This window comes from Sceloporus occidentalis, unplaced genomic scaffold (genome assembly GCF_023333645.1).
Source record: "Sceloporus occidentalis isolate IW3139 unplaced genomic scaffold, rSceOcc1.0.p SCAF_3, whole genome shotgun sequence".
Taxonomy (NCBI): domain Eukaryota; kingdom Metazoa; phylum Chordata; class Lepidosauria; order Squamata; family Phrynosomatidae; genus Sceloporus; species Sceloporus occidentalis.
In genome coordinates, this window is record NW_028316983.1 from 173596050 (window position 1) to 173884407 (window position 288358).

The 288358-nt window shown below is 39.5% G+C and overlaps 2 protein-coding genes across 9 annotated transcripts; one reads left to right on the forward strand and one right to left on the reverse strand.

The window, feature by feature from the left end:
- The first annotated feature begins 11693 nt into the window (after nucleotides 1-11693).
- MBP (myelin basic protein) lies at nucleotides 11694-150118 on the forward strand. 3 transcript variants are annotated; one of them, XM_089516909.1, is made up of 10 exons: nucleotides 11694-11869; nucleotides 42124-42196; nucleotides 67163-67256; nucleotides 109582-110012; nucleotides 130969-131100; nucleotides 134217-134327; nucleotides 137454-137489; nucleotides 140592-140624; nucleotides 144423-144530; nucleotides 148327-150118. In XM_089516909.1, the coding sequence occupies exons 2-10, from the start codon at nucleotides 42149-42151 to the stop codon at nucleotides 148381-148383; spliced, it is 1050 nt and encodes a 349-aa protein (XP_089373035.1). In that variant the 5' UTR covers nucleotides 11694-11869; nucleotides 42124-42148; the 3' UTR covers nucleotides 148384-150118. The 3 variants fall into 3 exon arrangements, with proteins under 3 accessions (XP_089373035.1, XP_089373034.1, XP_089373036.1); XM_089516908.1 differs by lacking the exon at nucleotides 11694-11869 and adding an exon at nucleotides 33905-33960; XM_089516910.1 differs by lacking the exons at nucleotides 11694-11869; nucleotides 130969-131100 and having other exon boundaries at nucleotides 148327-150117.
- Nucleotides 150119-160899: 10781 nt separating this feature from the next.
- On the reverse strand, nucleotides 160900-237043 carry LOC149317131 (zinc finger protein 236-like). Of its 6 annotated transcripts, none has more exons than XM_089516912.1 (33): nucleotides 236985-237043; nucleotides 230099-230230; nucleotides 229309-229473; nucleotides 227895-228073; nucleotides 225734-225858; nucleotides 223751-223923; nucleotides 222252-222398; nucleotides 221399-221470; nucleotides 219132-219296; nucleotides 217537-217762; nucleotides 216155-216427; nucleotides 213548-213751; nucleotides 211796-211940; nucleotides 210541-210801; nucleotides 209463-209713; nucleotides 208344-208445; nucleotides 200813-200964; nucleotides 199751-199851; nucleotides 198459-198610; nucleotides 197456-197668; nucleotides 196832-197102; nucleotides 195422-195525; nucleotides 194407-194772; nucleotides 191165-191310; nucleotides 188678-188921; nucleotides 184969-185148; nucleotides 183616-183774; nucleotides 182979-183157; nucleotides 176140-176271; nucleotides 169611-169808; nucleotides 166566-166695; nucleotides 164944-165120; nucleotides 160900-163179 (listed from the first exon to the last, which is right to left on the reverse strand). In XM_089516912.1, exons 2-33 carry the CDS (start codon nucleotides 230123-230125, stop codon nucleotides 163055-163057), a joined length of 5544 nt encoding a protein of 1847 aa, XP_089373038.1. In that variant the 5' UTR covers nucleotides 230126-230230; nucleotides 236985-237043; the 3' UTR covers nucleotides 160900-163054. The 6 variants fall into 6 exon arrangements, with proteins under 6 accessions (XP_089373038.1, XP_089373037.1, XP_089373039.1 ...); XM_089516911.1 differs by having other exon boundaries at nucleotides 236989-237028; XM_089516913.1 differs by lacking the exon at nucleotides 210541-210801 and having other exon boundaries at nucleotides 236989-237028.
- Nucleotides 237044-288358: the final 51315 nt, after the last annotated feature.

A 288358-nucleotide genomic window follows, 5' to 3' on the forward strand; every position in this document is an offset into this window, starting at 1 on the left:
CTGAATGAAGAAATAGTAGTTTTATTTTCTTTTTAAAAGATCACTGTGAGTGGACTGACCTTCAAATTACATAAATGCAACCAACCAACCTCATGGAAGTAATTACTTCAAAATGGCAGTTTTATTTAGAAGATGTATAAACATCAGAGTGGAGGTTTATAACAGAAGCCCTGAATGATCCAGCTACAAAACGTAGCTGGGTTATTTCACTCTGCCCTTTCCATTCTCTGCAATGAACCTGTTTGTGAATTCAGCTAATAATAACAACATGCTGTTCTGATTTTTTTAAAAAAAAAAATCAAGACATTGGTTCCCTCATTATCACAACTATTATGTATATAATGAAGTATATTTTCAATGAAGGAGGTTCTGTTTTCAGTTTTGTAGGGATTTTTAATGGTTTCAGAAACCCTTTCTTTTTATTGCAGTAACAACGATATTACATCTTTTCCACCAATTAAAAGAAGGTGAAAGGGTGGGGGGCTGGAATGGCACAGACACAGCTGCTTGCCACAATGGACATCAAACAGAAAGTGCTTACCGATAATGCGCAATAATATGCTTTCATAGCATAGAATAACTGAATGCCCTATGGGTTTTCAAAAACCGCCCGTAGGGTACTTAGTTATTGTTCCCATCAAAAAGAAAAAGAAATATTTTATTTTATTTTATTTTTTTAAAAAAAAGCAACAGCATCAAAATACAGTCTCAGCAAGATTGGAGCTTTTGTTGGGGGGTAAAATCAAAATTGCTTGGCACCCAAGATTAAGTACACAGAATGGTGACCAATTATATATTTTGTACATAAATGTTTTGAAATGCCCCTATCTCATTCTCTTTCCTTTCTATAGTATCCTTTGTACACTTCTTATATAGAAATAACGTTCCAATCCAGTTCCACATACTCACCACCACAAGACATCCTATGATAAAGGTGTGGGGAACCTCTTTCAGCCCAAGGGCTAAATTCAATTTCAGAGAAGTTCTTCTGGGGCCACATTCCAGCAGCTGACTTAAGGTCTAAGTAGTGGACTTAAAAGTCTAAGGCAAAAGGATGAAGCCAAAAATACCTTAAGCTCATACTGCTGGTAAGTAAACATTACAAGAAGCATTTTATCCTTTTAAAATCAGGGGGAAAGCTATACAAAATCTTAGAAATCGTTCAAACAATAGTGCCATGGGGAAGGAATTTTTCTTTTGGCTTATATAAAGTTGTTGCATGGAACATATTTGTTGTTGTTGTTGCGTGCCTATGACATGTTGTTGTTGTGTGCCTCCAAGTCATTTTTGACTTGTGGCTATCCTATGGCAAACCTATCATAGGGGTTTTCTTGGCAAGTTTCTTCAAAGGGTGGTTGCCATTTCCCTCCTCTGAGGCTGGGTGAGTGTGACTTGCCCAAGGACACCTAGTGGGTTTCCATGACCAAGCAGGGATTCAGAACCTGGTCTCTAGTCCAATGCTCAACCACTACACCACTTTGACTCCCTCAAATGCATGAGCATATGCATTTGCTTAATGCGTTGCTAATAATAATAATAATAATAATAATAATAATAATAAGTTACTTGCCTCTCTCCATATATCAAGATGGGGAACAACAACAATTAAAATGCACAATTTTAAAATCATCTGGATAAGCCTACCAGAAGAGATTGGTCTTTAATGCTGTTTTAAATTTGGTATATTCAAGCTGGCTTGCTGACATACTTTCCTTCAAGTTGGCTTGCTGACTTACTGGGACCCCTTGAAGTTCATAGTTTATTTTTTGGCAAGAATTACTCAGAGGTGGTTTGCCTCTGCCTTCCTCAAAATACAAGTTGTTGTGGTGGTAGTGGTGGTGGTGTGCCTTCATATAATTTCTAATTTAAATTGACTCTAAGGCAAACCTATCATGATTTTCTGAGGCTGAGCGTATGTGAATTGCCAGTGGGTTTCCATGGCTTCAAACCTTTGTCTCCAGGGTCATAATCCAATGTTCAAGCCACTATACCATCGTGGCTCTAAATACACACTTCATGGAAATACTGCCCCCTTCCCAGGGACATACCAAAGAACAGGCATAGAATTTTAAATCCAGATAGGAGACAACAGATACATCCAAGTTTACAACAAGAAAATCAACAGGTTGACCTGAACTGAGAAGGTATCTACTAAACATAAAGCTCCGCTCTACCGAGCCCTACCTTCAGCCCAAAGCCAGTGCAAAGTGGCAGTCTGTACTGGGCATTAGTTAACAGGAAGCCTGTTATCTACCTACCAAATAGCTGGTTTTATATTTCATGTAGTTTCACAGTAATCAATAAGCAGTAAGCTGTTAACATGAAAAATCTCCTGCACAAGAATTTGCAAATCAACTGATATCTCGTCTGCTGAATGTTGGCTGTCAACACTCAGAATCATCGCTCAGCCTGAAAACAAACACTGCTTAACTCACATTACAGCTGAACATCATGAACTGGACAAATCTACATGAAAATGTCCATTTAACAAGCAATAAGGGGTATAAAAATGACATTTTATTTTAGTTTAGCTTTCAGGAACATGGGCAATAGATACCAAGGAGGCTGCAGAAGTCTTAAACTGTTGCCTAGATTTAATGGGGGGGGGGGGGGGGGTTGGATGTGAATCCTCTCCATTGACGCCCCCTTGTCGTTGGGGAGAGGCTCTACCAGCCGGCACCACAGGAAGAACACTACCATCCCCACATCACCGTAGGCACATCTGTGCTTAAGTCCATCCAGCAGTTCACCTACCTGGGAAGCATAATCTCCTCAGACGCCAAGATTGATAAAGAGATCGATCACAGACTGGCAAAGGCATATAGCGCATTCGGAAGGCTTCACAAAAGAGTCTGGAGCAACAAACACTTGAGGCGAAGCACAAAAATCAGAGTGTATAGAGCCATTGTACTGTCTATTCTCCTCTATGGGTCTGAAACATGGGTCACCTATCGCCAACACCTACGACTCCTTGAACGCTTTCATCAGCGCTGTTTACACACAATTCTAAATATACACTGGACTGACTATGTGACGAATGTTGCTGTCCTTGAGCAAGCAGGGATCACCAGCATTGAGGCCATGCTATTGAGGATGCAGCTGCGCTGGGCAGGACACGTTTCTAGGATGAAGGACCATTGCCTCCCCAAAATAGTATTCTATGGTGAACTCGCAATGGGTCAGCATAAGAGGGGCGCCCCAAAGAAGAGATACAAGGACTCCCTGAAACAACATCTCAGGCTTGGCCAGATAGATCACCAACAATGGTCCTTCCTGGCCTCTCATTGGGAGGCATGGAGACGCACTATCCATGACGCTGCAGCCTTCTTCGAAAGCCCACGCCGAACGAGCCTCGAAGAGAAACGACAACGCAGAAAGTACCGCAACCTGGAAACATCACCCAAGGAGACTTTCTGTTGTGCTTTCTGCAACCGGACCTGTTTATCCCGAATTGGCCTTTTTAGTCACCAACGTGCTTGTACAAAGCGCGGGATGCGTCCTTCCTGAATCTTCGTTCGCGAAGCAAAGCCAGAGAGAGAGGATGTGAATGAAAAATAATGAGGCTCAAATCAGTTGCAGAAAGAAAGACCGAGATACAGAAGGTTAATAGGCAAGCAGGAAGGAAGGGGTAGTACAACCTGTTCTGGATGAGACTGAACTTCCTCTGAGGGAACTGTTTGGAAAACTGCGTTTGAATCTCATGGTGGTCCCGGAAGGTTAAGTGGAAACAACAGCCAGAGTCCATCTTTGCCCATGTTTATCAGGTAAACAATCTGCACCCATTCTAGGAAAAGGAAGTGTTTTGTGCCTTAATCACTGTATAGTTAGATTACTGCAATATGCTATACACATGGGGCTTCCCTCAAAAGAGTTCAGAAATACCAAGTGCAGCTATTCAATTTGTATCACAACTGCACTTTGTTAACTATATTACACTGGCATTGCAGTGACTTCACTGGCTTCTAATCTGTTTGGGGCATTATTCAAACTTCTGGTTTTCAAACTTCTGATTATTCAGACTTCAGGGCCAGGGCATTTAAAGGACTGTCCTCTGTAATGTAATTATTAACTACGCTTGAGTAAGCCCTTGGTTTGAAATTTCTTTTGATTTCCCATATCTTGTGGAATAGGTCTCTTGTTCTTCCCCTTTTGTTGTTGTCTTCAATTTCTCTGTATTGGTTGGTGTAATAGTTTTCTTTATCTTTTTGCACTAACCATTGTACTGTTGCAGTCATGGTTCTTAGTTTGTTCCCATCTCCCTTTTATTTTGCTTTCCTTTTTTTATTGCTTGTAGCATTTTAACCTTCATCCATGGTTTCTTCTATTTCCTTTTGTCTACTGAGAGTGTCTGTCTGCATTCTTCTCTTATTGTGTTCCTGGCTTCAGACCATAGTTCATCTGGTTCTTGGTCTAGTATGCTTAATAACACAAATCTGTTCCTTATATTGTCAATAAATTCTGATGAGATATTGTTTAGATCATATTTTGGTGTGCTGACTAGTTTTGTTTGCTTATTGAGTTTTACTCTTATTTTTGTTATGAGTAATTTGTGATCTGTGCCTGTGGCATCTGTTCTAGTCTTGGCCACCAATATTTCACCATCTTTTACTTCCGATTATATAATCCATTTGGGTTTTGTGTTGGCCATTTGGTGATGTCAATGTTTATAGCCTTATTTCTGGTTGTATGAAAAATGTATTTGCAATTAATAGGTTGTTGGCTTCAAAAATCTATCAAATGTTCATCTGCTTAATTTCCTTTGCTTTCTTTATGTATATAGGCCTGAAATAGACAGACTGAAAAATGTGATCCACAGCTATGCTGGCACAATTTGCCCTGGGGTCGCAGCAACCACGCATGCCCAGCCTCAATCTATTTTTAAACTGGGCCAGGAAAAGGAGTGGTATTTCACCACTCCCTTTCAGCCCAGATTTCTGGGGAAGACGTAGGTCCGGCATGGTTTTCCTCCGCGTTTGAATCATGCATCATCTAAACACTACACCTGCTACACCCTGAACGTGGTTGGAAACTGTGTTTTTGGTTCATTTGTTTAGGGTCATAGAGGTAAATCTGGAAATCAGTGCTGTAATGTGCACCAAAGTACAAATATTTTCCCAAGTGGCTAACTAAGGTGCGGTTCATACCACCCCAAAACGACAGGCTGGAGACACCGGTTTTTCTTTAGGAGGGATGCCGCAGCAGCCAAACCATGCGGCGTCCCTCTGGAGTAAAAAGAAACCGAAAAAAGGTTCTTTTGTGGTGCATGGCACATGTCACGAGTGCATCATTGGCACACCGGTGATGTAAATGACACGCAGCGATGTCTGTATGCTGTGGGTCGCTTACGTCAAGATGGTGTCCCCCGTATGGATGGGAGGCCACCATTAGGCCGCTGCCGTGCCATGCTAGCATTCCTGAGCATGCGGTTGTTGGTATCGGCAGCAGCATGCTGCTTTTGGCCCATCTGTCCTGGGCCAAAATCTGCTTTCCAGATGGATGGTGGGTAATTTAAAGGCTCAGCTTGGTGGACATCCAAGATGGTACTTTCAGACAGAGGACAACTGCCTAGCAGCCCTTCTAATAGAAGACTGTAAAACAGGAGATATGGCCATTCTAGAAAGCTCTCAGGATCAGATACAAAGTGCATGGGAATATGTATCCACCATCATTAACAAGAGAAATAACCTTAAGAGAAATAACCCATGTTTGTTACATTACTATCTAGCTAAAGTTTTCTGGGAGCTATACAGATAGTTTAGACATATAAAAGAAAATCTGAAGAATGAAATAGAACAAAACAAAACTAGCTACAATGGGTTTTAAAGATGTCCTAACACAGAACAATATAATAAGAATGAGGAGCAAAAATAAAAGAGTGCAACGTTTGTTCTTTCAGCACTAAAACGGCTGGGAAAATAAACAAAGGTTTTTATCTGTGTCCAGAAGACCATAATGTAGGAGCTCAGTGAACTTTTCCATGGAGATCATTCAACAGATAGAGTGCTACCACTGAAAAAGACCCCTCTCTTGTAGGCATCCACCTCACCTCATTGGGTAGGGGCATAACAAAGCTGAGTGCCTCAGATGACAATGAGGAAAACCTACATTCTGGGTGAATTTCAAGTGTAGACTCATCAGCATTTCCTGCTATGCAATTCCTTTCCTCTATTTCCTGTCATTACAAAGGGACTTCCCTGGAAGAGGGCAAAATAAAATAAAAAACACAGTAGTCAGATTAGACCAGGACCACTGAATTGGTGTCAAGTCTGCCCCATCCCAGCCCAGGGGTGTTGACCTGTGTAGTCCAAACAGAATGATGTGAGAGGAGGGAAAACATGGGCTGTGCGGACAGCCCCACAGAAAACATGGCAGACTGAAATCCTATGAACACTCAGTTGGAAGTGACTCCTCATTTTTTAGAAGAAAAGATCACCCTCTTTAAACATCAGCTCCACCGCTGAAAAAGCAACTTCTACAAAGCTAACATAGATCCTTTATATATTTATTTGTCAGACAAATATCTAACTTGTGTAAGATTTAAAGAAGCTTACAGTAATGTTGCATTAAACCATATAATTAAAGTACAAGATAATATCAACATTTCGAGCACATTTTAATTGAAGGTACAATTTAAACAATTAGACACAATGCGGCACATATCTTTTGTTTGTTATGAGAGGCAACACAGTGGTTAGTTAGAAGAATAACAAGGCTAATACCAAGGCATACAAGTATGAACATAACACAAATATGCAAAATATTTGATAAGTGTCTGAGTAAAGGAAGGCTAGGCTTTTGGAGGACCTAAGATCTGAAAGCTTATACTACCACTGTATGTCTCCCAACAATTTTATATTGTTTCTGTCCTAACTAATTTTTATGTTATTGGGGTTTCTTAAACAAAGCCAAAAACAATTAAATCTGCCCAAGAACTGAAACTGTGACATCAAAACCAAATCTTTAACTGCATTCCTCACATTTTACATAAAATATATGTGCTTTGCAAAGCATTATGTGAATTAGCTGTCAAAGGAACTGAGTTGTGTTGCCGTGCACTTGCCAAAGCATGTTCTTTGCTTTTCTGATCTTCTTTCCTAGGACCTTACAATAACTCAACTTCTCCAGTATATCAAGCTGGAATGTTTGCCCTGAAGTGTAACTGTAGCTTGAAATATATTCATGTAACAGCTCAGATGTAAAGTCTTATATGCAGATCCTGTAGGAGAATTATATTTCACTATTTTTAAATAGATTAAAATATGGTTATTTATTGTCAGACTTTATTCCATTCTTTTGATATCATTGCTTTTTGAAAAAGTAGGATGAATAAGTATGATGTAAACATTATTTCTTATTATTAATAATAAATGGCAAATTATAAAATAAATATTACTGTAATATGGGCATATGGTCACTGTACGTATACCTTATGTGTTTGACTTTTGCACAGACATACACAGAGTGTATTTCTTGTATGCTATGACGTTTGCACTGCACTATTTACATAGGCTTGGATCCTACAAAGTCCCAGCTAGAGCAGACTCACTGATATATCTAAGGGCTAGGATTTCTTATGGAATTTATCTAAGTGTTGGTGCATTCAATATGTAACAGGATTCAGGCCATACACTGTTTATCCCACATAAAATGTAAAGTGTGAAATATTTGAGGTTATTCAGTTGATGAAGTGGTCTTTAAAGCCCACAAAACCTTAGGAATGGTAAAGAATATCTATCTATCTATCTATCTATCTATCTATCTATCTATCTATCTATCATCTATCTATCTATCATCCATCCATCTGTTATTTCCTGCCTTTCTACCAGACTGTTAAAAACAGATTAAAAACAGTATACAGATCATAATGTGTGTGTATCCCGTTCATATTATAAACATCATTAAAAGAAAAACAGTTTAAAAACATTTAAATCATAGCAAATGAGGAAAACATTCAACACACCCATTTTAAAAAAATCCTTTTGTATCAACCAGAGAGGAAAGTGTTTCTAAATAAGAAAGTCTTTGCCTATTGGTGCAAGTAGGGCAGAGAGGAGTCAACCTAGCTTCCCTTGGAAGGGATGCCACAGTCTGAGCTGCCTCTGAGAAGGCCTCTCTCCTCTGCTCACCAAACATTCCTCTGAAGGTGGTGAGACTGAGAGGAAGCTTCCCTTTCAGTATCTCAATATCTGGGCAGACTCAAATGGGAAGATCCATGCAGGCTTTCTGACAGTAGAGATCCAAGCTACTTAGGGTTTTGTAAGTCATGGCCAGCGCATTGACTTGTTCTATCTGGAATTTCATTGAAGCTGAAGTTCTCAGTACAATTATTAATTTTGCTCCTAGATGTAAGACACAGGGAACCTTGCCTTGGAAATTTACACATTTACAAGCCCTATTATGAATTCTGGAAAAATAAAATAAAAACATGCAAAAGCATTTTTAAAATGCAAATGGATAAAAATGCATGGAATTTAAAAAACATGCACAAAGATATTTCAGTCCATGGGTAAAATATTGCCAATATGCATAAACCGGGGTGGGGGGGAGGGAATGCATATAATAAATGTTTTCAAATTTATATGCAGGAAGAAAAAAAACGGGGGGGAGGGGTAAGTACTGCAAACTAACAGAAGTAAAAGTTGAGACAAAAGAAAGTGGAATTGGGAGAAGCAGAGTGACATCCAGCCAGAACGATTCACATCCCTGTCACAATAAGAGTACGGTCCTTTACATGGCTACTCAAAAGTTAAGTAAATGGAGATTTCTCCCAGCAGAAAGGGCCATAATTATGTAAGTCTTTAAGATACCACAAATAGTACTTGCATGATTTAACAGCAATATGTGTTTTTTGTGTAAACAGTAACAATCGCCCATGTGTTTGGTTAAGGGATTGGAGGGGTGGGTTATATAATGAGAATTTCAGATCATCTGAGCACATAAAGCCTATGGTGCATATACACTGTAGAAATAATGCAGTTTGACACAACTGTAAGTGCCATAGTGCCATCATGTGGAATTCTGGGATTTGTAGTTTTACAAAGTCTTTAGCTTTCTCTGCCAGAGAGTCCTGGTGTCTCACAAAATTACAAATCTCAGGATTCTGTAGGATGAAGTGATGGCAGTTAAAGTGGTGTCAAACTGCATTATTTCTACAGTTCGGATACACCCTCATTAATTTTTCACCTTCTCCTTTTTCATTAGCTGCAATTACTTTAGCTTATTCACCTTTACTCATACTGTGACTAATTTCAGAGACTTATTCATAGAAGCAACCTTCACTCTGGGATCAGGTGAAAGTGAGAAAGACCTGGCTGCCACCTGCAATGTCAGTGCATCCAGTTTCTGCAGATAAGTATATTCCAGACAGAAGTGGTTGACCTTTACTGTTGTGTTACTAATATCTTCCAGTTACTGAAGGAGGATCAGTAAAAGCGAGCATTCCTTTGGAGGTTTTCAGTCCCTTCGATCAAGGCATTAACTATTATAAAAAACAAAACAGGGTACAGATGGGATTTTTTTTTCAAGTTGTTAAAATAACAACATGCAGTTTGGCAAGAAAGAGGAAGGAAGCAAAGGAGGAAATGACTCTTGTATGCCAGATGAAAGGAACAGTGACAGTTGCAGAGCATTGGTGTCATCTTCTTATAGGTGACAGAACTCTGAAGAATTATTCATGTCTGCAAAACAAATATTCTGCAACATACAAAATTTGTATAGTAGGAGGATGTACCATATGTACTTGCCCAAGGGGGGTGGGTGGGAGGTGGCCTCCTATGTGTCCCACCAGTGAGGTCAATACACTGTCTTGGGACATGGGAGAGAGCACCTCAACACTGGAATGTTCTCCCCCTGGAGGCCCAACTGGTGCAAACACTTATCATTTAGGTGCCCGGTTAAAACTTGGCTGTTCACCAAAGTTTTGGGCCTCATTAATGCAACCCAAAGGCTGTTATTTATAATTATTGTTGTTTTAAATTAACCCTGTTTTAACTCATTATATTGTTTAATATGCTTTTAGTTTATTTAAACTATCTTACTGGTCCTGTTTAGCCTGCATCTTACTGTGTTTAGCCTATTGGCATTAATGCTACTGTAAACCACCCTGAGATCTCCTAATGGGGTAGAAATTTCTTTATTTAATAAATAAACAAATAAACTTATTATTTGAATTTATTTTTATTTTTATTTATTTAAATGTATTTAATAAACAAAAAAACAAATTCCTCTCTCTTCCCAACAGGTAGACAGGTGAGGAGGTTCAGAAAAAAAAAGCTAAGAGGTTCCTTTCCCATGCCAATGTGGACCATGGCCTGCTTATACTTTTAAATGAGGTTGGGCAAACATTTTGGTGAAGTCAGTTTGGTATCTAATTGCCACATGGATGATGCCTTCTTTTGCCCATCTGTTTTGGGCCAAGGAAAACTGCTTTTGACAACAGCTTAGCGTACAGGTTGTCTCTCCTATCTGCAACGACTGGGAGCAGAAAGGTTTTGGGTTTGTTTGTTTTTTTTAATTTTGAAATATTTGCTTATACATGATGCGATATCTTGAAGATGAAACTCAAGTCTAAACATGAAATTCATTTATGTTTTGTATACAACTTAGACACATAGTCTGAAGGTAAATTTATATACAATATTTTTAATAATTGTGCATAAAACAAAGTTTGTGTACACTGATAGCGAAGATGTCACTGTCTCCGTTACCCATGTAGACAATTTTGGATTTTGGAATATTTTGGATTTTGTCATTCTGGATAAGGAAGACTCAACCTGTAATATTTCTCTCCTTGTCCATACTAGTGGAAGGTTAATTGGATTCAAGTAAGCTGAGGGGCCTAAATACTCTACTGCACCAGATCCTGCCTAATCTTGGAAGCTAAGAAGGGTTAGCCCTGCTTAGTACCTGGAAGCAGAGACTGCCAAGGAATAGCAGGTGCCACGGAAAGAACTGGCAAAGGAACCTCTGAGCATTCCTTGCCTAAGGAAACCCTATGTGGGCTTTTTGGGCTACATGGCCACGTTCTAGAAGAGTTTCTTCCCTACGTTTGGCCAGCGTCTGTGGCTGGCATCTTCAGAGAAAAGCTTTTATTATTATTTGATAATAATAATAATAATAATAATAATAATAAATATGTATTTATATCCCGCCTCTTCCGTTTTGGTTTATACAAGGTAATACAAACAACAGAAAGCCCTGAAACCCCCAACCCTGAAGCTCCCTCCCAAAAATATAAGTTTACAAGAATAAAATTCATAGCAATAACATCAAAAGTATTTATGTATGTATGTATGTATTATGCGAGTCCCCAAAGGAAGGGCTCTGGGGGTTGGGCAAGAGCCCTGAAGCCCTGAATGGAGACCAAGGGAAGGGGTGGAGAGGGGCAGGTGTGGAGGCTTGCTGTCTTCCTCCTTCCTGGTTCTCTACTGAGGCAGAGATGGAGGCAGGCGGAGCCCCACCGGGGCCAAGGTGCGGCGCCGGCGGGAGGAGCCGCCTCTGAGGCGGGGAGGACGGAGGCCCCAGCAGCTGGAGGGAGGCAGGGAGGCTGGGCTCCCCTTGGCCCTGCTGCTGTCAGCCCTCCAGGAAGAGGGACTGGAGAAGGAAGCCACCTTCCCGCGCACCTGCTCCTCCTCACCGCGAGACCAGAGGCTCGCTTTCCCTGCTGCTGCTGCCTCCCATTCGCAAGCCTTGGCTCTCCTTCTCTGTCAGCGAGCAGCAGCAGCACCTGGGCTTCCCCGCCCCTGGCCTGGGCTGGGCTTCTCCCCTCTCGCCCCTCTTGGATGCCCCAGACCCCAGCCTCCTCCGCAGAGACCCCAACAAGGCGCCCAGAGAGGGCTTTTGTCTCCTGAAACTGGGCGGAAGGAGCCAGGTGAGTGAAGAGGAGCCTTTGTTGGGGCGGGGGTTAGTGGCCCCTTCCCCAGGTCCTCCTTTTCCCGGACGCAGCCCTCCAGGTCTCCAGCCTCCTCCATTTTGAGCCTGAGCACAAGAAGCGTGGGGGTTCTAGGCGGGTCTGGAGCCTTTTGTGGCTGGCATTGCCCCCCCCCCCCCCCAGACACACAGATATATTTGAATGGCCCTCCATTTTGGAGCTGCCTCGCCCTCCTTTGGGGGCCTCTTTGAAGGAGGAAGGGGAAAGGGGGCCAGGGGGGCTTTTGTGGGCCAAAGGCAGAGGCTTTGTGGAGAGAGAGAGAGAGAGAGATTTTTAATGTGTGTGTGTGTGTGTGTCAGGAGAGGGAGAGGACGCTGTGGGGACAACGGAAGGGCAGGTACAGAAGAGAGCACATTGCCTCGGTGTGTGTTTGTGTGTGTACTGTGTGTGTGTGTGTGTGTTTTGGCCGAGCAATGCAAGAAGGCGGCTCCAGGGTGAAGGTGAGTGGCAGCCCTTGCCTTCCCGCCTCCTTCCACCTTGCCTAGCCCTTCCCTTCCTCAGAGATAGGTTTTAGAGAGCAAGGGATGGGCAGGAGTAGGGGTGTGTGTTTGTGTCTGTCCCGTTTGAGGTTGACAGGTCCTGCCCCACACACCTGGGAGGGGAAGGGCTTGGCTTTGGGTTGTAGAGAGGGAGGGCAGAGGCCCTCATCCAAGGTGGTCAGATGGTCCTCACCGCAAAGGAGGATGAGATCCACGCACAATGGAGGACAGGACCAAAGAGAAGATCCAAGCACTCATGCCATTCATGCTTCTTAGCCAGGCTTTGAATGGAGGACATTTGGATACTCCTCCTGGACCAGAAGGTTGAAATATTGGGCAGGTCACCCTGCCCCCATTGCTTATCTCTTGTTGCTTACATGACCAAGTAATGGATGGAGTGTTTTGTAGAAGAGGAGGGGTGGCTCAGGGACGTAGCCAGGATTTTAGGAAGGGGGGGGGGGGCCCAGACTAATTGCCACCATTATAATGGGGCTTGAGCGCAGCGGCACAGCAGCACACACCATTCATTTTTCTAATGGAAGGAGGGTCCGGACCCCAAGAACCCCCCCCCCTTGGCTACGTCCCTGGGTGGCTGAGGGGAAGGCTGCATCTACACTGCACAATTCATGGGGTTTGACGCTTCCTTAAGGGCCATGTCTCAGTGCCACAGGACTCTGGGATTTGTAGTTTGGCAAGACCCTTACCCTTCTCTGTCACAGTAAACTACTCATCCCAGAATACTGTAGGATGGAGCCATGGCAGTCTCTGGTGGCACAGTAAACTACTCATCCCAGGATACCGTAGGATTGAGCCGTGGCAGTTTGAGGAGTGTTGTACTGCATTAATTCTGCGGTGTGGGACGCAGCCTAAAAGTTGGCTCAGTTTTGGTGACGTCTCAAGTACCATATATAGGCGGGTTATAGACCGCCAAAAAATACGTATTGAATACGTATTAGGGTTAGGAAGGGGCGGTGCTTCCACACACCCCTAACCCTAATACGTATTCAATACGTACAATATGGCAACGCCCGTTCCACACGGCCACCGCCATATTGACGTAATGGATGCTCTGCGTCCGCATGTGGTGCACCGGAAGTGACGCCAAGAGTGCACCCTTTGGCACTTGCGGCGCCTCTTCCGGGGCCCAAGAAGGAGCACGATTTCCGCACTCCTTCCTCTGAGCATCCGGGAGCCCCATGGTGTGGGAGCTGCGGCTCCCAGACGCCGCAAGCAGTGGCGGCGGGACAGCACTGCTTTTTGGCGGTATGTAACCCGCCATAGGGAGATGATAATAGCTAGAGGTTGCACTATTTGTCCCAGAGGACAGGAAAGCCTAAATTGTCGTGTTAGTCTCAATTAAGAGTAAATCCATTGAATCATCTGGATTTGCTGAGCTGTTGACTTACTGTGAAGTCAAAGGCTTTCGTGGCTGGCATCCAGAGTTTTCTGTGGGTTTTTCGGGCTATGTGGCCATGTTCTAGAAGAGTTTATTCCTGACATTTCACCAGCATCTGTGGCTGAAAACCCCACAAAAAACTATGTTGACTTACTATTCAGCAGTTGATTCGGTGGGCCTACTCTAGTTGGAACTAAGCAACAGAAGGCCAACCATGAAGTGTTGGCCCCAAAGATGTTCTGGGATACTAAGAGCTTGCATATTCCTCACCTTGACCAAGCTCAGTTGGTCTAGTCAAGAATATAATTTTAACTGTTGTTAAATTATGTCAGTTGTGTTTCTGACTCGGGTTGAATCCTACCCTCAACCAAAATTTGGTATTTGAGAAGAAATGGGGCTAATTTCTGGCTTTGAAGCTGCATCAGGTATAGACAACACAAGGGCCCTCCAAATGTTGTAGGGCCGTGCCTCCTATCATCCCCTGCATATCTAGTTAGGCAATAGATGGTGGGGTTTGCAGTCCATGTAAGATCTAGAATGTTGCCCTAACTTGCAAACACAAACATATATAATAATAACAATAACAATAACATGCTCATTTGGGTGGTGGGCAGATATCCTTGCACACTGCCTTTGCGGGGCTTGGTGGAACACCTTGGACGCTTGAGTGACAGGTAGTGAGGCATCTTGCTTGTGAGTCGGTTGAACATTTTGGTACACCTTTCTTCACCAAGTGTTTGAACTTGGGAACAAGTGCTGTGGTTGCTGCCAGGGCTGGTTTGTCACAGTTGCTGAAGGGCATAGCAGTCATGCCAGCTCATTTATGAAATGGTTCTCTGCATGGAGCAGCGCAGGCCTATGTGGATTATTTAATTGCTTGGCTTGGCCTTCGCTCAGCTCCTTCCTGACAGTTGCAATATGCTGATATTTTTATCCATCACCGCATACTGGGGGATTCATTCCTGCTTCAGAGTGATTATAAGTTAAGTGGAGCAGAATAAGGTAGAATTAAATAAATCATCATGCTATGAAAGATACGAGTTTCCCAACTCTTGCACATGTTAGCGAGATTGAAAATGAACACAGCCATAATTTTAGATCCCAAGACTGAATGTAGTGCTACTTCACTGAGAGCATTTCAGCTGTTTACGGGGTTTTATTGTTTAAACAATTGTTTGTTTTAGAATGTCTTTATTTTACTGGGTTGCTTTTTTGTAAGCTCTCTGGGAAGATACAAGTAGTTTAAAGAAGTGCTCATGATAAGAGTGTTTGGTTTGCTGTTGCCATGCTGTTTGGGGAAATATTTACAAACTAAAAGACAGTTTAGAAAACATGGTAACCTTTGAGTCATTTTGAGATCTCTTCTCCTTCTTCTTTTTTGCTGGAAGCCTACAGTACTTAGCACAGTACTCTTGCAGTTTTGAAACTGAAAGGCCAATTCATGTCAATGATAGAAATCAAAGAGTAAAATATTGCTTACTATTCTACTCCAAGATGGTTATTATGAGCACAGTCAATTTGGGCTGCAATAACATGGCCATTTACCAGGAAGTTAAGTGTTCACTGAACTCAATGATGTTTATCACACTATACTCTTAAAGTGCTACTATTCCACTTTGACTCCTCTAGCTGCCTCCTGTTGCATTGTGGGATTTTCAGTTTTAAGGAGGGGTATTTAGAATTCTCAGGCAGAGAAGTTCTCTGCCTGAGAATTCTAAATACCCCTCCTTAAAACTGCCAATACCAGAATGCAACAGGAGGCAGCTAGAGGAGTCAAACTGGAATTGTGGCACTTTAAGAGTATAGTGTGATTAGGGTTGCCATAGGTCCGGACCTCCAAAACGGGACAAATGTAGGACAAAATTTTCAAATGTAGGACACAATTTTTGAATAGGAGCCCCGGGCCTGGGCCCCGCCCTCGCTGCTGTGGTGACGGGGGCGGGGCTAAGGCGGGGAGGGAATACTCCTCCCAGGGAGGCTTTCCCCAGGCCTGGGCCCCGCCCTCGCTGCTGTGGCAATGGGCACGGGGCTAAGGCGGGGAGGGAATACTCCCCTCAGCCCGGGGGCGGGCGAAATCCCGGGGGCGGGGCCAAACCGGGGCGGGACCGTGCGGCCCCGCCCAAACCCGGGAAAGTCCCGCCCACCAGCGGGATATGACAACCCAAAGTGTGATAAACATCAATGAGACTTCCTTTTGATTAGACAGATTTTAGGACAGGCCAAAGCTGATTTCTGAAATTAATTACTGCTAATCTAATAATTATTGAACACAAACGTATGTGGTTTCACCCAAGGCTTTGTTAAGGATCAGATAATTTGATTGCTTTTCAAAACCACAAAGTAAGGAGTGTAAAGGTTATGGAATAGCCACACAATAGTTAAGCCAAAGTATATGTAATCAAAATAACCACATATTATTTGCCTACCTACACAGATTTTGAAATTATTATTATTATTATTATTACTAGACTAAAATTATTATTCTTAAGACAACAGCTCCCACAATCCCCCAGCCACATGGTCATGTAAATATGACACCAAATAAGTAAATAAATCAATATTATTGCAGTTAATGATTCAACTATAAAAGAACTGTAGATCAGTGCTTATTAGGATACTAGTGTGAGGAACTGCCATTGTTTTTCCTCCATTGTGCCAAGGTATTATTTCTTATATGCCTTTTCTGATTTATGGCAACCATAAGGCAAACCTATTACCCAAGATCACCCAGTGGGTTTCCATGGACTAGCAGGAAATCAGACCCTAATTTTCACAGTCGTAGCTCAATGTTCAAACCAAACTACACCACACTGCCTCTCCAGTATTATACCAGTGTGATATTTGTGCCTATTGGCTACAGCTGTTTCTTTCTCTCCTGGAAATTGTGTATAGACCAGAAACCAAATAGCTTGTGGACCAGCATCAGTATAGGGAGCACCACTGAGTTGCACTGTGGTAGATAATTTTAATCTTGTAGCCATTAAAGTGGACTCTCTCTCTCTCTCTCTCTCTCTCTCAGAGCCTATACAGACCGGCACTTTGTGCCGGCCTGTGGGTTGAGTCAGGGTGCAGCGTCCTCACACTGGATGCCCTAACTCTGCTCCCATGGTACCATTTTGGCACACACCAGCACTGAAGGAGTGTCATAAAGGTGTGCCGCCATGGCTATGGCGCCCCTTGGAGGGCGCAAAAAGGAGCTGCTTTTTGTGGCTCCTTGTAGTGCTCTCCAGAGGCCAGATTGGGCCCATGGCGTGAGGTTGCTGCAGCCCTGTCTGTCCAGTAAAGGGGCAGCTGCATGCCGCGCCTTAGGGGCAGTCTGGAGAGCCCCTCAGAATGATCACAGGGTTGTAGGTTATCCTGCAAGATTTAGAGTTCCTACTTTTGTTTCCAGAAGACTGTAGAGTTATAACCTTCACTTCATATTAAGACTAAGGCATGTGCATAGAGCAGATTTGAAATTGATCAGATGAGAAGACTGTTCTGAATAGTGGGAACCAACATGGTGCAATGGTTTGAATGTTGAACTAGGGCTCCAGAAGCCCTGGGTTCCAATCCCCACTCAGCCATGGAAAGCCACTGCGTGATATCAGGCAAGTCACATTCTCAGCCTCAGACAAATCCTGTGATAGGTTGCCTTAGAGTCTCCTTCAGTCGGAAATGAATTTAAGGCACACTGTTCAGTTGCAGTTAGGAGGCAGCCATTCCTCAGTGGACAACCATATATGCACAGTAAGAAACAGGTAAATTATCTGTCATCCTTTTCACCCTCCCCACATAGGTTTGGGAAAGTCTCATGCCTGCATCCATAGAGATGCGGTAGGCATCTCCCTGCTACTCGTTGGTGTAGTTAAGCAATGCAAATTGGTTAGTGGGCTGGTAGAAAGCATTCTTCTGTACAGTTTGTGGTTGTGGGCAAATTGGCATCTGTCTTGCTGCAAAAAACAGGTGCTTTGAGCATTCAGGTTGAGGAAGTCTCCATGCTATAGGGGTTTATTGGGAACAAGCCTCAAGGATCTTCTAATGCATTTCTAGCTGACCTCCTGTGGCCCAGCTACACATTTACTTTGCTGAGCACAGCTAGAGTACAAGAGGTTTCCCTATAAATTATGGTAATGAGAGAACATTTTAATGGTTTTGAAAGCCTGTCCCAAGGGTGGGTGTAGTGGGCTGTGCCTCTGCTGCCAAGCAAAAGGGTTTGGGAGTCATTGTTATCATAATGGCCAAATATTGAGCAGTGGTGTGAAAGAGCTTGAATTATTGACCTTGTTGGATCCTTTTTGCTTTGGTTTTGCAGTTTAAGGTTTGGAAAAGGCATGAAGACTGAGAACAGATGAGGTGATGAATTTGGCTCTGTTGCTTACTTCCTTGCAGAGTTCTCATTACAGTACTGTTAGGATAGAGATGGATCATGCTGTCACACTTTTATTTTCTTTGTTTACATCTGCACTATATAACCTTTGGGATGCTGTCTTCCATCAACTTCACCTGGTAGGGTTGCACATCAGCCCAAGGACTCCCCATATGTCCAGTGATGGGGATTTGAATTTTACCATCACCAAAGAATAAGTCTGGATAGCATTGGGGGGCAGTTCTAGCATTGGCTATGAGGGGATGCTGTACTCTAGCAGCAAAAGGGCTGGAATGCTTCTCTGCTGCATACCATTGGCACAGCAACTTCGGCTGCTGACAGTGGGATGTCAGTTGAATCCATCAAGAGGCTGGGCGGGTGGAAATTTGGAGCCTTTTCTGGCTATGTTTGGCCACATATGGACTCTCGTTCTGGGCTTTAGGTTGGGTTCGATTTCTCGGGTTGGCAGAAGGTGTTCCTGCCTGGGACAGCCTTTTGTGGAGGTAGCATAGGTCATGGATCTGGTGGGCTGCATAGCACTGAATTGGGAGTCTTTTGTGACCCAGGAGCACTGAGGGCATGCAGTGTGGCCATTGCGGGGGCCACATCGATTCAGCAGCTCCCGGTGACTAGGGGCTTAATAGCAAACATGCAATCGACTGCTTGCATGTCTTATCCAGGGGGCTTTTCGTGGCCCCTATATCATCCCAAAGCTTGGCCGTGACCAAGCAAATCGGTTCATTGACGAATCAGGGGTTGGGTGATGATCCAGATCCAGACCTCATGCTTTGGGCCAACCCTACCCCTGTGCTGTTTGGTTAATAAAGTTGTGGCCTTTCTTCCAATTCGCTGTCTTGGTCTTTTGTGGCTGCCTCCCTCCTCAGCAAAGCTTATGGTATAGTAGTAATGAGTGCCAGTGTGGGGCATCAAAAAACCCTTGGAGGCATGCAGAACTACAGCCAGTTCTAGAGCAGGATAGTTGGCAACCTTATTTCTGTTGAAAGCCACATTCCTTTGCAAGACACCTGTTGAGGGTCATATGTTGGTAGTGGGTGCAACTGAAAATGAGCAGTGGACTGGGCCATAGAGATCACTTTTCTTACATATATCTTTCTTTCAGCTTCTCTCTCTCTCTTTCTCCTTTCCCTGTCTTTTCTGAGTTTTGAGGGATGGAATAAATCATTCACACCAAGGGCATGAACAAGTTGCAGGTTAGTGATTTTTTGAAAATCAGACAGTAGTCTGACAGTTACCTATGGTCCAAAATTGGTAGTTGCTCACTTCTGGCCTACCTAGTAATGGAAGATACACCAATAAGCAACAAGCTGGAAAATAAAATGATTCAGGTCCAGCTTATCTGAAGGACCATATTCTCCCACACCAATCTGCCCATGTTTTTAGGATCTTTTGGGGAGGCCTCTCTCTCTCTCTCTCTCGATGTGTGTGTGTGCATGTTCCACCATCCTGACAGCTAATCTGGGGGGAATATGGGAAAGGGTCTTCTCAGTGACTGTTCCCAGACTCTGAAATTCCTTTTCCCAAGAGGGTAGACTGGCACCCTCAGAGGCTGAGTGAATGGGACTTTCCCAAGGTCACCCAGTGAGTTTACATGGCTGAGTCGAGATTTGAACCCTGGTCTCCAGAATCACTCCAATGCTTAAACCACTGCACCATCCTGGCTCTCAGTTTCTAGTGGCTGCTTTCTTTTAAATGGTTTATGTTTTTAAAAGATTCTAATTCTTTGATTGTTTAATTACTTTTTAAAATGTTTTGTGTTTGTTTTAACTGTTGTAAGCCTCCTTGAATTCCAAACTGGGGTAAAAACAGGATATAACGATAATAACAATAACCCATGCATTTAAGGTATTACTGGCCACTGTAGTAATATACCTTGAAGAAGCATTGTGACTCATCAAAGAAAGCTCACAGAGGACACTTGTCTTGACTGTAAGACATATTGATTGGCATTGCTGAATGGATAGAAAAAACCATGCAAGTGACCACTTCAGACTGAATTCTAAAATGGCCTCAAAGTGGTGAATAAAGCAACTAGTAGTGGCCTATTGTAGTTCTTAGAAGTAATGACTTCCATGACCTCAGTGCTAAAGAAGAGTTCTAATTGTCACCTTTCAAAGTACTTCAACATCACTTGAGTGAGTAATGGAGAAGTAATGAAGAGAACATTAGCAGTGTGGGAAGTATACTTGTCTGTACGGATACCTTCGAGGTGTTTGTCACAGGGATCTGCTCTTAAAAACAGTGTTCCTGTAATAGTCCTATATTTTGAACTAACATTAATTCATGACTAAACTCCACCATAGTACAGCTCTAATGATGCTTCCTGGCAACATCAGTAAAACTGTGTCAGATGATAAGAGCCTGCTAAAAGTATAGTGGGGAAGATGACAACACATGAAGGAAATACTGTTTCTACAAATATTGCCCAGATCTACCATAGAGAGGGAATCCGCCACAGAGAGGGAATCTACCACATTGTTTGTTGATAAGGAAACACATCTTTAATAGCTGTATAATTGGAGGATTTGTTTTGTTTTGTTTTGTTTTGTTTTGCTGGACTAGCTTTCCAAGAAAGTTAGAAAAAATTGAGATCTCGTTTTCTGTACTCTGTTGTTCTCCCTTTAAGCTTACTGTGACGTATGCTGAGCCTATCATAGTGTTTTCTTGGCAAGATTTATTCAGAGGAGGTTTGCCATGGCTTTCCTCCAATCTAACCTATAGAACCTGATATTATTGGTTGAGTCCCTTATCCTAAATGCTTGGGACCGGAGGCGTTTCAGGTTTTGGATTTATTTATTTTTTTGGATTTTGAATTTTTTTTAAAAAATGATGAGATATTTTGGAGATGGGACCTTTATTTCATATACTGTACAACTTATACACATAGCCTGAAGGTATTTTTATACACAATATTTTGAATAATTTTATGCATGAAACAAAGTTTGTGTAAACTGAACCATCTGAAAGCAAAGGTGACATTATCTCAGCCACCCATGTGGACAATATTGGATTTTGGAATATTTTGAAATTGGGAATTCTGGATAAGGGAGATGCAGCATGCATGTTATTAAAGATATAACCTTTCATACAGTTGGTCATTGAGTGTTTCTGTGTTTCTACATTTCAGAGCCAAACTATATAGTGTTATTTGTGGAGTATGTGTTTCAAAACAAATTGCTAGTGTAGAAGGGCCCATTTCAACCTAGGAGCATAGGAAGGGGAAGTTTAACTTTTTTTGCCATGGCCCCATGCCAAAATTATCAAGTGGGTGCCGTCTGCTTATTTGCCTTGGAAGGAAAGTTCTTATTGGCACCAGTAGAAGCTTTCTTTCTAGTGAAAATAGCTGGCACTGGGAGGTCTGATTGGGACCATGGTGAAGGTGAACGCTAAAGCCCCTACCCTGCATTTAGAGTCACAGTGCATTTCTCTACTATCACCTGTAGCCAGCTATTTGCTAAGATCCAATAAATATAAGGCCTTATGTTAGTTCACAGACTTGATAGCTTTCAGATCTTACATCATTTTGTGTCTGTCAGCTGAAACCATTTGTTGGTTTTCCCCACCTAGCTTTAGTAAGTGGGGAAAGTAGCCAGAATGATTTTGCTGCAGTTGCTCCCAGTAAGTTGGCAGTTAGTATTGTATTTACTTACACTGTTAATAAGACTGATTCTCTGTTGGAATGTCATTTATTTGGACCAGACAGCTCATTGAAGAGTGGAACTTATTAAATGGTTATTCCTAAATAATTGATATTGCTGTCTCAACACTGGTTGTTTTCACCCTGGCGAACCTACTTTTCAATTAGTAGAAGGTCCACTGTGGTGTTGTATGGTTCAGAGTGTTAGATTCTATTGTGTTTGTGAAAGTTCTCAGAACAAATTTTAATGATTCTGTAAGAAAACCCTATGAAATTTAGGGTCCCACCATAACTCAAAAGCACATACACAGAGTTGCAAATTAGAGCTGTAGGAACTGCGTTCAAATGTTTTTTCTAGAGAGCACTTCTTGGATCAAATAGTTAGGTGACTTCATGTACAGTGGTATGTTCTTTTCATTTGTTGACCTTTGATTGTTGAATTCAAGCTCCACAGAGATACAGATAATGGAACATGTCTATCAAATAGGAAGAGTTTGTAGCAGAGACCTTCAGCAAGATTTTTCCTAGTACAAGGCAGATAGTAGAGGGTGTGCCTGGTGACAGCATTGTATGTAACAGAATAGTACACAGCTTTCTATTCAGATGTAAGTCCCTTTGAGTTCAACAGGAGACATTGCCAGATAAGTGCATATAAAGTTGCAGCCTAATTCATCATGCCTAAATACAACACTTCTACTCTATAAACATAAAAGGTACAGTGTAAGATTTTTTGTTATGTTTCTGCTCATGCTTGTATCATAGTATATCGATTCTGTGATATTTCAATTCCTTCTTTATTCAGAGTCTATTGAATTCTTTTCCTATTCAAGTCAGAAGCTGAGGTAGTTATTGCAGTTGTTGTTTGTTAGACAAATTCATATTGTGCTCTTGTTTGGTTCAACAATCAGAATCTGGTTGAAGGAATCTGGTGTTGTTCCTTGTGTTGCAGAATATGTGAAAGTCTCAAGATCAATTGATGTTTGCCTTGAGCCTCGTTGTTTCTTTTAGATCAGAGCTTCTATCGAGTGGACACTTGAGCACCAACAAGGGAATTATTCAATTCTGTCTAACTAGAACCCTTTCTTCAAGATAGTATAAACTGTTAGCAGCCCTAACCAACCAACTCCCTCTTACCCATTTTCTTATTATTTAAAAAATATGCCCCTACATCTTTGCATAGGCACTGAATCTGTGCAGCAGATGCAGAATGTACAGGTCTCCAGATGTTATTAATCTACAACTTCTGTATTACTGGATCTCTGGCAATTGTCCAACAACATATGTAGAACAAAAGCTTTCTAACAGCTGTAGCTATCTGGAGGTTTGTAAATTAGGCAGGTCTTTATTGGCTCTTTGGAGCCAACAGCATGTTTTCCCTTTTCATTGTGGAATGTAATACTCTTTTATGTATCTAATGCTCAAAGTATATATAACCCAGTGCCCCATTTTAAGGTGGCTGTATGGTGCAGGGATAGATATTTTAAAATGTATATAAGGAAGGGAAGGAAACATACCACAACAGGAAAAAGAGGGAATGGAAGAGCAAAGGATAAGAAGAGGTTATTGTGGACAAGAGTTATTGTTTGTGCACGCATGTAGGATAAAGGAAGGCTTTACTAAGTGAAGACCTACCAAAGAAGCATCTTTTCAGGAAGCTTTAAAGGAAGAAAAAGAGATAGGTATCCTGCAGATAGCTGGCAAGCAGGTGAGAACGTGATGACCATCAGATGGCTTCTTATATTTTACAGCAGTTTCCTCCCATCCACCATCTTAACAAAGCTTATCATACATCATTGTCAAGAGTCGGCTCAGATTTCCACATTTCTATAACTTTGCTTAGTCTCCCCATCTGGAGCTCACACCCAAATGCAAATATGAGTAATGATCACACATTACTCATTGTGGGCATTAAATGCTGAAAAAATGTATTTTGTGATGAACTGACTTAGTATGTTGTCTTTGAAAGGCTTTAAGGAGCTATGAAATCCACAGGGCTGGGGAGCAGCTTTCCCTGATGTCACAGTACATAGGTTCCATATTGTTACCTGGCTCATTTTCCAATTATGTTCCGCCTCTTGCTTCTTGAAAAGTAATAGGTAGAACATTTGTATTCCTCCTCATGTTGTCACCACCACCAAGATTGACTGACATTTTGATTGCTATTGCCACTGCTGCTACTTTGTTTAATTTGGCAGCTTAATGAATGCCATGCTTTTCTCATTGTGTATGTTTGTATAATAACTATACTTACAAGGCACTGGATATTTAAATGAAAGCAAAATAAGAAAAATAGTATCTGGTGTGTGTGGATGTGCGTGTGTGTGTGTAGGTGTGTGCATTCATGCATGTTTTTTCAGATACGAACATAACCCCCCCACAAACACACACCTTTCCAATGTTTTCTTTCAAAATTTGGTCATATTTAATATTCTTATATTTGAAGGGGTAAAACAATTGGCTTTTTAAATACAGGTATATGGATATGTAACAGCTTGCAATATACTTGCCTGAGGGAAAGCTTTCTTTACGTGACTTTTTGTTAGCTTGTATTGGGTGTACTCTCTGTGGACAAAGGAAAAGGAGCAATGAAAAAATAAATGGCTACCTGCTGTGACTTTAGTGATATGCTGGCTTTTTTTTTCAGTTGGAACATCTGGGACAGCTGCCAATATATTTGAGTGATCATTCTATCATAAAAGAGATATTAAATACTACTGCCTGCAGATGTCCCACACAGAGGTTGTTGTATAAGAATGACAGTCTTTTGCGAGGCTAGTATGTATCCTTTTGGGTGCTGGAATACTGGGACTAAAATCCATAGGCACTTTTGGTTATCTAGGGAAGAACAAGTCCATCTCAAGGTTTATCGCTGAAGTACATCGTTGATGCTACCTCCTCCATCTCAGCATTTAATTGCATATAATACGCATATATGTCCCCCATCTTATTGTCATGGTTAAGAGAGAAATTAGAAACAGAGATGGGATGGGTGGGAGGAAAGCAAAGTAATTACATGAATGAAACTGTAATTGCATGAGATGGTCTGGCACATCCTGAATGATAATTATGTAAACTCTGGTTGGAACGATTCAGATATAAAAAGTGGTTTAGGGGAGCAGGTTTTCATTAAGTTTCAAAGAACTAAAACATGTATCATATGAAGTATCATATGAAACATGCAGGACCCTGAAACCTTTCAAAGAAAACAAAGCAAACTTTCTAGTAATTATCTCTGAAATAGACATTTTGCTGCTGGTCTTCTTCCTCCTCTTTATTCCCCTTTCTCTCTTCCGTTGCTGCTGTTGTTGTTGAAAAGGCCAGGTCATTTTGACATTGTGAAATGGGCAAAGTTAAGTGAGAAGCATGGAAAGAGCTAAAAGGATTACAGTATATATCATTTGCTCCTGAACATTCCACCACCTCCTCCTCCTCATTATTATTTTTATCATTATTATTATTATTATTATTATTATTATTTCGGAAGCTATGCAGGGTTGGACCTGGTTAATAGAAGTCCACCAGGGAATACCAGAGATCTTCAGTTAGACTAGGCAAGAACCCTGCCTGAAACCCTGGAGAGCTGCAGGCAATCAGAGTTAACAATATTGGGCTGGATAGATCAACAAGGCAACTTCCTGTGTTCAAAAATAGATCTAGTTTGTGTGGCAAAGGCCTTGCTCATCAGCTCCTCAATCTGGTTTGAAACCTGAGCACTCTAGCCACAAACTGAATGATCTTCCTTCCTCATCATTCAATTTTCTTATGAGTCTCTTACTAAATAAACTGAAAATTCTGCATATAACATGAAGCCCCTTCACTGCGCACACATGACCAGGCTAAACAAATTTGCTTTGGAACAGAAATTTGTACAACTTGAACAAACATAACTAATAGTAACCAATAGAGGCTCACAAGTGCAAGTACATTCAGAAGCAATTCCTCTATTATATTATTTTTTGGTAAGATGCCAGTCTTTGTATTCTTCTCCATGAGCAGCACCTTTTGACTGATATTATAATATTCCAGCTATTATAATTATTTTAGAAGAAAATAGTATTTGCATGTGAAGCTGGTATCTGCTGGAACCTGTTAATGAACTAAAAGCTGTTCCTTGCTTCTTCATTATCTTGTACAATGGTCGCTTTTGGACAGTTTACCAAGAAGCTCATTAACCTACATTTTGGGAGTCCAGGCTAAAGGAAGGGAGTCAATGACACACTTTTATCCTGTATTGACTTGAATATAAGCGTCCATCCTGTCAGTCAGGACATAGTCCATATCCCTGCTGATTTCTGCTAATTGGATACTGCAGTTGGTACAAAATATTAAATGGGAAGGTGAATGATAAAAAATCAAGAGTCCAATCAAATTAGAAGTGGGGTGGTTTATCTTTCTGTTTTCTTTCTGTTACACAAATGCTGTTACCAGGGCTGATCCCAGACATTCTGCTGCCCAAGGGAGAGCAGCAAATGGCAACCCCTTCCTTAAGTCAAAGTACATACGGTAGTTCCCAAGGCAAGCCAACTTGTTTTGGAATCTGGGTCAGAAAATTCCCACATACTCTTTTCCCATCAATAAAAAATACAACAATAATTTTGTATATGTATGTGGCTTTTTGTGCATGCATGCCTGCCTTCAAGTCACCTGTCAACTTATTGATTTCACAGGGTTTTCCTAGGAAAGGAATGCCAGAGGTGGTTTTGCTAGTTTCTTCCTCTGAAATACAGCCTACAGTATTTGGTATTCATTGGTATTCATTGACAATCTCCCATCCAAGTAATAACCAGGGCAAACCCTACTTACATGGGATCAGACACAGACATAAACATACCAAATGCAAGTCTAGCAAGTCTAGATTTCACAGTTTTCTCTGAGACAGTGTATTCCAGAAGCAGTATGAGTTGTTATTAAGGCTGGAAAAAAACAGGTGAAATGCTATTCTGATATTAAGTTTATTATTTTGATCAGAATTTCCTTCCTTTCACCTCCATGTCGTGTGAAAGACTCTGGCAGTTTTATTGAAAAAAGGCAAGCCATATTTAATAAAGGTGACATGAAACAGTGCAGAACTAGCAGAGATGTGAGACTGTCAGAAAAAATTTAAGACTGGCTGTTGTCCGCCTTAGGATTCTCAGTGGTCTTTATATCATGTCTTTTGGAATATAGGGAGACAAATACAGATGGTTATCTATTGGCACTGCCTGCCCTGTTTTTCTCATTCTGTGTTAATTAATTTTCTGAGATGGTTTGTGCAACCTTTCACATCATACTTGCACAGCTAGGCTCTTTTGCACAGAACAACCCTTAATACAAGTTCGGCATTCAGGATAAATAACATTTATTTGTCAACACTATGTGGATTTTCTAAAATCTCTAATCATGCTTGTGGTATTTTGTTTGTTTGAGCTATTTGTGTGAAGGTGGGTTCTGAAAACCCATGAATGTGATGAATGTAGTTTATCATTTATCATTCCCAAAGGGAAAGAGAGGTGATCTGAATATTTCATGATTGATTCATGATCTCTTCTAAGGTATCTGCAAAATCCAGAGCTTCCAAAAGTTATAATTGTCTTAGAAAATAGAAGTCCAAACAAATAACTTTTCACATTTTTGGGTAATTCTCTTTCAGGAACCTGTTTGTGATTGCTTGTTGCACATTCAGAATTCTAATCTATGTATGTGTGGATATTCACACTATTTCCTGATATATACATAGGATAGTGAATTCACAGAGACATTATCTGATCGTTTTTCATTGGTGAAGTTGGAATTCTTTCCAATTTGTCTTCTGCTTTTAACACAGAAAACAAATATCAAATATCAATAGTGTGAAAGGGTAATGCCGGAATAAGGCTATATTGTTTAAAACCAGGTGTTCAAAATGTCAGAGATGAACAGGGTACTGAGCAGCATAGATTTTTAAAGTTTAAAACAGACTTTACCATAGCCTAGAAATAAGTGTGACACTTGTACTATCAGAAAAGTGTTAATATGATGACTTGGCTACATTCCAACCTGATAATTATGTTCTGCCTACTTCAAATACTTCCCAGAGAACCAACAGAAAAGAATTATATCCATTTCCAGTTGGTAGGGGGGAAAACAACCAACCTCTTTAAAACATTTCTTGAATTTAATATTAAATTTTGATGGCATCTCTCCTCTCAATGAGTGTCTTAAGGCGGTAATGAACTGGAGGAGTAAAAACTTATTAAAACTGAATACATACAGAACGTAGGTACTCACAGTAAGGGTCCCTAATCCAGGTATTGAGATACATCAACCAGTCCTAGATATGTCACACTCCCCTCAAAGGACTTTGTTCGCAGTCTAGGGGTGCTCCTAGACCCGTCGCTCCAGATGAAAAATCAAGTAAATATGATGGTCAGGAGTGCTTGTTATCGGCTTTGGCTGATATACCAGCTGCATCCTTTCCTGGAACCGGGGGACCTGGCAGCTGTGCATCATGAGCTGGTAACCTCACAACCGGACCTCTGCAATGCACTCTACATGGGGCTACCCTTGTACCTAGTCCAGAAACTTCAGTTGGTTCAAAATATGGCAGCTAGGTTGGTCACAGGTAAAACCAGAAATGACCATATTATACCTATTTTAAAATCACTTCACTGGCTGCCCATTAGTTTCTGGGCGCAGTATAGGGCGTTGGTTTTGACCTATAAAGCCCTTCATGGCTTGGGTCCAACTTATTTTAAGGATCGCCTTCTTCCGTACAATCAACCCCGCACCCTCAGGTCCTCTGGGAAGAATTTGTTACAACTGGTGAAGACCAGGACAGTTGCGGCGTCCCAGAGGACCTTTTCTGCAGACTATGGAACAGCCTGTCAGATGAGATCTGTCATACCAGCTCAAATCCGCGTATAGCATGCCCGCGTATGATGCGGGCGCACTGTAATTACATATATGTTCATAATGAGAAGTCTTGGAGATGGGGCCCAAGTCTAAACACAAAATTCATTTATGTTTCATATACACCTTCTACACATAGCCTGAAGGTAGTTTTATGAAATATTTTAAATTTTGTACATGAAACAAAGTTTCTGTACACTGAACCATTAGAAAGCAAAGGTGTTTCAGAATTCTGGATAAGGGAGACTCAATCTGTACATGGTCATGTATAGCATAAGAGCTGAATGCAGAACTTCATTATGACTCTCCTGTCACAAGTCTCAGGAGTCAACATGTCACTGCAGAATCTCCTGTCCTTTGCCATTCCATGGATGAAATGATGGGTTGGATAAACATCTGGCTGTGTTCCCATAGTCTCCCGTGCAGAATTATTGTTGCATGTTCACATCTTCTGTTTAGATCCACTGGGGTCCTCTGTGGATGATGTCATTGGTTTCTGTCTGGCTATGGGAATGTGTGTGTGAAAGAGAGCAGGGGGGCTATCACAGCAAGATAATGAGTCCTGAGGAGGAGAGCTTTCATCCTTGTTGAGGGAGAAAGGGAATACCACCCTCCACAACAACTAAAAACAAACAAACAAAAACATGTGCAAGGAATTGTACTTGTGTATGTCATTAACATACACAAGACATGCAGTGGCTTAGCGATTAAGATGCTGACTCTGACAACCGCAGGGTTCAAGACCCAAGTGATGTGTGACAGAGTGAGCTCCCATCACTAGTTCCAGGTTCTGCCAACCTAGCAGTTCAAAAGCATGTAAAAGTACAAGTAGATAAATAGATAGTGCTTTTGGTAGGAGGATAACAGTGTTCCGTGCACCTTGGCATTTAGTCATATTGGCCACATGACCACAAAGTTGTCTTTGACAATTATGGCTCCCTCAACTTAGTAACTGAGATGAGCGCTGCCTCCTACACTCAGACATGACTTGACAATCACAGTCAAAGAGGAAACCTTTACCTTTATGTCATTAGCAGCATAGCATGTATGGCATTAACGGGATAACAGCTTTGGACTACTATGAAGATAAATGGTTCTCTTTCCTAAAAGAGATCCATCCCTCTCTATATTCAAAGCGACTCTTGTAAGATAGGTCAGGCAGACAGACTGCGGAGCTTGTAACGGTTACTTTTTGTATTACAGATGCCAGAATGCCCCCAGTCAAGCACAGCCACAATGAGTGAGGGATTCTGCAAGTTGAAGTTCATTTATCAGGTCCTGAGAAACCATAACTAAAAAACAGGAAAGGAAAATAGAATTTCACTTCCTGGTTGTTATTGTTTTTCTGACTTTAATTAAAAACTGTATTAGCAGAGCTCTTCTCTAAGAGAGAAACAAATCTGTGAGCAGAGAGCAATAAATCCCACTCACAGTCGCAGAAATAAGCTGATGGATTGTAAACCTTGTGATGAGTACTGTACCAGCCTATGTAAATTACAGAAGGTAGAGAAAATGGTCAGAAGGAGAGGCTGAGAGAGGAAATTGCTAGCTCCAGATGGAGAACAATGCAGACTAGCTATGCCAGCTGGCATATGCAGCATGATCCTCAGGAGCTCTGGCTTAATGTCAGACATGACATGTTGTGCTTGAAAAAAAAATAAGATTGTATAATCTTCGGATAGCTGCTTTTCATACTCTGGTTACAGATTGCATAAGGTCACGCACTGTGCTTCATAGATGTATTTGTTGAAATGGGCATGACCGCCATTTTGGTTGGAGATCACTTGTCCAAGGTTTAACAGCATTAGACATGTTATGTTTATGCTTCTGGTATTAGGAGCATATTAATGAATCCCCCCCCCCATTAATCACAGTTTAACTTATTTAGTTAATCAACAGGAAAAAATGTCTTCTGCTTAGAGTAAAACATTCATCACCTCCAGAAGCCATTTGAGAAAACAAACACGAATATCTGTGGATTTTCCTGTCTTTTCCAAATATAATTTTTAATGTTATTTTTCATTTCATTTATTTTATTTTAAATTTTATTTAATGCATTTTTTCCTTTTCTGTCCTGCTAATTCAGAGTAATAATCTAGTCCAGTTATTCTTAGACTTTTTACCCTTGTCACCTTCTTTACATCTACGTGCAGATGTTACACACACCCCTGCTTGACATAATAGATGAATTTTAAAAATTGGTTGCGTATTTTCATTCAAATATTCATGTATATTAATATTTTAATAGTTCATACGGAAATATCATTCAAATTAGAATAGTTTCATTTAAATAAAATGCAATATTTAACATGTTTAAATTTTACACATACTGTCTCATACACGCAGATATGTACACACTCAGTCATGCTCTTTCATTCTTTAACTCACAGACATACTCATTTACTATCTCACACACAGTCACACAGAAGCATTCATTCTCTTGTGTATATGTGAGACAGAAATAGTTTAGGGAGCAGAGGAGAAGGGAGGAAGTCTCACCACTCCCTTGAGCAACTCTTGCTCCTCCTGGTGGTCCTGCCCCACAGTTTGGAAACCATTTATCTAGCCTTAGATATAGACATTTAGCTACATTTTTTGAGTACGGCCCTTCATAGATGGCATCTCTGGACTAAACCCAGCCTCTAATCTACAGCAGACCCATGAAATTTACTCATTTGTAATTTACAGTTTACACAAGTGTTGATTTACTGCTCAGGAGCTGACTCTAGTTGGAACTAACAGTTGAATTTAGGCCATGTTTTATATTGTTTCCAAATTGTAAACGGGCATTTCTGGAATAAACTAACCAATATGTTTCAAGAAAAAAACATGCAGTTGAATTAACTTGACCAGGATAACATCAATTAAGCTCAGAACTAGATTAGATCTACTGAGTCAGCTCCTGAGCAGTAAATCAACACTTGTGCACACTCTAAATTACACATGTGTAAATTCTGTTCACTTTGTGACCAAGAGTCCTATGCAGTCAGGGTGAAACTTAATATTACAATAGACATTTAGAAATGCTTCTGCAAATGATGCCCCTCCCTGCCCCTGCACATTGCTCAGTCATAACAAGGGGGAAATTAAATATTTTAGTATTGAACTTTCCAAGCAAATACTGCATTCTAGACAGGATTTGAAAGAGGGAACAGCTTTAAATTGCATACTCTTTCCAAATTCCGTCCCCTTCTCTTGCTTCACTGCAAATATTTGTTTGCAGAACTGCATTACTAGGCAGTTTCATACAAAATGAGGAAGTGGCAGTAGGTCTATTGATGTTTTTCCAGTTCTTAATTCATACAAATAAAATCCATCAACGCGTCTTTCAACAAGTCCTTAGGCACAGTAAACCTAGCAGAACTCAAAACGATCCATCACATTAAGGATACAGCTCTGTGCCAAGCTCCAAGCAGCTGTTTCCAGGGACTGGTTGTAAATGGTCACATTCTCCTCCTACCACACAATTCTGTTAGATAAATTTAAGGCCAGTAGATTTGGATTATCTTTGGCAAGCTGAAGTGAAGCTGAAGGTGTTGGTGGCCTTTCTGTAAGAATAGTCAAAACATAGAAGGTGAAGCTTTTAATTCAATGTGCTGGCCTTTGCTATCTGATTGTTTTGAGCATCAAGTGCCACCCTCTTTGACAGCATAGACTAAAATGGGGGAAGTAAATTACTTCAGCTTCACTTCATATGTTAACAGGTTGGGAGGGCTGAATGAAAAATAGACAGAAATATACATTATGCATTTTAAGGGACTCAGTGAAAACACATTTGAAAGGCTTCAGTCAAAACAAATCTCAATCCCACGTGTTTTTGGCATAAACCAGATGGAACTAAGTGGCTTATCTGAATCACACTGGAAAAAGGAAGTGCATCAAGGAGGTGTGACTTTGCATAGATACCAAGCAATTAAATGTTCTCACTCAATACAGCAAACAGGAACTCGTGTAGTTAGTGTTAGTCTGACATTTTTGTAAAAGTCAATTAAAAAACATTTAGTGTAATTATTATTCCATAACAAATGCAATGAATTGTTGTGTAGGAATACTGTGTGAAAACAAATTGAGAAGCATTTTAATTGGCTAACAAGTTGTGTATGAATAAATAATCAAGAGAGTATTTGTTTACTGATAAATGGACAGTGAATAATAATAGTTAACTGCAAAGTGGTTATTTCCTGGGAAACCAAGGATTAAATTAGGGGAACTTGTATCTCAAGAATAGAAAATATCTGTCATTAATTTCTCAATTTCCCAGTCAGTGTTCTTGTTCTGTTACCATTTTTCTATTAGGTTGCAGTGCTTTAGTTTATACCCAGAAATTTATCTATGGTTTGGATTTTGTTTCATTTTGTTTATTTTTTTTCCAGAGCAAAATTTTATCCTCTGCTTTTCAATCTGTGCAGTCTGTTACACATTTTTTTGCATTCACAGAAGTGAGTTATGTGCATTTTTAGTTTTGCATCTTGTGACTACGTACTTTAACATGCATTTTTTGAAATTCATTTCAAGCCTTGCAAACGTATAGATTTTTGAGACAATCTGTGCCATTTCACTGCCTGTCTTGGGAGGTTATGAAATCAGTATTTTCATTAAGAAATGCCATACAGGGCTAAGAACACATGTAGAATTCCCATGGCAAAGCGAATATTTAGTTCAGCCTCTTGTTTCCTACAGGGCTTGTCTACATTGTTGATGTTGTTGTTTGCCTTCAAATCATTTCCATCTCTCAGCAACCCTAAAACAAACCTATCATGGGGTTTCGTAGCAAGTTTCTTCAGGAGGGGTTTGCCATTGGCATCCTCTGAAACTCAGAGAATGTGACTTGCCCAAAGTCACCCAGTGGGTTTACATGGCTAAGCTGCGATTCAAACTCTTGCCTCTAGACTCATGGTCCAACACTCAAACCAATACACCACACTGGCTCTGTATCTATAAATGCTAAATCCCCCCCCCTCCGGGTTTCTGTGTGCTGTTTATATTACACAGACCCAAAATCCTGAATTGGTTCTTGGCTGTTTACACAATGTCTGCATCCAATTTGGGGGTTTCCACCCTTTGTCCCACATTAAAAGACTTACGGTATCTTTTCATCTAGGTTTTCCAGAAAACCTGGAACAAAACATGGTGATGGCTGACTTTTTCCCCACAAGCATCCCAGCCTAGTTGCTCTGCAGGCACAAGTCTCTCAGAGTGGCTCATGCTCACTGTGAAAGTGCTGGTGAGCTTGCAGAGACCATATGGGAAGACAGCCACCCATCACTCGCAGAAAACCCGCAGCAGGTAAGGGGAGGTTCGGGGGGGAATTCAGGTCCAGAAAATTCTGGGGGAAGCCTAGAGTATTCTAGCAAATGTAGATGAGCTCCCAGTGGTCAGTTAGATGTCTCTTGAGTTGTATGGACTCTCGTAAAGGGTTGGTTGCTTCTCCTTTCCTGGCCTAATTCAAGATTTTGGTTTTTACCTTTAAAGCTTTAAACCACCATCTGAGAGAATACCTTTCTCTTTAGGAAGTTATCTAGAATTTAGGATCTTTAGGTGACTCCTTGAGAGCACCATAACGTATGGAATTCTGATGGACGGGCATGAGTGAGAGGGCTGTGTCTCTATTGCTCCCCGACTGTGGATTGTGTTCCTTTCAGAGTTGTGAAACTGTTCTACTCTTACTGCTTTTCAGACAGGTGTCTGAACTTGTAAACTTTTTTTCTTGTGGTTGTTTGAATGGTATTTACTGAGCTACATTTAGATGCCTGTTAGCCACTTACTGCTCCCTTTTTTGGATGGGAATGAATATATATATCCCAGACTTCCTCCATGAAGGAAACATGTACAGTATTGCAATATTTATTTCAAGATGGATCAGAAGGAAAAGATTATGACCTTCCTAAGACCATTCATTTACTTTGTGGCTGACAGAATTTAAACCCAAATTTTACTGGTTGAAGTTTAGTACTCTTGTCAACACTGGCTGTCAAATATTTTTTCTTTGTCTTTCTCCCACACCCAAAATGTTTAAGGTTAACAACTGAGCAGTATAGTAGCCTAAGCTGAAAGATTGACTTTCCAATTAGTATATGGGAAATGAAGGAATGGTAATTCTGCAGTATTAACGTATAACCTTCTCAGTTTTGAAAAGAAATGTTTAGTAAATTGTTCTGCAGACAGGTATTTCCAACCATTTGGGAAATGGTGCAATGTTATAAGTATGAAACAATCTATCATGCAATCATATGAAATGTTAGTATTTTGGAAAGTGTTAGTAAGAGCTCTCAGTTGGAGCAGAGGCTAGAACTGCTTGCTAAATATTTGCATATCTATAACAAGGTAACTTGGACATATACATGTTTCATATACACCTTATGTGTGTAGCCTGAAAGACCAGTGGTTGCGAATCTTTTAGAGACTGAGTGCCCAAACTCATGCCTTTCCTGCCCTGGATGTCACCTGGTACCGGGGGGGGGGGGGGGAGAGATTTCAGGGGGGCAAGACTTCTACCTTCCGGTGGGCGGGACTTCAAAGAGAAAACCCAAGGCACACTCTCTCAACCTCAGGCTAGCAATAGCAACTCCCCTGATGAAACTTACCAAGAAAACTCCATGATAGTTTCACTTTAGGTTTGCCATAAGGAGAAACGACTTGAAGGCACCACACACACAAGTCACGCTGTCTCAGTCTGAGAGGATGACAATGGAAATCACCTCTGATGTAGCTTGCCCCATGATAGTTTCATCTTAGGGTCATGAAGAATGACTTGAAGGTGCACGCACACACACACACACACACACACACACACGGCACACTTTCTCAGCCTGAGACTAGCTATAGCAACCCCCCCCCCCCCGATGAATCTTGAAAACTCCATGATAGTTCATGATAGGGTCACCATATGTTGGCCCTTTTCTCCATATCCTACCTGGACAGGCTCTTCTCCCTCAGCACTGCCTTGATAGAAGTGAAGGCAAATTATGAGAGCCAAAAGGGCATGCCCCTTGCTGCTTCACACCATTTTTCTCCTAAGTAACCCAGCGCTTGGGAGGGAGGGTGCTCAGGGCACCTGTCCTCCTTCTTGACCACCATTTTACTTGTGAGTAAACTGGCACTCAGGAGGGAGGGTGCTTTGGACATCCTCCCTCTCTTCCGCACACTGGTTTACTCATGATAAAAATGGTGCACGGCAGCAAGTTGAGGGGCTCCCTGCAAGTCCGGCCCATGTGCCCACAGAGGGCTCTGCATGCTGGCTCTGGAATGTGTGCCATGGGTTCACCATGGCTGATATAGACCATACTTTTAATAATTTTGGAAGTGAAACAAAGTTTGGTTATACTGAACCACTAGGAAGTCAATGTGTCACTGTTTGAGCCACCCGTGTGGACAATTTTGGATTTTAGAGGATTTCAGATTTCTGGATAAGAGACACTCAACGTGTATTAGCTGTATTACAGTACTGTGTCATGTGGTGTTCAGTGGTAGAAACTACTGTTTTAACTGTTTTGAAAATGGATTGAAGGATTGTTGTTGTTGTTGTTACCGCTAGTACTATTTTAAGACTTTGTATATCTGGCATTCAATCTTATGGAAATAGTGTCTCCACCCAGAAATAAAATAATGAAATTTCAGTTTAGTAAAAACAGTGTCCCATTGAAAAATGAAATTCCTTTTTCTAATGTTAGATAAGGTTTTATTTACACCTCTGAAAGTATATTGTGCAGTATATGGGTTGTCTTAGAGATAAATAGACTTGTAGCTGACTTTCATATTTTATGTTAGCATTGGAATAGTTAATGGCACTATTCATTTTATAATAATTTTGGAAGGATTCGGTGTTGTGAGTGAATGTCTCATAACCAGGTGTGGCTTCTTGGATGAAAACATGAATGTATTCTGCAGTGTTCGCTTTTGCTATTCATTTGTAGCACATGCTTTTATCTGAAAACATGTGTAAGCAAAGAGGGCCAAAATTTGTTTAATTAAGGGGTGATATTAATCCAGATGTCTTTAGATACATTGCCCTTACATTTATAGATTGCATTTCAAGTGCTAAAGTGTTTTGTAAACATAATCTCATAAATTGTTAACACAATCAGTGTAAGAAAGGCCAGTAGAATTACAGTATTCTCAAATTGTACGTGTGTGGATTAAGGTAGATAGAAGGAGAGTTTGTTGAAGGTGAAACTGTGTGACCAAAGATTTGAACTAGGGTTTTCCTGGCTCAGAAAAATTTTCCCTCTATAATAATTTTATTGAATTTACAATTAAAATTAAATCGCTTTCTTATAATCATTATTCATTACAAAACACCATGTATGTATTACAGTTTACAACACAGAAAAATAAACATATATTCTACCAATACATCTGTCTTCTTGTCTTCCACGGCCCTTCTTCAGATACGACTTCCTTCTATCCAGGGATGAAGATGAACTCCCTTTTTAGCAAATACTAGTACAACCTTGCTCCGTCCTTTAAATGTACAGCCAAGACAAAGAAATACCATAAAGCTTACTAATAAAATTATGCATGTTAGACACATACTTTAGTAGCTATAATACCACCGCTCTATTTCTCTTTTAAATTAAGCTAAAGTATCCCCCAACTTAAATCCTAGTTACATTATCATGCAAGCTCAAAACATGTACATTTCATTATTTTAACTGGTTTTTTCCCAAGTTAGTGTTTTAGTCAATTTTGCTTCCTTTATTCCTGAGTCAAATTTTGAAATCCAGCTGGCTCAGAAAATTAATGTCTAGGTTGCATCACCACCACTGAGCTAAAAAAAAAAAAAAAACCTAGCTTCAGGAAACAGGACTTCCCAACAAAATGACTGATGAAGGTGGATGCATTTGTGATACTTTAAAAAAAAAAACTTGGCCACTGTTTGCATTCTGCATTCCCCTCACAGAAGTGGTTTCTATGTCAGTGGGATGGTAAACCCACTTTAAGTTTTAGTCCAAACTATAAAGGGATTTGGGGATAGAATTTATTTATTTAACCTAAGTCCCACCTTTTTCCCAAATTGGGATCCAAGGCAGCTTACAATAATCACAATAATTTTATAAAGATCCAACTAAAACATTAGTTTACAAAAAGGAATTAAATGTCAACATTATTTAAGATTAAAGGAGCTAAAACACTAAAAACACTTAAATATATTTAAAACACAGTGTGTGTGTGTGGTGTCTGTATAAAAGCCAGTGTGGCATAGTCATTTGAGCATTGGACTACAACTCTGGAGACCAGGGTTTGAATCCCTCCTTAGCCATGGAAACCCACTTGGGCAAGTCACACTCTCTAGGCCTCAGAGGAAGGGAATGGCAAACCTTCTCTGAAGAAATCTTGCCAATAAAACCCTGTGATAGGTTTACCTTAGGATCACTATAAGTCAGAAACAACTTGAAGGCACACAACAATGGCTTGTGGGCCACCTGGGGTCCCTTTTCTGGGAGAAAGGCGGCATAGAAGTGAAATAAATAAATAATAAACATTCTCTCTGTGTGTGTGTGTGTGTGTGTGTATGCATTTGTTTATTATTTATTTTATTTTTATGCTGCTTTTCTCCCAAACACAAACACACCCAGGAGCACACCACATCACACACTGCAACCTCATAGTTAAAATTCAAAAGCCTGCCTAAATAAAAATGTCTTCACCTGCTGTGGAAAGACAGGAGAGAAGGAGGCAATTGGAAGGTAGTTCCACAGCCTGGGAGCAGCCATGGAGAAGGCTGCTCCCTTCTCCATGAATCTTCACCAACTGTGCCTATGGGAGTGGTGAGACTGGCAGAGAGTCCTCCCCTGCAGATCTCAGTGTACCCACACCCTAGTTTATATAAGGGGATGTGGTTGAGCACCTTGGATAGTTTCTTTAAAGTTGTAGCATACTCATTGCTCACACTGACATGGAAACCACTAGCTGCCACTGTCTGTTTGTAATCTGTTTGGTTTTCTTCAGCATTTTAAAAAACCTCACTTTCTGTCCTTTATTTCCTCTCATCTACTTTCAAAAACACTTTAGCTACATTTGTGGCAGCCTGTTTCTCTTGGGGTTCAATTGCATTTCAAGGAGTCAGCATTTTTAATTCAGTGTGCAGAACATAACCTTTTTAAAACTTTACTGGAAGTAGTTAAATGTCAGTAAAAATTGCATGATTTTTCATGTGCTGCCAACTGCTTTGAAGTTATTGACATTTTAATAGCACTCCTGTATACTATAAAGAGTGGGAGTTAACTGCTCATGATTGATCTTTATTTCTTCTTGTCTGCCAACTTCCAGAAGTGGTTTGTCACTTATTAGTGGGTAAATTATATTAATCAGCCACACTAGTATTCAGCAGTCAGAGTCTGAGGATGAATGGAATTCAGAGAACTCACTAATGCCTTCAGATGATTTGCAGCATGATGGCATCTACTATTAAAAATTAATTAGAAGTACTTCTGTTGTCTGCCTTTGTGGGATCTACCATTTGAGTGTAGCCAGGAACCTTCAGGAACATTGTATTCATAATGCATCAATCAACATAAATTTAGCCCTAGATGAACAATTCACCAAAGGAGCAAACCATCTTCTTTCTCTTGAGTCTTTGCTCTCCACATAGATGTCTCATCCACACATTACGTTTTAGGTGCTCCAATTAAAAGATAATAAAAATAAATCTTTTTAAAAAAATATGAGAAGAGAGACTCCAAATAGTATTGAATTCTTGCATTTCTGTATGGAGGATATTTAATTTTTCTTCCCTGGAAAAAGCAGTCATTCTCGTTAAAGTACTCAGAATTATGCTATCTTTTATTTGATGTGTTTCGATTCTTGCCATTTAATAATAAGTGTTGTCAAGTGAGTAGAAGCTGACCTGTAGTCCTTACCAATTTGAGTTCCAGTATGTTGTCCTCCTTATAGCCTAAAAAAAAGAAAGAAAAAGAAAACAGTATTGCTGATTTTAACAGAGTGAATGGGAGGATGAAGTGTGTACAGTACAATAATTCAGAGTGCCTCATGAGATTGTCTTGTTGCCTATGGCTGCTTTCCATTTAATATTGACCTAGTAGACAGTAATAGTCAAAGAGACTTAATCCTCAGTAAATATGACAAAGATTGCCCTGGCTAACTCCTTTACCTGCAACCTAGGCCACTTCCTAGGGCTCTGAAAGTGGCAAAATGCCAAATACCAAACAGTGGGGGCAGAGAGTCAAAAGAACTATCTAAGAGCTGGAGCTAGCCCTCAGTGTACTTACAGCTGCCATTTAGATCTTGTATTGTGGTTCTTAGCATAGTTTGCAGTTGTGTGCCTTCAAGTCATTTTTTACTTATGGCCACTCTATGGCAAATTTATCGTGGATTTTCTTGGCACAATTTGTTCAGAGGTTTGCCATTGCCTTCCCCTGAGAGGATGTGACTTGCCCAAGGTCACCCAGTGGGAAGTTGAACCTTGGTCTCCAGTGCTCAAAGCACTCTTAGCATAGTATCTGGGCAAAATCATAGTCAGACATTGACTAACATGTGGCCTTAGGTTGTAGGAATTGTTGCAGAGCAGTCAGAACAGAGGGACAGGAAACCAGATATGTTTAAAATACTTTAATTATATGATGTCTTGGTGAGTAGTTGGATAGAATACTAACTTTTGTACTTTTTATCTCTCAATAATTTAAAATTCTGGAGACTTTTTTTTTTTAAGTGATGGAAACAGTGAGAATGTGTGACAAGAGCGAGACCCACAGCAGCTCTTTCCTTCACATTTCAAGGTTGAAAATTGCCAAAATATCAGATAGTATACAGGATAGCTGTATTTTGTCACAGTGGAACACCACCTTGCTTTATTGGGGTGTGTGTGTGCAGTTTTTCACCCTCTGGGCAAAATACTTCTTGTCAGCTGAGCTTTATATGTTCCAGACACTTTAAATTTGTCAGCCATAACATTCAGTAGAATGCACTTCTGTGTTGTGACATTCAAATAATTTTCCTCTTAAAATATATGGTGTTAATTTCTTAGCATATGTTTCACTTTCCACAATAAATTCATGTGACGTCAGGCTGCTGCCAAGTGGGCAGAATGTCCAAATTCTTGCTGCTATTTTTCAGAGTTTATACAAATGTGGAACTAAAGCTTCTTTTTTTAAAAGGAAAAAAGAAAATTAAACACATTAAACTTAAAGATGAACCGTTTTAAATGACCATGTGCTCAAAGCCAAGAACACCAAATTGTTTGTTCTTTAGGTTTAGACTTAGAATTGTTCTATTATTATTTCTTTCTACCAGGAGACAGTGCATTCGAAGTGGTCTGCCTTATTTGGCAAAATAATGTTATCAGTCTTGGGCTCTTGACTTTGGAAATGTCAGTTAGTCTACTAGTCATTGATTTCCATCAGTTCCCTTCAAATATGGAGACTCACTCTAGAGATTCTTCTCTAGAGCAAGGCACAGGGCCTTGTGGGCGTGAGGGTTTCTCTGTTGTGTTTTTCAAAACTGGTAAAGAACAAGCCCATGATCTGAGATCTGCTGGGGAGGTCCTTCTCTCTCTCCTACCACCCTCACAGGGACATTTTGTGGAAACACAGGAGAGGGCCTTTTTAGTAGCTGCCCCCTGGTTCTAGAACTCTAATCCCAGAACAATTAAACTGACGCCTCACTCACCTACCCACCTACTTTCTTTTTGCTAATAAGCAGAGATTTTTCTATTCCAACATGCATTTGATGAGTAATTATATAAGGTCCATCTTACACAGTGTGTTGAATATGGCTAATTGCCGTGGTGGAGTGTGTGTATTTTAATGATACATGTTTTAACCTGGTTATATTTTTTTCTGATGATTTAATTGTGTTTTAACGTTTCTATTTTGTGAATTTTTAATAATGTTTTTTAATCATTGTAAGATGTTTTGGGTCCCACTCTGGGAGAACGGCAGGATATAAATAAATATAATGCTGCTGCTGCTGCTACTGCTGCTGCTGAATTTCCAGTTACCTTTGCTTTGGGGAAAAAAACCCAACAGCACATTTTTAGAGGTGTCCCCCATATCTCCAGTCCTTGCCTGCTCGTGTCTAAATTCTGGTCAGGGATATTCTCTGAAAAAATAGAGTCTTAACACTCTTGCAAATAAGTAAGAATTAAATACATGCCTCAAACTTAAATGGAACTTAAGTGCTACCATTTAGGTTGGCCACCTTACATACACTTAATTTTACATGGAAGTTTAGGAAGCTTTGCTCCGTGTCACTCAGTATCATCTGTACTGACCAGAAGCTTTCCAGGATTCCAGGCAAGAGAATTTCCTAACTCCCTTGGGAGACCCAGGGATTGAACCTGGGAACTTAGCCATTCAGAGTGTGTTCTACCACTAAGCAGCGTTCTTTCCCAAAGCATTTAATGTGGAGTAGAATTCAGAAAATGGTAGCTGACTGATTGTCTTTGGAATTACTGTGACTTTTCTGACTTTTGCCATTTTTGCATCTCTGTAGTTCTGGAAGAAAGTTGAGAATCGTCATGGGGAACCATGCTGGAAAACGAGAACACAGTGCTGAGAAGTTAAAGGTAAGAGGAAACATTTTGCTTAAAATTAGGCTAATAGAACATCTTTGGAAGCCATTTATAGACATTTCATTACAGGCAACCAAAGGGTTTGGTTGCTACTGAAGTTGGTTGACCAGTTTTGTCACATTTGATTCAGGACAAGGATCAGAAAAGCTGTACATTTTTAAAGACTCTGCACCATATAACAGGTATAACCTCAGGAGTATTCATGGAATCAGGAGCCAGCAGTTACCCAGTGAACATTTTTAATATTTTATTTAAATTACAATCTGATTTGGGGACAGATGGTCTGCCATTTCCAAAGTTCTCATGGTAGTAGTGGAAGGTCAGTCTTATCTTTGTTTTTCCTTCACTGTTTTTTTAAAAGAAAAAAAAAAAAACACCTCCCAGACATTTCAATAAGATTGAAAATAGCTGTGCAAATTCCCTTCTAGAAAATGTGAAAGACTCAGCCCTGGGGCCTTGTGGAGGAACTGGATTCATTGAAGGTAATGAATACAGTCAGCCCTTCTTATACACGGATCTTTTATACATGGATTGAAGCATCCACGGTTTGAAAATATTCAAAAAAAGTATAAATTTCAAATATCAAACCTTAATTTTTTTCATTTTTTATAAGGGACACCATTTTACTATGCCATTATATTTAATGGGACTTGAGCATACACAGATTTTGTCATATACAGGGGATCTTGGAACCAAACCCCAGCGTATAACAAGGGTCCACTGTATAACGTTACTTCTAATCTGCCCTTAGAAAGCCCAAGTTTACAGACTACCATGGTAATTATATACCTGTACAGCTTTCCGTGGGAATACAGGGTGTGCAGAGGGGAATCTCCTTATGCTCACCTTCTCTAGCTATTATATGTGTAGGATAGGATTGCTTTTTAAGAGAGACCTGGGTCCGAACTAGGGGTGCGTGGGGGCTGAGCATTTACACGCTTAGCAACCCTACCATGCCCCGATGATGGCCACATGGCGCAGCACGCAAACATCGCCATGCCACACCAATGTCATCATGGCATGCGAGTGCGCCAGTGACACCTCATGCGCAGCCTAAAAAGAATCTGCCAGGAGCAGACTATTTTTAGGCCTCCTGGGGGCTGCGGTGTTCGGTTGCTGCAGCCTCCATCCAGGGCAGAAAGGGATGACGTCTTGCCGCCCCTTTCTGCCCATCTGTCCAGCCCCAAAGGTATTATTCTCATATATAAAAAGCTCTTCCATACACAGTGTATCCAGTGAAGCATCAATAAACCCCATGATCAAAGTTGCTCATTTTAATTTCTTCTTATTCTCTTTCCAATAAAAGCAAACCAGCAAAATATCATTCAGTAATTTTTGAGGAACCCACTGTTTGTCCAATGAGAGCTGGGAAGAAAAGGAAGGGATGTGTATAACATACATAGTTCTTTATGCTCAGATCTTTAACAGAGCTCAAGGAGAATTTGCTAGAAAAGGAAAGCAAAATACTGTAACTGGATAATGCTGATCCTAGCACTGATATTATTAAGATATGCAAACAAAAAGCCTGAGGCAGGTTCCACTTTTAGCTATTTTACCTCTTTTGGTTTTTCCCTTTCAAAGATGAGTAAGTTGTCTGTCTTGTTTTGTCAGATATTTCTACCTATTGCAAAATACAGCCTCTTCACCCACATGTGGTGTTTTTGAGAAGTCAGTGTACAGAACCAAATAATCCTTTACTGGCAAAGATACAAATGTTCACAGATTTTGTTCAGACTTATGATATGACTAACTTAGTTTGATTCCGGTCCATTAAGGGGTACATAGATTTGATTCAGAGCTATACAAACCCTTCTTATATGCTTTATTCAAGGCAATTTACTTTGTTGTGATCCATTCTCTGGCATTGCTTTTGGAGTGTACATACAAGATATTTTTCTTTGCTTCTATCCAATAGGCTAAACAACTTGTTTCATCCCTTTGGCATTTCACAAACAGTAGTATTCTCCTAATAGCATCCTGCAAAGAGATATGCAGTAGCTATCTCTGTCTTTAATGATTACCTTTATCCATTTCATGCATTCACATTAGACGAAGGGCATAGGGCTTAGCAGTATATTCTAAGTTGAGCCACCAGGTGTGAAAAAGAAGTAAACTGATTCTACACACACACACACACACACACGAACAAACATTGAACATTCCTGCTATAGGCATTGATTTTCACACCGAAATCTCATACTTGTTTATAGGACAATTTCTACCCTGTCTTTTGAAGATTCATGCATTATTAAGAGAAGTTTACAATTAATTTCACAATGAAGGAACAGTACACAATGACATCGAACCAAAAAAAATGTCATTAAAAAAACTGCACTAGAAATTGTTACAGCTATATGATTAGGGGCCATCCTATTACACATAGATGTAATTTGATGGTGTAAAGCCTTATATAGGCATTCTTTGCATAAAATGTAAATACCTACCTCTGAGTTATTCCTATTCTGAGCAGATAAGATAATTTCATTTGTATGTAGCCAACTCTGCAACTTATGGAGGCAGTGAGAGAGCAATACTATATACTTCACTGAGAACAGGATAAGTGTATTTATTACCTTCTTGGATTGTTAGCCTATTTCATGAGCTGGCAATTAAAAGATACTATTGAAATCTCATTAAGATGACTTCAAACTGGCATACCTTTATGTTAAAGATTAAGAGTACCAACATTTTTTTCCTCTTTGCAAAGTACTCTTCAGTTGCTGATGTGTTGGAAGGAGTGGGGAAGGTTCAGACAAAGTGTTTTTTTCACAGCACTTGCACTTTAGGTAATTTCCTCTCAGCCAGTGCTTGATAATTGTATAAAAATAAAAATTAAGGCAAGAGCTTGAAATCTGTTTTTGCAAGAGAGGAAGTAGCAGTCTTCTCAGGGTTTTGACAGCAACACTGGGGTGATGGAAGAAATAGGAGGGAGAAAGCTTTCAATATTGCACTCAAGAACAACTCAATATATTTTTGTTGCTTGAGAAAATAAAACCAAGATGGCAGACCTTCCCATTTTCTCGTCAAAATTTGACTTGTCCCCCACAGGTAATTGAGCAATAACATACACTGCATTTGAAGACAGCAAGCTGGCTTAGTGAGTGCAAGGCCCTGCTGCATGGCATACTCTAACTTGCTGCTGCCACCCAGCATCTGTTTCCTGAAGTGACTACCTCACTGCCTAATGGCAGGGCCATCACTGATTGTGATTTTCTGAGAAACTGTCCTCTCACATAATAAATGTGCATAAATGGCCTTGCAAGAAATCCAGAATTTGATGTAATAATAACTTAATGTTTCTTTCTCCTTAGTATTGTATTTCTCTTAAATTTGTTTTCTTTATCACATAGCATAATTTTGATCTAAACAAAATTATCCCACTATAAGGATGTATATGTATGTTGTAAGTTCCCCTGCTTCTGGTTCAGTGCTTTATGTTTAAAGAAATAGTACAGGAAAGCATTCATATTGAAAAATAACAATGTCAGTGTGGTACCACTACAAAAATGTACTGCATATAGAGAATGGTCTGTTTGCTTGCTTGCTGTTGTTAGGGACTTCCAAATTGACTTTGATTTATGGGGACCCTATCATAGGGTTTTCTTGGCAAGATTTGTTCAGAGGAGATTTGTCATTGGTTTCCTCTAAGGATGACCTGAGTGGATATTCCCTGGACTCCTACAGTCCTAGTCCAGCACTCAAACCACTATACCATGCTTGTTTTCTTTCATTGCTACCCACAGTAAAAATTGTATTGTTCTCTTGACTGGGGGTTTGGGCAATTAAAAACTGACAAATTGAACTGAAGTAAAACTCAGAGTCCTGGTAAATATATTAGCTAGGGACTAGTATGGCATTCCCCCTTTTTGTATCTAGCTACATACGGAGACAAAGTGAGTTGTCAGTGGTAGACACAGCATGATAAACAGGTTTTCCAAAAAGTGAAGAGCTGGATAGCATAGGAGACTGAGAAAAAGAAGAAACCATATTTCTTAAAATAGACAGAAGAGACTTATAGAAAAGGAGTAGAAATTTGTTAATGATGCCAGGGGTTGCATACACAACTTGTAATTTTTAATGTCTTAGTCAGTTTATGGCCTTAAGCTGAAAATTTTTTATCCAACTCTATGATTCTATGATTCTATGATCAATCCATGTTTCATAACTCAATCAATTTGACTACTCTTAGGAGATTATCACATTAGCCTTGCTGTTGGGGTGGACTTGAGTTGTAACTTTCTTAAGGTTTATTCTTATCACATTTACCCATCGCCAGGCAGTATGCAGCCTGTAGGCAACCTGGGTTTCTCTCGCAACTGTTCAAAAATGGGATTTTCCCATTCTTGAAAAGATGCAGGAGAATCCTTTAGAAGCCTGGGTTACATACATGCTGCCTACTGTCTTAAGAAAGTTACATCCCAGGTCTATCCCAGCAGCAAAGCTAATGCAATAATCTCCTTAGTGTGTAAGGCAACAGTGTGTCTATGTGGTCCATTTCTGACAGCAATATTTCTTAGGCCAGTACATTTTGTGTCTGCTTCTGTGCATCTGTATACCCATGCCTACAGAGACCTCAGTTTACTTGCAAGACACAAACACTGTTGCTTTAAAGTGTTTGTTTATAATAGTAAGTCATATATCAAAGGAAGATTAAGGCATCTCTTGGGATGCAGATATATTGAATAACCACAACTCTAGAGTACCAACTCCATCACTTTGATGATGACTAGAACTTTCAGATATCTCTTAAGGGGAAAAAAGATGAACACAGGCTTCCCTGTCAGTCTAAATATGTTAACAGGAAATCAGAATCAATCTAGTAAATATTAATAGTGACATTCTGCCATAAAACGAGCCAAGGGAAGACACCTGGATCAGAAATCCCATCCTCATAACCTTAAGTCCTTGTAGAATCGTGAACTAGAAACAGCAAGCTGGAAAAAGCATTCCAAGGAGTCCACTATGGAAATCCATTGGTCATGGTTGTTGGGTAGTGGGTGCCAAGTGGGGGAGGATGCTTTACAAAATCCTAATCCCAGTTCCAAAAATAGACTGAGGATAGGATGATTGGTGGTGTGAAAACAAGGGAGTAAAGAACTTCAAAGGAGGGAAACATCTACAGCAGGGGTTCCCAACGGGTTCTGTATGCACTTCCCAGATGATCCGTGGCCAGTCCAGGAAAATTAAAGAAATAAAAATTGAATGATATTAAAGAATATATTGTTTTATATGTACTCCTAAACACCATTAATTTGTAAGACATAGGGTAGGCCCCTCAGGGGCTCTGCCATAAAAATAAGGGCTCCATGAGTCAAAAAGGTTGGGAACCCCTGACTAAGAGTAAAACACACTTGGGTGCTTCCTGTAGAAGATATCAGTGAAGTGTTGCTCAGTAATGTTCAAAAGCATCTGTGCCACTGTAGGACGCCCATAATATGAAACCATTTGGTTCCAGAAGACCTCAAATGTAATATGATGAAATTTATAACTGTTGAAAGTTACATGAAGGAAATTTATTTTCATCAAATTATACATGATTCAGGAGGTGACAGTGACAACTTCTGTATCATATTTGATTTTTAAGAGTGGCCATCTTGGGCAGAACTAACTACTGTATTAAATGTATTAAATGTGCTGTACTAAATGTGCTGTACAACTGATCTCAGCCAAAGTTCAGTTGTTAAATCCAGTTATCTGACAGTGCGTCTTTGAGGAGCAGTGAAAATAATTCATTGAGTTGTCAGTGCCACTTCTGATTGTCCACTAATCAAGATAAGCACTGGTTGTGTTTACTTGCACTTTCTACCAAGGATTCTTGAAATTCTTTTTTTTTTTTTAATCACTTAATGTGTTGTGAGAAAAGGGTGCTCAACCACCACTAATTCATACATCAGGCAGGTTTACTGAGCTGAATCTTTTTTACTTGTACAACAAGAGCCAGAAAGAAGTGGCTCTTTGGAAAACTATGGGTTGTTTAATCCAGTAGTGACTAAGACACTTTATCTAATCACAGGGCAGAGTGTATACTCTGTGGACTGAAAAAGCTTTTAAAAATCTCCATGCGGGAAATTCAGATATGTGCCATCTTCAACAGCCTGCATACTGAGTTTATGCAACTCAGTCCATTTTTCAAAACAATTTGTACCATTTTTTTCCAATCTTCTGGTCATGGGAAGCTAATGAACTGTTTAGGAAAGTCCAAACTGAAACATGCTTAAGCTTCAGGGGTTTAGTAGCATCAGCCAGTAAACATGTATTATGTAAAAACTTTTAAGGTGCCCCCCCCCCCCCCCCCCCGTATGGGTTATTTTTTTAGACCTTCAATAATCTCAAGCCCTATAAATGTGTGTAAATCTGGCACTAGGACACAGAGAGATTCCCCACATGCCCAAGTGGTAGTTCATATAATTTATTTTTCTCCTTGAGATCAGGTAGCACAGCATTCTTGCGTATTCTTAATCTGTTTAGGTGGGTGGTGCCAACAAGTATGAAACATATATAGATTGGAATATAAATGGTGTTTGAACTGTCTGTACTTCCACTTTATCTGAAGATACTTATATAGCAACATTTTAGAACTGTTAAGGTAGTTTGATTCCCTTAGAACCAGTTTTACAATGGACAAAGGACTAAATACCTCTTGAACATTTCCTGTCTGATTTTATATTACTGTTGAAGAACTTCAAAGGAACTGAGATTAAATGAAGCTGAAACCACTGTACTTGCTTTTTCAGGTATAATGTCCCAGACAAATTTCTAGAGTATGAATATTTAAGTTTTACTTCTTCCTTAGTTTTAAAACTGAGACATACAAGACAAACAGATGTGCTTCATTTCAAAAGCAACAACACAAATCTCTTAAATTGAAGGAAATTAAATCTATGGAATGGACTATGCTATTATTTTTATGGAGAGTATTTGTCATCACAGAAATACTTTCTTGATATAGTCCATTTGTGTAGTACATTGATCTTGTTACACAGAAAGTTATTTACATGTTGCCAGTCCAAGTAAACCACTGATTGACAGATTATGATACAATGGAGGGCTACATCTTGAGTACCTTCAAGACATTACTGATCTGAAGCTAAGATGAACTTATCATGGGGTTTTCTTGACAAGATTTATTCAGAAGTAGTTTGCCATTGCCTTCCTCTGAGGCTGAGAGAATGTCACTTGCCCAAGGATATCCAATGGATTCCATGGCTGATCTGGTCTTAATCCAGTACTGAAACATTATACCACACTGGCTGTCTCACTCTTCATCTAGAGAGCATTACTAAAATTAAAATTTCTTGCATAAGCAAAAGTATTGTGTCAGAGAAAATCTGATAGCTTTTCTCTGTTCAGATCTTAGCTTTCTTTACAATGATACAAATGGCAAAGTTGGCCTGGTGAGATTCTCCTTCTGGTTTCATCCCAGTGAACTTGCTTCTTTATTTGGTTTTGTAACTAGTTGCTTGGTTTTAAGTTAACAAAGTATCCAATCCAATAATGAAAGCGATTTTTAGAAGTACATTCTAAGTTTGTATTACATGATACATGAATAAGTTTGTATTACATGAAACATGAAGTGCTGAGTATTAAATAGATTTCTCACACTTTTATGTATTTTCTTTGTGAGGCCATTATGGTGGGGGGAGCTAATGAGCTTGGCTTGATTAATGATATTTGAGGAATCATAGAATCATAGAATTGGAAGAGACCACAAGGGCCATCCAGTCCAACCCCCTGCCATGCAGGAACCCTGCCATGGAAGAAATACAAAAAAAGCATGTTAGTACAGTGCAGGTCAGGGTTCCTAATGGCCCTTAATGACAAAAGGCATGAAGCTTGCTTGCAGGACTCTTGGGGGTGTGCATCATGTATATGTTATTGCTCCAAGCCAGCTGGAAGCTCTAAGTTCCTATTAACAGCATTTTCTGTAGAGGAAATAGTTCTCTCTGTGCAGAAAATAATATATAGTAGCCCCTCCATTTTCACAGGGAATCAGTTCTGGACCCTCCCGTGAAAATGGAAAATCATTGGTATTCAAGCCTCATTGGCTTGAATGGTGGCATGTGCTGTGCAGCCCATTTTGTCCCCCTCCATTTGCCTCCCATAAATGGGTGAGGGACGTGGATTTCAAATCCATGAAAATAGACAACTGTGATTTATTTATTTCTGTGCATGGAAATATTGTTTTCTGTTTGGAAATGTTGTTTCCTGCACAGAAAAATTGTGTTTTATACATAGAACAACAAGTCCTGAATTGCCAAAATGGCCAGTTCAGAATCTTTCTCATTATGGTTTCTCAGCATATAATTAACTTTTTGTCTACTATTTTTTCCAAATATATCTTAATATTCTTTTCATTCTTGTCAAACAGTTAATGGTGTATTTTAGTCTTCTTTATTATAAATGAACCATGCTTGTGATTATCTCAGATGCCTGTAGCTGGCAACAGCTGAAACTGAAGTGCTTGAATGGCCAGACTATTGATCATATCTTGCATGTGGAAACCAGTCTTCTTAATAGAATAATGATAATGATAATGATAGAAAGGTATGGGTGTGAATAAGTAGCCTAAGCCAGTGGCTGTTAGCACTAAAAATGCCGGCAATGGCAGCTGATGGTTTCCATGAAAGTGTGATGGTAAATCTGCTCTGGATTTTAGTTTGAATTTAAGCTATTCAAAGTGCTCAACCAATTTGGACATAGAATTCAGTACTTTGAAGCAGATTCAGAACACCCACCTACCAAGAAGTCACTAGATGGTTGGTTTCTCTCAAATCCAGTTTCTCTTCTGGATGATCTGAGAGGGATAACACAACATTCATATCCAGATTAGTTTATTCATATTGTTATTGAATGCCTTCAAGTTTTCCATTTGGCTTTTGTGGCCAAATGGGGAATTGAACCCAGATCTCCAGAGTGGGAGTCCAGTGCTCAAACTACTATTCCACATTGGCTTTTAATTTATTGGTGTGTGTGCGTGTGTGTGTGTGTGCATGTATGTGTTCCGTATCTTTTTTTCTTTTCCCAGAATAAATTGTGTTAAGATATTTGCTTGATATTCCTGCAAATTTGGAATAAATAATTGATAATATTCCTTAATTATAGTTTTGTAAGGTAAAAAATAAAAATGTTTCCTTCCCCCCCCCCCCCCCAGATTTATAATGAAAGCAAGTTACCTTCACAAAACCTGTCAATTGTTGCATTTTATTTTTCTTTAAAACAATTTTACATCTATATCTCTCCCAACCCATGGAGGGAAATCAGTTCTGACATGGGGAAGGCTGGTGCTGCTGTTTCCAGACTTTGTAGCCAAGGGTCCTTTTAGGGGAATTTTATTATTATTGTTATTAGCTCAAATATTGCAAGAGGAGGGCCTGCTACGATGGCCCTTGCAGAATCGTCTCCCGATATGTATACGGAGTAGACCAGGGGATCCCACTAAATGGAGCTGAGACAGACTTCTAGAATTAATGACCAATTTATTTATAAGGGGAAAAACACATACGATTCACTAGCATACACACACACACACATACAAGGCTCAGGAAAAGCATAGGTTAGCATGGAATAGGATTTTAGGCATCACTGGGGTGATACGTACCAGAATGTAGACTCCCTCCAGGAATCCAAATGGAATATGATGAGGATGGCATGAGGCTCAGCCATGGAATGACTGGCCAGGAATCAGGGGACAGGAGCCAGGTCAGGGTTCAAGGGGACAGAGCTTCCCCCTGAAGTCCAGACTGGCCCAGTGAACAAGCAAATCTGGGAGTATTTATAGGCAAAATCTTGCTTCTGGCAAAGGTGCTTGATGGTGAGAACAAAGGTGTTGAATTACTTGCTTTTCACCTGGATGTCCCTGTCTGATTGTCTTAGTGGTCTTAAGCTGCTCGGACAACAGACCCTGGGGAGGGGGTAAGAGCCTCAGGCAAGGCAAACATTTGCTCTTCCTGGTCATATGATAATCCTCTTATGCGACTCTCTAGATATGATGATGTGGGTGCCCCTCAGGGGTGTATGTACATGTCCTCATGTCTTGCTGGCAATGGTGGACAGGCTATTAGAGTTCATCTAGGGGTCATTAAGGGTTATCATTTATACCAAAATATATATGGAGCAGCATGGGTAACAACTTGGCTGAACAGCAGTTTGGCTGTGAACCTGAAAAGTAGTCTTGTGAAGGCTGAATTTTCCAACTCTGATGAGACTTCAGACTGATAATGTGATGAGATATCAGGCCAAGTGTTGTGTTGAGCACAAGAGGTCATAAAACTTTGGGAAATTTTGGTGGTCCTATATAGGCACCCTGACTTCCTGGTTGGCCTGAACCTCACAGCTATCCAACACTATGAAAAAGAATTAAAGTCAGGTATAATACAAAGTTTAAAAGCAATGAAATAAACAGTAAAATAATAATTAATAAGCATTAATTTACAATAATTTAAAAAGCAATTAAAATATAATATGGATGATAAAAAAAATACAGCACCTTCGTAGTCTTTCTAAAACATCCAGTTAACAATCCTAGGTATGTGAAAAGATCTTTGCCTGCCAGCAGAAGGCAACCTAGCATCAAAAGGGAGAGAATTCCACAGTCTAGGAGCAGCCATTAAGAAGGCTGGCTCCTGTGTACTCAGTAAAGGTGACTTTAATGATGGTTAGTGTGAGAGAAAGCCTTTTCCTAAAGAGAAAAGTAGAAACTATATACTTTGCTCCATAGGTTTTGTCATGCCACAGTTCTCAGCTTAAAAAAGGAAAGAAACAAAGTTTTAAAATGTCTTTTCAATAGAGGAGGTTGTTGTTGTTGTGCGCACCTTCAAGTTGTTTCTGACTTACGGCGGCCCTAAGGAAAGCCTATCATGGGGTTTTCTTGGCAAGTTTCTTCAGAGAGGGTTTACCATTGCCTTCCCCTGAGGCTGAGAGTATGTGACTTGTCCAAGATCACCTGGTGGGTTTCATGGCCAAACTGAGAATTGAACCATAGTCAACAGAGTCATGGGACTTTAACACATGGGCAAAAAAGATGGGAGCATGGTGGGATTTTCCCATGAATAAAAAACGGCACTAAAATTCCTCACGTGATAATCATGGGATTGTCACAATATCACACAATGTAGTACGATAATCTTTGTGTTATTGCACCATATTGACAAGAGCATCACACTATGCTCCCATCTTTTTTGCCCATTTGATAAAGTCCATAGTCCAACACTCAAATCAAATTTTTGAAAGTCAGCCAAACCTTTTTATTACTCTTTCTCGTGTTAGCATATATGCTTGTGGTTCTCACCTGAACTTTATTTTTGTGTGTTATCACAGAAGATAAAAATGGCATGGTAAGAAGATTATCAAATATTATACATTACAAGAATCTGGCCCCTAATGACAAAAGAATTCTGTTGAGAGGTAGATCATTGGTCTTTCTGTTAGAGTTGTCATTCTCTCATATTGTGTCTGAAAAAGTGAGTAGAACTATAAAAAACTACCATAATCTTGTCTGGTATGCCCAACCATGGTTGCAATTAATACCATCCTTTAACCACAAGGTGTCATAAAACTTTCCTCTTCATTTCTAAGATAATGTCTGGATTGTTCTTCAAGCAGTCATGAAGGCATAAGAACAGTTTCTTTCCCTGCTAGATCTATAGCACAGCCAGACAAAAGAACTTGATATAGATATGAATAGATATGATATGTCTCAGTTTACTGGGAACATGAAAACTGTTTATAGCAGTATAGGAATGTCTGTTTCGCTAGATGAATCAGCTGTCACCTGGGAGTGGAAGGCACTCCTTGATATGGTATTTGGGTGAGTCATTTCCTTGCAGTATCAGTGTCTTGACTTGAATACATAGGCCTGATACAGACAGGCCAAAATAAAGCTGCTTCAGGTCACTTTGGAAGTATGCTGTTTCAATGATGCGTGCATCCTAAGAGTCCGGAAGCCGCACCAAAGCCATGATCCAGTCCTAAGGACTGCAGTGCACCTTTGGTGCAGCTTCCAGACTCTTAGGGCACATGCATCATTGAAACACCATACCTCCAAAGTGACCGGAAGCAGCTTTATTTTGGCCTGTCTGTATAGGGCCATAGACATTTATCTGAAACTGTCATTAGAAAGGCCATATGATATGAACTGTTCTTCCTACTGTACTCTCCTTAGGCCAACCTAATCTTATGCAAACTTTTCAGTCACTGTTAATGGACTGATGTAATATTTTGCTAGTCATTTCTCATTTCTTATTAATGTTTTTCAAATCTATATAAACAATATTGTCTCTTATCTGCACATCTGTAATTTGTCTACCAACTTGGTTAATCTCTTTCATTCTGCCTATGTGCTGATCCACTCAAGAATAAAGTGGAATGTCCTAATTTATTTAGTTTATGGATTTTATGGGATGTATTTACAATTGTAAAAAAAAAGAGAAATTCTTTCTGAGTTTTCTTTTCTTTTTTCTGTTCACATTGACAGCTTGCTTTATTGTGCATGCTGTTAAAAAATGGAAGTGTTATTTATTTATTTAGCACAATCAGTGTAATCTTTTTTAATGTTTGGAAATGTTTGATCATTTATATAGTAATTCATGTAATTTAAAGGCAAAAGTGAGAATGGAAATGAAACTACTGACAAAACAACTATGGATGACCTTTGCTTTGTTCACTATTTGCAAGAAGGTGAGGGAGCACTTTTTTTAAAAAGCACTGAAAATAATCAGCCTTGACCATGTTAGGCATGGAATGATCTGCATTTAAATAGCTTCTGCTTTGAATTTGATGAATGATTACAAAGATGTTTATCACACTATACTCTTAAAGTGCTACTATTCCACTTTGACTCCTCTAGCTGCCTCCTGTTGCATTCTGGGATTTTCAGTTTTAAGGAGGGGTATTTAGAATTCTCAGGCAGTCTGCCTGAGAATTCTAAATACCCCTCCTTAAAACTGAAAATCCCACAATGCAACAGGAGGCAGCTAGAGGAGTCAAAGTGGAGAGTATAGTGTGATAAACATCAAAGTTGGCCCTCCACATTTACAGGGGTTAGAATCACAAGACCCCCACAAATGTGGAAAAACCACAAATAACACCCCCATATGCAGAAGACAGTTAAAGGCACAGGGGGAACAGGCATGCACTTGCTCTTCCTCTTCCCCCACCCTCCCATGCCTTTAACTGGCTCTGGGAGGGCAGGAGAAAGGAACAGGCATGTACCTGCTCTGCTCCTTCTCCCACCCTCCCCTGCCTTAAAGGGATGGGAGGGCGGGGGGGAGAAGAGGCAAAGGTGTGCACTCTTCCTGGCTGCTCCCTCTCTCCTGGGCCATTTTTCTCCACAGAGAAAAGCCTGAGAAGGAAGAGGAGAAAGAGGAGTGTCTGCTGAAGCACAAAAATATTCAAAACTGTGCATGTTAAGTCTGTGAATGTAGAGGGAGAAGTGTACAGGGAGGACAGTGGGAAGATAGTCAAGCATATATAGGAGTTCATAGCTAAAAGTTTTATATAAAATTTTCAGAAGTAAATTTGACCAGAATTCTTATTTATTTATTTATGGTATGTATACCTCGTATTTCAGACCTAAAGGCTCTCAGAGCAGGTGAGAATCATGCAGCCCTTCAGGTGTTGTTGGAATGCAGCTCCCAGAATCCTTCAAAATTTGTTACACTGGCTAAGACTGTTAGGAGTCACAGCCCAGTAACATTGGGAGGGTCTCAGATTTCTCAACTCTCTTTTAGGTTATTTTCTCACATTATCATTGTCAAGTCAACCAGTACTCAAACTGGAACTCTCTTGTTGAAGAGCCTTCAGGTTGGCCTTTCTGGTAGTGCAGCACCAGAGTTCACCTGCATCAGATGCAGTGGAGTAAATGGGCAGTGAGGAAATGGGATATCAAATATGCCAAATTACTCATTCTAGGAAGATTCCTATTCAAAAGCAGCCATTCCCTGTTGCTAAGCCAGCTGTGCTTCCTTTGTTTGGAGATCTTTGTTTTCACCACTAACTTAAAAAAACAACCTGCGAGAACATGTGATATGTTTAGTCCCCTAGTGGCTGAATGTCTTTCACTTGAGCAAACAAACACTTTTTACAACTAGTTCTGGTGGTGTTGGTGGTTAACTGCCCGGAGTCTACCTTGACTCATGGTGAACCTCTGGATGAGATATCTCTAAGACTGCCTGTCTTCCACTGCTCTGCCTAGGTTTTGCAGATTCATACCCATGACCTCCCTAATTGTGTCTAGCCATCTGGCATGTGGTCTTCTTTCTCTTTCTACTACTTTTCCCAGCATCGCTGTCTTTTCTAAATGAGTTGAGACTTCTCATGATGTGGCCAAAGTATGACTATCTCAAGTTCATTATCTTGTCTTCTAGGGGTATTTCAGGCTCGATCTGTTCAAGGACCCATTTGTTTGTTTTGGTTGTCCTCAGCACTCTTCTCCAGCACCACATCTCAAACAAGTTGATTTTCTTTTTATCTGCTTTTTTCACTGTCCAGCTCTCACAGCCATACATAGTGATAAGGAATACCATGGCTTGGATGACTCTAACTTTAGTGCTAATTTGTATAACTAATCTAGAATCTTTTCTAGCTATTCCATGCCTGCCTTTCCCATTCTTTATCTTCTCCTTATCTCTTGACTGCAGAATAATAATTCTGCCCTCAATGAAAATTTATTTCAGTTCCCAAATTTCTAGCATTGCAGTAACTTATAACTTCAATTGAGATATCCAGAAAAAGGGAAGAGCAGATAAAATTACCAAAGTAATACAAACACAACAAATGTTAAGAGTTCTAGGTGTGGACATTTTTCAGTGTCTCATTCTCTACAGTGGTAAAAATTTGGAAAGTGAAGGAAATTTTCATTGTGAGAGGGGAGATATCTGGGGAAGCAATGTCCTAATTATGCCCTCCCTATAGCTTTGCTCCAGATCTTTGCGTAGATATGTTCTGTATTAGTATAAAAATCTGTGAAGTGCTCTAGTTCTCAAGTAATCTTTTGTTCTCAGAAATACTGTGAGTGCTCTTCATAATTGTAAACAATCTTTTTTTCCTCCAGATTTTTTTTAATCCACTGTTTTGCAGAATCATAAGCATAAGGACCATTGCACATTACTCTCAGCTGGATTATTCCATAGGAATGTATTATGCTGACTCCATTGTTTCCCAGTGTGTGTGTGCTTAAAAAAGAACAATGTGACAGCAATTTTCACATTGGTAGACCAGCATGTGCCAGTCTGGGCAATCTGAGAGAATGAACTTTATCACATAGGGCTCCTCGGACGTGATGAGAACGGTCCCAAAGGAGCCAGGAAGGGAATGGAACGAGTGGGGGATGCATTTTACTGCACACAAGTCCCTCACTCATTCTGTTCCCTGCACTTCCGTTCCCAGTCCATTCCAGAGAGGAGGAGATTTTTGAGAACTGTTTTGAATAGTTCTCAAAAATATCCTCCTCTGGAACGGATGGGGAACAAATGGGGAATGGAACAGAAGGAGTGAGGAACTTGTGTGTGTGATAAAATGTGTCCCCCACTTGTCCCTCACTCATTCCAGGCCCCTTCCGTTCCGTTCTGAGAGCGGTCCCTGGGAGCCCTGTGCGATAAAGTTCAACAGACACATATCCATATCCTCCAATCCCATGACCATCCCCTTTGCCAGTCATACTATCAAATAAATGACAGAAAGCATCTGCATTTATGCATAGTGTGGGAGGGAAGGAGACATTCAGAAGGAAGAAAGCAGACTGTGAAAAGGAGGAGGCATTTTCTAAGCTAACCCAAAGCTTTTCAGCCATTGCAGTGGTAAGTTCAAAAATGGCAGAAGTTCAAAAAATTATTCTTTGGATTAGAATTGCCAGAATCCCCCAGGCATCATGCCAACCCATTCCCACTTGCCATTTTCCTGAGAACTCTTGGAGTTGTAGTCCAGATACTCTGTTATCACTGTAGTCTGCCTTCCTGCCTATCAAGCTTGATGAACTGCTGTCCAGTAAATAACATTGTCCACAGTTATGTTCATGGTTCAGGATCAAATCATATCACTTTCTATCACAGTTGTGAGGGGGACTGGAAAAGGAGATATTTGGGGGTAGTGCAGCATTTTGAATGAATGAAAATTTATTTATATCCCACCTCTTCTGTTTTGGGGATCAAGGCAGGTAACAACTTGATTATTATTATTATTATTATTATTATTATTATTAACCTTTATTTATAAAGCGCTGATTACACAATGATAAAACAATAAACCCACAAAACCCTAGTGTAACCCTCCCTCCCAGTTTAAAATTAAACAATAAAACATAGTTGAAATATATATAACAATACATCAAAATTATTGCACAATTCACAAGTGAGAAAGTGGTGAGGAGGGTGGATTCAGTCGGTTCTGGATCAGTCGGTTCTAGATCATGATCAATCTGGGAAGACCTGCCAGAAGAGAAGGGTCTTTGTCACCTTTTTGAAAGCCTCCAATGAGGATAATTGGTGAATCTCTTCCAGCAAGTCATTCTAAGTTTTGGGGGCAGTGGCAGAAAAGGATCTCCGGGAGGTCACCACCAGTCTGATCCATCTTGGTTGTAAGAAATTTTTCCCGGAGGAACGGAGTGTACGGGAAGGATTATATGGGGGGAGGCGTTCCTTCAAGTAGACTGGACCCAAGCCATGTAGGGCTTTATAGGTGATAACCAACACCTTGTACTGTTTTGTGGGTGTGTTTTTTGGGTGGGATTTATATGCATGTTCTGTTTCTGCATGATTCCAGGGAGAAAACAACCTGAAAATAAATACATCTTAAATGGGAGGGATATGGGGCTTTGCAGAACTGGTGGGGAGCTTCATGGTCCAGAAAAGTGTGGTCCAGGGGCTGTATGTAGCTTGCATGCCACACTTTGACCCCTTTCCTGAAATATGGGCTTTTAAAAAAAGCATGGGCTTTTCTTATTCCCCCCGACCGCATGCATTATATGACTGAAACAAAAGGACAGCAGTGGCAAAAATCAGTGGAACCATGGCAATTAAAGTGGAATCATAGTCCAGCAGACCAGGGGTTCAGATCCCTAGCCATGGAAATTATCTGGGTAGCCTTGGGCAAATCACTCCCTCTCAGCCTAAGAAGAAGGCAATTACAAACTCCTCTGAAAAACTTTGCCAATAAAATCCTATGATAAGAGTCACTATAAGTCAGATGGCACATGGCAACAACAATGTTAAATTTCCCCTTCCAATCAGGACACACACACTTTACTGAGAAAACAGTGGTCATCTGCTGTCATGGCAGATTATGTTTCTTTCATTTTCAACAGATTTACAGAAATCTGGGATGAAGGATTTTATATTTTATTGCTTTGTCCCAGAAAATTTCAATCAGGGTAGTTGTTTACATCTTGTGGAATTTCGGACATTTCAGACATTCTTGTTTCTGGAATAAACAGGCTTATGGCTTTAGGGTTGTGATGGTTAGGGTTCAGAAACTGGCACTGAAGTAAAACAGTCTTTGTTTAGTTGATGTATTTATAACACATCCACATTCGAAAATGTTTGTCTAATTGCTTGGTAGCTATAACACTATCAAGACTGTTGTAATTCCAGCTCCAGCATATTGCTCAGATTGTACAATGCTTTTATGCACACATATAGTTTCAAAACATATTGAAACATGGCAAAAATCAGACAGTTAGAATGAAAATCATCATATTGAATCTATCTACAGTAATACATGAAAGCACCTGTGTGGAACAGGAAGAACAACAGGGACCAAAGTAATTGCTCCATTTTTTATTATATCTTCTTTGAGGATACATCTGTAACTTGTAAACCTTCATCTTCATGGCTCCAGAAAGAATAACTTCATCCACCTGAATTATCAGAGTTGATACAAAGAAATGTGGAGCTTTACGACTTAGTCATCAAATTGACCGCAGGTGGCTTGTGTTAGAGCAACTGTTGTCTTTGCTTGATTATATGTAATAACATCAAGACAGAAATAAGTAAGCCATGTATTCACCAGAGCTTGGAAACATTACTTTTAAGATGAAAATTCCCAGAATCCCCCAGCCAGCAAACTCTATCACATTTTAAACGTAATACCCAGTCATTTTGTATGAGTATAAAATGAGCTTAGTAAACTTTCTGATGTGGCAGAAACTTGTACTGCTTAAGATGGGCTGACAGAACAAATAGCTTTATGAACAGTGTGGAAAACCTCCCACATCACAAAACAGATTGAGAATTTAGGGGCAACCTGGAAGTATCTAATGTGTGAAGTCCAAAAGACTTATGCCACAACACGTTTGTACTAATGAACCCCTCTGGTGTTTTTAAGAAAAACATAGATTAGAAATTCATTAGTTACCAAAGCTTGGAAATTTTCCTTTTTGGACTCTAGCTCCCAGAATCCCCTAACCAGCATGTCCAGTGTAAGGCCAAATTCCCAGTCTACTTTGTGATCTGGGAGATTTCCCATGCTGCTGCAAAGGTGATTGGTGGTTCCTATGGTGGTGGAGTGATAAAACCGTTCTAGTTTCTGGCTAGTTTTAAATTTAGGATTAGAGTTCAGTACCTTTAAAGTCTAGTTTAAAACCTGGAGTCTATTCACTGCCCTACTGATTTGGAAGCTACGAGCTGCCATTGTCCTAACCTTAACACTAGTTGTTCAATTAACTCATTTTTGAAGGAACAGATATCTGTCACCTTAGATGATTTTTGCTGGTCATTCTGCATAGGTACAGTCTGAATATTTGCCTGAAGACATTGAAGAGTTTTTATGGATACAAATGATATTTCTAAAAGAATATCAAGTCCAGAATTAGGCCATTGGGTTTGTACTTCATTACATTATACTAGAGGCTCAATCGCCAGGCAAAGGCCTTTTCATTCAGGTACTTAATGACTAAGTAGGTCTATATGGGCATGCTGGACTCTTTATGTTTGAATATATTTATTAAGTATGCTAATTATTTCTTTAAAAAACAAAAACAAACCAATGTATAATTTTATATACAAAATTTTATTGTATTTTATTGTATCTTTAATGTAAAATGCTTAGCATCCTAGCCCTGGGAGAGAAATTAGATAATCAATTATCTAATTAATTAATTTATTAATATGATGCAATATAGATGTAGCCTGAAAAACATCAAAATATTCTTGCCAGTTAAAGGAACACTCTTAGTGTTCTTATCTAGTTTGGCTAGCCCATAGGTTACATGCCCATAGTCAAAGACTAGTTTTGTATATCTCTTCTTTGTTGTTGTGTGCCGTCAAGTTGTTTCTGGCTTATGGTGACCTTAATGCTAACCTGTCATTGGGTTTTCTGGTGTTGAGAGTGTTTGACTTGCCCAAGCTACCCAACAAGTTTCCATGGCGAAGTGTGGGTTTGAACCCTGATCTCCAGAGTCCTAATCCTATGCTCAAACCACTAGATTATGCTGGCTCATCTCTTTTTTACTGCATCTTAATAATATTTTGTGATTTGAGTTCCCTGTTCTGGTTCAAACAAAACACATAGGAGCCCTATCACACTGCCCCATTATGATCCTATCATTCCACTTCAACACCATATAGAATATTGGGATTTGTAGTTTGGTGATGCATTAAAGTTTTCTGGTTGAGAATTCTAAATACCCCTCCCTCAAACACACATTCCAGGATTCCATACAGTGAAATCATGGCAGTTAAAGTAGAATCATAGACCTATAATTGTTTAGCATAAGGAGTGCTTTTACCATGGTAAGCTTAATAGGCTGTTGTAAACCTCAGGCTTGCACACTCCATCTTCCCTTTTCTCTGCAAAAAGATGTTAAGCTTTCACATTAACTTTAAAAGAAACTGCATTTTTATGTTACATAGTACCTCAGGGAAGTATGGTTTACTGTTACCAGAGTAATTTAACAAATAATCTTCCAGCTGCTGTTATACAGTCACTGGTTATCTCCTGAAATACTGTAAGATATGTACCAGGAAAAAAATCCTGGCAGCTGCATTCTGAACTAATTGAACCATTATGGGCCATAATCTTGAATATGGCCAGGTGGAATAATATTACACACAGTCTGAAAAAGCTGATTTCAATGCTCATTGACCTCTAAACCAATTTCAAGTTGCTGGTGCTTAGCCTGAAATTTCCAAACAGCTTGTGATCCAAATACCAGAAGGAGTGTATCTTTCTGAACTAGCTTGTCCAGTTATTAAAATTGTCCATCTAGTGTGTCTCTTCTCCATGTGTTCTTTTAAGGGATGTTCATTAAATATGTAGAGGAAGAGAATATTTTTCTTGATGGCACCCCTATTACTTGGTGCCAGGTTAAAATACATGCTTACATAATTGCCCCAAGATTTTCAGGTTGGTATTCTGGGGATTTTTTTTTTTTAAGTCTGCTTGCTTGTGTAAGCTTGTTGCTGTTGTCCTTTCTAACTTACCAGTCAAGTCCTTTCTAACTTAAGGCCAATCTAAGGCAAACTTAAGACCAATCTAAGGCACAGGGTTTTCTTGGCAAGATGTATTTAGAAGGTTTTGCCTTTGCCTCCCCCTGAAGCAGAGAGAATGTAATTTGTGCAACACCCCCCATGGGATTTCCATTTCTGGCTGGGGATTTGAACCCTGGTCTCCAGAGCTGTAATCTAATGCTTAAACCACTACACCATGCTGTCTTAGCAAATTCTGAGTTATTTTTGCTTTAAAAACAAATAGACTTGGTATCAGTAACAATGAAGGTTGGTCTAACATATTTTTAATGATAATAAGTAATAAAACCATGTTTCGGTCTCTTGGTTTGTCTGATGTACAAATCATATTACTTCCTGGCACTTCTCTGTTTCCACTGTGATACCATGATATGATACATCTATTTTATATTAGGCATTGTGTGCCACAGTTACATCATATTGGTGAGTTTGTTACTGCTACTTTAGATAGGTCCCCAGAGACATTATTTAATACTAAAAAGCAATTTAGAAGAAAGTAAAGTTAGATTTTGGACTATGACTTTAGAGGCTAGGTTCTGAATCCCCATTCAGCCAAGGAAGCTCACTGGGTGACCTTATGCAAGTGACACTGTCTCAGCCTCAGAGGAAGGCAAAGGCAAAATCTCTCTAAAGAAATCTTGCCAGGAAAACCTAGGTTTTCATAAATTGGAAACAACTTGAAGGCATACAACAACAGCAAAACTTGATTCATTATCCTATGATCAGTGATTAAGATTAAACACTCTTGCTCTACTGCTTTGATGCCAAATTATTACATTTCACAGCTGTCTTAATCTTGAAAAACTGCAGGTATTGAAGTAGGCACAAGAGAGCACTACAACTTCTGAAAAGCACTGGGGAAGATGACTAGTTCTTGAACAGAGGCTTTCCAGAATTCAAGAGAGCACAGAACACCACTGAGACAGAAATAGCTCAAGAATGCTTTGATTCATTTAAAGAACATGGGGTTTTTCTCTTGAGTTTTGTGTGGAAGCAACTTAGTATGTCTCTACAAGTAAGGCTGCTACTGAGCAGCCATATCCAGAGTGATTTGATGAAAGCATTGTCAAGTCACAATGATACATTATCTGGTTATCTCCTGACTGAATTATTGTGAGCATATATATGTGTATGCGTGTGTGTACATCAGATACTTGTCATTTAGCATTCAAAACAAATAAATGAGATAAACAACACACTGCTCTGTGTGTCCTGAACACCAGTTTAGTTTAACAAACATCTATACATTAGAAAGTCACTTGGGGATGACTGAAATATGACTTATGATTAAAGTTGTGTGTTTGCTTTGAAAAACCACTTCTAATTTGTCCACTTTTCATGAAACTCTGGTAAATTCTTCATAACATTTTCTGGATGGGTCAGTCAGATGGCATGGCATGAGTTTTTGTTGTTATGTGCCTTCAAGTCATTTCTGACTGATGGAGACCCTAAAGTGAACCTATCATAGGGCTTTCTTTTCTTGGCAAGTTTATTCAGAGGGGTTTTGTCATTGCCAACTTCTAAAGCAGAGAGCGTGTGAGTTGCTCAAGGTTACACCTTTTTATGCTCAAGTGGAGATTTAAACCCTGGTCTCCAGAGTCGTTGTCCAACACTCAAGCCACTACACCATGCTGGCACTTCTAACATATAATGTATCAGTTCCTGGCTTATGAAACCAAATCTAAGACCTAGCACAATAAACTGCACCCATGACCATGTGGAAGCCATTTTCCATGACAACCACACTATTGTAACTTCAGAATTGACCATAAGAGGACTTAAAGAGAGTTAGAGCAGGGAGGTGAATTCCTTTGAAAAGAAATTTGTATTTGTACTGCTGAAACATTTAGTCATATTATCTGAGCAGGCCAGGCCCACTCCATTGCTTTACAGAATAAAGCCTCAGGCCATTATAGAGGGAAGCATGACTTGATTGTGGTCTCTGGAGGTCTCTGGATGAAAAGAGCAAAAACCCATTTTCTTAAAAGGGTGAATATAGCCATAAGACTTACCTCTTTAGTAAATCAGACAGAAGTGGATGGCCATTTGGGTGGGCATTCAGCTGTGTGAAGTTGTGATTCGAGATAAGAGTTGTGTAGTACCATCAATTTACATTTACATATACATGCAGAGATGTATACTGTGCTAACATCACAGTCAGGATCTTTGCAATCATCATCATTAGGATTTTATCAATTAAAATCAGTTTAAATACATTTAAGGTTTAACTAATGAAGCATGCATTGGACATTTTATTTGGAAGCAATGGATGGTTAAAGCATTGATAAATTAAATGTTAATGAAATTATTGATATTTAATGAAGAATGAAATTTTAATTAATGTGAAGGTATTTTAATTTCTAATGCATCTAAGTAGTATATTTTTAAAACAAACAAATAAAAAACATTACCACCATAACAAAAGTATGGGCCTGAAGCTCATTGCCAACCTAAAAAGTGGCCCCCTGTCTTGCAGCACACATGTTTAACAGCAAAGGATGTAGTCCTGTATGTAAAATACCTGGCAGTAAATCCTGTTTAGCTTGGTGAGCCTTGTGTAAGAGCAGATATGCAAATGAATGTACTACATTTCAACCTAACAGATTAATTTCATTAACTAGTTTATTGACTGATTTAGGAAGGCTTGTAAGAGATGCTCCCGTTTTCTTCTGTATTAAAATCAGTGGTAATTGAACTTTAGTGGAAATTAGAAAACCATAACTGTAAGATGTATAGCCTATCATTAAAATACAATATAAAGATCCCATGAATGTCTCCATCCCGCTAAAAAGTGCAATGAAGGAAATGTATTTTCTCAGCTCTTTTCATTAAATTATGAGCAATGGATTGTAGGGCATCTTGGGACACACTGGGAAAGAAAATTAAACAGCTGGATGAAAGGGAGGTTTTTAATTCCTTGCCTGTAGCAGAAAATAGAGCATCTGGCTCACATGCTACATCAAGACAGAGTATATCCACAATGGCTTGCCCACTTACTTAAATTGGGGTGAGCAAAATGATCTCTATGGCGCATTACAGACCACCAGATTTTGGTGGTCTGGCTCCGCCTCCGCTTGCAGTGTCCGGGAGCTGCAGCGGCCAAACTGCGCGGCTCCCGGACGCTCCGAGGAAGGAGCGCGGAAATCACGCTCCTTCCTGGGCCCCAGAAGAGATGCCGCGAGGCGCTAGTCGCGCACTTGCAGTGTCACTTCTGGGGCATGACGTGTGGACGCACAGCGTCCGCTACGTCAATATGGTGGCGGCCGTGTGGAACGGCCGCCGCCATTTGTCACGGACTCTGTCCGTGATAGGGTTAGGGGCATCTGGAAAAGATGCCCCTTTTTCAAACTGGGACGTCCTCAGGACGTCCCTAATGGCGGTCTGTAACCCGCCCAAGAGCTACATGTATGCTCAAGACATATTTTGAGTTCTCTGGCTGTCCTGATTCTTGTGTACCATTCTGTTTCTGGCATAAAAGGGTGATTTGTTTCTCCTGGAAGCATCTAAGAGCAGCAGCTCAGCTGTTCAATAGGTCACAGCCTGATAGCTATGTATTTGTTTGATGCTGGGAAATATATATATCTGCTTTTCAAAACCAAAAGTAGATTTCAGTTTTGGTATTAGGAGGTCGGATTTTTCATTGTTGTTGGGGTTTTTTTTGTTTTATTTTTTATTTTTTATTTTATTTTTTTATTTTTTTCATTTTTGGCAGCCCATTTGGCCCTCATTGACAGAAAGTTGGCTCCTGGGCCTGCCAAAGGATCCCATCCTTGGTTTCAATGAAGGTACAGTTTGAAATGAATTGATAAAGTGCATCAGCTTTCTTTGGATTGTATACCAGTCACATGATTTAGAGACTAGCACTGAACTTGAACTTCAGCTTTAACAGAGACCTGAAAGTCCTTCAAGAATGACATGGTGCACAAGAGCCACAAGCCAATATCCTATAGGCAGCAATGAATAACAGCATCCAAACTCTGGAAGGAAAAGCTCTGTCCAGCTATATTTCATGAATTCTGGAGCCCAGACCAGGTGTTTAATCAGTTTCTAGATGTCTGATAAGCCCATGTCAACATCTTTTACTTTCTGCCTATTGTAACAGTACAGAGAAAATACCAAACAGTTCAGACCACCTCTTTCAACAACACAAAGAAGACGCATAGGCTAGGTTTCAGCATTGTATTGGCATACTACTGCACAAAAGGACATACACATTTTCCCTTCTCTATTTGATGTAATATAGGTCTTCTCTTTCTTCCTTTCTTTCTTTTTGAGTGTGTATTTTTCTTCTATCCCATATGATTGAAATGAAATTCTTTATTACGGTCAAAGATCAGCATCAATATAAGATATAACATAGGAAAATAAAATAATACACATACACTGCTTTAGACAAGCCTTAATTTAAAAAAAAAATTACGGCCTGTCTAAAGCAATATTTGATATTGATAAAACATTTCTTACTGATGCCTTCTTAACTAAGGTGTGTATTGTATCTTTTCAGAATCCTGACACCAAAGGGGAGGAAAGTGAAAATAAAGGAAACTCCAAAGCAGTCCGGCTAACCCAAGAACCTTCAGAAGACAATGAAGTTTTTGGTATGTTTTCTAAGGGCTAAAGATTTCCTGCTTCATACTTTACAGCTTTTTCATGTGTTACTTTAAGACACACACTCAAATAGTTGTCATAGGGTTAAATGTAATCTCTCTCTGTGTGTGTGTGTGTGTGTGTGTGTGTATGCCATAAATTGTCTGTCATTGGGGAATTGTTCTGTTCTTTGTACAAAAAGCAAGTTCCATGGACCACATTCCAAAACTCCCTCCCACAATTTCAGATGGATATGCACCCACCATGGCTACATCCTTACTTATGTCTTTATCTCTTAACGACCATAGTTGCTTGTCACCTCATCACCATACCCATCCATGCATCTTGCATTTCCATAGGTATTCATACAATCTCTTTCTGTGCATCATTTCACTCCATGCATCTGAGGAAGTAGACTGAGGAGATTACTGCACTACATTCTAATAGTGCTGCTATTCCGCTTTAACTGCTCTGGCTGCCTCCTGTTGCATTCAGGGATTTGCAGTTTACAGAGGGGCATTTAGAATTCTCAGACAGAGAGCTCTTAGGCCTCATTGCAACAGGAGGCAGCCAGGGCGGTAAAAGTGGAATAGCAGCACTATAAGAGGGTAGTGCAGTAATCTGGTGAGTCTATGACAGCACGTACTACATCTTCTTTTGCTCAGATAGTCTCAAAGGTGCTACAAGATCTCTCTGCATTCTGTAAAGGTTCTTGTCAGTCCAGGATTCTTTTCATCAGGGCTCCTTCAAACTTGAGAAACAATTTTTCACAAGTTTTTAAAATATTTTTGAATATACTTTCCTTCCCTAATCTTCCTTGTGCAAGTTAGAATTTTTATGTCTCCCAACTTGAAGCTGAATTTTTGTCTTAAGCACTGGGCAAGACCAAACTACATATCACAGGAGGGTTTTTTTTTTTTTTTTTTGGTTTTTTTTTGGCTTTCCTGAATGTTTTAAATGACAACATCTGCAGTTCCTTTGCACTGGGCATGTTGGATCCTTTTCATTTTTTCCCTATAGGTATGTGTTAGAAATACATGTCATGATATCATTACTATGTAGGTTTTCCCACCCTTGCTAGTTGAAGCCAGTGAAACTAAACATGGATAAAATTGTGAAGTCAAAGGCTTTCATGGACGGCATCCATGTTTTTTTGTGGGTTTTTCAGGCTAAGTGGCCATGTTCTAGAAGACTTCGATGCCAGCCACAGATGCTGGCGAAACGTCAGGAAGAAAATCTTCTAGAGTATGGCCACATAGCCCGAAAAACCCACAAAAAAACCATGGATAAAATTGTAGCAATGTCATGTTGCACATTTTGTAACATTTGTTTTTCCCAGTGAAGAAGGGAACAGTAAGTACAGATACCTGACTGGAGCTTTTATCAGTAACAACTGTGCTGTAGGTCTGGGCTGGATGGTTTTAAAATATTAAATTTATTGAAACGTTTTATTTAGTTCTCACACAATCCTAAAGTCTGAGGCTTTGCCCTATTATTTAGCTGTTATTTTTCTCAAGTATGTTTTATATACCAAAAGGCTTTCACAATTAGGAAGAAAAAAATGAGAAGTAATTTGAAATCATCCAACTTTCATGTAGTTAGATATTTTGCCATATTGGAATTAGTAACCCAAAATGCCATTTTAAAAAACATTTTCTTGAAATTTAGTTATTTTCAGTTGTGAATTGATTGACAACTATGGATGAAGCAACATAAGACTTTCCTAAGTATAATATAATTGGACAGAAGAGGGAGATATAGGTCTAAATTTTTTACATAATAATAGGACCTACAGGCTAATACTCTGCATTCTTTTTCAGAAATAACTCCTATACTATTATTTGTATTTATAAATAACACAAGATAGAAGTGTCTGGGAGGAAGCTGTGTATGTGTGTTCGATGCTAAGATACTACATACCTGCAGATCCTTCATGCTTGAGATGCCACACCTGGCCATGGTACACGCCTTGGTTACATCCTGTTTGGACTACTGTAACACACTCTATTTGGAGCTGTTTTGAAAAGTGTTTGGAAACTTCAGCAGGTCCAAAGAGCTGCTAACAGGAACAGGTTATAGAGATCACACAATGCTCCTGTAGAAACAGCCCCACTGGCTGCCAGTTTGTTTCCGAGCACAATTCAGAGTGCAGGTGATGACCTATAAAACGCTATATGGCTCAGGTCCAGGCTATATGGCAAACCATATCTCCCTATATGAGCCAGCCTGAGCCCTGAGATCCTCAGGGGAGGCCCTCTCTCTGTCACACCACCATCACAAGCATGGTTGGTGGGGACATGAGAGAGGTTTTTTTCCATGGCTGCCCCTAGGCTGTGGAACTTCCTTCCCAAGGAGACCAGAATGGCTACTTCCTAGATGGCCTTCAGCCCACAGGTGAGACCTTTGTCTTCAGATAGGCATTCAAACCAGAAAGCTTTTAAAGAATGGGCTCGGGTGTGTTGATGCAAATGTGAGCACGCAGAGTAAACTCGGAAGCTTGTGTGAAGATAAACAACAGCAAGCTGCTGGAGCATACCAGGAAAACAGCTGCTAGATGAAAGCACACCAAAGCCTGGCTTATCTCCAAAGAGGCACTTTGTTTATTTGTTGCAAAGACACACGCGAGAACAATTACCAACACCATCCACCAACTACAAACCTCAACAAACTTTACAAACGGACATCTGGGCTTATATACACAATTTGCCATGCGGCCACCTTGCCCAGCCCCTTCCTGTACAAGTTCCTGTGCATCTTGGAATACTTTCTCCCTTGCAAAGATGACACAGTATATTTACATCTTGCTATGTGTTCTCTGGCACACACTGTGACCTTGGACATCACCTGCTGGTTTGAGTTCCAGCTGCAGCCAATTCTAGGCTTCTGCAACGTGAATAACCATTTCCAATATGTTACATCTGAACAATTTCATACCATTCTATACATTAACAGGGTGTTGCTACAGTGCGCCTGCATCATACACGGGCATGCCTTACGCAGCTTTCAGCATATGCTGAAAGCCATGCTGGGAAAAGAGGTGGCACACCTCATAAGGAGTAATGGCATGTGTGCCCATGGTGCGCGTGCGCCACCATGCCACCACGTGCATGAGCCCCATTCATTTAAACGGGGCTCGAGCATATGCAGAATTCCCTTTATGTGGGGGGTGGGGGGGGGTAAAAAGGAAAGGTGGACTAATTCAAATTAATTAATTTAAATAATTAATTTGCTTTAATTATTGCAGTAATTTAATTCTGTTTTAATGTACTATTTTTAATGTTTTTAATTGTACTGTTTTTTAATGTTGTAAGCTGCCCTGAGTCCCAGTCTTGGGAGAAGGGTGGGATCGTGGTGGTGATGATGATGAATAATCTCATGCAGACTACACACTATCAACTGTGTTTATCTCTATAGGTCATTTCCTGCACTTCCATGGATTAACACTACATGCAAGTGCCTTTTGGTTCCCCTTGTGTGTGTTACTTTTTAGTTGTGTGAAACCTCATGGCCCACTATTAAGGGCAAATAATATCTTACACAACAAGAATAATTTACATCAGGAGTGAGAATACATACCTCACCAAGGTCATTCTTGCAGTGTCAAAGCCCCCTCCCCAGAATCTTAATGAGATAATAAGTTTTAGAGAAAAAAGAAAATCTCATCAGAGAATGTGTGTTCTAAAAGGCTTCCAGATGTGAGATTCTGCGAGTCTTCACTGCATGAATCATCAGTTAAAACAAGGTATAGTCCCTGACATCTTGTTTTAAAATCCTTTCTTTTTTTCTAAACTGATGTGGTCCAGGTGGACGGAACAGGAAGGCTGAAAACCCTGAAAACTTTTTTTAGTACTTCTCAGCATATCTAATGTAAGGGACCAGCAGTTCTATCTTTTCTAGTGTGCCAGGTCTGGTACCCTATTTGTATCTATTGGCAGCAACTGTACATTCTCATCTGGAGAACACTGCAAACCAACGGCTGATGGTTCATGGATAAACAGTGATCCATGGACCCTTACTTTGAGAAGTACTGATTTGCAAGATATCATTGAAAGGTGTTTTTTTTTGTCATATGTTTACTTCATGTTAAATATTAATATTAAGCACACTTTAATTCTCCAACATGACACTACATTTTCTTGATAGTGGGATTACATGCTGTTGTGACACAGGAGACTGTGCTGCTGGTAGGTCTCCCAAGTCAGACAAGCTTTTGCTATGGAGAAAGATTATATGGAGGAGGATGACACTGGCAGAGAATCTCTCAGAGATAGTAGCATGTGACACCATAGCTAACAATTGTTAGCATTGTACAGAAGGAGGCACTAGTAAGCCACTTCTGAATGTCTTTTATCATGGAAACTTTATAATGAGACAGTCCAAAATGAGACACAAGATAGTGCAAGAAGGTGAGACCCCCAGGTTCGAAAGTATTTGGCCAGCTTCTGGGGAAGAGCAGAAGACAACTATGAGTAGTGTTTCATCTAAAGATACAACTGACTCAAGCTGAAAGCACATTCAGCTGCTCATATGTGCAGATGTGAAAGGAGAGTCTGAACCTGTACAACAGCTTCATGGGGACATGGAATGTGAGAAGCATGAATCAGAAGAAATTAGGCATTATAAAATAAAAAATACACATAGAAACATTGCAGTATTTATAGTAAGCAAGTTAAAGTGAGCAGGAATGGGACGTTATCAATTGGATAAGTACAATTTTTTTATCCAAGAAATGAAAATCTAAGAAGAAATAAGATAGCATTAATAATGAGGCAAAAGCAACCGGATGATATAATGCAAAGTCTGAGTGAATAATATCAGTAAGACTTCAGGAAAAAAACCTCACCAAACTATTCAAAATCCAGGTCTATACGCCAACTACAAAAGCAGAAGAGGAAAGAACTGAAAACTTCTCTTCTGGGGTCCAGGAGGAAATTGTTGTCACAACAAAACTGGACATGTTGATAGTAATAGGTGATTGTAATGCAAAAGTAGGAATCAGAGCAGAACCAGATATTGTTGCAGAATTTGGCCTTTGATCAAGGACATTGACTTAAAGTCCAATGATTTGTGCATTGCAAACACTTTCTTCAGGCAAACAGAGACAAATGTATATGTGCAAGTTACCTGATGGCCAGTATCAAAATCAAATAGACTACAGAATTGGAATCAGAAGATGAAAAAATTCCATTCCCTTTACAAAAAGAAGGGACACATTGTGACACAGACAATTCATTGTTAATATATATATATATTAAAAATACCTATTTGGTACCAGTTTATCTACTTGCACTTTTACATGCTTTCAAACTGCTAGGTTGGCATATGCTGGGACTAATGATGGAAGCTCACTCCATCACACGACAGTTGGGTCTTGAACTGCCAACCTTGCCATCATCAGAGCCAGCATCTTAACCGCTAAGCCAAAATACATCCAGAATAATATCCCTATGGTTTAAGTACAAGCTAGATTTGCACTATTAAGCCTAATTGACTGTGAGCCAGAAGAACTCTGGACCAAGGCCAGAGACATCATTGGGGGAGAAAGCAAAAAGGCACTGTCTGTAGCCAAAATGAAAGAAAAGCCTCACTGATGACAGATGAACCTTTTCAGACAGTTAAGGACAGGCAAGAAGCACCAGTAAAAGATGACAGAAATAGGATCACAATCCAGAATGCAACTGCTCAGCCACTTGTGCACAGGGACCCAAAAATGAACATAATAATCAATACAGAGAAATGGAGAAAAGTAAAGGTTTCCCTTTTGACAAGTTTGTCTAGTCATATCCAACTGTAGGGGGCAATGCTCACCTCTGTTACCAACTCTGTGGTCATGTGGCCAGCATGACTGCACAGAAAGCTGTTACCTCCCCACCAAAGTAGTACCAGTTTATCTACTTGCACTTTTACATGCTTCTGAACTGTTAGGTTGGCAGAAGTTGGGACTAATGATGGTAGCTCACTCCATCACACAGCAGTTGGATCTTGAACTGCCAACCTTGCAATCATCAGAGCCAGCATTTTAACCACTAAGCCACCACATATTCTAGAGAAACAGAAGGCAACAACAACAAAAAATAGAACAATAAACCTCTTCTGGAAAATCTGGAAAATCAAAGTGAAATTTAAACCAAGTGTGGGATTGCTATACAACCAACAGGAGAACACACTGCATGATCAAGGGAAAAAAAATTAAAAGACGATGGAAGCTATGCGTGCTTTCCAGCTTCAAGTGATCTTGGACGAAACGGATTTTCTAGACCCATTTCAAACCGGCTTCCGGGTGGGCTATGGAGTTGAGACTGCCATGGTCGCCCTGGTCGATGATCTCCGTCTGAGCATGGACAGGGGTAGCATGTCCCTGTTAGTGCTTTTGGACATCTCAGCAGCTTTCGATACCATTGACCATGGTATCCTTCTGGAACGCCTGAGGGAGTTAGGTATCGGGGGCACTGCGCTCCAGTGGTTCCGTTCCTATCTCTCGGGCAGATTCCAGATGGTGCAGCTGGGGGACGTGTGCTCCGATAAGAGGGCGCTTACATCTGGTGTCCTTCAAGGAACCATTCTGTCCCCCATGCTATTCAACATTTACATGAAACCACTGGGAGAGATCATCCGGAGACACGGGGTGTGGTGTTATCAGTATGCTGATGACACCCAAATATGTTTCTCTGTGTCTCCGACTGATGCAGTAACTAGGGATTGCATCTCTCCTCTAAATGCCTGTCTGGAGTCGGTAATGGGCTGGTTGAGGGAAAACAGACAGTCTGAATCCAGAGAAAACGGAAGTACTCGTGATAGGTTCCCCGGGCCCGGGGATGGAAGTTTGTCCACCTGTCCTGAATGGGGTCACGCTTCTCCTGAAGGACTCAGTTCGCAGTCTGGGGATGCTTCTGGATTCGTCGCTCCACCTTACATCTCAGGTGGATGCGACAGTCAGGAGCACCTGTTATCAGCTTCGGCTGATACGCCAGCTGCGACCCTACCTGGGCCGGGGGACCTTGAAACGGTGGTACATGCTCTGGTAACCTCTCAGTTGGATTTCTGTAATGCGCTCTACATGGGGCAACCCTTGTACCATGCCCGGAAGCTTCAATTAGTACAGAATATGGCAGCAAGGTTGGTCACTGGATGCTCCAGGACCAGCCATATAACACCTATCCTGCAAGATCTACATTGGCTGCCTATTCGCTTCTGGGCGCAATACAAGGTGTTGGTTATGACCTATAAAGCCCTAAATGGCTTGGGCCCAGGGTACTTAGAGGACTGCCTCTCCCCATATAATCCGCCCCGCACTCTCAGATCGGCCGGGAAGCACTTGTTAAGGGTTCCTAAGTCAAAATACACCTTGACTGCACAAAGGGTGTTTTCCATCTTGGCCCCGCAGCTTTGGAACTCTCTTCCCGATGAGCTCCGCTCCGTCACCTCTCTTGATCTCTTTAGGAAGGAATTAAAGAACTTTCTCTTCCAACAAGCTTTCCCCCATGTGTCCTGACTTCATGCTGTTCTCCCCTGTTATACAATGGTCTCATTCAGCTAGTTTGTTTTTTCTGGTTTTTTATGCTGTTCATATTTTTATAGTGTTTTAACGTAATGAGCTGTTTTTATGATGTTTATATTGTATGTTTTGTATTCTGTTTTGTATTCCCTTTTACTTTGTTGTAACCCGCTTTGATCTACCCTGGAAAAGCGGGGTATAAATATATTATATTATTATTATTATGGAAGAACTTTATAGAAAAGATGAAAGGGTGACAGATTCATTTAAAGAAAAACTATGTGAGAACATGCTGATTTTTAAAAATTGAAGTGAGAGCTGCTCTCAAAACACTTGAGAGAAATAAATCACCAGGAACAGACAGTATTGCCATTAAACTGTTTCAAGCTGTACAGACAGAATCATTTCAAAACTAAAATCCATCATCAGTGCTCAATATGCATTCCAATTTCTAATAAAGGAGCTACTAGGGTTTGCAGTAACCATTGGACCATTGCATTAACCTCTCATGCAAGCAAAATTGTGCTCAAAATTTTATTTTGATCTAGGGTTCATATTGCAAACATACATTGAAAGAAAACTAAGTTTTGGAAGGACAACTAAGAGTGAACTACTGTATATACTCGTCTATAAGTCGAGAAATTTATGCCCAAAAATTGACCCCTAAATCCCACACTGTTTGTCTCTTTCGCACCTTCCCTTTAAATTGTTGTATCTCTTGCTTTCACTTCAGAGCCCTGCTCAAGCCTACTTGTTCATCAAAGCTTTTTATTTGATCCATTGTTCATTAGCCACAACCAAAGTTTATGCGCATACAAACTCTGTTTCTACATATTCACCTTAGTTTTTTTCTTCAGCATTTCTTTTGCCTTCCTCCTGTTGGAATGCAGGCCCTTGGGGACTGTCTCTTTGATTTACTTTAATTTTTAAAAAAATCATAAATTCTATATTTTTATTCCTAAAATAATGCTGCACAGTTCTACACATGTAGAATGATAAGAATAATGGTCATGTTTCCAAAAGCATTTTTGTAAGGTGCTAGCAGTAAAACTTCTTCTTTCTTTAAAACCTGCTATAGAACCATTCTTTTGGCAACAGATCAGACTATGCCCTATATTCTATTCAATGCTCATGGAATATAGAGCTCTCCCAGTATACTTAAGACAGTATTTTGGTGACTGCTGCAGGTTATGATGGGGAAGAACTGCACTCAGTAGCCAGTCTGGGCTTTAAGACAGCCTGTTACTGCAGACAAATAGGGAACTATTGCACAAGGGGATACTGGATACAGCCTTATGCAACTGTAAAAATACTCTAACATGGTTTCCAATCCAAATTGCCTATGTGAACACTCAACCTAGATTGTCAGCATGTATAATTCCTCTGTGTTCTGAGGACATGCAAGCTATAAGCATGGGGTTGTACCTACCTTAAATTTGCAAGTGTGTAGCTTTGTCTTTAGACCCAGTGTGATATAATGGTTTGGGTGTTGGATTAGGACTCTGGGAGATCAAGTTGCACATGCCCTCTGAATAAATCTTGCCAAGAAAACCCTATGACAGTGTAACCATCGGTTAGAATTGACTTGAAGGCACTTAACAAGTAGTGCTTTGAGTACTTGGTTTTAGTAGTTACTTGGATTTGTTCCTATGAAGCTATGAAAAATAAGAGGGAATGTTAAAGCACCCCTCCATACTCGTGTTGTATTTTGGGGTCCTCATATTCCTATCTCATATATGGAGATAGCATGTTTTTGAGAGCTCAATGACCTTTCAAGAACACTAGGTCAGGTTCTCAGGAAAAAAAGAATGGGCATCCAGGTAAACAAAACCATCAAATCTAAAGTGCTACTTCCTTCCCTGAAGTAATCTGTATTTCCTCTCAAAACTTGAGACAAAGGATCTCTTCATACCAAAAGCAGTATACCAAGCGCCAAAAAAGGGCGGTCTGCCTGCACCTTGTTTTGCTGCGTGAGAGAGCTGCAGCGGACAAACCGCGCGGCTCCCTCACGCAGCAAAAAGACCCCGGAAAAAGCAGGTTCTTTCTGCGGCACCATAAGGACGTTGCAGTGCACTTGTGATGTCCTTATGGTGCACTTGTGATGTCCTTATGGGGGCATGACGTTCGGACACTAAGTGTCTGTCACGTCAAAACAGCGATGCCTTTGTGTATAGGGCGCTGCTATTTTGATGCCCTCGTCACGTTCTAGGGTTGAGGCCAGTATGGGCGGTGCACCCTCGGCCAACCCCTAGCACATGGCGCGGGTGCTGCAAAGCCCCGTCTAGATCGGGCCAAAGATTGAATAAGCTCTTCCAAGTTCAGACATGATACTCGCATTATGAAGCCAACTTTCCGCAATGATGGTTTGCAGCTCAGTGGTTTTCTAAGCTGAACAGATAGCTGTTATTTTAACAGATACTGATGGAAGAAAGAAAATAAAATAAAATGTCAGATAAAATTTGAAGACTTAACTAAAAGCTAGTCATTCGCTCATACATGAGTAGTTAAGAATTACTTCCTAGCAATCAAGAAAAGAAGATAATTTTGGCCCCTTCTTCCTTTTGATTTCTTCTTTGACAGTAACAAATGCCAATCAAACATTTGGTGGGTTACAGACCGCCGAAAAGCGGCAGCCTGCACCCGCCCCTTTCCCCACCGGATCGGGGCCTCAGCGGCCAGAGCGGCAGCCGCTGAGGCCCTGATCTGCCGCTTTCCAGGCTGCGGGGAAGCGGCAAAAGGCCCCTTCCCCGCAACCTGGAAAGGGGTGTCCTTGGGGCTTCAAGCCCCAAGGACACCCCGCGGCGGCGGGAAGGAGGAGAAAGGGGCCGCTTGGCTCCTTTCTCCTCTGCATTGCAGCGATGCAAACGGCAAAAGGAGCTCCATTTCGGAGCTCCTTTTGCGGCCGGGGAAGGGGCATACTATGCGCCCTGGCGCGGCGTGACGATGTCACGTCTGCGCCGCCCTGTATAGAGGTGGCGCGGTCGTGACGTCGTCATGGTGGCGGCCGTGTGGAACGGCCGCCGCCATTTTGTGCACGCTCCGCGCATGCTAGGATTAGGGACGTCTGGAAAAGACACCCCTTTCTAACTCTAGCACACGCGGAGCGCACTCTTTTAGGCCCGTTTGTAATGGGCCATTTGTTTCACAAATATTTTGTGTGAGCATTAGTGAGCAGTGAGATGAGTATTTAAACAGGAACAAGTTCCTAGTTCTTGGTTTTTAATATTAGCATGCTCTGTAGCTATTAGGAGATGACAATAGTGATTCTCTCCATGCTGACTTTCTATTTTTACATATTTCACCTGTTGATATCTGCTTATCAAGTTCTCATTAAAGGCCTCTGCATTCCTACAACTGGATACAGAGACCTGAGAGCGAGCAAGCCACCCAAAAGACTTCTGGTTGGTGAGCAGTTCTAATGTGGGAAAGCAACCTTTTTAGACTTATACTTGAGAAATAATTTCTTTTGTAAAGAAAACCTCAACATTGGAAAGACTTCAAATATATAAAATATTTGGACAAAGCTTCTACCTCTTATGAAAAAGATTTATACATCCCATATTAGTATATTGCAAGAAGAATTGAACATGCCAAAGTCTCACCTAGGAAGAGGCCAGAATCCTTCGTGACTTGCTGCTGCACCACTTCCTATAGAGAAAAGATGTAATTTCAAGAAATACTTGACTTCTTGATGCTTCTCTTGCCCAGTTGCTCCCAGTTTCCATCTCCTCTCATGTGAGTAGATTTAACAAACCATGAAGTTGCAATTAAGTATAGCTTCTAGTGAACTTGAAACTGTGCTGTAAGTTTAATAATATGCAAGGACAGGAGGCCAGCTGGTTCTGAAATCTTTATCTTTTCGGGAAGTAAAGGCATAGTAGAGGAAATAAGAGCAATTGATACACAAATGTGTATTAGCCTGCTGCTCATTCTCATATAGGTTTATTAAGCCAGAATTGATGGGTTGACATTATTTCTGAACATGGACATTGTTTGGTTATCTTTAATTTATTAATATTTGGGTTGTAGCGAGGAAATGTACACAGATGGGAATAGAAATATGAAGTGAAGAAAGAATTTTAGGCAAAGTGTACGTAGTTGTAATGACTGGGTGTACATCAAGAGGAACTGAACATCAAAATAAGGACCCAGTGGTATTTAATGGACTACAAATAAAGCATGTGCATCACACCTATATAATCTTTGAAAATAACTGCAGAAAAAATGTTATTGCATGTGAATTCTATGTCCAAGTGTTAACAGTAAGAGGAAGTTCTGGTGCCATATTGCAGGATGTTTCAATGTGTGCCATCAATTTGTTTAAAAAAAGAAAAAGTAATTGTTTGTTGTGGTTATGTAACAGTTTAAAAAAATAAATAAAAGCAAAACCCCCAGCAGAATAGCATCTGAGAATAAAAATGCCACTGATAGACACAAGCCATAGAAACATCAATACCGTTCGAAGTACTTTGTTAAACCTAAACATTCATTGCCATACTGAAGCAATGATCAACAAGATGGGGAAAATGAGCATAAATGAAAGTAAGCAGGTATACAGCAACTTACCTGATTAATTCTTATTGACAGGCTTCAAGGAGCTGCCATGCAATGAATGAAGGCTTGTGAGGTTACTGCAGTTCATAGTGATCTACTTGCTAAGCAGCTTCTCCCCTCCCTTGTAAACATAATTGTTCCTTGAGAACAAGCCACAGTTTTAATGCCTAATGGTGACAAATTGGCACAAATCTCATTCTGGTGAGACAGCAGCGAGAGATTGGTATCATGATCACAGCACAGTCCTTCTCTTTTATTCGTTTTAAGGTGTGAGGTTTAAAGGTGACATTGACCAATTACATAATTAGAATTGTGCATAATCCAAAAAGCACTTCTGAAAGTGGCCTATGTATATGCATATTTACTTAGGTTGAAAGTCCCATTTTAATTTATAATTTTCAATTTGGCTAGACAGCCTCTTAGTAAATGTAAATTTCTTTGTTATTACTATTACAAAAGTATAAAATACACAGATAAAATTCAGGCAAAATATTAATTACTATTCATAGGCAATTTCTAATCAAATTTATTAACTGAGCATTCATAGGAAGTACATTTCTATACTGCTTACTGGTGTACTAAGTGGTTTATAAAGTGTAAGCTAATGGCTCCAACAAGCTGGATATTCATTTTAGCAACCTATGAAAGGATGTCAGACTGAGTCGACCCAGAGTCCCTGGCTGGTATTGAACTCACAACCTTGTGATTTGTGAGTGAGTGGCTACACTACAGGCATTTAAACACTGAGCCACCTGGGCATTCATAACTTTTTTTTAATTAATCTTTATTAACTTATTTACAAATTAAAAATAACATTCATAACAAAGAAAATCTTGGATGTTGTCCTGTTGGTGAACTACAATGGTGGATGTTGGATTTACACCATCACAACTCACTTCCTTTGTTGTTGTGACCATCAGAATTCACTACCGACCACACAATGACAACCTTCCTCCAATAAACCCACTTTTTCTTAGCTGAAACACCCCCAACCTAGAAATTTATTGATCAGTGCAAAATGGGGAGCAGCAGCAAAATGTTTAGCTATTTTCTTACAACTGGATGCAGAGCAATGACAACATCAACAGGGACGTCCAGAAACCCTGTGGATACCTGTCACTATGTTTTCAGGTATAAGAAAATAAAAATTGACTATCTATTTATATTAAATTCTAACATTTGAAATATTCAAAAATCTAAAATTGTTCACTTGGATGGCTGAGATAGTGACAGTTTTTCTTTTCGGTAGTTCAATATACACAAACTTTGTTCAGACACAAAATTATTAAAAATATTGTGTGTATAATTACAATGTGAAACTTAAATAAATTTTATGTTTATACTTGAGTCCCATCTCCAAGATATCTCATTATGTATATATTCTGAAAATCCAAAATCCTTTTCTTTTCCATATTCCCAAATCTAAAAATAAAAAATAAAAATAAATCCAAACGCAAATACATCTGGTCCCAAGCAGTTGGAATAAAAGGGACTCACCCTGTACTTAGTTATTAAGTATAAACACAGTCCCAGTAAAATAGGTGAGGGAAGAATTTGTGTTATGAAGAAAATATATTGCTTGTAGTGATTACAAAGCATGATGCCTTGGTGATGGTGGTGGTCTGTGCCTTCAAGTTGTCTGGCTTATGGCAACCCTAAGATGACCATGACCCTAAGGGCTCTCTTGGTAAGATTTGTTCAGAGAATTTGTACAGCCGTACATTATAAATTTCCCTAAATGTAATGGGACTGAGTCTTGCCAGATTGATGTAGATTAGGATCATAATAGGGAGGGAGTCCAGGATTTGAATATAGACTTGGGGCTTCTTGGAGGTGATACTTGGTATGTTAACAATGAAATTTTAAGATTTGCTTATAAACATAAGATTTGACAGGAGGCTTTAAAATCTGTGTCGTTATGAAAAAACAAACTACACTTGTCCTTCCACATTTGTGGCTTTGACTTTTGCAGCTTTGATTATTCGCTGATTTTATTGATATGTTCTCTCCAGGAATATCTAGGTCCTCCAGCACCACTCTCTGGTAAAAGTTGCACTGAAGGACCTAGAGATTCCTAGAGAGACCACTCCACTAGGCATTCGTAGCTCCTCCAGTGCAATTCTATGGTCAATGTCTGGCAGATGTTGACCACAGAACTGCACTAGAGGACATAGAGATTCCTATAGAGGTGTTCTCTCAGGTAAAAACATAGTGGTTTTGTTATTTGCAGTTTTTCCACATTTACAGGGGTCTTGTGTCCTAACCCCTGCAAGTGTTGGGGGGTTGAGTGTATTTTGGTTTAGGCTGTGTACAGTTCATCAATCTCAGAAAGTGACATGTAGCATTCCTACAGTATTAATTGTTAATTTATTTAGCTTGTTAGCAGACAACATATTTCAGAGTGCTACCCACTTGGGGATACCCACAATAATTTAAAAAAAAAAAACATTGAGGCTCATTGGACTCTGATAGCATATAAGAGAAGTTGTGGTTTTGTTTCATTTTTTATAGTCCTGAGAGGTGTTTCTTTAAGAACTGACAAGGACACACACACACACACACAATAGAAATTAGCATCATGAGAGTGAAAGGATGGGGTGCTAACTTGTAAGAGGGGGAAAGAAGTGAAAAGAACTAGTATTTCCAGCATTCGTATACTGGCACTTGTGTGGAAATATCCTGGTGGTGACAAGACGGCAGTTCCTTGCAAGTATCACAGTGGATCCTTGATAATGCTGTCCTTTATTTCACTTGCATTCACTGGAGGCTCTCTCTCTAGTGCCTTCCCTATGCTCCTCTGGTCCCTTTTATAGCGCCAATGAAATGCTTGATTTATCAGGGCTTTTCTAAATGCACAGCTCACCAGATACTCTATAAAAGGCCCTCTATTGTAACCATGATTAAAAATTAGTCCCTTCCCAAGCTGGTTCAGCTTTTGGGTACTAGCACACTGAGTAGTTTTCTCTCTGCTTTTTGCCTTAGCTGGGGCAAGTGTTTTATTACCATGCTGTATAGTGATAGATAAGCCTGGTCAACAGCTAGTGTGTGTGTGTGTGTGTGTGTGTGTGAGAAAGAGAGAGAGAGAGAGAGAGAGAGAGAGAGAGAGAGAGAGAGAATGATGGGCAAATAATTTGCTGGTATCAGCTCAAGAAATGAAACATAAATTACAAGCTCTCGCTTATTTTTCATTAGTAAATTAGGCTACTCCAACGTGTTGTATAAAGGACTGACCTTGAAGAGATCCTAGTAACTTAGTACACAATGCAGAAGATCATTTACTAACTGGAAAATTGTTTTTTTTTTCATTCCGACACAGCTGAGCTGCATCAAATGCTGGTCTGTTTCTAGGTACAAATAACAGTGTTGGTACTTACCTATACCATTGAAGCTACAAGCCAGATGCACTCTAGATAAACTGGACTGCAACTCCCAACATCCTAACATCCTGTAATTCCCAACATCCAACACAGTTGTTGGCTGTGCTGGATGGAGCTTTTGGGAGTTGTATTCCAGCACAACTGAGGAACACCACATTTGGGAAGCTTGAAAGGACTTGAAATCTTTCCTAAAGGGTGTTCTACCTCACTTGGGTTTGTAGTTGTTTTTGAATTTCACCTCCCAGAAATCCCAGCCAACATGTTCAGTAGTGAGGAGTTCTGAAAACTGAAGTCCAACATCTTCTCGGGATCTACAAATTAGGAACTACAGTACTGTTCTACAACGAGCCTCCCTTGGCCCTGTGTTCTCCCTTTTAATTTTGAAAAACAGTGCACTGAGGAAGCTTGCAACCTATTTAAAAGGTGAATCAAAATTCATCATTTTTTTTCCTGACAGAAGAATGGGGATCTCAGGAATGGGGAAAGCCACAAAAGGGTTGTATATGGCCTTGAAGGCTCTATGTGGCCACAGGGCACACTTCCCCACCCACAGTGAGACAAGCCATCATCAAATCATTAGTTCCAGCCAATTACAGCCTGGACAGACTGCAGCTATTAAATAAGGTAACAGATGCTTCAAGTCTGTTCATTGCAGCCTTGCTAAATGAGAAGTTGTGACTGAAAAGCAATCAAGTCTAAAACTGAAGTAGGCTCATAGCTGTAATGCTATACTATGGCATTATGTCTGAAGGAGGCCATCGACTCTATTCAGACAGAATGCAAAATTATGATTTAATGCTATTGGTGATGAAATTCTGTACAACAATTGAAAATGTTCATTCCTAATTTAGCACAAGTCATTGTTTACCTTTTGTCCAAATGGAGCAAAATGTTTTGTTTCTGCTATGATTTTCCAGTTTCATATGTAACAGCAAAATATAATGTACAGTTGAAACCCAGAATGGAAATTTTCAATCATTGAGTGATCTTCTGTAACCAAAATTCCACCTTCTCTCCATCCTGTCATTTGGTACAGTTTTGGCAAGAACCATCTTTGATTTTTCTGTCATCATTTACACTCTTAAACAAAACAGTTCCAATCCATCTAGTGCTTTTATGCACATGGAAGTAGGGTTCACCATGTAGCTTCTGTAAAATGTAATGCATGAACAATTGGTGCAGTTGCCATTCTGCAGTGAAATCTACCGTCCAGGTATGCACAGAACCATTATGAATTGTTCTGAATACCTCAGTTGAATAGACAAGGAGCTGGAGTGAGGTCTAGATCCAGTCACCTTTGATTTTCCCTTCTTGCTGCATAATCCCTTCTTGATTATCATTATTCAGGGTCACTGCTGCATATGCATAAAACTGTATTAGGGCCTCAGATACCTCTTTCCAAAATATCTGTTTGCAAGATTTACAAACTACCATGATCTCTTCAATAATTCTTTTATGAGCATTAGACAAATTTGCAAGATGGACTGATCTGTGGTTATGAACTATGGCACGGTACAGACCGCCCCTTTTCTTGCCGGGTTGGGGGCAGAGTAGCCTCACCGGCAGCCCATAGGCTTCAATCTGGTGCTTTTCAGGAACATGGAGAAGTGGTGAAGGGGGTGTCCTTGGGGCTTCGGGCCCCAACCTGGCCCCTTTCTCCCATGGCTTCATTCCTGTAGCCGTCTGGTTGCTGCGTGGGAATGAAGCTTGCAGCGCCGCCACAATAAAAAGCTGCCTAGAGTAGCTCCTTTGTTGCGGTGCCGCAACCAGGAAGTGGAACCGTCATGATGCCACTTCCTGTGCGCCACGTTTGGGCACTCAGCATCATCATCATGGCAGCCCCCGTGTAGATGGGAGGCCGCCATGATGACGCCGCTGCCACGTAGTAGGGTTTCAGGGCGTGCATACACCCCACCCCCAGGGAACCCTTCTACCAGTCCAGGCCGGCGCAAAACACAGGTCTGGATCACACCCAAGATAGCTAGATTTAATAACCAAATACAGAAGCAATCTTGGAAGGCCAGAAGCTAGGGAAAAACATGTGAATGATCAACTTCATTACATTCTATGCACAAATATAAATCTTCAGAACAGAACAGTGTGGAGAAAGGACTGCCTAGCCCATATGCTTTTATAATGTCAAAATTACTGGATTTATATTCATAAATGTTTGCACTGCTTTTTGTTTCTAACCAAGATGAAAAAAATGAACTTCCAACAGTTTTATTAAGCACAGGTAAACTATATTTCCTAAGCAATATAACAATTTTAAATTACTTGAATTAAAATTGTTTTATTTAATCTAATAGTAGAGGACTTTCTTTGTACTTGTGTTCTTTTCATGAATACAATTAAAAAAAACAGATTGCGCTGATATTTTCAAATTTTTCTAAGTTACAAAATTGATTTTCTGCCAGAAGGGTGGGGTGTGATGATCACTCACAAGGTCACCTTGTTTTCTACTTACACTACTAGCATTTATCTGGGAGCAAGTGATTTATCTTCTTGGCAGAATCTCTTAAATATTTGTATTGTCTTAAAGAATTTAAATCATCTTGTTTATTAGACCTTGCATTCATTCATTCCTATATTGTGTCAGTCCTTATTCAATAAAGGAATCCCAGGAACAAAGCTGCAAATAATATAGGGCAGAATTGCTTCCATATGACCTAAGCATACTTTATCTTGCTCACTTTGGGAGACTCAGCAGGGTTGGATCTTACCAAAGTTTCATTGGAAGACTATCCAGGAATTCAAGGGATCTCTAGGAAGGGCTAAGATAGAATCCTGCATGATTTTCTAGAATCTTGCACATTTCTGATCAGGAACGGATGATCCTAAACCAGGTGGATGAAGGGTATGAATAAAAACAAGGCAATTTCATGTGTTTCTAAGTCAAACAGTACATAACCCTTCCCTGATAAATTGGCATTTCAAAAATTTTAGTAAGAAAGGAAAAAGGGGAAAGAAGACCTTAAGATTCCCCACCCCTGGCCTAGATCATCTAAAGCTGCCAAACACAATGAAAAGAGCAGTGAAATATATGTGAACCTCCATAGGTTCATGTACATGACTCCCAGAAAACTAAGGTATTAGCCAAGGGCTTCTTACATGCCATAGAACTCCCTTTGACTCATATCTGGTGGTCCTGGAGGGTTAATATTCCTTGGTGCTTTTCTTTTAATTAAAAAAAGTTCTCTACATATTCTGCCACTTATTTTTCAGAAGGGCAAGTCTGGCCTCTATGCAGCACTATTCTATTTAAATGATTTATATACCATTCTGTCATATATTCTGCAATTATAATATATCTGAGCCACTATAACACGGTCATATTTGCATGAAAAATGCTTTATCGTAAACAGTAAATTGGAAGCACTGTGGGAAGTGTATCAAACTTTCAATTTGCAAAAAGAAGCAAACTAGACTTTTAATCCTTCTTACAGATGGCTGCACAATCCTCTTAATTCAGTTTTGGCTGCATATTGTTGCCATGAATAAAAGTGGGGGTGGAGAGAAAAACTGAGAAGATAATAATAGCAGCACCTTTTATGGGCTGAGATGTGTACATTGCCAATTTAACAAAAATGAGCTTAATTCCGAAAGGAGAATTCAGCAGAGTTTTTCCCCACTGAGATTGCTAGTTCTGAGATTTCTGCATCTCAGTATGGAGGGGTACCTCAGGAACCCCATCCACTTTTCCCTGCTTTCTCAGTGTTTCTAATATATATCTAGGGCACAGATTTCACCCTCTCATAGGCCCGTTACAGACCGCCCAAAAGGGGCGGTCTTGGGCCGCTGCCGGTTGCAGCGCGGAGGAGCTGCAGCAGCCAAACCGCGCGACTCCTCCGCGCTGCAAAAAAGGAGTGCAGAAATCGCACTCCTTCCGGCAACCTGGAAGAGCCGCCGCAAGTGCCGAAGTGCGCACTCGCGACGGCTCTTCTGGGTTTAGACGTCCGGACGCTGTGCGTCCGTTACGTCAAGATGGCCACGCCCGTCTGTATAGGGCGCCACCATCTTGCCGTATGGAATACGCGCGAGGGGCAAGGCGCGTCCGGAAGCGCCACCCCTCGCGTGTATTCCTGGTGTAACGACGGCGCCGCTTAGGCCCATCTGTAAGGCGCCTTATTCTCCAACCATCCCCAGTGAGATCCCTCTTCCATTAGAAATGTCAGGAGAAGAGCTTTCTCAGCAACATCTGGATTGCTTTGGAGTGGGAGAAGTTTTAACCTCTCCACTCCACTCTCTTCCAGTCATTCTCAGCCAAGGTCACTGTGTTCCATTCAGTTCTGGAGCAGAACGCCATATTGTTACACTAGAATGCCAGGCACACACCTCAAGACAGGGCTTACCACTTTCCACAGTACCCTATTGCTTTAGTGTCTAGCTCTTAGGGATCTTTGAAACCAAGACACTATGAGAGGGATGATTTGAGAAATCACTTGTCAAAAGAATACAGTTTATTTCCCAAGTAACCTCCCCTTTGTCTCTGAAGAGGCAGAGAAGAAATAGGCATGCTCTAGAACAGTGGTTCTAAACTTTTGGCTCTCCTAATGTTTTAGACTTCAACTCCCAGAAGTCTCAGCCGGTTTGCCCAAATGATCAGGGATTCTGGAAGCTGAAGTCTAAAATGCCCAGAAGACCCAGAGTTGTGAACCACTGCTCTAGAAGGAGCTAGCCTTTGAGTGGAGGTATATATCAGATAACTTTCTTCTCCTCTGGTGGTAGATAAGTGAAGCAAGTGGGTGAAGTGACCTGTCAGCATTTGCAGTGGGAGGTCTTGGTTATCTTTTTGCACTAGTAGGGAAAGGATAAACTATTCATGGAATGTGAAGTTGAAGACTCTCATGGCCGGCATCCATAGTTTTTTGTATATTTTTCAGGCTATGGGACCATGTTCTAGAAGAGTTTATTACTGATGTTTCACCAATATCTGTGGCTGAATTTTCTGAAGATGCCAGCCACAGATGCTGGCAAAACATTGGGAATAAACTCTTCTAGAACATGGCCGCTTAGCCTGAACCCCCCCCCCAAAAAAAAAAAAAAAAACCTATTAATGGAAAGGTCCATTCTATGAGTTGGTAGACAATATAGGATCTTGCCTTGTGTCTCTGCTTCTATGAATAACACAGACTCACTGAAACAAAAGGTAGATTTACTATCTGGACCAGTTAAAGGCCACAATCAGCCCATAGGTTTTCCATCATTACATCAACTCTCTTAAATGCTCTCAGCTAGACATCATAGCTTTCCACCACTTTATAACTCTTCATTACAGTGACAGGTGAATATAATCTGTACCAGTGAGTCCAGTACTTCTTAGAAAAGAGCAGATCCGTATTCACAAAGGAAAACTTAATTGTCAGGTCTCTACTAAAGCTGTTTCATACCTACCTGAATGTTGCTTGATTGATTTCCCAACATTTGATGACTTACAGTTGAAAATGTGCATTGGGTTCGCTGCAGGGCATTGCACCTGATCTGCAGGTAACCTATAATTGTTCAGTCACACTTGTAATTCACAAAGCTATGAAAATGCATGTGTGAACCAGCCCTGATAGCACTTTCCATTTTATATTTCTATAAATCTTTGAAAGCTGCAGATTTCTTTGTTAATGGATTGCTAAATTTGTTCCAGCTGTAGTTATGCTTAATGCAAGTGTATGACAACTACACTGCACAATCCTATACATATCTGTACAGACATAAGTTGATAGAAGTTCACTAGACCTTCATCCGAAATATAATTGGCTAACCTTGTGTTTCTAATTAAATAATCCTGAGAAGCAGCCTTCTTAGTCTGATGCAGGAAAAAGAGAAGCAACCCCTTTTAACAGCTTAAAACCCAATATATTGCAATGTGAGCTGTCCTGGACTAAAGTAATCCTCACCTAACAACAAAGAGTTTGATATTACTACAAAGATTAACAAATTTAATATTTCTGGCTAAAGTCTGCTTCATTGGATGCAGCAAGTAAAGCAGGATAACAGTGGAGACATCTCATGGAGTGTATTGTATTAAGTGACATTTGTTCATAATACTTATTTATTTATATCCCGCCTCTTCCATTTGGGGATCGAGGCGGGTAACAGCAGAGTTTATATGATACACGATATAAAAACAATAAAACCCACAAAACCCTGACACCAGCCCTCCTTCCCAAACTATAAAATTAATATAAGATATGATTAAAATATATAACAATACAATACAACACAACACAATACAACATCGGTAAGGTGCCTAGTCCTTTTTAAAAATTAACTACAGGCACTCTTAAAATTCCTTTTTATATGGAAAGTAGTACATGAAGTTTTTAAAGGATTTTGTTATGAATCAACATTATGTCTTGTGGCGTTGTGAAAAGGATTTTGTTATGAATCAACATTATGTCTTGTGGCGTTGTGACTGTACAACTTTAAGAAACATATTGTGACACCAAAGCACAGAGAAATTTTAGCAGTTTTCCTCCTACTGCAAGAAAGTCTTCAAAACTGCAAATTTTTCAAGACTGTTCACAGATGTGTGTTATTCGATGCAAAATTCACACATGGGAAAATGCTGTTTCCAATGCGGTAAATTCTGTTTTCTGTGCAAACAAAACAGAACAAGACACACACATTGAAACTGAGATTCCCATCATTCCAGGATTCTCCTTGTTAAGATTTCTTGAGACTTGGGAAAGATGTTAATTGGTCTTTTTCAAATATTTGCCTTCCACACTTACTTTGTACTTGATTTTGTAAAAGGAATAGGAAGAAGAGGAGAAAGAGGAAGGCCGTGATTACACTTTAGGAAATTTACTTTGTAGATTATAGTGGATAAATTGGAACTGAAAGGAGAGGACACATTCTTGGCTGTCTGACTGAAAGGTTATGACACCTTTTACAGATCCCAGCTTACATGTTCATGTTTCGGAAGACATTCTGTAAAGACATATGTATGGCAATGTTAAGACCCAGCATGGAATAGTAGTTTGAGCATTGGACTATGACTCTGGAGGCCAGGGTTCAAATCCCTGCTTGGCCATGAAATCTACTGGGTGACCCTGGGTGAGTGACACTCTCTCGGCCTTAGAGGATTCCAGTGGCAAATCTCCTCTCAAGAAACTTGTCAAGAAAACCTCATGATAGGTTTCCCTTAGGGTCGCCATAAGATGGAAACAACTTGAAGGCACACAGTAACAACAGTTAACCAGACAGCTTGACTATCTTCTCAGACATTAGGTTAAGTCATAAGACAGGGCAGGAAAGAGCAAAAGTAACAATGAATGGATGTTTTCAGGAAAATCCTAGATAATCCAGGTATTCTTCTTCGTGGTCTCTGTGAATCACACAATTAGGGGTATTTTTGTTTTATCATTTAGCATCTGATTTAGTGAGTTTGCTAGAATTGGGACTAGCAACTGGATTTAGCCCATTTTATTTTTGTATACAAACTGAATTGAAAATTACAGAATAGGGCTGACAACCATAGAAAACCTGTCATCCTTTGTGATTCTGAATAGCTGTGATTTGTCAAGGAAAAAAATCTGAAGCAATTATTATTATGGAAAAAATATGGAAGTTATAGAAAGTAACATTGCAGAACTCTGTTCTGACCCATTACATTAACTTTAAGCATTAATCCATCACACCCTCCTCCTGCCCGCAGAGCAGTGAGAAATGCCATTCACATTCAAAGAATTGGGAAGGAATGAACTGGTCCCATCCCTAGTTGACTTCACAGCTCTCTGTAGCTTTAAGCAAATGTCTTGCTATCAGAGTGGCTCAGAGTGGGACTGGAAGAAATGTGCATACAAGCACAAAAGCTTAGTGAGATAAGACAGAGGATTTTGCTTTGAGTACTTCTCTTTGCAGCAACCCTCCACTGAAAGGAGAAGACCTCTGTCCCTTCTCTGCATATAACTGGGTTAAACACATGTATGATACACAGAGCCACCCCTTACATCTCATCTGACGTTATGTCTTTCTGTTTCCCATAAATATGATTCCACATTCAAGCTATTAGTTCAATAGCAATCAAAGACAAGTTTGTTCTTTTTAAAAAGAAAACTCAAGCCATTTGTGTTGTTATCAGCTTAGATCCAGGGTTAGTCAGTAATGCTAGACTAAATCAGACTCAGCAGGCTGAGGTACAGACCTTCTATTTCCCGAATTGGACACTGTTTCATGTTTTTCTACACAGCAATTTTCCTCCATTGCTCATAAGAATGAAGAAAAGCACTGAAATAAAACTTGTATTCATTACATTGGCTTCAGTGCTTTCCCCGCTGTGAATAAACTCAAGATAAATCCTTTCCTCCATGTTATTTGATTTATAATAGTAATCAAAGCATGCCATAACAGCCAGGCCTCATTCCCTACTTCCTCAACAAGAGTTTCCAATGAAAGTCAAAGGAGTAAATAATTTTTTAAAAAATCAGTTCAGCTTTTCTGTCTCTCCTACATAGAGATTTGTAATACATTAGAACTGTTAAATTTTACATTTTCTGCCAAAGCAACTTTGCATATACAGCATCCCTGATTGAATCCAAGCATCTCTACAGGATGTCCGGTAGCAGGGCTGAGACCGATTTCTGCCTGAGATATTGGCAAGTTACAGTCCACCAGAGTAGAGTTTGTGGGCTGTATGGACTAATGGGATAAGGTAGCTTGAGATGGTTATACGTTGTAAGAGTAGTGGAAAAACAGTGGTGGCACTTATGTCTGTGATATGAAATAAATTATTTGCATCTTGTTCGTAGCTCTGGTAGAGTTTGGGGTAGAATCAGAGCTCACAAAAATTACCGCATTAAATGATAACTCCCAAAATTCCCCAACCAATATGGACAGACTAGGAGTTGAGGTCCAAAAAAGTAACTTTTCCAAGCCCAGTGTGGCACATAATGGTGCAGTTTGTCACTCAGGATAATTTGTAACTCAGTACTCAGTACAGTACTGTTTAGTTTTATCTGAGGAACAGATGAAATTTGTCAGTTTCATTTTCTCTAATTTTGCCCCAAATTATTTTCATTTCATTAAGCTTCTTCATTGGTTTGATTTTTTTAAAAAGCATGAAAATAAATTTTCCATTTTTAGTAGATTCCCTCTAATATAGCTATGCAGATCAAACTGAGATTTTTGGTTCAAAAAACCCTGGAAGACAAATTAGGCTGTTTCAAGGGGCTTCTCACAGTGAAACAGCCTTACTTTGTGTTCACAAGGAGCCAAAAGTAATGAAATGTCTCTTATAGTTTTCCAAAACAGCACTTGCAATATGGCACTGTGCCCTCCAGAGCTGTGAAGGAGCTCTGTGGTGACATCCAGCTCTGACAGTTCTGGAATGCGAGAATTGCATCTATTAGAACACTCCTAATATATGCAATTTGCTTTAATATGTGCCTTAATATGTGCATAAAAGTTTCCCTTTTATGGAGCATTTTTAATATTTTTATTTACATGCACATTTTTGTATTTTTGTTGTTTTTAACCAGCTTTGAGTCAAGCTAGACTCATGGCAACCCTGTGAATAAGGCCTATCCATGACCCCCTATTCTCAATCTCTCTGCTCAGGTCCTGCAGGTTTAGGCCTATGATCTCCCTAACTGAGTATAGCCATCAGGCATGCCATCTTCCTCTTTTTCTACTGCCTTCTACCTTCCCTATCATTATTGCCTGCGGCCAGAGTATGACAGCCTTAATTTAGTCACCTTGGCTTCCATAGACTGTTCAGGCTTGATCTGTTCTAAGACCCATTTGTTTGTCTTTTTTGGCTGTCCACAGTATTCTCAGCACTCTTCTCCAGCAACACATATCAAATGAATTGACTTTTTTTCTATCTGTTTTCTTCACTGTTCAGTTCTCATATCCATACCTGGTAATGGGGAATACTGTATAGTGGCTTGAATTCTTCTAACATTAGTATTCAGTTGTGTACCTTTAAGTTTTAGGATCTTGTCTAGTTCTTTCATCACTGCCTTTCCCATTCCTAGACTTCTTATTTCTTGACTGCCGTCACTGTTCTAATCAATGCTTGATCCAAGATATGGGAAGTCCTTAACTATTTTGATTTCCTCATTAGCTAGGTTGAATTTATGTAAATCCTCCATGTTCATTAATTTTGTTTTCTTTATATGTATACATAATTTTATTATTGTGTATTTTTGTACATATTATGCATTTTTCACTCATCTTCTGATTGAAAAATTGCACCACAACATTCACAAAAGAACAATTTTCAAACATTAACCTTTTTTGGCTCACAGGTAAAATTCATAGCAAAGTTCATAGGTAAGTTCATAGTGAAATTGATTTAATTAAAATTTATCCCCATATTATCTTGTATCTCTAAACCAAGATATACATTTAGGATGATTTACATGGTGTTTTTACCATCCCCATACTGCAGAATTCATCAAACCTTGAGAAGGAGACAACCAAGGTCAAAATAGGAACGATATTTAAGTGGGAACTCTATAAGCTGTTACTTGCGTTGCTATAATTTTAACTGCTTTGGCCAAGTTACTATATATTGGTCCCATCCTGATGATCTGTTTTAAGAGAACATTTAAAACAGAATAATGCAGAGCTGTTCTACCTTGAGACATGTCTTTCTTCAATGCTGAACTTAATCAACAGCAATTTTGCCTTAGTGAATGCATGTTAAATCTTATATGCTACAACAAACACAAGTAAAAGCTAAGATAATTTGTTTTGGTTTTTTTCTGCTACAGATGCAGAATCTATATTAACCATCTATATTAACCAAGCCAAAAGTAATTTATTTTTGAAACATAAATTATTCACGACTGTAACAAAAGATTAGGTCTATAATGGCAAAATATTTTGCAGTACTTTCACAGTTACAAGAGCCAGAATATTAGTTTTTTAATACACTCTCTCACTGAAATACTGACTTGGGTAGGAAGAATATTCCTTTAGCAAAGTTTACACAGTAGGAACTCTTGCAACAAAATGGTAGAATTGAACTAAATCTCACATTAAAGCAAGAGCACAAATTTGAACAATCCCAAAGACCTCTCTGTAAAGCTGGTTTTTCATGAGATGGAAAATGTTGTCCACACTGCACCCACACTGCAGAAATAATCTGGTTTGACATCACTTTAACTGTCAGGGCTCCATGCTATGGAATTCTGGGAATTATACATTGTTGTGGCATCAGAGTTAGTGCCAAAGGAACCCCCCCTCTGGTGACACAACAAACGACAATTCCCAGAATTCCATAGAATGGAGACATGGCAGTTAAAGTGCTGTTAAACCAGATTATTTCTGCAGTGTGGATGCAACCTTGGAGAGGTAAATTTGGTGCCACACCTGTGTAGACTGTGTTCCTAAAAAAACCTCTTCAGACTTATTATTGTAAACTTTAACAAGAAATTTCAACTTTTTAGAAGTGGAAAAACAAACTGTACACAAACTGGGAAACCAACAAATAATTATGTAACAGAGAAAGGAGCATGGCCATTTGAGATGCCAAGAGGCCAAAGTTGATCAATGGGAGGGGAGACCATCCTCATTCAATAGCAATTGCAGCTACATTTCTGTGCCGCTTCATACTGATCTAAGCAGTCTCTAAGCGGTTTACAGCAGGTAAGCTAATTGTCCCCAACAAACTGGATATTCATTTTAGCGATCTTGGAAGGTTGCCAGACTGAGTCAACTCTGGCTGGAATCGAACTCACAACCTTGTGGCTTTTAACCACTGTGCCACCAGGGCTCCCAAGGTGGCAACAATATCAATTTCAGTTGGATAGAGCATTTAAACTGTATACATAACTATGGTCACTCAGTGACTGAACATACGTGCATAGACAGGAAGGGATTTCCAGTGTGTCCTGCTATAGTGCTCCTGTAATTCATGGTTGTGGGACTATCCCCATAAGGGATGTTTGAGTATCTTGAATTTCCTCTTTGGCGGTGCCTTACTTTAGCAGTATCTTTTAGAGAACTGTAGACCATTCATACTCTGAACTATTTTATACAGAGAATAGTATATGTTTTATGCATAATTTTTTATAAAAATAAATTTGATGAATTTATGCAGTGGCTACATGAAGATAAGACTGCATAAAAAGAAACAGTGAAATGTATGTATATATAATGGGGAAATACATCAGTAAAGACTGAATAATAGCCCCTCAAAAGGCCAGATTAGATTAAATCAAATGTGACATAAATGCACATCACAGATTATTTTTTTTATTTTAAATAACTGTGGACCAGACTCCAGACATAGGTTGGAAGGATTTTAATTTTCTACCTTGTGTACTGCTCTAGCAAGATACTGTCTGGCTGACATTGTGCAGTTGGGGAGAAAGCAATTGCAGATGCATCCCATGGCACTGTGACAAAGTGTTGAATCCACTTAAGGTTTAAATCCCAGAATTAAATACTAAAAAATAAAAATAATTAAAACATTTTAAAATAATAAACTTTGGTTTTTTAAAGAAGCTGCCCAAACTGTTGAGTCCTATTCCTAATAAAGCTAATTGAAACCTGGACTGGATGCACTGCCTGACTGTCATGGGAACTACTTGCATGTTATGGCATGCTAACTGGACTCCAGCAAAGTTGCAATACCACCTAATTGATTGCACAAAATAGAGTTAAAGGGGGAATATTCTTTAGTAAAGTTTATTCTGACATAAAGATGTAAGGACAGATTAAACTGCCTCGACCAAACAAAGCAAAATTACTTTTTGAACCACAGCTCCCATCCCACAGGCTAAGGGATTCTGAGGGGTGTAATCCATAATATAACTTTTCCAATTTCTGCCTGAGAGGTTACTAATTACTAAATTATGTAGAATGCTGATTCTTAGACATCTGAAATATCTACAACAAGAAGAAAAATACATTTTTCAAACTCTGGAACATTGGGAGCTGCATCTTTATCATCCTTCCTGTAGTTTTGTTCTTCGAAAACCCACATCTTTCAGATTGTTTGGTTTGTTCGTACAATGCTATACTGAAGAATACTATACATATTTGAAAAGCTAGCTACATTTTATTTCTGAAAAGGAGGGGGGTTAAATAGCAGTAACTCCCACTAACTGGTACAAAGCTTGGTACTGTGCATGCAGTTTTTCACTCCAGACTGAAAAGCTGATATTGTGTGAAGCTCCATCGATCACTGTTGCTGTTCTATACCGTTAGCCACCATTGTTCTTCATCTAGCATTGAGTCACACTGAGGAATCCAGTGCAAAGAATGAGTTTGTTGGGGGTGCAGGGGGAAAGAGAAGATGTTTTTTAAAAGTCTTTCAGGCTGAACCTCTGAGTATTGTGGAGGGAAATGCTGTATTACAAGGGAGTAAAACTTCAATAAACCTAAGTAAAATTCAGAGACATAGCTGTGTTAGGTTGACATATCAGTATGCAAAGGAATCTTGTAGCATCTGAGAAAGTAGACCAAGCCTACAAAAGCGCAAGCTTAAGTAAGTTCATATTTATTTGGAGAACCCAAAGAAGAGCTTCTGGCAATGCAAACTGAAGTCATAGATAAGGACAAAGATCATGTGTCAAGGAGGTACAGTGTTTGCCCAAACAGAACTGCAGCACATTTCCTATCTCTCCCCCCTGAAAATCCCTCATGACTATGTAGCAGCCAGTGAAGAGTGGAGGGTGTCTGAGAAGCCTCTGGTTTGGGGTCTGTTGCCAGATATCTCTGTCATTTTCCAGGATCTCCAGGCATCAGGAGGTTGTGTTTGGCTATAATCATATACCCAGATGCTTTGCTTTCCAGCAATTCTCTGCTCTTCACAGACCACTGTATGGATGTGTTTGGGAGGGGCTACACAAGGCTACATACAAGTAGCCTTGTTTTCCTAAAATATCACTTTCTTATCCTCAAACAAAACACAAATAACTTCAGTCAGAGTGGAGAAAGATCTTGTGCTCCCCCCTCCAGAGCCCTTCACCATTTTCCCAAGGGCCCCTAAACCACCAGTTGAAAAAAGTGGTGTGATTTTCAGGCAACACCATAATCCATAAAGTTATCCAAAGATCCCCAAATATGTGGGGGACGGAGGAACCCAAACACCAACACCTGTGGGGTTCCCCCTCCCATTTCCTCTTCAGAATGACAACAAGAACTGACATAATGTAAGATGCAAAAGATTTATACAACCTGAAGAGAAAGCAGAGGAAGGAACAAGGAAGGCAGAATGAATGGAATAAAAGAAAGGTGGTATGAAGGAAGATTAGTTATTAGAGTGAAGGACGTAGTATGTTGGAAGAGTAGGAGAAGGAATGAAGAAGTATGTAGTATGTTGTGAGGGTAAGAGTAAGAAGAGGTGGAATGGGATGATGCTGGAAGGAATTGGAAGATGATAACGAACAAGCAAATAGGATTTTAGGTGGGATTGGGAAGATGGTGTTACGTGAAATACAAAAAGGTATAAGGAGGTAGGTTAAGGAAGGAGAGATAGGGGAAAGAAGGAAGATGTAATTATTTGAATGATTTGAATGGGGAAGAAGATGTGAGATAATGTTTTTATATAAGTTATTTTTGTACATGAACATATATGTATTGAATACAGTAGTATGTATTGTGTTTGTTTTTTAAGATCCGATTTGTTGTTTCAAAATTTATAAAGATTTATATAAAAAAAAGAAAAGAAAACTGACCTAATGTGACATGATGTCACTTCAAGTTGCCATTTTGAAGGTGGAAATGAAAGGAGAAGAAGGTATTTTGATGCACTGCTTATAGCTCTGACCTTTGAGACATGGTTCAGAACAACACAATTTCCCCAAATCCTCCTTTAGAGCTGTAGTCTTGGCATATCATATTATGTTTGTGTATTTGTAGATAAGGGACAAGGGGAGGCTGTCAGCCAGTGTTGACTGTAGGGGACTAGATGAAGCAGTGGTGTTATTTAATGCAGCCCCCCCCCCCTTCCTGGGGTGGGTTATGCTTTCAGATAAACTCTGAGTTGGAGTATGTAAAGTCTCATTACTGGGATAAATGCATGTCTAACATGCTTAGTTGTGAGCGGGGAGGGGGGAACAGGACTGTCAATACGGTGATATTTTTCTCTAGATAAGTTTAGTTTTTGAAAAAAGCAACAAACCAACTATGTTCCCAAGCTGTGTGGACCTGCTTGATTATGGAGTTTGCCAACAAAGAGGTTTTGAAAAGCTGTCCAAGGCACAGTGCAAATCATCTTGCCCTTTCCCCTACACAATAGTCAATAGGATCTCAAAGAGGCTGTACATTTGTAATGCTGTGCTCCTTGTGGTTCTGCCAAAAGGATATTTGGGGACAAGTTGGAGGGCATAATAGGAGTCCTGCAAAGGCCTGCCAGAGGAGATTTCATCTCTGCCAGTTTTATTCCTCGCTGCAAACTAATTTACTCAGGCTTGAAGTTACAATTAAGGAAATGTTCCATATTATGCACACAAGCTTGTGCCACAAGCAACCCTCCCCCCTTTTCTTCTCATTTTCCTTCATGCAGGAAACACACTTACATGTCCTTGTCAAGCAGCAACATTTTCTTTGGCCCTTTACTTCCAAAGTTACCTCCCAGGGAACCATACAAAAGGGGGTTCCTGAAGGAGAAGAGCACTAATGGCAGCTAAATTTTCCTGATTTCCACACCAGCAGTTCACAACTGCATGGTTGTAGTGGTTTGAGTGTTGGACTATGACTGGAAACCAGGGTTCGAATCATGGCTTAGCCATGGAAAACTGGGAGACCTTGGACAAGTCATGCTCTCTCAGCCTCAGGATGGCAAACCCCCTCTGAAGAAACTTGTAAAAAAAAACCCATGATAGGGTTGCCTTAGTGGAATACACTGCCTTAGAGAGTGGTGACGTCTCTTCCTTCGGTGGTTTTTAAATGGACACTGGATGGTCATCTGTCGAGTGCTTTGATTATGTCTTCCTGCATGGCAGAGGGTTGGACTGGATGGGCCTTGTGGTCTGTTCCAGCTCTGTGATTCTATGAATGTACTGATAACACACTTACTGATAACACAATCCCTATTTTATTCATGCCAGTGACACTTATCAGTAGCTTACAGGGAAATGCAGTAAACTGAAAAGTGATGTTTTGTTGTGTCTTTGTGCCATCTAAGCTTCTCAATAATAATAATAATAATAATAATAATAATAATAATATTATTTATATTTTCCCGCTTCTTCCAGATGGATCGAGGCGGGATTACAGTCTGCTAAAACACATACTTCAATAATAAAATACATATAAAAATACAGTTAATCTTAAAAGCTACATGTTGTCAAGTAGTAATGCGGTGGATTTATAAAATGGTCTTAAGGTGTCTCTTACATCAGGTCAGGAGGGTAAGCTCGCCTAGACCTCCTTCACAAAACAAGAAATCCAATCTTTTTTTAAAAAAAAATAATTTACAGCCAGAAGCTCTGTCAGCGAGTAAGGAAATTCACTAAATTCCCTTTAGCAACTCTTTTTTTGCACAACACAGTTGAAGAGAGTAGTTGTTTGGAGTTTAAGAACTGCTTTTTTAAAGGACTTCAGAGCCCATTGAAATGGAATATGTATAGCTCATAATTTAGAAAAGTTCATTATTGTTATGACAGTAATGAGGATTATTCTTTTCTGGAAACCCTTCAAAGAAACTTAAAATAGTATCCAGTAAAAATGAAATACATTTACATCAGAGCAGTATATAGAATATTAAAACAAGACCTATCAAAAGAGACTTAAAAACACTATGGCGGGTTATAGACTGCCGCTTTGAGGCGGTCTGCCGCCGCCGCCGTTTGCTCCATGCGGGAGCTGCAGCAGCCACACCGCGCGGCTCCCGCGCGGAGCAAAAGAGCTCCAAAATGGAGCTCCTTCTTGCGGCGCCTCTGTGATGTCGCGAGGCACTGCTGGCGCATTCGCGACATCATAGGCGCCGCGACACGTCTGGACGCTATGCGTCCGATACATAAACATGGCGGCCCCCATGTGGAAGGGGCGCCACCATGTTGTACGTATGGAATACGTACTAGGGTTAGGGGGGTGCGGAAGCACCGCCCCTTCCTAACCCTAATACGTATTCCATACGTATTTTTTGGCGGTCTGTAACCCGCCTAAATGAGTGAACATTAAAAGCTCATATAATTTTAAAAATAGACATCTGAAAAATAGCAAGGGAGAGAGCCCAGAGGATTTCCAGAGAATGTGCCCATCAATACTATCCACATGTTAGGAGCCTCCTCCGAAAAGGCCTAGTTTCTTATATTTGTTACTATTCTCATGCTGATATCATTATAAACCAGTTATGGAAAAATTTAAATTATTTCAGTGTCTTCATCGTCTTCTACTTTAAGAGAACCTAAAATCTAGGGTTTTTCCCCTCAATGAAAGCTTGTTGTTGTATCAGTTCCTTTAAATCAGTGGTTTCTAAGCTTTGGTCTATCTGGGTCTGGACTTCAACTCCCAGAAGCCGTAGTCAATTTGATGAATAGTCAGGAATTCTGAGAGGTAAAGTTCAATACATCTGAGGGATCAAAGTTTGGGATCACTGCTTTAAATCATTCTGTCTCATCTTTCTGACTAAAAGAGAAAGATGTCTACAAAAAATATGCCCTCTCAAATGTATTTCATTTTGGCCCTGTTGATGACCTCAGTGTACAAACAACGGTATGGGTGGCTAAATCAAAGCGATATGTTCTAGACACACAAAAGAACGTTTCTCCTTGAAAGAGGTGGGTGTCTTGATAGAATTTACTTGTTGAGAAGACTTGGAGGGTTTTTTTTAGTTCTCTGTGGGGTAGTATGGATGGCTGCCACATGCTTTTCATATATTACAAATTTCTGCCATAGCAAATCCCACTAGCAACAACTGCAGCCTTTTGTTTTCTTCTCCTTCTCCCCTGTGACCCTAAGTAATTTTCATCCATGCCAGAAGTTGTTAGAAAATAAGGAGGATGTGCTGCAAACCAGGCCTACACTGTAGAATTCTATTTGAAGGCCATTGTTCTGCCTCCTCTCTATAAGCCAGCCACCAATATATGTTCCTCCACTGTATGAAAATCTGCAGAGGGGTGCAATCCACACTTGTCAGATTATGTTTGATTTTCCTAAATCTTTTCCCCAATTTTCCTGAATGCTTATTCACACTAAAATTTAGTTCTGTTGGAACCCAATTCATGGCTGGTATTATATCAGAAATGTTTACATGAAAAAAAATTGGGAACAAATGCAGAATGCAAATCATCTTGCAGTCTCCAGTGACCTCAGTCGCATGGTAATTATACTTGTAGGTTGGCTGGAAGCATAAAGATGCATAAAAAACAAACATACTTTTTATGTTTGTGTAGACTCTATGATATTTGTACCCAAATGGGAAATGAAAATATTTTCTTACATAGCTAGTATAATTCTAAATTAACTTCATAGAAAAGCTGAACTAATATTATGTATGAGATGTGTTATAGCTTTTCGGTTATCTTAGTAGATGTTTCAGCCTAAATATTTCCTTCCACTGAACATTTAATGTATCAGAATAAGTTTTGATTATAAACCAACCACACTGCTTGGGTAAAATAAATTCATGGACTGTTATGACTATATGTAGATCCCAGCCATGTGGATCCCTCATGCCTATTAAATAGACCCATTCCATGTGGATTCTTCATGCCCAACTAAATTCCCGCAATGTGAATATAAGTAAAATGAAATGTCCACTCTTCTGCAAAGGTTTATATTGCTGAGTCCTTCATCAATCATATATATTCTTTCCAGTTTTCACAATTTCAAAGGTTAAATTCTGGTGGTCAATTCTACTGCTGGAGAACACTACCAGGTCTCATCAAGAATAATTCAGATGGCCCAGAAGGAATGTTGTCCCATGCAGTCACATGTAGTGAATCTCACAGAATTCAGTATCCAATGGCAATACAACTTATCAGAACCCCGCTGCTTGATTTTGGTCATTATACTCTGAAATACACCTGCCTTTCAATAAATAGAAAGTGCTAATTTCAAGAAAATGAACAGATGTTGTTTTTTCTTTGATTCATTGTTTGGAATTTTTTTGGTTTGTTCTTTGGATTTGATTTTGATTTTGCTGTAGCTAATAGATACTGGACAATGTGGCATACAGAGCAAAAATTCCATTCTTTAATAACATAAACAATGTGTGTTGGGAAAAATCAAAGCTGAAGACTTTAATATGAGGAAATGAGACAACTGATTTAATTAAGTGGTTTCAAACTGTGTTCCAGTTTCCTAGACACCTTGCAGTTCTTTGAAATCTAATTAGGTGCTTCTTAGTGAATAGATGGGTAATGGTCATCCAGCTTCTTAGGGAGTAGATTGGTAATGGTCATCCCAGCAGTAGGGGACATTAAGCAATGCATTTGGTTTCCCTGCTAGATGTTTTTCTTTACCTTGTCATTGTTCCAGTATCAACAGGAGATCTAGGCTTCAGGATGACATTCTGAACTAGAGTGACTCCTACAGAGCAACTGGACAAAGGACGTTGTTGCCCTTTTTTCACACCAATTATGATTGTGGCCCCATACTTGGTTTCGTGCCCAGCTATCTATAAAAGACTAGATGTCTGTATTTTAATGCTCAAATACATAAAGTATGGGCCTTTCCCTCAAGATATTGGCAATTAATTTACAGTACTGACTGCTGGACATAGAACAGACTATGTATTTGGCAGGGGCGTAACATTTATTCTCATCTTGGAAAAATCTAGTGAGTCTTATATATGGAAATTATATGGGAATGAAATATGTTCTGTTAGCTAGTTATGTTGCAGTTTGCTTTTACTTTATGCTCACTTAAAAAAGCAGACATGGCTATTTTTTCCTTTATGAACAATAAAAAAGCAGTGCTTAAAAGCACATTGTTAGTTTGAAGCATAACAGCGGACAGCAAAATTCCATAGGCTGTATGGGGTCTTTAGACCAGGACCCAATTTAAATACAACTGCAGCACCTTAATCCAGTGTTTCTCAAGAGATATAATGGGGTGGTCCAATGTGGCTAATCGAAATAAGGGGCAGAGGTCCTTTAATGGTTGCATAGAAATTTCAGCAATTTCTGAAAATCAGGAGAATTTCACTCAAGCAACACATTCTGAATTTTAATTTCACACTTCTAAGGGCAAGTCAGAATGGTAAGTACATCTGGAGTTTGGCTGTACCTTTAAAATGGTGACACTCCCACCAGAGAGAATAGGAGAATAAAAACCCTCAATGCATATTTTCATTACTAAAGAAAGGCATAAGATGTTCTAGTTTGCATTGGGAGAAGCTACTTTTGTGGCACAAATACCCTTCTTTGTTGCCCACAAATAAATGCATTCACGGACACAAAGCACAACTGTTGTAAAAATATTAGCATGCAGATGCTCTGGTGTTTTGTTAATGCATTTAATTAAATACAATATCTTCATTGTTCTTTTTCTTGTTTCCCCTCCCCCATGAATGTGTATTATGGCATAGAATCTAGCCAGTGTTAGGGAATAAAAAATCCTTATATTGTGTTAATTGTTCAAAAAAATCTTATGCAGGCATTAATATCTGAGTTAGCTCCAGCGTCAAAGGCTTTGTCTAATAAAATTTCTGCAGAATTACAAGGTATTAACACTTTCTCTGCGCTTGACATCTCTACAGTCAGTAAGCCAGTCAGCAAAAAAGCTGCTGAAGTCAAGAAAAATAGCAGAAATGTTGTCAATAAGCATTGCTTTTGGCTTCTGAAATCTTAATCAATAGTTGCAACTGTAAAAAAAAAAAGTGGGGGGGGTAGCTTTTGTCCCAAAAAGCTCTTCTGAGATCAGAATTTCCAGCTATTTTTATGCTATTTTTCCTCTGCTTTCAACAGATGAATAACAGACAAAGACTCAAAAGGCAAGGATCTTCCCCATTTTGAAATTCAGAGATGGGATATTGTACCTTTTGAACATCTACCTGTTTACTGTTGTATTGTTTTTCTAAAAGGCTGTACAGACCAGCATTATATGCCGTCCTCATGGCAGAGTGCAGGTGTAGCATCCACACAACGTATGCCCCGATGCTGCCCTGATGCTGCCGTGACACTGTGCACTTGACCGCACAGCGGGCGGTGTCACAGCGGTCCTTTGGTGCTGTATCCAGATGACAAGTGCCAAAAGGAGTGCCAGAAAGTGCCACAGTGGCAGCAAAGTCACCTTTTCCTTGGCGCGAAAAGGAGCGGCATTTTTCCATTCCTTTTCACGTTGGGGAAAGGCTGGATTGGGGCCCAATCCGGTGCTGAAAGGGTCAGTATGTTTAGCCCCAAAGAGTATTAGCAGCACTGTTGAGATATCCTTCCAGTGTCTTAATTTGCTTTTTTGCAGGTATGGAGCAATTTCACGAATAAATAACGTTCATTTATGTCACAAATAAATAAGGTGGTGTTTTTTTTAAGGAATGGTTCCTTGGCATAATAAAAAATGGCAAGCATGCCATTGGCCTTGATCTTATGGGTTACATCCAACTAGAGTAGAACCAACTGTTGAATGATGAGTCAACACAGAAATAAATCTCATCAATTCTATGGGTTTACCATTAATATCAGTGGGATTTATGTATGTTTTCATTCATAATTTACTCTAGTATCAGAATTCAGGCCAGGGACTGTCATGTCAAAGGAAAGATGGAAAGTTCAAGTGATACCAAAATGAGGCAGTCCCATTGCTATTTTCATTCCCATTTAGGAAACACTAATATATGAGCTTGGACGCAGAGTAGTACAGTGCTGAGTTCTGCTTACGCTGAAGGAAGAGAATATGGAGGGCAAAGTTTGTGATTGTGAATCTTCTCAGATTAACAATAAACAATTTACATAAAAAGAGAAATGATGATGAACATCAAAGTATCTGGCAGAACATTTTGAAACTCTACAGACATTATACCCTCTGACTGTCTCAAGAGTGGTAGAATTCAAAGATATACCTGTGTTAGTCTATAGAATCAGTATGTAGGGAGATCTTGTAGCACCTTTGAGACTAACTGAAAGTAAGAAGTTGGCAGCATGAGCTTTCATAGACTTCAGTCCACTTCCTCAGGTGCATTTGTGGAATGGAAGCCAGGCACAGACATATATATGCCATTGGTAGGTGAGAATGTCAATTAAAATTAAAAATCCTTTGTGTATGGAAATGAAGCAGCGTGCCCAGTTTTAACTGCTCGTTCATGAACAAAGAGATTGGGAACTAGCCTTTGTGTGTGGAAATGAAGTGGTAAGATGGTCTTGCCACTTCATTTTTTCTTTCAGTTTGGGGTGAAACATACCTCCCCAAAGGGGCACCTTGAAGCTTCTCCTGAGAAAGCCTATTTTACTCCTTTTTGCACCAGCAACAAACCAGCTTTTCCCTCCCACTATGGATGGAAGCCGGCTTTCAGACACCCTGGTGGCATGCGGCATGTAAACACCGTGCCACTGGAGTGCCCAGAAGCCAGCCCAAGTGTGGGCAGCAGGCATCATGAAGCTGCCCGGACGGCGGCACAAAGGGGCAGTCTGTTTCACCTCTTAGTCTCAAAGATGCTACCAAATCTCTCTACATTCTGACTGTCTCAATCTGACAAGGACAGTCCCAGTTAATCCTCTATCATCTAACTTTTTCAGTTGCTTTTAAAATGTCCCAGTTTCTCTCTCCTCCTCCCACTTTCCCCTTTGTCCTGAGCTTACTTCAGTTGCTGCAAACTGAATGTGAAGAGCAAATGTTAACTTAGCAGCAGGGAAGAGAGGGGGCAGAATCTTGCCCTTCTCAGTAGTCTCAGGCAGCTCTCTTAGCATGTGTATTCTTCTTCATTAATAAGTTTTGCCACCTCAGTCACATTCTAATGTTGCTTGGGTACATGTGTGCCAGTTTTCATCTGTGAAATGTTGGAGGTTGTAGAATATTTAAGGCAGGAACCCTATTGAGTACCAGTAGAATGGAGTACTCTGCTTGGGAATACTGAGGTAGTGGAAGATAGCCAAGAAACTGCCTGAGCATCAGACCAGGAATGTTTCAGGTCATCATGCCCAGTCACTCTAGCAATATTACCTATAACAATTTTTTAAAAATGCAAGTGTTTGTGTTGATCTGTTGTTTTTTTTAATTATCTCTATCAGGTGTAGGAGGGAATCAGCATAGCATAGTGGTTTGAGTGTTGGATTATTACTCCAGAGACCAGGGTTCGAATCCCCATTCAGCCATGGAAACCCACTGGGTGACCTTGGGCAAGTCACACTCTCTTAGCCTCAGAAGATGGCAATGTCAAACCTCCTCTGAAGAAATCTGCCAAGCAAACCCCGTGAAAGGTTTACCTTAGAGTCTTCAAAAGTCAGAAATGACTTAAAGGCACATAACAACAACAACCAGAAACATGACTTTTGTAACGTTAATAGGTCTTGCCTACTTAAAATCAAATTACTGCAAAATAAGTTTGTTTACAGCAAGCCTAGTTTGTAAAAGATACTCTTGCTGAGAAAATCCAATTTCCTCCCAGCTATTCTGAGGACTGCAACTAAACTCAAAAGGACTAGTGGAGTCCAGGTGTATGTGTGTGTGAGAAAGACAGACAGACAGACAGACTAATCCTTGCTAATCACAAAGGCTTGGGGCTTTGACCTTGTGAATCCATGCACCACTACACTCCTGCTTGTGTCATCCAAGAACTGCTTGTATAAGGAAATTTCAGTGAATTGCCTTAGCACAGTCTACCAACAAAATTTCAGACTGGTACAGAAAACAGATTCCTCTCCTTAGCAATGTCCACCTTTCTGTACCATCAATGCCATGCTTTGCTTTGCTTTGCTTTCTTGCTTATCTATCTGTTTTAAAGCATTTCTGTAACACTTTTAATTAAAAACAAAATCCAAGCACTTTACAGTAAAAAATACAATAAAATTGAGAACTAAAGATGATTTAAAAATTACTAAGAACATCCATTTAAAAGTATTCATTATGTTGGAAAAATAACCAGGAAAATGCCAGGATAAACAGATCCAGTTTTAGCTAACAGTGGAAATGTCCAACTGGGAATTTTTAAATTCTCCTTTTCCATATTTTCCCATCCCTCCTCCCTAATTATATTACCATCTGTTGAAGTGATATATTTAACTTGTTTAATACATACAAGATAGCACTACCTTTAAAAATAAAAAAAAATCACTTATATCTTTAAACTTAATCTGGCAGTTTTCTCATGGCCATCTCTGTCCCTGGCAAAATACATTTATCATTGACTAAAAGCCATGATGGCTAAATAGAACTCCATTATCACTAAATGGATCAGAACAAAAAGAGGAGGCCATCACCTTCATAATCCTACTGTTAAGTTCTCAGTGGTATCGGGTTGGACACCATCAGAAAGCAGTCTGGTAGAACAAATGGACTTACTATAAAATGCCTCAAACAAAATAAAAATAAAGGAAAAATTGACCACACTGATAGTCAATTTTCAGGTTCCTGCTTGAGTCCATTTTAGACAAGATGGCAGTGACATGGCAAAGCAGCAGGGGGCTCTCCACAGAGGACTATGCAGATGTTTGTGCAGAACTTGAGTAAAGTTACTCTTTGGGCTACATCTTGAAGTATGCCCCAGGCACATAGCTGTGATTGTGCTGGCTGGCGCATTCTCAGAATTGTAGTCCCAAAAATAATTTTTACAAACATGCACTTAGAGGGGACTTATTGTGGGAAGAACCAAGAATGCTGTAGGAACAAACCATTCCCGGTTCTTCCCTGGATTAGTCCTCTCTAATTGCGATGTTATGTGAAAATCTTCACTGCAATCGCACATCTGTCCCCAGAAAATGCCTGTTTAAACCCCCGATTTTCCCCATGTGATAAAGTCCATAGATGAGTAGTCTTCTTAACTGTCCAAATTTTTGCAAATTGCTATTGGTAGAATATATTTTGGTTTTACAACATAACAAGGAGGTGATTTAATTGTCTGCTGAGGGTAGGAGTAGCGTAGGTTAGGGTAGAGGTAGTGACTAGTTGAATAATATCTTGGTGACAGATGGAAATTCATGTAACAATTGAAGCATGTTATGTGAAAATCTTCACTGCAATCGCACATCTGTCCCCAGAAAATGCCTGTTTAAACCCCCGATTTTCCCCATGTGATAAAGTCCATAGATGAGTAGTCTTCTTAACTGTCCAAATTTTTGCAAATTGCTATTGGTAGAATATATTTTGGTTTTACAACATAACAAGGAGGTGATTTAATTGTCTGCTGAGGGTAGGAGTAGCGTAAGTTAGGGTAGAGGTAGTGACTAGTTGAATAATATCTTGGTGACAGATGGAAATTCATGTAACAATTGAAGCATCAAGGAGTATAGTTTGGTGTAGACATTTTAAGATTAATCCATGATCAAATGCAAAACTAAATTATTTCTTTGCAGAGAGCGACTTTCTGAGGTTAATGAGTTTGAGAAAATAGAACCATATAATGTTGATCTTTCACTGTTCATTTGAAGAGTTAAAATGCTTTCCTATTTACATATTTGTTTTTTCTTCTAAAGTTTGAACTCTGCACAGCTTATGTGTCCACAAGAATACTTTCTTAGGGTGTAACATATACTTTGCAGAGAGTAACATATATTTTGTGAAATTACATTCTTAAGACCCCCCCCCCCATTAAAAAGTATCAAGTTGGGAAGAACTTCTCACCCCTAACACCCTGGAAAGACTCTGTCAGTCAGAGTAGGCAAACTAGACTAGATGGACAATCTGTCAATTCTTTTTTCTTTGCCACAACTCTGTTTTGTTGACAGAGGACATAAATGATAAAATGAATGAATACATCATACATGTTTGTAACATATATGGTTAATGGAATTAAAGCAAGTGTCAACTCATCCTGCTATTGATATGGTTTCATCACAATGTGGAGGGGATCATGCCCTCTTGCAGCCACCACATGCCTTCTAAATCTGTTTTGGAGTATTTATGGAACATGCAGAACAGGGTTTGAGAAGATGTGGGGAGGAGAAGAATGTCTGGTCATGTGAGAAGAAATCCACTCACGTGGTGTTGGATTCATCCCTAAAAGAAACTCCTACTTTAGGCCTTGGACACCAAAAACCTGTTCACAGGAGGTATCTTACATTGATGGTTGAGATCACTTGAAAGCAATGTCTTGCTGATGGTCTATATGTTCAGGCAGTAAGAGAACATCACAAAGCTGAATGAATTATATGTATGCAAATATTCCAAAATCTAATAAAATGTAAAGACCAAAACACTTCTAGTCCCAAGCATTTTGGATAAGGGAGATGTACCCTGTATATTGATCAGGAAATACAACTTACAAATAGATTTCTATTAGGAATCATGGACAGAAGTGCTGAAAAATTGTTGTTCTTCACTATAAATTGCTTAACAAGGGAAGTGTTATGGAAAACTTTCAGAATTAACAGAGTACACAAGTGTTTTACTTGTTTAAAAATCATTAAAGCAAATTGGAGTTACACTGAAATGGACCCTTACTGTTCAATTATTTTTCATAATCACATCTGATATCAGCAGAATGAGTGAGTTAGAACAGGGAGTGTAAAAAAAATCTGTAAGATTTTGCCAATTCATCATGTTTGAAACTTAATAGAACCATGTAGAAGCCCCATTTGTATGTAAGGCTATTCTGCCTTCATTTTAGACCATAAATCATTAGCAATGTGTTATAATAAACTCCTGCTAAAGGGTATTTTACCTAGGAACTTTATCTACATTCAGTTTAGTAAAACTCACACCCCTAACAACCTGACTGCATCTCTTTCAAGATATATTTAATTCTTGTAAAATTAATGTGGCTACATTGGAACTGGTAGAAGGCAGCTCTGCTTTGGCTGCACAGAAACTAGACTTTGTGTGAAGCAGCTAACTCAAGGCAAGAGGAAGAAAGCAGCATTGTTCTAGCACTCTGTTTTTCACAGGCCTGTATTCATATCTCATCCTTGTTGTTTGCAGGAGAGGCAGATGTGAACCAGAACAATGGGACCTCCACTAAGAGCACAGCGGTGACAGACTCCAAGGACACAGCAGATCCAAAGAATGCCTGGAAGGAGGCCAACCCAGCTGACACAACTGGTCGCCCCCATTTGGTCCGCCTCTTTTCCCGAGATGCCCCAGGGAGAGAAGACAACACCTTCAAAGACCGGCCCTCCGAATCAGATGAGCTGCAGACCATTCCGGAAGACAGTGCAGCAGCTGCATCTGAGAATTCGGATTTGATGGCTTCACAGAAACGCTCTTCCTTCCGGCACGGATCCAAACTTGCAACTGCAAGTACTATAGACCATGCTAGACATGGCTCCCCAAGAAGATACAGGGAACCAGGTCTACTTGACTCACTGGGCAGATTCTTTGGAGGTGACAAACATGTTCCCAGGAGGGGAAAGGTGAGCTCAGAGGAAAGGAGAACAGAATAGCTTTGATGCAGTCAAGAATTTGTAAAAGGAAGGGTGGGAGAAAAATCAAGAGAACTGTATAACCTCCAAAGAGCAAGAGCTGATGTAGCCATCAGAATGGTATTTGTGTTTAACGTGGTATTTGGCTACTAAGACTTTTTTAAAAAAAGAATTAGCTTACTAGAAAATGTTATGACATCCCACAATTAATAAGAATGTGTAATTGGTCTTAATTTTCTTTCAACTGGATGAGGAGATTATTATAAATAGAATGTGGCTGTGACTGTGGTAAAGCTCTCCCATGGAAGTTTGTTGTTTATTAGTTGTAAGGTAGAGTGCATATGGTGAGGAAATCTTATTTTAAAATTTCCCTTTCCCATGATGAATATTTCCCTTACAATGTTTCTGAAAATCTGATTTGCAGGGGAATAATAGAAATACAATTGTTTACAGCACCTCTGTGGAAGCTTTACAAACACTGGGATTACGTTGAATGTTTCTTGGTTTTATGTCTGTTTTGACTCTCATTGGGATTCTGTAACAACAGGTTCTGATGTGAAACTAACATGATTTATTGTCGAATTGCGGGATGGCCAGTCAGTCCTAATATTTATGTTACCTATTCCAACAACAGAAACAAAACAGAGGAAAGTGAGAGTTGTGACATAGTTGGACCACATTTGTATTAAATGTATTGCATTGTCTTTTAGATTGACAAGTATTTTGTGTTTTAAAATAAGAAACATCTTTTTACCAATTTTGTGGAATGTCAGTAGCAAATGTAATGCATATATACACACACAAGAATGTGTAGCCTTCCCTTATGGGAATCAAGATGAAGCAGAGAGAAGATATTCATATTTGAGGACAATATTAGTTCCTTCACTTGCTCTTTTTCTCTTGTATATCGCTGGTGTTTTCGAAGCCACTTGGCTACTGGCTGTTACATTTTATATTTTTATATGTACCTTTTGGATCTGGCAAATACTGTTGAAGTTTTACAAACTTTGCTGGAGCAATCGCAGGGTTTTTTGTTGAGAAGGAACATTGCTCAATGAAAGAGAATATACTTTGCAATGAGAAGTCACAGTTCAGTGCCCAGCAGCTCTAGGAAAGACACTTACCTGAAACCCCAGAGAGTCACTGCTAATTATTCAGCTAACACAGACCTTGATAATCTGATGCTTGTATCACCTTACTATGTTTCCACAAGAAAAGTAGTGATGGACTTTATATTGTTTCCTCCACTGTTGTGCACTAGCAATTAATTTTGTTCTGCCCAGTTTGAAATGTATCCTTCTGCATGTTCAAGAACTTGGTCCCTAATATAGGCTTCTCATTGCTGTCTGTAGGTAAAATTCACTTTCCCCCCTGCTTTTGTAGTTAATAAAAACTTAAGACATTCCAGTGTAGCTAAGTTTTACATGTTTACACATTTGGTCAGAGAACATGAAGCTTACTGCATAGTTACACTTAAATAGTAACTCTTGTTTGGTTGTAATAATTGTTAAGTAGTGTGGGCCAGTAGCTGGTAGTCAATAATTACAGAACAATAAGTTCTATAATTGCTTTTTGAATGTAGTGTCCATTACTCTCCAGTCTTATCACTCAACATATTGCTAGCGATATTGGAAACAAAATGAAATGTTAAAAAAACAGACACATGTATGAAAGGATTGCCTGCAGTTCTAAAATTCTTTGTAGGATCTATTTCTGAGGGATTCTAAAACTGCTTGTATCATAACAGACTTGCCCATACTGATTGACTGGCTCAACTTCTGTTTCATTTTAGAATGAAAGATTATGAAGTCAAAAAGAAAACTGACAAATATGATAAACCAATATAAAGCTATTTCTCATAGTCAGGGATAAAAGTATGTTAATAGAAAATAAATCTACACTTACAATAAGCAGTCAGGTACTATTTAGAACACATAGTGATTAAGGACACTTCATTTCAATCATTTGGTGATAGTGAATTGAATCTGTTTCCAGACTGGATGTCTGTATTTAACATTCATTGTCAAATCTGTTTACCTTTTGAGATGGATATGTGTATAGACACACACTTTCATAGGAAATATGATTGTTTTGTGTTGTGTTGTTGATTCAAAGTACAGTGCTGTTGATTTTCACTGCATTTATTGGTACTTTTAAGTCTCTATAACCTATAACCCAGTGCCTAAAGAACAAAAATAAATGGTAATGATAATTCCAAGTGCTGGCATAAAACAGATCCTCTGTTTTTTAAATGCTGACTTAAGGTACTTTGGACACAGTGAGTTGAAACTAACTGCCTGTTACCGTACCAATATTACTCTTTGAAATAAAAATGCTGGTACTGAAAAAATATATCTATCCTAGGAATCATTTCCAGGAGACATTCAATGCTGGAGGTTAATTCAACAAGTGCCATGAACATTTCTTAATGCTAAATGTGCATGTTTGTTTTCAGGGAAACAGAAAGATATTAGAATAAAGTCATTGTCTTGTTTAAAATTGTGGGTGTCAGGAAAAGATATTTGTTAGTTCATAAATATGTTAAAATACTTGGAAATTTAGATAGAATATTTTCTTGCTGTGTTTAAAGATGGAATAGTAGTTGTTGTGTTTAACATAAAACAAATGAACATTGGTGCACTTTGAAAGCATTGAGAAAAATAAATAGGGAAGAAATGAACAATGAATCCTGTGGAAAACATACAGAATTCAACATACACAGAGTAAATTTTCTGAAAACCAGCATTATAACCATGCAAGGCATGCTGCTAACAACCTTGCCTTTGTCTACCTTAGATTTTTAATTTTTTTACTACACCTGTCAAAAGTCTACAGCCAGCATACTTGGATTCTGGGAACTGTTGTCCAAAAAAGTAATTTCTCCAAGCTTCATTCCGAATGGGGCTTTTCTGATTTTGCAACATGGCAGAACCCCAGCCCCAGTTAGCAATGATAGTATCAATTGCTAATAATTCTCAGAACTCCAACAAATTATGTAACTAGAGCTAGTCAGGGCAATATTCCAATCTCCCCCCCCCCCCCAAGTATTGCTCATTCTTATATCTGATCTGCCCACACCAGTAAGTGCCGGAATGCAGCAGACACAAATGCCCTTTTGTCCAGAGAATGTGCTGACATTGATTCAGGGAGCATTATGAATTCCTTGTGGAGGCATATTCTCTTCTTATTAACATCCATAGATGAAAAATACATGCATGAGTAGCATTGTCCTTTGTTTAAAGAAAAGAGGAGGAAGGGAAACAAGAATAATACTTATTTTGTCCCTACCTCCTCCTCGTCATTCCTTAAGTAGCAGGTTCCCTGTTGACCTAGCATTTGTGACACATAAAAGGGTGGGAGAAAAATGAAATGTACCAATGTGAATGTTTAAACATGTTGTCTCTCCTCTGTCCCCCCCAAAAAAATCACCTGTTTTGTTCCCATGTTGAGACTTAAACTGACATATCATCTGGTTATGCATGAAAAATACATGGGTGTATAGCAAGAGAGAGAAAAATTAACAAGTATGTTCATGGTCTGGAGTCTCAGATTTTTATCAGGTTTTAGGGGGAAAACATGGCTTGACTTGAGTTACCCCTACAGTATTTGCAACATTGACAGCTAGACTCTAAGTAACAGCCCTGTGGTGTTGCACAGTTTGTACAGTTTTATATGATTGTGTACCTCTACTGGATCACTTTTGATTAAAATCAGCACTTCCCAAGGGATGCTCTTCAGAATGTGGGAGAGTTGGCCATCTCTGTTAGCTGTAAGCAAGTGAATTCTGTTACTTGTTCTTTTTCTAAACTAACTTGTTTGGATGGCCACAGAATATTAAGTAATTTTATGTTGGCTCTTCAGAATGAACAGTTAGTGAAAGCATGCATGGTTTTCAATTACTACAAAACTATATATTTCCAGGCTCATATAAATCAAATTCCTAAACATTATGATTGTAAGAATTGCAAATCCAAGTATTTGTTTGATGTAGTGCAAAACACAGACCTCAGTCCATTTGTTAATCCCAGCCAGAGTCATCCCATTGAATTGATGGAAGTTGTTAAATCAACATTTATTACATCACATTGATTCAATGGGTCAATTCCACTCAATTAGATTCAGTCCATAATATGTTACTAGCCATTTTACTAGATACTCTCTGGAATCAGCGCTACACTAAGAACATCTAATATGACCTGGATATATTGGAATTCAACAAGTATGTTCCTTATTAAATAGTTATTCAACAGGAATATGAGTAGATAACTTCTTTATTCTGTCTGATCATGCAACGGAGAATGGTTTTGCTTATTAAGGGAGGGTGCTATTTATGTACATTAGAATCATTACTGTCTGTGGTTTCCCCAATGAATATTAATCATAAAAAATAAATAACCATTTAAAAACCTGTTATCAGTTTAACCCCTGATCTAATTTATATGATGGTCCTAAACATTTCCACTGGTGTAGATGGGTACAGCATCACTGTGATATCTCTGCAACACTGGCATTATGGTTTGGCATGTTGTATTGATGCAACTGTTGATTCTGATTTCATAGTACATATTACTAATGAATGCAATCTGAGCCCATTTCTTAGAAATAAATTTCACGTAAGTTTAGCAAAGTTTTTAAGAAGACATATCGAGACAGTCTGTGATGGACTGAAAAAAAATCATGCCATTCCTGAGTGCTCAGGATTTTACCAGCTATTGTTCTGCCCTCAGCAAAAGCTCCTAAATTACCCCATTATTTTCCATTATTCTTCTGTCTGGTGTCAAGTTAAGACTTTGGTCTTTCTCTCCAGATTGTTTATCTATGTCTCCTGTTGCTTGACTTGCCATCTCACACAGAAAGCAAGAAAAGTTCAACAGCTCAACTCTGTGCCTGTCTACTCATAAATAAAATTTTTAATTAGGGTCTTGCTTTCAGGTATAGACTGTGCAACTTTTCCTGTTGGGATTCTTTCTGCTTAAATATGCCTGGGAAAGTACTGTGAAGCTTTCAAAGAGAATGTAGGCTATATAATCAAACACTCTGAATTGACACATTTAATAAGTCAAGTTTCAACAATGTGGTAAGGCTGTAGCACAACTGATTGATATATTTTAATGAAAAGAAAAATGAGAGTATAAGAAATACAGTAAACAAAGAATTACAAGTACTAGTGTGGAGAAACTCTGCTCATGTTAGAGTTATTTAAATAATTGTCTGCAACACTTTTTCTCCAGAAGGAATGGAAGGTACCTGTGCTTTTAGCTCCTTCTGTCAGCATTGATTCTGTTGCTGACATCACAGAGGTTCTACCTGGGCTCTGTAGAAATAGAATTCAATGAAATGCCAGACTCTGAAAAAAGTGAACCTATTGCAGCTTTAATGTTGCAACTCATGAGCCACAAACATGCTGTAAAATTATTGGATTTCCTCCCAACGTTCAGTGTCTTTCAGCAGAGAGATTGCTGCTTCTACATGTTTTGCCGAGGATGGATGGATGGGGTAGGGAGAACAAACACACACACAGAAAATAAGACAAGCTAATTAAAAAATCTAATTGAGGAAATAATGGTCAAACTCTCTTGGTGAATCATGGCAGCATAGCTACAGAAGTGTAGGTGGTGTCAGGAGAAGGAAAATGGCAATAGGTCCAGCAACCATGAAGGAAGTAAGATGTCAGAGAAATAAGTTACCCAAAGTGACTCAGAACTGGCAGATCTGGTGTTCATGGTGGGTGAGGAAAGATGCAGCTACTGCATAATGCTCCAACAGAATTCTGGTCTTAAACTCCACACTGCACAGTGCTTGTTCAAAATGTAATTCAGCAGTAATGAAGAAACAGAATTTTTCTCTGTAAACACTCTGAATTGCTTTTAATAGGAATGAAACATTTCTGAATAACACAGGCTACATTTAAATTACCATATCTTCATGTTTAACAGAAGTATTGGGGGGGGGGGAATCATTTAGCTTGCCCCTTCTGTCCTATCTTTGAAACATGAATAAACCTGAAAGTACCTGTTTCATTCAAACTGGACAACTATGATAATCAGCTTCAAAACAAATCAGGGTGTTAAAAATATGGTTTCAAGTTGCTTTCTTACTAGAGCTTGTAACCATAATTTCCTTGTTTAAATGAAATGGGAAATTAGAGACATAAATTAGAGACATCTTGGTTTAAATTGTTGCTCACTACAGGCTCATGTGTATCTCAGTATGATATGAGATGAGATCATCCAAACCAGGCTGCACTGCTAATGTGACATGCTTTGCATATGAAACATTAGAGGAGATCAATGCTAATTTTCACAGTTAAAAGAGTCTTTCAATGTGTATATAGTGGGTCTGAAGGAAATTTATGTACTGTAACTTGTGTTTTTGTTGTGTCTAGGATAATCTTATCTACTGTTTCTGTACAACTGATGTATAAATTACAATGCTGTAAAATATATAATTAATGGTACTAGATTTCTGGAGTCTGTAAGATAACATGATTTTGTTTCAGTGTCTGACCTTTGTCTATGCTTGTCCATTAATAATGCACTTATTAAATAGTTTTCTCACTGCACAATGTGTACTACTTATTTAATTTTCATACATTAACAGCTTAACCTACATATATCATGCTTTCACATTCTAATTTGCTGATAAGGACACAATTAAACTGTTTATCAAAGACATGCAGTGTGGACTATGGAGGGACAGCAAGTGGGAAAAGGACACCAAGATGTAAAATTGTTCACTGTAATAAATCTCTAATAAAGCATGATGACCATGTTTAAGAGGCATATAAACTGAATATGAGAAAAGGATTAATGGAGAAGAGACTGCTAATTGCCAGAGTATCTTTATTCTAGGATGGAAGGAAATCCTGAAAAAAAATTGGAACTACCACAGAAACATTCAAACCTACATGCCTGATAAACTATAGTCATCTGTTGTAATGAGACTGCTTCTAAAAAGGCTTGTCTCATACTGTATTTACCTTCAATTACATCATTACAAATGAAGCTTGCTCCAACTGTAACTGCTAGACTTTGTTCCTCACTATATTTATTGCATGTAAGCCTAACTAAAATAACAGTGAACTTTCCTTACTGGTTGAAGTTGGTGTTTGTCTTCAGTGTTGACTAAAAACAGAAAACATACTCTGAATTCTAAAGTGTAGAGCATAGATAAGGAAACTGTTATCTTCCAGATATGTCTGGATACCAGCTTCTCCCACCATTTAGCTATGTGAGGGAAGAGTGGTGGGCTGCAAAGTCACATCTGAAAGGCTACACATTGTCAAGCCTTGATGTAAACAAATCTTGTAGCAGCTTTGAGACCAATTGAAAGAAGTTGGCAGCATGACCTTTTATCGACTTCAGTCTACTTCCTCAGATGCATTTGGTGAACTTCCACCAAATGCATCTGAGGAAGTAGACTGAAGTCGATGAAAGCTCATGCTGCCAACTTCTTTCAATTGGTCTCAAAGCTGCTACAAGATCTCTTTACATACTGATTGTACAGACTAACATGGCCATAGCTTTGAATTGTAGCCTTAATGTAGTGAGATGTTGAGAAGAGGTGCCCATGTCAACAATTCCAAAGTGTAAATTTCAAAAGCCTACTGTAAGTTCAGATCTCCTGTCAAGTGCAATGAACAAAATTGTTATTAACAGAGATCTGAACCTAGTGATAACTTTCCTTGCAGCAGGTTATGGAGTGAATAGGAAGAGAATGAGAAGGGAGAAAGGGTGGCAGAAAGAGAAAAGTAATGGTTTGTGTTTTAATGGTGGAACAGCCCATCACTGACTTGAACTCTACCAGGAATGTGGCAGCAGAGAGAAGCAAAAAAATGTTCCTCACCTCTGGTTAATAATAAAGTTTTAATCCAGCCCAAATGTTGTGAATAGCAGGATAGTTAAGGACATACATAATTTCCACACCAAGTGGAATCAGGCTAACTGATAATGTCCAAAATTATTATATTAAACATGAAAATTAATCCCCACTCTGCCAAGGGATTAATGACCAAAATGTATTCCGAGAGATTCATTTTATCTGTGGGGCAAGAGTAAATCAGCTTTCTGTGAATAACATGTATCTTTGACAATTACTACTTTTGAATTGACATATATGTCCTATAGCTTTGAGGGGAGAAAAATTCAACACCAGAGGGCATAATCTGATTACACTCCGACCTAACTCCATTTGCTAGTTCTAGCTGAATCAGTTGTTAAATAGTAAGTCACTGCTTACATAAATCCCATTGATTTAATAAATCTAATTGGGACTAGCAATTAGATTTGGGTCTTTGTTGGCCCAAAAACAGCAAAAAGGGTAATTTTTAATGGGAAGCCATGTCACTAATTGAATTTGCTCTTCCTCCATGGGAACTCTCACTACCTTTGATTTTATATAAACAAACTACTGCAAGATGCTAAAAGGCTAATAAAGGTACAGTACTAACAATGTTTTTCTTGTCCTAGATGGGAGGAAGATGAAACTTTACATTAATTCTCTCAGAAATACACTGAAGCAAAATCTTTGACCTTAGTTATTGCAACATAGCAATTGAGGCTGTGTAATCATTCTTTTTAAATAAAACATTAGTCCAGAAAGTCCACTTAAAGCTGTAACTGTTGTTAATTGTGAAAATATATGGCACTGAATTGTCCATGCCATTAGCCTGAAAGTTATTTCTTGATGTATACCAGGGGTAGGCAATCTTTTTGAGCCGGGGGCCGGGTTGCTGTCCCTCAGACAACTGGGGGGCCGAGGCCAAAAAATAAATAAGTAAATAATTTTTAAAAAATTTAAATATATAAATAAACCAGGACAAATGTAGGACAAAATTTTCAAAAGACACTTTTTTAAAAAAATGGAGGACACATGAAAAAAATTGCTGATTTTTTAAAAAATGTTAATATAAATGCATGTTTCTGAGGCTTCTATAGACAATTGCCCCCCCAAAGGCCCCGGTGGCAATCAGCGGCAGGACTGGGCTGGGGCCGGTCCCAAGGCCTTGCTGGGCCGCATCCGGCCTACGGGCCGCAGGTTGCCTACCCCTGATGTATACAGTGAAGTTTCTGTTTCAGAAAGAGGTCAGTATTAATGTAATATACCTGCAAGATGAAAAGAATGAAACATAGCAATTTGCAACACAGCAAAATCTTCTCATTGTCAGTGGTAATAGACAAGAGATCAGCTTTGACCTTCTTTTAAAATAAAGTATTGCTTCACACAGACTTCATTAATCTCACTGCCACAAGAGATCATGCTTGTGACTGTCTTAGGCTGCATCTGCACTGTAGAAATAATGCAGGTCGACACCACTTTAAGTGCTATAGCTCTATCCTATAAAAGCCTGAGATTTGTAGTTTTGCAAAGTCTTTAGCCTTCTCTGCCAAACTACAAATCCAATTTTAGTTTTGAAACCAGTAAAAAAAATAGTAAAAAACCTACAAATCAGAGGATTCTGTAATAGAACTATGGCACCTAAAGTGGTATCACATTGCATTATTTCTACAGTGTAGATGACCCTTAGATGGATTTGTAAGGGGTCAGACACACTGATGGAATATAGGTTGGTCATCATTATGGTTTTATAGAAACTGCAGACTTGGAAACAGCATGTCATTCAATACAAGCTGTTGCAATGGTTTTGGATTTGTTACCTTCACATCTACTTCTAGAATTTCAGGAAGCAACATGGTGTGGTCAGGATGCTAGACTAGACACACCCGTAGGCTGGATCTGCACTACCAAAAAAAAAAATCCAAACTTACCTCAGTTCCAGGGCTATATGACAAGATGTATGATCACTTTCATGGTGAAAGTACTTCTTTTAGGCTTTAATACAATTTAGATAAAACTCAGAGCCTGTACAGACAGGCCAAAATAATGCTGCTTCGGGTCACTTTCGAGGTATACTGTTTAAATGATGCATGCATCCTAAGAGGATGGAAGCCGTGCCAAAGCCACGCTCTAGTCCTAAAGATTGCAGCTTTGGCGCAGCTTCTGGCATCTTAAAATCTATGTGTCTTTTAAACAAAGTGACTCGAAGCAGCTTTATTTTGGCCTGTCCGTACAGGCCCTTAGTTTCCAGGGAAAAAAATAGTTTTCCCTGTTTTTTTGCAATGTGTATTCTTTTGGATCAGTGTGACATCAGAGGTAAGGTAGTTGGGAGGCAGGACAAATTGGTGGGTGGCATCTTTCATCCAGCAAATATTTTGCCATTTTTTGCTCTTTAACAGTGTTCCACTCAAGGAACAAATCCAGCCCCTGTTGGGTTCAAATTGAAAGTTTGTTTCCATCTCACATCAGAGCCCAGGGTTTGCTTTCCTTGCTTTTGAAAAGTCCTGGCTATCAGAAGGACTTTGAAAGGGGGAGGATGCAGAATGGAAGGGGATAGGAGAAGTAGTACTAACCAAACATCACACCAAGAAGAATGACTTTGTTCTATAGATACCAATCTTAATTCAGTTAAAAATCTGCAGTGGAAAGGAAAGCAAGAGGGAAAGCATTTTATATTTTTCTTTTTTCTCCTCCTTGGAGAATGTGTTGGAAGACATTTAACATTCCCTCATTTACGCATTAGGACATGGAGAAGGGGATGAGATGGGGGAGCCATCCAGTGAGAGTTCAAGGTGGGTTGTAAAAGTAACAGAAGAACAAAAAGGGTTTTGATTGATAGGTTTATGCATGCTGGGAAGGAAAAAAGTGCATCGGAAGGAATGCCCTTTTGTACTTATTTGAATTTGGCTGCAGGAATGTATGGCTATCACTCCAATTTGATTCTGGATTTTTATGCATCAGTGTGGTGTAAACGGGGTGAAACCTGGGCAAAATATTGTGCGCTGGATCTGGATCAATTTGCTGTTTTGGATTAACCTTCATCTCATATATGTGGGGTGGTTGTTGACTTCAAGTAATTAACCATGGGAGGCATGAAGATTCAGACAGAAAATTAACTGGTAAGCTTCCAAATTGGTCCAAGCTAAATCAGTCTGTTTTCTGAATAGTCACATCAGGGCCCAAAATAATTCTTGTGATAGGTGGAAACTTAACTATACTTAGCTGAATAATGACTTGCCTTTTCTCCTTGCTTCAAAAAAGTCAAAGCTTGATTAGGCCTCCTACCTCTTCCTTAACAAATATCTGAAAAGTGAGATTTGAGCTGTATGTTTTTTCAAAAGACCTAACAGGTGTTCTCTTATCAGAACATCACTTGCTGTTTCAATAAATAATCCTCAAAACATAATACTTGTCCATAACTGTGGAAATAAAAGAGAGAAACAACAAGAATGGGAGAGTGTAAGTGGAGGAAAGAGAAATCTATTGCAATGTGACCTGTATTATCAACAGCATATACACAGAAGGATGAGAAGGAGGATTGCTTCATCATGAAAAATTATGAATTACATTTATGTGGAACAGAGGCTAAAAGACTTAGGACTGGTATGTGGCCTACATTACCTATGGCTACCCAATGAGTCATTTCAGCTTGGAAGTGGTGGCTTTTGCTTTTTATGTGACAAAAGCTGACCTTAGTCATAGGTTGCTGGTGTAATGTGGTTGTCACCTCCCTGTGATTTTGATAAAGTAATGAAGTAGGGATAGGTAATCACAACTACTGCAACTGGTCTGTGGCATGGTGTGCTAACATAAAAACCATTTCCTACATTATCAATCTATTCCACCCGTGTAAGACTCCTCACTGAATTACATAATTGAACCAACAATAATAAAATGGATCTTTGATGGTTGGATTTATTTTAAATTATTTGGTTTTGATCACTTTTATATACTTTTTCAAGTACTTCCATCAATGAAAGTCACTAGAAATGTTAAATTTTCCATTATCCTTCTGATATCTACCTCCATCATTTAAAAAAAAATGACACACAGAATATCAGTATATGCAAAAGTTTTTAAAACGTGAATATTTTTATCTGTAGCATAGGACTACACCTTACTGCAGTAACAAACTATGAGTCAGAATAATGCTGCTCTTTTAAAAATAAAAATCACTAGGAACAATCCCATTTTTTAAAAAAGCTAGAGAGCAATATGCCAAAATGAGAGAAATATGATATAAGTACACAGAGAAGATTTACTTATCCTGATCACCATCACCACCATCTCAGATCTTTCTTTGTACAATGTTCTCTTCTCACAGACTTGATTGGTACAAAAACTGGCTTCATTTTGATGCCAAGTTAAAATTTGCTCACAAATGTTTAGGGTCCAGTGGCCAAGCTTTGAGTCTGACCTACTGGGTTGTAGATTACTGTACCTTTGTTTTGACATTTAAAACTATTTCATATTGCTTTATAATTGTTTGCCATTGTTTTATTATCTGAGATCTCACTCAGAGATCCCTAGGTATAGGGCAGGATATAGCTATTTTAATAAAGTAGTAATAAATAAATACAGAAGAAATGTATCTAGGTTAATAACCCATATGGAGAAACATCCTGTATTCTATTACTCACCTATTAACATCTTTGCTTAGTCAAAAAACAGTACTGAGGACCAGTCCTTATTATAATGAATTTAAAGAGTTAAAGGCATCCAAACTAACGATATTTTTTCATCAGGGTTTGTAAACTTAGTATATGGGCAGGACAACAGTCCTAACTAGTTAACAGTGAAGTGAGATCCTGCAAATATTAAACCAAATACACCCATCATAGATATACATGCAGTTTCCACATAGATTGTTGCATGTAGTGTAAGTCAGCTGCAACTGAAACATGTTCATAGCTATGGCTTGGAAAAAGAAGAGAAACCTCAAAGACAAACCTGCCCCCCTCCCTGGGGAAAAAACTAGGAAACAATACCTACAGATTAGAAATTCCTAAAAAATGCACAGATATTAAAATGACATATATGAATGTTGTTTCAAATTTCTTGTAGATTCCAGTCTACTATATTACCTGACTGCAAATAAAATCACAATGTTATGTGCCTATGTATAAAATTAGTGTGACAGTATCATGCACTTGCATGCACAAGGGTTTAATATAATCCAAGACAGTGTGACATCCTGCAAAATTGTTGTTATTTGCCATCTAGTCTACTTCAACTTATGGTGAACCTCAGTGTGAAAGACCACCATGAGCCCAGGTTATCATTTGCCATGCCCAGGTCTTGAAAACGTAGGGCTGTGGCTTCCATCACTGAATCAATCCAACGGTAGTGCAGTTTTCCTCTTTTCCTTCTGCCTTCCACTGCACTAAGCATTATCATATTTCCCAATACATCACAAAATTGCATGTTATGTCCTCAGTTTAGTCATCTTCACTTCTAATGAGAGTTCATGCTTACCATGCTCATGTTCACTGATCAAGAATGAAGTAATAACTCAGAATCGATTTCATGTGGTCAATGATATTGTTCTAGAACAGGGATTCATAAATATGGTTATAACATAGCACTGATGTGACAGTCTAATTTGCTTTTAACAACAAGAAGAAAAAAAAGACTGATAGCATTCTGAAACTGTTGCATGCCCTGTCAGGATATCTAGCTTTCTATCAGTACTATCGATTCTCTTTCTTTTAAGTGGATATCAAGAAAATGTTCCTTTGTTTGCTGTTACTGCTAGTTCTGAAACCTGGAAATAACTGAAGATAATAGAAAATTAAAGAATGGAAAATGACCAAGTACAATTTAAAAAATTAAAAGTAAAGGGACAGTTGACGATTTGAGAAAGTGCCATATGAAAGGTTAATATCCCCAGGTGAACAAAAACCAGCATGGTAGAGTTCAGGGTTGGGAAGCGTCACTCACCAAATCTTGGACTGTAACTCCCACCATCCATTGCCATTTGTTATGCTGACTAGAGTTGATGGGTATTACAATTCAATATCATTTGGAAGGCCACTTGTTCAACAGCCCTAGTGTGGCTGGAATGGCAGACTAGGATCTGGTTTAAAATTTGCAAGGAGAAGTCAATACAAAAGAAAGACTGAGGACAGCCTCCATTCCTATCCATGCCTATCCAAGTTCTACTGAAATCAGGGTGAATTGCTTCTGCAAAAAATACACACACACACACCCTCTGAATAGAACTATTTCAAGTGCCCTAGCAGAAGCTGGAGTAATAAGACCATGGCAGCAGCTCTGAAGGTCAGAGCAACTCCTGCTGTTTTCCTGGAAAGTCATAAATGAGAATCTTACAGAATCACCCATTTCTTCTAATCCAATGTAAACTTTACACTTCCAAGTGAAGGTATGGGAACACTGTTCTCTTACTGGTTGTAACTGCACATTAGAGATGCAATAATTTTAAAAGGAGATTCTAACAGAGAATACTGTTTAATTTTTTATACAAAAACCTCTCATTTCAGCCATCAATTCCAGTATTACCGACTCCTTGGGAATACTATCAAGTAGTGCTTTCCTGTTCCAGCATCCCCTAAGAACTTCACTTTGGTGTTTATCACACTATACTCTTATAGTGCTACTATTCCACTTTAACTGCTCTAGCTGCCTCCTGTTGCATTCTGGGATTTGCAGTTTTAAGGAGGGGTATTTAGAATTCTCAGGCAGAGAACTTCTCTGCCTTATAATTCTAAATACCCCTCCTTAAAACTGCAAATCCCAGAATGCAACAGGAGGCAGCTAGAGCAGTTAAAGTGGAATAGTAGCACTATAAGAGTATAGTGTGATAAACACCTTTGAGAAAGTTCTTAGCCAGTTCATAAGTTAGTATGGTACTATGATTCTACCTTAACTGCCATGGCTGCATCCTAAGGAATCCTGGGATTTGTAGGTTTTTTAAGCACTATTGCTCTCTGGCTGAAAATTCTAAACACCCATCCCTAAAATGCAATCCCAGGATTCTGTAGGATGTTGCCATAACAATCAAAGTGGAATCATGGTGCTATCACTGTCTAATGTGAAAGGCCCCGGGTATATATGTTGGATGATGCTACACTATACTAGGCTGCAGAACATCATAATTTTAATATTTCACTGCAAAACCATTTTTGGTAGAAGGAGGTTTGAACAAAGTCAACTTTCATATGTAAGAGAAGCTTAGAGATAGGAAAGCAACATAATAACCTGCTGAAGAAGTAGTGTCAAAAATGCAAATATGTTTATTGCCGAAGTTAATGCAGGTGTTTCATGATATTTGGAATAGCCACTGTGAAATCCTACTGTGTGCCAGTGTCCATTTCTAGCGATAGACTGACAAATTATAATAGAAGACTCTAACTTCTTTCCCAAAGAGTCTATAATGAAATTAATATATGAAAATCAAAGTGATGGGAAGGACCTACCTTGAGGAGGGGTCCCAGGTTTCTTTGTGTTTCCCACATGTTCTGACTTTATTTCTTATCAGCCACAATGGTAAAGGATGTTGTGGGGGTTTTGACCAAAACTTTGGGAGGGCACAAGGATAGGGTCAGGTGGAGTCTATGAGCCTTATTGTATTGCAAACAAAGATTGGAGCTCAGCTTTGGTGCAGCTTCTGACCTCTTAAGATGCATGTGTCATTTAAACAGTATACATCCAAAGTGACCTGAAGCAGCTTTATTTTGGTCTGTTTGGGCCCCTAGGTTTTATAATACACACTTAGGCGGTTTACAAACCGCCATTAAAGTACAGACTCAGTCCATACTAGGGTTAGGAAGGTGCGGTGCTTCCGCACCCCCCTAACCCTAGTACGGACTGAGTCCGTACAAAATGGCGGCTCCCCTTCCACAAGGGGGCCGCCATGACGATGTCACGACCGCGCCACCTCTACACGGGGCGGTGCGGACGTGACGTCATCAGTCCGCGCCAGGGCGCCTAGGGCACCCTTTCCATGGACCAGGAAGGAGCTCCGTTTCGGAGCTCCTTCCTGGTTTGCGGCGGCACTTTACTTCGCTGGGCGCAGCCTTCAGACGGCTGCACCCAGCGAAGCAATGGAGAAAGGGGCCCAGCGGCCCCTTTCTCCTTCTCCCCGACGCCGCGGGGTGTCCTTGGGGCTTGAAGCCCCAGGGACATCCCTTTTCAGGCTGCGGGGAAGCGGCATTTTGCTGCTTCCCCGCAGCCTGAAAAGCGGCGGATCGGGGCCTCAGCGGCTGCCGTTCTAGCAGCTGAGGCCCCGATACACCGGGGAAAGGGGCGGGTGCAGCCCGCCCTAAATGGGCGGTCTATAACCCGCCTTAGAAATACTGATTGGCACTCTATCCTATGTTATTAGGATACTTTCTAGCAGGGACTGATCCTCTGTCTCTGCAAACCCCTTCCATTTTAATAGGTATAATGGTTAGAGTTGTTTACTGGAGATACTCCAGTTTTGGTCCCCACTGAGCCGTGAAGCTCATTGGATGGCTTAGGGTCATTATCTCTCAGCCTGATCTACCTTTCAGGTAAATTGATGGAAAGTGTTATTATGGATAAGTTTGTCAACCATATAGAAGGGCAAGCCCTGCTGAAAAGGAGTCTGCATGGCCTCTGCAAAGGTAAGTCCTGCCTCACTAACCTTTTAGACTTCCTTGCAAGTGTTGATAAACACACAGACAGGAGTGATCTGGTTATAATGTATTTGGCTTTCCAATGGAGCCCATGGACTTCCCAGCCACTGAAGCAGTCATGGGATAAGAGAAGAAGTCCTCTTACAGAGTGAAAACTACCTAAAGAACAGAAAGCAGAGAATAGGAATAAATAGTCATTTCTCACAGTGGGGGGATGTAAGGTGACCAAGTTGCCGATGACAACTATTTAGGATGGTAAGAACAGAGCACCAAACTGGGAGAATGGGCAGGAAAATGGCAAAGCAAATTCAGTGTATGCAAGTGATTTTCAGTGAAGCAAAAATCCCACCTTCACATGTACACTGATGGGGATCTGAGGTGGCAGTGACCAACTAAGGAAGCTGCAGAACCTTGGGGTTGTGCAATGATTTCCCTTTCTGTTTATGCCCAAAATGAAATCTGACTTTCTGTTCATGCCCAACATGAAATCTCCCTATACACGGCAGTGTGTTTTGCTAGATACCTCAGTGAAAATATTAACCCTATTGTGTACAGCTGCTGGGGGGGGGGGGGGAGTCAGATTCCATGTTGGGCATAAACAGAAAAGGAAGTCAGAATAAATTTTACAGTAATACACTGCTCCTGTATAAATCTATGGTTTGACTATATATGGAAATCATGCCTACAAAAGGACATTGTAGAACTGAAAAGAGTACAGAAAAGACCAATCAAAATGATCACTTGGAACAACTGCCCTATGAGGGAAAATTACAACATTTGGAGCTGTTTGGCTTAGGAAAATGGCAAATGGGATGTGGGATACATGGTCTGTAGAAAATAGGTAAGGATATATTTTTCTCCCTCTCTTGTTAGAACTCCAGACCATCCATTGAAGTGGAATAGTGGGAGATGCAAGATAAATAAAAGAAAGTACTTCACACAGTGCTTAGTTAAACAGTGGCTTTCACAGCTCCAATATCTGGTGACAGCTGTCAACCCAAATGGCTTTAAAATGAGTTGAATGGATTTACGGGAGATGGGGCAATGGGCAACTACTGATCAGGGTGGCTATATGACACCTATGGTATCAGAAGCAGTATGCCTCTATAAGTTACTGGACAGCACAAGATGGAAGATCCATTGTATTCAAGTCCTACTGGTGGGACTAGCTGCTATGAACATAATACTGGCTGTTATTGTAAGGAGAAACTGGAGGTTAAGATCCATGCGTACCCCTCTGAGCCCACTGGAGAAAAATGGGATATAAATATAACAAAATTACATTATTCTGGAGAGTCAGTGCAGAAGCTTTTGTGTCTTTAAAAGTTGCCTTTAAGCTTTAAGCTTCTGTGCCTTTAAAAGTTGGGTCATGTAGAAAACAGGACTTTGGTAGATGCATGTTTTATGGTGGGCTATTAAGAAAAGAAGGTGGAACCAACTGAAATTCCCTTTTCTGTACAACCACAATCCCAGATGATGATGGTGGTATATTTATTTATGTCCCACTTTTTCTCTAAAATTGGGTATCAAAGCAGCTTACAATTTGAAAGCACAGTACAGTTAAAATGTACAAAAGTAACCAGATCCTCTGCACAGTTAAAGGCTGTACCTCCCTGTGGATCACTGGTAAGTGTCAGTATAGATTAAAGGTGGAGAAAGAATGGAATTCTAACCATGTTACTGAACTGAAGGAGAGACTTCAAACTTCATTATTGGCATCCTGCTTGACATGTAAACCCTGTTGCAGCCATATGTCCTCCCTGGGAAAATAGGTTCTTTTCTTTTTGATGTCTCAGTCCATCCAACAGAAGATTAACAGCCTTTTTAAAATCCTGAGCTTACTCAGCGGTTCTCAAAGGGGAAAAAAAAATACCTGTGGGACTCTGGTTCTACAAAATGGGAGGAAAGAAGGTACAAGGAAAAGCGACAAAGGTTTGTGGCACCTACTCTCTTCCCAAGTCTGGTGGTCCCTTCCTTTAGTTTGATGAATGACATTTGTATTAGCTCTTGAGTTTGGATTCATCTGACCACTCACTTTCGCTTAGCCACCAGCTTTCATCCACCTGAGCCTGTTTGGTTGCCTTGGTGATTCCTGTTGCTTGGTTACCAGAGCTAGGGCTAGGGATGACCCCATTTCTGATGTATTTCCACAGACCTTGTTTTCTGGGAGATTTAGGGATGGCAAGAGCTTTCCCAATACAGATGCAATAGACAAAACAGACCACTTTCATCGGGATTTTGAATTTAAAAAAAAAAACACACCACACAAACAGTAAATCTGAGGTTGCTGCCCCACTGCAGAATTAATGCAGTTTTGACTCTGCTTTAACTGTCATGGCTCCCTCTTATGGGATCCTGTAGTGTTTTCTGGCTAGAGCTTTCTACAAATCCCAGAACGCCATGGCAGTTAAAGTGGTGACAAATGACATTAATTCTGTAACAATGTAGATACAGCCTGAGACTACAGACTTATCTACTGCATTGGTTTTAACCCTGAGTCCATGGGATTGAGGACAGTGGGAAACACTGTCTGCATGTGGCCCAAAGGATATGTTTTAGATCCCCAAAGGCCTCCAGCCCTGCTATTAAACATGCATGTGTTCGTAAACTGAAAGCTGAGAAAAAGTCTTTCCTGGGCTTCAGAAACATGACAAAATTGTTCCTTTAAGGAAGGGGCTTAAAGACTAGAAGGATCTTGGAGACAAACAAACAAAATGTCTAACTGAAAGAAGGAAGCTGATAGCCTGAGCGTTCGTAGGCTTGAGTCTACTTGCTCAGATGCATGGAAGTAGACTCAAGTCTTTGAAAGCTCAGGCTACCAACTGTGTTGTTTCAGTTCGTGTCAAAGGTGCTACAAGACCCCTTTGCATACTTATTTTCCAGACTAACATGACTAGGTCTTTGAAATGAAGTATAGGCAGGCTGTGCTTAATTTTCACTGGGGATTAGGAAGCAGTTTTAAGAAAGCATTCTTGGCGTGCTGGTGAAAAAGGAGCTAAGAAATCCAACTCTCTAATTAGACCTTCAGATGTAGAAGGAGTCCCAGAAATTTAAATGGGAACTCGTTTGATGGGAACTCATTACCCAGTGATAGATTGCTAGCAATAAGTCCATGCCTCTCTGACAGCCAAGATTTAGGAAAGCTACAGTTGTACTTTTTTTTTCTGTATCCCAGAGTGCATTTCTTTCAATGGCAGTTCTCATCAAGTATACATGCATATAGCTATACCCTTGTTTCTAGTCCTCTCTAGCAAAAATGATGTGCCTGGAGGATAATATATCCCACAGGGGCTATTTCAGTGCTTTGTGGCTTTGTAAACATTCTGACATTCCCTACTCTGAGCATCCTCGCTACCAAATGAATCTTCAGGTTGAAACATAAGATTTTTCTTACATAGCCACACATCACGCTACCAGTTTGGTTTATTTTGATATGTGAGTCAAAGGATAAAGCAATTTTCATTTAAAACTTGAGGACAATGATCAGAACAATTCTGAATCCTGAAAGTGTTGGTTGAGGAAGAATGATCTCAGACAGCAATAATACCTACTAAGTCCATTAAGTTTTATTGTCCACAAAATAAGTGGTAATGGGAACAAGACAGTAGGTATTCTTGGAGTAGCTCAGGACTAGTGAAGAGCAGCAGGACAATCCCTCACTAACTAAAATACAGGCCCAAAATGAGACTGGTATTTGCAGACAGATCAGCAATTACAATCAAGCCTTTACTGGGGAAAAATATACATATTAAAGATAATTAGGGATGTTTCAGAGCTAGATTTTTGTGTTCATGCAATTCTGAACCTTCACATGTGTCAAAAAGTATCAATTTGTAATAGACTATATTTTTAAATTGTATTGGTTTGGTCTGTCCCAGATGCTTCTCACTTACAAATTACAAAGAATGTGGCCTAGCACAAAAAAAGTAAATGCACATAAATGGACAGGTGCTGCAAATTCTCTACATAAATGAACAAAAAAACAAAAACAAAAAAATTACAACTGTGGTATGACATCCCAGACCCCCTTGTAAATAGTCTCTTAATGCAGTGCTTCTCAAAGTGGAGATCTGTGGACCAGTGCCTGTCCATGAGCTATTGGCTGCCAGTCCATTACAAGTTTTCATGAAAGAAAAAAAAACAGTTGTAGTAGATAGGCTAAATGTGGTATCAGTCCCTGACACATGTGGGAGGGCAGAGGGATTTTTAGTACCCCGCATGCAACAGCCTGAAAAGCACTGTTATAATGCAACTTTGTGAGATAAGTATTACTTTCCCAAGTTGCAAGTGATATGTTAAATGGCAAGCAGTTTCTTAAAAATGACTAGCAATAGAAGAAAATATGAGACATTCAGATGCTGTGCTAAAATCTGATTTAGATAACTTTGGAACAGAATGTTAAGTATATGTCTGTTTATACTACTAACAACAAGAACATAAGATTGATATTCCATATATTAAATACAGTGCTCATTAAACCTTATTTTACCTAGTCTCACAGTACCTTTGAAAGGCATGAGAGCACTCACAAGACTTCCCTTGGTCTAGGACGCTGGGAGCTTTCAAGTTACACAGCTTGCAAGTTAAACTTCTTCAGGTGGAATGGACAAGTAGCTAAGTCTCAGGTATATAGAGGGCAACATTAGTTACAAATACATACATTAAGAGATGCAAGCTAAGATATTCAGCACACTTTAACACATTTAACTTCCTTTGAATTGTGCTCTTAGTCACCTTTAGAAAAGGGAGACTAAATTAAGAGAGCACCATACCATATTATTCATCCACCATGTAATAAACCAAATACGACTTGAACCAATTCATCACCATACTTATGTACTAATAGTAACTTCAATTCTTTATGTCATGGCACCTATGTAGACAAAATGGCATCATCCACATAAGGAAGGAGATACCAGAAATCTTGTGGTGCACCCTAAATGGGGACCAAACAAGACCAGGAGCCATGGAGTATGACTAAAAGTTGGAAGAAAGATAAAGGACATAGCTGGCTGGCTGGAACAGTCAACAGGACCATTCCATACTACAACTTCCCACCCATTTCCAAAACAAGTGTGAGTGTCATTGCTTCTGTAGACAAAATGGCATCCACTATACACATAGCTGAATATGGGAGTTATCAATTGGCTCAAACACTGATTTTGCTGAAATTCAAAAGTATTTATTTAAAACAAAATAAGCACATGAAGTCTGAGAATGTTCAATACCTATGTAATGCTGACTGACATTTAAAAGGGAAATGACAAACCAGGAAGGAGGGATGAAACAGAATGAAGTATGCTAAACAGAAGCACTCTGAATAGCAATAGTATCTTGCAAGTCCTACTTTAATTAGTATATCTTTCCAAAATTATCTCCTATTAATCTACGCCAAGATCCTGTTCACTGGTTGCACAGTGTAAATTATGTCAATATAGCCAAACCAGAATTGGCTGGTGACATTTTGTACAGGGTTATACTTGTACACTTTACAGTCTTGGGAATCAAAGGCACCTGGCATTAAAGTATGATTCTTCTTTAATGTCAAGTATTACTTAAAGGCAGCATTAAATGTCTGGCCAATAATTGTGACCTCTGATATAGCCATTTCCACCCAGACATTGGATTCCATCCAGAGCAACTTGAGTAGCACATTCTGCAGAGTAGAGAATCACTCCAGCACAATCCTTTGCATTGAAGTGTCCTCAATCACAAGACCTTGCAAGATGAGCAGTACAACTGCACAATGAGCAGTACAGCTGTCCACTCTTCCACTGTGCAACAGTTGACCTAATTCCCCATCCACCATTAAGGTGCACACTTACAGTAGATCCTAGACAGAGTGAAACAACTTACACTGGTGTAACAGAGTTGTGCAACCCTTGCACTACCTCTGAGAAAGCAAAACTGCTCATGTAACAATATTTATTCAAAATCACAACAGGATTCTGGCCATGATGTCCAGTCTCTTTTGTTTCACCTACTTTTATTCACATTATTAAGGCCCATTGAAAGTGGAGGCTGTTTGTACATACAAAAATGTACCTTTCTTTCCTAGCTGAACATTTTCCATGCATCCTGTTGACTTTTCTGCTAACTGGTTGTGTGAGGGAAAACCTGTCTGAAAATATTTGTAACCTGAGCAGCCCAGTTTTTATTTAGATACATTTGGGATAAAGAATATTCAACCTCATTTAGTTAACATCAGCTATGGCATGTAACTTCATAATTAATTTCATTTTAAAAAATTACATATTCTAAAGCATTAATGCCTAAAGAAAATTTGTCTGTAACTTGAAAGCATCTAGATTTGTAGTACAACTTCATCCAATGTTTTGTTTGCTTTTTGCTTTGTTTCCCTCTCTTATTCCAACATCCCTACTAAGACTTGGTGGATACAGATTATCATTTACCACAAGCTGGCAATGTGTCAACAAACATAGAAACATAGGAAGCTGCCGTATACTGAGTCAGACCATTGGTCCATCTAGCCCAGTATTGTCAACTCTGACTGGCAGCGGCTCTCCAGGGTTTCAGGCAGGAGTCTTTCCCAGCCATACCTGGAGATCCCTGGTATTTCCTGATGGTCCCACCATTCAAGTACTAAACAGGCGCTGCTTAGTTTCCAAAATCAGATAACACTGGTATGTTCAGGGAGGTATGGTAGTACCGGAACCTCCTCTAGATAGCATATGGTCCAATTTCAGTTTCTTAAAAATGGATTAACTGCAGCCATAGCTAAACATTTTTAACCTGTTCCTTAAATGGCTGTAGTGTGGTGAGTTTACAAAGAAGCCATCACATGCTAAATGGCTTTCTGTATCCACCCTCAGTTCCAGAGGACAGAGTAGCCTAATCTCTTGCAAATAGTTCCACTTCCTAAGCATCTAAATTATTGACCAACTGGGGACTGCCAGAAACAAAGACCTGTATTCAACCTCTCCTTTTTATTTGCCAAGAGATAAATGCCGAGATCCCAGCATAGGTCAGTGACAATACTACACATGATCTGCATGCAGAAACACTTGGGTTCCCAGCATCTACACCCAAGAAGGATCTGTGGTTACAAGGCATGGAAAGGCCCTCTGTCTAAAATCTTAAAGGACCACTGTCAGTCGGAGCACAGAGTATTGCACTGGACTGACCAGGGGTCTGACTCAGCTTCATACTTTATTATCAATAAATAGCAGAATGCCCATGCCTGTGTTTTAAAGGTGCTGTGCAAGAGGACTAGGGGTCCAAGGAGAAGTGATGATGATAGGATAGATGCTCATTCATAAAGAAGTCACTGATCTCTGCAAATGTGATGTTTCATCAGACATATTAACCATAAAGTGTTTCACTGCCATGGAATTCCTTTTATAACAGAAACAGAACACAAAGGATTGCATATGATGGGTAGGTCTATTAACTGGCCCTTAGCCAGTTGAAAATGGAATTTCCATATTCAGGAGCAGTGTACCTCTGAATACCAGGTAGAAAGCTGTTACCTTTGTGCCCTGCTTCTGGGCTTCCTGCTACCATTTGGCTGGTCACTGTTGGTATGCTGGACTGGATGAGCCCTTCGGTCTGATCTACTGGGTTTCTTATGCTCTTCTGTATCCAATATCTCTTTCCATTCCTTTCATCTCCTCTTTACTTAAGAATCATGTGATTGATGCAGACTGGCTTTCCAAAGGGGAGCATATTTTTCTTTCAGGTTGCATATTGATCTATAAATATAACCTATCCTGTGTTTCAGGACTATCACCATGCTGCCAGAGCTAGCCACGTAGCTTCCTTGCCTCATCAAAGGTCTCAGCGTGGGCATTATGTGGAGGACAACCCAGTAGTCCACTTCTTCAAGAGCATTGTAAGTTTGTCTTCCATTTTAGTCATTTTTTGGCTGAAAGAAAATCCCTTAAAAAGACTAAAATCACAATAGTTACCTGGTAGTACCTAGCAGTTATATAGCAGAATAAATTACTGATAGGATAATCAAATATTGTATGTTCCATTTAATTTGGAAAGTCAGTTGAAATAGAATATTTTAAAATATATCCACAATTCCACATGCATGCGAATAGATATACAAATGTGCTTCACTTGAGCCTGCTGTATTCTCTTCAACAGAAGTATTAACATCTCCCATAAGTCTTGTGAGGAGGGATCCTATATGCATATTAGAGCCTTATAGCAACATACCCACCAATTGTCCAGATTGGGCTGGAACTGTAATCCTCTCTCATCCTGCTTTTCAGATGCTTTTAAAATGTCACAGTTTCCCTCTTCTCCTCTTCTTCTGCTTTGTCTTCAGCTTACTTCAGTTGTTGCTAACTGAGTTGAAAATGGAAAAGTAGGGAGAGGAGAGGGGATCTTGTACTTCTCAGTAGGCTCAGACAAAAGCAAACTGTTGCACCTTCTCCTAGTTTCTGTGTTCCTCATTAATAAATTGGACCATCTTGACCACATTCTGATGTGTCCTGGTTTTAATCTGTGAAATGTTGGAGGGCATGTAGCACATCACTAATATTATTATTATTAATAACCTTTATTTATAAAGTGCTGTAAATTTAATATTAGAGCCAATATTATTGTTAAGGCTACCATCCTATACACACTTACTTGAGAGAATGTCCCATTGAACTCCCATCCATTGGACTAGACTATAAATCATGCATTGTCAATCACATAATTTTAAATACTTGTTAAGTTTACAGTGTTGTCTATTTCCAGCCTACCTTATAAGACACCAGTCTGTTACCTTTATTTGCTTTATGTTTAATGTTCTGCTCTTGGTTTCCCATGTTAGTTTTGTAAAACAGACTTGAGTTTCAAAGACGATTCTTTGAAGCCATTTGCCAAAACAAACAAAACGTCAAGGGGAAAAAAGAAGTTAGTTCTGATTATGTATTGTCGTACTGAAATGCTTGCCCCTATTCCATTAAAACATTACCAAATATTTTTTTTAAATAAATACACTTGGGGATAATTTATTCTGGCTAAAATTCTTCTGCAAACATTACTGACATGAATATTTATATGAATCCCCTGAGAGTTGATATAGGATGAAGGTAAGTTGTGGCCCACCTTTTGGGGAAAGTAGAGAGTGCTTTTGAACCTCGATGATTAGACTGTCAAAGAACTGTGATATAACCTCTGCATAAAACACTGAGCTGTAAAAATGTAAATTTACCATCGACTCATAAGTGCTGAGAGACTCCCCTACTTGTCAAGCTGAGTTTAATTTGTGACAGCTTTATTAAGACAATTCCTCCCAATTTTATTTTTTAAGTCTGATAAATCATTTTTAGTTTGTTGTGATTGTGAGCGGCTTTGTAAATCCCTCAGGCTCATCCTTGTAAACCAGGCTGAACAGCTGCACAAAGAAAGAATTTGACTGAAAATTGTGCTTTTCATCAGAGATCCCCCCCACCGCTGCTACCAACATCCCCTGAGCCTCTGAAAATGGCAGAAATCAGACTAATAAAGAGCTTTTTACAACTAACCAAAGACTGTCTATTGTATGCAACAGGGCATGGACATTACTAAAGATGCAGGGTGACTGCTGGAAACAGGTGCTCTGTCTCTGTTGCCTCTTTCTTCAGTCACGTATAATGAAAGAAAATGTATGCTGTCATGCCATTTCAATGTCCTGCTCCAGTTAATGGGTCGCTACGTGTGGATGTCAAGGATCCCACACCAAATGGGAAGAAAATATCTCATGTGCTTTGTTATGCTTCAAATCATCAAAGGAAAGAGGAGGTGATGTAAGGATGATAGCATAGCTCTCACAGCATCCAGTTCTTTCCTTAGGACCTAAGAAACTGGGCTACAAAGCAAAGCATTTACTGGGCAGACCTGAACCAAACTGAGAGGAACCTATTTAGTAAAATTATTGTGGGGTCTAGAAAGGCATTTGTAATGGAGCTGGCATCTCAAAAGGGTTCTATGACTACTGAAAATCATTAATCCTCTTCGTTGTGATCATTTTTAGTCTGAGCAATCTTAACACAGTTTTCAGATCCCACTAGAGTTCGATCTAGAGATATTTCCTCTAGAAATGTGCTGGAATGTGTTTCAGATATCTTTGAACAGTGAAGAACAAAGAGGCATTTTTAATGAAATCTGAAACACTAAGGTCCAGTAAAAAGCTTGTTCAGTGTTTAGTACATCATCACCATCATCCTACTCTCAATTTCTAATGTTCACCTTGTGTCATCATTTATGTAGACAAAATGGCAATATCCACAAGAAAAGAAACTTATTATTATTATTATTATTATTATTATTATTATTATTATTAGCATATAGAGTAGTGCAGCATATCACCACATTAGAGAATAGTGTGATTAAGACTACAGTCCCCTGTCCCCTTTTTTAAGAATGGGCTCCACAAACTCACATGCTTAGGATCTGACTATGAATCTAGTGTGCATCATATGATTTTAAAGAGTAGTGTTGCCCAATGACTGATTCAGTAGCTATAATGTTGGCTGCTCTGTGGGGTTGGGGAGCAGAAAATGCGGAATTGAAAGGGCATGGAGTAGCTAGAATCATGAAGCAACACTCCATTCTGCAGCATTGTGCTTCAGGAAGGATCAGCTGAAGATGTTTGGCTGCCTGAAATGAACAACTGTATATACCTCATACATATGCATCCAAAACAGCATCACTCACAGATAGATGGGGGCTAGCAAGGTCAGAGGAACCCCTAAATTTTTGCTAGAAAATATTTAGAAAGGGAGAAAAAACTTTGGGGTAGGGGAGGCCCAAACATCTCAAGTAAGGACAGATCATCTGTTAAGTGCTGGAACTGGGCGTGAGGGACTATAGGATGGAATATCCTCAAAAAGGCACAAACACTCCAGAATGTAACACTTTTTAGAATGACATATTTTTAAAAGGGTAGAATTTGTCTTTGAGTTAGTCTCAGAGGTGCTACAGGATCCCTTTGCATAGTTTAAAGAGTTATTCTAACTCTTAACTTCCTTTTCAGGTGTCACCCAGGTCAACTCCTCCCCTGCAGGCAAAGGTAAGCATCATGTGAACATTTAACAAGAATTGGTACTAGAGGGGTCTTCAGCATACAGAGAGGCAGGCCTCTTTACTTAGAATTACAGGTACTGTATCTACTTTTTCCAGAAAGCTGCTATGTGAGCTACACACCACCTTATTTTATCCACCACTATTTTAAAGCAGCTGCCTGCAGATCAGTGAAAAGGTCCTTCTGTTCAGGCAAGGCGGGTCCTCATTTCCTCACCAATATTTACCCTAGCTTCAAACTAGTGGAAGCATAGAGCTTGCAACACTGAGATGGATGTTTCTTTTCTCCTTGCCTCCTGAACAGTGTTAGAGTAGTCATGGACATATTGCCCCAAATAGATAAAAGGCATGATGATGATGATGATGATGATGATGATGATGATGATGATGATGATGATGCCTCTTTATTCAAAGAGTATGTGTCCTAATTTATATCTACAGATGGAGACTGAGACATAATTACTATAAATCATAGAGAAGTGCAATACATCCTAAACAAGCTGAGGAAAGGGTGACCTGTGTGACTCCTTAATCTGCACTCTAGGTGCTGCTGATGGACATCTTCACAATCCAGGCTGCTCTCTCTTCTTACTAGTCACTATCTTTAAATCAGATTCAGATGAGACTTTCCTTTAAAGAGAGGACATCTCCAAACAATGCTGTCATTTAACATCCTTTCAAATAGAGGACACATGGCCACCCATTAACAAGGGTCATCTTTAAGAGGCCATAGTTGCCCAATTCCAGATGTTAAGATGGTTTTTGTCAAAAAACAAAAACAAAACCCAAGCAAACATGTTTTCCCTATTTCTCCATACCTCCTTATACCGCCAGATTAGGGAGGCAAGTTCTGCTTCTCTTCTCCTGCTGATGAGTTTCTGCATGCCTCCCAGAGATGCCTATGTTGCTCCTTCACACTCCAACTTCTCCCTCCAAAAGCCAAAACTCTGTATCTTATTATACAGCTTATTTCTCCACCTTAGAAGCTCATGTCCCACCTCTGAGGACCCAAATGTGTATTAGACCTACATTTGTGTGTGTGTACATGCATGCACACATACATCCCCTGGTGCTCTTTCAGTGTAAAGTACATTCATTTATTTATATACCCTTTAACATAACAAAATCTGTAAGCAGTTTACACAGTGAGGGGAGGGGACCATAGATTACAAAAAGGCAATACAAAAGAATTTTAAAACAGTTTAAAAATTTAAAGCAGTCATACAAATAGAGCATTACTGGCCAGGGAAGGCATGTGTAAATAAGCATACTTCTAAGTGGCATTTAAAACCTGAGACTGTTTCTGCCTCTCAAATTAAGTAGGGGAAGAGTGTTCCAAATGGTGTGTGCCTCTGCTAAAAAGTCCATCTTTTGTAAAGTTATGCAACAGCTATTAGTTGTACAGTGGTAAGGATCTCAGGGATCAACTGGCCACACATCTGAAAAGATGCTACCGTAGATATACTGGCTCCAAGTTGCTTAAGGATTTATATGTCAACACAAGTATCACAAATATGGCTTGGTAGCTAATGGACAGACAGTACAGTTTGTTCAGCACAGGTGCATTGATCAGTGATCTACCAAGCATCCTAGCTATTGTATTCTGCACTATCAGCAGCTTCCAAACCAGACACAAAGACAAAAAGTGCATTATAGTAGTCTATAATAGTCACTGTGCGTGAATAACAGTAGCAAGGCTGACAATGGGTGGAGCCGACATATCAATCAAAGCTGGTAATAGGTATTCCAAATCACTGAAATCCCCAGCACATCCAGAGGCAGAGGGAGATCTAGAAGAATCTTCCAGTGATGTATCTGTTTCTTTAGAGGGAGTATAACACCATCCAGAAGAGGTAAGCAACATGAGACTCAGACCTTGGACTCACTGACCCACAGATACTGTCCCATCAGGACTCAGCTTCAGTCTGTTAGCCCTCTTTATTGCACATAGTTTGCGAAGGAAGACAAATAGTCCAAGCTTTTTCTAAGACCCAAAGTATCAGTTTGGATTAATAGTTACCAGTTGTGCCTTACTTTAAGTAACACCACTGAATCCAAAGAACCACAGCATTCCAGGCAGTTCTTCTGATTGTATTACATGTATTAAATGTTATGGCATATTTCAGAATACAAAAATAGTAAGAAACATAGGAGTAGTTTAACAGTACTCTAAAATGCTCATGGGAAAACTGGTCTTGAACTAATTCTCAGCCAGAGATCTTTGCAAATTTGGTCACCTAAGGCTGGGCTTGTATCATCATAGATAAAAGCATGTCCTTTACATTTACAACACAGAATGATCTTTACTATTTTTTTTACAGAAGCCTATCTTAATATCCAAATCAAATTACATGAAAATACTAATAATGGCTAAATATTTATTTTTTTTTACTTCTGTAGGCAATTGGCAACCTAAAATTCAGCTCTCTAATAATTTGTCAGTAACTTTTCTCAAGAAAAGGGGTTTTGATTAACTGAATTTATTATTATTATCATTATTATTATTAATTAGTTCCCCTCAAATAGTTACATAGTGACAGCTTCTCTATTTGGAGTATGGCTCTGGATACCAGGGTTCAAATCCCCAACTGTGCCACTGGGTGAGTCACTCTCTCTCAGCCTCAGAAGAAGGCCATGCCAAAGCCCTTCTGAACAAATCTTGCCAAGAAAGCCCCTTGCCTTAGGGTTGCCATAGGTTGGAAATCACTTAGACACACAACAAAGCTACATTTAAATCCTGCCTGAGCTCATGGTTTCTCTCCTCCCCTCTTTTACTCTTGAGGTAGGTCAGGCTGAGAGCGAGTCACTGGGCCAAGGCCAACCAGTTAGTTGCATGGTTTAGTAGGAACTAGAATCTGAAGCTTCCAAATCCCAGACTCAAACCACTATACCTACAGCCTATTGAAGTAACATTGTAAGCCCCTTTACCACCTCAAAATGGTAGTATCCAAATCTCTCTTTATTTCTGAAACTTTGATCCTAGTCAACAAAGAAACCCTCTTCTACTGAGGATTCTTCTCCTGTACACTTTCAGTGGTCTATTGTTCCACGGTGGTCACCATGTCACTGTTTCTGTTTCTTGTATGTGCAGGGGAGAGGATCACCCTTCAGCAGATTTAGCTGGGTAGGTGATGTAAATGCTTTCACTTCTAGCCATGTTGCTTTCCCCAGGCCCAAATAGCATTTGTTTAACCTGCTTTGCCTTTCTAGCTGCTGCAGAATCCTGCCATTCATGTTTTTGACTTCAGCTACTTTGCTTGTTCTTTCTGATCCATTCCCAGCTCCAAAGCAATTTCTTTCTGCCCATGGTTTTGTTGCTTGCTTTTATCCAGAAGCTCGCCAGACTTAAAATGTTATTAAAATCCTTTTTGCCTGAGCACAAAGCATGGCATCTCTTTCCTTTAAGGCTATTTAGAAGTTCTACTGATCTCTGTGTGTTTTGTGGGGTGAGGTGGTGATGTAATTTTTTGAAAAAAGGGGATTATTCGAAATAACAAACTACATGCCATGCCACTTCTGTACAAAACCAAAATATAAGCTATTGGATAAGGAATAACATTTTGAATTCCACTGTAGCATAACATGGCCATTTATTGAAATGGAGAAAAAGAAGACATACTTTTTATTCTTCATGGTAGGCTGAATTAAATAAATGAAACCACTATGCAGAACATTGCTAGGTTACATTCACTATTTGAATTTTGTGATGCAAGAGAACATTGAAGAGCATGTTCAGTGGGGGAAAAACAATGTCACCATAAGTATTTAAACTTTCTCCAGTTAAAAAAAGACCTCTTCATTATCTGCCAGATAATTACCCTGCCCTGTCTTGTTGACACCTTGGGGCCATACAGACAGGCAGCTCCTCACCACCCGTTCTTGCCCCAGAAGGAGGCTGCAGCAACCAGACACCATGGCCTCCAGAAGAACCAAAAAGAACCCGCTCCTTGATGGGTTCTTTTTGCATCCCGGCAGGGGCGCCATAGGCATGCTCACACACCATGATGATGCCCCTTGTGCACAGTGCCATTTGGGCACTGCGCCACATGGATGTCATCATGGCACGTGCTGTATGGATGGGCGCATGCCATAATGGTACATGGGCGGTGGAACAAGGGCTTGGACGCATGCAGGCCGGCACAGTCCCCTTATTGCTTTTAGACAGCTTCTAGAAAAAAAAAAAAAAAGCTTTCACAGGATAACTCTTAGAATTATACTTATCCATTATGTAGTTCATTAAGAGTGGAAAGCTGTGAAGGGAGACAAGTTTAAAGAGATGGGGGGGGGGGATCTGCTGCAAGTGAAACATTCTGTTACTAATTAGAGATGCATTTATTTCATTTTCCCATGCAAGAATTAATAACTTCAATGAACCTCACTAGGGAAAAATAATTAATTGCACAAAAGACACCGAGTCCTGGGGGAAAAAATACTGACCCCCCCCCCCCACACACACACACACTTTCATAAAGGCATGTTTTCTGTACAGGAGAGCTATATGTGCTTTTCTGCAGATGATTGTGTTTTGTGGAAAATACACAATTTGGGTTCCCATGCAGGAAAACTATATGCATCTTTGCTGAAACAAAATTTCCCCAACCAAGTTTCAAAGTGAGAAGAATCTCATAACTGTTCTCCCCCATCCCCTTTAAAATCAAGGATGCAAACACAAACATTCTTCACATCCCTTGTACGAGTGAATGTTTCAAAAGGCTGAGAGGCCTCTTCTGGACAAAGTACATGCCACAGTTGAAAGCTTAGTTTACAGCACTCAGGATTACTTAACATCATTCCAAAAGAATAGCTAGCAGAACAGGATGTGTCTGGGAGAGGAGGAAAGGACAGGTTGCTTATCTGTAACTGTATTTCTTTGAGTGGTCATCTGCAAGGAAAACTTACATTTTAAAAACTGTTCAGCAACAGAATGTTCAAGCATACTATATACACGTGTAATTGTCATGTTTGCCTAAATATTAGGTATTGACAATATTTTAAGGTGTATTTTTCTTGCTCATATTGAACTGATGTGATTATTTAGCAGCTGCAGTTAAAGCCACTTCCATCAGAATTCAGTCATTGAATGACAGCAGAAATTTTTTTACAGCTAAGTCATATTTTCAACAGTCAAATCAGTTGTGTTTCTCACTCTCCTCAAGTACAAGTAGAACTATTGGTACTTTAGGAAATAGAGCTAAAGCATATTGGGCTTAGTACAAGTGCATGGGAGTCATAAACACCACAAAAGTCCACAAAGAAAGGTTAGGTCAAATTTATAGCAAGAACACAATGGCGCTGTCCATCATTAAACAGACATTTTGCTAGGCCATAAAATATCATTGCCAATTGCTTTACTATCCCAGTTAAATGCTTGTGTAGTCTCAGTTCACTTCCTAGTAATTTCACTTTATATTAGGCAGCAGTAAGTGCCTGGCAACCTGAACAAACTGGTGAAGTGTGGATTCTGGTGTGATATTTTACCCTTAAAAATTATTGTTGTTTACAAGACTAACTGTAGTGGTTTAATTTTTTAGGGAACATTCTGCTTGTATTGCAGCACAGTTTTTACAAGTGTGCAAAGCACATTCCACATCTATTAATACTTCAAATCAGCTCAGCAAAATACTATTTGAAAAGTCCTGCTAAATCTACCAGTTCTCTTCAAATGGTTATGCAGTAACTTTCATCAACCTTTCCTCATTTTTAACAATGCTTTCCAACAAGGGGATTATGCTGATCTGTAAGTACTTATTCCACAAGCTTCTATTTTCTCAGGAAAAAATGCTAAAGTAATAAATGCTTGAAAAATGACCACATTTATTTTACTAGTACCTCTCTACTCTGCCATCACTGAATGAATTCAACAGATTCCATCAGTTACAATATTTCTATTTGTTATGGATGATCATCACTGTATGGTATTCTCAAACAACAGCCAAAACGTACAGTATCACAAGTTTTAACCTGAGGCTGGAGAAGGCTGTGGCTGTCCACCTCCATGATGCTACTTCAGCTGTTCAGGAACAGCTGCTTTGCTTCCCCAGACCTTGATTGTGCCATCCTTGTGAAAGGGTAAGGAGGATGCTCCAAACCTAGATGGCATCCTGGTTTCTACCCTGGTGATGGTAGGTAGCAGCAGAGGAGGTGAGTGGCCTGGGCACATGGGAGCTAATTTTATGCTCCCTCCAACCCACCACCAAAGCCACTTGTTTCATTAAGCCTCATAGAAGGTCCAACTCTTGTTTCACATGTTGGCTGCCACTGATTTCAAATAAAATTTATTCTCAGTGATCTTGTCTTCACATTTTCCTCTTTCCTACTACAGTGGGCTCCCCACATTCACTGGGGTTAGGGATGCAGGAAACCTCAAATTAAAAAAAAATACCTAAGAGAAGACCTATCTAGGAAAGTCTAGGTCCTTCAGTGCAACTCCAGATGTGGTCATCATCCACCTGGAATCATAGACCATAGAACTGAGCATAAAATCATAATGGAGGACTTACAAATGTCTAGAGAAATGTTTTCTCTAGTAATCTCTAGTTCCTCTATTGTGACTCTGTGGTCAACGTCTGGCAGAATCATGCTGGAGGACCTAGAGATTCCAAGAGAGAACATATTACTCAAATCCATGAATAATTAAGTCTGCAAAAGTCAAAGCTGCAAATGTCAAGGGCTGACTGTACATATCATACTGCTGTCAACTGTGATCATTTTCTTTCACCACTGCTGCTCTGGAAGAAACTCCCATCCTATTTCAGAAGTGGTATCATTGAGTTCAATGAGTCTTACTTCCAGATAGGTTGGTATTACAGATTTATTATTTTATGCACTTGTTTAATGCAATAACATTTTGTCCCAGTTTTCCTGTTCTAAAGTAATGCATTCAAATGACACACCAGAGATATTTGCAATTTCTCTTTTGCAGGGTGGTGAAACTCACAAGCCTGGATATGGAAGTGGCAAATTCCTTGAGCGTCAAAAGGGACAAAAGGGATATGATGCCCAAGGAACACTGTCTAAAATCTTTAAACTGGTAATGTTGGGGAGGGGATTCATTCAACCTTTATAAAGGCATACAACAATATACATTTACAATAAAACTTAAGGATCGTTATTATAAAATTTAAGTCATAGTCTTGTTGCCTCCACCAGAAAATTGGCCATTAGCCTGGTAATATGCGGGTTCCAATCTTCCAATAAGTAAGGAGGGGATTAAAAATTGTAATGACAAAAACTGTGAGGGAAAGTGAGAGAACCTGGAAATAGTTTGGAAACTCAAGCAATGGCTTACAAAATCAGCACACAATTATTTCAAAGGGTAGTAAGTCTGTAGACCAGTTGGATGTGTGGACATATGATAACACTATAGCCTCAAACTAGCTACATGAAAGCAAGATCTTATAACCAATGCCCAACATCTACAATCCAGATGATGGGCATCATAAATAAGCAATCTGAAGAATTTGATTTGTTACATAAAATCCAGCTGAGGCAATAGCAAGTACATTTCTATACTGCTTATCAATGTACTAAGCAGTTTACAAAGAGTAAACTAATTGCTCCCAACAAGCTGAATACTCATTTTAGCAAACTACAAAAGGGTGCCAGGTTGAGTTGACCTGGAGCCTCTGGCTGGTATATGAACTCACAACCTTGTGGTTTGTTGAGTGAGTGGCTGCAGTACAGGCATTTAACCACTGCACCAGGGAGTTCCTTTTGTGTGTGACACACAAATAGGCAGACACAAATGCAAAGTAACTGGTTTGAAGACACATTTCTTTTCAACTGCAAATTTAGTCCTGAAGGTTATAAAACAACCAGCTTTTAAAATAATCGTTTTAGGACTCCAGTCCAAGGAGAGATGTAGATGAAATTACGCGCCAGCAATTATTAAATACAGATGCATCTGTTATAAAACATAATCTTTTTGTTGTTAAACATAATCTCAAAACTTGATTTCCTGCATTTTCACAGACCGACAGAACTATCACTTTATTTTAAACTGCACAGGAAATTGCATACCAAAAACCTATTTTAATCAGCTGCAGTGTCTTGTAAGACATTTATGAAAATACTATGAAAAGTAGTAATTCCTTAATTCAAAGGAAATTATAGGCCTTGTTGAGCCCCCGGAGTAGTAGGAAGTACAGCCATGCTGCAAATGAAAGAAAAATATTCTAATCCTCAATTTAGTTTTAGAAAATATTATCGCTTATCCCTCACTGGTATCAAAATTTAAGTCTCATCAGCTTTGAGTGTCAAGTTGTAGATGAGTTTCAGAAAAGCATGTCTGTGCCCATGTGAATAAACATTCATGGGATATCACTATATCTAGCAAAGTCACTGTTTGAATCTGACAAGACATATGGTGGTGTGAACACATTTTGAGCCACGTCATGAGGCCAGTATAGTTCTCCAAATTTTGATATTGCAATGGGAAGGTTTTTCATGGTTCAGAAAGTCATATAACAATTCCCATTTTGATTAGATTATTTTTTAAATAATATTATGACATAATTTGGGACACGGGAAAGGGCTGCATGCTTTCTAATACTCAGTAGAATCAATAAGCTAGTTTTAAATTAAAATAAATAAAATAATTACTTTTTGTTGTTAAGTTAACCCCAAACACAAGTCAATAAGTATGTATGCACTTAAAACAAGGCAGCATGAAGAATAACAAGCTACAGCAGCAAGCATTTTTCAATTAAACAATGTACCTTGCTCTATCAGGCATCTATATTTGTTTTAATGGGCTATTTGTGAAATAATTATCATGGTGAACATTATACCGGGGGAAGAGGATAAATTTTGGTTTCCAGAAATTTTATATTTTGAATTATAATGTGATAGAAACAGGGGACACTTTAAAGTATGTATGTCTAACTATTCCACACTGTTCCTAATTATTATTACCAGTGTTTTAAAATAATGTATCACTTGTTCTCATGAATATCCATACTTAAGCATTATTTCTAAAAGTTGGTTTTCATGCAAATTTGGTGTTTCTGGGAAGAGACGTATTTACATTAACCACAATTTTAATTTGTAAGCCATTAGAACTGACCATTGGATTTGTAAGTCATTAGAGTGAACATCACATTAGGCTCTCTTAATAGACATTACTCTCCTTCGCCCAGTGTTCCCTATAAGTAGGATGTTTCTCACAATATCCTTAACAAACATTTGCAGACACACAAGTTTATTTTGTATAATGAATGAATAATAACTTCATATCAGTGGTGCCCATTATTTTACTATTACCCAGCATTTTCTTTAAAAGCTTGGCTCCTTAAACCACAGCTAATTGCAGGAAGATTCCTATGACAAGTAATGGATTTTAAAGGTCCACAGTAATGTAGAAATCAATGGTTCATAAGATATAATTAATAGTCCATTAAATATAATTACAATGCTCTGCCTATTTTAATGGATGAAGCTAAGTTCAGTGGCAGATGAGATTACAAATATTGAAGGGAGATAAACGCAATGTTGCCAATGATATCATCAAAATATAATCACAGAACCAAAACTGGAAAGGGCCAAAACAAAGAAATAAATCATGAAATCATGAAGTGCATTCTTATGCCACAAAATAGCCAAAAAACAAAGAGTCAAAGCAGTTCCAAAAGATGGATGCTGGGATAATTGGAAAGGGGGGGGATCTATCTGCCTGGTGATCCTTAAATCCATCAACCTGACACCTAGAAAGTCCTAAAAATGTGTACTGTTCTAGAATGTTCTAAATCACCTATAACAGTCAGGTCTCTTCCTTTCTGTTTACAGAATTGCTAAAAGTGTAAGAACAGCAGAGGAGACTCTCAGCATATGCTAATCTTTAAAGAGAACTATGTACTAGACAGGAATTGTGGAGGTGGAATATCTCAAAACAAGAACAATTCAAGAGTATTTGAGAGGGAAGTGATCTTCCCACTTTGACGACAACAGCTCTCATATGTGGCAGTTACAATAGGACAACTGTTACATCACATACTCATACATTTGATCTTTTCCTTAAATATCAGTGCAGAGAGCTATGTCCACTCTCTACAACAGCTGGTTGAGACCCTAGAATAACAGAAGGGCTCTTCGTTGTAGTGGACATTTTGAAGTGTGGAATTGGCAAACTGCTTTTTCCTGGCTACTTTTGTGACTGGAGGGGCAGTATAAACTCGGAAAATGCAAAATATAGATTAGTCTTGCTAGTTATTGGAGTGGTGAATTTTTAGAACCCTGAGAATTAGGTGAATGCTGCTGTTGACCATATATAAATAAGCTAATACACAGTATAGCTGCAAACGGCATTTCCTTTTTGTTTTCAGTGATCTCCAATTGTTTGTTTTCTCCAGCAACCATGAAAAGAATCAATTAGAATTAATTAATGCTTCAGTGACTAGCCACTACTCCATTGAATAAGATTTTACTGAAGTACTCATTAGCGAGTCCTGCTCACCTGACATTTCATTAGAATAAGCTCAGCATGCTTGCAAATTTGATGATTTAAAAAAAAAATCCAATATCCCCAAAAGGAAAAGTATTTCTTAAAATGCAGAACATGTAGAAATCAAAGGATTAAAGAAATCTGAGACACTGCCCAATAAGTACTGGTAATGTGCATCTGCCGTTCACTTAAAAGGGATTTGTTCTCAATTCCAGCAAAAGGTCTGAATAGTTGAAGACTGGATAGGATAACTTGTCCTGAATCAATAAAAAAAATAACACTGATTTCTACCATAGCGTCAATAGTGTTTATTATTCCACATAAGTATTATACTTCTAAAAGGAATGTTCATTTTAAACCACATTCACTTTTTTCTTTCTTTTCAAAGGGAAGCTCTGGTTCCCGACCTGGTTCCCGGTCTGGCTCTCCTGTGGCTAGGCGCTGAAGTTCTAAGATGTCAGTGAAGGACTACGTTCTCTGCTTCATAACATAGCTGCCTTAAAGATCTAACAACAGATTGCAGAATTCCCTAGATAGAAACACAATCTATTTGTTAAAGTCAGTTGAGTTGTGCATGCAGTAGAAATATAAGAAATTGTATTGGCAAATGCTGAACAAAAGCAAGCAAACAAACAAAAAAACAACCCACCCTCAACTTGCAGCATAGCTTTTACTTGCTGTCAGCATTACTTTAGGGAAAGTAACAGAATTCCCCATATTATTCACTCTTGTTCAAGGCGTTCCCAAAGAATATAGGGCCTTAATTTTCAAGCTCATTCAGTGTTAGGTCCCTTTCATATTTCTTTTTCACTAAACGTTAAGTAACAACATAATATACATATAGTGGTCTGAATTAGCATTTCCATTAGTGAACTTTGAAGTCTCTGCTGTAAGCTGTAATAATAATAAAAACATGTGCAGAAGTTGTAAGGACTGTTTATCCCAAAAGAATTAAATCATTTGGTTTTGATTTGTTATCATTTATTTTGTTTTGTTTTTTCATACCCCTTTCTCTCACAATTTTTTTTAATTTTCTTAACTGGATTAGGCAGTCATGGAAAGGGACATTAAATTGTGAGTACACGGTATGTTGAGACGTGGGAGAAGGCAGCTGTTATTGTTTCAATGAGATTGAGCAATGGTAATAAAGAGAGATGCACACTTGATGGGAGTTTTCCGGTGCATGGCCAATTGCTCATCACACCCATCCGATTAGAAATTAAGAGTTGCTGGGAGAGAGAAAATAGGATATCATACTTGAATTAGACTCATTTTACAAGACAAATTGAGGGATAATCCCAAAGAAGGAGAACCTAGACATGGTCATATGAACATTGGGTGTCCCTGCAGCTTCACACAGGCACTTGCTGCAAAGTAAGCTCTTTTTTGCAGCTTAAATAAATAAAGTCTAATTTCTAAATGACAGAGAGCCCTTTGGTGAGGAGGTTTCAGATAGTAACTGCACATATAAAGTTAGCATTTCTAGCTGTGTCTTAGTGCAGCAGAGCTGACCATGCAGTGCAGCAGAGCAAACTGCCCTCTTGCACTGCAGATAACATACATTAAAAGTAACAAACTAGAGGTAGATATTAACGGTTCGCACATACTCAAGATATACACATGTAGAAATGGTTCTACCTGTCTACATGGTGAAAAATGCTCTTCTGAATTGCACTGTTTTATAATATTCAACATATTCTGTCTTCTAAATGTTCTTTCTTTACTCATGCAATGTTTTATTTGAGCTTATTTATATGTTGTAGACAATATATTTAAGACTAAGTTGGCACCTGCCTTTAGCTAGGCTAATGAGTATTGGGAGTTACCTGTGTTAATGCCAACTGACATATCGTGGTTGTGGTTGTTGTTAATGATAGATCACTTTAATCTGCCATAGCTTTTGAGCAACATACTTAATATGCAGCATTGAAAGATGAGAGGGTAGAAAAACCCAGAAACTAAACAAAACAGAATACCAAAACTTTGAAGCACACACCTATTACAACTTTTCCAAATATCGTGGCTATGTGTATTTTTCTATGTGTAGCCTTATCCAGTTGTGCATCCCACAACATAATAGTGAGTTTCATTTAAGTGTATTGTTCTTAAAAGTGTATGAAAACAACTCATAAAAAAATCAATATTGAAATAAAATACTCAACTTTTAATGAAAAGTGCAATTTTTTTTAAAAAAAAATGGTTCATACAAAGGCTTTCACTTATCAAACACTCCGTTGTGTAAATTAGACAATTAACATTTTAGAATATTTTGTATATTCTTTGCAAGGAGCTAAGGGATCAGAATTTGAAGCCATTTTTTTCCTTGACATATTTGCCTGCCATAAGAAATTCTGTCTTTCCTGGAGAGAATAAACTGTCATCCTTTAAACTGTGTAAAATTAACATAATTGTTCAGAATGCATGGGATGTACAAGTGGGCCCTTAGTATCATCTTTGGTTTGGTTCTAGGACCCACCATAGATACCAAACAGATGGATTCTCAAGTCTCATTACAGACAATGGCATAGTAAAATGGGGCCCCTTATATAAAATGGCAAAATTGTGGTTTGCTTTTTGGAATATCTGTGGGGAAATATTTCCAAGCCATAGATGGTTGAATCTCTATATATGGAAGGCCAATTGTAAATATGTTCCAGATTGAATTGTAAGCATTATTCCATACATTTGGTTACTCCAGGCCATCAGATGCAGACATCAAGTTCCAGTGCAAGTCACTCATAATCTTTGTCCAGGAACTACCCCCCTAAATTATTTGCTCAAGGCTATCTTGGAAGTGGTTATGGAGTTTATTTTCTAAAAAGACAAAAGTTTCCACTCCCTCACAACAGAAAAAAAAAAAGATACAGCAACAAGAGGAGACAGAACAAACAATTTATCTTCTCCAGCTCTATTCACAAAGAATCTCATATGTCACGGAGAAGGGTTCTGTGGTTACCTGACATGCTAGTGGGTGGCTTTCATTTTTTGCTTTTACAAAGCATTGTTTGATCATTTAAACTCCCACCTGCCGCCTGAAGACAAAAGTTCATGCCTATGTGAAAAGCAGACATAGGATACCACGTTATTTTCCCCATCATCTTCCCAACCTCTGACATGTTTAATGTGATTTCTGTCTTTAGTAGTTACTCTAAGCGCATAATCTCAACACCCATCCTAACCACAAATGTTCTGTTACATACTTGAAGAAGCCTAGCACAGTACTGGGCTGCAAATATAGACTCCTCAGCCATATTAGATCTTCACAGATGTATACTCACCAATATAATGAGATGCTTAATACCTGTCTGACTGGCTGATCTCTGTGGAAGGATCAGTTACTCCGAATACTATGAAATATACTGACCACTTGGAATAACCACTATTTGCTTATCATAATTGGTGTTCTTTACACATTTTAGTTACACAGCTCCAATTGAAAACTTAATATAATGTGCTAGTTCAACCATAGACTGGCTACCAGTTACTTCTACAAAGCCTGATGAAATTTCTAAATCTCTATGAAAACTTCCACAATATTATTATGTAAGCAGCACATCTTGAGCTATCTGATGCATCCCCACACCAGGTAACAAGGAACAGTTCCATATTTGTGCCAGTTGACTACAATTCTTTCTTTCTTTAATGGAAACTTGCCAGGGAGTAGCAGGCAGTGACTACCACTGGTCTCTGAACCACCACTTTGTGTAGCACTGAGGTACAAAACATTAAAACAGGGTCCATTCATTTCAAAACAACATTTCAAAACTAAACATTTTGAAGTACACACATTTGGGGAAAACACATTTTTATGTTTTAATATATGGAGCAGGCACACTGTATATAGTCTTGGCCCTTTTTGTACATAAAGTCACTTTGTGATATAAACAATCAAGCCGATATTTGATTCAAACCAAGATTCAACCTGTATTCTTCCCATATCATTCCTCATTTTTTTTATGGTGCACTAGTTGCAGAGCCTGAATCTTGTTGGTGATGTGATGCCTGCATCTGTGTTGTTTAGGTTGTTGTGGAAGAAGGCATCTGACACCTCCTTTGTACAACAACCCTGCAGGCATACAGCCTGTTTTTCCAATGCTGGAGCAATGCCCATGGCTATTTAGCAGCTAAGGGAGAATGTGAGTGACCTAGAATCATAGAATCGTAGAATCGTAGAGTTGGAAGAGACCACAAGGGCCATCCAATCCAACCCCCTGCCATGCAGGAAATCACAATCAAAGTATCCCTGACAGATGGCCATCCAGCCTCTGTTTGAAGACCTCTAAGGAAGGAGACTCCACCACACTCTGAGGGAGTGTGTTCCACTGTTGGACAGCCCTTACTGTCAGGAAGTTCCTCCTGATGTTGAGGTGGAATCTTTTTTCCTGGAGCTTGCATCCATTGCTCCAGGTCCTAGTCTCTGAAGCATCAGAAAACAAACTTGCTCCCTCCTCAAAAATAAGACATCCCTTCAAATATTTAACCTTCTTTTATCCAGGCTAAACATCCACAGCTCCCTAAGTCGTTCCTCATAGGGCATGGTTTCCAGACCTTTCACCATTTTAGTCGCCCTCCTTTGGACACGCTCCAGTTTCTCAACATCCTTTTTAAATTGTGGTGCCCAGAACTGGACACAATATTCCAGGTGGGGTCTTACCAGAGCAGAATACAATGGCACTATTACTTCCCTTGATCTAGACACTATACTTCTATTGATGCAGCCTAAAATCGCATTGGCCTTGTTAGCTGCCACATCACACTGTTGACTCTTATTCAACTTATGGTCTACTTGAACTCCTAGATCCCTTTCACATGTAGTTTCATTCAACCTGGCAGAGTACAGCTATGTTTTTGCAGCTGGTTGTATGAAGAAGACAGCATCCTCCTGAATCTGCCAGGTATCTTCCTAAGGTTTAGTAGGATGACATTTTCTTCCTCTCTCCAGGAATACAGCTCGTCTGACTGCCCCACACATCCCATGCCCACTAAACAGCCATGGAAGGTAGTGGCAGAAAGTATGGAGGGAGGAGTTGGGGCTATGCACTCAACACTCTGCCAACACAATGCAGGATCATAGAAAGCATATATACTTTCCTATAGAGTAGAAAAGTAGTACAGTGCAGTAATAGAGAATGGCTAAAATGGTGACTCTGATCTTTGGGGATCTGCTTGAGCAAACACGTCTGAGTTATTGTACACTCTTCTTGCTTATTTTAAATGGGTAAAAGATGCAAGCCAGGTAAAGGATGATGGTGCTATTGCTTTGGAAACAGCAATGGAGCAATTTCACTGGTAGTAATTAACAGGTGAGTGGGCATTAGATATTTTTTGCCTTAAAGCTCTTGTGAGCCCAAACTAGAATAGCCAACGGTGAGGACTTATGGAATCTGCAACCAAACATCTAGAGGGCCTCTGTCGCCCACACTGCTTTAGAGCGAAAGGGGGAGAAAGGGTCACATGTATAAATTTCCTCCTCATCAACCAATACTACTTCTAACTTTATAAAATAAAGCAGTCAACATATTTTAAAACAACAATGATCAAACTTAAGGTGTGCTTTCTCACAGCTGTTCAGATGTGCCTGAGTATGAGACTCAAGCAGTCAAGAGGTCTTGAGCCAACACAGCACCAGCCAGTACCTATAAAGAAAAAAAGAATCAAAATGTGAGATTTGCCTGGATAGGTTCCATTCTGTGTTGCTCAGTCCATGGTGGGTGGGTGGGGGGAGATATTGGCCATCTAGACATTTTGGACTATGACTGTCACAATTCCTTCAGAATGGAATATGCTGCAAGTTAATCTATTGCTTAGAAAGTATGCCTAAATATGTGAATACACAATAATCAAAACAACTTATAAACACTTCAAAAATTACCAGTTATTGGTGTTACAAAAAAGACATGCATTACACAATATGTTTATGGAATTACAGACATTGGACAATTGATTCCACAGTCATAAAAAGTAATCATGCAGAGTCCAGATAATGATATGTAAAAAGCTCAGAAGACACTGTTTATATAAATGTTACATACTACTCAGACAAGGTGATGGGACAGATTTGAAGACATCCATTACCAGGATATTAAACTAGACATTTTGACCTGATTGGTCTTCATCAGCTCGTATTCTTCAATTAATATTGTAATAGGCCTTCTTTTTCACTTACAAGGACTGAAGTTATAAGTAACTGAAACTTTAAAAATTCTGAACTCCACAGGAGTAAACCCACATTTCCATGCTTCTAAGCCACTGTAACAATCTCAATTGTTGGAAATCTATACTTATTTGGCCTAATCCTCTTTACCACCATGGATACATTTTATAACCATAGAGCAGAAAAACTGCATGAAAATTGAATCCATTAATTGATCTATTCTAGGGGGTTTCAGTGTTTAGTCTGTCAGAGGTGCAAGCTGCCACAATTCCTTACCATGTCAACTGGTAGATGTGCTATCATAATAAATCCATTCTTGATTTAACAACTCCTGTCAAGAGCTCCAAACCAACTGCATTGGCTATCCCTGTTCCTTCCCATTGATCATGCTGGAAGACCAAACATTCTTTACTCCTACTCAACACTACATACCCCCATGTGTAGCTTTTCCATGAACAAATGTCTTCTCTCAGGTGGTTATAGGAAATTTGAATGAAAAAATAAAATCTACATCGGGGAGAAAAAAACAACAACTCTTCCAAAGAAATGTGAAATTGGTTATGAAAGTTAAGAAAATTTACCTAAATTCATACTTTAATTTTAACTCATGTAAGCCACCTTAAGTGGTGTATAAGTTAGTGAGATGGCATAAAAACATTCTAACAATATATAATTAAAGAAAAACCCTTCTGCAATTTGATGTTCTGTTTTCAGAACATTATGTTCTTTTCCTTACCTACTTTCTCAAAATGCACAAAACAATACAATTCTTCTGTCATTGGTTAAAACTGAAGTTAGCCACATCATCCAAATATATTTTGAGATATGACCACAAATTATGAATTATACTGTAAGAGAGCAGTAAGATCTTTTGCGGATGACAGTCTTCTCGAGAGATATAAAAAGTAATTTTTGGTGCTTCATTTGCATACAGTAATTAGTTTAATAATTTGTTTATTTAGTTTAAAATAATTAACTATGAGTAAAGGGCATGATAATATATTTGTTTGGATTGAGAGATGGGTAAACAGAATTCCACTCTTATCTACTGCCTGCTCATTCTGGGGAAATGCCCAGACTATGAAGAAACTCTTAGAATGGTGCAACATATGGAACTTCAGAAGTAGCTAACACAGCATGGTGTTGTGGTTTGAGCATTGGACTACAACTCTGGAGACCAGGGTTCGAATCCCCACTCACCCATAGAGGGTGCCCTTGGGTGAGTCAGATTCTCTCAGCCACAGAGGGAAGCAAATGTAACCCACCCATCCCCAACAAATCATGCCAAGAAAAACCCATGACAGGATCACCTTAGGGTTGCCATCAGTTGGAAATGGCAACAACAAACCCTTTCATGAGAGGAACATATTTCCTCTTGTTCAGGAAATTCTTTGGTGCTCCTAGACACTACCAATAATCTCTCTTTTCTGAGTAAGATCTGGACTATATTAGTTAACTCCAACATTAGCCCTACCAAGAATACACTCAATGAAATCAACAGGAATTCAGTTGATTGTGACTAATGTCCCATTAATTTCAATGGCTCTACTCTGTTGCTGTTGTGTGCTGCCAAGTTATGTTGACCCTAAGGCACGCCTATCATGGAGTTTTCTTAGCAACTTTCTTCAGAAGGGGTTTGCCATTGCCCTTCTGGAGTGTAATTTGCCCAGACCACCCAGTGGGTTTCCATGGCCAAGCTAAGATTTGAATACTGGTTTCCAGAGTCCAGTGCTCAAACCATACTCCAGACTGCCTCTGCTCTAGGCAGAGCTAATGTTAAAGTTAACGAATATAGTCAAGATTGGGGGGGGGGGGAATTATTATTTATATTTTTTGCGATTCTAACAAAGAGAAGTGGTTTTATAATTTAAACCCCTAAGAGATCCCCTTTTCACTTAATTTATTGCTGCTCTGTCTTTTTAGTGCTTTGTACATGGAAAAATATGAAAATTTCTAAGGACAGACAGAAAGCAATCTAAGAGGGGGAGAGGGAAATATGCACCTGCAAGGTGAAATATGATGCATTTTTACTTACCAGTGAGTTGTACCAGATGAAGTACAACTAGAACCTTAACATATAGATCCTCTCTTACCTCTAAAGGAAACATACATAGCTACTCAAAGATGTTGTGGAGGGACCAGTTTCTGTAAAATATGCACATTGGTAGTTATAATATTCTTCTGTATAATAAATCAGGATCAACAATATGTAGGAAAGCAATTACAGCAGTTCTAGCAGTAACAAAGGTGCGTTACAGACGGGCCTAAGAGGCGCCGTCCTTGCGCCGCGATTACGTGCGAGGGGCGGTGCTTCTGGATGCGCCTTGCCCCTCGCGCGTAACCGATACGTCAAGATAGAGGCGCCCTATACAGGTCCGCACGTCCCAACCCAGAAGAGACGTCGCGAGTGTGCGCTTTGGCACTTGTGACGTCTCTTCCGGGTTGCCGGAAGGAGCGTGATTTTCGCGCTCCTTTTTTGCAGCGCGGAGGAGTCACGCGGTTTTGGCTGCTGCGGCTCCTCCACACTGCAACCGGCAGTGGCCTGAGACTGCCCCTTTTGGGTGGTCTGTAACGGGCCAAAGTTTGAAGTTGGAGTGTGCTTCAAGTTTTACTGGATTATAGTTCTGCAATTGTACCAAAGTAGCTCTAGTGCTGAGTGCCTTCTTCAGCAAAGCCTAAAAATTTTCCTCATATGATCAAGGGGAATTCCTCTTGGAAGTAGGAAACTGAACATGAGAAATGGGTGTGAATAGAAGTATAATATGGAAGTATTCAATCAAGTATGTATTACAGTCTTTTCTTTTCTTTTCGAAGGCCTTGAACTGCAAGGCCACATGTATGTTTCTGCCCACCCACAATTCACCTTCAATCTTTTATTTAAACTGTCAGAAAAATGCAAGGATGTTGCTCAGGCTTATTGATGACAATCTGTTGCATAGCTTAATACTCTTAGGAGAATGGCTGAAATTCCATTAACACCAATGTTTTAGAGATAGAAACACATCCATCAATTAATAAGACGGCCCAATCCCAGGAAGATAAGAAATGTTCCCTGTGGGAGAGAAGGAGCCCAGATGAATACTCTGGGAACCCTTGCAGGCAAATCAGGGACTACCTTTAGAAAGCAGTATGCAGAAAGCAATAAATCCAAATCACCAGTTATATTCTTAGTTTGCTGATAGGATACGTTTTACAGTAACAAACAGGAACAGTGTTACTTTTTTGCCAGTAATAGCAAAGGCTGCAACTTACTACATCCCAGCATAATGTAATCAGGTTTCTGTTTGTTACTCATTTCTAGGTGCATTTTGACTCAGTCTACAGAGGAAGGGGACATGTGTGGCTATCTGTGTAACCTTTCTTTGTAGGGTGTTGTGCAACTAGTAAGGAGCAGAGAAACCAGCAACAAGGGCAAGAAAGAGAGCTGCACTAAAGACTCATTTTTCTTAGAAAACCCACAGATATTCATGTGCCTTTTCCACCTTTTTGCCTAAATAAAAGAGAGTCTGCCTTCAGAGAAAGAAAATGTTGGTATGATCAATTAGTTTGGCTGGGTTGGTGGGTGCGGAGAGGGCTGCCCTGTCAAGATGGCTGCTTTGGGCTGTTTTAGCTGCCTTAAGTCACTGTACTGGGAGGAAAGTGGGATATAAACATCATCATCATCATCATCATCATCATCATCATCATCATCATCATCATCATCATCGAGGCCAGGGTCTTTGGCCAACTTGATACACAGCATGAGTGAATCACAGGCTGCATATTTTGCACACCCCCCCCCCCAAATTAACATTTTTTAAAAAAGAAGACTCATGTTTTCAGAAGTTCAGGAAAGTCAACATTCATCATCAAAGCAAATCATGCTCTCTTTATCCCGTTTTACTCAAGCAAGGAGGTTTTTTTTGGGGGGGGAGGCATACAATAAAAGCACACTTCTGCTCTCACCATTTTTTGTTGGGGTGTAAATGGCTGCTGGCAGGTTTGTAGGCAACAAAACTGGTGCCTGGATTGCCATCGTTGCCTTCTACTGGTATTCAAGATGGAGCTCTCTCTTCTAATCAAAGGATGGAATAAACTGGTAATCATTTTTTTTTGGGGGGGGGGGGGCTGTACTTTGCCCTACTTGATGAAGCATCTGCCTCATTCCATACCATGATTTTATCTTATAGTCTCATAGTTATCTGGGTAACTATGGGTAACTGGGGAGTGGGAAGCTCATTTGGGAATCTTCAGTGTACATGGAACTGCAGCAGAGGCAAAGCTTTGTGAATGACAAGGAGGAAGAGATCACTGTCACGGTGTCTTGAGAAATATCCCTTTTTGTTATCATGTAAGCACTGAATACTATACAGGTGAGAATATTTTTTAAAATAGTGTGATAGCTTGTGTGGTTGAGATTGTCCTCTTTCTTTCAATATTTCCCTTCTCAAAGCTGCTTCTGCAGAGGCACCAGTGTGAAGTCTTATGTGAATGCTCTCACTGAAGAGATGCCAAGTTGTGTCATTTTTTGGGGGTACTTAATGGTAGATATACTGAGGTAGGCACTGTTGAGTGAAGTGTACTGACGTTTCATGGAATGGGACTTGCTATGCTTCAAACTCAGTAAGGCAGTTAGGCCTAGATCTTATGGTCAAAGTCCAAGCTTCTGCAGCTGGCTTGGCCCAGTCCTCCCGCTACACCACCACTTACCCAGGGTTTGAAAGCTGGGAAGAGGATGCTGGGGCGATTGCTACTCACCAAAGCAACTTTCATTTAATTGAACTTTTAAAAACATTTTCATTAGGGAAATCAGCTGCATTGCAATTAAATGTGCTTAGCCTCAGGGCAACAGATGCTAAGGAAGAAACTTTAGCCTGAGTTGAACTTCGTTTTTAACCTCCTTCAAAAACAGAGTTAGAAACAAAGAAAACTGTGCAGTTATCTAGTAGTATCATTCAGGCTTTGTCTGAATTGCTCCTCTACATCAAGAGATAGGGGCACTATATGTGATAGGAGGAATAGTATACTATCTTCAGAGAGGAAGAGTGTATAGATGAGGTAACAATAGTGTGCGATGAGAAGTACCTTTCTGCTGAGACAGGTGACTTTTTGAAATAATTTGTATTGCCTTCTGTTGCCATCTGGTGGCCCACATAGCTATCACAATTCTATTGTGGAGGATTGCTAATCACCATCACATTCCATTCAAAAGCATGGGAAGGAAGAGTACAGCAATGGGTTCTTCCACATGTTGCCAGATCAGCAGCTACTATCCCTGAGTTGGGTTGGGATACCTTTTCCTTTTTGTATGGAGCCATTTCCTGGGCATTAGCAGGAACTTTAATTCTCCATCCAGTTTGGGAGGGACAGCAGGATTGCTGCCTATTTCTGACAGTGAAAAAAGGCAAATGGAAAGGAAACAAGTGTTTTTTTAAGAAAGAAAGAAAGAAAGAAAGAAAGAAAGAAAGAAAGAAAAGGATCTTAGGAAAGAGAGGCAAAGAAAAATGGGTAAGACATGAATGACAATTTGGAGGGGGGAAAAGATCGAAGAGAATCCTTTTTTTGTGTGTGCCTTTCCATTTCCCAGGCAGCATCATACTACATTCACTAACTTCCACCACCATTCATGTGGTTATCTACTCAACTTGGTTTTAGGCAAAATCTTTGCTCCTGCCTTTGTCCCCCCAAGTTGCCACCTTATTACCATACCCATAAGTTTTGCATTTCTACCGTTATTCACACATACAACCTGCTTATTCACACTTATAAAGTTCTGTCCCTAGGTACTTCACTCCATGCATGTGATAAAGTAACTGTCTACAAAGACCCCAATGCTTACTGATCCAGATTATATCTTTCAATTCCCTTCTCTGTGGAGAGAAATAATCTGTATCAGGACTTCAATAAGGCAGGAAAGATCTTGAGTGGGAATGCAAAATAACCAAGAAGCCTAGACATATGATTCCTTCTTATTCAGTCTGACGAAAAAAGAAAACCCATCTTGTATACCCTCCCCCATTCCAACAAAGAAAATAAATACTTTTAAAAGTGTATTAGGTTCACAGTGTGTGGTGGTGGTGGAGGTGAGGTCGTCAATTATCTAGCACACATGTTGGGCAGACAAATTATGGAGAAGAACATGAGCTGGAACAAATTCCAAACCATGGCATGGCAAATAGAAACTGCAAATGTTTAAATCCAGCTGCTGTGCTTCTACACAGTTGCAGTTCAAAGTCTTTGTTGAAAAAGTGAAGGATGCTGCAAATATAAACATTTACTCCATATTTTACATTACTACACTTCATAAATAAGATCCAATTTCTTGTACTGAAAAACAGTCAGGATAGCCCAAAATGCATCTGAGGAAGAAGGATCAAGTCTACAAAAGGTTCATGCTACCAACTTCTTTTAGTTAGTGTCAAAGGTGCTGCAAGATCCCTTTGCAGACAAATATGGCTATGTCTTTGAATCAGCATTATGTTTGTCAAAAATGAATTTAAAATATTCTGACTACACACCATAACTGAAAACTATACAGAGACCCATTTAAGAAATCTTACCTTAAAGTCTATTATGTAAGGCAAATGATCAGATAAGGTTGGGTGGAAGGACAGATGTCTGTCTAATGTTGCAACAGAGGTACAAAAAAACCCCCACTAGAACAAATAACATATCTTAGGATGTCACTGATTGCAAAACCTGCAGATTCAAACCCAGAGTACTCGACTGTTTTACATCAGCCATACCAATTAAGATTTTTCTTCATCAACCAATTCCTTTAGAACTTTTGCTTTAGAAAATAAAAAATGTATCAGACACAAAACCGAGTTTGGAAAAAATTAATATTATTTAACATATGTCTGACTTAAATATTTCCACATAACAAAAGTATTATTTTCAAGTCAACAGCTATATTACTTATATACATATGTCCATAGTTAACAAAACAATTATGAGATGTCCTATCAAAAGCAGTGATTTTTTTTCTCCTTCAAGAAATAGAAATTACTAGCTTTATAATACACAAAATATAAATTATATGTACAGATAGCTTATTTCTGGAACCAGAGGGAAATAAAAAGCAATTATTTTCATAAAGTCATAACATGTCTACATACAATAAAATGAATCAATACTGATTTGAAGTGTTCATCCAAAGTTGCAAACTTTATGAACACTTCTTGTAACTCAGGTTGTTATTTACAAAATATACTCATCAGCCACACAGAGGCTTAAATATCTGTATATATACATACACACATATATATAACATATAAAGATATTTTTAAAATCAAAATAAAATTAAGCAAGTTTCTTCTGTCTTTGGAATGTCTAAAACAGAACATATGCTTTATTCCAGTGTGGGTTTCTTTTTTGATATGAATATGCATTTTCTGAGGAAATAGGACCTTTCAGAATAATACTGAAAAGTCTAGGTAGTTTTTTTTTTAAATTAAAAGCTCTCAGGATGAATGGTTATCAAACATGGGGTTTTATAAATTTGGGACCTTCTGCAAGAAATTGTTCATTTGTTTTTTTGTTTTTAAGGACCAACTTATGTTATGCAACTTGTGGTGCAGCTCAGTTGGTCTGACAGTTTTAAAAATCCTAACAATTTTTTTTTAATATGGCTTATGGTTCTCAGATATCTGGCTAAAGTTTCTTAGATGTAAGACCTATACAGATACAGGGCACCTGCACCAACTGCGGGCTTGCCATCCACAGTTTGAGCTTCCGTGGACAGCAAGCCATGGCTTTTTCAATGCACCCATTGCAAAGAACTGGATTTAAGGTCCTGTGTTTTTTGCTATCCGCAGGGGGGTCTGGAATGGATCCCCCGCAGACAGCAAGAGACAACTGTATATGTATCTGCTATTCAGTTAAATGAGCTTCTTAGAATTATTGCTGAATTTGAAACTGTGCATGTATTGTTGATCAATTATAATATGTAAAAGTCACTCAGTATAATGAATATTTCCCATCAGTTTGACATGTCAGCAACACCCATTCATGATCTGAGCCCGGTACAGATGGGCCCTGAAAGACGCCCTTGTCACATGCGAAGGGTGTCCTGCCCACACTCCACTCGCCCCTCGCACGTGATGAGGGTGTCCTCGCTGCGTGGTGCTGAATAGACGGTGCGCACAGCGATGACGTCACTGCTGTGTGGCCTCCAGATGGAGCCGCGCAGCAGCGATGTGCTCGTGTGCGCCACCAGCTGTTTGCAGCAGCACAAAAAGAAGCCACTTTTTAGTGGTCTTTTTTGCGTAGCTGTGCTGCGCAATTTGGTTGCTGCAGCGTGGGACATAGCAAAGAGACGTGGCTCCTGGCCGCCTCTTCCTGGTGCTCTGTACCACGCCTAAAATACCAAAATAGGGACTAAATCTAGTGTGATGCCTGCAATGGCAGCAGTATTCTAGGCACATAGTGCCTCTCCGATGCCAAAACCAATGCCAGAGCAGGTTTACAGGGCATGAGGGAGGATTGTCCTCTTTCTGCTTTCACTGGTAGAAGCAGCTTCCAGCAATGCTATGATCATGTTGGATATTGCCTGCTATGTGCATTGCAACCTCAATTCTACAATTCATCTACTGAATGTTGAGCCTATAATTCAAACAATTAAGACATGATTGGCAGAACCTCCATGTGGCCCACCTTCTAACCACTCTTCAAGTATATGGGAGTGTTTGTTGGTTTGTTTGTTTTTAAGTGAATACACTTATGGTGGATTCAAAACATGAACAATTTCAATGTACCTGAGATCACTGATCACAGACAATATAGCAAGGTTTATCTAGTGTTTCTCCAATATTGTACAGGCTTACAAAAGATAATTCATTCTTAAGGTGTTTCTGTGATATTTAAAAAGCTATACTGTCTTATTATTTTCAATGTTACATTTTAATAGTAAAAATGCACAGATGAATATTTGTAGAAAAAAATCTAGTCCTGAAAGCATATCAAGCTTTCATATTAGTAGTCATCAAAAAATATTGGTTATACTCTGCCATTCATTTGAAGATTCTTGAACAACCTCTTCCAAGTTCAGTGCACGATTGATGTCCTCACCTTCCTGACCTTCATGGCTGGTGGATTCTTGTATGGTGCCTACCATAATATGCAAGAGAATTAACGCTAAGAGGTAAAACATAAGATCTGTTGCAAATACAGAGGATATACAGAGGATAAATGTAAAAGTCCAGTAAGAAATGCTTTAGTCCTTTTTGCTGGATAAGGAAGCTAATTTCACTCTATGTAATATTTAACTACAATTTAACTCCAACTTCTATATCCTGCCAAGTAAAATACAGGTTTGTTTTCTATCAGAAGGGCAACATTACAACCAGACACAGCTGTAGAACAGGGGTTCCCAAGCTGAGGTGCCCACACCCACAGGAGGTGTGAGATGGAATTTCAGGGGGTGTGACAAAGAGTAGCTTGTGTCCTTGAGTGACAAGTCACAAGTTATCACTCAAGTTTTTCTGAATAAATTAGAATCTAATTGCTCAATTTAAGTTTGCATGTTATACACTCTTTTTAAAAATTAAATCTGTTCACCCACAGTGTTATATGTGGTTCAATTTGTGGTTTAAAAAATAGAAATTAGACTTCTTCAAATGTGATATTACTTTTGTAGAGGTGTAAATATTAATCAAACATTTCCTGGGAGTTTGGGGCACACAAAAGGTTGGGAAGCACTGCTATAGAAGAAAATGTCACAGACAATGCTCTCTCATTACCAATGAGTGATACAGGAAGCCTTTTACATTCATCTATATTCCTAAAAATGGATAGTGTTTCCATTAAATTATAGCATGGATTCTAGAACAGAAAATGTCCTCCTCCATCAAAACCCATAAAAGTAAAATGTTATGATATTCCTAATTAGGTTAATATAATTCTCTCCCTAAATATCACCAAAACAGGCTTGGGTTCAGTGCTATATGGTTTAGCTGGGATTAATAACATTGCATGTGCCTCACTACTCTTTGCGTCTTTGCATGTTTACCTCACTGCATGTTTGCTCAGGGTTACCATATTTTGAAACACAAAACAGGACAAATTTAATGATTGACTACTTCAAGCCACCAACTGCTATAATGACTTTAAATATCCTTACCATATAAACCAGCGGTTCCCAACCTTTGTTGGGCCACGACCCCCATTGCGAGCAAAAGTCCTGCCTGCGACCTCTCTCATTGGTTGGGAGGCCAGGTAGGGGCGGGACTTTCAACCATCTATAAGCCCCAGTGGCCTTTGCGGCCAGAAGTGCTGCCCCTACCTGGCCTCCCAACCAATCAGGGAGGCCACTGGCAAAGAAGGGGCGGGGCTTCTGGCCGCAAAGGCCGCTGGGGCTTGCAGCCCCATCCTTGTCCCCTTCTACCCGCGGGTGCCGGCGCTAGCACTGGCACCCGCAGGGAAAAGGGGAGGAGGGGGAGGCAGGGGTGAATCCTAACCTGGCAACCCCCAAGAAAGGGTCAAGCAACTCCCAAAGGGGTCACGACCCCAGGTTGGGAAACTCTGATATAAACTGTGATAATTGCTACCAGAAGTGTTCCTAACCTTCACTGTATCTAAATAATAGCCTTCACTGTAACTAAATAACAATTTTAATTGAATCTTAGATAGTAACAGTGGGGCTGGAAACAAAAACAAAAAAGTATAAAAACAAGTACAATTCAAAATAATGTACAAGAGTATTGGAAGCAATGAGATTTAGGAATACAGTGCTCTAAACTAAAGGGCTGGATTCAACTCTACAGTGCTCTATATACCACTTTAAACGTTTTTGAATTAAATTAGCCAGACAGCTTGAGAAGATTTAAAATAACAAAATAAATACTAAACTTTTACATAGGTAACATTACATACCGGAATAGCCGTGGGTTCGCTTCATATGAAGCTTCATGTTGCTTTTTTGGGTGAATCCCATTGCACAATAATCACACTTGTATGGTCTTTCTCCTGTGTGTTTTTTCATATGAACTTGTAGTGCACTCTTCTGGTTAAAGGCTTTTTCACACAGTGTACATTGGAATGGTCGTTCACCTGTAGCACACAAACAGTTGACTGCTGCGATATCATCTAGCAAACAGTATGACAGTGGATCTTAACCTTTTTCTGGGCCACAGACTCTCTGAAAATCTAATGACGCACAGACTGAAAAGCATAGCTTTGTCAGACCACTGTGACAAATGAAAAAAAAGTAGGGATGGGGCTGTACAGACAGCATCGAAGGGGCAGCATGCAGCCACTCTTGTTTCAGCCAGATCAGGGTTACTGCAAAAGTGTACCGTTACCCCGATCTGGCCTTTGCAGGGTACAAAAAGGAGTTGTAAAAAGCGACTTCTTTTGGCAGCCTGCAAAGGGCACAATAGCTGCATTGCCACGGCTTGGCGATGCACCTTCTGGGGCTGTGTTGTATGTACATAGCGCTGGAGCACCATGACACTGCATGCTGTGCAGTGCAGCGCACGGTGTCACGCTGCCCTGGGGCAGAGCTTGGGCATGCATCATGGGGATGCTACGCCCCAACTCTGCCTCCAAGCCAGCCCAAACAACCTCTGAGTTTCTTCTTGCTGGTAGCAACAAGGGATATCAGCAATTTTCGTCCTGCTGCAAAATAGTCTACTAAAATCATACAATTTTCTAAGGCTAGTCATAATTCAGGACTTAGGTGCAAAATTTGTGTGCGGTTGTTTTGTGCAGAAAACAGCTCCCCTTATGGAAATAATATTTCAACACAGAAATATCAATTCATATGCAGAAAGTGCTGTTTTCTGTGCAAATATACATAGAAAAAATCCCAATACAGCATTTTCTACACAGAAAACAGCATATTATGCACAGGCATTAATATTTCTGTGTCAAAATATAATTTTCTATGCAAGCAACACTATTTCCTGTGCAGAAAGAGCTTTATTCTACACAAAACAACCAAATGTGAATTTTGTGCAGAGTAAATCCTGAACTACAAAGATTCTCTTCAGGCTGTGATTTTTCTCACCAACATATTTTTTAACCATTTTCCAAATCTTTCCAAATATTCTTTCCATCCTTAAACGAAAGGTACTGGTTATTTATTTTCTTGACTGGATAGTACCTGTTTAGGTTTTATTTCATATATAACATTTACTTGTCATTAACTTATAGGGAGCTTCAAAACTGTTAAGAATATTTATATGTTTCATTGGAATATGACATTTGCATTTGTGTAGTCCAAAACAACCTGATTACAGCTGTACATTTTAATTCGAAGAAATAAATTTGATCCAATGGAACACACTGAGGATTAGGCAAGTCTTTCAAACATAGAAACTGAGCAGCAAAAATGTTTAAGGAATCAAGCAATGACTGGTGGGTGTTACATTCTACCTTAAAACTAGCACAATCTGATTCATGTAAGAAGTCAATCTCTCCAATTTACCCCAGTCCTACATGATTTACTTTACAATTTGAATTATGGCTACCCACTTTTACTGCTAATTTCTTACCTGTATGAATGCGGCTGTGTCTTTCCAATTGACTTGGCTTAGCAAAAGCTTTTTCACAAGTATCACATTTAAATACTCTTGGCTTTTGGGAACTTACTGATGGTCCAGCCTTATGTGTCTGCATATGCTCCTAAGTAAAACACATAACAGACAGTTTGCACACTTGAGCTTATACATGATACATATTTCAAGGTGAAAACTAATTACTGGTAAAGGAACACAAATATTTTTGTAAAATCTATATGGTATGAGGCTAGCAGTAAATAGTCCTTAAGAAAAGCAAGCTCCTTTTGTACATTCACAATAATAAAACGTTCAGAAAACATTCAGAAAAATGTTTCCTAAACAAGTTCCCCTTTTTAGCAGAATGGACATTGAAAAGAAAAGCATCACAGCAGATAGAATTCCAGAACTTCTTGGGAACAAACAATGTTTGATTGTTCTCTTTGAATCCTGGGGAAAAGGTGGAATAAAAATTAAATAAATAGTTTTTTGTGGGTTTTTCGGGCTATGTGGCCATGTTCTAGAAAACTTTCTTCCTGATGTTTCACCAGCATCTCTGGCTGGCATCTTCAGAGAATGCTTTGCCTGGAAAAAGTGGGTCTATATATACTGTGTGAGCCTGGGAATGCAGGAGTGATACACATACAAATACACTCCTGCATTCCCAGGCTCACACAGTATATATAGACCCACTTTTTCCAGGCAAAGCATTCTCTGAAGATGCCAGCCACAGATGCTGGTGAAACGTCAGGAAGAAAATTTTCTAGGACATGGCCACATAGCCCAACAAATCCACAAAAAACCATGGATGCAGGCCATGAAAGCCTTCGACTTCACATTAAATAAATAAGTAAATAAATAGTCCCAGACAATTTGGAGGTAGCCACTATTGCTTGGTTCAGATGAACCGGTTGCTGATCTGTAACCGTGGTTCTTCAAGTGGTCACCTTTTAAATTCATGTATCTGGATCTACACTTGTGCAGAACATGGCTTCAGAAACTTTTAGAATCTAGATGAACTTGACACAATGGTAGACAAAGCCTACTAATGCACTTCTGAAAGAAGGAAGAACAGGTGTGTGAATGCACAGATGGACACACAAATATCCACGGTTAGAAGTAGGATTTAACACTACAGTTGTGTTAGTCTGTAGAATCAGTATGTAGAGAGATCTTGTAGCACCTTTGAGACTAACTGAAAGAAAGAAGTTTGCAGCATGAACTATCATGGACTAGCATCTACTTCCTCCACCAAATGCATCTGAGGAAATAGATTTTAGTTTATGAAAGCTCATGCTGCCAACCTCTTTCTTTCAGTTAGTCTCAAAAGTGCTACAAGATTTCTCTACATAGTTAGAGGTGTTCTACATTGTCATGGTCTCTGTGTATCACACAGAGCTTACCTAAGAAGGCAGATAGGATGCTACATTTATGATAAAGTTGAAGTTAAAACAGCTCTCTCAAAAGCCACATCAACTCTGTCACAAGCATCAAGCAAACTAGTGCTGAAAAAACAGATACCAGCCCTAAGAAGTTGTGAAAGAATTAAGCTTTTCACAAATGCTGTTGAAATGGCTGCAGTTCTTGGATAGAGATTTCAGGGAAAATAAACTGGGGAGATTATTTTTACTACCCACTTGCCAAACCTTTGTGATAATGGAGGTTGCCTTTTCAGAGATTGAAATGACAGTCTACGAAGTGCTGGGCAGCAATGCAGTCAGTTTAAAAGGGAATGCTCAGTATGTGTCTAGTGTTTCTTAAGATGGTGACGTATAAAATGTTATGGTGAAAGAAGTAGCAGTCAAAAGTACTACTTTTATCCCAATTACTGCCATTAAAAAAAAATTCTTCTGAAAAAATAAGGATGTAAAAGATTTATTTGGAGAAGACTTCCAGAACTTTGGAGCAGAAGAGACCTGGTATGTATGGGAGTACTAATATGAAGATAAGAACCTTAATATTTGTTTTATTTATGAACCCCGCCTTTCAGCCAAAAGGTTCCAAAAGTATTTTACAAATCAGCAATTTGACAATCCCTTTCCCTCAGGCTTACTATATAAATAAGATATGACACATAGGGAAAAGGAATAGTGGTGAGGGGAGAAGATTAAGTCTAAAAGATGATCTGCTCTTCTCTCCCTCAAACAAAGTTTGTGATTGAAGAGTAGTCATTTCAACAGTTAATTTGATCCACTTAGCTGTGTTAAACAATTTATGGTGACTGTTCAATATGCCATCTGTTTTTGGACAGACCCACATCATCAAAAACTTCCAATTTTGTAAAAGTGTATTAACTAACAGCTGTAGAGGTGAAAAGGAAAGCACCTCCCATGCTTTTAGAAGACTAGAAGATCATAGATGGAGAGGAAAAGGGGGAGTAAGCAGAGAAAGGAGACTAATATCTCAGGAAACTCAAGAGTGGTGCTCCCAAGGGACTTAGGAGAAATCCATGTAAGTGTGTAGATGAAGTCACTGCCAAAAAGACTCTAAAGGCTCAAAAAGACTCAGTGCAATCACAGACCTGTACTTGCGATGGAGATATGCCAAAAGTCCAGGTTTTCCTTTACATCTGAACCAAGTCTATGAATCAGTCTGAAAGTTTATTCTTCTTTTCATACTTACAGGATTAAAACTAAGGGAATTCTCTCAATAGAACATAGAAGAACATCACAGAACAAGCAAAGCAAGCAGTACTGAAATGGTTAAGCAGTAAAAGTATTCCTAAGAAAGATGGTTATAGGCATCCTCTGGCATGCACAGCTTAAGGGCCAACTGAGAACCAGTACTTCCTGCCTCCTTGGAAGAGTATTCCAAGAGAAGGAACAGCTTGGTCATCTACCTATTAAATATGAGCAGTAGTTTGGAATATCTAGGGGAAATCCAGGTGAGTATAATTTTTTTAAATGTATTAAAAATAAACAATAGGAGCAAGATTTATTTTCAGCAAACAATATCCATTCTGATGAAACAGATCTTCACAATTCCTTTTCAAGGAATTCAGACAAATGTTCATTAGAATTGTGTGTTAATTATATCTCATACCTTAAGATGCGTTGCTCTCTTGAATGCTTTATTACAAATATGACAAACATGGATTCTTTCCTTTCCATGAACTTCTTTGCTGTGTTGCATTAGCATTGCAGCTGAAGAAAATGTCTGACTACATTCAAAACACTGATGCACACGGGTCTCCTTTTCAGCTTGGATGCCTTTAGAAAGATTTGGAGAAACTTCACTCACCTGCAACAGTTATGGAAAAAAATATACACACAAATAATTATGGGAAGTAAACCCACACAAAGCCCTTGAAATTATATAACTGTTAAAATACTTGGTATGAAGTAATCATGCTTGGAAGAATGTATAATTACTGAACATGGGTACCGACTGAGATATGCCATGCAACATTTAGTCAAGCACTTCAGTAATATAAAGGAACTTATTTTAAGCTACTCTGGACTTTTTAACACCTGTTATTATGAGGCAGTGTAATCTTTTTAAACATCTGCTTCCATTAAGTCCTTTAATTTAAAAACCACTTTATCTGATTAGAGAAATGGTAAGAGGTTAAAGAAGCACAATATATTTTTACTCATGTTTAGAGCTAAGAAATTTGTTTGTGAATTTCTGTGACTGTGAGTGGCAGGAAGTTATTCTAATTTTGGGAATGCCTCTCCCACATGGACCAACAAAGCAGGCCCAGTTTGTCAGTTATTACAGGAAATATTTCACCCTCTTCCCAGAGAGACATGTAAATTTAAAAACAGTTTAAAATTGCAACTAAATAGAGAAACTAAGGAATAATAAGAGGAGGGAGAAAACAAAAAACACAAAAATAGGTTTTTCTGGATTCTACAACACCCATATCTGGATGTGTCAGTGTTAATAGTAAGCAAAGGCCAGAATACTGTTCTAACACTTACTGGAAGGGAAATCTATCACTAAGACATTCCTTCTTCCTCTGCCAATGGCAAGAATGGATTCATTTAATCAGGATGTACTACTGCAGCAGCATACGTTTTTGAGAACTCTGCAATGTCAGCTTGTTCACTGGGAGCATACTAAGTAACTTCCTTATGAAGGCAGGCATCACATTCAAACAAATGCAGTACCACCTTGTATATGGCTATGATGCCAGTTCACACAACATTCTCTTAGTCAGTGGTTCCCAACCTATGGGTCGGAACCCTTTTGGGGGTCGAACGACCATTTCACAGGGGTTGCCTAAGACCATCCAAAAATCCATATTTGCATATAGCAATGAAAATAATTTTATGGCTGGGGGTCACCAAAACTTGAGGAACTATATTAAAGGGTTGCGGCATTAGGAAGGTTGAGAACCACTGCTCTAAGTAGCCACCTGTCTATAAAATGTGCTAAAATGTGAGACAACTTGGCCCTGTTTGTTTGTGGTACACATGAGTGTAACCACCGATAAAGAATTATATTTACAATTTTGCCAAGATCTACCTTTGAAGGAGACAAACAAACTTTTCTTCTTTCCTAATGTTCTTTTCGGAGTCAAAAAACCTCTGGAAAGAAGAATTACAACACGGGCTTTTCGGTTCCATTGGAAAATATGTTACCTTCTAGAATTGTCATATCCCCACTGATAGATGCAAAACTTGCAACCAATTGAGTGCCACCAACATGAGCTTCAATCAACTTATTTGGCTGAAATTATGGCCGCTAAGAGTTTTATATTTCCACAAATGAATCAAGCTAAGAATCACTGGGACTCTGAATCACAATGATATTTCAAATGGAAGCCTAGTCAACACTTGGAAATAACAGAGGTAAAAAAAACTCCCTAATTCAATGACATAACTACTCAACCAGCCAAGCAGCGTTTCTTGTGGGATTGTGTAAACTCTTTCTAGTGGAGTCATGCTAGGGTTTGCACAGTATAGTGTAGCAAGCAGACATATTTTAGCTTTTGCACAGTTAGCTGAATTACCTCTAGAATGTATGAATGACAAGTCCATGGGGCACCACAGGCTAGGATGCCACCATAATTAGTAGAATATAATAAAATCCATAAATCTGGATGTTTTCTATACTGATAGATAACCACTGGAATTATAGCCAACCCTCCATATCCACAGATTCAACTATCCACAGCTTGAAAATATTCAAAAAACATAAATTCCAAAAGAAAAACCTTGATTTTGCCATTTCATATAAGGGACAGTATTTTACTATGCCGTTGTATTTTATAGCACTTCAGCATCCACGGATTTTGGTTTCCACAAGGAGTCCTGAAAACTAAATTCCAGCAGATATCATGTGCCCATTGTACTTTAGTTATTGTCCATTATCTTTGTAAGCAAAAGAACTGAGAAATGTAAATCACTCCTCCCAACTGAGAGTCACACAGTGTGTGTGTGTATGTGTGTGTGTGTGCACGCACACACACACGCACACACACACACCAATCATTTCCATGCCAGCATTCTCTGAAGATGCCAGCCACAGATGCTGGTGAAACATCAGGAATAAACTTTTCTAGAACATGGCTACATAGCCTGAAAAACCCACAAAAACTATGGATGCTGGCCATGAAAGCCTTCAACTTCACACTGAACTGATAAAAGTTTCTTCAGCTATTCTCCAAACAGTAAATCCATATCATTTACTTATTATTCTGAGGACATAGAGAAGAACCAACTGACATGCTATCTATGTATTTTCTATTGCCTGCCCATACCTGATCATATTAGTGTAAACATTTTTCTACTTAATTCATATTCTGCCCGGTCAGTTGTTTCCCTGGTTATACAGCTTTGTGTTTTTGTTTTCTTTCTGTTCTTGTTTGTATTTTCCATTCATTCTATTATCCCACAGTCTCAGAGAGGAAAAACCATAGCATTGCATCTCCTTGTCTATTTACGGTTTGCACATCACATTATCTATGTACTCTATATGCTCAAGTATAAGTTGACCTCATGTATAAGTCGAGGGCAAGTTTGGGGGCCAAAATTATGGATTTTGACATGACCCATGGATAGGTTGAGTGTAAAACATGATGGCTCTTTCAGTGTGTGTATGCGAGGGGAAAGAGGGAAGCAGCAAGCAATATGAGGCTTCAGTGTTTCAGCCTTTACTCCTGAGACAGTGAAGCGTGCAGGTGAGAGAGGGACTGTTAAACAAACATCAATCACCAAGTACTGTATCTGCTTGGTTCAGGACAGAAAGAAACTGCATGGAAAAATCTGGAAGATGCTATTACATTTCCATATTGACCTGTAAATAAGTCGACTTAGGATTTTGAGGTCAATTTTGGGGTATAAATTTTTAGACGAGTATATACAGTAAATGCATTGGATTTAGCCTTGATAGAATAAAAGGAAAATGGATCAAATTTCTTTTCTCTACTACCAGTTTCTATTCCTTTTCTTCTCTTTTTTCATCCATGTGTTTGAGTGTCACGGTGTAAGGGTTAGGAATAAGGTTACTGTGGTTTTGGAAGTATGCACTTTAAACCTAGACTGAGGCCTAGAACTTTAGAGAACTTACTATCCTCACAACCTTGTTTTTCATCTTTAAAGATAACCCAGTATGTACCAATGATGTTGAAAAGGTTACTGAATCTATCTGAATCACTTTTATTTCTGAATGAAGTCAAAGATAACAGCAAACTGGATGTGCATTTATGAGCATACAGGCACAGTAGAAGCTTTCAGCTTGTTGTTGTGTGTCAAGTTGTTTCCAACTTACAGCAACCCTAAAGCGAACCTATCACAGGGTTTTCTTGGCAAGATTTCTTCAGAAGTGGTTTGCCATTGCCAACATCTGAGGCTGAGCGAGTGTGGCTTGCCCAGGGTCAACCAGTGAGTTTCATGCCCGAGCAGGACTTCCACACTTCCAACTCCCTCATTTTAGTGAGAGAAGATTAGAAGCCTCCGCTTATGGTTTATAGCATAGTGTAGTTTGCATGTATCCAAACTGAGCAAACTATAGTTTGAAATAAAATAAAAAATGGAAGCTTTTCAAAATGTAGAGGAAGCGGAAAGGGAAGCCCATGTGTACAAGCCAAAGCACTCAGGGTCATTTGTATTTATAACTGAATACAGTCACTTAGAAATTATATAGCATTTTTCACAAAAATTTTAATTGCTAAGCTGCTATTTCCTGGCAGCCGATTCCATATCTCTGGAGGGCTATAGCTCTGGATAGGAACATGAGTTTGTGAAGTAAGCCCCAGCTGACACGAACCACTCACTCCAAGCAAATTACAGAAATAATTCTACTGCTCCAGCATGGGTGAACTTATATTGCAAGACTATAGTGGTTTAATAGTACTTTAACTGTCATTGTTCCAGTCTACAGAATCTTAACATTTATAGTTTGGTGAGGTACTTAGAATTCTCTGCTAGAAGGTTTTAATGCCTTCCATTGAACTATAAATTTTCTGGAGTACTACATAAATCTAAGATTTTCATAAGCTGGAATCAGGGCAAAAGTGCTATAACTGTGTAATAGGGGTGCATGCCATGACTATCTTTGAGTAAATTATACATATAATTCTTACTGGTTTTTATTCCTGAAATCATCATATCCAGAAAATTTACAAAAGGTTGTCAATTCTTTCTCTGTGTTATTCAGGATAATCTTTTCTGGATATAAAAATTTCCTACTGCTCTATGATTAATATCTTCTTATTTTGTGTAGCTAATTTGAAAGAAAAAGAAGTATGAGAGATCAACCTAAGCGGAGCTGCTAATAATGTGGCAAGATTTTGTATAAAATCATAGGTCAGCATCAGTCTACCTATATGCTCTCAAGACATAAACCATCTGGAAGCTGGGGTATTAAATCTTCCAGGCTAATTTACATTCAGGCCTGCTTTCTGGTCCATGTGGGAGAATAGAACACTCTCCTGCCACTCTCCAAGAATCACTCAAACATACTGTGTCCAAATGACAAAATGTGAAGATAGATAGATAGATGAAGGTTAAAAAAGACAAATGCTTTCCAGATGTAAGCAAACCTTTGAATACAGAAATGTTCTTACCTGATAATTTTCCTAAGACTTATGTCTCCATCAATCCATCTTTCTGAGTACTCCCACTCTGTGAGCAAAGACCAGAGGCAATTCAAGCACTGTAGCTAAAAGCTCCAGGCTTAAACCCTTAAACTCAGTAACAGTTTTTCACTAGAGCATTATTTCCAAAGCCACACTGACATATTTAACCATAGTGAAGTATGATTTTTATATATACAATATATATATGTGTGTGTGATTTATATATGCACATATATTTATATAAATTTATTATTTATATATCTATTTATTATTGCACTGTTCTTGGAATAGTAAATATTTTTTAAAAGCTACATATAATATGTTGGTTGACTGAAGTAAATCTAGATTGAAAGAGACATTAACCACCACCCCCAAATTAAAAAAAATCATCAGGTAAGACCATTTGTATATAATGATTGATTTGTTACTGTGGATGCAGGGAAAAAGAAATGCCAAGCAAAAGGGCAAAGGTGAAGATCTGAATAAATTACAGTAAGATCTTCAAGGGAAAATGAAACTCAGGAACAGGCTTAACTGATAAACATTTAAAGCAGCATATGAAACTGAGGCAGTCCAGCTGTTTATGTGGTCAGATGGAAATTGCTACAAGTTAAAAGTAAAGAAAGAGTAGAGTAAATCATCAAGAATAATATTTTCAAGGAAACAGAAATATAAAGATTTTAGAAATGGTTAAATGTTTACTAATATGTACCCTATCACAGGGGTAAGAAGCTATGGAGACTAATAAACAAATTAAGACTTTATATAAGCAACAGCACAAAAAACCTAACAACAAAGAAAATTTCTATGAAAAAAGCAGGAAACCAGTTACAGAGACAGTTTGGGTTATTTGATGTGAAGAGGTGCAACAGAATAACTGAAAGAAATCAAGGAAGCAGCTAAGAAATAGAAGAAAATGTTTGTTCCACTTTTTATTGCGTACATGCACAAGCACCTTTGGCCCACTGTTTCAGGCAGTACATCTGGAAAACTATGTCAAAAAGAGGTAATGCAGGGCAAATTGCAATGAACAAGAACTTTAACAAGAAAGTTCTTAAAATCAACCTTCTTAACAAGACTCACAAGTTAACAAACAATGCAAAGCTGTTGTTGTTTAAAGAAGCAGAAGTGACTAAGGATGTAGGGAGAAAAGATCTAATTGTAAAACTATGAATGCAGTAAAAAAGAGAGATTTTATCCCAGCCCCCCCTTCTGTCAGGGAGTAACTCAGGAAAGGCAGCTTGCCTTTTATTTTGTAATGTCCTACATTTTGCAGTGCTTTGTCCTCCTTTTGTGGTGTTTTGTCCTCCTTTCTGGTTATTACATCTGGTCACTCTGAGTATATGTATTGTCAGTCTCATTAATACACACAAAAACATGAATGAAATAATGTTGGGGGAAAATAGTATTTCTCCTCTACAGCACTGCCTCAAATTTCTCCTAAAAGGGTAAAGTTAACTAAGATATATTAATGACTTCCGTTTCCTCTATATTACAGACATACGTTGTGCCTTAATGCAAAGTAGGTTTATAAAAGCCATTTACCTGATATGTTAAATCATCCTGGTTTGCACTTATTGAATGTGGAGTATGACTCACTAGTATAACTTGCTGTGAGCTGGAACTGTTCTGTCCAGAGAGACTTGAGTCTGTGAGTATAGCAGGGAATTGCTGGCCCTGCCAAAAGAAATTTTTGAATCAATTATTTAGAGTAAAATGTCACTGAAATATTCAGTCAAGGGCTATAAGCCTGAGCATATTTACTATGATCTATATATGAACCATCTTGGGTCCAGGCAATGATAGGAACTAAATAACTAAATACAATTAAAATGAATCAAACTGAACATTTGCCAACAAAGAGAGCAGCTTAATTAAATTTATTTTTAACAAAAGTCAGCAGCTTAACTTGGAGTTCCAGCGCCAGCATCCCTCTAGAATCAACTTACTAAGTTGTTTGTTAATTAAATGAGTCACGCTGATGCAAATGTTGTATTACTTAGTTCATTCTTTACTCGAATCCTAGTTCTCTGGTATTTTTGAAATTTTACTTCTTGCCTTTTTAGTTCCTCAGAGTGAGAGAATTCAAAGGTTAAATCATGAAACTCCAACTACTTACTCAAGAATAGTTCAAGTGCAATGAATTAGGCTAAGGGGATTTGGACATTAGCAGTTTTCCCCTACCTCTACTTCATTTCCAGAATAATAAAGGATCCATATTACTAAAACCAACTTTTTTTACAACTAAAAAGCTATAGAAACACTTGCAATCCATGTAACGTAAAGATAAAAACAAACAAACAAACAAACCTTAACAATATGACAACATTTTCCCCTCTCTGCTTTCCCTCTGCCAGCAAGCAAAGAACTTTTTGTTTAAGCAGGCTTTTAATTTGTAAGCAGGGCAACTTTTTATTGTGATGTTTTAGTTATCTTTTAAAACTTTTGTATGTCTTTTAAAGTAGCCTAAATACCTTAAGAGCATCACATCCTGTCTGATCTTGGAAGCTAAGTAGTGTCAGCCCTGGTAAGTACTTAGATGGGAAACCGCCAATGAATACCAAATGCAGTAGACTGTGTTTCAGAGGAAGGAACTGGGAAAATCACCTCTGAGTATTCCTTGCCTAAGAAAACCCTATGCAATTCATAGGGTCGCTTTAAGTCGACAGGTGACTTGAAGGCATACACACACACAAACACAGTGTCTTTTACATCGTTTTATGTTATTTTTATATGTTTTTCTCAAAATATGTTGTGAAGGCTTAATTGACTCTGGGAGCCAGCCTCCTTGGGTCCAGCCCTGGAAGAAAGGCAGCATACATATAGGTGAATACATAGCAATAGCAAGTACATTTCTATACCGCTTCTCAGTGCACTTAAGCACTCCCTAAGCAGTTTACAAAGTGTAAGCTAACTGCCCCCAACAATCTGGGTACTCATTTTAGTGACCTCAGAAGGATGGAAGCCTGAGTCAAGCTTGAGCCCTTTTGCTGGTATTGAACTCACAATACTTTACAAAACACTTTTTTCTCAAATACACATCTATTCAAGCTTTCTGAGTCATAAAAAATTAATTTTGTAAACACAACTTTGAGCTTTCACAAAGTTGAAGTCAATATTTACTGAGATGCATGTGTATGAAAGTATTAAGGTCTGTTTAACTTCAGTTACCCTGGAAAATTGCAAGAAAAAGAAGGAACTATCACAAACCATATATACTAAACCATATGACAGATGGTAATGAAAAGCTAAACTTTTTCAGTACACTATATAGACAGGAAATCCATGAGGACATGGAATATGGGGAAGAGGGGAGGCTGGAAGAGTACACAGGTGACTTCTTAAAGCATCACAGTTAGGAAGCAATCAATTACATTATTGATTTTGAAAATGTACATTATATATATATATATATATATATATATATATATACACACACACACACTTTGATTACAGGACTGGAATTTGAGAAATTCAAGCTTAACTCTCCTCAGAGCCATGAAACTCACTGGGTGGCCTTTCTCATAGCTTGATCTACCCTCTAGAGCTGTTGTGAGCATAAAGTGGAGAAAAGAAAAATCATGTGTTTTTCTTGAACTCAATGGAGAAAAAGTGGAATATGAATGTCTCATACATATTTTCTCCAAAGAATACCATGTGGCTTATTCATAGATTATTCTTCAAGTGGTCATCTGAGAACTCACATGGATCTTGTGTAAAGCCACAATTAGGGCATTCTAGAGCTGAGTAATTTTGGTGGCAACCCTGCTGTCATTCCACAGTACATATTTATGTATGCTTCAGCACTTTCTCCTCAGCCTAATTCTTTCCTGTCTATCATGTAATGCTAGAAATTCAGATGGACACAGAAAACGGAGAGTAAGGCAGGCAGTGTGAATTCATATATGGCCATTCAAAGAATCGCAGTTAAAAGTAAGAAATCTATTCTACTTTTCGGTCTCTGGATTCTCACATACAGGCAGCTAATGAGCTATCTTAGTGGAGACAAGCTTGGCATCAACCAGAACAGAGGAAAAGAACTGCATAGCAGAACAAAGAATCACATTTGGCTCTGTTGTCAAGATGGTAAAGGGAGACGAACAAGAAAGATTGAAATACATGTCAGCTCTACAGAGATCTTAAAAGTGAAATTGCCTTCCATAAGGCTTCTATAAGAAATTGTTAGTACTCTAGCAGAACTAACACTTTGCCAAATAGCAGTATGAAAGTAGATGGCATTGAAGTCAGTCACAATGAATCCATTCCACTGATGTGTACAGGCACAAGCAACCATGGGCTTGTCTGTTAATATCATCTTGGGCTTGTCTGTTAATATCTGTGAGATCCAAAATAGGGCTGAGTCCATCATGCCACTCTGGGACTATGAAATACTAGAAGCCAGTATGTATATGATGAAGGGGAACATTTTCTATGACACTCTTTAGCAAAAGAACAGTAATTTATTTCTTCAAGATCTATTTTAATAGAAAGATGGAACAAAGATGATAATGAGTCAAACTCTATGGTGGACTCAAAATGTACAATGGTCAAGATCCAGGTATTATTGGTGAGGATGAGCCACATGTGGAAATGGCATGAAATATGCCTACAAGAGGCAGTGAGGATATTTAGCCTGGAGAAGAAAAGTTTAAGAGGTGATATGATAGCCCTGTTTAAATATTTGAAGGGATGTCATATTGAGGAGGGAGCTAGCTTGTTTTCTGCTGCTCCAGAGACTAGGACCCAGAGCAATGGATGCAAGCTACAGAAAAAGAGATTCCATCTCAACATTAGGAGGAACTTCCTGACAGTAAGGGCTATTCGACAATGGAACACATTTCCTCGGAGTGTAGTGGAGTCTCCTTCCTTAGAGGTCTTTAAACAAAGGCTGGATGGCCATCTGTCGGGATGCTTTGATTGTGATTTCCTACATGGCAGGGGGTTGGACTGGATGGCCCTTGTGGTCTCTTCCAACTTTATTATTCTATGATTCTATAAGTCAGTAGCTTGGGCACAGTGCCTTGAGAGTAAAACTGACATCGGGATGGGATGAATCAACATTGGAACTAAAGAAGGCTGAGTAACAGATCATATGGCAGAATTCAGAACCAAGATTGATATTCCTGCATGTGCAGTTGGCAGGGGAGGAATTGAAATTTTACCATTCCTTTGCTAGGGAGGAGTGTTTATAGACCAAAGCAGCAGTCATCCATTTTCAGCAACTTTTCCTGCTATGTTCAATGCCTCTTCAACAGTTGCTGACCTAAGGCAAAGCTGTTGAAACTGCTGTTCAAGAAAGGATTTACAGATAGAACAAGCAGAGAAACCTAGTACAAACTGCAAAGTATATGGCTATGACCCAGGTAAGAAAAAAACTTTATGATCAGAGAATATCCTGGTAAAGTCAGAGAACCATCTCAATGTACAGAATGCTCAAGGAACTCCTTGTGCAAGCACACAACTACAAACAGAACATCCAGAGAAAACCTAGTGCAAACTGAAAAGTATGTGGCCCTATCCCAGACAAAAAAAATAACTCTAGAGTATCCATCTGAAAAGGCAACTGTGGTGGGGTACAAACTGCCAGAAAGAGGCAGGTCCCCAGCGCCTCTCTTTGCTCTGCAGGAGCGCCGCAGCAACCAAATTGCACGGCGCTCCTGCAGAGCAAAAAAGGAGCAGCTCCTTTTTTGGGGCACACTTCCACGCCCTAAAGCGTCAGCGACGCCGCAACTACGACACCCCGTTTGGAGGCGGCGCAGCTGCGACGTCACCAGTATGCGCCACGTCTGGTGGACGCGCTGCAGCTGCAGCGCCCTCATCACATGCGAGGGCTGCCGGATGTGTGGGCGCTCCCCCCACCAGGCAAGCCCTCGCACGTGATGAGGGTGCCTCAAAGGCTCGTCTGTTATGGGCCATTCTTTCTGCAAGAGGTATGGCATCTGAACAGGACCTTAGAGATCACAAAAAAACCAGCCCTACTCCATCCCAGCAACCAAGTGTTTCAAGCCAGCAGGACATTAAACTGAGAAGACAACAAGATGAAAATTGAAGCAAGGAGAATGAATGCTATTCAGCATGAATAGTTCACAAAGACAACAAATAAAGTTCTCCTCACACAGTGAATGGAAAGGAACTCAGGAGAAATGCTGAAGCAAACACTGTGAGAGACTCCCACCAAAACTATGCTCAGCTATAGGGTGTTCCAGTTGTGGCTCTGCACAGATAGAATACCTATATATGTGAATAATCAAGATAGCAAAAAAGGATTTTCTGCCACAAAGCAATCTAAGTAAAAATTTAGTGCAGTAATAATTGGAAATATAGCCCACTCCATCCAAATAGGAATTAAAAATATTATAGATCTATTTACCAAATGAGATGTGCATGTTTGCCTATGAATTTACCATCTGATGTTTTAATGAATGCAAGCAGCTACAAGAATCTTTCCTTGGTTTTTTTTAGACTGTGATAGTTTAGTTCATTTCAAAGTTAAAAGATTTTAATCAAAAAGGTACTTGGAAGTGGATTGGCCCTCTTTGTATCCATATCATCCTCCTGCATTCTGCCCTGGTCACTGCATAGATGGTCCTCATCCTTCCCAGGAAACTAAGTTCTGAAACACAGAGGGTTTTCTCTGATGTGGCACCCCAGATATTAAACAGCAACCCCTTAGAGGTCCAATTGTCACCAACACTGGTGTCATTCTGATGCTCTGTCGAAACATGATGATGATGATGATGATGATGATGATGATGATGATGATGATATTGCCTTTCAGGGCCTAACTGATATGATCCAAATTTGTACGTGTGTAAGGGTTTTAAATTATTTAAAACTGTTTAAACTGGTTTTGAAGTATGTTCATTAAATATGTTAGATGAAAAAGATATAAGGAGAAAGAAACAGGATAATTTAACTAGATATGTAGTTACAATGGCTAGAAAGTGTATTGGAAAGTGAAAAAATATGCCAAATTTTGGGGAATGGTTGGGGAAATTAGCGAAAATTGCAGAAATGGGGAAAAAAATAACCAATTTGATTAAAGGGAAGTCAAAAGGGAGTTTTTTTCAAGAAAGCTGGGTTTTCTGAAGAAGCACCAAGGAGAGGTATCAACCTATGGATTTGGGACATAAAAGGCAAAACAAATACTTCACAATTCTATTTATAGAAAGTAATGTTGAATAATAAAAGTACTGAAAAATATTACTCTTGTTTATTAAGATTAATAATAGTGTTAATGAAGGTTGATATTGATATTTAAGTATACACGGATAATCACCTTACTCAGTATATATATTATAAAAAAGAAAGTATAAAATTTGTTTATATGGCATACCAAAACACTAAGGGTACTTAGGAGCAATGTATGTAGGGACACTCTGAGAGAAGTGGGAGATTTTTATGTTTTTATATAGGTGTAGGTTGGTTTTTTGTTTTGTTTTGGATACATTGTTTAATTATGTATTACATTCTTCTTTTGTTTCTTGTCTTTTTAAAGGTGGGTGGATATTAGGAAGTAGAATAATTTTTTGTTTACAAGTTTGTAAAGATGTTATATGTGAGCATGTTTCTTTGTTGTATGTTTTATGTTTCCTTTGTGTATTAGAAATGTCAATAAAATTAATTTTAAATACTGTTTACTCCTTTTAAATTTTTTTAAGTGTTACATATTATTCTTTTACAATTACTCTTCTTGTATTGCAAAATCTAAATTAATTTTATTGATTTTACTGTATGCTGCCTTGAGGTCTGATATGGGTCAGGGATATAAATATTTAAATCAATCACAGTCAACCAATCAACCAGCCTGCCAGCCTGCCTATCTGGGGTTTTCTTCTGGGATCCAGATGTGAATCAATAAACCAAAGAAAGGGAATGAAGGAGATACAAGCTGAAGGGTATGTATTTCTGGACAATTACTATGGGAAGTTTTGGGTTTTCTGAATTATATTAGGAAATGTACAGTTTAACATGTTTTTTGCTGGGATGAATGCAATGTGCTAGCTGACTTATTATCTACAGGCTTTTCCTTTTCCAGTGTCTTCCTGTTCCAAAGTATGCCACTGAGTCATGTGTTTATCTTGTTGTAAAATCTGGATGATGGAAAGGTCACCCATTATTATATTCTAGTACAGTACGACTCCTATATCCAGGGTACTGGTACTCATGATTTCACTTACTTGTGTGTGAAAAAAATATGGTCTCTCTAGGCATCTGAAGGTCCACCAGAGTGATTCTATGGTCAAAGTTCTCTGGAAATACACGGTTTGCTATTATCTACAATATCCACCATCCACAGTAAACCTGAGGATGTATCTCCAGTGAATAAGGGGGTTGCACTGTACTGGACAGGACATAACATTTCCCCAGCAAAAAATACACACCTGTGATGTGATGTTAAGTGTTACTGCATCAAGACCAGCAGATAACATACTCTGAGTATCAGCCAAAGTCAATGTGACACTACCATCTCCTCCTACTCCTGATGATGACATTACTAAATTCTGAGCAGGCTGTGACAGGGGTGGTGTTGAAGGAAGGTTCCCACTTGATGTATTAAGTTCTGTAAAAAGTATAGCATTGTTAAAGCCTAAATTTAGAATCATGTATAGTTGACAGCTCTGTAAAAGTTGTGGATTTCTAGGTTTATTAAACAGTTTGAAAAAACAAGGCATTTTGAAGCCTATGAGTAGCTTGCACACTTACAAGTTCCTATATTGTCAATTTAAGCTGAAAGAATCTCTATATTATTAATAAACTGAAAAAAACCACCCTATTCCAACCTCCTTATTATGCCCATTTTCTTAGTATATTTACTAATTACTATAAATGAAATTTGCCCAGAGACTGTGATAACACCAATTTTAAACAAGACCTTGAAAAAAAGAATAAAGTACAGGTGAAATGACTGTGCAGGATTGCTATAAATATAAAAAGCATGTGAAATGACTGTGCAGGATTGCTATAAATATAAAAAGCATGAAGGTATTATTTACTCAAGTTGAGTTACTGAAAACCTACCTGAAGCACTGCTCAGTGTTGGGCTTTGAGAGAGGAGCTGATCATTATTTATAGTTAATGTAGCACCTGTTGATTGATTGCTGATAGTTGGTGTTGCCAACTGCAAATTCCCATTCAGTTCATTGCCTCCAGAGGAATTATGCTGAATAAGGTCTTGGCCTATAAGGAAAGTGGAATTGATGTTTCTGTGTTTCTGTATTGTTGTTGTTTTTCAAATAGCAATGCTCTTATTTTATTTTATATGAAATAAGTGAACTGTTATGGAAACATAAAATCATAAAAAATTGACAAACTGTCAACATTAAAAAAAATTAAGACTGCTGTATATAATTTAAAAAAAACCTTATAAAGATACTCCATTAAAATGGCACAATAGAAAAATAAGAGCTTACTAAGGAATACAAATATTGGAATCAATGGAACTATGCCATGTTCTAAAGCCAAATCACCACTCCTAAAAGAGTAAATGAACTGGAATAGCCATTTCTTTTTCATCACTGGCTTTTGTTAAATGTGAGGATCAGAAAGGGAGCCATGGGTGCCAAAGGAAAATAAAAAGGCCTTGGGTGGTGATGGTAGCGGCGGTGGGGGGGGAGGTATAGCAGCTTGTGGACCTCAGAAATCTCAGCCCAGGTATAATGATGTCTGGGGGCTATAGAATGTCTTCTCTTTTACAAAGAAAAAAGAATGAAGATTACATAAAAGAGAGTTAAATTCTTCACTGAAAATATTTTTTAAAAAAGACTTCCCCAACATTATCCTTGTTAGCTCTAGTTAAGTGTGTTACAATCCAATTACGCCATTCTGCATTGCCACTGTCTATGCTGGCTGAGGATGAAGGAACGGTGGTCCAACATAGGCGGAGGATGCCGAGTTAAGGAAAGCATAGTAAATCTTTCAGCATTCAGAGTGCTTAAATATGGCTTATTTAACAGTATGAACTGCATATCTATTTATAAGGCTAAAGCTTTTAAAACAGCTTTGAGGCCACAGTTCTTTCAATTAAGGAAACAGGCTGCAATATTTGTAATTTTTGTCTATCCTGGACCAATGTGATTCTAAAGTTTAAATAAGTCAGTCACTGCTATATTCTATTAATGCCAAATGAGAATGATTACACAAGGACACTACACTAAAACAGTGTGAGAATTAGGACTACATAAACTTATCCAGATGATTTTCAATATATGATTTAATATTCAAAGCTCAACAGGTACCTGAAAAAGTCAATTTCAGTAAAAGCAGCATTTGGCAGAAAGGAGTCTTCCATTTACAGCTAACAAATAGCCACATATTACTGCGAAGAGGTACTGTATTTGAGTGGCTTTAAAAAGTAGAAATTAGTATACTTGCCAGATATGGTAAGGGTAATTTCTTGAGGTGTTCCTGATGAATTTGTAGTTGTTGAACTAGAGGCATGAGCTAAAACATGACTAAGACTTGAATTATTTATTGTCAGTGTAATCTCATGCTGACCATTTGAAGTTGATACCATACCCTGTGAAGTCATGACCTGAGAGAGATCCTGTGGCCCTAAACATTAGCAAAGAAATAAACATTCAGTACCAATTCATATTTAATATTATTATTTAACATTATTGTTATAGCTATTACATGAATGACAAGAAATAAAATAATAGCTCTTTTAGGAGTCATATGTAGCGATATGGACAATCTGTGGAGTGTTTTCTGTAAGCAAATGGTTATTTTTTCCAGGTTGTTGAATTCTTACAGGAAAAGTTATACCTTGATCTGTTTTGTCCCTTGAACTCAGAAGAGGTCTGAAGTGTTATAAGTTGTAGCTGTCATTTCAGTTGTGGAGGAGACTCTGAGTTTTGACATTCTAGTTTATCTTTGTTTACTGGGTTGCCAAGAATGATAGAAATTATGACTGAATCCTATGGTATCTTACCAAATTGATTCTGACTCTGGCCGAAATTAATGCTCTACTGTGGGGGGAAAACTGACTTAAAACATCAACAAAGGATACATTTTTGGAGGTTAAGAAGCTATTGCTTGGACTACAAATAAAAACTCCATCTGGTGCAACTATGAAGAAGAGTGCCCAGCACAATGCAATAGCTTGCATGTTGGACTAAGACTCTGGGAGACCAGAATTCAAATCCCCACTAACCATGGAAACTTACTGACTGACCTTGGGTAAGTCACACACTCTCAGCCTTAGATAATGGCAAACCTTCTTTGAATAAATTGTGCCAATGAAATTGTATTGAAGGGTCACCAAGAGTCAGAACTGACTTAAGTCACGTGACAACAACAACAACAAGAAATAAAAGTAGAACTTCAGAAGTCTAATGTTGGGTGATGATTTAGACTAGTACCACTGTTTTTCTAGCAATAAATGAGACAGGCCATTTGCCCAAGTGTCATAATGAAGGAATTGGAATTCCAACATTTAAGAAAGGTGATCAGCATGATCCTGTAAATTACAGACTATTTCCCTGATGCAGGTGATAAGTAATTTATATGCAAAATATTTCCCACTAAGATTGAAAGACTGGACAAAACAGTCAAATATTCAGGGCCAACAAACAGGATTCTAAGAAGGAAATTAAATATCTACTTATTGTTCTTCTTCTTGTTTCTAACTTACAGCAACCTTAAAAGGAACCTAACAGAGCTTTGACTTGCCCAAGGTCAGTGGGTTTCATGGCCAAGTTGGGAATCGGACCCTGGTTCCCAGAGTCACAGTCCAACGCTCAAACCACTACATCATGCTGGCTCCTCAAATGGCTGTTATTTTTTGTAATTTCTCTAGTGGTCCACAAGTTACGTTAGAGTGAAACATTATTCCTTCTATTATGCATTTGTTGATTTGAAGCCTACATATGACTTCATTAGCAGCTAACATTTCTGGCAGAAATTGTACTAAAATAGTGTTAATGCAACATTGCTTCAGCTAATCATAAGGGTTCACATATAAACTTTATTCATTAAAGATTTTAGTAGGATACTTTGGAGAAATAATAGTACAGTGGGCCCTTCTCTTATGTGGGGGATCCGTTTTGGACCCCCCAGGTAAAAGAAAAACGCGTAAGCTCGAGCCCCATTGGAAGTAATGGAGCTTGTGTCTGCTATGTGCGCGTACAGCACACACACACACCATTACTTCTTCTGGGGCGTGCAAGGCTTTTTTCTGGTGCGGCTTCCAGCGGGCGCACTGTATTTTCACCTCTAGAAGTGTCTCACAAGTTTATGTTTTAAGCCCCTCCCCCCAACTATCTAATTGTATGTTAACTATTTCCTTACTACTCTTTCCAGTGCTGCTTAGAGTTCAGTGTACTTGATGGATAGACCAATTTTCTCTTGTACTATGCTGATGATACAGTTCTTGGGCCTTCCTCCCAAGTGGGAATAATAATAACCATCATAAATGTCAGTAGTCATAAATAAAATGGCTAAATATTAACTATAATAACATACACATTATAATTACTAAGAAATGATACAAACATTATAGATAGATTACAAATGGATATTAAATCACTTGTGTTAAACAATTCAAATGGTTAGGGACCATTTTTACCAGCTCAAGATCCTTAAAGACTGTGAAGAGTCACTAAAGAAAATACTGGTTGAACAATTAAAGGTATGGATGGACTTATTTTATTATAGCAAGAGAGGCCAACTAACTCAGCCTGCACATGAAGTCTGTCAGACTCTATGGGCAAAACTCTGGAGTAACACTGATTAGCAAAATCTTGAATCTGTTCAAAGTCAGTATATGAGGATAGAATTTCAGCTACTGAATAGTCCACCTCTCTCCTTGTAAAGTGTAGTTAATATGCCAAAATTAACTTCAGTAATACTAAGTTTTTTGGATTAGGCTGTTCCATGTAGTGGCCTAAAAATGTACCAAGCTAGCACTGATGAGTGTTACTCTAAATAGTGGAGGAGTCAAATCATTTCATAAACTGACAGCAGAAATCAAATGTCCATCTGGCTTTTAGTTATGATAGGATAAAAGAAAGTAACCGAACTAGTAAAGCAACATTTTTTGGATAAGGATTTTCAGTCATTCTTGGCTGAGACCAAAACAAGGACAGGGGGTTAGACTGGATGGCCCTTGCGGTCTCTCCCAAGTCTATGATTCTATGATCTCCTTTTTATCCAATATCAAATATTAGGCATTCTCTTCCACTCTTTATAGCAAAACGTACACACCCAAACTGGTAGGGACTAATTTTTTCAAAAGGAATGAATAGTTTTTCCTCTGCAGTAACTTTTTTCTCTCTCAGTAAGCAGCCACCAACAGTATACAAAAACATTCATAGTCTATAACATTTATTTGAAAAGCTGCAGAACGTTTTTGATGATTAAAGCACCAAGCTATTAAACAGTAATTCATAAGGTAGAGATTGTTACTATCTTCATTCCTGTCTAGCCTCATTTGCCTCAGGATGGGGATCTGAATGTATGATGTTCATAGCCCCTACGGCTACTTTGAAGCAATTTCTTCCAAATGACTAGTGAAATCAGCCATTCCAGCACTCTAACCTTCCTTTCTCCAAAAAAATATGCTATCTTTTAAATGATTTAAACAGATATTCAAGTAACTAAAAGATATGAACGGGTTCCTCAACTGATGAACATATTTAATCCAAATTTATGTTTTATAAATCTTTTAAAATAAAAATATCTGGTATATACAAGTCAATATATCAGTATATACAAATACAGTGGGCCCTTTGTATCTTTGGGGGATCCATTCCGGACCAACCTGCATATGGCAAAAAAATGTGGGACCTCAAGGCCCATTTGTTTCAATGGCCATGTGCTCCTGTGCACAGTGTGGCACGCGCACCATTAAAACAAACGGAGATTGCTGTCCATGTAGGCTTAGAGCCACAGATGGCAAGCCCATGTATGGGGCAGGTGTACTGTACCAGTATTATAATTGATTATAATTGTTATTAAAATTTGAATTATTATTTAAATAACTTTTAAAAGAGATTTAAAAAGCAGTGATCATTTATTTTTAAACAGCTCAGTTCAGGAAATTTTACCCAACTAGAAGAGAGCATTCCCTTACTGTACTTACCAGTAGCACTAGTAGTCAATACAGATTCCTGCTCAGACATAGCCCCTATTGTCATATTAGCTGAAGAGGTAACAGTAGGCTGTAAGGATAAGCTGGACAAGGGCTGTATTACCACATTTGCAGGCACTGAACTATCTACTGTCTGGAGGGAAGTGTTCTGAGAAGCCAAACTAGGATCCCCGGTTAGCTGCTGGGTAAGTACAGTACCCTGTTGCAGTGTTTGCTGTAAAAGACTAGGATCAATCTGAAAAGAAAACACAGGCAAAAACATCTATATGACACTCCTTCACATACTACAGTTTGTCATAAACAAAAATTTCAAGCAGACTAGTTTTAAGAAACTTTATGCACCAAGTCCATGCAGACAATAACTTACTAGATACAGGAAAAGCTGGATAATTTTCATTTATTATTCAAATGCTGCAATGTCTTTATGTTTAGAATACTGGCTAATAAATCTCAAGCATCAAATGAGTCACTAATTTCAGACAAAAATTAACTCTTCCGGTTGTTTCAGACTTATGATAACCCTATCACAGATTTTCTAGGCAAGATTTGTTTAGAGGGTGTTTGCCTTTGCCTTCTTCTGAACCTGAAAGAATGTGCCTTGTCGAAGGACACCTAGTGGTTTTCCATGGCCAAGTGGAGATTTGAACCTTGGTCTCCACAGACATAGCCCAACACTCACCATGCTGTCTCTTAACTATACAAATCTAATTGCAGGCTACTATCTTCTTCTGGATAATTTTGATTTTGTTAAATATTAGTATTTTGTATCAAGACTAGTGGAAGCAAACTATGGCCCTCCAGATGTTATAGTACTCACCATCCTACATCTTGGCTATGTTAGCTAGAACTGATGGGAGCTGCAGTCCAAGAGCATCTGCCCACCTCTGGTCTTGTCACTCCTCCCCACAAAGAAGTGCATGTGAACTATAGGCTGTGAGAGCTTTAACCTTATTGAAAAGTGATAGGCGTATCACCTTTAATTAGCTCTGAATAAACTGAGCAAATATCAAACAGACCTGGAAGAGTCACATGGTTAAGATTTACACATTTGTAAGCAGATATTGTTTGAAAATCTTTGTTGCACAACTCTCTTTCCAGATATAGCAGCAGCAACACAACTACTGAATGTTAAAGACACTTATATATCTGAACAGCTCCTTTTATAGTAATGTCCTGAAATAGTTTCATGACTAGTACTGCAAAGATCCAGTGAGATCTAGCTGTTGTTCCCTTTAAATTTCAATGTTGTTATTGTTGTTGTGTTTTGAAGTCTTTTTCAAATCTTTGAAATTCTACAATTAATCTATCACGATATTTTCCTGGCAAAATTTGTTCAGAGTGGATTTGTCATTGCCGTCCTCTGAGGCTGTGTGACTGAGGTTTGCCCAAGGTCACTTAGGCATGGTACAGACCTCCCAAAAAGGGAGGCCTGCTGGCGTCTGTTTTTCCTCTGCAGGGAAGCTGCAGCCGCCAAACCGCGTGGCTTCCCTGCAGAGGAAAAACCCACGAAAAGCGAGTTCTTTTTACCCCGCAGGGCAGACATCGCGGGTGCACCAATGGAACACTCATGACATCACAGACACGGCGTGACGTGCGGATGCTATGCATCCGTCACATCACAATGGTGGCACCTATATACATGGGGCGCCACCATTGTTATGGTCCACGCCATACTAGGGTTAGGGACAGTGTGGTTGCTGCACAGTCCCTTAACCCTAGTATGGCACCAGCATGCTGCTTTAGTGCCATGTGTACTGCGCCTTAGTGGATTTTCATGACTGAGTGGGGATTTGAATCCCTGAGTTCTGGAGAGTTTTAACAAAACTCGATTACTGCAAAGAATGTTGAAGTTCCATCACCTACAGAGACTACTTTTGGTAAATGAATGGTGGTAACTGAATGCTGGGTTACTCCCCACCTGCAGCCATAGTGTGTATACACTCTGGAATTACGTTCTGTAATAGCAATTGTGAAAAGAACACAAAATGGTTATGCTAAGACTCCTCTATCTTCTTTCCAAAAGGGGTAATTTTGCCAATTTCCAGGGAATTCCCTGGAATCCAGGGAATTTAATTAAGTTCTTTCCAGAGATTTTGACTGAATATTCCGGTAAATATTGGGGAATTCCAGGGATTTTGGTAAAATATTCCAGGGAATATCTTCAAGGCTTGTTGGCAACACTGGTAATGAATGAAAAAAAAACTTTACAAAAATTTAAAACAAGGTAATAAATCCCAACAACAGGGATATGCTGTTTTGTCTACTGGCAAGAAAAATGGTTTGGTACCTAGAACAAGCTATCATTCTAACTATTATGAATAAGCATAATACACACACATCTGCAATCTAATATTTAGACTTTGAGAAGCTTCAAATAATTGAAGTTGGTATGTTATTCAATACTCGTAGAGAACAGGAAAAATACCACAGGAACTACTTCCTGAATTATTTATGAAGAATAATACAGGACAAACATACCTGTAATGTAATGTTGTTAATGGTTGTAGGATCTATTCCAGAAATTTGAACATTTGGTCCAACCAAGTTGGCAGCAAGCTGTAACTGTATTCCTTCAAGAGTTGCCAAACTACCATCTGTCAAGGATACAGTTAAATCACCTCCAGCTACCAAAGAGAAAAGGCATAGTGTAAACTCATTTTTTCTATCATATCTCTCATTTTCAGGGTACTATGCTAACGTTATCTAGATAATTAAATCAGTAAACAATATTGTAATGATCTTTGGTTAAACTATTAACAAATCTCACACTAAGGTTGCAATCCAAAGTACATTTACTTGGGAGTTTACTTTAGTGTAAAGTGGGACTTACTTTTAAATAAATATGCAAAATAGGATTACCATGTGTATAAACAAATGGATATCTTTAATAAAGCTATAATTAGTAGGACAGGCAAAGTAATGCTTCAATACCAATGTGTAATATGGATAAACTAATTTACAGTCTTCAAGTCCACCTTGCTACCTTATTAAAAATATGCACATTTATATATTGACATCATGTTAGAAAATGAACAAGTCACAAAAGTCTATATTGTTCCAGAGCTTATGCAATTAATCTGCTGGCCTTTACAGTTTTTAGTAATTTTGGTATTGATTTTTGTATATTTATGCTTTCAGTTTATTGCTAATCTTATGATGTATTTGATTATTTGAAGTCATTACAGTTATTCTAGACACTTTGGTAAACATATTGACAAAACAGTCATAAAATTAAGACTGAAAATATTCTTATTCGATCCAAGTAATGCAAAACTTCATTCCCCTCAAAATACAAGTGTAATAATGGACTTGACTATAATCTTTACCATTTGGACTGTAAACTGCAACTTGGAAATAACCTAATCAAAGATGCAAAAACTCAATAAACCACTGTGCAGTCCCTTCTCAGAGGGCCAAAACAGAAGTGATGCTACTTGCATCTTAAATTCCATGCTTGAAGATTCTAGAGGAAATAATTATTTTAAATTAATGTTCTTCCCCTTATGCCATTTCCAGCTAAAAATTGTCCCTGCCCCCTACCACTACAAGTAGCTACAGGCATTTCCTGCAAAAAGCAGCTGAAGGGAGAAATCTATACAAATAATAATAATAATAATAATAAATTTTATTTATATACCGCTTTTCTGCAGATCAAAGCGGTGTACAAACAATTAAAAAACCATAAAAACATTACATAAAATAGATAAAATCCCATAATAAAACCGTGCAATCACAAACATTTTAAACACAATCGTTCACATTCAGGGGTAAGTGTAGGGAATCGATGGCAACAGAGTAGGCAGCTTCATTCTTCAGGGGGAGAAGGCTTGACAAAAAAGAAAAGTTTTAAGCCTCTTTTTGAATGTTTCTAGGGGGGCTGTCAGATGGAGCTCCTTGGGTAGATCATTCCACATCCGCGGGGCCACCACTGAAAAGGCCATCTGGGATGTGGCAACATATTTGGAAGGTGGAATTACCAGTAAGTTCTTCCCAGATGTTCTGAGTGTGCAGGGCGGATCATATGGGGAGATGCGGTCCCTCAAGTAACTCGGGCCTAAGCCATGTAGAGCTTTATAGGTAGTAACCAACACCTTGTATTGCGCTCGGAAGCAAATGGACAGCCAGTGAAGATCTTTCAAGATAGGTGTTATATGGTCAAATCTGGACGCACCAGTGACCAATCTGGCTGCCATGTTTTGTACTGACTGAAGCTTACGGACTTGGTACAAGGGTAGCCCCATGTAGAGCGCATTACAGAAATGTAAGCGAGAGGTTACCAGAGCATGTACCACAGTTTCAAGGTCCCTTTGGCCCAGATAGGGTCGCAGTTGGCGTATCAACCAGAGTTGATAGCAAGCACTTCCGACCGTCACATCTACTTGAGCTGTCAACTGCAGGGACGAGTCCAGAAGTACTCCTAAACTGCGAACTTCGTCCTTCAGGGGAAGTGTGACCCCATTCAGGACAGGTGGATGAATTTCCTAAGGCCTGGGGGACCTATCACCAGTACTTCCGTTTTCTCTGGATTCAGGCTGAGTTTGTTTTCCCTCATCCAGCCCATTACCGACTCCAGGCAGGCATTCACAGGAGAGATGCCATTCTTAGTCACTGCATCAGTCGGAAGCAGAGAGAAACATATTTGGGTGTCATCAGCGTACTGATAACATCACACCTGGTGTCTCTGGATGATCTCTCCCAGCTGTTTCATGTAAATGTTAAACAGAGTGGGGGACAAAATAGCTCCCTGAGGGACACCAGATGTCAGTTCCCTCTTAGGGGAGCAAGTGTCCCCCAACTGCACCATCTGGAATCTGCCCGAGAGGTAGGAACGGAACCACTGGAGCACAGTGCCCCCGATACCTAACTCTCTCAGGCATTCCAGAAGGATAACATGGTTAATGGTATCGAAAGCCACTGAGATGTCCAAAAGCACCAACAGGGTCACACTTCTCCTGTCGATGTCCAGACGGACATCATCGATTAGGGCGACCATAGCATTCTCCACTCCATAACCTGCTCTGAAGCCAGTTTGAAATGGGTCCAGATAATCGGTTTCATCCAAGACTGCTTGGAGTTGAACGGCGACCGCTCTCTCGATCACCATGCCTAAGAATGGCAACAATGAGAGCGGTCTATAGTTGTTCCTTACCAGGGGGTCCAGGGAGGGCTTTTTGAGCAACAGTTTGACTACTGCTAGCTTTAAACTTGATGGAAATTTTCCTTCCCTGAATGATGCGTTGATAATACGTTGTAACAATAGTGTTACAGCATCGCCACCCTGGACGGTCAGCCAAGACGTATTTAGTGGACAGGATCTCAGATAATTTTTTTCTGCTCAGATGGCATGTAACAGATACAGAATGGCCTCCCTGACTCCCATGTGATGGGTTAGGAACCAGAGGACTGTCAGAAAGCGGAACTGGCTGAAAAGTGATATCCACCTTTTCTTAGCTTGCAAATGCATTTTTGGCCTCTCAAAGACATATTAACACACTACATATATTTAAAAAGTGTAGGCAAGTGGTCCCAAGCAAGCATCATAGGCAAGAGGAACTGCTAAAAGAGCGGAACCCCTCTTAAATTAATGGAACACGCCTGTAAACTGCAAGTATTGAAAGGTCTTAAGGCACTGGAAAGCAAGGTGTCAAAAGCCTTTAGAGGATCTGATACTTCTGTAATCTAAACCCCAAATAAAAAGAAAGGGTTTTTTTTTTTTTTACCTGACATAGAAGCAGGAAGTATAGCCTGGCCAACAAGACCTTGCTGGAGCAAATTCTGATCAAACTGGCCTGTTAGAACAGAGTTATTCATGATGAAAACATTTGGATCTGTTGAGGATGAATTGAGAAGATTTACTGGTTGTAGGCCCTCAGTTGGTGTACAAGACGCAGGCTTCCTGACCTTCTTGGCCTCTGGTTTAAAGTGACATTGTATGTGTGTCTTCCTGCGTCCAGATGTTCGAAACCTTAAGTCACAGTGAGGACATTTAAAGGGCTTTGCTCCAGTATGCAGGCGCATATGCACTTTCAGACTACCTTTTGTAGAAAATGAATTGCTGCATACATGGCAACTAAAGAGTTTCTGACCTGGAAGGTAAGAAAACAGTATGAGATAGAATCATCTCTTTTTAGTTAAGAATCACTGAAGAATTCCTAACACTCACAGCCCTTGATTGAAAGCTTGGTTGGAGGAGACCACCCTCTGAAATCATTGCAGAAAATCTGGAGTGATTTGGCATATGGTCCTTTCCCACCCACTTACCATAGAGGTGAACAAATAACTGCCACCCCACCAGAAAATATTTCATTTTTGCAGACAAAAACAATAATCACAAATTGCTTTTTCACAATGAGAGCATGATAGAACAAAGTGAGACAATTAATCAAAACATATTTTTAACTATTCTATTTAAAGACATAAGACACACCCAGAAGACAAATCAAGGAAACAGAAAGGTATCCCATTCAATAATACCAACCAAAAACATTCCAAATGCTGGCTTAATCAATTTAAAAACTATTTATTTATTTATTTATTTATTTATTTATTTAATATCCTGCCATTGTTACAAAGTGGGACCATAATGCTAACTAGTCAACATTTGTAATAATTCATTAAGACACAAATCTCCCTGACAAATGATCAGCATAAAACATCCAAGCACTATTATGTACCTTATATTTCTTCTCATATGCCTTATGTACCATAGTTGGAAGTGCATGCAATTTTACATACCTGTGTGCGTTTTTACATGACAATCCAAAGTAGACTTTACAGTAAAACTCTTCCCACATTCATCACATTTGTAAGGCTTTTCTCCTGTATGGATACGCACATGCCTAGCCAAAAATAATTGTTCTTCAATTACTATAAGCCTTCTGAAGGAAGGAATCATTACAGTGTTTAAAAAACTTTTAAAATATCTAAGCCTCAAAGCTTGTAAGGAAGCAAACTGTGACTTGCAGTGCAAGCTAAAATACATAACAAAAACAACAATGGAAACATTTTCCAGGGAGATTTTGAAGTGTAAGGTATGTAATGTATTAATAAGCCTCCTGCAGGACTACATCAAACTTTGCAGCAGCTGACTTCCATCCATACATGTGGACTTCTCTCTTTCCTGCATTTGCCAGCTCTGCTCTGGAGGATCTTCCAGCCACCGAGGGCAAATCTGGGAAGCAAAAAGGAGGCTGCAGGAAGGAAGAAGAATCTGCTATGTTGGCAATGCAAGAAATTGACCCAATGCAAAGAATTAGAGCTTGTTGTTGCTGCTGTTGTTTTATGACTTCAAGTCATTTCTGGCTACCCTAAGGTGAACCTATCACAGGTTTCTTATCAAGATTTGTTCAAAGTCTTTGGCTCCCTGAGGCTGAGAGAGTGTGATTTCCCTATGGTCACTCAGTGGGTTTCCATGGCTGAGTGAGATCTAAACCCTGGCCTCCAGAGTCCTAGTCCGACACTCAAACCATTACACCATGCTGACTCTGAATTTTAACAAGGCAGAGAGCTATAAAATAGAAGATGCTGAAGATCAGAAACATATATTTCATTTTTAATCACTCATTTTAAAACATTTTAAAAAATCATTTTAAACAAAATGATTGCACCTATGCTCTCAGTTTCCTGACACTGACACTAAGAAACCTGAAGGAAGATCAATTCCACAACATAACATAACATTTGTATTGTTTTGGCAATGTCACAAGTTTCATAATTACTAGGGGTTTGTGTGTGCTTGTAAAAGAGAGAGAGAGAGAGAGAGAGAGAGAGAGAGAGAGAGAGAGATTTATAACATTAAAATCTCAACTGTTTCTGCTCATGCTTGATGAATGTGTCTTTCTGTAGAAACAAGACATTGATTTCCATTGACAGTTTTCTACAAGACCCTTAGGTACTCATTAGGACTTTGGATAGTTTTAATTTGAATTTTGTTCAATTTCTTTCAGAAGTTCTCTTTGACTTTTAAAAGAGCCTCCAATGTTCATTTACTAGCACCCAATGAGATACGACCAAAAAGAAGTCAATGAGCTACAGAGCATATAGTTTCATGTTTATCCAGACTCTGGTCACTATGACTATAACTGAGCTGCAAAGATATCATTCTTCCTATAGATTTTTCCTTTTTTGGATATAACTTCTTCTTACCTTACTAAGTCACTAGGTTTTTTAAAGCTTTTGGGACAGTAAGTACAGCAGTTGGCATATTTTGGCTCAGCTTCCATTTCTGCTTGCTTGTCTTTGATTTCACTAATTCTGTCTTTTTCTGCAGCAGACTGGACAAGAACCTTTTCAGAGACAGTTGCACTTTCTTGGGGTCTGATTTTTGCAAGTTCAGCTGTTTCTTCTTCTGTGAAAGTGATGACACCAGGCCTAGATTTTCTAGAGGTAGACCTTTCAGAGGTCTCTTCTTCTTCTTCTGCATATTTAAACAGAGAACATTTCATTTCACAGAATACATTTAGAAACCTAATGAGCACATCAAACTTATTCAATATTAATAAAAAACAATCCAGATCACTTTTTCTAAATGTTTTAACAACACACAAATAGTTCAGTGTTGAAATGGGAAATATGTAGGTTCTCAGAGACAATCCACATGTTCCACCATTCTACAAGTCCAAAAAATGGGTTTTAAAACTACTTCCCATATTCACATTGCACAACATAGCTAATGCTGAAGAAATAATCATATGATGATGATAACATACCTGTCAAAGGAAAAATGATTCAAAAGGTGTTATTAGGGTCTGCCCAGTAAGCAGTGCTCACCTCCTGTTGCTGATTCTCCAGCTGATGTTGCTGTTGAAGACACAGTTTGATGTTTTTTCATGTGCTTCTTACAGTGAACTGTCGTTCTAAAACTTTCATCACAAAATGGACATTTATATGGTTTCATGCTCATATGTGTTGCCATATGTCTAGTAAGACTTCCATTTGTAGTGAAGGATGTGTTGCAAATACTACAACTAAATGCTTTAACTCCTGAAGTAATAAAAGTGAATAAAAACACAAGGTTTTTGGTTGATTAGATCACCGTGATGCAGAAAATAATGCAAACCTGTGCCAAATATAAAGTATAGTGCTATGCACGCCATGATAGCTTTCAAGTGTTTCACAAATGTGTTGAGGGTCACCAATTATTTTTATTTAAAATAAAAGGGGAAGAAAAGCAAAATGTCTTCAGCTGGCACTTGCAGGATCTGGCTGAACCTCCAGTGCTGGTGGAGTGGTGGAGTGCCCAAGAAACTTCTACAAATTGGATTCTGACCCTACATGAGCCAGATTGGGCCCATGTGCCAGAAATTCCCTTTCCCTGGCTGTTCCTTCACACTCCACAGCTTTAGATTGGGTATACACTGGTGCCTCGGGATACGAAATGATCGGGTTACGAAATTTCCGGGATACGAAAAAGTTGGATTGGCAAAAACTGTTTCGGGTTACGAAATATTTTTCGGGTTACGAAATTCATTTCGGCGCGAAATTCAAATGCTGCAAAGTGCAGCTATAGGCTTTCCAGTGCTAACGGATTATTTTTCGGGTTACGAAATTTTCGGGTTACGAAAGGAATGGCGGAACGAATTAATTTCGTAACCCGAGGCACCAGTGTAATTCAAAACAGACACCAGGGACTCAATTGCCCCTGGTATCATCCAACAAAGTATCCAATGCATCGTCATGTTCAAGTAAGGACCCAGTAATGTCTAGAACCCAGAAAAATTACAAGCCTGAAATTATTTTTTAGAGAAACTAAGTATTACCAATATTTTATCACCTGTATGTGTCTTCTCATGAGATTTAAGAACTCCAGAAGACACGAATCCTCGGCCACACAGCTGACATTTATAAGGCTTCTCCCCAGTGTGCGAACGTACATGCTGCTTCAAGTGGCTGGATTTCTTGAAACCCTTATTACAATACTCACATCTATTAAAAGAAAAGTTCATTTTGAATAAAACCGCAGGGCATCTTATTACCTGGTAAATAAGTGCAAAGCTTTGTTACTGCTTCTGGTATAGTGGTAGCGAAAATTGGTATTATTACACAAAAATACACTTTGCCTTAAATATTTCCCAATAAGAAATGCACATTTTACAAATGGTCTGACAACACAGACCTATATTTATACAATAATAAATGGTAAGATAAAAGAGATGAATGAATTTTCTCTACCACAAGTTCTTCATTTCACCTCACTTACACACACCATTTGCCTGCCTTAACTATTTCATCTTATTTGAAAATCTCATATTGGAGTAAGATGAAGAGAATATTAGAAACTGAACAGATAAGTATATACAATGTGTTTACAAGTCATTTGTCACATCCATCTGGAAAATCCATCATGCTGTGTGTTATATATGCAATATTATAAATAAAAACATCTTCCTACTTTATGTCTTCTAGGGCTTTTATTAGGCCAATGATAATTCAAAAAACAGATTACTCTTTTCTACTTCACCTGATTACTTTAAAATATAATCCTAAAAATAGCAGATCTATAATGGCAGAAACCCAGAAAGAGACCTAAATCAGAAAATTAGAAAAAGTTTAAAATTGGTAACCTGAGTAAGGGGCTGTACAGACCACCCCTTTTGGTGCCAGATTACAAGCATGGAAAGAGTGCTGTAACTTTTCGATGCTCCTTTGGTGCTGATTCTAGATGCAGTGGCAGGGGAGCACTGTGACACCTTGTGGTGCGGCGTCATGCCAGCCTGGGGCAGGGGCAGGGCATGCTTCATATAGACTGGTCTGTACAGCCTCATGCTTAGCAAAGAATAATAAAAATCTCTCCATCTAATAACTACATCTTGCTCTACAGCCAAACCCAGCTCAGCCTGTAAAAAAGATGTAAAATCTCATTTTGGTATTAGGAATGTTTGCTGGCATTACAAGTCCCAGTGTATAATGCTGCTAGAACAAAAATGAACATCCTGCTCAGCTTGCCTTCCTTCTAATCTTGAGGCAAATGTATCCTACCACTGTTGCAAATACAGGGATTTTCAAAGAAATCAAATTTTCCTAAGAGGATATACATAAAAATGGATAATCCAAAGTTCAACAGACCTGTAAGAACGCTTGCTCTGATCTTCATTATCTTCCAGAAACTGGGAGCGTTCAGTATGCAACTCAAGTTCATGTGACTGATCTTGAATTAGGCGGGTAGTCTAGGAATCAACCAATAATCTTATATTTATGAGTCCAATATTAAAATCCAACTATCTAAATATTTATGAAGAGATGCAACAAGTAGGACTGTGTGGCAACAAAATCTGAAGAAAAATAGTTCTTAAATTTCAAGGCTACATTCACAGGTAGCAAATGGGAGTGTCAATCTCTCTGATTTGGTTGATCCTTCACAATCATGAGAGAGGCTTTTCTTTTAATGCTGCTTCCCAGTCACTATTTGGTACCCAAATGCTCTGGAAACCACACTGTTTCTGTATCATTAGCAAAGATCTTTCCCAGGCAGAGATAGCTTGCTCACATCAATGTTCTGGTAAAATGTCGGATGGTCTGCTATATGCATTCCTCTTCTGAAAGCTGTTTGGAAACTGTACTTAGTCCAAAATACAGCTGCTAAACAGCTGTCTGGGACCAACAGATTAGAACATCCTTTGTTAATAGGACAACTTTCTAAACACAATTCAAGGTATTAGTGCTGACCCTTACAGTCAAAAAGTAGGCTGTTACTTAGGACAGCAATACCTAAAGGGACAATACATCCTGCACTGATGGGCCCACATACTGGGATCCTATTTGGAAGTGCTTCTCCAGGTTCCTCAACCCCCTATCTCCTGATCTAATATGGGAGGCAACCTAAAAGAAAGCCTTTGTCTGGCTGTTAATTTCAGCCAGACAAAGATTTCAGAATCTTCAGTGTACTGTAATGTGTGCTATTATTTATTTATTTTGTAATTTATCCTTTTTTTAAAAATGCCTCGGAAGCTTTGTCCAAAGGCATTGCAGACATTGTTAAACAAGTAAGCACACCCACCCCCCAAGTAATTTGATGAAGTGGTAAAATCTTCTCTCGGGTACTAATAGAAAAAGAACTGTGTATTTCACAAAACAAAATAAATCACATATAAGAAAAAAATGAATTAAAACTTTTCAATAACTACTTACTACACTAAGAGCATCTGGTGCAGGAACTTGAAGAAGATTTGGTTGATGGTAACTTGTTGAAAGAGCTTGAGATTCAAGGGTGCTTGAATCCTGAAGTTGCTGTACTGCTGGAAACTGATTTGTCTGACTGTAGCCATCATTAACTGTAAAACCTGCCACAAGAAAAATCGGAACCCCTTATATTTTTATCTTTTATGTAACTCAGGCTTACCTATAGTACTGTAATATGTTTTCTGAACAATTAAAGAACTTCACTAGAGAGCTCTTAAGTGCTCTTAAGCAGGAATGTAAGAATAATGTCTTCCACATTATAGATCTAAGACTGCACAAGTTGTTCTGTCCTTTGCAGGTCTGGTAAATTCTAAGATTCCCATCCATTCTGAAATACAAAGTTGGAGATTTGGGGTCTTGCCACTTAAAGTCCATGCCAGTAGTACAGCTGGGCCTCTGTAACAGTAGGCTAGCCATCAGCAGATTGGAGCATCTGTGTATGGCCCCATTATCGTCAATGGCAGTGCAAGCATGTGGCCATGACAACATGGTCACATTCATATCGTGCATCTATTGACAATAATGAGACTTGAGGTCCCATGCTTTTTAGTATCTGCGGGGGGGTGGGGGTGGTCACCACCGATATAGAGGGCTGATTGTATGAAAATTTTCTGGAATTTACAGAGCCTAATTTGTGTGTTGCTATACCAACAAAGTAGTGTATCCAACAATGCCTAGTGAACAACAAATGTATCAGTAACTCAGAAAAAGTAAAAGTAATTTCCTCTTCACCTGGAATAAAACAACAATGTAGAAAGATTCCAAATAATTACAGTATCCACAGTATAAGGTCACTTACCCTTAATTTACTTTTTTAAACAAAGATCTCCACAAAAAACATTTTGAAGCTTCCTTTAAAATTTAGCTCAGAGCCATTCAAATTCTAGATTTGTTTTATGCATGCATGTGTCTAAGAGGTTGACCCAACTCTCTTTATCTACACTGGTATCACAGACATATAAAACAAAAGCTGGAAGAATACCAGGCCATATAACGTGTGTGTGTGTGTGTGTGTGTGTGAGAGAGAGAGAGAGAGAGAGAGTTTACGATATAACAATCATTCTCAACTCATTCACACTCTCTGTTAAACATGCCATTTCCTAGTTGCTTGTAATATTTAAATAACAGATACTACTCTATGTGTAGAAAGAAGAAGACAAACTATCAGTACCCCTCACCCCATTTACACTCTACCAGAACAACAGCTCCCTGTAAATTTCAGATGCCTGAAAGGAGGGGGGGGGGGAAGAACAAAGACCCTAACTTTAAATTCGAGAATTTGTCTCAGAGTGATCAGGTTAACCTGGAGGTTTTCACCATGACAAATGCTAAGTTTGACAACTACATAATGGCTTAATAAGAAGAGTTGGCTCTCCATAGCCACAGATTCTGCATCCACAGTTTCAACCATCAATGGCTTGAAAATATGGTGGTGGTGGTGGTGGGGGGGGGGGACCTTAATTTTGCCACTTTATATAAGGGACATAATTTTACTCTGCCACAGTATATAGTGGGAATTGAGTGTCTATGGATTTTGTTATCAACATGGCATCCTGGAACCAAATTTCAACGGACACCAAGAGTCCACTGTAAGGCATGTATATAAAGTATCCAGATGCATTTCCCTTTGAAAACTCTTTGCTCCTTCCTTTACAAGAGCAGAACAAACCAGGAATCTGCAAATCTGCACACTATGACTGCTGTTTTGTTGTATGCCTTCAAGTCATTGCTAACTTATGACGATCCTACAGTGAACCTATCATGGGGTTTTCTTTGCAAGATTTGTTCAGAGGTGGTTTGCCATTGTCCTCACCTGAAACTGAGAGCATGTGACTTGCTCCAGAGTCGTAGTCCAACACTCAAACCACTACACCACACTGGGTCTTTAGGATTAGAGGATTCTAAATATATCAGAACATGGTGCCACTGTTGTTTGGAAGCCATTAACCACACCTCCAAGTTTAAAAATAATTTGATTCGATGGTTTATCTCATTCATAGAAACATACATACTTATATAAATATTAATAATAAACAATAACATCCTGGCATGTTCACTCATTCACAGGAAGGAAGTAACAAAGCAAAGATACAAGAGGAAGAAACTCAAGCTTCTCAAGAAACTGTCTTGACCTAGTTCTTGCTGCAAAATGTGCCATTTCTGACTACCTGGCACTTGACTTTCCACTATCTGATCATCACTTAATCTCCTTTGCTCTTACTTATACTCCACCTCCTCATCACACGGTTCAACGCTATTTTCGTGATCTTCAATCTGTTGACTCTAACCATCTTGGTCAGACCCTGGATTCATCTCTCTCTTCCCTAAATCTTGGGGATTCTGCTGATTCAGCAATGGCTTTAACTCCACTCTTTCCTCGACTCTTGACCGCTTTGCCCGTCTCTGTACGCACTTCTTCCTCTAAGACTAGGCCTCAGCCCTGGCTTACCCCCATCATCAAGTTTCTCCGGTCCTGCTCTAGAGCGGCTGAACGTCTTTGGAGAAAGTCCAAAGAGTGGGCTGACTTTATCCACTTCAAATTTGTTCTTTCTTCCTTCTCACGCGCCCTCTCTATGGCTAAACAAACTTATTACAAATCATTGATTTCCCCAAATGACAGGCGCCCGCAGCGTTTGTTCTCCATCTTCAACACTTTGCTTAAACCTCCCTCTCCTCCTGTCTCTTCATCATTCTCTCCTAATGACTTTGCTAATTATTTCATCTCAAAGATCACCACTATTTGCTCTGAGATAGTCCCTCTCGATTCTTCTTCTGCTCATAATCTTCTAACGCCCTTGCCTAAAAAATTTTCTGTGTTTCCTCCTGCTTCTTTGGATGAACTCTCTACACTTCTGAACTCTTGCAAACCTGTAACCTGTTCTCTTGATCCAATTCCTACTCGTCTTCTAATTTCTATAGCTCCTTCTTTTCTGCCCTCGCTTCTCCATATCTTCAATCTCTCTCTCTCTCTCTCTACAGACTCCTTCCCATCGGACTTCAAACATGCTCTCATTTCCCCAATTCTGAAAAAACCTTCTCTTGACCCCTCCTCTTTGTCTAGCTATCGTCCAATTTCTCTTCTTCCCTTTCTTTCTAAAGTTTTGGAACGGGTTGTTTATTCTCGCTGTCTTGAGTTTCTTGAAGCCAACTCTATCCTCGATCCCTTTCAGTCTGGTTTCCGCCCAAGGCATTCCACAGAGACAGCTCTCACTAAGATCTCGAATGACCTTTTACAGGCCAAAGCTAAAGGCCTTTACTCTGTTCTCATCCTTCTCGATTTGTCTGCAGTCTTTGATACCGTTGATCACTGTCTCCTAGTTGACATACTCTCTGACCTTGGGTTCTCAGACTCTGTTTTTGACTGGTTTAGATCTTATTTGTCTGGCAGATCTTTTGCAGTGGTTGCAGGTGTTCAGACTTCTTCTCCTGTTCCCTTATCTGTTGGAGTTCCCCAGGGCTCTGTTCTGGGTCCCCTTCTGTTTTCTCTCTACACACTGTCCTTAGGTAAACTCATTAGCTCTTTTGGTTTCTCCTATCATCTGTATGCCGATGACACCCAGCTGTACCTTTCCACCCCTGACCTTTCTCCAAGGCTTGAACAGCAAGTTTCGTCTTGTCTCGCAGCTGTCTCGCAGTGGATACGCCATTGGCGTTTGAAGCTCAACATGTCCAAGACAGAGCTTCTTGTCTTTCCTCCTATGTCCGCCCTTCAACACTCCTTTTCTGTCTCTGTTGACATTTCTATTCAACCAGTCCAGCAAGCCCGCAGTCTTGGTTTTATCTTTGATTCTTCTCTGTCGTGTATCCCGCAGATCCAGACCACAGCCAAGGCTTGCCAATTCTTACTATACAACATTGCCAAAATCCGACCATATCTCTCCGCCTCTTCTGCCAAGATCCTGGTCCATGCCCTTGTGGTCTCACGACTTGATTACTGTAATGTTCTCCTGGCTGGGCTTCCTGTTTCTCACCTCCGTCCTTTAATCTCTGTCCAGCATTCAGCTGCACACATTATCACATCCCCCCACCGCTCTGACTACATCTCTCCTGTGCTGGCATCCCTTCACTGGCTCCCCCTCCCTTTCCGCATTCAGTACAAGCTCCTGCTGTCAACGTTTAAAGCCCTCCATGGGCTGGCCCCTCCTTACTTATCAGACCTTATTTCTCCTCACCTTCCCACTAGGGCCCTCCATTCTGGTAGTCAAGGTCTGCTGTCCCAGCCCATGATTTCCTCTGCCCCATCTCGAATTCGCCCCTTTTCACTCGCTGGCCCTCACTCCTGGAACCTTCTTCCCCCGCGAGCAAGATTATTGAATCATTTCCTGTATTGCTATGTCCTCCCTCCAGTCCATCTCCCCTGACCCAGGCCTCGGAGGTAGAGAAGAACTGTTGGCCCTCATCCCCTTCCCCTTCTCCTTTTGTGTCGTGTCTTTTTAGATTGTAAGCCTTAGGGCAGGGAACCGTCCAATTAAAAAGATTGTATGTACAGCGCTGTGTAAATAAAGGTTAATAATAATAATAATAAGCTAGACTTATAGTGATACAAATCAGCCAATTTAAAGCACAGATCATAGAAATATTGAAAGTGCTGCCAAAGTTTATTTAATTCTGATGTTTTCTCATCAGATGCATCAAAAAAGGCATTAAGGTCTTGTCACCTCTCACATTATATACTCTGAAAAATTTGAATGGAGAGATCAAGCAAAGGGGGAAAAAAGTCTATATTTTTATAGTTTTTTTGTGGGGGTTTTGGGCTATGTGGCCATGTTCTAGAAGAGTTTCATCCTGACGTTTCGCCAGCATCTGTGGCTGGCATCTTCAGAGAATGCTTGCCTGGAAAGGACTTGAGTATATATATTGTGTGACCTGGAAAGGCAGGAGTGATTTACATGTGTATTGTTCTATTACTAATGGCAGGCCTCAGGGTGGGAGGGTCTGCAAAAGAGGATTAGTGTTTGCTTGATAGCGCTCATTGTCTGCTGGGAGATTTCTCATTTGCTTTTGTTGAGTCTTTATCTTGCTATTTTTCAGGACTGGTAGCCAAACCTTTACTTTAAGGGTTTCTTCTTTCCTATTGAAATTGTCCAGGTGTTTGTGGATTTCAATGGCTTCCCTGTGCATCCTGACATGGTAGTGGTTGGCATGGTCCAGAATTTCAGTGTTTTCAAACAGTATTTTATGCCCAGGATGGTTTGTGGCATGTTCTGCTACTGCTGATTTTTCTGGATGGCCCAGCCTGGCAGCCCTTCTGATGTCTGAGCTGGAATAACCATTAGCCTGTAGACTGAGCCTGGTCCAGGTGCTTCAGTTCATCTTCCAAGAAATGGGGTTCACAGATGCGTTTTGCTCGGTCTACCAGTGTTTTGATTGTGCTTCTTTTTTTGTCCTGGGTGATGGTTGGAGTTCTTGTGCAGGTATCTGCCTGTATGAGTGGGTTTCCTGTATACCATGTGACCCAAATATTGGTTCAGTTTGCAGATGACTAGGACATCCAAGAATGGCAGTGTTCCTTCCTTTTCTTTTTCCATAGTGAATTGGATGCTGGGGTGGATGTTGTTCAGATGGTTCAGGAACACAACCAGATCTTCTTCTCCATGGCTCTAAATGGTGAAAGTGTCATCCTCTTTTGCAGATCCTCCCTCCCTGAAGCCTGCCATCAGCAACAGAACAATAAACATGCAAATCACTCCTGCCTTTCCAGGTCACACAATATATATCCAAGCCCCTTCCAGGCAAGCATTCTCTGAAGATGCCAGCCACAGATGCTGGCGAAACATCAGAAAGAAACTCTTCTAGAACATGGCCACATAACCCGAAAAACCCACAAAAAACCACAGATGCCGGCCATGAAAGCCTTCGACTTTACAAAGTCTATATTATTTTTAGCATTCAACACTCAATTAGAAACTGCTCTGTTAAAGCTCTTTATCCAAGACAAGTCACTTCCCGTATCTTTCACAATTTGAAAGTAAGCAAAAACAGAAAATTTAGTCTTTGGAAGAACAAGAAATTTAGAGTCTGAAGTATTATTAGAAGAACATGGAACAAGGAATTGGTCTCAGATGAATATGTTAACAGGAACAGGAACAGGAACATCAAGAATTTTGTATACCTATGTTTATACATACACATATGTGTATGTGTGCATACAGATACAGATGAGAAAAAGAGAGGCCATACCTAAATGTTACCCACAGTAAAATCTCTAATTCAATCTCATTTTGATGGCATCCTACCAGTTACATTTAAATAAATATTTAATGTACAGTGATGCTTAGTTTTTTGGGAATTCCTGATTCTTCATGTCTATCTTTTACAATTCTTGCAAGCTTTTAAAAGTAGAAAGTTGAAGTATTTAAAATGAGAGCATAATGAAGAAGAAAAAGATTCACATTTCAACATCTGCGATAACCTCTTGGGCAAATACCATGGATAAAATAGTCCAAGAAGCTTTTAGCCTTTAAATCAGTTTCTCAATGAGGGTTTCCTGGAACCCTAGGATGCTAAAAGTGGCTGCTAGGGGTTCCATGAGATTGTGCTTGGAAAGAATAACAATTTTTTTAACATAATAATTTTTATGCAGAGATTCCCTGAGATTTGAAAATTATTTCAAGAATTCTTTGAGGTAAAAAGGTTGAGAATGGCTGTTTTAAAATATTGGATTTAAAACTGCTTCAAACTGTTCAAACTGATTTTATTGTATACCACCTCAAGACCTACAGATATAGGGTTGGGTATGAATATTTTTAAAAATAAACAAATACACAAATGCCAGCAGGAAGAAATATTCTAAGGCTGAAGAGCATCAAAAGAGAATGGTTCCCAAGGAACTCTGGTCAGATAGTAAGTTATGTTCTCCATCCAGTGATTGATATCCCTGTAATTTCTGGGAAGGAATGGGGTGGGGGTGGGGGTATCCAAGAAAACTTCAAAGTAAGGGAAATTTGTAGAGGGCATTCCAAGTAGAACAGACATCTTGTACAATATAGGTTTAAACCATGCTTTGTCTAGCATAATTGAGTAACTTACATTTCTATGAGATGACTACCCTATGTTAAAAAAGAAATGCTTTCTAGAAAAGTATAAATTTGTTTTCTTGTTAAGGAGGAGATGATCTGCACCAATGATGCAGGTAACTGAAATGTTGATTCAAACTTGCATTCCAATGAGTTCTGCTGGTGACAGAGGAAAGGGGTGGGGTGGGTTTCACCAGTGCCCCTTCCTCTGACAACCCCCTGTGGTTCCTCCCACTCTGTTCCAAAAGAATCCTGGTTTCTTCTGCAACCAGAAAAAAGCCCCTTTGAATCTTGGTCCAATCCACAGAACATAAAACCCGAGTCCATGGTTACACAGAGTAGGCTAAGAAAATATAATTTATTGAAACTTCCTTCCTCAAACATGACATTTTAGAATGGCAACCACTGCATGTCTGTGTTGTAATTTTACAGCAACATAAACTCATATTTATATTTTTACGAACCTTGCGATAAAGCTTGATGATCAAATGACTGCTGTGCTACGGTTTGCTGTGCAAACTGATTTATATTCTCTTGCAGTGTATGCTGGGATGTCACAAATCTGTCTGAAATTAGAAATATAAAGGTACAGAAAGCAAATTACATTAAAATTAATTTAACAAATTTTAAAAAACAGGTTTTTTTTAAAAAAAATCTGGTTGTTAATACAATAATTGTAATAATACTTTTAAAATATTTTTCTAGGGCTTTATATTGCTTTGTGTAGTGGTATTTCACATATTCGTAATTTTATCTCAATCAATATATTATTTCTTAATGAGTTTATTTTATATGCAAGTTAATATCAGGCAACAATGCATGCACAGCCTTTGTACTTCTTTGGTCAATGTGTTGCTTATACTTATTACTATATTAAACACACACACACACATATACATACTGTCTTGCCCTCCTCTCTAACAGCCCCCTGAAGAAGAGAAAGCTAAATTCTCACAAAACAATAGTTCCCAGGATTCCCTAACACTGAGCCAGGGCAGTTAAAATGGTCTCAAACTGGATCATTTCTGCAGTGTGTTTTGGACCCCAGTCTCTCTTTCACTTTAGGTTCACTAGAAATTTCCAGTTCCTTCTGCTTTTCTGCACAAGCAAAGACTGTGGCTCTTGCCATTCCTTTGCATCCCCATTCCTTCTGAAGAACAAAGGGGGGCGGGGGACTGTGACATCCAAAACTGACAGCAGCGGTCTGTCTGGCATTTTTCACTCCAACCAGCAAGAGAAAGAAAACACAGAACAAATCCTGGATTCTTTTTCTGAATTGTCAGAAGAGAAACAAGGCAGAGTGCTGACTACAGCTGAATGCAGACATCACATTTATATATTTAACGTAAAATTTAAATTTAATGCAGAGTATGAGTTGCCTACCTAACCAATTTTCCTTGAAATTAAACAGTAAATTATTTATTATTGACTGGATCCAGACATGTCACATTTTAATAATACTGTAATCAATGAGACATATAATCATGACAATCTTAAATTCCATTGATTTCAGTGCAACTAAAGGGGGAACTCACTTAGCCTGCATTCAAAACCTATGTATTTTGTATGGTTTGAGTATTTACCTTCATCTTGATTTAATGGTTGGTCAGTCAACTGTGGCCTCAATTCTGGTTCTTCTGTGTCTACAACCTGTTGTTGGTCTAAGTCTAAAATAGCTTCTTGGTCTGTTGTGACACCTTCAGTTTGCTGTAGGTCTTCACTTTCAATCTCCACTTGCATCTGAGTGGAAACATGAATGCTCTGTTGATCTACTGTTGTATCATCGATTGAAGCAGCCTGCTGATGCTGCTGCAGCTGTTGTGCAAGCTCATATCTGAAAGAGGAGGAAAAGTGGTCTCTTGCACTTCAAGACATGAAAGAATACCATGAGCTGCTTTAGTTTTATATATCTAAAACCTTCATTACAACTTTACACATCATTATTCCTTCTACCCCAATAATACACAACAAGAGATCCAGCTTGAGTGCTGGAGTAGGATTCTAAGAGACCACACTCTGAAATCTCAATTCAGCCATGGAAGCCCAGCTGGTGACCTTGGGCAAGTCACATGGCAATCCCCCTTTGAACAAATCTTGCTGAGAAGACCCCATGATACATTCATGTTAGTCAAAAATGACTAGAAGGTACCCAACAAGCAACAGCAACAATGCAGAAAACAGAATAATTTTGCCTGTTTGGAACAATGGACATACCAGGGCAATCCTGACTGCACACCTCAGGCCTTTTATCAATTAGAATACTTGTTAACATTCTGCAACATCATAAGTAACTCAGAAAAGGGAGGACGACAGTTCATTGCAGCCATGTGATTCCATAGCTCTACTAATTTAAAAGTAGGAAAGTTTCAAAAACTTCAGCCAGCATTTTTCTCATTATTTTTTCCAGGTCTAAAATTTCATTTTTTTAAACCAGTTGAAACATTACAGCCCCAAGTATTTGTCTGTGGTTACACGTGACTCTTCAGGTCACTGCAATTAGTGCCCTAACAGCTTACCCAAAGACTAACTTTGAATTCCCTGATGGATTGTTTCAAATTCCAAAAGTGAGAATGCTGATTTTTAATGAAAGCCTGGCATAAATAAAACATCCAAGTGATGAATCCTGGGGAAAATGTGTTTAGAACATTAAAATGTACATACCTATGTGTTTTCATGTGTTTTTTGCAGTTTAATGAGGTTTTGAATGTTTTTTGACAATATGGGCACATATATGGCCGAAGGTCATTATGGATACCCATATGCCTCCGCAGACTCCCACCAGTTGTAAAAGCGCCGTTGCATATGAGACACTTGAAAGCTTTTAATCCAGTGTGGGTTCGAATATGTGCTTTCAGCACTCCGGCAGACACAAAACCTCTTCCACACTGGGAACATTTGAATGGTTTCTCACCAGTATGTGATCTTTAAAACAAAATTTAAAAAATAGAAAAATGAAAGGGAAAGCTAATATGTACCAGGGTTGAATTATCAGGGTTATTATTTTTTTTTTAAAGGAAGTGGAGAATCTGCTACATTTCCCCCAAAATTTTACCATCAATAACAGACTGAAGAAAACATTACAATTTAGAAGTGGGAACAGTAACAATGCTCCCTGTTCAAACCATCCACAGACCTTCCACACCCAATCAGCATATTTAGCACTTTGAACTCATGTGGGATGCTCCTCTCCATCCTTGGAGGTTATTGCTCCCTAAAGTTGTTTGCACATCTGTAAGCCTGGTGAGAACTTGAAGGCAGTGCTTATGATTTATTTAGTTTGTTAGTTATTGGATTTATATCTTGTGCATTATCTATGGCTGGATCTGAAACAAACACTTGTATATATTAAAATTATATAAGATAATTAAATATCGCTTCATTTATGTAGTACATTTCTTTCCCACCTTCCCATCTAAACTGAGTCTACACAGAACTTCACAAACCTCACTTTAGCAGAATACAGTGTGCCTTCACCTTATGTGGGGATCCGTTCCAGACCCCATGCATAAAGCAAATGCCGCCTATGTTCAAGCTCCATTCATTTGAATGGGGTGTGCCCCTGTGGCACGGTGAGCACTATGGGTGTGCATCCCATTCACCATGTTAGGGCTTGCCGTCTGCGTGACCTCAAGTCCGCGTACGGCAAGCCTGCATACGGCTTGGGCGCGCTGTACAATGTCAGAATCATCTGGGGGTAAGAGAAGTGCTTTTTTTATTCCCAACCAAATGGCTTTGTGGGAAAAGAAAAAATACAATAGTATTTCTTGAAGCACTATTTCCACTGAACGTTGTATGCCTTTGGAATGCAAAACAAATTACTGAATACATAAGGCAAGATGGGTAATAAGGTAAGGCAAGCAGAGACAAGACAAAGAAAGAATTATTCACTTTTATGTTTAATTCTGCATGAATTTACCGGATATGTTGTTTAAGATGGCATGATTTTTTGTAAGCTCTATGACAGTAATAACATTTGTATGGCCTGTCTGCCTCATTCACAAAATTGTTATTGAAATAATTTTGGAAGAATTGGCTATTCCTTGGGATTGGCTGGATAAGACCTAATGAGAGAGAGAGAAAAAAGAAAAAGATGAAACATTGGGTACTAATTCAGAAAGATTCATGACTTTTTTAAAAAAAAAAAAAAGTAACACTGTCTAGCATATTCTTGCTCCAAACAGCAGTAAAGCATTTCTCCCATAATCATATCCTTCCGTAATGCACACAAAACTCTCAGGACAAAGGAACAATTATGGGTATCTTTGCATGACATGAAAATCCTGACTTGTCTTGAATGAGCATTTGATTGCTCCTGTCTGAAGCAGAGGCAGCCAAACAAGCCACAGGATTTTATTCTTTAGTTGATGTTCTTCATGCTCTTGCAGTGGGCAGCTTCACTTCTCTGGTTTATTCCCTCCAGGCAAACAAGATAAGCAAACCCTGGATTCCTTCTCTAGTTTGTTGAGAGAAAAAACAGAGAAGAGAAAGAGTCCAAACTAAGGCAATGTGATCAATTGAATAAACATGGAGCTAAGATTTGTGGCTTCTTTAGCTTCTTGAACCCCAAGCATGAACAACCAAGTAGTACAGGATTCCTGAAATCCCTGGCTTAGTTACACATCCATGTACCCTATTTTGTTCACCATGCTTTCTAAATTAGAAAATTTGGCTAGTATGAAATGGAGGGCATTTCATAGTGGAACAGCAGAATCTAACAGACATGTCAACCCTTTCTTGTGTTCCCCCCAAAAGAAAGGACTAGGAAACCCTTATATGTTAGTTTTCAGGAAAGGCGGAGAGATCCAAGTAAAGGGGGAGAAATAAATTCTATTGCATTAGCACTATATTGCCAATCCAAAATTGGATAGACCATTGTGGTCCAAAACATACTGCAGAAATAATCCAGTTTGAGACCACTTTAACTGCCCTGGCTCAATACTAGGAAATTCTGGGAATTGTAGTTTTGTGAGACATTTAGCCTTCTGTGTCAGAGAGCTCTGGTGCCACAATAAACTACAATCCCCAGGATTCCCTAGCACTGAGCCAGGGCTGTTAAAGGGGTCTCAAACTGCATTATTTCTGCAGTGTGTTTTGAACCTAGATAGTAACATCTTAACTAATGCTTATGCGTAGAAATTCCTTCTGTGTCTATCTCAGGAAATCACTTTGAGGACAATGGATGAGTTAAGTAGTGTCAACAGAAAGTATTAATTTTTATGTTAAAGACCAAATAAACTATCATTAACACTTACTATGGTCACTTAAAACATCAAATAACCTAGTAGTGACAAGTTAACAGTTCAGGCTCCAAGTATCATCTTTTTGCCACACATATCATCTTGCATTAAATTTTAAAATTCTAGAATTGCTTGTCCTTTTATAATTTATACCCAGAAATGAATATCCTGTCACAAAATTGTATCTACCTAGCCACTGTATTCTGGTGGTGTTTATATGAACTTTATTATGTGTACATAATAAAGTTCATATATTATGCTATCAGTCACATCCACAGGTCATGATTTTGCATAATATCTACATCTATCTAAAATGTATTATGAAAAAATAAACATGCCTAATAAGACACATCTTTCACACTAATGATCAGCAAAATATAATTTAAAAGGAATTTCTTCAATCTTTTCTTTGTATACTGTATGTGTTTTACCTAAATCTGTGATGAGGATAGGTTCTTGCAAAGGAATATCAGGTACTGGCACACTGGTCTTCCCTATTCGAATTTTTGCAGGTTTACGTTGATGTCTCATTTTTCTTAGTTCAGTGTGTTTAAAGTGAGACGTGATGTGCGTCTTTCTGTGACCTGAAGTTCGAAACTTTTTATCACAGTGGGGGCAAGCGAAAGGCCTAATCCCTAAAAATAATAAAATATTAGTTCTTTAATTTTCCATAATTCAAACATTACACTAAAAAGAATTCATTTAGCAATTTTGCTCTATCTATACATAACTTATGAAAATTTCCAACTCCCAAGGATTGTTCAGATATACTATCCTACAGCAAATTCTAAACAAAATTTACATCACATAAAAATTTGATTTCACACATTTCTTTCTTATACTCTTCTATCCAACATATGCATTCTCAAAGCCAGCTCCAGTTGTGCATAGTTACATATAACTAGTTGTATACACTACAAAAAGGAACATGCATCTAAAAGCAATGTAGTTCACATTGATAACTGAACTTGAATATATATCTTGTTGAACATATGGTTTAATCTTTCTGTAAACATGTATCAAAACTTATAAATATACAGATATGTCTATTCTCAAGACATTTCCAAAATTAATGATTTAAATATTAAAGAATATTGGAAATGTTAATTTGTTTGTATTTTCATCTGTAGCCTAATCACATAATGGCTGCATCTGGATGTCATACTAAATGAGGTTTATCAAGATGTGAACAAACCATTGTTTGATGAGCTGATCATGGCTTAATAAGCAAGCCAAGCCTTCCTGTATTAAATTTCATCTTCTTAAAGGAAGAGTTTTTGATTAAACATAGGTTTTCATGTCACTAAACCAAGCAAACTGTGGTTAGTCCTAACCATGGTTAGATTCAAAAATCAAACTATCGCTACAGAAGCTAGCGTGTTAACCCTTGTTAAGAACAACAACATTTGAGGAGTTGTATCAACAGCAGAAGCAGGGGCGTCACTAAGAGTGTGTGTCACTAAGGGGCCCACACCTAGTAACACTTCAGAAGATGACATCTGTCCATCCTCTCACTTCAGGGTGAGAAGGGGTGAGTTTGCTCTTCCTGGCTTTGCTATAGCGGTGGCCTCTTCCTGAGGAGGAAGCCACTTCTGTGGTGAAGGAGAAAGGCAAGTGCACCCCTCCCAGCTTTGCCATGCCAGCCGGCTCCTCCTATAGATGGAGCTGCTGCTGTGGTGAAGAAGATGAGCAAGCTCTTGAGGGAGTTGCCATTGTGGCAAAGGAAAAAGGTGAGCATGCCCCTCCTGGCTTTGCCACAGAATGGCTCCCTCTTCAGCATGATGCTGCTGCTGCCGCCGCCACTATAGTGAGGGAGAAGGGAAAGCACACTCCTCCCAGCTTTGCTGCACCTGCAGCCAACTCCTGATGAGGGAGCCACTGCTGCAGCAAAGGAAATGACGAGTGCACCTCTCCAGGCGACCTTCTCCAAAGAAGCTGTCACTGTGGTGAAGGAAAAAGGTAGGGCACCCTTTTGGCCATTACTGCCCCCCTGGCAACCCCCCCAAGCACTAGGTGATACAAGGTGTGGGGACTCCACTGAGCAGAAGCAGAAGCTTCTAAAATGTTCTTCACAGCCACATTGGAGGAGAAAAGTCTAGCAATAGCACTTTATATTTCTATACCGCTTCATAGTGAACTAAGCACTCACTAAGCAGTTTATAATGTGTAAGCCAACTGTAAGCCATCTAGGAGACACCAAGCTTGTTCACATCTCTCTAAACTGTAATTTAGTATGCAACTTTTAGCAAAAATACAGTACAGTGGACCCTTGTTATACGCTGGGGTTTGGTTCTAAGATCTCCCGTGTATAACAAAATCCGTGTATGCTCAAGTCCCATTGAATATAATGACATAGCAAAATGGTGTCCCTTATAAAAAATGGAAAATCAAGGTAAATTTATACTTTTTTGGAACATTTTCAAACCGTGTATGCTTAAATCCGTGTATAAAAAATCCGTGTATAAGAAGGGCTGACTGTATAACCAATGCCTGGTGGGGCAATCGTTCCATCAGCCCTTCTTCTGCATATTGGCCATAGCATAAATGTATAAAATCTCAAACATCCATAACTCCAATTTCTGTGCATGCAAGTCATTCATTATTGTGCTGATACACATAAAATTAAACACATATAGGTATATTATATGCTGCTTGACTTTGCTTCTAATATTACTAACATGTACATTTTCAATTCTTTCTTTCTTTTTTTCTTGCTAAGTTACAGTAAATACCTGCAGAAATTCGAACTGTTTCTACTTTTTCTATTATTGACATAAACAATAATAAAAATGATAACACAATTTTATACTGGTTTACTTGAGAATAGGCTTCCATTATCTTCAAATGGGCTCAGTGTGCAGAAAACTACCGCTGGAGAAATTTTTGTTTTTAAACTGTTAACAACAACAACAACAACAAATCCCCACAAGACAAAAATGTCTAATGGTAAAAGGTACTACAGGTTTTAATCATTTTCACCAACATTTTTCTACTCTACATCAGCATGCAATAGTGGAATTGTAACTGTGAAATCCTACCTGTATGCAAACGAATATGCACTTTTAAACTTCCTGAGGTAGAAAAGCACTTCATACAGTATTGACACTTAAAAGCCTTAATTCCGGTGTGTGTCTTTATGTGTGCTGTGAGAGTACTCTTTACAGCAAAGGCCCGGAAACACTGTGGACATTTAAATGGCTTTTCATGTGTGTGAATACGAATGTGTCGGACTAAATCACTGGGTTTTTTAAATTCTTTAGCACAATATGGGCAAATATGCCACCGTATTCCATTCTCTTCACGTATGGAACCTGAAATACAATTTGGAACAGATACTGTAAATACATTTTTATAAGCATAAAATGCTATCAGTACAACAGACTCAAGTATGAGAAATTAGAATATGAAACAAAGAAATCTCAAAGAAATTTTTGAAGAAATCTAGTATTTCTCCTCAGATACCTCCAATCATAGATTCAAAGATTCAAACATAATTGTAAAGGAGGTAAAGATAGCTTTAGTCACAATACAAGTTTACTGCAACAGAGAAGGGGGGAAATGTATAAATCTAGGTCAATTCTGGGGGTAAAAATTGTGGATTTTTATCCAACCCATGGGTAAGTTGAAAGTTAGACTTCAGCAGGGAGTCCAACTGGGGATAGGCTGCAGGGCAATCGGCCACCCTTCCAGCCTCTCCCCAGTTGGGCTTTGCCCCGTGGAGGGAGCCTGCATGAGGATTGACTGCAGAGCGATCAGTCGCCCTTCCCAGATTCTCCATAGCTGGGCTTTTTCCCAGAGAGGGAGCCTGGCTGGTAAGAGTCTCAGGACCTTATTGACCTGTGTATAAGTCAACCCCATTTTTGGGGTCAATTTTTTGACCTAAATTTTTCGACTTATACAAGAGTATATGTGGTATGTAACAGTGCTAAAAGAGTTAAACAGTTGTTATATTTTTATGATATGGAATATCTGTTCACAGTCTGTTCACAAACTGTCCTACGTACACCCTACTGAAACAAACAGGAATTGCTCAAGAATTTGTTACACGGAGGAAGAACACAGCTGTTATATCTCTAATTTCTGTAAATCAGAGACATGTCCTAGGGCAAGGGGGGAAAGGAATGAAAAACCGTTTTCTCTGCACTTCCCAATCCCCGCTGTATTGCTTTAGCAAACAAGTACTAACTATTAGCTGAATATTTTCATATCTCACAACCATAGCCAAGACAGGAGGAACTAGAAACTGTTATCCTAGTCTAATTTCAGTCTTTTTCCTTAAAAGAATCTGTCTCCTAGTGATTAGAGAAGAGAATGTCCAGTCTCTGGATTAATAAATGGCAGAAAGGAGCAACAGAAGCAATTACAATACAGTATGAGGTACAGCACAATCATTGTATATTGTGAGTAATTTCACTATTACCAGGTAAAAAATGAGACTTTTTCTTCAGAACCCTTTTCTCTTTTTTATCCACTTTATCTGGATTTTCTTGCTCTTTGATTTGTTCCGTATTACCAGAATCGACTTGATGACTGGTCAGATTCTGAACATCTGTATTTTCATCCTGCGTTTGAGAAGTCTTACTTTCATTGTTGTCAGCATTCACTGAAACGGGGATTGAAGAGAGCCCACTATTTTCCAAGGCTTGCTAAGACAAACATAATGAATTAAGCTGAGAGCAAGATTCACAAGTACTTCCAATAAGCCTTACTTGAAAAATCAGGCAAGAGTACAATAAATCAGTTTTTCAAGGAATATCATTTAGATTACTTTAATCTTCCACATTCCAGAAACAAAAAACAAAATCCACACTTGGGCAGTATCACCATTAGGCCAAACAAATGTCACAAGAGTATACAAGATTTCAGGAGAACATGAAAGTTTTACAGTATTTATGGAGCTTTCATTTGTTTCTAACAAATATATTGGCCAACTCTAGATGGGCTATGGAAACCCACTGGGTGACCTTGGCAAGTCACATTTGCTCAGCTTCATGGGAAGGCAAAGGCAAACCCTATCTGAAGAAAAACCCATGATATGCCTTAGGGCTGCCATAAGTTGGAATTGACTTGAAATAACACAATATGAACAATAGATGGGGGAGGGTGTTAAAATGAATTTGAATATTTTACAAATTTCCAAACTCCTTAATTAGTACTTTTGTTTCAAAGCACATTTTGATACCCAAAGCAACTTATATTTATATTTTTCTTCTCTTTCTGTAATGCATATTAAATCTTAAGTTAACAATATCAGGAAGTACTGAGAGCCAGTGTGCTGTAGTGATCCGAGTACTGAACTATGACTCTGATGACCAGGATTCAATGCCCCACTTTGCCATGAAAAATCAGCTGTGTGACCTTGGATGAATCATACTTGCTCAGCCTCAGGAGAAGGTAATGGCAAACCTCCTCTGAAAAAATGTTGACAAGAAAACCCCATTAGGTCGCCATAAGTCAGAAATGACTTGAAGCCACACAGCAACAACAACGATCAGGAAGTACTATACATTGAAGACTTGCCGTTACCATTCTGACAGCAATGTTCAAACCTAAATGATATCTGTCAGGAGTGCTTTGATTGTGTATTCCTGCATGGCAAGGGGTTGGAATGGATGGTCCTTGGGGTCTCTTCCAACTCTATGATTCTATGATCCTTACACACACTAGCTCCACACAAACTAGCAATCTCTAAATTCAGCTCTTGCTAAGGCAGTCACAGATCTAAGTGAAGAAGAAAACAGCCATGGGCAGTCTGCCCTCAACCTGCTGTATGCAGTGCCTTTCCCTTCTAAATGGGGCAGATATATATCACATGGTCCTATTTTAATCTGTAGGAATAATCAAGAAACTTCAAAGTTAGAGGCAATTTGGGGACCATATCAGAAAAATAATTAATTGGCTCAGTCTCTAATATTGAGAAGCTTAAAATATCATTTGGCTTTCCTTATTGAATCCCCAAAAGGCTCCACACCATGGTCAAAGGTGAGGAGGCAAATCTAAAATAGGTTATTTTACCTGCAAAATGTCTCTGTTGATTCCTACAGCCATACTGAGTTGTTGACTAGGTTGCTGGGATTGATTATTTTCCACTGGCTCTGACAATTCAAGGAGCTGTTGAATAACATCAGTGACAGACTGTTGACCTTGATGTCCTGCAACTGACGTTACTGGATTTTCTGTCTATAGACAAAAGAAATGTAGCCTTGAATATACAGGTATCAAATTCAAAGGAATTAAATATGTAGCATATAATTGGTGACTTTTTAGAACATGAAATTGGTTTCCTTTGGCAATAACTACTATATATTTGTAATACAGTGGTTCTTCCACTTTTGCAGCTTTGAAACTCACGAATTTGACTATTCATGAGTGTCATGCCACATGTGTGCACACTCCCACTCCTCCTCCCACCCAGGCTTTCCCCCTTAGAGCCCAGGAGGGAGGGAGCAGCTGGAAGGGGTGCACGCACTGTTCTCACCGCTCCTCTGATGCCTCAGACAGCTCAGGCAAGTTATCTGAAGCATCAGAGGAGGGGCAAGAAGAGCGTGCATGTGAGTCCCCTGCCTCCCTTCAGCTTGCCTAAGCTCTAAGGAATCAGAAGGGAGGCGGGGGCACACATGCACGCACACACACTCTTCACCTCCCATGCCTTATTCACACATTTTTTACTTTCACAGGGTTCTCGTGCCACTAACTCCTGAGAAAGTCAAAAGTCAACTGTATTTGAAAAATATTTCAAGATTAATAGACTGCTCTGTCCCCTGAGAGACTGCTCCTATGATTTCAAATCTAAACAATTGTTCCAAATGTAATTACTCCGGTATAATTGTATACATGGCTACCTAGAAGTAAGCCCAGTTAATTCGGTGGGACTTACCCCAAGACAAGTACATTTGGCCCGCCGTATCCACAGATTCTGCATCCATGAATTCAATCATCCATAGCTTGTAATTATTGTTTTTAAAAATCCAAAAAGCAAACCTTGATTGTGTCAATTTATATAAGGAATAACATTTTGCTCTGTCTTTGTATATAATGGTGCTTGAGCACCAACAGATTTTGGTATCCACGAGGAGTCCCCAAAACAAACCATAGCAAATAAGTGGGCCCATGAACCCTTCCTCCTGTGGATTCCAAAATTTGTACATGCCCATGTCCCATTACTTTGGACTTGGAAGCCAGATGTAATAATTACACTGCATTAACCTGTATTACCAAGGGTGTAATTACATAATTACACTGCATTAACCTGTATTACCAAGAATGTTTGTTTCTCCCCTACACATACATACACACACACACATACACAAATAGAGGGTTACTTTTTTTAAAAAGTGTTTAAAAGAGGACACATTTGTTTTTGTTTCAACATCACTATGTTTGTTTCTCAAACAGCTGGGAATAACAGCAACTCTCTTTCATATTCACATCCACTATGCTGGTCCAAGTGCAGACAGTGGCCCAAAACAAACAGGCCAAATAAAACAGCTTCTGGACACTTCTGGGGTGTGGCGTTTAGATGACACAGACCCCCAAAGTGGCTGGAAGCTGTGCTGAGGCTGCACTAACAGGGGGAAAGCCAGCCCTTTCAGAAGTAGATTTAATTCATTCCTGTTGGTGGCTTGCTTCGGGAGCACAGTAGTGGCCCACTTCAGAAGTGGGATGTGTTGTTGCCATGGTCCTGACCCAATCGTGACCGGAACAGCCTCTGGCCACTCCTTTATGACCATCTGCTTCAGGCCAGACTATCACATAACCTTTGATCAATTACATGAAGCTCAACTTCCTATTCATAGTTTACTAGCAGTGACAACACTATACAAGACTAGAGCAGTGGTCCCCAAACTGTGCCCTTTAAGAGATTTTAGACTTCAGCTCCCAGAAGCCTCAACCATGTTGGCCAATAGTCTGGGATTCTGGGAGCTGAAGTGCAAAATCTCTTAAAGACCACAGTTTGGGGACCACTGACTACAGTCAGACCCTACCAAAAATAAACCAGCACTATCAAAGTCACCATATTCATTTCTTCTTAATTATTATACATACAGAATTACCCTAGGGCTAGGCACATCCAAACTATTGGATCAGGGCAATTCTGCTCTTGGAAGCTGCAAAAAGTTACTTTCACTGGATGACAGTAATAGGATCCAAACTAGCAAAACCCAGCACAAAGATTTCTAAACTGTCTCTGAAATAATTACATGTCCTTAACCCAGAATAAAAATGTGGAAAGTTCTATGTCATATCAATGACACAATTAGTTTAAAAATATGAATACTTACATTTTTCCATTTATTATCAACAGGCTGCAACAAATTAACTGTTGATAATGTCAGAGGCTGAGCCACACTATCCTAGGGAGAAAAAGCAGGCATTAAGCTAATGTACAAAAACAAAATATGAAAATATAAGATGTTGCAGAGCTAATTACAAATATATTAGCCAACTGTAGATGTGCATGTGCATGCATGAATGTGCACAGGCACACGGCGAGAGAAGAGGTGCTTCTTATATTTTCCCAATCAGCCACCCCTCTACGCACTCCACAACAGCCACTGATGGTGCCCAGAGCACTTTTGCAAAATTCCAACAGGCAGAAAACTGATCTCTGATTTGAATTAGTAGAATTTCTATGGTTAAAGGGATCTACTGAGATCTGTTTGACAAGGCAAAATAAAAATAAAAGGAACAAGGTTTGTTCTTGCCAAACCATTCATATCAGTAGACACTAAAGGAAAGAAATCCCTGGTGGAGCTTGCCCTACCTAGTTAAATTAAATTTAGCCAGTGTAGTGTCATCATTTGACTATTGGATTATGACTCTGGAGACCAAGGTTCAAATCCCTGTTTGGCCATGGAAACTCTTTAAGTGACCTTGGGCGAGTCACATTTTCTCAGACTCAGACAATCAAAGGCTAACCTCAGCTGAACAAACTGTGCCAAGAAAACCCTGTGACAGGCTCACCTCCAGATCTCCATAAATTGGAGACTTGAAGGCACATAACAAGTTAAAACAGAAATTGCAGATCCCGATCCCAATCTCTCTCACACCCTAGGTGAAGCGGCAGATGATATACAAGTGGACAAAGGTATTCCAACTTCATTCTACAAAAAGAAATAAGAGTGCAAACGGTACCGTTGTAATATGCGATGTTTCCGTTGTAGAACTTGTTATGTTTTGTGTGCTACTCATATGCATCTTGCTGATATGAGTGTTTAAGCTGCCTAAGCTTTTGAAGATACAACTACACTCTGTACAGTTATATGTAGGACCATTCTTCACCTTTAGGAACATAAGAAATGGGAAATGCTTAGTCTTAAAACTCTATATACTATAAACTATATCATTGTATCTAATATTAACTTAAAGACACTGTTTTATTTTATAGCCAAATGAGCCATCCAAGTTGCTTTATAAATGAACTCAAAGGGCAAACATGTTTGAAAATTTTCAGCCATATCCACAAGCATGTAATATGACATGATCCAACTAATAATAATAATAATAATAATAATAATAATTTTTATTTATAGCCCGCTTTTCCAGGGTAGATCAAAGCGGGTTACAACAAGGCAAAAGAAATACAAAAACAGAATACAAGACATACAATATAAACATCATAAAAACAGCTCATTACGTTTAAAACACTATAAAATACAACAGCATAAAAAACCAGAAAAGGACTACTGTGCTTGACAGTTGAATTTAAACAAATTAAATCAATTAGGTTGTCATAAAAATGCTGTAATTGTTAAGAACAAAACACACAGAAAAGCATTGGGTTAATGAGCTGGAGCCCTCAGATGACCACAGAAGCATTATACATACAGAGAAATATACCACAAATTTAAGTATGACTGGCAGGTTTTGAACTCTCAATGAAATCTTATATGTTTAAGTAATAGTGGTGCCTTACTCTCAGTTTATGTCAGATTAGCTCAGCAAATAAAGTGAACTACATCCACAATTTAAAAAAAATACTGAGAAGCTGGAGCATATTGAGAGCAACCAAAATAGTAAAAGGTATGGAAACCATGCTACCTATGAAGAGTGACTTGGGGAGCTGGGTATGTTTAGCCTGAGAGTAAATGGTTACGAGGTAATATGATAGCCCTGTTTAAATATTTGAAAGGATGTTATACTGAAGTTTGTTTTCTGAAGCTCCTGAGAATAGGACCCAGAGCTCAAACCTGATGGATTTTGCAGCAATCTGTGATTTGAATCTACATCAGAGAGGCACTGGTTTAATGAAAATCTGCTTACACTTGCTACAAAATAATTGCAAATATTATGACCTGTAAAATTTCACAGGTGACAGATTTTGCTAGCCTCCTTCTTTCCACATATTTTACTCTTAAATCTCCCATTATTCTACCCGTTTCCACTCCCCTACCCCATTTTCTCTTGAAATCATATCCCAACTATGCCTCTGTTGTGTCTGCTGAACCTCATGTTAACTTTTGACCATTGACAGTGGGATGGGATATGGAAGCATTGTTATAACAGCTCCATTTCTGGAGGGGGGAGCACAGCTGATTGTGCTGGGGAACGCCTGTCAATCCCTGGAAACACTGACTATTAATAACAATATGATATAAAGTATGTTGTGTCAGAAATAAACTCCTGATACTCACTTCTGAATGTACTCTCTGAACATGTGACTGAAGATTGCCTTTCTGAGAAAAGGCTGCAGGACAAAAGGCACAGGCATGGGGTTTTTCACCAGTGTGTTTAATCATATGGGTTTGTAAAGCTCCCTTCTGATTAAATGCTTTCCCACATTCACTACATTTAAATGGCCTTTCACCTAAAAATGTTAAATACAGAGAGAAAAGTTCTTGTTAGTAACTATCAACACTAAAATAATGAACATTTTCCATTTTTCTCTACAAGGTCTACACAGATACAAGAATGCCAAATGATATAATTGTCCTTTATCACTGCTCTTTACTATGCAGGGAGGAAAATAAAAGCTAGCACAGATATAATGGTGCAATAGTGCTTATCTGAGTATTACTAACATGAAATCACAGGACTGTATATATTTGGATAGTGAAGAGCAAGGCACAGAGGCTGCTGTGCACAAGCAGAGCTTTACAGAGTGCCCTCTCACCCATAAACACCAATTTAAGTTTCCAGTGCTAAATCTGGGTTTAGCTCCACTAAACCTAGTTGGGAAGTTGAGGCACACAACTCACTTGTAGTTGGACTGGACAAAAACTAAGTGGACAAGAAGAATGATATAAATAATTACAACTAATAGACATGATTCTACTCTTATTAAAATAATTAAACCACAGATTACAAATCCACCTTAAAAAGAATGACCTATGGAATAAAATAGACTTAATAAGAAACCATCTTCCCACCATTCTGTAACAGTAAAGGGTGCTGACTGAATATAAAGACAAAGGCCCATTATAGACGGGCAAAATGTGGCGTAGCAGCGGCGGTACTAGGGTTAGGGAGCACACACCATGCAGACACTCCCTAACCCTAGTACGTACTAGCAGTGTCAAAATGGCAGCGCCCTGTCCACACGGGCGCCGCCATTACATAACAGATGCATAGCGTCCACACGTCACGTCGCGCTTGTGACGTCATGAGTGTGCCATTTATGCACTTGGGCATCGCAAAAGAACCTGCTTTTTGTGGGTTCTTTTTCTGCCGGAGGAAAGCTTCGCCGTTTGGTGGCTGAGGCTTCCCTCTGGCGGAAATCCAGGTGCCAGCAGGCCGCCCTTTTTGGGCGGTCTGTTCCGTGCCAAACTTTTCCAGAATCCTACTCAGAAAATGAACTCTCACCTATGAAGGCCCATTCATCCTACAGGATATGCAGCAGTTTTCCCACTGACATCCTAAGCAAGCCCTGTGCAAACTAACAAAGATGCTAGGTTTTGCATAAGGCTGAGAAAAGATGGAGAATTTGGATTAACCTAAGTGTGTCTTAATCTATTAATCCTATTTCTTATGTATCAGAGGACAACAGTGACCCCTGGAAGTTTCTGTTATTTTTTTGTACTCATCTAACTGTACAAAAAACTTTTAGTGTGGGGCATATAGAAAATTCCATGTGTGCTATTTGGGCCAACCTGCGCAGCCATTTATAATGCTTTCAAGACATGGTCTGAAGTGCATATGGTAAAACTACTTTGGGCATATGGTACAGCAGCTTTACCTCTGGTCATTGTCAAATTATGAATCTCATGACTGCTATTCTGAGTTTTATGTTGGAAGGAAATGTAGCATAAATGTATAACAAATTTGAGCTGGTTAATTCCCAGATTAAAGATTCTACGAGAAGTTGAAAGGATGCAGGATATTCTATCATTCATTGTTTGTATCTGATGCAGGTTGGGACAATGTGTACTTTACGTGTGTGGTATTAATAATAGTCTTTACTGAAGTGCATCCAATGCCACTTTTCTGCCTCTGTTTTTAAAAAGTATCAGTACACTATATTGCTACTCTGTGAATAGGAATCAATGATGGTGAGAAATGCCTAAAAAGTTTAAATATGAAAACAAAACAGAGAAGCCTTTGTCACTCAGGCAAAAAATAGATTCTGATACATCCACACATATGTTCAGATGCACTGTCTTTGGATTTAACCATCTTACCTGTATGTATACGAACATGTCGTGTTAACTGACTTGGTTTCTGGAAAGTCTTCCCACAGTGTGGACATGAATATGTAAACCCACTTCTGTCGATATTTCTGTTATATGACCTGTTATTTGATACCCTGTGGATAAATATTAAGCAGTGAAATGTTACTGCAAATTCCATTCTTCTGTCATCACTTCATAAAGGTCATCATCCCAACTAGGTTTTGGACCAATCATGAATTGGTCATATATGCAATACAGTAGGTGCTATCCTGGTTAACAATCTACTCACTATTACTGTACATCATCTAACATTTTATTCTAATGACTATTACAAGCTGAATTAATGTCAAATAAAGAGTACACATAAATTAAGTGCCCCACTATTGGTGCCAAAAACACAACAGTTTGTGATCTTCTGAAGTGTCTACAGAATAACAGTCTTCTTGTTTTACCGCTTCTGCAGATGGCAGAAAATTAATTAGAAGAGGGACTGAAATCAGAACAATAAAAAACTAAAATTCTAACCAATTAGATAAAAAATCTCCTAACTAATCAAGAAACAGACTTTTAAATAAATAAATAAAATTAAAATCTCTGTGAAAAGTACAGATGGCAGGCACCATCTTAACAGAAGCATTCTCCCTTCCTCTCACACTGGAGGATTACAACAATGCCAGCTACAGATGTACTTTATCAAAAAATGAAAACATATGCAAATGGAATAAAGAGATCAGTAGATTAGAGAATTAAAATTCATATGATCAATCAGTAAAAAGTCTTTAATGAAGGAGCAGCCTGTATTGAAATGCATGTGGGGTGCTTCAACTGCACACAAAACAGTAAATGAACGAAAGAATCATAGTTGGAAGAGACCGCAAGGGCCATCCAGTCCAACCCCCTGCCACGCAGGAAATCTAAATCAAAGCATTCCCGACAGATGGCCATCCAGCCTCTGTTTAAAGACCTCTAAGGAAGGAGATTCCACTACACTCTGAGAGAGTTTGTTCAACTGTTGAACAGCCCTTACTGTCAGCAAGTTCCTCCTAATGTTGAGGTGGAATCTCTTTTCCTGCAGTTTGCATCCATTGTTCCGTGTTCTAGTCTCTGCAGCAGCAGAAAACAAGCTCCCTCAACATGACATCCCTTCAAATATTTAAACAGGGCTATCATATCACCTCTTAACCTTCTCTTCTCCCGGCTAAACATCCCCAGCTCCCTAAGTCATTCCATAGGACATTTTTTCTAGACTCTTCACCATTTTAGTCGCCCTCCTTTGGACATGCTCCAGTTTCTCAATGTCCTTTTTTAATTGTGGTGCCCAGAACAGGACACAGTATACCAGATGAGGCCTGACCAAAGCAGAATAGAATGGCACTATTACTTCCCTTGATGTAGATATGTTGAGGGAAGGGGAGCTTACATGAAACAAGCCACTGAGTATATGAATATTATGTGTCCCAATGCTATTATTTGTCTGCTGTAGAAAAAGGATATGTGCTGCATCTCTGCCACACAAGTTGGTGAGCTGCCTCAGCAAGTGCATAAATTGTGCTGAAAGCCTTTATATGAGATATCTAAATTGTATTTTGATGTTTGTTGAAAACTTTAAGTTTGCTAATGTCACATTTTACACTGACTATTGCGGCATATCCAAACCAGCCATTTGAAAAACAAACTGACACAGACAGTTCAAGCAACACCACTGAAAATCACTTGAATAAATGGAAAAAGCTTTCATAACACCATGCCAACTTTAATCTTAATTATTATGGATTCCCAGTAACTCTGTCAAGGCAGAAAGACAATGTTATATAATAACAATCCAATTTAAGTGTGAAATCTGTTTTTGTTTGTGCATATTCAAAGTTATCCCAGAATGTTCCCGAGAATGACAAGCATGTTTTTGAGCCACCAAACACTTATGAGAATATATGAAAAATATGGCGGTGTAGTGGTTAAATGCCCCCGCTGCAAGCCACAAGATTGTGAGTTCGATCCCAGGGGCTCCAAGATCCACTCAGCTTTGCATCCTCCCATAGGTTGAGATAAAGAGTACCCAGCCTATAAGGGGGCAATTAGCTTTCATAGTGTAAACAGTTTAGGAAGTGTTTAATTCATTCATAAGTGGTATAGAAATGTACTTGCTATTTAAATATATAGTAATTCTCACCTGATTCTGTAATGTGTTTTCATATGCTCCTTTAGCTGGGAAGAAGTTTCAACCTCTTTCTTACAGTTTTTACAGACGTGGGTTTTACTTCCGGACAACTCTTGACGATGTTCTTCCATATGCAGAGCCAACTGGCTCTGCAAAGTAAATTCATCTCCACACTCTGAACAGATAAGATTCTGTGAACAGAACAGTAAGTTGTTTGATTCTTTTCTGGAACTGCATAAAGAAATGTTATTTGATGTTTTTGTGTGTGCATGCATGTGTGCACACATTTTTAAATATAATTAGGAATACAAATCTCTTAAGGCCATTATCTTAAATGCTTCTGAAACTAATGCAGGTCATCTAACTAGTATATACTGAATATTATATTATGAATATTATGTATATATGATGAATATAATATTAGCAGAAGACATTCAGGTATTGGAACAGTTAATGAGGAAGATCAAAGATGAAAGTGCAAAGGCAAATCTGATGCTGAAAACAAAAATAATGACCACAGAAGAAATACAAAAATTCAATCTAGATAATGAGGAAATTGAAATATTTAAATAATTCCCTTATATAGGATCAAACACTGACCAGAATGAAATCTGCAGTCAAGAAATAAGAAGGAGGCTAGGAATGGGAAGGGCAGCTATAAAAGAACTGGGAAAAATACTGAAGAGCAAAGACATACAACTGAGCACTAAAGTCAGAATCGTTCAGGCCATTGTATTCCCAATTACCATGTATGGATGTGAAAGCTGGACAGTGAAGGAAGCAGAAATGTGGTGCTGGAGAAGAGTATTTAGGATACCATGGACAGCCAAGAAGACAAACAAATGGGTTCTTAAACACGTCAGACCAGGGTTCTCCTTGGAAGCAAAGATGATCAAGTTGAGACTTTCATACTTTGGCCACATAATGATAAGGCATGGATCACTAGAAAAAACGATAATGCTAGCAAAGGTGGAAGGTGAAAGAAAGAGAGGAAGACCACAAACCAGATGGATAGGCTCAATAAGGGGGGTTATGGGCAAGGGCTTGCAGGATCAGGGCAAGGCAGTGGAGGATAGTCTCATCCACAGGTTCACCACAAGTCGGGCAGCTAACAACAACAATACTGAATATAGTGAATTCAGCATTTCATAATCTGATGCTTCACTAGTGAAGTGTATGTAACCGCTCTGAGAGCCATTGGGGCTGAAGAGTGGGGTATAAATAACGTAAATAAATAAATAAATAAATAAATAAATAAATAAATCTTAACTAGAGACAGGGTTTTGTTTTCCTGACTGCCAATTTTTTATTTTCATGCAAACAACTTTTTCACAGATCTGAAGAAGCAATGTGAAAACACTGGAAAAACCATCTCTTCAAACCTATATATATATCCTATGAGTGCTTCAGAATTGAATACAATTACCTCTTCCTTTTCATGAAGCATAATATGAGCTTTAAGACTTGCCACTCTGGAAAATTTTTTGTTGCAAACAGGACAAGTAGGATCTTCTCCATTGTGAATGCATTTATGCAGTGTGAGGTTGAACTCAACATTAAATGACATTGGACACTGGTCACATCGATGAGGCTAAAACAAAACAGGTGATAGGTTTAATATTCAAAATAAGAAGGCAACTAATTTGCTGTGTTCATATATAGCCTTTCTGCCAATGGACTGTGCCATGTATCTTTGGAATAGAAGACTGACACATTTCAGCTTTAAGACAGAACACCAAACCTGAACATTTCCTTGGAAAACAACTATTTTCTTCCAATGATTCTAGACGTGTAATTGACATTACAGCCTTTACAGCCAAACATATTCACTGTATTTGTTATACCATGATACTGTTTCATGAACAATGGAAAATTTGTGCAAGTGGAGAAAGTTTTCTGAATAATGTTTGCACTTTCATAGTAATGTACCATAATTATATCAATATTTATAGATTCAGTGGGTCAAGCAAGGTATAGCCAATTAATGCTGAGCTGGGAACAGTGAAACAGTCACACAAAATAAGGTTTATTTGTTACTTTTCTGGATACATATGAGGCCAGGAAAAGTAGAAAATTCTGTTTATTACAGCCTTCTCAAAATATAATTTACAAAGAATCCTGGAAAATTATTTATGAGGAAATAAAATGGAGATTTATGAAAACTTTCCAATGTAATCATTCTGTCATAAAACCACCAGACTTACTAAGATACATACCTTGTCATTTCGCTCATGATCCCTCATGTGGTGCTGAAACTGTGTGTCTTTTAAAGACAACAGAAAACAAATTTCACAAGTCTACTGCTTGCTGGATATAGCTGTAGTTCTTTATTTTCATTAGAACACCATCTAGAAAATAAACATGATAGATATTTGAATGGAATGTATCTGCTCAAACTGATGCATGTTCATTTCAAAGTATCAAGATGATACATATGCATTATTTTTATGGGTTTTTTCCCATTAAAATAATACATGTAACATAAACACATACATGCTTTCACAGAGATCACAGAGTCATAAAATCATAGATTTGGATGTAGACTTCCCAGAAATTTTGATGTGATAGGGGGAAAAATTCACCAGAAAAATATACACTTGTGGGGAAATTGAACTATATACAATTGCAATACATACTATACTTATTTCCATACCAAACTATAACTTTATTAGTATATAAGACTTTGCTATTTGGTATATTTATGAAATTTGAAAATATAAAGGTCTATGTGTGTGTGCGAGCTGTGTACCTTCAAGCCAGTTCTAACTTATGGTGACCCTAAGATGGGGTTTTCTTTGCAAGATTTGTTCAGAGGAGGTTTTCCACTGCCTTCACCTGAGGCTGAGAGCATATGGCTTGCCCTAGGTCACCCAGTGGGTTTCATGGCCGAGCAGAAATCGAACCCTGGTCTCCAGTCATAGTCCAACACTCAAACCACTACACCACACTGGCTCTCTAGGTATGAGGATACCGTATATCAGGGTTTCATGGAACTTAAGTTCCCATGAGAGTTTACCAGAGATTCTATCAGAGATTGTGATTTATTTTTTGATATAATTTTTATGCTGGGATGTGAGATCTGAAAATTATTTCAAGGATTAATCCAGGGTAAAAATATTGAGAAAAGCTGTCTTATACAAATTGCTGCATCCTATACCACATAAATATATAAGGCTGACATCCTATTCTTCTTTGAGATTCACATTTACTATTGTTAATGACCAAATGTGACTCCAGAAACTTACCTCCTAAGCCAAGCAGTGCCCCAGCCAAAAAAATTCTGAAGTACTGCAGATCAGGGCACTAAGAAATAATGACTGCAGTGTTCTCTGTCATGGAGAGGGCTGAGGCAAGCAGCTGCAGCAGGACTCTGGGAGCAGGGTCTGTCCAACTGCCTGCCTCCAAAATACAATCAGGAGAGCGCTGCTGCTGTCATTTCCCTCCACCACAATCTGTAGTCCCTTGGGAAATCCTCAGTTGGGCTGCTGCCTGGCTTAGGAGGTAGGTGAGGGGAAAGCATTCACAGAAGTAGCTATAACAACAAGGCTCTGTCATCATAGCTAAGTCTGCCAATGGAGTATCTTGCCCATGTATTTTAGTTGCTGTCATCAGTAGTCATTCCAAGCAATGAAAGACACCACCCCATATACTCCTGTCATGATACTGCAGCACACCCTAGGTACAAAACTATATCTTGGATTTGAGTGTTTTACATATGGACACAAATTATTGTTTAATTCCACTGATTATCTTACATACAGATCTTCTTACTATGCAGTCCCTTGCAATCTGAGTGAGTAAACTTTTATCTTAAACACATCTCGCTTATTCCAAGAGAGAAAATATGTCATTGGGGGATTTTTAACCACTTATGTTCCCACAAATTTCTAGCTTTTATTTTAGAAAACTGAAAATCTATCCCAAAGAAAAACAGGCAAAACCGTTCCACACCTCAATTTTTCTGGGTTTTTTTGGGAGGACAGGTTCTTCACATCCCATATGTTTATACCATTTAATGCATTTTCAGTAGCTTATTAGGTAGAATGATACAGAGATGTGAAGACCTAGTGAGGTGGGGGAGCGAAAAATTTGGAAAAGGAAAGGCTTTTCTCATTTTTTCCAGGTGAAATATTGAAATTCATGGAAACACTAGAAAAAAAATCCTACACAATACTTTACCCTGAATTAATGAAATGCTTTTTAAGATTATATTTTACTTACAATTGTTTTTAAATTTCATTGTTATTTAAAAGGAAATATGTTGCATCCATATTAAATTTGTTGATGTAATCACCCACTGGGTTTTGACAATTGAGCAGGGATTTTAACTCTGGCCTCCAGAGTCATAGTTCAATATTCAAGTGACTACGGCACACTGGCTCTCTATACAATTATTATTTCTGTGCAAATAATGTTCAAAGTTTACTGCAAAATGCATGGTTTTCAGTTTTTATTTTTCCATATTCTCAGGTAACATGCTATGTTCATTCTTATTGTTAACTGCCCTTGAATCAGCCAGATTCATGGCGACCCTGTGGATGAGAGATCTCCAAGCCCCCAATCCTCCATTACTCTGCTTAAGTTCTGCAAATTCATGTCCATGACCTCCCTGATCAAGTCTATCCATCTGGTGTGCAATCTTGCTCTCTTTCTGCTGCCCTCCACCTTCCATAGCATTATTAATGAGTCATGCCTGCTCATGATGTGACCAAAGTTCAACAGCCTCAAGTTTCATCGTCTTGAATTCAAGGGAAAGTTCAGGCTTGATCTGTTCAAGAACCCATTAGTTTGTCTTTTTGGATACCCATGGTATTTTCAGCACTCTTCTCCACCACAGCATCTCAAATGAGTTTATTTTCTTTCTGTTGGCTTTCTTCACTGCCTAGCTCTCACATGGTGATGGGGAATGTAATGACTTGGACAATTGTAACTCTAGTGCTTAGTTGCATAACTTTACACTTTAGGATCTTGCAAGTTCTTTCATAACTCCCTTCCCATTCCTAGGCTTCTTTTTATTTCTTTACTGCAGTCTCCATTGTGTCCACCTGTTTCAGTGTGATCCCCAGATAAGGGAATATATGTCAAATGACAACCACCTGTTACAATGCAAAGCTGTTATAAATAAGATTTCAAAGAGTGGGCATATGTAATTTCAGGGCTCCATGCTCAGCATTCCCAACTCACACTCTAGGAGCTTCAAGCAAATGAAATTGGGATTTTAAAAGCATGGGAACATATTAAATATGTGAAGTTGAAGGCTTTCATGGCCAGCATCCAAAGTTTTTTTGTGGGTTTTTTTGGGCTATGTGGCCATGTTCTAGAAGAGTTTCTTCCTGACGTTTCACCAGCATCTGTGGCTGGCATCTTGAGAGAATGCTAAATATGACTGGCATGCACACACTCATTAAAAATAAAAAGACCACTATACACATATGCAACTTTTCAGATTTTGTTTTTGACACCTCAAGCTGGAGCCAATGGAAACAAGTAAAAATGTACCCCTGCAGTATCTGTTATAAATGTGGGCTTCCAGAAGCTGAACTGCAACTTCCACCGTCCATTGTGGTTGATTGAATAGGGCTGATGGAAGTTGCAGTTGATTTCTAGAGTGGCTTGGTGGAAGAGCTGGGGAGGCAGGTTTCTTCCCATTTGATAGTCTCCACCTTTACCAAGTCATCCTCTCTCAGCATCAGAGGCAGGCCATGGCAAACCTCTACAGAACAAATATTGCCAACAAAACCCTGTGACAGGGTTGCCATGGACTTTAAAAAATACAACAACAATAATAGCAACTATTTTGGGACTGGAATGGGGGGGGAAAGTGAAGACTGTGCTGCACTAATTACATTGTTGTTGTTGTGTGCCTTGTCTGATGTCGCCCAGGGGGTTTCCATGGCCAAACGAGATTTGAACACTGGTCTCCAGAGTCATAGTCCAACATGCAAAATACTACAACACACTATCTGTCCCAGGATATGGACAAGATTTTAGTAAAAGTATGAGTGTTTTTTTACAATGTATATTATTATCATCCTCAATGGATACTGTTTGTACACGCCTTCAAATTACCTGTCAACTCATGGTGACTGGAGGGATAAGCAGCTGCTTTTAAAGGGGTGTGGGTATTATGAGCAGAGGAAACAAACTGAGATATCAAAAACAGAAATGAACTGGATGGAACAGATTCCAGCAAGCCCAGACAACTCTAGAAGTTCATAGAGCCAGCATGCTTTAAGTGCACTATGGACACCTTGGGCCAAGCATTAATCAGAATGGAGACTGCAGCCAAGAAATCAGAAGATGACTAGGAATGGGAAGGGCAGCCATGAAAGAAGCAGACAAGATCCTAAAGTGCAAAGGTGTAACACTGAACACTGAAACAAAGATTGTCCAACCCGTTCCCAATCACCATTGATGGATGAGTGAGGTTGTGGAGGCAACAGAAAGATTAGACCCTTGGCAACAGCTAATGGGAGCCAAGCCAAGAAAAAGTGGCGGCTGCTCCCAGGAGCAAGTACAAAAAGAAGGACAGAGAGTGTTTGGGTTGGTTAGGATTGATGTTTTAATGTGCCCTGAGGGGTGAAGAGCCAGTGAGGCTAGGATATGCTGCTGTGAGGACAGTTAGAAAGGGTTTTAGATACCCAGGAAAGGGACAAAGATTGGCCTTAATTAAGTTGGTATAGTGTCCTGCAGGAGATATAATGCTTGGTGACTAGTGGAGTCAGAGTTAACTGGAAGGGTTAAAAGAAACAAAAGATTTATAAAGGTTCTGAGCGACTTAGTTTATAAGGGAACACATATAAAGTTATAAGGAAACAATTACAGAAATAAGTTAAGGAAACTGACAAACTGCCTATCTAAAAAAGCATTTAAACACCCTATCCAATGTGAACACCATCCACTAAAAGGGATAGTGTGTTCAGCCTGACTTGTAAATAAACCGATTACTTTGTTTCAACAAGCAACTGTCTGGAGTGATTTCAGAAGTACAGCCTCCTCTCCTTTTTTGTGGACTTGGAAGCCGCGTCCCTCGACCGTTCGCGGGCGGCAAACAAAGGGGGACAAAATGGGCACGTGCCCATGGGTGCCCAGAGGCGCACGCCACCATTCAACCCAATGGGGCTTGAATATTGGCAATTTTCCGTTTTCACAGGGGAGTCCAGAACAGATCTCCACAAAAACGGAGGGACAACTGTACTTTAAAAACGCTACCAACATTGAGAAAAGTCTTTTAGGTTTGGGACACATTAGATGGTGGGATATTGACCGCAACCATCACAAATTGGTGGCATGGGGGGACATGTTAAAAAGGAGTGAGAAACAGAGACATTTTGGCAGTGCCATGTTGTCACCTTGACAGAGTTGGACAGTGAATGAAGCAGATGAAAGAAAAATATAGTAGTAAGGAAAGGTTCAGCATTTGTGATGGAATTCTAAACACACCTCTTGAGTCTAAAGCCCATTTAATTTAGAGGGACTCACTGCCCTATTACCATGTATGGCTGTGAGAGCTGGACAGTGAAGAAAGCAGATAGGAAGAAAATCAATTCATTTGAAATGTGGTGCTGGAGAAGAGTGCTGAGAATACCATGGACAGCTAAAAAGAGAAACACATGGGTCCTAGAGCAGATCAAGCCAGAAACCTCCCTGGAAGCCAAGATGACCAAACTGAGGCTGTCGTACTTTGGACACATCATGAAAAGGAAGGACTCATTGGAAAAGACAATAATGCTGGGAAAGACAGATGAAAGGATGAAAAGAAGAAGTCCAAATGCCCAATACGGACAGACTCAGTCAGGGAGACTGAGGGCCAGCAGAGTGGTAGAAACTAAGGGGTCTTGGAGATGTCTCATTCACAGGGTAGATTATTGCATTACACTCTTAAAACATTGCTATTCCACTTTAACAACTCTGACTTCCTCCTGTTGCATTTTGGGGTTTGTAGTTCAGTTCTTAATGCCCCTTCCTAAAAAACTACAAGTCCCAGAATGCAATAGGAAGCAGTCAGAGCAACAGGAACTGTTTTAAGAGTTTTATCATGCGAAAGAGATTGGGAGTGTATCCCACCAACATCCCTGAAAAATCGCGTAATTACGTGAAACAATATCACGCAATATCACGCAATGCTGCCATTAAAGCAGTTGCAAAGAATCATTAACACACATCTTTTCACTTTCAGGATTTCAGCAACAACGCATATCCGATATTGCTTTATTTGCGTGATTGCGTGCGATAATCATTTGCGCAATCACTCACTGTTTTCACTTGATTTGCAGGATGCTTTAAATGCACTCTCTTTAATGCTGAAATTAGCCCCAATGTGATGATAAACTCCAAAGAGAGTAGTGCAATAATCTCCAGGTTCACATCAAATTGGGGGCTGACAAGCAACAACGCAACGCGACTCTGGAGAGGCCAGGGTTCAAAACCTGGATTCAGATTGGGCAAGTCACACTCTCTCAGCCTCAGAGATAGGCAAACACCCTCCTTCCGGACAGATCTTGCCAAGGAGGGGGGGGGGACCCATTACACTCATCTCTCCATATCTGCAGCTTCGATTAATACGTTCCCTCTAAGAATATCTAGGTCCTCCGGAGGAGTTGCACTGAAAGACCTGGAGATTCCTAGGGAGAAGACTCTGCTAGGCATTTGCAGCTCCTCCAGGGCAGTTCTATGGTCGGAGTCTGTCAGACATTGACCATAGAGTTGCCCTGGAGGACCTAGAGATTCCTAGAGAGGTGTGAAAAACCCACTGTGTTTTTGTTATCTGCAGTTTGTCCACATCCGCGGGGGTCTTGTTGTGCCCCTAACCCTAGCGAATATGGAGGGACAAGTGTATTAATCAGATATCCAGGAGAGGGAAGGCTCTCAGCAGCCAAGAGGAACCAAAGGGGGTCCCTGGCAGTTGCGGAGGGAGGGAGGCAGGGAGGGAGAGTAGAGGACCTTGCAGGGTCCGGGGAGAAAGCGCTTCCCTCAGGGGCGCCCAGCCTCATAGGAAGCCGCCTCGGTCCCTTCCCTTCCCTTCCGCGCTCCAGGAACCCGACCAACCGACCCTAGTCCCTCAGGAAGAATACAAAAACCCCAATCTTAATAAATGCCTACCTACCGCCGGAAGCGCGGTTGGCGGCGGTGGAGGAAGGAAGAAGGGGACGGACGCTCAGTTTCCGCCGGAAGTGAAGCTGGGGGAGAGGAACACGGGAACGGACTCGGCCAGAGGCGGGGCTGAGCGAGAAGGGGGTCACGTGACAGGGCGACTGGGCGGAAGACGGGAACGGACTCAGGGAAGGAGGGAGGGAGGGGGAGGAGGCGGGGCTGAGAGAGGATCACGTGACACGGCGAAAGAGGGGAATGGACTCAGGGAGGGAGGAGGCGGGGCTAAGATATGGTCACATGACGGCGACTGGGCGGAAGACGGGAATGGATTCCGTCGGAGGGAGGTGGAGGAGGCGGGGCTAAGAGAGAGTCACGTGACAGGGCGACTGGGTGGCCCTCCCTGCTGTGGCTCCGCCAGCTGGGAGGGGCGGAGCTAAAGGGGATTAAAGAGAGCCAGTTAATATGGAGGAGTCATGAAAGCAAGGGTTCTTTTCGACAGCGCCTTAGAGAGTGTGGACTTTAATGGGATACTGAAGTGGCCTCTTGAGCTGCATTGGAAGCTAAGTGAAGGCAGGGTGGCTGGCTGTCTATGATTAAAGGATTCCAAATAAACCAGGACAGAATCCCACTGCTGTTTGGAAGGACTTGCTGGAAGGGGAAAAGGGAAGACACTTTTGTTCTGGATTTCTGTGGAGTTTAATAATAATAATAATAATAATAATAATAATAAAATTCTGTGCCGCCTCTCCAATAAAATCGAGGCGGCTTACATCAGTGATGAAACTTATAACATGATAAAATAAATCCCATTATCCCTCCTCCCTTAAAACAAGTCACTTAAATACAGCAAAAACAATAAAATACATTAAAATCATTAAAACAGTCGTTTTAGGATAACATCTCTGGGTCCCTGGGAACCTGGACCACAATTCCATGGAACGGTGATTTAAAAAAGCTTAGGGAAGCAATGTCCTCTCAAAATATTTTCATCTACGTATTATTTTATTGTATTATATTTTAATTTATAATTTTTTATAATTTACAGATTTTATAAATTATAATTTATAAATTTTATAAATTATAAATTTTAATCCTTAAAATTGTTTAATTGGTTTTTTAATTGTGTGTGTATATATATATATATATGTATTTTAATATTTTGTATAATTTCTTAAATTGTATTATTTTATACTCATTCGCCACCTTGACTTCCCCATATTGGGAGAAAGGCAGGATATAAGAAAATAATAATAATAATAATAATAGTTACCAAATCTCAGGGGAAGCTTATCTGAACCCAGGCTCAAATGCACATCATAACTACCTTCTCCATACAATGCCTTTGTATACAACTGTTGTTGTTGTGTGCCTTCTAGTCATTTCTGACTTATGGCAACCCTGAGGTGAACAACAAGTTTCTTCAGAGTGATTTTTTGCCATTGGCTCATCCTCTGAGGCTGAGAGAGTGTGACTGTGTTGTTGCTGTCTGCCTTCTGAGGCTGAGAGAGTGTGACTTGGCCAATGTCACCCAGCGGGTTTACACAGCCAAGTCAGGATTTGAACCAGGCTCTCAGGCATTACTGATCATGAAACACAGCCTAACAATCACTGAGCAGTCTTTCATGTCTTTATGAGAAAAGCAGGTGTTACATTACTGTTGTGTGTACGCTCATGCCTCCATATTTGTGGCTTTGATATCTGCAGATTTCATTATTCACGGCTTTGATTCATATAATAATAATAATAATAATAATATGTTTTATTTATAGACCGCTATTCCGCGATGATCATAGCGGTGTACAGTAAAATCGTTAATACAATAAAAATACAGTTAAAGGAGGGAGAAGTCTCATCCTTCAGGCAGTCCAAGATGTTGCTGGTCTGCCTGATGGCTCCCTCTGAGGCCGAGATGACAGTTGAGGAGGGAGGGGCCTCTTCCTTCAGGCAGTCCCTGATGTTGCTGGGTCTGCCTGATGGCTCCCTCTGAGGCCGAGATGACAGTTCTCTCTTGGAATATCTAGGTCCTCCAGTGCAACTTTATGGTCAACTTTAACTAAAAGTTGCATTGAAAGACCTAGAGAGAATACTCCACTAGGCCTTTGTAGCTCCTCCAGTGCAGTCCTATGGCCAGCGTCTGTTGGACGTTGACCACAGAGTTGCCCTGGAGGACCTAGAGAGTCCTAGATGTTTATCACACTATACTCTTAAAGTGCCACAATTCCAGTTTGACTCCTCTAGCTGCCTCCTGTTGCATTGTGGGATTTTCAGTTTTAAGGAGGGGTATTTAGAATTCTCATGCAGAGAACTTCTCTGCCTGAGAATTCTAAATACCCCTCATTAAAACTGAAAATCCCAGAATGCAACAGGAGGCAGCTAGAGGAGTCAAACTGGAATTGTGGCACTTTAAGAGTATAGTGTGATAAACATCCTAGAGAGGTGTCCTCTCAGATAAAAACATGGTGTTTTTGTTATTTGCGGTTTTTCCATATTCATGGGAGTATTGTGCTCCTAACCCTAGCAAATATGGAGGGACAAGTGTATATGCCTTCAAGTCTCTCCTGTTGACTAATGTAGACCCCATGAATTTCACAAGGGTTTTCTTAGGCGAGGAATACTCACTCGCAGGTGGTTTTGCCAATATTTTCCTCTGAAACAGAGCCTACGGTGCCGGCCTGGTATTCATTGGCAGTCTCCCATCCAAGTAGTAGCCAGGGCCGACCTGGTTAGCTTCCAAGATCAGGCAGGATCTGGTGGTTGATAGGTTGTATTACAGTACTAGATAACCACTACACTCTTATAGCCGCCGCTGTTCCCCTTTAACTGCTCTGGCTGCCTCCTGTTCGAAAATCCAACGTGGATTTTCAGTTTAAAAAGGGGCATTTAGAATTCTCAGCCAGAGAACTACAAACCCCAGAATGCAACAGGAGGCAGCCAGAGCAGTAATAGTAGAATAGCAGCACTATAAGAGTGTAGTGTGGTAATGAGGCTAGAATGAGAGGGTTGGAGTGGACGCCAGGGGCTACCTGGTCCAATCCCTTACACTATCACTGCAGGAATCCATCACCTACAATCATAGGCTTGAAAGTGATCCCAAGGGCCACCTAGACCAACCCACTGGACTGCCACCCCAGCAACCCACCATTTAGCCACTGTGGTGTAGTGTTTTGAACATTGGACTATGGACTTTATCACACGGGATGGGTGTACTTTCACACAAAATTGTGCTTATCGAGACATTGTCCCATCCAAAAAGTGCAGTTGAATGTGAACGTGTGAAAGGCTTTCTTGTTAAGGAAAATGCAACATGGGATATACAGTAGAAGAAATAAAACATGTATGTGAAAGTCACAATGACTAAGCAAAAGCAATTAAGAAGCCACACAGGTGAAAAAGCTAATGCAATTTAGAAGTCCTGAATGTCAAGGACAAAGTTATAGAATGTACAATTGAAAACACCTGAGATTCATTAAGTGTACAAGGTGAAATGATGAAATTCTTAAGTATGGATTGAACTATGAGAACCAATCAAAATGAATGTACACGCCCACTGGGTGGAAACTGACTAAGTGGGTGGCGTTTAACAATGGCTATAATAATTGCTATGTTTGCCAATGTATTTTGTGGGTAGTTGGAGTAGTTTGGAGATATTTTGGAGATTGTAGAGATTGTGATTTATAGGGCATTAGTATTTGTATATAGTAGAATAAAGTAGATCTTTTATATAAGACTACTGAGTTGTCTGGTGTCTTGAGTGAAGATACAAGAGCCAGCAGGATCCTGGAGAAGTTTGAAGACCTCTGAGGAAGAAGAGTGAGAAGGCTTGGAGAGTTTGTCAGGGTCTTCAGCCTATTCTCTGAAACTCTGCTGCTTTGGTAGAAAAGCACTAACCACTGATCAAAGCTGATCAGCTCCGCTGCATAACAAGGTGGTGAGTTAGAGCCAGAGGTGAAGAGCAACAACTCCCATCATCCCTGACAATTCTCACTACATTGCGCTGATCCCGTGAATGCCCTGCCAATGAAGTAGAGCTGTATTACCAGGATCATCTAATAATACAAGATATGGGGAAATCAGGGGACAATTGCAGTTGATTCATGGGACATTCACAGGATCAGCATGATATAGTGAGAAAGCCTTTTGCGCGACTGCATTCAATTGCGCTTTCTGGACAGGACAATGTCTGGATAAGCACAATTTTGTATAAAAGGACTTCCCATTACTGCACAATAAACAAGGGACAGGACAATAATGTCCTGTCCCCCATGTAATAATGTCCCATGATTTAGGAGACCAGGGGTCAAATCTGTGAGCCATCTTGGGTCCCTTTCCCAGAGAAAGGTAGCATATACATTTTATTTATTTACAGTTAAATAAACTCTGCCGATTAATGCTGCAGAAATGGTTTCCAGAATATTCTGTATTCCAATACAGTTTGAAATATTTGTTTGCTTACCAGCTTTTGTACCTAATGGAAATTTGAAACTATTCCTTTTGTCATGACAAATAAAATATACAATATTTAATATACACTAATATTAGTTAATGGCATAAATATGCCTATTGTAGATAGTAATTTTCTCGGCAGTGCATTTTAGTTAAAATCATTTCGAAAGATGAAATAATTGCAGTATTCAACACATGTTTCCACATCTCATTGCCAAAAAAAAAGAAGCTTCTTGAGTACTTTCATAGAAGGGTCTCAGGGAAGTTTATTCTGAGGTAAATTTTAGTGAGTTTAATGGAGTTTACTTCCAAGTAAGCGTCACATAGAGTGCAGCCTATATATAATTAATAGATCAAATTTAACATTGAAAAGTTGTATCAATTTTTTATATGTATATATAAAAGAGAGTATCACTTGAGTAGTTTCTGTGATAACATGTTAAAAAAATGGTATTCACTCATTAAAAAGCACTGAACTATAGTTCCAACATTTAAGTTTTACTGTTGATATTTATTCTTAATCCAGGACTATATAGAAGAAACTCTGAAAAAACATCTCTAAGGAGAGCGCATGCATCAGTGAAAGAGACTGACTGCTCCAGAGTATCATAGTTCCCAGGAGCAATGGAGCAGACAGCAACCTTCAAGGTTTATACTGATTTAGGGCTGAGACTGATGTGTGGAGAAATGCCGCCCCTTTTGGCTGTGCAGAGTTACCGCAGCAACCAAACGGCGCAGTACTTCTGCGGTAACTCTGATGTCACTTCCTCTAGAAGACGTGTGGGTGCTCAGATGCCCACACGTCATAGACACGCCTCCGTGTGGGTGGTGCCGCACAATTATGGCACCGCCCGCACATAGTAGGGCTCAGGACCGTGTGGTTGGTGTGTGGTCGTGAGCCCTACTATCACACCGCTTCCTGACGGTGTGTATCGGGCTTTGGATAGTAGTGTATGCCACAGTCTTTTTCTCATTTCTGTGCTCTCAAGGTCCTGTCTGCTTTGCTTACAAAGATAATGGATGTGGCTAGGTAATTTATTTCATTTTTGCTGTGTAAGACATGTAACGTACATGTTTTGTTGGAAGGTCTTAAACTATAGAATCTCTTGGGTGACTTCTGTTAGCATAATCAGGCGTTATCTTAGTATTTTACAGACACTGTGGAAGGAGGAATTCAATACTTCTTTGAGCAATGCTTTTGCTTGGTGGTGCAATAACAGCTGATAGTGCTGGGATCAAGCCAGTGTGGTGTAGTGGTTTGAGTGTTGGACTATGATTCGAGATCAGGGTTCAAATCCTCACTTGGCCATGAAAGCCCACTGGGTGGCTTTGGACAAGGTACACTCTCTCAGCCTCAGAAGATAACAATGGCAAATCCCCTCTGAAGAAACGTGGCAAGAAAACCCTGTGATAGGTTCATCTTAGGGTCACCATTAGTTGGAAATGACTTGAAGGCACACAACAACAACAACAATAAAGAGCTGGGAACAGTTATGCCAATGATTGGGCAAGGAGATACATGATCATGTGCCAGGAAATCTCCTACCTGCCATCTTTCCCTCCTGGATCTCCACAAAAGCATTGCATAAGTATGCTTGACTATGGTAAATTAAATACAGTAACACCACATGTAGAAAATGTTTCTTAGTATTCTAGGGCTGATACAAAGAAAACAGGAATGTTAGATGGATGGACTTTATTCAGGAGGTCACGGGCATGCATTTTCAGGACCTGAGCACAGCAGTGGAGGATTGGGAGTCTTGGTGAGTAGGGATTGACTCAAAAGCAGATAACAACAACAACAACAACATGATTATGGAGTTGGGTTTATAAGCCCAGCTTTTGATAGAAACAAGTTTGCCCTTGCTGAAAGTAAATATGGAAATGGATAACTGCACATTTTTGGCAGAGGGAGAGTGAATACATGTGAATTTTCATAGGAAAGTGAAGATAATTAACCAGTGATGTGAATGTGTGAAAATGCACAGCAATGTCCATAATACAGTTATGTGTAGACTAGCCCAAGGAAATAAGGCAAACCAGCTAAAATTCTTGAGATTCTTTATTTTTGTAAAGAACTCTCTGTTCCTTTACAAGAGATATTTTAAATTAATGTCTCAATTTGAACCAGAAACTGATCTATCCAGATGGGATGGTTCTTTCTAGTCTTTCTGTATTCATCCTCCCTTTGCAGCTGTTCCATTCTCTCTTCCAAGTTTTTTTTAAAGCTTAATGACATAAGGATTGCAAATAACAAAAAGAGGTGGGAAGTGCAGATTAAACCCAGCGGTAGTATCAGAGGAGATCTTAATAGCCTCTTCAAGGAAAGCTTTGGGAACCTGTGGGGATATACGGATGAGATGTTGGCCTCTTTCTGTCAGCAGAATTATGTGTCTATCACACTTCTCTTGTGCTTTTGTTCATTAATTAAATGATGGGTTCTTCTATCTTCGTTGGAAAAGAGGAATGTGCAAGGAGCCAGTAGTCAAAACACAACACAACATATGCAGTAAAATCACATTGCCTATGAATTGAGAGGATGTATGCAGCAACCAGTAATTTTCTATTTTAGTCCATTTAACTCAGGAAACCTAGGGCACAGGATTAGGGATGGCTCTGGAGAAAAGACAAGGCTGTAATTCACTTAATGGGACTGGGCTGATGTCATCAACCGCAAGTACACTGCCTGAACTACTGATGAATAGAAAGAGTATCCAAAGCTCAGCAGAGCAAAATGATCTCAAAGAAAACATTGCTGGTGTTATTTATGGATTCCGAAGACAGCAAATACTCTGTATGAATGCACAACATCTCTAACTTTCCAAAGGGTTAAAAGAGTTTCAAGACCATTAATCTCTACTGTTTACTTCCATGTGGTTACTTGAAACAAAGAACATTAGTGGACAACCCATCAAATATCTACTCAGAAAGCAGAAAATAGAAATTAGCTGGTTTTAGCCTGTGGCTCAGCTTGTAGACTCAGGAAGAACTGCAGGCGTATGTTTACTTTTAAAAAAAGGAAAAAAGGAAAAGGAAACACAGATAGTAAGGTTTATGCAAGCTAAGATTTTTCAAGTGCTGCCAATTTTGTGTTGTTGTTTTGTTCTTAACTGTAGTCTTGCTCTTCTATGGAAAAGAGAGATGATTAAGAATAGCAGCATACTGTTTAGAGTGGAACGATGCTTTATACACATATGTGTGTGTTGAAAGCCAAAAGATTTCCTGGAGAATTTGCTTTCTCCAAATCTTTTCCCCATTCATCTCCTTTCTTTCCATAGAGCTGCTTCCAGTCAAAAGACTATAATACTATGAATTAAAATACATTGCAGAGCTATTAATTCCACATTCCTCCTTAGAATCGTTCCAGGTAGGGTTGCCAGTATAGGACAATCCCTGGTCTGGAGGTTTCCAGTGGCTGTTGATGTCATCCTTTTAGCCAAAGAGACTGTTCCCAAAGCAAGTTGAAATGGGGGGGGGGGATTATTCTTTCTCACTGATTTAAGGGGACACTTAATCTACCTTACTTGCTTCTAGTTAGAAGGTAGCGGTAGAACAGAGGGTGAGTCTTAGTGCCTTGGCAACTGGGATGGAAGGAGGAAGCTAACAAACTAAATACAGAAAGCCTCTGAGAATCTTTTTCAGTTGTGGCAACAAATCAATTAAGCCTTGCAAACTGTAGGAAGCTGCTGCTTTAACAGCGAACCGTCGTTCCAGCTTGGGCTTTTTTATCTCATCAAAGTCCCACTTAATTCACTGAATTTTGGAGGAATTTCACACGTTCATGTTCCACTCATAACTCTCCCTTGCTTTTCTTCTTTTTTTAAAAAAACCCAAGGTATTTGGTAAAGAGGAGACAGAACAGTCGCATAGTGCCTTCCAGTTTTTAGTGTGAGCAAAGCCCTTAACAATTCTTTTTTAATCAAAAGGAAGACACAGTGAAAAAAGATCAGAGTTACAAATGGAAAACATAGGTACTGAACATTATAATGACATACATTTCTGTCAATTGTTGTTATGTGCCTTCAAGTTGTTTCCGACTTATGACAACCCTAAGGAAGTAAGGGGTTTTCTTGGCAAGTTTCTTCAGATTCTCACAAATTTCTTCAGAGGGAGTTTGCCATTGCCATCCTGTGATTTGCCCAAGGTCACCCAGTGGGTTTCCTGGCCAAGTGGGGATTCGAACCCTGTTCTCCAGAGGCATAGTTTGATACTCAAACCACGACACCTTGCTGGCACTCAGTTACCATCCGTCAAATAACTATTCCAGGCACACAAGATGTATATCCCTTTAGTTATTCAATGTATGAATTTGATCTGTCAGAAATTAACAGAATATCTGACTACAATATCAGCAGCATTGGCAAATGTTTTGGAAAAGCTACAGATCCCTGGGACACATCTCTTATATAGCTGGTCCTCTACATTTGCGTCTTTGACTTTTGTGGATTTGATTATTAACAGATTTGATTAATAGATTCTATCCAGGAATCTCTAGGTCTTCCAGCGTGACTCTGTTGTCATTTTCTGTCAAAAGTCACACTGGAGGACATAAAGATTCCTAGAGAGAATACTTCTCTAGGCATTTGTAGGTCCTCCAGTGCAATTTCATGGTCAACATTTGGCAGATCTTGACCACAGAATTACCCTGGAAGACCTAAAGATTCCTAGAGCATTGTTCTCTCAGGTAAAAAAACAAGTGGTTTTGTATTTACGGTTTTTCCACTTTCATAGGAGGCTTGAGCCCTTAACCCCAGAGAATATGGAGGGTCCACTGTATTTCTCTATTAATCAATAGAGTGAACATATACTGGTACACCAGTGGAATCATCACTATTTTGTATACGCATTCAGCCCAGGAGAGGAAGGGAAAATATACCATTTAGAAAATGAAATTTAAAAAATACAAGCACACTCCCAGCACCTCAAAAACACTGCTAGCCCCACAGAGGCCCCAATAAATCCAATAGTGTAACATGATTATAGGGTGGCTGTTTTTGTGTCTATAAAAATGCTTATTGTCTAGACTTCCTGCTTACAGACAGAAAGTCAGATGTGGTATGCATTAAGATTTATTAGGAAAAAAACAATAGGAAAGAAAAACAATTACTGCTGGGATTTCCTGGTTTGAAAATGTTTGCTGTAAATGCCCAGTGAGCTAATATTTGACTCATTACTCTAATCTGGGATTAAGATTTTCCTTTCCTCATGGGAATTAGTATTTAGCAGCCAGAAACTCCAAAATCATAGGATGCAATTCTCATTTTATTTAACTAAACAAATGGCATGTATTAACATCAGTCGACCCAAATGGTTCCCTAGATTTGTACGTATATAAAGGAAAGCTTTCAAGCTCTCTCTTTTGTGCAGTATGTACTGTATGTATTCATGGTTTTGGTGTAAACTGAAAGTATTACTGGTTCATAAAACTTGAGCAGTTCTAATGGAATATTCTGGGCCATACATTCTTCCTATGAATAAGCAATAACAAAATCTTTCTGAGAATGCTCAACCAAAGATTGTGTTTTCAGCCAGTAAAAATCTTAAATGAAAATGATTTTAAGAGAAAGGAGTGAATAGGAAAATAAATCAGCTTTGATGTCAGTTTGTCTTATTTCAATAATAGTCACCATGGAAACAAACTAACTGACCTATTTCTTTTCATACCTCTGAATAAACAATAGGGCTTCCCGTTTTCAAACATACTGTTTTTGTTGATAGCTGTTTACTTTCCTCCATGTCAATAAAAAGCTGTTTTTATTATAGCCTTCATTTATTTCCCTGAAGGCTTCTTTTTATAATTTTCTTTTTTGTAGTTTTGTTTTGTAAAAATAAACAAATAAATAAATGATAATAAAGCTCATGGTTATTCTTGGAAAAACTTCTATTTCTATAGGTGTGTACAGTGTTTAATTCCCAAGACATACTTACAAAGATTAAAGCCTCCCTCAAAACCTTGCCCTTTAATTCCATTTGTGGATAGCTGGATATTGTTATTCAGGAGATGGCATTTTGTGTGAAATGTTGTTTATCATTACTTTTATTTAATTATTTATTTTAAATATTTATATCCACCTTCCAGATCAGGAAATCTCGGAGCAGGACATTTGGAGCAGAACATCAGACTACAGTGTCAGGACTCAGGCAGTAATTTGTCAAAAGAAATGCTCTCCAGGTGGTATAATTTTAAAGCGACCTTGTTCATAGAGCTTAAATGCAATTACAAGTTTTCTCACTAATTTTTAATTAAGTTAACCACTTGTTGTTGTGTGCTTTCAAGTCACTTCCAATGTATGGGAGTCCTATCACAGGGTTTTCTTGGCAAGATTTGTTCAGAGGGGGGTTGCCCTTGATCCTGAGAGAGTATGGCTTGCCCAAGGTCATCGAAGGAGGATCCATGGCTGAGTGTGGATTTGAACCCTGGTCTCCACCATCATAGTTCAACACTCAAACCACTACACCATGGTAGCCCAAGTATAGTCAACCACTACAGAGATTTAAATGTCTTGCTTTGCTTCAGAAACAAAATTATTTCTTTGTGATCTGCGTAATGATTTCATTCTGTGTTGATTCACACACAAACACACTTTTCTGCATAATATAAAGCACTTATTTTTCTCTATAGCACTAAAAAGCAATAGATAATAATGAGAAAGGACACATTTACTAGTCATATCTTAAGCAATGTTAGCATTTTTACATTTTCTGCTGAAGAAACTGGCAATAACTCCTCATAAACTACAGAGAATTCCCACAGATTTTTAATAAGATACCTTATTTCCTTGCCAAGTATTGCCTTGACATTTTTTTTCTATAAGTATGCTGTGACATGTAGGCACTTGCTGGCCAGGGGGTGAATAATATTTCTGTGTGTGCTGATAATAATAAACTCTTTACAAGGCTGTACTGTTTGTGAATAATCATACTCTTAATAATCAAAAACGGATTGTTTGGGCTTTAGAATAAGATATAATTAAATTTAATTCCTCACTAATTTGAAGATTGAAGTGATTTTGCTATAGAAATGCATGGATCAGAAAAAGAGAGTGTATGCATGAATATTCACGTTTCTTTATGCAGTGTGAAGAGAGACGCCAACCTGATATTTCATGAGTGCCATAGATTTTGGTGTAGCACTGAGAGTAGTCAACATTTACAGCTGCCTCATTTTGTGTGGAGGTGAGCCCTATGCTAGTAGAGCACAAGTTCCAACAGGTTCCACTGAGAGGTTCTACCAAGGTAGTAAGGCTCTGACTATGACAGTGAGGGTAGACTGCATGTCTGCCGTCTAAAGACCAGCTTAGTCAAATACACAGTGGCTCATCACCATCACTTTGTGTGCCCTTTTGAATTTCCCATCTTCATTAGGGCATAGGGTGGTGGACTCTCTTTCTTTGAAAGTCTTTAAACTTAAGTTGGATGTATATCTTTTGAGAGTGCCATAACTATATTCTTACAAGGTAGGGGGTTGAACTGGATGTGGTTCTTTCCAGCTCTATGATCATGTGAAGCTTGGTCCATAGGTGAGCAATTTGTCACAATTACAGTGAATTCAATGACAATGAATGTCTGCATCCATAGAGGGACTACTCACACATATACAATGGAGGTCCTTATGGGAATGTAAATGGGAAAGATAGGGCCAGCATGACATAGTGATTTGCACATTGGACTAGGGACTTTATCACACGGACAAAAAAAAATGGGAGCATAGTGGGATCCTTCTGTCATTATTATTATTATTATTATTATTAAACTTTATTTCTAGAGCGCTGTAATTATACACAGCGCTGTACAAAGTCAGTAAAATTAAGGAGTATATAAAAGCCTGCCCAAGGTGTACACTCTAAGATAATAACAATTAAATAGAGGAGTAGATAAAATTACCATGTAGAAAAGAAAAGACAAATTAAAAACATCAAATATAAAAGCAGATCACATCACATCAAACATTATCAGACAGCCAGATGACAATCACAAATTCCCTGAGAACGCTTCCCTAAACAATATGGTTTTCAGCTCAGCCTTAAAGCTGTTTAGGGAAGTGATGAGCCGTGCATGCAGAGGAAGAGGAATAGCACAAAGATGTTCGCATGATGTTGTGTGATATCGCAATTATCCCATAGTTATCACGTGAATAAAGAGGAATTTTAACACCACTTTTTATTCATGGGAAAATCTGTGAACAAAAAGCGGTGCTAGAATTCCTCTTTATTCATGCAATAGTCATGGGATTGCCACGATATCGTGCAGCATCGTGTGAAAAACTTTATGCTATTATGCAATATTGACAGAAGCATCTCGCTATGCTCCTGTCTTTTTTGTCAGTGTGACGAAGTCCAATGACTCTGGAGCCCAGGGTCTGTATCCCCACTTGGCCATGGAGACCCACTGAGTGAACTTGGGCAAGTCATACACTCACAACCTCAGAAAATCTCATGATAGGTTTCCCTTAGGGTCTCTATAAGCTGGAAGGAACTTGAAGACCCACAGCTGAGGGCAAGGAAGAGTCCTTCAAAATCAATATGTTGCCTGAGGGTAGCAAGAAGACCTCCTTGCCCTAACCAGGTCAATGGCTCAGGCTGCGATCATTTTCTCTCTTGCACAGGCATGCACCATCCCTGACCTTGAAAAAGTTGCTTTTTGGACCTTTTCTCAGAATGCCAGCAATAAGAAAACAGATGGATGGCAAGAACAAAGCTGGGCGCTCCTCCAGAATCCTTTCCTTCACCATCACTGGTGAGGCAATAGCTATGTTGGGAGGGGTTGGCTGTAGCTAAACTGGGGTTTGGAAGGAAAACAAGGATGCTACCTTCATCCTGCTTGATGGATCTTTATGGTACTTCGTCCTGCTTCAAGATTAAGCATTAAAATTGCAGAAACCTTGATTATTATTAAGCTTTATTTATATAGCGCTGTAAATTTACACAGCACTGTACATAAAATCTTTTAATTAGATTGTTAATTATTATTAATTAATCCAATCTGATAACCCTAAACCTGCTTCCTGCTTGTTTTGTGGTATTTTTTATCTGATTTGTGTGTAAAGGGAGCTTGTGATAACGTAACATTGTGAATGGGAGAGAGACAGACCCCTTTCCTGAAGCTGATGGTTCCCTAAGTACCATCACCATGGTGTGTTCTGGTAGATGGAAATTTGTGACAGTTCACTTGTAGTGGTGGTGGTGGTGGAGGAGGAGAAACTGTTGTTTTTGTTTCTGCTGTTGTTGCTGCTGTTTAAATACCAGGCAGCAATCTCAAAATTGTCTGCCTATAAGAGATACTTTTTATAGAGATGTCACACAGAAAGAGAGCTCAAATTACCAAGACACTGCTTGAGGACTTTTTCATTATCTCAAGACATGCAGTTTTTTTGTCTCCCAGGAGGTGGCATCCAACTTCTAGAAAAGTTTCTTGCAGAAAATGTTGCTAAAAACAAGTGGTAACTTCCACAACAACAACAACAATTTTAATTTATTTTTCCCGCCTCTCCCAGTGAATCAAGGTGGGATTACAAGCATAAAACAACAATAACCTTTAGATTACATGGTTGAAACTTGAGAGAAATGCACAAATTAATCACAGAACCCTGAACTCATTTTTCCTGCTTTTTAAAATTCTTTCTTAATTTTCAGAACATTTCGGATTAATAGGTAATGATCCATGATAAGGAAGAAACAAAAGAAAACTGAAATAGCACATGTGATGTTTTCAAATAGCAATAAAAAAACATATAGCAAGAAGGTTTTCCCACAAGCTCATAGGTTTTCTTTTATGTTTATTTTAATTAATGTTGGCTTTCATTAAAATTAAGTTTTGAAAATTTTGTGTATGTGTTTGAAATTTTCAACAGTGAGGGGACAAAGAGAAATACTTAGGGCAATTATATTTTAAATGTTTATTGGTCTGGCTCCATTTGTTAAATATTTTATTTTTCAGTCTTTGGAATCTATATTGAGCCATTCATTATGACTCTGCCAACCTGACTTTAAGTATAAATATGGAGCTTGAATAGTGCAAGCTTCAACATTACTCAGAAGTAAGAAAGTGTATTTATTACAGACTTGGGCGTGAAACAGACCGCCCCGAAAGGATGGCTTGAAGCTGTCCCTGAGAAAGCTGGATTGGGGTTGCGGCAACCGCATGCCACAGCCCCAATCTGTTTTTTTGCCAGCCCCAAAAGAAGCAGCAAGATGCTGCTCCTTTTTGAGCAGGCAAAAAGCTGGTTTTTCCTTCCCCGCTTTGGCTTTACGGTGCTCCTGCAGCATGCTGTGTTTAAACGTCACATCGCTAGAGCACCCTGAAGCCAGTTGCCATGTGGGCAGCCAGGCAACGTGAAGCTGGCTTCTGGACATCTTTTGGTATGCATTGTCTGTACGCCACACCCCCAAGCTGTCTGCAAGGTGCCTTTTCATGCCAGTCTGTATTGGTCCTTCAGGACGAAACAGATGGGCAGAAAAAGTAGCTTGAAGCTGCCTTTTCTGAAGCCCCATTGTAATCCCACCAACTGCACCGTTGGCTAACAAGGCAGCCAGAGTGTGCATGGCATGAACACATGGCATGGCTTCAAGCTGTGCCACTGGGTACCTTTTTTTTTTGCTGTTCCCCACCACCATCCCTGCACACGTTCACAAGAGCAAACTGCAAGAGACTGCCATCCCATTGGATGGCCATCCCTGTGAACCTGTACACATTCACATGTATAGTGCACAAGGGTGCAAGGGGTGGTGCATACCATTGTGACTAATGGGGCATGCGCCCATGGCGCGTGCGCACCACTGCACTGTCACACCACCACATACACGAGCCCCATTCAGTTAAATGGGGCTTGAGCATGCACGTTATTTGCTTTACGTGGGGGAGTCAGGAATGGATCCCCCGCGTAAAGTAAGGGCGGACTGTACAGTGCTTCACTGAGATACAGCATTGGAGCAGAAGTGTGTCCATGCAGATGCTGGCAAGGTACAATCATGCCCCCCTTCACCCCATGATCCCTCTTTGACTGTCTGTGTTGTGTATGTTGTACTCATCCTTCTCTCTTGGGCATTGCCACCCTCACCACTTGTGTATGGCAGCTCCATCCCTTTTAAATGCATTGCTGCAATGGGGCATTGAGATGCACAATTAGGGTTAGGGTTTGGAAACAGTGCCCCTTTAGAGCTGCCCTGGAACCAGTGCATTTATATGTGCATGCAACAGTGCGCACTTTCCGTGAAGAAGCAGAAAAATTCAACTGCATTTTCATCTAACTTTTCTGCATGATAGGGTTGCCATAATTGTCCACTAAAACCCGGGTCAAAATGTAGGACAAAATCTAGACCAAACTGTAGGACAACTGCAGGACAAAACTCAGCCCAAAATGTAGGACATTTAAGGTCCTCAATTTTTCTTAAATGTGCTACATTTTGGGCTGAGTTTTGTCCTGCAGTTGTCCTACAGTTTGGTCTAGATTTTGTTCCACATTTTGTCCTGGGTTTTAGGGGACAATTATGGCAACCCTATTAACCATGTAGCATGGTTTGGGTGTGCTTCAAGGTATGCATCATCTAAATGCCCTGCCTCAACGCCGACCAAAAACCTGCTTATTTTGACTGTCTGTTCACCCTTTAGTTCATTATCAATACTGAATAGCTGTAGCTAATTATTTGAATGTAGAGAAGCCAAATAATCAGACGAAGTAATTGGTGAGTTACTGTGTGGGGCAAACATCCACTTTCTATAAAACTAAGACAAATGAATGAATGAAAATTTATTTATATACCGCTATTCCTACATAGATCATAGCAGTTTACAACATAAAATAAAACAATAACAACAACATATATCCCCGACAGTGCAAACAAACTACCCATACCGATTAAAAAATTATACAAGAGAATCTAAAAAAACATTATATTACAGTCAATTAAAACCATATCATTAAAAGCCGTACAACAAAATAGCTGGATCGAATAATGTGCATCAAGGGAGGAGAGAAAAATATTAAGGCACATGGGTGAAAGCTTGACGGAAAAGATGGGTCTTCACATTTCTCCTAAATAGATCTAAAGAGGTGACTGAGCGGAGCTCGTCGGGCAAAGAGTTCCAAATCTGCAGGGCCGAGATAGGAAATGCCGTCTGAGAAGATGAAGAATACCTTGACTTTGGAACTCTTAGCAAATGTTTCCCGCCTGATCTGAGAGTGCGGGGCAGACTGTATGGGGAGAGGCGGTCCTCCAAGTACCCTGGGCCCAAGCCATTTAGGACAAAGCAAAACATGATGAACTTTAACATTCAATGCACTCATCATGGGATTGCCACTCTCAGATTCATCCATATTATCAAAAGCCATGGTTTATGAAGTGAAAGTGCCCACTAGAGTTCCCTTCTAAGTCCAGTCAAGGTGAATCTGTTTTAATCACACTGGTTTGTTAAATGATACAACAAATATCATGGTATGCAAGACAGGAGTTCCTCAGTGAACCTGGCATATCAGGTGTGTGTGTGTGTGTGTGGGGGGTGTATGTGCAGGGGAATGTGGGCATGGGCTTCAATGTGCAAGATAGATTGGTTGTGCCATGTAGAAGTACTGATGTCAAGAGGACTTGGTGACTAATCCACACAGTGTGTCCATCACTAGTTGACACTCATGGGGTTTTATAAAAAAAAAAAAAATGTAAAGAGCACTTACCTAAAATACTAAGGTAGTCCCAAGGGAGTGACCACCCTTTGACCGCAATGGTGAATTTTATTTCCTTTGAACACAAAACAGCTGTAATATATATACATGGTGTCACTGCAAAATAAGATCCTTTTAAAACATATGTTTATTTACACAGAGAGAGGCACTGAAAGAACACTCTAGAATAGATTTCTAGAAGTACAAATTAGAACTAGCAATCCTGCAACTGCAGGCATAATTTTAGCCAAATCCAGGCTTACCAAATACTCTCTCGCCCTCTGTTTCTCACCATATCCAAATTCCAGCTGCTAATTACTTGGCCCCTCAGATTAACTGCAGGGTAACAGCATGGAAGGGCATCTCCAACCCTCCCACAACAATGGTGTTCTTTTGCTAATCCTTTAACTATTCATGCATTGCCCTGTAATAGGCCACTTGAAGGAAGCTAATCCACTAGTCCTGTCCTTCTCAGGCAACCCAAGGGGTTGAAGAACTGGCACTTTCTCTCCCCCACCCCCATCAATGTGCCAGGGATGGGTATCTGCATTTGTGCCATTGGCTACAATTGTTTTGTTTCTTCCTGGAAACTCTCTACAGACCCTTAAGGTGAAAATCTGCAGTCTAGTATGGACCAACACTTTGAATAGCACTGTGCTACTCAAAACCATAACATCATTTAAAAAGGACTATCACCTCTAAATCCCTAAAAGTGCCCAGGAAACTTTTCAAGTCCATTTGAAAGGTGAGATAAGAAAACTAGATGACTACCTTATGAAATAAATTCCATGCTGTAGGTGTATATAGGCATAAAAGTTACCTTTTAAATTATAATTCCCAGAACCCCACAGCCAGAATGGCCACTGATTGGTTAAGAATTCCAGGAGTTGTAACCCAAAAAATAACTTTCCTGAGCTCTGGTATACCCACATGGTATACACATGCACAAACATAATAATAATAATAATAATAATAATAATAATAATAATAATAATACTGTTTATTTCTAGCCCGCTTTTCCAGAGATCAAAGCGGGTTACAACATGGATATATCATATATAAATAAACATGGAAATACCCACCCTTTGCCTTGAAGCAAAACTGTATGGTACCAAAAACAAAAAATTATGTCTGAATGTAGATAGATTCCATACAAATGTTATTTGTTTATTTATTATTGCACTTATATTGCCTAAATGGGGTCCAAGGTGTCTTACAATAATTTTTAAACGAAAGGGTGAAACAGACTGGCACAATACACCAGTTTGGGGGTGGCATGGGGGTGTGGCATTTAGACAATGCATACCCTGACACCGCTCCCAAACCAGCATCACACCACCCACCCGACCAGTCAGCAGGCAGAATAGCGGCGCTCTGGCATGCCACAGGAGTGCAAAAAAGCCACCCCTTTTCTTGCACATAAAGAATGGCATTTTACTGTTATTTTTTGCACTGGAAAAAAGCCAAATTGGGGCTGCAGCATGTGGTTGCCATGGCCCCGATCTGATGCTCAAAGGGTGGCATCAAAGCGCCCTTATACAGCTGGCTGTTTCAGCCCCAAAAGATTACTTACAAAGGTTAAAAAGGAATTAAACATCAACATTATTAATAACATGATTAAAAAACAAAACACAAGACATATTTAAAACAAACTTTCAATAAAAGTTTGAACAATACACACACACATACATAACACACTACTTCACACACTGCAACACCATTATTAAAATTCAAAAGCCTGCCTAAATAAAAACGTTTTCACCTGCTAGCAGAAAGACAGGAGGGAAGGGGTCAACTGGACTTCCCATGGAAGGGAGTTCCACAGCTTTGGAGCAGGCATGGAGAAGGATCTGTGCCTGTGAAGATGGTGGTACTGTGAAAGCACTCCACTACATATCTCAAAGCGCACTCTGATAAGGAGATATAGGGCCTCTACAGACCAGCAAGAAAGACCAGCATAGGAGTTGAGTGGGGACATGGTGACTGCATGCTGGCCACCTTGACTCCACCCCAATGGGGGTGTCACTCCACCCACCCAGACAGCGGGCATTTCTGCGGTGCAGCATTTATACACCGTGGCAGCAAGGGTAGCTTTTTGCCATTTTTTAAAAAGCTGTATTTTACTGGCCCTCTTTGAACCAGCAAATTGCCAGATCGGGGCTGCAGTGTGTGGTTGCTGCAGCCCCAATCTAGCGTTTAAAGGCGTAGTGGGACGCCACTCCTTTGGGGATGGCTGTACAGCCCCATAGCCTTTCAAATAGGCTGGACATAAGCTGTGTATGGCTTTAACAGTGATAACAAGCACTTTCAGTTCAGCCTGAAAATGGACCAATAGCCAATGCAGCTGTTTCAACAGGAGGGTCACACAATTCTTGGGTCACTCACTAAATGCCAGGATGAAATCCCAGAACCACATCTCATGTGCCCTTAAACAAGGTGCATATATATTCCCCATGATAAGTCCTAGATAAGATCTGGAAATGAATAGAGGATTTAGAGGAAAGGCTGGCTACAAATTATGTGCAGAACAGACACACACAGAGGAAATGGGCAATGTCACCAGCTCTTAGTCACAGTTCATTTAAGTTTAGCCTTCGGGCCACCACTTGGCAGATGCAACACAACCCACTCAAAAGAGACTGCTAAATAAATCCTAGAGCCTCTTGACAGCATGCTTCCCAGGCTGAACTCTTAGCCTTCTTTTGTTCCATTATGTCCAACACAATGAGGGTGAAGAAGGCAGTGGTAAAGGAGGGTGCTGAGACCCCACCAGACCCACCAAAGACAAGCTAACATCACCACCACCCAGGTGACAGCTGAAAATGACTACCCTGCATTGGGAAGGATCTTCCCATTCTGGAAATGCCTGTATGTGAAGTGTACCAGAATGTAGCAGAAGACAACACAGACAAGTCATTGTAGTTGAAAGGGAGATGAAAAAGATCCATTTAAATCAGAGCTTGGAAAGCTAACTTTTTCAGTAAGAACACTCAGGATGCTGTAAACACACTGCCTTGAGCTGTCTATGAGATTCAGGGAGCTGCAGTTCAAAAAAAAAAAAAAGAACTTTTCTGAGCTCTACTTAAAACTTTGTTTAAGCACCAGCAATGACTCAGGTCTCAACAACAGCAAATGAGTGCTGCCAAAGCCTGGGTATGTCAGAACAAGAGTTGATAAGACAAAAAACCTAGCCATGATTGCATGGAATGTCTCTCAGACTTTGATTGTCAGCTGCAAAAGGGGGCAGTCAAAAATAGGTCTTGCCATGGTCGCATTGGATTCATTTCAAGCATTTGCCTTTTCTTAAGCCTCTTTACTACTCTACAGGAATGGTATACTGGAACATTTTGAAGTGCAAGCCATCAGCAGGGCAATCTCTATAGAAACAGTCCCATGACACTGAGAGTCCAAAAGTGCAGAAGTCTGTGTTGATCTAAAATAAGTTATATCATTTTTCCTCTCTACCAGGAAGAGATCATTTGTAAAGCCCCTGCCTTCCAATATTCTGGATCACAACAGGAGTACCTCCTAACAATACACTATTGGGGAAATTCATTTTCCCTGCTATGGAAATTGCAGCTAAACTCAGAGAGAACAGGGGAATCTGAGACAGATGGCAGATAATATCATATGGTACATCTGCACTGAAGAAATAATGCAGTAATGCAACACTTTAATTGCCATGGCCCCATCCTAAAGAATCCTGGAATTTGTAACACTGGCAAAGAAGGCTAAAGACCTTGTAAAACTACAAATCACAGGATTACATAGGATGGAGCTACAGCACTTAAAGAGATGTCAAACTGCATTATTTCTACAGTGTAGCTGCACCCAGTGAGCCAGTGTGGTGCAGTGGTTGAGCGTTGGACTATGACTCTGGAGACCAGGGTTTGAATCCCGGCTCAGCCATGTAAACCCACTGGGTGATCTTGGGCATCATACTCTCTCAGTCGCAGGGAATAGCAATGGCTAATCCCTGCTGAAGAAACACGCAAAGAATACCCTGTGATGGATTCACTTTGGGGTCACCATAAGTCAGAAATGACTTGAAGGCATACAACAACAAGAAGTACCAAAGCCCTTGCAAATAATTTTTTTTAAGGGTTTTGACTCTGTGAGCTCTGTCTCCACTATGCCACTGCTCTGCCAGTTTCTTATATGGTGAGTTATTGAGAAATAGTGTATTAATTTACAACAGTCTGGAATTTGTATACCAATTTAGAGATATAACCCCAGAGGAAGCATGCCGAAAGCAACCCAAATATGAAAAGGAATTCTCTTTTTCCTGGTTCAGATTCTACTTCCTGGTAGAAATAACCTTTAAGTGTGCCGAGGCGGATGGAGCACTCCCTTTTTATTAACTTATTTACAGGCATGCAGTGACCGGAGATAATTCAAAAAAGATAAATCAGAAAAGATTTTACACTTGGGATTCTCTCATGGCAGAAACAAAAATCTAAATCTGAAACCTTGGTCTAATCCTTTTGTAGAACCAAAAAATCACTTTCAGTGTCTCTCCATTCAGTGTCTCTCCAATCATCATTACCTGCCTCTCCATATGGATTGAAGTGAGGAACAACAGATTAAAACACACCAACAAATAGATGCATAATGTAGTTAAAAACATGAATACCAATGAAAAAATACATAATCAATTAAAAGAAAGTAACACCAGTTTTAAAGTATACATATTCAAAACAATCAATTTATAATTTGAAAACTTGTAATTTAAGAAACACCTGGATAGACTTGCCAGAAGCTCTGAGGAAAGTGATGGAGAAGGACTACAGTAGGTTTGCTCACTGCCTCCTGCCCTGCCTCCTTTTGCAGCCAGAGTAGCCCAGTTCTGGAATCTCTCTCTCTCTCTCTCTCTCTCTCTCACACACACACACACACACACACACACACACACACGTGCGCGTGCATATCTGGAAGTGTGAGTAGGAAAGCGTCTAGCCTTCTGCCTATTCGTGTTGCTTCAAGAGTCAGAGCTGATTTATCACTGACAGATGAAAACAGATGTGTGTGACTTTCTTTGGCTTATATTTAAAAAGAGAAAATATTCTGATCAGGAAGGGGGTGAAGTGTGAGCAAGCTTCAGGGAAACAAAGCCAAATTAGGAAAAGAGGTGGGAAACAGGAGGTATTGGGTAAGCAATCCCAAGTCCTGCGTGCGATAAGCTTTTCATGCATTGCAATCCTGGAAAGGTTCCTAAAGTGTGAAAGGAAAGAGAGCAATCCCAGTTGCATAGCTTTTTTTAGGAACAACATTATTTTAAAAGGAGAAGAGCCTCGGGTGATAAAATCCTAAAGAAACCACAAAAACCTGCAGGAAAAGAAAAAGGATGATATGATGGTTGGACCTTATTCGGAGACATGAAGGCAGTTCTATGCACCAAGTCCCAAAGGTCTCGGTGCTCATGCTTCCTCCCTGGTGCACAAATCCAGGATGTGATGAACAGGTGCCTGAGACTTATTAAGACCACTCATCATTTTCCTTTCTTGTTCTTGCTTATCCCCAGCTATTTCTTAGGAGCGTTCTGTTGCTGCATTTCCTGCACCCTACAACGGCTCAGCCTAGATACCTACATGGCATCCTTCAGTGCTGTGATTCTGAATCTTTTCTCTAGCAGCCACACATTGAACTGAAGCTGCTGTTAACCATCAAGAGAACTTTTAGGTTTAAGAATGTAATCCCATTCTCCTTCCTTTTTACAGCTTTAACAGGGGGATTGAAGCAGGAGAATCAATGCAGGATAGAGGATTAGATTCTCCTTCTTCATGCCATGGCCCTGATCCCAACCTGGCTTCTGTGATTATTTTTGTAAGATTATTTTAAAACCCTCAGTAGTTTCAGCAATGGAAATCTCACACCACAGAAATCATTATCTGATTCTCCACACATTAAATTGAGTAAATGGTACAAGGAGTGGGTATTTTCTTTCCTGGCATTTTTGTGATCATATCCAGTCCTTGGATGTAAGTATATCCTATTCAAAATGTGTATTTAGACTGAAAAAAATGGCATGTAAGGGTGGGATGGAGGTTATAGAAGAGTAATATTCTTTGCCAGCATTATCTGTGATCACATTCAGGCCCTTCCTGCATGACTTTCCTGTATCATTTTCTCAGTTTAACACCCCACTCCCCTCAAAGTGCTATTGGTCTATGCAGGAAAATATATTGGTACTGTAGAAATACCTGTACATACTGAGCATGCAGCAGTCTCAGGAATCAGTTTGGACAAAGAAAGTGACACAGAAGAAGTGTGTTAAAGCCCTCCACCAAGGTGATTTGGGTTCCCTGCAGCTTGCATGCTATTCTTGGGGCAAATAGTGGCCTTAAAGAAATTTAAGGGTGGATAAATGTGTTGACACAAAGATTAGTCTGCTGCCTCAACACACATTTCTCCATTAATGCAGTAAATGCCAATACAGCCCCCTCTCCACCATCCCCATGGCTGTGTTTCAGCTAAGCTAACTGCAGAAAAATAGGAGACTTTGAAAAGAAGTGGTGTGCCTCATGCTATGCCTCTTCCCTGGCTTTTGGGAATTGATTTAGTTTAGATTTATGTATTTATTTATTTATGCTAACAATGTGCATACATGGCTTTGAACTGTGCATGAAGCCTACCAAAGGCAGAAAAATCTGAGCCTCCTACCATATATTGTTGTTGGTAAGGCTGGCTTTATCTCTAGGCCTACTGGAAGACAGTAACACGATGCTAGGGAAGAAAGCTATGTACTAGATGGCCTATCTTCTCATGGGGTGGAGATCAGATGCCATCCCATCAGTCGTGTTGAAGAAAAATATTCAGCTGCCAATCCAGCCAGATTATGTATATGGAATAGGATAGGACACCATCTTGTCCTTCACTTCAGACAGCAATATTTCACTGCTGGTCACTGATTGATTGGAAGTATGATATTGAGGTTGAGGGCTACAGACTCTGTAAACTACATGTGACTCATCTAAAATGCCCTATAGACCCACATGCAATCCATTATTTTCTTTTGATGCCTGGACAACGTGATCCCAAGGGAAATACTTGTGATTGTGAATGCAGCAATAACACCTGTCAGGCATGCTTTATAGAAATATATCTTTTGTTTTCAGAGGAAATGAGTGTGAGCAATGAGAAATTTAAATGCACTGTTTTCCGTATCTTGTATTTCAATGGTTGATAAGGGAATGGTAAAGTTATTGATCGCTAGATCTCCTTTGTAGTTCTTCACCAATGAAGACTTTGACATTTATCTCTCAAGCCAAAAAAATATGTGTGGATTATGAATGTTACTTGACAAGACAAAAATTTATGTTTAATAGCAATGACAGCTTTATTAACTGTGAATCGCATTATTCAAACAATGATCAATGCTTCCCTATAATTCAGGGTCCCAACAGATAGTCTGTTTGTTTTTTAAGTTAGTTTCTAAAGAAAATATTGGCCAACGTTTATTGCACACGTGCCCTCTTTAGTTTGTGAGCAAAAAACCTGTATTGTTTTGGTCATTCATTCATTCATTTATTACGGCACACAGCCAGCACAGTGATAAAATACAATACAATAATACAGTACAGTCATAAAAACTCTAACATGTGTCAATTTGCAGGGTGTTTTAAAAGGTTATAAAAATGTTTCAAGGAATCTCTTTAGCATAATCTGCATATCAATAACAGAAATTGATAAAAAATAATAGAGCAGTATATAAAAAATTACATACAACAAATTACATAGTGTCTGGAATGACAATATCAACCACACCTGTCAAACCGTAACGCAGGTGTCCTAAGGCGAGCTCAGGGAGGACAGAAACCTCCCGCGGAGCAGAAGGGCAAAAGCTCGCTTGATCTTGATTTTCAGTACGAATACAGACCATGAAAGTGGGGCCTCACGATCCTTCTGTTTTGGTCATTATGGCCAGCCCAAAATGTTTTGTTGCCTGGGGTAAAAAATAATGATATGGTGCCGCCGCCTCCTCCTCCTCCACCTCCTCCTTCTCTGTTCCTTGTGCAAAAGCTAAATGGGCTGGTAGTTGAATCTTGATTCAGCACTGGTGTCAGGACAGCATTTTCTGCTGCCACACTTGAGGGCAGAAGACTTGCAAAGGGGCATATTGCTTGTGCATGCATGATAGATGATGACATAAATGCTTTGGGCTGCTATTCTCTTATCCTGCTTGCTGCATCAGAAGCCTTTACCAATGGTGTTGCCTGGGATAAAAGCTACGAATTTGGCAAGTCTGCCTGTTCATCCAGTACAGGCCAGCAACAAACAAGCTTCACCACTATCCCACTCCTTGACATCTGCTGTGTCAAGCATCCTTGTAACAGACACCTATCTGCTACAGAAAATACACACACAGACAATTCTGCATGGATCAATGTCTGAAGCATTTGAATCTTCATTGTTAGGGCATCTCAATATATGGATTTAGGCCTGGTACAGACTGCCACCTTGCGGCAGCCTGGGGCCAAAATTAGGGCTTGGGAGAGCGGAGCGTCTGCACGCTCCTTGCTCTCCCAGTGCCATTTTGGGCATGTGTGCACATTCAGATGGCGCACGCGCCAATGATATGCCTTGTGCACTGCATCCAAATGGCACGGTGTACAAGAGATGTCACCATGTTGAGCCAGGTCACTAATGGTGCCTTGGCAATGGTGCAGAAAGGAGCTGCGTTTCACAGCTCCTTTTTGGAGCAGATTATTGCTGCATCCATGCGGTTGCCACGACAATGCCTCTGGCCACCCCTTTCTTCTCATCTGTACATTTGCTTAGTGATCATCATACCATATGCTACCAATGAGGGCCTAAATACTCTAAAGGCATCCTGTTTGATCTTGAAAGCTAAGCAAGGTCATCCCTGGTTAGCACTTGGATGGGAGTCTACCAATGAATACCAGGTGCTATAGACTCTATTTCAGAGGAAGGAACTGGCAAAACCACCTTGAGTATTCCTTGCCTGAGAAAACCCAATGAAATTTTTGGGGTCACCATAAGTCAGCAGGCAGCTTGAAGGCACATATAGCCACAAAGAGATGCACACACACACACATGCCACCAATACAGTAACCTATATGAGGGCTATAATTGACTTCCTGAGAAAAAAATATTCTGTCTACAACCTCCCAGAAAATACATCGTAGCCATTGTAGATGTGGGATCAGTATACAACAGCGTCTCACACAAAGACAGACTACAAGCCATCAAGAATGCCATTCTCAATGGAGCTACAGGACATCTCAATACCAAACTCTGTTATTTTGTACTCACATCTACTATGCTTTCAAGAATAATATGTATCTTCTGTTTAATGACACTGCTATGAGCACTCATGGTACCACAGTATGCAAGCATCTTCGTGGCTGACCTTGAACAACCTTCCCTCAATTTATGCACCAAGAAACATCTCCTCTTCCTGAGCTAGATAGACATGTTTATCGTTTGGACCCATGCAAATAAATCACTTGAAAAGTTTCACCAGCCTTTCAATAAATTCCACCCTACCATCAACCTGAACCTGGAATTATTCACTGACATTTGGTTTTTTGATACCACTGTACAACTAGACAAAGGACATTAAAGTTCCTCACTATAGCAAAAGCTCACTGATTACTATGCATACTTGCACAACTCCAGCTTCCACCTAAATCATGCTATCAAAGCTCCTGTACAACCAAGCCCTCCTATACAATGGTGTCTGCTCCAAATCAAATCAAGACAAGACTGGTACTCAAGGCAAGACTGGTACTCAGGAACAATCTACTACAAGATAGGCAAAAACCACAAAATGACAGAACACAAAATGTTAGTTGTCATCTACAGCTCCCATGTGAGAAAGCCCAGAGGCATCAATTGTGGAGAATAATACTGTCCTCTCAACTGCTGTGCATGGTAGGTATTTATTTGCTTCGTAACACAAGCATTAAGTCTATTTCAAACCTCCACTGTGTCCACACTCCTGTTCAGACAGCAGTATTAGATTCTTTGGATGGATATAAATTTGATATTAGAAATGGTAATACCCAGAAACTAGTGACAAACATTTTAATTTTCCTGGATATGCAATTACCTTGAAGTAAATGTTCAGGACAATAAATCTATCTATCTATCTATCTATCTATCTATCTATCTATCTATCTATCTATCTATCGGCATATTGGAATATATTTAGAAATTTCAGTCCATGAGCAAGGTAATGGCTTCTTGGCACTCTACATTTATTAATACAAGGGTCCTCACAAATACTCCTGCAACAGAAGAACCCTCCTCAGAAAGATTTTTACTCCGAGGCATCTAACCTTCAACAAACAGAATGTATTGCTTCCCCACCTAAAGACAATGTTCCTTGACAGATCTGTAATATCTTACATAATTTTAGGACCAGGGTCATAAATGAGATCACAATAAATCCCATTATATTTTGACCCCACTCTACCCACTAAACCAGCTAACTGTCAATATAGCTGTGACTTTACTGTTGACTCCATCACTGCATCTGAGGAAAAGGACTGAAAGCTCATGCTAAAATGAATCAGTCTCAAATATACTGCTAGATTCTCCCCCTTTCCTACTGCCAGTTGTTATTGTACATATCCAGGAGAAGATAAGTATTGTTCAGATCTTGGTTAGTGCAGTAGTCTCTGATCCTTTTTCAAAAATGTGTACAAGAAATGGAAGTAGTGAGCCACATCATATTGGTTACAAATAAGTTGGTCTTTAAGGAATAAAGATTGCATCTTACTATAATTTATCCATTCTAGTGTGCATTTTAGTAGACTGTATAACACAGGACTAGATTAATGCTGATAAATTTATGTCATGTTGGAATTGTGATTACAGTGGGCCCTCCACATTTGATAATGTTAGAAGAACAGGACCCCCATGAAAATGGAAAACACTTTTTTTTTTTAAACTTGTGAGAACACTTCTCTATGAAACTCTAGAATCTCCAGCATAACTCTTTGGTCAATATCTGCCAGAGGTTCATCACAGAATCTTTCTGGAAGACCAATAAATGGCTAGAGATGTGTTTTCTCTAGGAATCTCTAGGTCCTCCAGCACCACTCTTAGGCCAACATCTGGCAGAGTTGTACTGGGGGACCTAGACATTTCTAAAGAGAACATATTAACAAAATCCACAAATGATCAAATCTGCAAAAGTCAAGCTGCAAATATGGAGGGCTGACTGTACTTCTCAACAGACATAGATCATCAGCACAAATAATACTAATACTAATAATAATAATAATAATATTTATATACCGCTATTCCAAAGATCATAGCGGTGAACAGCAAGGAAGCTAATTAGCAAGTAAGCTAATTTGCCCCCAACAGTCTGGGTACTCATTTTAGCGACCTCGGAAGGATGCAAGCCTGAGTCGAGCTTGGGCCCTTAAACATAAACCTTAAACATAGCAGCTCCTTCCTGTGTTCATTTCTTGTATACAAACAAAGTCTGCATTTCAAAGGAATATTTCCTTACTTGTGGAAATGCTGATTTTCTAACTTCTGAAGATGTGCCAGGAAATATTAGAGAAGACTGTGTTCATCATTTTCAAAAGCAAATTGCTTCAGCATTCTCTGTATCTAACCGTCAGCTTCCTGGTGTTTCTTTTTGCCCATCTTTCACAAGTTCATCCATTTTCCCACAGAGTAGAAATGACTGAAATATAGCAGCCTATCTGAGCGCAGGGTGCATTTAGCAATGCCAGCTTGACTAACAAGTGAACATAAATGGTATGCTTTGGTGCTTTAAGGCTATTTGTTAAAGGTTTTCTTGATGAAACCTTGCTTTTGGAATGAACTGCTTGTATCAGCATGAAAGCCAAGGTTTTCAACAGCAAAATATTGATACGACAAATAACAGAAGGGGAGAGTCCCCCTTTAAAAATGAATCTGAGATGTTCTGTATTTCATTAATTTATAGCACAGCAGTATTAGGAGGGATGCCATACCTCTGGTGCTTTGGGCTTTTACATTATAAATACTGACATTTAAACATCTCAGCAGCATTCTTTAATCATCACACTGAGCTGCAACCTATTTTCCCCCCTCCCAGCCAGACAGAAAACTCATATGCATCCTTTTAGAAAATGCTTAATCATTTTGTATTGCTGTGAAGCCATACGGTAATGTTATGGACCAGATTATATTTTTAACTTTAAAAAAAAACAGAGAAGTTTTTCCTCTTTGTACAGTAATATTAGGCTTTCCTCAACTAAACTATGAATGTGTGTGTGCCTATATATGAGAATGTGAGAGAGATTTATGGAAACAAATTACTCTTAGTTACTCCTAGTTAATTCCTTTTCCCAGTAATGAATGTAACTATGTTACATTATAACAGGGGTGGACAACTGTGGCAGGACATGCAGGTATCTCCAACTACTGAGTGGCAACACCTTTTAAATTTGCTTTTTAAAATAAAATAAAATAAAAATGAATCCAGCCATTTATAGAGTAATTTATTTTTAGCTGGAACTAGATGGAGGAGATGGTTTGAGAGCATATGTGAGGGGTGATATTTTAAGTCAGAACTGGAGAGAGGGAGAGAGATGGCAGGAGGGGGTGGGATCGACTCATAGAAGCAAAGAATCATAAGGTTAGAAGAGACCACAAGGGTCAACCCGCTGCAGCATTCCTGACATATGGCCATCCAGCCTCTGCTTATAAACCTCCAAAGAAAGAGATTCCAATTCCTGCCTAGACAGCATATTCCACTGTCAAGCAGCTCATACTCATTCTATTCCTTTTGTATTGTTTGTATAAAACCAAGGTGCTGCTGATAGCATCTTCTTGGATCTACACAAGGGCTCTTCAAGACTGTTCTAGGCAGGATGACAGTGATCTGGGTGTGGAGGAACATTCTGTTGTTCCATTGTTGTGGAATGATCACTAGCTGGTGGGGCTTAAACTCACTACTACTCATATATGTTATTTGAGATTGTGAGGATGGTAGATTCTAAATTAAGGGAAATGATTGATGCAGTTGACCAAAAGACTAAGCAGCTTGTAGTGGATGCTGAGATAAATTTGATTTCTTATGCCATTATACCAGGGTTATGAGGAGTCCCTTACTATAAGGGATACCCATTATTTGAGAACCATAAAGCTTGGCCCTTATACAGTTGATGGGTACCCCTTATTTCAAGAGATGCCCCTTATCTGAGGGTTGGAAAACTTTTGCTTTTTTATAGAATAAGATAACAAAAAAGCCCTGTCTTTTGGGGGTGATGAAAATATCATGTACTTTATTAATGCAGACAATATATTAATTTTACAGAGAAATTAATTTAATACTTTCATTTGATATTTAAGCAGAAGACAGATTTCTTAATAGGCACTTCCTGATTGTTAAGCTGTTGTCTCTTATTGTTCTTCTGAAAATCTGGTAATATGACCTTATATAGGAAATGAGAGTGAATAAATGGCAACATCTCATTTATTTATCTCTTTAGTAAAATACAATATTTCTGTCTTTCCTTTTAACTGAATAACTCTTGGTGAGGCACTGACCTCAGAACAAGCTAAAGAATGATACAGCTATATACAAATTTTAAATGATTTAAAACAGTTTATAATGATCTAAACAATGCAATATTTTTTTTAAAAAAACCTTATATTCACTGATATAGGGTTTTACGACCTTTCTCAAGCCTAGATTCCTAGGCCTTGAAAAATTCAATGAAGAGTTGCTTCTGTATCTTTTGTGGATAAGTAACCTTGGCCCCATTCATGGAACAAGTTTTGTCATGAGGACCAGGTAGGTCTCCTTAGTTGGATTATTCCCTTTTGGATTAGGTTGCCCATTATCCTCAAATAGGGTTGCCAGCTGAGAATTACCCCAGGCCCTTAGGTTTCTGTGTCAAACCCGGAGATTTAGAGATGATTCCCTTAAAGCAGCCTTTCTCAAATAGTGGGGCGGGCCCCCAAGGGGGGGCGTGAGGCTCCGTAAAGGGGGGCGCGAGGCTCTGTTATGCAGATGTGTACTTATAACAATTTTATAGACAAATGATACTATTTACAGTCGCGCGGGGGGCGCAAAATGTTTTCTTCTTCCTGGGGGGGGCATGACAGAAAATAATTGAGAAGCACTGCCTTAAAGTGATATCATTAAGCATTATGCATTAAGTACCAACCATAGTTGCTCACAGTTTGTCATTCCCATTCACACAAAATATATTTTCCCATTTGGAAATCAACATAGAAATCTTAGCCAAAGGATGTGTTCCCACATCAAGATGACACGAGGGGATTATTCCTTCTCACTTACTTAGAGAGAAAGGATAAGGAACATTTAATTACTTGCTTGTAGGCATAAAGTGAATGCAGAGCAGAATGGAGAGTAAGCCTGGGCAGCACAATGTCTGGGAGAAAGGAGAAGAGTCTTTGGGGTGGGTCTCACTTACGATTTACAACGATTTAAAATACACCGGTTCCGTTAAATCCGATTCAAAATAACACAGGTGTTATCCCGCGTTCCAAATCGCTTTTTTTCTTGGTTCTCATGTACCAACTGAATCGCTGTAAATGATCCGCTTTCATTCCTATTCAAGAATGAATCGGTGTATATATAACCCGGTTTTAGCATTATTTCGTTCGCACTTGCCTTTTCCGGCTGTCAATCAAAGCACGTCATCATGACGTCACATTTATTCGGAGTAACATACACCGATGTAGCCTGTACCTGCATTCCCACTACCTGGCCGTTTTTAATTAGTTACAAATTTTACGGTTGTTTTTTTTAAAAGAGCCGATCAGGAGGTGCTTATTCGCCCTCTTCTGTGTCTCCCCATATTAACTGCCATAACTCAGTGCTAGGGAATCCTGGGAATGGTAGTTTATTATGGCACCAGCACTCTCTGGCAGAGGAGGATAAATGTCTCACAAACACAACAAACACAACCATCCCATAGTTCCTCTGTAAAGAGCCTCGGTTCCCCAGATTCGCTTTGGCCGCCCCATGGGGAGAGAATCTTTGGGGAAGAATGCTCCCAGGGCTGTCTTGGGAGCCATCCCATAGTTCCTCTGTAAAGAGCCTCGGTTCCCCAGATTCGCTTTGGCCGCCCCATGGGGAGAGAATCTTTGGGGAAGATTGCTCCCAGGGCTGTCTTGGGAGCCATCCCATAGTTCCTCTGGAAAGAGCCTCGGTTCCCCAGATTTGCATATATATATATATATATATATACACACACACACACACACACACACACACACACACACACACATACAATCATGTGTGTGTGCGCCTGTCTGTCTGTCTGTCTGTCTATAGTGTGTGTGTGTGTGTGTGTGTGTGTGTTTGCCAAATCGGATCAAGGAGGAGAAGGCAGTGGGTTTAAGTGGGATAGAGACACAAGACAGAAAAGGGGAAAAGAGAACGATCCCAGAGGCAACAGGCTGCAGACCTAAGAGAGAGGAGAGAGTGAAAGCTGAATAAAGCAAGAGCAAGAGACGTCCAGGATAGAAAGGAGGTCACAATACAAAAGAGGAGAGGGCAGAAGTCTCCAGAGACAGAGATAAAGTGGAATACACACACACACACACACACACACACACACACACACACAGGGTCTCCTATGTCTCCCCAGATTCCGTTTGGGAAAGAGAGAAGGAAAGGCTCTATTTCCCCCCAGATCGCTGTGCATCCAGCCTTTCTCTGTTACAAATGGTGTTCAGTGGTTCTCCTCAAGAGGTGAGGTTGCAATCCACCGGGGGGGGGGGGGGAGTCTATGCGAATGGAAGAAAATGGCGCTGGCGATGCAGGCCAGCCCATCGCGCTCCGCTCCTCCCATCCAGCCAACCCGATTTCAAAGGCTGTCGATCCTATTTAAATGTTCCGATTCCTATCCCGATTCAAGGAAAAAATGTAGGTTCGACCCTTCTACTTTTTTAACCCGCATTAAATGACGATAACATGAATCAAATAATAAACCGGTATACGATTCGATTTTAAGTAGGAACAATTGCAGGTTACTCTAGAACTGTTCTAGAGTTAATTCGGTTTCCAATAGGAACGCCTAACCTTGGATTCGATTGGTAGCCCAGCTTAAATGCCAGTGAGACCCACCCCCTGGCAATGCAAGTTCCAGCAACAAAACATTCCCTGCAGGCTGCTGCTGAAGCACTACCTGAGCTGGAGGTTTGCACACAACCTTTCCCAGCCAATTTATCCCCAGAAAGCATGGCCAGCAGACAGGTCGGCTGGGACTGTTTGAATTCTATTTCAGTGCACCTGGAAGATACTAGTCAGGGAAGATTGATCAGTGGATGTGAGCAACAGCAGTGTTCTTGCATTGTTACTAGAAACTGATTATTTACATTCAGCATCTCTCTCCCCAGGAGATATAGCTGTACCACAATCTGCCCTTGTGATTTCTATATAGAATTTTTCCTACTTTTTGACCCTGCATATGTAGAGAGCCGAAGCCAGCATGGCATAGTGGTTTGAGTGCTGGACTAGAACTCTGGACACCATGGTTCAAATCCCAACTCAGCCATGGAAACCCCACTGGGGTGACCATGGGCTTGTCACATAATCTCAGCCTCAGAAAACCCCAAGATAGGGTGACTTACGGTCTCCATACATCTGAAACTACTTAAAAGCACAGAACAATAACAATGTTATAGATAGTCAATGAATTATAAGGTTGCAGGCCTATGACATTTACTCAGGCTTTTGAAGAATTAGATTGGTCCTCATGTTGCAATACATATTTCCATTCAGTTCCCAGAAACAGAACACTTTCTTTCAACAATATATATTTTCCTCTGACTTGTTATAATATTTTCCGTACTATTTAGATAAAACTCATCTCTCTTTCCATTTGTGGAACTATAACTTCAAATGTAGGTTACAGTAGTTTTACACATTAAGCATGTATAATTTCTTTTCTTTTCTTTTTTTAAAGTGAAGGCCAGAAATATCTTGCAAGCTGATTATGTACAGGAGGTTATTTGAACACCTAATTTTCTGTTATTCACAAAAAAAATCTTGTCATTGCCATGGAAACTGACATACTTCTTTAGCAATACTGTACTTTTGAAAGAATCATGTCAACACATTCCTTTAGATTGCTCCTCCTATTATTATATCGTGTTAAACTGATGTCCTGTCAATACAGCACAGAAATAACAATATACAATAGGCTACAAATCACCCAAAGGAGTCGTGAAACTTGGCAATGAGATAAATTAGACAAAATGCACAATTGTAACCAAAGGGGAGTTAGAGTGAGAATCTGTTTCGGAAAGCTCAGCTTAGGTATATTAACACAGAGGTGGCCAGACTTCACACATTATTTCTCTCTTTTCTTTCTTTCTTTCTTTCTTTCTTTCTTTCTTTCTTTCTTAGAATCTTGAGATTCAGATTCTGACACAAAAGGCATATATGTAGAACTAGAGCTTAAATATTTGGTTAGAAGTGAGTACCAAAATTAAATAAATCCCAGAATCTTTCCATACAGAGATCCACTCCTTACCACCCTGAGCTTTCATTTAAATATTATTTAAGGTGGGGATGGCTAAATAATTGAGCGTCAGAAATCCTTGGTGAGCTACTGCAAATCACAGTGGCATATAGACCTATATAGATCTGTTGCTGTCCCCTATGACCTACCAAAACCCAATTGCTGATAAATTTCTACAGATACATTTGAATACACAGGAAAGAAGACTTTTCTGAAGCATGCCATTTGGTGGTATTGTTTCTCATTCCTTTCTAATTGTTCATCCTATAAATATAATAGTGATGTGGGGAGCAAGTATATAAAGGAGCAGAAGCTACAGTCATGCTAATCCTCTGGTAAAGCTCATCTTAAATATGTCCAACAGCTCCCAACCATACAATAGTGGAAGCTGTAAGTATAATATTAGAGATAAGTTAGAAATCCTATAATTAGTGCCTAATAGAGTAAACTTATTGAATCAACATGTTATATAAGTGTTGATTCACAAAGTTCTAATTAATACAGTGGGTCTACACTTTTGTTGTTGTTGTTGTTGCTGTGTCTTTAAGTCATTTCTGACTTATGGCAGCCCTAAGGTGACCCTATCATTTTCTTGGAAAGGTTTCTTTAGAGGAGGTTCAAAGGCTAAGAGACTTACCCAAGGCCACCCAGTGGGTTTCCATGACCAAGTGGGGATTTGAACAGGGACTAATAATTTAATATGGGCCAAAATGTATAGTTTCATTATTGGTAAAGACTTATTTAACACACTCTGAGCCATCCAAAGAGACTGATTTGTGGTATATATTAAGGACATACAAAAAGAAGTAATTTTTCATATAATATTATAGGACCAACCCATGACATTTTGCTACCTGAGACAAAAAACAAGATGCCATCTAATCTCATTTCATATGCATAAGACTGTTGGCAGTTATATGCTCCTTCAACACTGCTTATGGGACAACATCACATATCTGAAAGCAGCAGGCTTCAAGTTATTTAAGATGGTGAGAAATAGCCATGACCCAAAGATATTTGGGGGAAATATTTGTAAATAGGTGTGCAAAAGAGAATGTTTAAGATGCCAAAAATTTGGTGCCATCTGAAAAAAAAACTATATTGCTTCTCAGGTGAATTCTATTTTACAAATCAATACAGCTGGGCAATAATTGTCACTGTATGTTTACCAAAAAATATGTACTGAAGCAAAAAACAAAAAAAAAAACCCCAACCAAACCTACCCTCTGTGAATGCTGTGATATTGTGATCATTGTCACTTGAATATATCAATTAATTAATTAACATCAGTTAATTAATTTTCCAGAATTCTTTAAATTTTTCACCATGCTTAAGCAGGTATTTATAAACGTTACGTATCAGCAAGTACAAAAATGCATCTGGTTTTCTGGCTGCAGGAAGTTAGAAAGTGCACATATGGTATAATTGCTCAGACAGCTTATCCAGGATAAAGGGAAGGAACTACAGCACAGTTTGATGACTCATTAACAAATGTTTTAGCAATGGCAAAACTGCCCTGTGCCAGCACTTAACAGGAGGCACACATCTTTGTTTGGTTCTTGTTCTGCCATGCTATTGGGGAGGGATACATTTCTACTACAGCGATTGTGAGCATATGCAGCACAAATATTATGACAGTGAATATAAACAGCTTTCATGCATGTAAAACTACTAAATCAAGGGCACAAACCCACATATTACAAACTTTAGTGAAGATGGCCTAGCATCTGTTTTGCATTTGTGATTTGATGGTATCCACTTCAGGAGCTAAATTTTGGTTTTGGTATTATTATTATTATTATTATTATTATTATTATACTTTATTTGTATAGCGCTGTAGATTTACACAGTGCTGTACATACAAACAATAAAATCGATAAAAATGAAACCTGCCAATGGCGTACATTCTACAAAATACATATAAAACAATAGATAATAATATAAGATAGAATTAGATAAAATAAGCAGGCAACAAATTAAAAACATCAAATATCAAATATCAAATCAAATATCAGATAACAATCAGATAAACAGTGGGGGGATCATTTTGCAATGTACAGTATTGTCATGGACATTCTGATAATAATTACATTTACAGTCTTAACACATACAACTGCTAGTCCCAGCTTTCATAAAGCCATTAAATCAGCTGCTGAATGGGAAACCAACACTATTTCCTTTGATTCAACATGTCTGTTGTAGTTGGGACTAGCAGTTGGCTTTTGGGCATTATGTGACAATTAAGGCACCTCTTGCAAATAAGTAGACCTCTTGAAGGAAGATCACATCAATATTAATAATACAGTACTCCTTAACAGTGCTTTTGGATTAGCGTGGGCATAGCAGTTTGGTAGCAAAACGGAGTCCCTCTTAAAATACGCTACTTTTGAAGGCCGTAAAAAAGTGTGCCACTAGGGGGAAACACTGACAAGTCCCAAGTTTCTTCAAAAAAATAAATCCAGTCAACGTCTTTGTCAACAGCTTATGCAAGAAATTCTGTTCTGGCCCTCCTAAAGTTAACAGGAACAAATCAATTCTACAGTTTCTTATGAACAGTGCTGACAAATTAATTTTTAAATTCTGAATCTTTTACAGTGACTTTCCTCCTAGCACCAGTAGTGGAGAGGACACTTGTAAGGGTAGGGGAAACTTTGCATTAATGCCCCTTAAAAGGAATAAAGGGAGGAAAATGGAAAGCAGAAAAGCATTATGGCTTAGCAGTGGGAAGAGAAAGAGTTATAACTCTTGGGAGATTATCGCACTGCGTTCTGAGACCGTTCTCATCACGTGATGAGAACGGAACGCATTTGAGTATACCGCACGTATGTGTTCCAATCAGGTTCTCAGAACGTTTAAATGTGTTCCACATGTGTTCCAGGAGGGTACAGACTGAATGTGTTCCCAGAGAGCTGAAACGTGATGAGAACGTTCCAACTGAGGTGTGTGCGGTATTCTTATCCGTTCTCAAATCCGTTCTCTCATTCCTCTGTCTCCTGATTGGCTGAAAGAATGACAGGCAGGGAGGCAGGCAGGCGAGCGACTGCAGTGAGGGAAGGTGTGTGTGTGGGGGGGGGGGGGGAAGAAGGAGGGAGGGAAGGGAGGAAAGTTGGGACAAGTGAGAGAAGAGGAAAGGAGGGAAAGAGAGAGAAAGAGAGAGGGAAACAGGGGGGCCAGAGCAGAGAGCAAGAGGGAGAGGGTCTGGCTGCTTCTGTGGGGGGGGGGGGGTTCTGGTGTCATGTCCAGCGGGGCTCCTGTGCTGGCAGCCTGCAGGAAACAGGGATGGCAGGGATGCCCAGGACCTTCTCCTCCTTCCCTCCAGGAAGGAACCCACAAAAGCTCCTCTGTCTGGAGCAACACACAAAAGCAAGCAAACAACTCCCAGAATTCCATAGCAAAGAGCCAGACAAGAATTAAAGCGGGGAGGGAAGCTCACAGGCCCCACCTGGAATATTGTGTCCAGTTCTGGGCACCACAATTCAAAAAGGAGCGTGTCCAAAGGAGGGCGACTAAAATGGTGAAAGGTCTGGAAACCATGCCCTACAAGGAACGACTTAAGGAGCTGGGGATGTTTAGCCTGGAGAAGAGAAGATTAAGAGGTGATATGATAGCCCTGTTTAAATATTTGAAGGGATGTCACATTGATGAGGGAGCAAGCTTGTTTTCTGCTGCTCCAGAGACTAGGACCCGGAGCAATGGATGCAAGCTCCAGGAAAAGAGATCCCACCTCAATATTAGGAGGAACTTCCTGAGAGTAAGGGCTGTTCGACAGTGGAACACACTCTTTCCTCAGAGTGTAGTGGAGTCTCCTTCCTTGGAGGTCTTTAAGCAGAGGCTGGATGGCCATCTGTTGGGGATGCTTTGATTGTGATTTCCTGCATGGCAGAATGGGGTTGGACTGGATGGCCCTTGTGGTCTCTTCCAACTCTATGATTCTATGATTCTATGAAGGCACACATTACATGCGCACACACACAGGAGGCAAAAGGGTGACAAGCAGCCAAAATGGGGAATTGGGATGACAGCAGAGGACTCTTCTTTTCTAACCGGTTTAAAGAGCTGCTATGGCTGCCGGGGCTCTGCCCTTGGCCCAGTCCCCTCCCTGGCAACTTGCTTTTCTTTGGCTTGAAGAGACCTGCATGGAGCTCCTCCTTCTTCCCAGCCTTGCAAAGGAGGTTTGGGATGTAACTTGCAAGGCTCATCTCTCCTCATTTCTCTTTCTCCCTGCCTTCCTCCCGATCCCTCCTTCTTCCCTCCCTTCCCTCCCTCCTCCTTTCCCCCCTCTCTCTCTCACACACACCCCTTCCCTCACTGCAGTCGCTCGCCTGCCTGCTTCACTGCCTCCCTGCCTGTCATTCTTTCAGCCAATCAGGAGACAGAGGCGGCCTTGGTGGAATATGTTCTCGGAACGGTTTCAGGAATCGCTGTGCGGTAAAATGCAGTTCTGATCACGTTCTGATCACGTTCTAGTTTACTAATGCAGTAATATCTGTTCCAGGAACGTTCTCATCACGTGATGATAGGAACGTTCTCAGAACACAGTGCGATAATCTCCTTGCTCTCAACGATCTATGCCTCCTTATGGCTTGCTATCTCCTGCCTCTCCTTCTATAAAACCTAAGACTTTCCTTTTTAGCAAACCATCTGAGGGAATGTGATAGCTACATTCACAGTAGTATTCTTGACATTTCCTGAAAACCTTTACATTGATATTTTAAAAATTCAGCATTTGGTCTTTTTAGCTTTTACTACTTTCTTATATTGATTATATCTTATTTTGTTTATTGTCAATATTTTTTGTAATGCGAGCCACTTTAGCGATAGCAAGGGAGTGCTCATTTGGTACACATTTTAAAACAAACCAGCCCATTTTACACCTCCTGGTTTAATATGTGAATCTGAACAGTTACCCCACTGTTGTTCACTTCTCTGAATTTTGCAGTGGTTCTTGACACAAAAAAGAAAGTACAGATTAGGGAATGATGCAAACAAAAATGTGTTTATTAGGGGAAATTGCTAAGGATTTGTGTTTGTCAGGGGAAATTGTGCATGACAATAAATGCATTTTTGTGCATTATTTTAAAAAGACTGATAAAGACATTTGAGAGAACAGATGGAATATATAAGAATCCGACACAAATTGGAAATAGACCAACTTGTTCATTCCTACCTGGGGACCTTTTGTCAGAAAAACAGTGGCATCTAAGCAGTTTTACATAATAAACAAGTATTAATGCACTATGCAGTCTGATGGCTTGATTATCAGAATTTTTAAAATATGTTATTCCTATGAAAGACCCTTTCTGAACTACAGCCTCCCAAGAGCTACATCTCAGAAAAAGGCAAATAAAATGTATGCTTGCAGGTAACTTGAATACACACAATAATATCTTTGAGCACACCCCATCTTCCATGAGGCAAAGGAGAGCCAAGACAGTCATTACTGAGTGTGATGTCATGTGTGTTAGATGAGCTGAGCTGGCTTTACCTTCTAGCACTGCCAGGATGCAAGTTCTGAAACTGCTTGTGATGTGAATCAGTGGCACTCATCTCCCCAGCCTTGCTACTGGCTGCTTTTGGTATTTTCAAATCCACTGTCGTAGAGCTTAGGTTTCTCCAGTCTGTTTAAATTTTCTAGTGCAGTAAACATTTCTATCATGAAAGTCCATGTAGTCTTAGCTTTCAGAATCTTGGTCTGGGAATGTTAAGCACCCCCTGAGGAATATAAAGCAAATTCCTCCACTTACTGCAATATCCAGGAATGTACTCACTGCATTTTTCATGGGTGGGTGCCTCAACTCACTGTCCAGCCCACTGTTCAGCAGTAAACTATTCCAGCTTGTATCCTGCCATCCAGTGGAAATGTCATCTTGATACCTGATGAGAGGGAAGCAACCAGAAACTTGCTTCTTATATTCCCGCCATATAGTTACCATATATGGTTCAGGTTCAGGCTATCTGGCAGACCATACCTTCCTATATGTGCCCATGCAGGTTCTGAGATCCTTAGGAGAGGCCCTTTCCTAGTTCCAGTACCTTTGCAATCATGGTTAGTGAAGATTCAAGAGAGGGCCTTTTTGGTGGCTGCCCCTCGACTCTGGAATTCCCTTCCCAGGCTGGCCAAAATGCTCCCCTCCTTGCCTTTCTGTGAGAAGCAAAATCCTTTTTATTCTAACAGGCTTTTACTACAGAGAATCTCTTCAGGAATGTGTTGTGGCTACTATGTTGTTTTAAACTGTACTATTTTAAATAGCTTTTTATCTTTTAAAATTGCATTTTATTCTTTTAACCAGAGATTGGAAGTGTTTTAATATTGTGACTAGTTTAATTTTATTTAAGTGTTCACTTTTTGTATGATTTTAACTGAATTGCTCTTTTAAACTCTTTTAAGGAAGATGGGATGATGATGATGATGATGATGATGATGATGATGATGACGATGCCGACGATGCCGATGATGCCCTTTGTCTCAGCCTCAGCATGGCTGGCAGATTATAAGAACTATAGTTCAAGTAACATTTCCAAGCTCTTCTCTCAACAAATACATGGGTGCCTCTAGATGAGACATTCCTTGTGGAATTGCCCTAGCTTCATTCATTTAGTCTGGATGACATTTGGCACTTCCAAAGAGAGGGAACATCATGCTAGTGATTAAAAGACACTGTGCAACTAATTCCCTTTTTTTCTCCACAATGAATTTTCCAAGACAAGATAAAGAGATGAAAAAGCCATGGGAAAATGGGATGGCTTTGAATGGAAGATCACAGTATGAGAAGCCTGTCAAAGTCAAGTAATGAGGCAGGGCATAGTATGAGAAAAGCCTTGTTTGGAAACTCTTGTTGCCTTCCACTGGGAACCCAATTATGTTCTCTCACAGTTTCTTCCATCTCTTTTCTTACCACAAGAGATTTGTAAGGAATGAAAGATGGGAGAGATGTGCGGTGGCATGCATTAGTAGCTTTAGGAACCATGGCCCCTATCAGGCTCAGATACTGAGACTTCATGCTACTGTTATTAAAATCCTGGTTGGTTTGTGACCAGGATATCTGAAGAAGCATCTGCCCATGCCCAAACCAGCCTGAAAGTTATTCCCTTTACCTTCTTTTTTATATGTCACAACTTATTATCATGCAATTAGAGGCCCTTTCACACTACACAGTCATAGCACTATATATTCCATTTTAACTACCATGTCTACATTGTATGGAATCCTGGGATAATAAGAAGGTTCTTTCCAGCCTTTTGTATAGAATCCCAGGATTCTATAGGATGCTACCATGACAGCTAAAGTGAAATCATTGTTGTGTAGTGTGAAATTTTCTGTAGCAGCCCCCTGATTTTGGAAGTTAATTTTTGGAGCTAGAGAGGTTCTGTCTCCATATCTAGTCATAGGACCATTTCACACGGGGAAATTCGGGGAGACATTAGGGGTTTAAACAGTGATTATCCCATGAAAGTCATGTGGTCACAATTAAGATTTTTCACATACATCGCAACTAAAGAGTCATTATCCCAGGAATAACCAAGGAATAACCAGGCAACAAACAACAACAAATCATTCACAGCATTTCCCTGTGAATGATTTGTTGCTGTTTATTGTCTGGTTATTCCCGGGGTAATGGCTCTTTAATCACAATGCCGTGTGAAAATCGTGATCGCACAATTTTCATGGGATAATCACTGTTTAAGCCCCTGATTTTCCCCATGTGGTAAAGTCGTTAAGGGCGTTACAAAAACAGTTTTGTTTCCACTGAATTTTGGTGGCTTTAAAATTCCTCTGCTTTTAATCTGTTGTTTTTATATGTATTATTGCTCTCTGTGTGTGTGTGTGTGTGTGTGTGTGTGTGTGTATCACACTAGGACTATGTGGATAATGAAAGATAATTGTCTACTCCTTCCGTATGATCTCTTCATGGCTCTTTACAACAGAATTTTCATAATGCAGGGAAGAGTCTCAAGACTGGCTTGTTCAGCACATGCTTGCACGAACCACCCACGCTTCACTGATTCTGCATCTCTTCACAGCAAAGTTTAGGATGTCAGTCTTCAAAATATGCATATGATTATTCACTTGCCTCCTTCATGATCATTCAGTACACAATTGGTGTTCAATAAAGCATAGGCAGACTAGAAATACAAAGGAATCACAACAGGCTGCTAAGGCACCCCAGTAGCATTTGTGTAGGAAATGCAAACATACTGGATCAGGGGAGATTATTGCACAGTTCTCCAAAAGTGCAATGGTACTGCTTCTGTCCTGGGCTCTGCCATCTGTACACTGGTCTCGATAGCCCCATCTTGCTACTCTAACCCCTTCCCAGCATGCCTTTTGGTCTGTATTCATTTGTATTTCTTTTTTTATTTTTAGTGTAATTATGTGATCATGGCAATCTATTAAGTAAAACATAAAGGAAGAAAATATTTTTTTTAAAAGAAAGGAAGATAAAGAGCCTGCTTGGAAATAGCTAGGGGGAGTGGGGAGGGGAAGAGGAGCATAATCACAACCACTCACACCATGTGACTATCTGCATGTCAGAACTGCAGAAGGAGGAACATATCACACATGAATCAAAGTGGAAAAGTGGTGAGATTAGGAGGCATTTTACCCATCAATGAGAAAGAACACTCCAGCAATGTATGGACTGCAGACCAGCTACTGGACAGACACAGCATCATGGGATAAGAGAGGGCCACAGATCTGCAATCCTGTTCTAATTCAACTTTTCAAACCTTGTGTGATAAACTCCAAAGTCCTGTTTAGAAAGGGTTTTTAACTATAGAGCTTAATATGTTTGTTTTTTTAATTCGTGTTGAGAAGTAATTTATTGGGCCCCTAAATGTGCCCTGGAAGTATCATGCCAAGACGAGTAGGCCAGGACTTGGCAAGTCGACTGCAAAAACATAAAGCAAATTTCTTTGGGCTTGCTCTTGTAACTGAATCCCAATTCTTCTGAAATCAGCGATACTTAAGTATGAGCAGTGTTCCATGAGTTTTCAGGAATTAAGATCTTAGACTCTAAGTTTAAAACAAATTACACTACCATAGGATTTATGAGCCTATAGGCCTTCTCAGATTAAGGTGTTCTGTTAGGCATCAGTGGATTGGATTTTGTTTCTTTATTTATTTAGGCAGAAACACAGGCTCCAGTACAAGGCAAGGGCTTTAATTAAAACCTTTCTGTGTTCCAGGCATTAACTTCAGTGGGAATGCAATTTTCACCTCTAATAGTCAATACTGACAAGGTGTATCCTCAACTTGGTTGACTGCTCTGCTGATGAGGAAAAGGCCATAGAAAAGGACAGAATCACATTCTTGAATATTTCTTGCACAATAAACCTGAAGCCAGTACTGGACAGTTTGAAAGAATGAGCAGATGCAGTACATCAGCTCCAGCACCTTGGTCAGATTCACCTTTGTGTAATATCATATAGCAAAAGAGTTCCTATATCATGAAGCTCTACTATTTTTGCTTCAACATCTCACTTACAGCCCTTTGTGCTTGGGCAAAAGCATGGAAGTATTGGAAGCAATAGTTCACTGGAATATTGAGAGCTCATCATGCAGTGCAGGAATAACTTTTTCTTGGAGACTTGCAGCCCTGAACTGAAATCCGTTGGACGTACTGTCTGCTTTGTAATGTAGTTTGTAATGTAGAAATAACAATGAACAACAATAACAATGACTAGTACCCATCACATACTTCTTGATTTGACTGGTGAAAGCCATTAAGGTAAGCATGAGAAATGTGTGACCCATTGGTTACCTGCAAACCCCCCCCCCCTCCCCAGCCAAATATGTTTGGTCCAGCAATAGACAATTGTGCCTTCTAGTGGGGGTGGGGTGGGGCAGAAACACTGTAGGGACAGAAGAGGACTCTGGAAGCAAGGTGGATTTCCAAACAAAATTGGTAGGAAAGCATGATTGAACTTTTTGTAGTGCAAAAATATAGGACAGCAGTGCTAAGGGAAGTCATTGTGAGCAAAAAGATTTGTGTTTAACTATGGTCCCCCATGGTTCAACCACACAGTAGCTATGATGTCATGTGGGAGAGGGAAAATGATCTATTCTATTGTGATTCCATCCAACTTCAGAATACTGACTTTTCATAACATAACAGATTTCAACTTGCCCATATTCAGTTAACCCATTAAGGGAAGGCACATTTTTCTTGCATTACAAAATAATTCTCCCTCCATCATTTCCCCATTTTGCATATCTGTAGATTACATACAGTGCCAATAAAGTCATTGTCTACATATGTTACACACTGAAGAAGAACCAGGAATGTTGTGTCATCCAAGCTTCTCAGGACCAAAGTTGCAGTCATGTGTAATGCACACCAGCATAACAAGACTGTTTTAAGATTGGTATGTTAACAACAAAAGTAATTCATTACCATTTTCCCAAATGCTGCTGAGACTATTTTCTACCTCCTTCATATTCTACCTTGTTTTCTGCCATTATCATCTTTGCCTCACTACCAATTGTGAAAGGATGCAGGGATCTGAAGTGAGCTTTTGTGTTTTATTGTTTAGCATTTCTGACCTGGCTTTCTCAACCAGTAGCCCATAATGACAGAAACCATCTTAAATATAAGAAAGTTACAGAATGATGCAGCTGTCTCAGCTTCATAGTACAGAGATGGCAGCATCTATTTCTGTCTGTAGGAAGACAGAACTATGCTTCCTATCACTTTTACAGTAGCTTACAATGAAGTTGTTAACTTTATTTGGAAGTGTTCCCTGATGCTGGAAAAAGATTTGAAAAGAAATCAGTTTTATGGCATCAAAATTTATCACTGTTGCAGTTCAGCAGCTAATGAACTGCAAATTTTTGATCATACATGGCACCATCTCCAAGATGAATGTTTCTTTATGCAACAAAATATTGATACTTGGAGAAACTAAATTCAACATTCATGCAATGGTATGTCCATAATTTTATGCAAGTTTAGACTAAGATATAAAAAGTCTAAATAATACATTATATATCAACCCCATACTGGCCGGACACAGTGGTCAAGAGAAAGGGATGACAACAGAAAGGGGAAATTTTATTAACATTCAGCTGATGCATTAGCTGACCTAATGTTTGGTTTTATATCTTTTTTCCTTGGTGTCATCATTTCTGTCATATGTTGGATGAAACAACCTGGATGAAATAACCCTCATCAACCCCAGTCAGCAGAACCAATGATCCTGCCAATTGCCCCAGGATTCCTTCCAATACACAATAGTAGCTAAATCAACTAATGACTAGCATTTAAATTAACCAACTGTCATAATTCAGTGAAGACTTGAACTCAGGTTTCCAAGTCCAGTGTTTTACTCGTTCTTCCTGCCTAGTGAGATCTCATACTTCTCTTAAAGCTGCTACATGTGCATCTGATCCTGCAGGTGATAATTCTTCTTCATCATGATTTCCTAATGTCTGTGAGGTAGTTGTGTTTTTAAAATGGAGAGGTCTTGTTTATGCTTTACTCCCCATCAGGTTAATACCAGTTACTCTTCTCAGTTCCTTCTCAAAACATCCAGACATTTCCATGAATCCTTCTACTCTCACATTAGGCCACAGAACAACCTCTTTCTCATGAGAAAAAAAATATAAAGAATGTAGAAAAGAGAATATGCAAATGGAAAAGGAACAAATATCCAGCAAAGAAGTACCTACTGCTGTTGTCTTTGTGGAGGATACAGATGTTGAGGCCCAATGAATATGTCATACAAACAGTAAAGCAAATAAAAAAGGGATCATATAAATAGTCCTTGGAAGAATAACATTAGATGCATGTCTCTGTGAGGTAGGAGGTAGAGGAGAGAGAGCTATTTCTTTGACCTCAGTGAAAGTCACAGCCACTTCTTCTGGAGGTCAACAGGACATCTGTTCAGAGCATATAATATTAGCGTGCAAAGCACTTAACTAGAAAGACAAGAGAGCCAATGAAATACACTGGTGAGAGGTTGTACATGTGACAGACAGGAGCAGAGGTCATGCTTGCTGTTTCTTCATTTAAAGACACTGCATTAGGATAATGTCAAATTCTCATTTTTCAGAGAAAAGCAAGGGCAGCCATGTTGACCCTGAAATAAATTCCAAATCTGTATTGTAGTAGTACCTTTATTGGGCCAACCAAAAATAGCACAGAAATCTCTGTACAAGCTTTCATAATACAGAAATAACGGCTTTTCAGCCATAGGCTGGTCAAAAGGAGTTCTTTGGCACCCCATCTTTTTTGGCCAAGTTTGATTTCATATCTGTCTGCAACACTGAAAAGTGAGCAAAGTTGCATGAGAGTTGCTTTTCCATGAGTACCATGGCTTGCACTGGTTTTGAGATAAGATGTTATGTTTTCCCATTTTTGACATGTTTCTAATGCCATCCTTCTGCATTTCTTTCTATTTCCCCTTATTATTGTCCTCCTTTTTCCTTTCCCACAATTTTTCTATGTACCCTTCCTCTTTTTGTACCAACTTTCCGTTTTAACTTTGATTGCCTTAAAAAAAAAAGTGTATAACAATACAATTGCTGCTGCTACTGCACAGTAACAAAAGTAAATATGTAGCACAGAGGGAATGCAGTGAAGCTGGACAGCCCTGTGTAATGTGACACCAGCTCTGGTTTCTAGGCTAGAGAAAGTTTCTTGAATGCTAAACAGTGTTGCAACAATTATTTGGATCATGTTTTTCCCCTTCTGTGTTTTACATTGTTCTTTTAATCTGTTCTAGGTTTTGAATACCTTCCAGATAAGAACCAAAGCATGATGAAAATACAATGTTTAGACTCAGGCAGCATCTGCACCGCAGAAATATTCCAGTTTGACTCCATTTTAACTGTCGTGGCTCAATACTATGGGATTCTGGGAATTGTAGTTTGTTGTGGCATCAGAGCTGTCTGAAAGATAAGGCCAAACATCTCACAAAACTACAAATCCCAGAATTCCATAACACTGAGCCATGGCAGTTGAAGCAGTGTCAAACTGGATTATTTCTGCAGTGCAACCTCATTCCTTCTGGATAAGTATGATAAAGCATTATTTTATCTGTTTTGGTCACATCAGCAAAAACAATTAAGCTATAAAGTCAGGAGGTTATTTAATAGAGTCATAGAATCATAGAGTTAGAAAAGACCTCAGGGGCTGAAATCTCCATATTTATGAAGTGGAGCCCTTGGCTTGTCAATAGAGCAATTAATCCACCCCAGGTTTTAATCTAAGGACCGAGACAGATGGGCAGGAAGTGGCATGCCGGCGCCGATTCTAAGGTTCGGGAGCACACACCAACTGCACACTCCCAAACCCTAGTCCGTACAGACGGCGCCATCATGGCAGCCTCCCATCCCTACAGGGGCTGCCATAATGACACAAGTGCGGCACCACATCCATACGTTGGGGCACTGCTCTTGCATCATTGATGCGTCACAGTACACTAATGGTGCACTGATGGTGGCGCCCATGCACGCCAAAAACAACCCGCTTTTAATGGGTTCTTTTTGGTGCAGAGGGAGCCAAAACAGGCAGCTCCAGCTCGCCTTTTTGGGGTGGTCTGTCAAGCCCCTAAATTTGAAAGATGAGGTCCAAGGTGCTCAAATTGTTTGGGGGTAGAGTTCAACACCTTGACTATCTCCTGTATGCTTGGATTAAAACCACCAGCCACTGGTGACATTAAGACAACTGACTGAACTAGAGTACCTTTCTTGTTGTTTTGTACACAACCATAATTACATTGTTATTATAGGTTGAGAATCCCCTATCCAGAATCCAAAAACCTGAAATATTCCAAAATCCAAAATTGTCTACATGAGTGGTTGATGCTTTCTGATGGATCAGTGCAGACAAACTTTGTTTCATGCATAAAACTATTCAAAATATTGTGTATAAATTTACCTTCAGGCTATGTGTATAAGGTGCATATGAAACATAAATACATTTCATTTTTATACTTGGGACCCATATCCAAAATATGGAGATGTATTGTGTATATGCCAGTATTTCAAAATCCAAAAAGCTCCAAAAACAGAAATGTACTTGTTATTTATTTTTGCACAGGAACCTCTTACGCTACTGGTTATATAACTTATAATACAGCTATAAAATCTTCAGTTAAGCATATTAATAATAGCATCATCATCATCATCATGTTTATTTATATCTTGCCTTTCTCCCAGTACAATACATATTCTTGGGGGCTTGTACAAGGAGGAACAGTCCTTCAAATATGCCTCTTTTACAAGAACAATTTCAGAAGAAAGAAACCAAGACAATTTGCTTACATGGGTTCCCAGATGTTTTCAGTGAAGATTTTGCTGATCAGCTGTGCATGAAGTCAGCTACAATAAATCACTGACCCCTTCCAAGCTAGTAAGTGCAGACAAGTCCTTACATGATTGCACCTTCCTAATGATCTGTATCTAGTTTTTACTATGTATTTTATAGCTTCACTTCAGTAGATTTGCTTACAGAAGTCATACAAGGCTGAGTTCTTTCTTTTACGGAAAGCCAATCTTGCAATGTTTTCCACAGCTAAATGATACACTGTAATGTTGATGCACAATATAATCATTGTTTCCTTGCTTGCAGAATTATAACCTGCTTGAAATAATCATTGAAGGAGGGGGAGTGATGGGAAGACACAGGTAATCGTTGACACCCCTCAGGGGATGGTACAAAGAGTTTGTCTTTTAAAAGAAAAAAAAAAATTGAAGTAGTTTTTAGTGATCAAAGCCACCCCAAGTTTGGCGGCTTGTCCTGTGGGAGCTCATCTTATCCTGGAAGAGAGATCTCAGGTCATTTAACAGTTGAAAAGCCAATGGGTTGATTTTGATATACCGGGCTTCTTCTCATTTAAATCAATTAAAAGCTGTTATTAGAGCACATTTTATCAACTCAGGAAATATACTTTTTATTATTATTATAGCTGGACAGGGGTGAGAAGGGATACTTGCAGCAGTTACTCAAACTGTACTAATCTGGATGATTGAGATTTGATAAGGCTGAAAGGACATGGCAACTAGATTAGTAAGAAGAACTAGCCAATACAATCCTAATATACTGGTAGACTTTGCTATCTGTACTGATTTGTCAGTCCTTCTTTGAACCCAGTTCAGACTGTTGGCTTTAATTCATGTTCTATATGGCTTGGTAGCAGGTTAATAGATGCAACATCTTCTCTCATATTTTTCTATAAGGACCAAAAGTGCTTAAACCAAAACACATATCAAAGAAAGGCAAGGCAGCTGGTTACAAAAGATGGGGCCTTTCAGTTATGACAGCTTCTAGAAAGTTCTCCCCAAGGAGGCTCACCTGAGGCCTATGCTATGGTGTTTTCTGCACTAAGGCCCTGTACACACCAGCCATTAAGGCCAGCATAGGGGCAGAGTCAAGGCGGAGTGTCTCATGATGCACGCCTGACTCCGCACCCCCCAGGGTGACCTGGTGCAGCATGTCATTCCACATGGCGTGTGGCATCATAGCATTCCTTCAGCACTGCATCCATACAACATGGCAACATGGCTATGGCACCCTTTCAAGGGCGCAAAAAGGACCCGCTTTTTGCATGAGGTTGCCCCGGCCTCAATCTGGCTAGGAAAGGGGCGGCATCATGCTGTCTCTTAGAGGCTGTATGTACAGCCTCTAAGTGAACATCTTTTAACTCTTCCAGGAATCTGAAGTTTTAAAATTTTTATTGTCTTTTTCCTTCTAGTTTTCTTTGGTTTTATGTGCTGCATTGCTTTCATCCATTTCTGGTGGGTTTACTCTGATTTTATTGAGCACTAGTTCACAGTAGTTGTGGATAGTTTATGTTGTTAATTTACCCATACCTTGCCTAGAGAACTTTAGTTTGGGGGCTACTTAAAAGTGTAATAAATACACTTTAATTACATTTTAATTAATTAATTAAAAGTAAAGGCTGAACTCCTGCATCAGAGGCATAGCTGCAGATATTACTACATGCAGATATAATAGCTGTGGATTTTACTACATTACAGCCAGAAAACACAGCTGTAGCAATACTTATAGCATGGCACTGCCTTTGATCTGTAGCTGCTGTGCTCCTGAAGCACAGTCGTGGCATCCTTTTTCACTGACGGGGGAAACTCATCAATGACCTCCGAATTGCACTAGTCCCCAGGTGTGAAACATCATGCCAGAACAGTTGCAACATTGTTAGTCAGGCGGTATCAGTGTCCCCTCCTCTCTTCCTGTCTCACTATTTCCAAACTCGCCTTTTCTATCTATCACAGTACTAGACCTCTGGAATTAAATGAAAAAGTTTTCTTTTAATTTTTTTAAAAATGAAAGCAAACTGGGTGGTGTGTGTGTGTGTGTGTGTGTGTGTGTGTGCATGTGAACATGCATGTACACTGGGGGAGATATTTGTGGATGTAACAGGGTCCCAGAAATCTTTACTAATGTAATTCAGATAACCCAGTGATCTACCTATGGATCAAGTTTTACAATTGACTAGCCCTGGTCTAAATTTCCTTGATGTTAATAAGAGCAAACACAACCTAATTATGTATAGGATTATAACCCTTCATCAGGCCCTCATGACAGAAGCCCAAGCTAAAAAAAAAAAACGGAACAAAACGGGTCAGAATATATGCTTTGTTCAATGTAAAATCAATGAAACATGGAGCAAGAGAGACATTTTATTCAGCTCATATGGAGCTCCCAAACTATCTAACAAAAATAGGGATGATTTAGCACGTTAAGAACATTCACCCTGCCCTGAACTTTAGATTGCTATCTTATTGTTAATGAAGAAATAGCATGTCAAGCAATCAAACAGCTAGAGCAAGCAATTTATCAATGGATAGG

Excerpts from the sequence above, each read along its gene's own strand:
- MBP (XM_089516909.1), top strand. The coding sequence starts at position 42,149 with ATGGGGAACCATGCTGGAAAACGAGAACACAGTGCTGAGAAGTTAAAG. Across the intron at positions 67,257-109,581 it reads AGAAGACAATGAAGTTTTTG|GAGAGGCAGATGTGAACCAG; the intron begins GTATGTTTTCTA and ends TGTTGTTTGCAG. Across the intron at positions 137,490-140,591 it reads CTCCTCCCCTGCAGGCAAAG|GGGAGAGGATCACCCTTCAG; the intron begins GTAAGCATCATG and ends TTGTATGTGCAG.
- LOC149317131 (XM_089516912.1), bottom strand. The coding sequence starts at position 230,125 with ATGAGGGATCATGAGCGAAATGACAAG. Across the intron at positions 223,924-225,733 it reads ACATGTTCGTATACATACAG|GTGAAAGGCCATTTAAATGT; the intron begins GTAAGATGGTTA and ends TAACATTTTTAG. Across the intron at positions 219,297-221,398 it reads TTGATAATAAATGGAAAAAT|ACAGAAAATCCAGTAACGTC; the intron begins GTAAGTATTCAT and ends TTTTGTCTATAG.